Source organism: Ranitomeya imitator, chromosome 7 (assembly GCF_032444005.1).
Source record: "Ranitomeya imitator isolate aRanImi1 chromosome 7, aRanImi1.pri, whole genome shotgun sequence".
NCBI lineage: Eukaryota > Metazoa > Chordata > Amphibia > Anura > Dendrobatidae > Ranitomeya > Ranitomeya imitator.
The window spans coordinates 12853735-13124922 of NC_091288.1; the positions used below are offsets into that span (position 1 = coordinate 12853735).

Consider the following 271188-nt stretch of genomic DNA (forward strand, 5'->3'; position numbering starts at 1 on the left):
AGCAGAGCCCAGGATACCTGGGACACGTGTGTAACAGAAACTTCACCTTTCCTTTTTGCCCGGTCTCCTCCTTGATCATACAGGGGAAGACATGGAGCAGAGGAGAACGTTTCTCCCAGGTAAAGGATAGTATTACATTAAAGATCTAGCCTAAATGTTCACCTACCTACATAGACAGGAAACTGATAATAAAGAAACAAAACTAAAAACATTGTTAAAGCTGAACCCCTTCATTTATTAGAAATTAGAATGTCCCTACAGTCAGTATCAAAGAACATTTTTAGAACAATTATAATCTCTCAAAGAAAAAAAACTGAAAATTCGAAACAATGTAACAAAACAGAAAGTTCAGAGACAATGGAATGGTTCTTATGTAAGTAATCCCTGGTCTAGTGGTCACATTGGTGGTCCACGGAGCTCTTCCTGCCCAACGTAACAGAATGTGTGTCGCACTGCGACGATTACGTCGTTCCGAGCCTGATAACCGGAAGAGGCGCCGGGAGGCCAGCAGGACGGCGGAGGTGCGCAGGGCTCGGGTCCACCGGCCACAGATGAAAGCGCTGGACCCGGATCTTACTAATCTGTATCAACTTTAGTTCTAATGGAAATCCAAAAAAAGAAAATGGGGAACAATGACATTAATCTTATGTCTCAGGTGGTGGTTGAAAACCTCAGACTTTGTAGTTGTTGTGAAACTACAACTCTCAACATGCACTAAAACCAATGCTGGGAGTTGTAGTTTCTCTTCAGCCACAGATCCACAGGTTGCAGATCTTTCAGAGAACATCAACAATGTATCTCTTACTTTGAGAATGTATCAGTCTATGACATCACAGCTTCCTGAGTGACACAATACAATGGAGGAGAAGGACTGCGCTTCCAGAACGTTCAGGTGATCCTTCACTGTTTGCAGACCTTGTAAATGATAGAACGCGGATGCTGAATCTCCGCACGTTATGTTATAATCTACTGCAGTGATCGAGGAAGGAAAACTTCTCAGAAAGCCTTGAACAAGACAATGAGGCACGGGGAAGTCGTTTACAAGGATCCGGCATTGTCTGGACTCCATACAGATACTAGATGCAATGATATGACTAAAGAACAGTTCTAGGAGAGCTGTCCCTTTAAATGAGTAGTCTGGTTTTGGAAATCAGGTCCCCCTGCTGATACGGACTCCAATCCCAGTCCTCCCCACAGAGCCTCCTCCAGGACTGACCTCCTCACTGGAGGACTCCAGATTGGGTCGGTGGGAATGTTCTTTATGGTCACAACAACCCTGATCCTCCCTGCAACATTTATTATTAGACTAGAACTAGGCCCGATGCTATTGCATCTATCTGTGCATCCTTAGTGGTGCTAACAGGAGCAGCGGTGTTCAAATCTGGCACCGATACCGCTAGCAGCTGATTGGTCGCCAGCCTTGGCGGGGGATTCAAATCCCGCACGGCACCGCTCATTGGCTCAGCCGGCGGGGGATTTGAATCCCCTGCCAAACCTCAGCCGGCGGGCGGCTCAGCCAATGAGCTGCTTTGGCTGATCTGATTGCCAGACGCCATATCGGAATACCCATAACTTGGGTGTTCCAATATGGCGGTCGGCATAGTTCCGATGCTGGCGCCGCTCATCTCCCGCCTGCGTCGCCGCTGACCTCCCTGCACCGCTGATCTCTCGATGGAATATCGGTGCCGTTTTTGTTACTTGTGGAGGTGCAGTTTGTGGCCTTCCGGCCGCAGTGGATTGTGGGATAGCGACACAATTGCCGATTGTCAATTGTACATTAGATGCCGGCCATTAATAACAAGTGAATGAGCCGGATCGGCAAGTATAAGAAGCACTGTCTCTTGTTATTGATGTCATCATAAGGTAACTCCATTTAAAGGCACCCTATCACTATCATGCACCTTTCCTAATAAAGGCATCAGTATTATGCCCTAATTAAGCTTTATTATGCTTTATTATTGGGTAAAATGACACCCTCTAAAAAGCCCCCTGAAATAGTTAATCAAGTTAGAAAAAAAAAGCTTCCTTTTGCTGTGGAAGATCTGTGTCATAGTACAGTGATCACGTAAACTCTCTCGACCAATCAGCAGCAGTGAAAAGCCTCATGTGATACATCATGTGACTGCATAGAACTAGGAAGTGCTTTTCCTTTAGCCCCTGGTTTGTCAATTTGGGGGGCTATTTGCTTGAAATAATCATACTATCTCTTGTAGTTCTATCGGGGGGTCATATTGGGGTGCTTACTTAAAGATGTTGGTCATAATGAAAAAATCCCTTTAAATAAGCAGATTGATCCCGTGTTGAAGGTGGATACAGTTGACATTTCCAGTAACAGTTTTAACTTAGTTACTTTTTGATAAGTTTTTAAGATCATTTATGTGGAGTGGAATGGGACTCCTAAGGGTTTCCAGAAGGAGGGGAGCACCTGCCCCCGAGGCCTGAGGATGCCCCAAGGCCACTCTGCTATATAAGACAGCAGCATTGTAAATGGTATTTAGTAGGTGTTAGACCTCAGGGACTGTAATTTACACTATTACCTGCAGCTCATTTCACTTGCACGGTGCCGGTCTACAGTGCCCCTATGGTCGCACCATTGTACCTGGGTGGGTGTATAAAGGGCTGTGGTGCCCAGTGGAGGCCGCTGGCTGGCAGGGGATGAGCCCTCACTGATTACACACTGATAATCCATTTTTCCCCAGTAAACCAATTAATGGTGCAGTGTTGGGTGTACGGGGTAAGGTGCCAGCGCCGAAAGAGCTCAGAAACCAGTGAATAACAAATCCTATAATTTGCATTACAATAACTTAATATTGTGGGTAACGGACAACTGGAATTGAATAGCGCCCCCTGTGGAGCCTGAACGTCTGGCACCAGAGCCGTCATTATGGCGTCACGTCATCATTTCGCAGCAGTTAATTCATCTTCCAGAGTCTCCTCCCTGCTCTTCATATCATGGTGGTGACTTGTTGGGTTCCCTCTGGGTTTGCAGCAGGACTGGCAGTATTTTTTGCACAGGTTCCTCCACAGTTCAGTGTATTGCCGGTGGCTTAATCCTAAAATAACAGGGATGACGGCAGCGCTGCCGCTTCCTACGCACGTGAGCGTCAGGACAATCCATAAACTGATCTCATAATTCTCTATGACCAGCACCGAGACCTGGAGAAGAGCAATGTAAGGAACCCAACAGATGAGGAAAGTCAAGGAGAAGATGGCGATACATTTGGCGTATCGCAAGTCCATCTGGCGCTCCATCTCCGTCACCACCTCCCGCTGCACTGATCGGTGCAGCCTCTTGATTTCCCTGAGTTGCCTTCTGGCCACTGAAAGGAGCTTGATGGTGATGAAGCTCATGGCCAAGATGGCCGGGATGACCACCCCGTACGTCTCCAGGTATATATAGGCATTGGGGAACACCTGTTTATAGGAACAAGTGTCGTTACTTTTCCAATTATTCCAGCCCAATAATGGAAGGCAGGAGAACACCAAAGGAAACGTCCACACCAAGAACAGGGAGAGCGGGACACAACGGTGCACCCAAATGTCCCGGTAGCGCAAAGGATAAATGATGCACAAGTACTTCTCGTAGTGCACCATCAACAAGTTAGCCAAGAATGAAAGGAAGAAGAAATTGGGGGATATGTAGGTGAGGAAACAGCCGTAATACCCCAGGTCCTTGTTGAATTTCATCCGAGGGATACAAGGCAGGAGAACGCCGGTGAAGAAGTCGGCAAACAGCAGGCTGAGGAAGAAGTAATTGGCCGTGTTGTGCAGCTTCTTGTTGAAGACGATTCCAATGATGATGAAAAGGTTGGAGAGGATGATGAAGGCCGAGAGGGGGCTGGACAGCAGGATGATGAGCTTCTCCTGGTCTCTGTGATCTGACAGATTCTGAGACACGTCCATCCCTCATACAGTCAGCGCCTAGAACGAGCCCTTAGCCGAAGGTCGGAGAACATTCTCCCGATGGGGCAAGTAGGAGATGACAGCAATGGAGATGTCCAATGGAGGCGCTGAAAGGAAGGAGACAAATAGTAAGGACATGTAATGGTGGATACTGGAAGAATATTATCTATGGATACATTATATGTGGGTAACTATTATATTATTAGTAAGTATCTCCTTAAGGGACCAGAGCGCAATTACCAAGCGTTGGCTTTGTGCGGATGACTGGGAATGGCGTCATTATTTATTTGGCCATTATATGGCAGTATTATGGCAGTATTGGCCATTATATGGCAGCATTATGCGTTTTTGCACTAAATACTAAACATTATATGATAGAGTTATGCATATACTATGACAATTGCACTGGACAAGGATAGCAGTATTAAGCATGCACAATATGGTGATATTATTTATGCACTGGACACGATCTGGCAGCATTAAGCACTTTGTGACTCTTCTTTTTGCACTGGATATTGAGCATTGTAGTATCAGGCACTACTTTTATTTCTGCACAGGGCATTGCCTAGCAGTATTAGGTGTGCACTGTATGGCACGCCATAGTTGACACGGTATTATTTGTGCAGTGATATGTGCTGCACTTTGAATTAATGGGGAAATATTCCGATTTAGATCAGATATACATTTATATATTTATATAACCTGTGTACATTGTGTAGATACATATGAGTGTAATATCATGGATGACCCCATGATTTCTCGTTACGCCCCCTCTTTCTACTCTACAGATCTCTGCAGTAAATAATCCATCATTTTGAAGCCATTATACTTGTAACGATCGGTGATCGCCGCCTGTGGTCATATAGGCTGGGGATAAAAATCAGTTTCTCTTCACTGAGTTTACGAGTTTTCCCCTGGTCACAAATTACTTTCCTAGAAAATTATAGCAACCGCTCGCTTTATGGTCAGGGATGTGTTCAGAGCCATAAAAAAAATAACCAAACTCTCCCTTCTTTATGGGGGCGTTGGAAGCGAAATGCATAAACATCCGTGCAGGGAATGGACTTTTTATAGCTGCTGCTAGTGAAGAAGAGCTCGGGTGTAATCAGCAAACAGCAAGCGGAAACAGCAATGAAGGAGCGCGGTCAGCCAGGTGTGCACGCAGGTAGAGGGAATGAAGGAGCGTGGTCAGCCAGGTGTGCACGCAGGTAGAGGGAATGAAGGAGCGTGGTCAACCAGGTGTGCACACAGGTAGAGGGAATGAAGGAGCGTGGTCAGCCAGGTGTGCACACAGGTAGAAGCAATGAAGGAGCATGGTCAGCCAGGTGTGCACGCAGGTAGAGGGAATGAAGGAGCGTGGTCAGCCAGGTGTGCACACAGGTAGAGGGAATGAAGGAGCGTGGTCAGCCAGGTGTGCACACAGGTAGAGGGAATGAAGGAGCGTGGTCAGCCAGGTGTGCACGCAGGTAGAGGGAATGAAGGAGCGTGGTCAGCCAGGTGTGCACACAGGTAGAGGGAATGAAGGAGCATGGTCAGCCAGGTGTGCACACAGGTAGAGGGAATGAAGGAGCGTGGTCAGCCAGGTGTGCACACAGGTAGAAGCAATGAAGGAGCATGGTCAGCCAGGTGTGCACGCAGGTAGAGGGAATGAAGGAGCGTGGTCAGCCAGGTGTGCACACAGGTAGAGGGAATGAAGGAGCGTGGTCAGCCAGGTGTGCACGCAGGTAGAGGGAATGAAGGAGCGTGGTCAGCCAGGTGTGCACGCAGGTAGAAGCAATGAAGGAGCGTGGTCAGCCAGGTGTGCACACAGGTAGAAGCAATGAAGGAGCATGGTCAGCCAGGGGTGCACACAGGTAGAGGGAATGAAGGAGCATGGTCAGCCAGGTGTGCACGCAGGTAGAGGCAATGAAGGAGCATGGTCAGCCAGATGTGCACACAGGTAGAAGCAATGAAGGAGCGCGGTCAGCCAGGTGTGCACACAGGTAGAGGGAATGAAGGAGCGTGGTCAGCCAGGTGTGCACGCAGGTAGAGGGAATGAAGGAGCGTGGTCAGCCAGGTGTGCACACAGGTAGAGGGAATGAAGGAGCGTGGTCAGCCAGGTGTGCACGCAGGTAGAGGGAATGAAGCAGCATGGTCAGCCAGGTGTGCACGCAGGTAGAAGCAATGAAGGAGCGTGGTCAGCCAGGTGTGCACACAGGTAGAAGCAATGAAGGAGCATGGTCAGCCAGGTGTGCACGCAGGTAGAAGCAATGAAGGAGCGCGGTCAGCCAGGTGTGCACACAGGTAGAGGGAATGAAGGAGCGTGGTCAGCCAGGTGTGCACGCAGGTAGAGGGAATGAAGGAGCGTGGTCAGCCAGGTGTGCACACAGGTAGAGGGAATGAAGGAGCGTGGTCAGCCAGGTGTGCACGCAGGTAGAAGCAATGAAGGAGCGTGGTCAGCCAGGTGTGCACACAGGTAGAAGCAATGAAGGAGCATGGTCAGCCAGGTGTGCACGCAGGTAGAGGGAATGAAGGAGCGCGGTCAGCCAGGTGTGCACACAGGTAGAGGGAATGAAGGAGCATGGTCAGCCAGGTGTGCACGCAGGTAGAGGGAATGAAGGAGCGTGGTCAGCCAGGTGTGCACGCAGGTAGAGGGAATGAAGGAGCGTGGTCAGCCAGGTGTGCACACAGGTAGAGGGAATGAAGGAGCGTGGTCAGCCAGGTGTGCACGCAGGTAGAAGCAATGAAGGAGCATGGTCAGCCAGGTGTGCACACAGGTAGAGGGAATGAAGGAGCGTGGTCAGCCAGGTGTGCACGCAGGTAGAGGCAAGGAGCGTGGTCAGCCAGGTGTGCACGCAGGTAGAGGCAATGAAGGAGCGCGGTCAGCCAGGTGTGCACGCAGGTAGAGGCAATGAAGGAGCGTGGTCAGCCAGGTGTGGACGCAGGTAGAGGCAATGAAGGAGCATGGTCAGCCAGGTGTGCACACAGGTAGAGGGAATGAAGGAGCGCGGTCAGCCAGGTGTGCACGCAGGTAGAGGCAATGAAGGAGCATGGTCAGCCAGGTGTGCACACAGGTAGAGGCAATGAAGGAGCATGGTCAGCCAGGTGTGCACGCAGGTAGACGCAATGAAAGAGCGCGGTCAGCCATGTGTGCACACAGGTAGAGGGAATGAAGGAGCGCGGTCAGCCAGGTGTGCAGGCAGGTAAGGGGAATGAAGGAGCATGGTCAGCCATGTGTGCACACAGGTAGAGGGAACGAAGGAGCGTGGTCAGCCAGGTGTGCACGCAGGTAGAGGCAATGAAGGAGCATGGTCAGCCAGGTGTGCACACAGGTAGAGGGAATGAAGGAGCATGGTCAGCCAGGTGTGCACACAGGTAGAGGCAATTAAGGAGCATGGTCAGCCTGGTGTGCACGCAGGTAGAGGCAATGAAGGAGCGCGGTCAGCCAGGTGTGCACGCAGGTAGAGGCAATGAAGGAGCGTGGTCAGCCAGGTGTGCACGCATGTAGAGGGAATGAAGGAGCGTGGTCAGCCAGGTGTGCACGCAGGTAGAGGCAATGAAGGAGCGTGGTCAGCCAGGTGTGCACGCAGGTAGAGGGAATGAAGGAGCGCGGTCAGCCAGGTGTGCACACAGGTAGAGGGAATGAAGGAGCATGGTCAGCCAGGTGTGCACACAGGTAGAGGGAATGAAGGAGCGTGGTCAGCCAGGTGTGCACGCAGGTAGAGGCAATGAAGGAGCATGGTCAGCCAGGTGTGCACGCAGGTAGAGGCAATGAAGGAGCGCGGTCAGCCAGGTGTGCACGCAGGTAGAGGGAATGAAGGAGCGCGGTCAGCCAGGTGTGCACGCAGGTAGAGGCAATGAAGGAGCGTGGTCAGCCAGGTGTGCACACAGGTAGAGGCAATGAAGGAGCGCGGTCAGCCAGGTGTGCACGCAGGTAGAGGCAATGAAGGAGCGCGGTCAGCCTGGTGTGCACGCAGGTAGAGGGAATGAAGGAGCGTGGTCAGCCAGGTGTGCACGCAGGTAGAGGCAATGAAGGAGCGCGGTCAGCCAGGTGTGCACACAGGTAGAGGGAATGAAGGAGCGTGGTCAGCCAGGTGTGCACGCAGGTAGAGGCAATGAAGGAGCACGGTCAGCCAGGTGTGCACACAGGTAGAGGGAATGAAGGAGCGTGGTCAGCCAGGTGTGCACACAGGTAGAGGGAATGAAGGAGCGTGGTCAGCCAGGTGTGCACGCAGGTAGAGGCAATGAAGGAGCGCGGTCAGCCAGGTGTGCACACAGGTAGAGGGAATGAAGGAGTATGGTCAGCCAGGTGTGCACGCAGGTAGAGGGAATGAAGGAGCATGGTCAGCCAGGTGTGCACGCAGGTAGAGGGAATGAAGGAGCGTGGTCAGCCAGGTGTGCACGCAGGTAGAGGCAATGAAGGAGCGCGGTCAGCCAGGTGTGCACGCAGGTAGAGGCAATGAAGGAGCGTGGTCAGCCAGGTGTGGACGCAGGTAGAGGCAATGAAGGAGCGTGGTCAGCCAGGTGTGCACGCAGGTAGAGGCAATGAAGGAGCGCGGTCAGCCAGGTGTGCACGCAGGTAGAGGCAATGAAGGAGCGTGGTCAGCCAGGTGTGGATGCAGGTAGAGGCAATGAAGGAGCATGGTCAGCCAGGTGTGCACACAGGTAGAGGGAATGAAGGAGCGCGGTCAGCCAGGTGTGCACGCAGGTAGAGGCAATGAAGGAGCATGGTCAGCCAGGTGTGCACACAGGTAGAGGCAATGAAGGAGCATGGTCAGCCAGGTGTGCACGCAGGTAGACGCAATGAAAGAGCGCGGTCAGCCATGTGTGCACACAGGTAGAGGGAATGAAGGAGCGCGGTCAGCCAGGTGTGCAGGCAGGTAGGGGGAATGAAGGAGCATGGTCAGCCATGTGTGCACACAGGTAGAGGGAACGAAGGAGCGTGGTCAGCCAGGTGTGCACGCAGGTAGAGGCAATGAAGGAGCATGGTCAGCCAGGTGTGCACACAGGTAGAGGGAATGAAGGAGCATGGTCAGCCAGGTGTGCACACAGGTAGAGGCAATTAAGGAGCATGGTCAGCCTGGTGTGCACGCAGGTAGAGGCAATGAAGGAGCGCGGTCAGCCAGGTGTGCACGCAGGTAGAGGCAATGAAGGAGCGTGGTCAGCCAGGTGTGCACGCATGTAGAGGGAATGAAGGAGCGTGGTCAGCCAGGTGTGCACGCAGGTAGAGGCAATGAAGGAGCGCGGTCAGCCAGGTGTGCACGCAGGTAGAGGCAATGAAGGAGCATGGTCAGCCAGGTGTGCACGCAGGTAGGGGGAATGAAGGAGCGTGGTCAGCCAGGTGTGCATGCAGGTAGAAGCAATGAAAGAGCGTGGTCAGCCAGGTGTGCACACAGGTAGAGGGAATGAAGGAGCGCGGTCAGCCAGGTGTGCACGCAGGTAGAGGCAATGAAGGAGCATGGTCAGCCAGGTGTGCACACAGGTAGAGGCAATGAAGGAGCATGGTTAGCCAGGTGTGCACGCAGGTAGAAGCAATGAAGGAGCGCGGTCAGCCATGTGTGCACACAGGTAGAGGGAATGAAGGAGCGCGGTCAGCCAGGTGTGCAGGCAGGTAGGGGGAATGAAGGAGCATGGTCAGCCATGTGTGCACACAGGTAGAGGGAATGAAGGAGCGTGGTCAGCCAGGTGTGCACGCAGGTAGAGGCAATGAAGGAGCATGGTCAGCCAGGTGTGCACACAGGTAGAGGGAATGAAGGAGCATGGTCAGCCAGGTGTGCACACAGGTAGAGGCAATTAAGGAGCATGGTCAGCCTGGTGTGCACGCAGGTAGAGGCAATGAAGGAGCGCGGTCAGCCAGGTGTGCACGCAGGCAGAGGCAATGAAGGAGCGTGGTCAGCCAGGTGTGCACGCATGTAGAGGGAATGAAGGAGCGTGGTCAGCCAGGTGTGCATGCAGGTAGAGGCAATGAAGGAGCGCGGTCAGCCAGGTGTGCACGCAGGTAGAGGCAATGAAGGAGCATGGTCAGCCAGGTGTGCACGCAGGTAGGGGGAATGAAGAAGCGTGCTCAGCCAGGTGTGCAAGCAGGTAGAAGCAATGAAGGAGCGTGGTCAGCCAGGTGTGCACACAGGTAGAGGGAATGAAGGAGCGCGGTCAGCCAGGTGTGCACGCAGGTAGAGGCCATGAAGGAGCATGGTCAGCCATTTGTGCACACAGGTAGAGGCAATGAAGGAGCATGGTCAGCCAGGTGTGCACGCAGGTAGAAGCAATGAAGGAGCGCGGTCAGCCATGTGTGCACACAGGTAGAGGGAATGAAGGAGCGCGGTCAGCCAGGTGTGCAGGCAGGTAGGGGGAATGAAGGAGCATGGTCAGCCATGTGTGCACACAGGTAGAGGGAATGAAGGAGCGTGGTCAGCCAGGTGTGCACGCAGGTAGAGGCAATGAAGGAGCATGGTCAGCCAGGTGTGCACACAGGTAGAGGGAATGAAGGAGCATGGTCAGCCAGGTGTGCACACAGGTAGAGGCAATTAAGGAGCATGGTCAGCCTGGTGTGCACGCATTGTAGAAGCAATGAAGGAGCATGGTCAGCCAGGTGTGCACGCAGGTAGAAGCAATGAAGGAGCGTGGTCAGCCAGGTGTGCACACAGGTAGAAGCAATGAAGGAGCATGGTCAGCCAGGTGTGCACGCAGGTATAAGCAATGAAGGAGCGTGGTCAGCCAGGTGTGCACACAGGTAGAGGCAATGAAGGAGCATGGTCAGCCAGGTGTGCACGCAGGTAGAGGCAATGAAGGAGCATGGTCAGCCAGGTGTGCACGCAGGTAGAAGCAATGAAGGAGCATGGTCATCCAGGTGTGCACGCAGTTAGAGGCAATGAAGGAGCATGGTCAGCCAGGTGTGCACGCAGGTAGAGGCAATGAAGGAGCATGGTCAGCCAGGTGTGCATGCAGGTAGACGGAATGAAGGAGCGCGGTCAGCCAGGTGTGCACACAGGTAGAGGCAATGAAGGAGCATGGTCAGCCAGGTGTGCACGCAGGTAGAGGCAATGAAGGAGCATGGTCAGCCAGGTGTGCACGCAGGAAGAAGCAATGAAGGAGCATGGTCAGCCAGGTGTGCACGCAGGTAGAGGGAATGAAGGAGCGTGGTCAGCCAGGTATGCACGCAGGTAGAGGGAATGAAGGAGCGTGGTCAGCCAGGTGTGCACACAGGTAGAGGCAATGAAGGAGTGTGGTCAGCCAGGTGTGCACGCAGGTAGAGGCAATGAAGGAGCGTGGTCAGCCAGGTGTGCACGCAGGTAGAGGGAATGAAGGAGCGCGGTCAGCCAGGTGTGCACGCAGGTAGAAGCAATGAAGGATCATGGTCAGCCAGGTGTGCATGCAGGTAGAGGCAATGGAGGAGTGCGGTCAGCCAGGTGTGCACTCAGGTAGAAGCAATGAAGGAGCATGGTCAGCAAGGTGTGCATGCAGGTAGAGGGAATGAAGGAGTGTGGTCAGCCAGGTGTACACGCAGGTAGAGGGAATGAAGGAGCGCGGTCAGCCAGGTGTGCACGCAGGTAGAGGGAATGAAGGAGCATGGTCAGCCAGGTGTGCATGCAGGTAGAGGGAATGAAGGAGCGCGGTCAGCCAGGTGTGCACGCAGGTGGAGGGAATGAAGGAGCATGGTCAGCCAGGTGTGCACGCAGGTAGAAGAAATGAAGGAACGTGGTCAGCCAGGTGTGCACACAGGTAGAAGCAATGAAGGAGCATGGTCGGCAAGGTGTGCACGCAGGTAGAGGCAATGAATGAGTGCGGTCAGCCAGGTGTGCACGCAGGTAGAGGGAATGAAGGAGCGTGGTCAGCCAGGTGTGCACGCAGGTAGAAGCAATGAAGGAGCGTGGTCAGCCAGGTGTGCACACAGGTAGAGGGAATGAAGGAGCATGGTCAGCCAGGTGTGCACGCAGGTAGAGGCAATGAAGGAGCATGGTCAGCCAGGTGTGCACACAGGTAGAGGCAATGAAGGAGCGTGGTCAGCCAGGTGTGCAAGCAGGTAGAGGCAATGAAGGAGCACGGTCAGCCAGTTGTGCATGCAGGTAGAGGGAATGAAGGAGCACGGTCAGCCAGGTGTGCAAGCAGGTATAGGGAATGAAGGAGCGCGGTCAGCCAGATGTGCACGCAGGTAGAGGCAATGAAGGAGCGCGGTCAGCCAGGTGTGCACGCAGGTAGAGGCAATGAAGGAGTGTGGTCAGCCAGGTGTGCATGCAGGTAGAGGGAATGAAGGATCGCGGTCAGCCAGGTATGCATGCAGGTAGAGGCAATGAAGGACCATGGTCAGCCAGGTGTGCAGGCAGGTAGAGGCAATGGAGGAGTGCAGTCAGCCAGGTGTGCACGCAGGAAAAGGCCATGAGGGAGCGCAGTCAGCCAGGTGTGCACACAGGTAGAGACTATGGAGGTGCGTGGTAAGAGAGGTGTGTGCAGGTAGAGACTATGGAGGTGTGTGTTGAGACAGTTGTGTGCAGGTAGAGACTATGGAGGTGCGTGGTCAGACAGGTGTGTGTAGGTAGAGGCATTGGAGGAGCGCAGTTAGATAAGTGTGTGCAGGTAGAGACTATGGAGGTGCATGGTCAGACAGGTGTGTGTAGGTAGAGACTATGTAGGTGCATGGTCAGACAGGTGTGTGCAGGTAAAGACTATGGAGGTGCATGGTTAGACAGGTGTGTGTAGGTAGAGACTATGTAGGTGCATGGTCAGACAGGTGTGTGCAGGTAGAGACTATGGAAGTGCGTGGTCAGACAGGTGTGTGTAGGTAGAGGCATTGGAGGAGCGCAGTTAGATAAGTGTGTGCAGGTAGAGACTATGGAGGTGCATTGTCAGACAGGTGTGTGTAGGTAGAGACTATGTAGGTGCATGGTCAGACAGGTGTGTGCAGGTAGAGACTATGGACGTGCATGGTTAGACAGGTGTGTGCAGGTAGAGACTATGTAGGTGCATGGTTAGACAGGTGTGTGCAGGTAGAGACTATGTAGGTGCATGGTCAGACAGGTGTGTGCAGGTAGAGACTATGGACGTGCATGGTTAGACAGGTGTGTGCAGGTAGAGACTATGGAGGTGTGTGGTCAGACCGGTGTGAGCCCACTCTGTGCAGGGCAGGTCTGTTAATAGATATATACTGAGCCCGCTCTGTGCAGGGCAGGTCCATTAGTAGATATATACTGAGCCCGCTCTGTGCAGGGCAGGTCTGTTAGTAGATATATACTGAGCCCGCTCTGTGCAGGGCAGGTCTGTTAGTAGATATATACTGGGCCCGCTCTGTGCAGGGCAGGTCTATTAGTAGATATACACTGAGCCTGCTCTGTGCAGGGCAGGTCCATTAGTAGATATATACTGAGCCCGTTCTGTGCAGGGCAGGTCTGTTAGTAGATATACACTGAGCCTGCTCTGTGCAGGGCAGGTCCATTAGTAGATATATACTGAGCCCGCTCTGTGCAGGGCAGGTCCATTAGTAGATATATACTGAGCCCGCTCTGTGCAGGGCAGGTCCATTAGTAGATATACACTGAGCCTGCTCTGTGCAGGGCAGGTCCATTAGTAGATATACACTGAGCCTGCTCTGTGCAGGGCAGGTCCATTAGTAGATATACACTGAGCCTGCTCTGTGCAGGGCAGGTCCATTAGTAGATATACACTGAGCCTGCTCTGTGTAGGGCAGGTCCATTAATAGATATATACTGAGCTGGCTCCACAAAGGGCAGGTCCATTAGTAGATATATACTGAGCTGGCTCCATGCAGGGCATGTCCATTAGTAGATATACACTGAGCCCACTCTGTGCAGGGCAGGTCTTTTAGTTGATATATACTGAGCGCGCTCTGTGCAGGGCAGGTCCATTAGTAGATATACAGTATACTGAACCCATTCTGTGTAGTGCAGGTCCATTAGGAGATAGATACTGAGCCCGCTCTATGCAGGGCAGGTCTGTTAGTAGATATACACTGAGCCCACTCTGTGCAGGGCAGGTCGACTGGTAGATATATGCTGAGCCCGCTCTGTGCAGGGCAGGTCCATTAGTAGATATATACTGAGCTGGCTCCATACAGGGCAGGTCCATTAGTAGATATATACTGAGCCGGCTCCATACAGGGCAGGTCCATTAGTAGATATATACTCAGCCCGCTCTGTGCAGGGCAGGTCCATTAGTAGATATATACTGAGCCCGCTCTGTGCAGGGCAGGTCTGTTAGTAGATATATACTGAGCCCGCTCTGTGCAGGGCAGGTCTGCTAGTAGATATATACAGAGCCCGCTCTGTGCAGGGCAGGTCCTTTAGTAGATATATACTGAGCCCGCTCTGTGCAGGACAGGTCTGTTAGTAGATATATACTGAGCCCACTCTGTGCAGGGCAGGTCCATTAGTAGATATACACTGAGCCTGCTCTGTGCAGGGCAGGTCCATTAGTAGATATATACTGAGCCCGCTCTGTGCAGGGCAGGTCTATTAGTAGATATATACTGAGCCCGCTCTGTGCAGGGCAGGTCTGTTAGTAGATATATACTGAGCCTGCTCTGTGCAGGGCAGGTCCATTAGTAGATATATACTGAGCCTGCTCTGTGCAGGGCAGGTCTGTTAGTAGATATATACTGAGCCCGCTCTGTGCAGGGCAGGTCTGTTAGTAGATATATACTGAGCCCGCTCTGTGCAGGGCAGGTCTGTTAGTAGATATATACTGAGCCTGCTCTGTGCAGGGCAGGTCTGTTAGTAGATATATACTGAGCCCGCTCTGTGCAGGACAGGTCTGTTAGTAGATATATACTGAGCCTGCTCTGTGCAGGGCAGGTCCATTAGTAGATATATACTGAGCCTGCTCTGTGCAGGGCAGGTCCATTAGTAGATATACACTGAGCCTGCTCTGTGCAGGGCAGGTCCATTAGTAGATATATACTGAGCCTGCTCTGTGCAGGGCAGGTCTGTTAGTAGATATATACTGAGCCCGCTCTGTGCAGGACAGGTCTGTTAGTAGATATATACTGAGCCCGCTATGTGCAGGGCAGGTCCATTAGTAGATATATACTGAGCCTGCTCTGTGCAGGGCAGGTCCATTAGTAGATATACACTGAGCCTGCTCTGTGCAGGGCAGGTCCATTAGTAGATATATACTGAGCCCGCTCTGTGCAGGGCAGGTCTATTAGTAGATATATACTGAGCCCGCTCTGTGCAGGGCAAGTCTGTTAGTAGATATATACTCAGCCCGCTATGTGCAGGGCAGGTCTGTTAGTAGATATATACTGTGCCCGCTCTGTGCAGGGCAGCTCTGTTAGTAGATATATACTGAGCCCGCTCTGTGCAGGGCAGGTCCATTAGTAGATATATACTGAGCCTGCTCTGTGCAGGGCAGGTCCATTAGTAGATATATACTGAGCCCGCTCTGTGCAGGGCAGGTCTGTTAGTAGATATACACTGAGCCCCCTCTGTGCAGGGCAGGTCTGTTAGTAGATATATACTGAGCCCGCTGTGTGCAGGGCAGGTCTGTTAGTAGATATACACTGAGCCCGCTCTATGCAGGACAGGTCTGTTAGTAGATATATACTGAGCCCGCTCTGTGCAGGGCAGGTCTGTTAGTAGATATATACTGAGCCCGCTCTATGCAGGACAGGTCTGTTAGTAGATATACACTGAGCCCGCTCTGTGCAGGGCAGGTCCATTAGTAGATATATACTGAGCCCGCTCTGTGCAGGGCAGGTCCATTAGTAGATATATACTGAGCCCGCTCTGTGCAGGGCAGGTCCATTAGTAGATATATACTGAGCCCGCTCTGTGCAGGGCAGGTCCATTAGTAGATATATACTGAGCCCGCTCTGTGCAGGGCAGGTCCATTAGTAGATATATACTGAGCCTGCTCTGTGCAGGGCAAGTCTGTTAGTAGATATACACTGAGCCCACTCTGTGTAGGGCAGGTCCACTGATAGATATACACTGAGCCCGCTCTATGCAGGACAGGTCTGTTAGTAGATATATACTGAGCCCGCTCTGTGCAGGGCAGGTCTGTTAGTAGATATACACTGAGCCCGCTCTGTGCAGGGCAGGTCCATTAGTAGATATATACTGAGCCCGCTCTGTGCAGGGCAGGTCCATTAGTAGATATATACTGAGCCCGCTCTGTGCAGGGCAGGTCCATTAGTAGATATATACTGAGCCCGCTCTGTGCAGGGCAGGTCTGTTAGTAGATATATACTGAGCCCGCTCTGTGCAGGGCAGGTCCATTAGTAGATATACACTGAGCCCGCTATGTGCAGGGCAGGTCCATTAGTAGATATATACTAAGCTGGCTCCATGCAGGGCAGGTCCATTAGTAGATATATACTGAGTCCGCTCTGTGCAGGGCAGGTCCATTAGTAGATATATACTGAGCCCGCTCTGTGCAGAGCAGGTCCATTAGTAGATATATACTGAGCCTGCTCTGTGCAGGGCAAGTCTGTTAATAGATATATACTGAGCCCACTCTGTGTAGGGCAGGTCCACTGATAGATATACACTGAGCCCGCTCTGTACAGGGCAGGTCCATTGGTAGATATATACTGAGCCCGCTCTGTGCAGGGCAGGTCCATTAGTAGATATATACTGAGCCCGCTCTGTGCAGGGCAGGTCTGTTAGTAGATATATACTGAGCCCGCTCTGTGCAGGGCAGGTCCATTAGTAGATATACACTGAGCCCGCTATGTGCAGGGCAGGTCCATTAGTAGATATATACTAAGCTGGCTCCATGCAGGGCAGGTCCATTAGTAGATATATACTGAGTCCGCTCTGTGCAGGGCAGGTCCATTAGTAGATATATACTGAGCCCGCTCTGTGTAGAGCAGGTCCATTAGTAGATATATACTGAGCCTGCTCTGTGCAGGGCAAGTCTGTTAATAGATATATACTGAGCCCACTCTGTGTAGGGCAGGTCCACTGATAGATATACACTGAGCCCGCTCTGTACAGGGCAGGTCCATTGGTAGATATATACTGAGCCTGCTCTGTGCAGGGCAGGTCTGTTAGTAGATATATACTGAGCATGCTCTGTGTAGGGCAGGTCCATTAGTAGATATATACTGAGCCCGCTCTGTGCAGGGCAGGTCCATTAGTAGATATATACTGAGCCTGCTCTGTGCAGGGCAGGTCCATTAGTAGATATATACTGAGTCCGCTCTGTGCAGGGCAGGTCCATTAGTAGATATATACTGAGCCCGCTCTGTGCAGGGCAGGTCCATTAGTAGATATATACTGAGCCTGCTCTGTGCAGGGCAAGTCTGTTAATAGATATATACTGAGCCCACTCTGTGCAGGGCAGGTCCATTAGTAGATATATACTGAGTCTGCTCTGTGCAGGGCAAGTCTGTTAATAGATATATACTGAGCCCGCTCTGTGTAGGGCAAGTCCATTAGTAGATATATACTGAACCCACTCTGTGTATTACAGGTCCATTAGGAGATATATACTGAGCCCGCTCTGTGCAGGGCAGGTCTGTTAGTAGATATATACTGAGCCCGCTCTATACAGGGCAGGTCCTTTAGTAGATATATACTGAGCCCGCTCTATACAGGGCAGGTCCATTAGTAGATATATACTGAGCCCGCTCCATACAGGGCAGGTCCATTAGTAGATATATACTGAGCCCGCTCTGTGCAGGGCAGGTCCATTAGTAGATATACACTGAGCCCGCTCTGTGCAGGGCAGGTCCATTAGTAGATATATACTGAGCCCGCTCTGTGCAGGGCAGGTCCATTAGTAGATATACACTGAGCCCGCTCTGTGCAGGGCAGGTCCATTAGTAGATATATACTGAGCCCATTCTGTGCAGGGCAGGTCCCTTAGTTGATATATACTGAGTCCGCTCTATACAGGGCAGGTCCATTAGTAGATATATACTGAGCCTGCTCTATACAGGGCAGGTCTGTTAGTAGATATATACTGAGCCCACTCTGTGCAGGGCAGGTCCATTAGTAGATATATACTGAGTCCGCTCTATACAGGGCAGGTCCATTAGTAGATATATACTGAGCCTGCTCTATACAGGGCAGGTCCATTAGTAGATATATACTGAGCCCACTCTGTGCAGGGCAGGTCCATTAGTAGATATATACTGAGCCCGCTCTATACAGGACAGGTCCATTAGTAGATATACACTGAGCCCACTCTGTGCAGGGCAGGTCCATTAGTAGATATATACTGAGTCCGCTCTATACAGGGCAGGTCCATTAGTAGATATATACTGAGCCTGCTCTATACAGGGCAGGTCCATTAGTAGATATATACTGAGCCCACTCTGTGCAGGGCAGGTCCATTAGTAGATATATACTGAGCCCACTCTATACAGGGCAGGTCTATTAGTAGATATATACTGAGCCCGCTCTATGCAGGGCAGGTCCATTAGTAGATATATACTGAGCCCGCTCCATACAGGGCAGGTCCATTAGTTTATATATACTGAGCCCGCTCCATCCACTCGCTCGCTCTGATCACTGCTATAAACTGCACAAATGCTGGTCAGTCTCTGACAGCAGAATTAAAGTGCCCCCCAGGATGCCATCATGTGCTGCCAGTGGGCTGCTATGGAGCTGGGGGTAAGCTAAGAGACTTAGCTTAATCAAGACTAATTATTAAAAAAAAAATACAAATGATGAAACAATTGCAGCTTCAAAACCCCAACGGAGAGTGAAAAATAAAATTAAAAAAAGGTGTTTAAAATATTAAAAAATAAAAAAAGTATTTGGTCAGTGTTTTACATCAGTATTTGTAGCCAAAACCAGGAGTGGGTGATAAATGCAGAAGTGGTGCAGATGTTTCTATTATACTTTTTCTCTAATTGTTCCACTCCTGGTTTTGGCTACAAATACTGATGTAAAATACTGACCAAATACTGACCGTGTGACGGCGGCCCTAAAGCATAAAACCCATTACATTCAGTATATTATTTGTTCAGAAATCAAGAGAATAAAAAGAATTAAAAAAGAAAAGTTGGAATAACAGAGTCTGTAAGAGTCCGACCTAACAAAATCTAAAATTATTTAACACATAAAATATTAAAGCCGTAGAGAAAAAAAAGGATCGTCGCTATCTGATCGCTGCACCTCCCCCAAATACAATGATTTCATTGCTTTATATTGTATGTTCCCCTATTTGCATCAATAAACTACAGCTCCGCGCAGAAACAATCCCTCATACAATTGTGTCCGTCAATGGAGCCATAAGAAACGTTACAGAAAATGGGGCCACAGACTAAGCACTTGTTCTTACAAATTCCTGAACTTTTTAAAATAATTAAATTAATTATTGTATTATCGTTAACGTTGTTACTTATGACTGTTCTGTTTGAACTAAACTGTAAAGTGCTGCGGAATATGTTGGCGCTATATAAATAAATATTATTATTATTATTATTAAATTAGTAATAAAACCTGCACAAAACCCAAAAATCAATGACAAAAGTGCAGAGGTTTATTTTTCACCATTTCGCTGCACTTGGTTTTTTTTTTATCCCAATTTCCAGTACATTTTATCAAAAACTACAACTTGTCCAGCAAAGAACGATCCCTCATACAGTGATGGGGACAGAAAAATAAATAGTTAAAAACAGAAACCTCAAACACAAAAATGAAAATTGGCCGCATCCTTAGGGGGTAATAACCTACGAACCCTTTATTTAGGCAATTGCCCAAATAGTAATTCCACAACATGTCTGTATGGAAGGTTTTCTCGATGGCAGAGCCGGGGAGCGCAGCTCTGCAGATACTGCAGCTTGTAATTATGTCTGCTCCAACCAAACAGTACTGAGAGGTCCCAGCACTTACCCGGCTCAGAGGCGGAATATTCCTTCATGGTAAATGTGTGATCCGTACAGCGTGGGTACGAGAGGCGCCAGGACGCTCCACCGTCAGAAGATTGATGATTGGCATCTGCCGCCGTGGACGTCACCACTTCTCTGCTTCCTACATTATCATCATCACATCTCACTCACTGACACTTGTTGTGGAATTGCTATTTATGCGATTTCCTGACATCGCAATATCCCCAGGGGAGTAACTATAGGAGGAGCGGAGGCCGAGGCCTCACCCAGATCCCGGAGCCTCAACGGTCGCTCCACCCAGTAGGAGACAAACACAGAAGCAGCAAAATGTGAAAAACAAAATGTGCGTCAGTCACAAAAGTACATGACACGGAGCAGGAGACGGGCCCCTGGCGCGGACTTTACACTGAAAATGCACACAGAAAATGGGTCATTCCTCTGCTAATCAGGGGCCTGACCACCAGACTAACGGCCGCACGGCGGATCTGGGGCTCAACAACCGATGGAACATCTCATCACTAACAAAACGTACAGTTACTGATCACTATAGTCTGACATCACTGTGTGCATTATCCCTGTACTGTGACATCACTGTGTGCATTATCCCTGTACTGTGACATCACTGTGGGCATTACCCCTGTACTGTGACATCACTGTGTGCATTACCCCTGTACTGTGACATCACTGTGTGCATTACCTCTGTACTGTGTCATCACTGTGTGTATTATCCCTGTACTGTGACATCACTGTGGGCATTACCCCTGTACTGTGACATCACTGTGGGTATTACCCCTCTTGTTATGAACAGGTAATTCAGAACCACAATGGACATTGAAGTTCAGAGCACACAAAGTGACCTGACATTTACCAAAAACATAGGACGAGCTCTGAGACGTGGGAACTCTGCTGACCGCAATCCCTAATCCTCTCCAACCACACTAGAGGCAGCCGTGGATTGCGCCTAACGCTCCCTATGCAACTCGGCACAGCCTGAGAAACTAACTAGCCCTGAAGATGAAAAATAAGCCTACCTTGCCTCAGAGAAATACCCCAAAGGAAAAGGCAGCCCCCCACATATAATGACTGTGAGTAAAGATGAAAATACAAACACAGAGATGAAATAGATTTAGCAAAGTGAGGCCCGACTTACTGAATAGACCGAGGATAGGAAAGATAGCTTTGCGGTCAACACAAAAACCTACAAACAACCACGCAGAGGGGCAAAAAGACCCTCCGCACCGACTAACGGTACGGAGGTGCTCCCTCTGTGTCTCAGAGCTTCCAGCAAGCAAGAAAAACCAATATAGCAAGCTGGACAGAAAAAATAGCAACAAAAGTAACACAAGCAGAATTTAGCTTATGCAGGATAGACAGGCCACAGGAACGATCCAGGAGGAAGCAAGACCAATACTAGAACATTGACTGGAGGCCAGGATCAAAGCACCAGGTGGAGTTAAATAGAGCAGCACCTAACGACTTAACCTCATCACCTGAGGAAGGAAACTCAGAAGCCACAGTACCACTCTCATCCACCAAAGGAGCTCATAGACAGAACGAGCCGAAGTACCACTCTCGACCACAGGAGGGAGCTTGGCCACAGAATTCACAACACCCTCTACTGTAACATCACTGTGTGCATTACCCCTGTACTGTGACATCACTGTGGGCATTACCCCTGTACTGTGACATCACTGTGTACTATCCCTGTTCTGTGACATCACTGTGTGTATTATCCCTTTACTGTGACATCACTGTGCGCATTATCCCTGTACTGTGACATGACTGTGTGCATTATCCCTGTACTGTGACATCACTGTGCGCATTATCCCTGTACTGTGACATCGCTGTGTGTATTATCCCTGTACTGTGACATCACTGTGTGTATTATCTCTATACTGTGACATCACTGTGGGCATTACCCCTGTACTGTGACATCACTGTGTACAATCCCTGTTCTGTGACATCACTGTGTGTATTATCCCTGTACTGTAACATTAATATGTGCATTACCCCTGTACTGTGACATCACTGTATGCATTACCCCTGTACTGTGACATCACTGTGTACTATCCCTGTTCTGTGACATCACTGTGTGTATTATCCAAGTACTGTGACATCAATGTGTGCATTACCCCTGTACTGTGAGACCACTGTGTGCATTACCCCTGTACTGTGACATCACTGTGGGCATTACCCCTGTACTATGACATCACTGTGGGCATTACCCCTGTACTGTGACATCACTGTGTACTATCCCTGTTCTGTGACATCACTGTGTGTATTATCCCTGTACTGTGACATCAATGTGTGCATTACCCCTGTACTGTGAGACCACTGTGTGCATTACCCTGTACTGTGGCATCACTGTGTGCATTACCTCTGTACTGTGACATCACTGTGTACTATCCCTGTTCTGTGACATCACTGTGTGTATTATCCCTGTACTGTAACATTAATGTGTGCATTACCCCTGTACTGTGACATCACTGTATGCATTACCCCTGTACTGTGACATCACTGTGTACTATCCCTGTTCTGTGACATCACTGTGTGTATTATCCCTGTACTGTGACATCAATGTGTGCATTACCCCTGTACTGTGAGACCACTGTGTGCATTACCCCTGTACTGTGACATCACTGTGGGCATTACCCCTGTACTGTGACATCACTGTGGGCATTACCCCTGTACTGTAACATCACTGTGTACTATCCCTGTTCTGTGACATCACTGTGTGTATTATCCCTGTACTGTAACATTAATGTGTGCATTACCCCTGTACTGTGACATCACTGTATGCATTACCCCTGTACTGTGACATCACTGTGTACTATCCCTGTTCTGTGACATCACTGTGTGTATTATCCCTGTACTGTGACATCAATGTGTGCATTACCCCTGTACTGTGAGACCACTGTGTGCATTACCCCTGTACTGTGACATCACTGTGTGCATTACCTCTGTACTGTGACATCACTGTGTGTATTATCCTTGTACTGTGACATCACTGTGTGTATTATCCCTGTACTGTGACATCACTGTGCGCATTATCCCTGTACTGTGACATCACTGTGTGCATTATCCCTGTACTGTGACATCACTGTGCGCATTATCCCTGTACTGTGACATCGCTGTGTGTATTATCCCTGTACTGTGACATCACTGTGTGTATTATCTCTGTACTGTGACATCACTGTGGGCATTACCCCTGTACTGTGACATCACTGTGGGCATTACCCCTGTACTGTGACATCACTGTGTACTATCCCTGTTCTGTGACATCACTGTGTGTATTATCCCTGTACTGTGACATCAATGTGTGCATTACCCCTGTACTGTGAGACCACTGTGTGCATTACCCCTGTACTGTGACATCACTGTGTGCATTACCTCTGTACTGTGACATCACTGTGTACTATCCCTGTTCTGTGACATCACTGTGTGTATTATCCCTGTACTGTAACATTAATATGTGCATTACCCCTGTACTGTGACATCACTGTATGCATTACCCCTGTACTGTGACATCACTGTGTACTATCCCTGTTCTGTGACATCACTGTGTGTATTATCCAAGTACTGTGACATCAATGTGTGCATTACCCCTGTACTGTGAGACCACTGTGTGCATTACCCCTGTACTGTGACATCACTGTGGGCATTACCCCTGTACTGTGACATCACTGTGGGCATTACCCCTGTACTGTGACATCACCGTGTACTATCCCAGTTCTGTGACATCACTGTGTGTATTATCCCTGTACTGTGACATCAATGTGTGCAATACCCCTGTACTGTGAGACCACTGTGTGCATTACCCCTGTACTGTGACATCACTGTGTGCATTACCTCTGTACTGTGACATCACTGTGTACTATCCCTGTTCTGTGACATCACTGTGTGTATTATCCCTGTACTGTAACATTAATGTGTGCATTACCCCTGTACTGTGACATCACTGTATGCATTACCCCTGTACTGTGACATCACTGTGTACTATCCCTGTTCTGTGACATCACTGTGTGTATTATCCCTGTACTGTAACATTAATATGTGCATTACCCCTGTACTGTGACATCACTGTATGCATTACCCCTGTACTGTGACATCACTGTGTACTATCCCTGTTCTGTGACATCACTGTGTGTATTATCCAAGTACTGTGAGACCACTGTGTGCATTACCCCTGTACTGTGACATCACTGTGGGCATTACCCCTGTACTGTGACATCACTGTGGGCATTACCCCTGTACTGTGACATCACTGTGTACTATCCCTGTTCTGTGACATCACTGTGTGTATTATCCCTGTACTGTGACATCAATGTGAGCAATACCCCTGTACTGTGAGACCACTGTGTGCATTACCCCTGTACTGTGACATCACTGTGTGCATTACCTCTGTACTGTGACATCACTGTGTACTATCCCTGTTCTGTGACATCACTGTGTGTATTATCCCTGTACTGTAACATTAATGTGTGCATTACCCCTGTACTGTGACATCACTGTATGCATTACCCCTGTACTGTGACATCACTGTGGGCATTACCCCTGTACTGTGACATCACTGTGTACTATCCCTGTTCTGTGACATCACTGTGTGTATTATCCCTTTACTGTGACATCACTGTGCGCATTATCCCTGTACTGTGACATGACTGTGTGCATTATCCCTGTACTGTGACATCACTGTGCGCATTATCCCTGTACTGTGACATCGCTGTGTGTATTATCCCTGTACTGTGACATCACTGTGTGTATTATCTCTGTACTGTGACATCACTGTGGGCATTACCCCTGTACTGTGACATCACTGTGTACAATCCCTGTTCTGTGACATCACTGTGTGTATTATCCCTGTACTGTAACATTAATATGTGCAATACCCCTGTACTGTGACATCACTGTATGCATTACCCCTGTACTGTGACATCACTGTGTACTATCCCTGTTCTGTGACATCACTGTGTGTATTATCCAAGTACTGTGACATCAATGTGTGCATTACCCCTGTACTGTGAGACCACTGTGTGCATTACCCCTGTACTGTGACATCACTGTGGGCATTACCCCTGTACTGTGACATCACTGTGGGCATTACCCCTGTACTGTGACATCACTGTGTACTATCCCTGTTCTGTGACATCACTGTGTGTATTATCCCTGTACTGTAACATTAATGTGTGCATTACCCCTGTACTGTGACATCACTGTATGCATTACCCCTGTACTGTGACATCACTGTGTACTATCCCTGTTCTGTGACATCACTGTGTGTATTATCCCTGTACTGTGACATCAATGTGTGCATTACCCCTGTACTGTGAGACCACTGTGTGCATTACCCCTGTACTGTGACATCACTGTGTGCATTACCTCTGTACTGTGACTTCACTGTGTGTATTATCCCTGTACTGTGACATCACTGTGTGTATTATCCCTGTACTGTGACATCACTGTGCGCATTATCCCTGTACTGTGACATCACTGTGTGCATTATCCCTGTACTGTGACATCACTGTGCGCATTATCCCTGTACTGTGACATCGCTGTGTGTATTATCCCTGTACTGTGACATCACTGTGTGTATTATCTCTGTACTGTGACATCACTGTGGGCATTACCCCTGTACTGTGACATCACTGTGTACAATCCCTGTTCTGTGACATCACTGTGTGTATTATCCCTGTACTGTGATATCACTGTGTGCATTATCCCTGTACTGTGACATCACTGTGTACTATCCCTGTTCTGTGACATCACTGTGTGTATTATCCCTGTACTGTGACATCACTGTGTGCATTATCCCTGTACTGTGACATCACTGTGCGCATTATCCCTGTACTGTGACATCGCTGTGTGTATTATCCCTGTACTGTGACATCACTGTGTGTATTATCTCTGTACTGTGACATCACTGTGGGCATTACCCCTGTACTGTGACATCACTGTGGGCATTACCCCTGTACTGTGACATCACTGTGTACTATCCCTGTTCTGTGACATCACTGTGTGTATTATCCCTGTACTGTGACATCAATGTGTGCATTACCCCTGTACTGTGAGACCACTGTGTGCATTACCCCTGTACTGTGACATCACTGTGTGCATTACCTCTGTACTGTGACATCACTGTGTACTATCCCTGTTCTGTGACATCACTGTGTGTATTATCCCTGTACTGTAACATTAATATGTGCATTACCCCTGTACTGTGACATCACTGTATGCATTACCCCTGTACTGTGACATCACTGTGTACTATCCCTGTTCTGTGACATCACTGTGTGTATTATCCAAGTACTGTGACATCAATGTGTGCATTACCCCTGTACTGTGAGACCACTGTGTGCATTACCCCTGTACTGTGACATCACTGTGGGCATTACCCCTGTACTGTGACATCACTGTGGGCATTACCCCTGTACTGTGACATCACTGTGTACTATCCCTGTTCTGTGACATCACTGTGTGTATTATCCCTGTACTGTGACATCAATGTGTGCAATACCCCTGTACTGTGAGACCACTGTGTGCATTACCCCTGTACTGTGACATCACTGTGTGCATTACCTCTGTACTGTGACATCACTGTGTACTATCCCTGTTCTGTGACATCACTGTGTGTATTATCCCTGTACTGTAACATTAATGTGTGCATTACCCCTGTACTGTGACATCACTGTATGCATTACCCCTGTACTGTGACATCACTGTGTACTATCCCTGTTCTGTGACATCACTGTGTGTATTATCCCTGTACTGTAACATTAATATGTGCATTACCCCTGTACTGTGACATCACTGTATGCATTACCCCTGTACTGTGACATCACTGTGTACTATCCCTGTTCTGTGACATCACTGTGTGTATTATCCAAGTACTGTGACATCAATGTGTGCATTACCCCTGTACTGTGAGACCACTGTGTGCATTACCCCTGTACTGTGACATCACTGTGGGCATTACCCCTGTACTGTGACATCACTGTGGGCATTACCCCTGTACTGTGACATCACTGTGTACTATCCCTGTTCTGTGACATCACTGTGTGTATTATCCCTGTACTGTGACATCAATGTGTGCAATACCCCTGTACTGTGAGACCACTGTGTGCATTACCCCTGTACTGTGACATCACTGTGTGCATTACCTCTGTACTGTGACATCACTGTGTACTATCCCTGTTCTGTGACATCACTGTGTGTATTATCCCTGTACTGTAACATTAATGTGTGCATTACCCCTGTACTGTGACATCACTGTATGCATTACCCCTGTACTGTGACATCACTGTGTACTATCCCTGTTCTGTGACATCACTGTGTGTATTATCCCTGTACTGTGACATCAATGTGTGCATAACCCCTGTACTGTGACATCACTGTGGGCATTACCCCTGTACTGTGACATCACTGTGGGCATTACCCCTGTACTGTGACATCACTGTGTACTATCCCTGTTCTGTGACATCACTGTGTGTATTATCCCTGTACTGTAACATTAATGTGTGCATTACCCCTGTACTGTGACATCACTGTATGCATTACCCCTGTACTGTGACATCACTGTGTACTATCCCTGTTCTATGACATCACTGTGTGTATTATCCCTGTACTGTGACATCAATGTGTGCATTACCCCTGTACTGTGAGACCACTGTGTGCATTACCCCTGTACTGTGACATCACTGTGGGCATTACCCCTGTACTGTGACATCACTGTGTACTATCCCTGTTCTGTGACATCACTGTGTGTATTATCCCTGTACTGTGACATCAATGTGTGCATTACCCCTGTACTGTGAGACCACTGTGTGCATTACCCCTGTACTGTGACATCACTGTGTGCATTACCTCTGTACTGTGACATCACTGTGTACTATCCCTGTTCTGTGACATCACTGTGTGTATTATCCCTGTACTGTAACATTAATATGTGCATTACCCCTGTACTGTGACATCACTGTATGCATTACCCCTGTACTGTGACATCACTGTGTACTATCCCTGTTCTGTGACATCACTGTGTGTATTATCCAAGTACTGTGACATCAATGTGTGCATTACCCCTGTACTGTGAGACCACTGTGTGCATTACCCCTGTACTGTGACATCACTGTGGGCATTACCCCTATACTGTGACATCACTGTGGGCATTACCCCTGTACTGTGACATCACTGTGTACTATCCCTGTTCTGTGACATCACTGTGTGTATTATCCCTGTACTGTGACATCAATGTGTGCAATACCCCTGTACTGTGAGACCACTGTGTGCATTACCCCTGTACTGTGACATCACTGTGTGCATTACCTCTGTACTGTGACATCACTGTGTACTATCCCTGTTCTGTGACATCACTGTGTGTATTATCCCTGTACTGTAACATTAATGTTTGCATTACCCCTGTACTGTGACATCACTGTATGCATTACCCCTGTACTGTGACATCACTGTGTACTATCCCTGTTCTGTGACATCACTGTGTGTATTATCCCTGTACTGTGACATCAATGCGTGCATTACCCCTGTACTGTGAGACCACTGTGTGCATTACCCCTGTACTGTGACATCACTGTGGGCATTACCCCTGTACTGTGACATCACTGTGGGCATTACCCCTGTACTGTGACATCACTGTGTACTATCCCTGTTCTGTGACATCACTGTGTGTATTATCCCTGTACTGTAACATTGATGTGTGCATTACCCCTGTACTGTGACATCACTGTATGCATTACCCCTGTACTGTGACATCACTGTGTACTATCCCTGTTCTGTGACATCACTGTGTGTATTATCCCTGTACTGTGACATCAATGTGTGCATTACCCCTGTACTGTGAGACCACTGTGTGCATTACCCCTGTACTGTGACATCACTGTGTGCATTACCTCTGTACTGTGACATCACTGTGTGTATTATCCCTGTACTGTGACATCACTGTGTGTATTATCCCTGTACTGTGACATCACTGTGCGCATTATCCCTGTACTGTGACATCACTGTGTGCATTATCCCTGTACTGTGACATCACTGTGCGCATTATCCCTGTACTGTGACATCGCTGTGTGTATTATCCCTGTACTGTGACATCACTGTGTGTATTATCTCTGTACTGTGACATCACTGTGGGCATTACCCCTGTACTGTGACATCACTGTGGGCATTACCCCTGTACTGTGACATCACTGTGTACTATCCCTGTTCTGTGGCATCACTGTGTGTATTATCCCTGCACTGTGACATCACTGTGTATATTATCCCTGTACTGTGACATCACTATGTGCATTACCCCTGTACTGTGACATCACTGTGTGCATTACCCCTGTACTGTGACATCACTGTGTGCATTACCCCTGTACTGTGACATCACTGTGTGCATTACCCCTGTACTGTGACATCACTGTGTGCATTACCCCTGTACTGTGACATCACTGTGTGCATTATCCCTGTACTGTGACATCGCTATGTTTATCTCTGAATTAAAAAATGTGTAAAAAATTCTCTGAGCCCTGAGCTCATTGGTTTAAATTTCGCCTGCTTCCAGGATCGGCATAAATAACAGGTTACCTTTGTTTTGGGGTCACTGGTAGAAGACGCCTTGGTAATCGCTTAGACGCCACTGTCAATGGTGACCACAGCTTTTAAGGGGTTAAACAGTCAGGATTGGATTTAGCTTGTTGTCGGCACCCACTATGGATGGTGAGGACCCAGCGCCTGTCCCCCTGCCGTCCCCCGGACACCCGTGTACAAAATCAGCAAAAACCACAAGATTTAGAGTGTTACTCACAGAAGACAAAGGTGCAAGAAACGACACATAGAAAAGTAATAAACCGTCCCGGAGCGTCGATAAACATCAGGTCCTGGATGGGGAAGTTTCCTGTGAGGAGGATTGTGGCCCCTTCCTCCTTTTATACAAATCATCTCTATAATGCGAGACGCGTCTAATACAAAGAAGAACATTCATCTACACGACTTTTACAGACCAGCATTGAGGACATTTCTCTTTTTTGCGCTTTTGTTTTTTCCTCCCCTTCTTCCTAGAGCCATAACTTCTTTCCCCGTCCCTGTTCCCATATGAAGGTTGGATTGTAGATTTGTGGCCACCATTCACTTTGCCACATAATGTACAGAAAAACAGGAAAAAATTCCAAGTGCCGTGAAATGATGAAAAATAAATCGTGATTCCGCCTTTGTTTTTCATATTTTTTTTCAGTGTTTATTGGGCGGTAAAAATGAACTGAATCGGTACAAATATGGCGATGTCAAAATTATCTACTTTTTTTAAAGTATATTTTAGTGGTAACAAAAAAAATCTGAACTTGGTAAACTTTCAACAGTTTACAACAGCTAGAACTTTGTTTTTCGGCGTATGGAGATGTATGAGAGCCAATGTTAAAAATGATACCATACTGGGGAACATATGATGGGGTTTTCGGGCATTTTGGGGGGAAGGTACTGCACACAAAAAAAACACATTTTGGCGTTTTTATGTTTCTCCTCTTAATGATGTTTATTGCCTTAAGTGTTATAGTAGAGACTGAAAATCTCCCAAGAAGCACAGGTGTACCAAGATGGCGACGACAGGGACCCTCAATAGGACCCCAGCTCCAATGGCAGCCTATGGGCCTCCCACGCTCTGATCAGATCACAGAGGATTTTATAAACTGATACGTTGTATTTTGTTTCTTTTGGGTTTGTTACAAATAGGAATGTTACCATTCCCTGACAACAAGCAGAGATCTTAAAAACCATGAGAAATGTAAAAACACACGACCCGGATTAATCAGTTCTGCCATAAAATTGCTTGAAGTTCACTATATTTTTGCGCTAGAAGTAGAGAGAGAATTTTCCATCTTTTGCTGTTTTATATGCACGCTCCGACAACTTTTAGGGAAGTGGTTAAGATCTGCGCCGGGAGACGCCGTGGCCGAGAAATTCATTATAAATTACGCCACAAAAGTGACAAAAATGCCAACAGAAGTGTCCTCCAGGCCCGGCACAGGTTTATTACATTCTGAGCATCTTACTCCAGTGCACTCTTCACCAAGGCAGACATATAAAGCAGAGGGCGGCCATCTTTGTACACCTAACTGCTGGGAAGAAGTATTGCAAGAGACACAATACTACAAAAAAAGACAAAAAAAAGTTTTAAAATAATTGAAAAAAAAAAAAAAGATACTGTATCTCCTCCTTGTACCTAACTGTAAACTTATTTAAAAAAAAAAGTTGTAAAAGATAAATGAACATATTTGGTATCAATATCCATCAGAACGTCCTGCATCCTGAACAGTGAACACCAAAAAAAAAACCTGAAAACAACAGAATTGCTGTTTTTTGATCGTCACCCCTTAAAAAAAAGCTAAAGATAGAGAAGAAAAGTGATCGCTAAAATGGTAACAAAAAAGTGCAGCTTAACCTGAAGATTACAATCAGCTTCTGGATCCGATAACTAAAAATGAAAAAAAAAATAAAAAAGTTGATTTAGAAAAAAAAATTTTTTTCCTTCAAATTCTAAGATTTTTATTTTTATTTTTCCCAACATATCCAGAATAATGAGGGAGGCTCAGATTAATCATGTGGGGAACATTGTGGGAACGGAACCAAAAAAATAACAAAAGTGGATTCGCTGCGATGTTTTCGTGAATTTCTAGGACAAATTTTCTTTCCATTTTCCAATAAATTAAAAAATGACATCAAAATCTTCATCTCATCCTGCAAAATACAAACCTCCCACAGCCGCGGGAAAGGGTCCGGAAAAGAATAAAAAAAGGGAGAAAAGTTTCCCTTCACTTTGTATTTGGTACCAGAGATGTGAATATAGAAACTTCTCCCCTGATGGGAAGAGAAGAGGAAGAAAGCGACAGCCAGATGTAGCAGAGCCGCGGTGTCATTACATAGGACTGCGGGTTTACATAGAACTGCGGGTTTACATAGGACTGCGGGTTTACATAGGGTTGCGGGTTTACATGGGACTGCGGGTTTACATAGGACTGCGGGTTTACATAGGGCTGCAGGTTTACATAGGGCTGCGGGTTTACATAGGACTGCGGGTTTACATAGGGCTGCAGGTTTACATAGGGCTGCGGGTTTACATAGGGCTGCGGGTTTACATAGGAATGCAGGCGAACCTTCTATCACACAGCAGTGAGGAGCTCAGCTCTGCTACATCAGGCTGCGTGTGACCCTGGGGTCTACTCATCGGGTCCGCAGCACTCACCGTCCGACTGGAGGGGTCTCTGTGCTCCGGGGGTCTCTGTGCTCCGGGGGTCTCTGTGCTCCGGGGGGTCTCTGTGCTCCGGGGGTCTCTGTGCTCCGGGGGGTCTCTGTGCTCCGGGGGGTCTCTGTGCTCCGGGGGGTCTCTGTGCTCCGGGGGGTCTCTGTGCTCCGGGGGTCTCTGTGCTCCGGGGGGTCTCTGTGCTCCGGGGGTCTCTGTGCTCCGGGGTCTCTGTGCAGCGGCGGCGTCTGTCCACATCCAGGGGCGTCCTAAGATCTCTGCACTCCGCTCCCTCCTCCCCGAGAAAGGAGAAACCTCATCCTCCAGAGCCCGAAGAGGAAATCCACCCATCACCAGCTGTATCCAAGCCTCATGTCTGATACTGTCTGCTGAGCCGTGTATCTAATCCTATCCTGTGTGATACTGTCTGCTGAGCCGTGTATCTAATCCTATCCTGTGTGATACTGTCTGCTGAGCTGTGTATCTAATCCTATCCTGTGTGATACTGACTGCTGAGCTGTGTATCTAATCCTATCCTGTGTGATACTTTCTGCTGAGCCGTGTATCTAATCCTATCCTGTGTGATACTAACTGCTGAGCCGTATATCTAATCCTATCCTGTGTGATAATGTCTGCTGAGCCGTGTATCTAATCCTATCCTGTGTGATACTGTCTGCTGAGCCGTGTATCTAATCCTATCCTGTGTGATACTATCTGCTGAGCCGTGTATCTAATCCTATCCTGTGTGATAATGTCTGCTGAGCCGTGTATCTAATCCTATCCTGTGTGATACTGACTGCTGAGCTGTGTATCTAATCCTATCCTGTGTGATACTTTCTGCTGAGCCATGTATCTAATCCTATCCTGTGTGATACTAACTGCTGAGCCGTATATCTAATCCTATCCTGTGTGATAATGTCTGCTGAGCCGTGTATCTAATCCTATCCTGTGTGATACTATCTGCTGAGCCGTGTATCTAATCCTATCCTGTGTGATACTTTCTGCTGAGCCATGTATCTAATCCTATCCTGTGTGATACTAACTGCTGAGCCGTATATCTAATCCTATCCTGTGTGATAATGTCTGCTGAGCCGTGTATCTAATCCTATCCTGTGTGATACTGTCTGCTGAGCCGTGTATCTAATCCTATCCTGTGTGATACTATCTGCTGAGCCGTGTATCTAATCCTATCCTGTGTGATAATGTCTGCTGAGCCGTGTATCTAATCCTATCCTGTGTGATACTGACTGCTGAGCTGTGTATCTAATCCTATCCTGTGTGATACTTTCTGCTGAGCCATGTATCTAATCCTATCCTGTGTGATACTAACTGCTGAGCCGTATATCTAATCCTATCCTGTGTGATAATGTCTGCTGAGCCGTGTATCTAATCCTATCCTGTGTGATACTATCTGCTGAGCCGTGTATCTAATCCTATCCTGTGTGATAATGTCTGCTGAGCCGTGTATCTAATCCTATCCTGTGTGATACTATCTGCTGAGCCGTGTATCTAATCCTATCCTGTGTGATACTGTCTGCTGAGCCGTGTATCTAATCCTATCCTGTGTGATACTATCTGCTGAGCCGTGTATCTAATCCTATCCTGTGTGATACTGACTGCTGAGCTGTGTATCTAATCCTATCCTGTGTGATACTTTCTGCTAAGCCATGTATCTAATCCTATCCTGTGTGATACTAACTGCTGAGCCGTATATCTAATCCTATCCTGTGTGATAATGTCTGCTGAGCCGTGTATCTAATCCTATCCTGTGTGATACTGTCTGCTGAGCCGTGTATCTAATCCTATCCTGTGTGATACTATCTGCTGAGCCGTGTATCTAATCCTATCCTGTGTGATAATGTCTGCTGAGCCGTGTATCTAATCCTATCCTGTGTGATACTATCTGCTGAGCCGTGTATCTAATCCTATCCTGTGTGATACTGTCTGCTGAGCCGTGTATCTAATCCTATCCTGTGTGATACTATCTGCTGAGCCGTGTATCTAATCCTATCCTGTGTGATACTGACTGCTGAGCTGTGTATCTAATCCTATCCTGTGTGATACTTTCTGCTGAGCCATGTATCTAATCCTATCCTGTGTGATACTAACTGCTGAGCCGTATATCTAATCCTATCCTGTGTGATAATGTCTGCTGAGCCGTGTATCTAATCCTATCCTGTGTGATACTATCTGCTGAGCCGTGTATCTAATCCTATCCTGTGTGATACTGTCTGCTGAGCCGTGTATCTAATCCTATCCTGTGTGATACTATCTGCTGAGCCGTGTATCTAATCCTATCCTGTGTGATAATGTCTGCTGAGCCGTGTATCTAATCCTATCCTGTGTGATACTATCTGCTGAGCCGTGTATCTAATCCTATCCTGTGTGATACTGTCTGCTGAGCCGTGTATCTAATCCTATCCTGTGTGATACTATCTGCTGAGCCGTGTATCTAATCCTATCCTGTGTGATACTGACTGCTGAGCTGTGTATCTAATCCTATCCTGTGTGATACTTTCTGCTGAGCCATGTATCTAATCCTATCCTGTGTGATACTAACTGCTGAGCCGTATATCTAATCCTATCCTGTGTGATAATGTCTGCTGAGCCGTGTATCTAATCCTATCCTGTGTGATACTATCTGCTGAGCCGTGTATCTAATCCTATCCTGTGTGATACTGTCTGCTGAGCCGTGTATCTAATCCTATCCTGTGTGATACTATCTGCTGAGCCGTGTATCTAATCCTATCCTGTGTGATAATGTCTGCTGAGCCGTGTATCTAATCCTATCCTGTGTGATACTATCTGCTGAGCCGTGTATCTAATCCTATCCTGTGTGATACTATCTGCTGAGCCGTGTATCTAATCCTATCCTGTGTGATACTGACTGCTGAGCTGTGTATCTAATCCTATCCTGTGTGATACTTTCTGCTGAGCCATGTATCTAATCCTATCCTGTGTGATACTAACTGCTGAGCCGTATATCTAATCCTATCCTGTGTGATAATGTCTGCTGAGCCGTGTATCTAATCCTATCCTGTGTGATACTATCTGCTGAGCCGTGTATCTAATCCTATCCTGTGTGATACTGTCTGCTGAGCCGTGTATCTAATCCTATCCTGTGTGATACTATCTGCTGAGCCGTGTATCTAATCCTATCCTGTGTGATAATGTCTGCTGAGCCGTGTATCTAATCCTATCCTGTGTGATACTATCTGCTGAGCCGTGTATCTAATCCTATCCTGTGTGATACTATCTGCTGAGCCGTGTATCTAATCCTATCCTGTGTGATACTGACTGCTGAGCTGTGTATCTAATCCTATCCTGTGTGATACTTTCTGCTGAGCCGTGTATCTAATCCTATCCTGTGTGATACTATCTGCTGAGCCGTGTATCTAATCCTATCCTGTGTGATACTGTCTGCTGAGCCGTGTATCTAATCCTATCCTGTGTGATACTGTCTGCTGAGCCGTGTATCTAATCCTATCCTGTGTGATACTGTCTGCTGAGCTGTGTATCTAATCCAATCCAGTGTGATACTGTCTGCTGAGCCGTGTATCTAATCCTATCCTGTGTGATACTGTCTGCTGAGCCATGTATCTAATCCTATCCTGTGTGATACTGTCTGCTGAGCTGTGTATCTAATCCTATCCTGTGTGATACTGTCTGCTCAGCTGTGTATCTAATCCTATCCTGTGTGATACTGTCTGCTGAGCTGTGTATCTAATCCTATCCTGTGTGATACTGTCTGCTGAGCCGTGTATCTAATCCTATCCTGTGTGATACTATCTGCTGAGCCGTGTATCTAATCCTATCCTGTGTGATACTATCTGCTGAGCCGTGTATCTAATCCTATCCTGTGTGATACTGACTGCTGAGCTGTGTATCTAATCCTATCCTGTGTGATACTTTCTGCTGAGCCGTGTATCTAATCCTATCCTGTGTGATACTATCTGCTGAGCCGTGTATCTAATCCTATCCTGTGTGATACTGTCTGCTGAGCCGTGTATCTAATCCTATCCTGTGTGATACTGTCTGCTGAGCCGTGTATCTAATCCTATCCTGTGTGATACTGTCTGCTGAGCTGTGTATCTAATCCTATCCAGTGTGATACTGTCTGCTGAGCCGTGTATCTAATCCTATCCTGTGTGATACTGTCTGCTGAGCCATGTATCTAATCCTATCCTGTGTGATACTGTCTGCTGAGCTGTGTATCTAATCCTATCCTGTGTGATACTGTCTGCTCAGCTGTGTATCTAATCCTATCCTGTGTGATACTGTTTGCTGAGCTGTGTATCTAATCCTATCCTGTGTGATACTGTCTGCTCAGCTGTGTATCTAATCCTATCCTGTGTGATACTGTCTGCTGAGCCGTGTATCTAATCCTATCCTGTGTGATACTGTCTGCTCAGCTGTGTATCTAATCCTATCCTGTGTGATACTGACTGCTGAGCCGTGTATCTAATCCTATCCTGTGTGATACTGACTGCTCAGCTGTGTATCTAATCCTATCCTGTGTGATATTGACTGCTGAGCCGTGTATCTAATCCTATCCTGTGTGATACTGTCTGCTCAGCTGTGTATCTAATTCTCTCCTGTGTGATACTGTCTGCTGAGCCGTGAATCTAATCCTATCCTGTGTGATACTGTCTGCTGAGCTGTGTATCTAATCCTATCCTGTGTGATACTGACTGCTGAGCCGTGTATCTAATCCTATCCTGTGTGATACTGACTGCTGAGCTATGTATCTAATCCTATCCTGTGTGATACTGTCTGCTCAGCTGTGTATCTAATTCTCTCCTGTGTGATACTGTCTGCTGAGCCGTGTATCTAATCCTATCCTGTGTGATACTGTCTGCTGAGCCGTGTATCTAATCCTATCCTGTGTGGTACTGTCTGCTCAGCTGTGTATCTAATTCTCTCCTGTGTGATACTGTCTGCTGAGCCGTGAATCTAATCCTATCCTGTGTGATACTGTCTGCTGAGCTGTGTATCTAATCCTATCCTGTGTGATACTGTCTGCTGAGCTGTGTATCTAATCCTATCCTGTGTGATACTGTCTGCTGAGCCGTGTATCTAATCCTATCCTGTGTGATACTGTCTGCTGAGCCGTGTATCTAATCCTATCCTGTGTGGTACTGTCTGCTCAGCTGTGTATCTAATTCTCTCCTGTGTGATACTGTCTGCTGAGCCGTGAATCTAATCCTATCCTGTGTGATACTGTCTGCTGAGCTGTGTATCTAATCCTATCCTGTGTGATACTGTCTGCTGAGCTGTGTATCTAATCCTATCCTGTGTGATACTGTCTGCTCAGCTGTGTATCTAATCCTATCCTGTGTGATACTGACTGCTGAGCCGTGTATCTAATCCTATCCTGTGTGATACTGTCTGCTCAGCTGTGTATCTAATCCTATCCTGTGTGATACTGTCTGCTGAGCCGTGTATCTAATCCTATCCTGTGTGATACTGTCTGCTCAGCTGTGTATCTAATTCTCTCCTGTGTGATACTGTTTGCTGAGCCGTGTATCTAATCCTATCCTGTGTGATACTGTCTGCTCAGCTGTGTATCTAATCCTATCCTGTGTGATACTGTCTGCTGAGCTGTGTATATAATCCTATCCTGTGTGATACTGTCTGCTCAGCTGTGTATCTAATCCTATCCTGTGTGATACTGTCTGCTGAGCTGTGTATCTAATCCTATCCTGTGTGATACTGTCTGCTGAGCCGTGTATCTAATCCTATCCTGTGTGATACTGACTGCTGAGCCGTGTATCTAATCCTATCCTGTGTGATACTTTCTGCTGAGCCGTGTATCTAATCCTATCCTGTGTGATACTATCTGCTGAGCCGTGTATCTAATCCTATCCTGTGTGATACTGTCTGCTGAGCCGTGTATCTAATCCTATCCTGTGTGATACTGTCTGCTGAGCCGTGTATCTAATCCTATCCTGTGTGATACTGTCTGCTGAGCTGTGTATCTAATCCTATCCAGTGTGATACTGTCTGCTGAGCCGTGTATCTAATCCTATCCTGTGTGATACTGTCTGCTGAGCCATGTATCTAATCCTATCCTGTGTGATACTGTCTGCTGAGCTGTGTATCTAATCCTATCCTGTGTGATACTGTCTGCTCAGCTGTGTATCTAATCCTATCCTGTGTGATACTGTCTGCTGAGCTGTGTATCTAATCCTATCCTGTGTGATACTGTCTGCTGAGCTGTGTATCTAATCCTATCCTGTGTGATACTGTCTGCTCAGCTGTGTATCTAATCCTATCCTGTGTGATACTGTCTGCTGAGCCGTGCATCTAATCCTATCCTGTGTGATACTGTCTGCTCAGCTGTGTATCTAATCCTATCCTGTGTGATACTGACTGCTGAGCCGTGTATCTAATCCTATCATGTGTGATACTGACTGCTGAGCCGTGTATCTAATCCTATCCTGTGTGATACTGACTGCTCAGCTGTGTATCTAATCCTATCCTGTGTGATATTGACTGCTGAGCCGTGTATCTAATCCTATCCTGTGTGATACTGTCTGCTGAGCTGTGTATCTAATCCTATCCTGTGTGATACTGTCTGCTCAGCTGTGTATCTAATCCTATCCTGTGTGATACTGTCTGCTGAGCTGTGTATCTAATCCTATCCTGTGTGATACTGTCTGCTGAGCTGTGTATCTAATCCTATCCTGTGTGATACTGTCTGCTCAGCTGTGTATCTAATCCTATCCTGTGTGATACTGTCTGCTGAGCCGTGCATCTAATCCTATCCTGTGTGATACTGTCTGCTCAGCTGTGTATCTAATCCTATCCTGTGTGATACTGACTGCTGAGCCGTGTATCTAATCCTATCATGTGTGATACTGACTGCTGAGCCGTGTATCTAATCCTATCCTGTGTGATACTGACTGCTCAGCTGTGTATCTAATCCTATCCTGTGTGATATTGACTGCTGAGCCGTGTATCTAATCCTATCCTGTGTGATACTGTCTGCTCAGCTGTGTATCTAATTCTATCCTGTGTGATACTGTCTGCTGAGCCGTGTATCTAATCCTATCCTGTGTGATACTGACTGCTGAGCCGTGTATCTAATCCTATCCTAAGTGATACTGTCTGCTCAGCTGTGTATCTAATCCTATCCTGTATGATACTGACTGCTGAGCCGTGTATCTAATCCTATCCTGTGTGATACTGACTGCTGAGCTATGTATCTAATCCTATCCTGTGTGATACTGTCTGCTCAGCTGTGTATCTAATTCTCTCCTGTGTGATACTGTCTGCTGAGCCGTGTATCTAATCCTATCCTGTGTGATACTGTCTGCTGAGCCGTGTATCTAATCCTATCCTGTGTGGTACTGTCTGCTCAGCTGTGTATCTAATTCTCTCCTGTGTGATACTGTCTGCTGAGCCGTGAATCTAATCCTATCCTGTGTGATACTGTCTGCTGAGCTGTGTATCTAATCCTATCCTGTGTGATACTGTCTGCTGAGCTGTGTATCTAATCCTATCCTGTGTGATACTGTCTGCTCAGCTGTGTATCTAATCCTATCCTGTGTGATACTGACTGCTGAGCCGTGTATCTAATCCTATCCTGTGTGATACTGTCTGCTCAGCTGTGTATCTAATCCTATCCTGTGTGATACTGTCTGCTGAGCCGTGTATCTAATCCTATCCTGTGTGATACTGTCTGCTCAGCTGTGTATCTAATTCTCTCCTGTGTGATACTGTTTGCTGAGCCGTGTATCTAATCCTATCCTGTGTGATACTGTCTGCTCAGCTGTGTATCTAATCCTATCCTGTGTGATACTGTCTGCTGAGCTGTGTATCTAATCCTATCCTGTGTGATACTGTCTGCTCAGCTGTGTATCTAATCCTATCCTGTGTGATACTGTCTGCTGAGCTGTGTATCTAATCCTATCCTGTGTGATACTGTCTGCTGAGCCGTGTATCTAATCCTATCCTGTGTGATACTGACTGCTGAGCCGTGTATCTAATCCTATCCTGTGTGATACTTTCTGCTGAGCCGTGTATCTAATCCTATCCTGTGTGATACTATTTGCTGAGCCGTGTATCTAATCCTATCCTGTGTGATACTGTCTGCTGAGCCGTGTATCTAATCCTATCCTGTGTGATACTGTCTGCTGAGCCGTGTATCTAATCCTATCCTGTGTGATACTGTCTGCTGAGCTGTGTATCTAATCCTATCCAGTGTGATACTGTCTGCTGAGCCGTGTATCTAATCCTATCCTGTGTGATACTGTCTGCTGAGCCATGTATCTAATCCTATCCTGTGTGATACTGTCTGCTGAGCTGTGTATCTAATCCTATCCTGTGTGATACTGTCTGCTCAGCTGTGTATCTAATCCTATCCTGTGTGATACTGTCTGCTGAGCTGTGTATCTAATCCTATCCTGTGTGATACTGTCTGCTGAGCTGTGTATCTAATCCTATCCTGTGTGATACTGTCTGCTCAGCTGTGTATCTAATCCTATCCCGTGTGATACTGTCTGCTGAGCCGTGCATCTAATCCTATCCTGTGTGATACTGTCTGCTCAGCTGTGTATCTAATCCTATCCTGTGTGATACTGACTGCTGAGCCGTGTATCTAATCCTATCATGTGTGATACTGACTGCTGAGCCGTGTATCTAATCCTATCCTGTGTGATACTGACTGCTCAGCTGTGTATCTAATCCTATCCTGTGTGATATTGACTGCTGAGCCGTGTATCTAATCCTATCCTGTGTGATACTGTCTGCTGAGCTGTGTATCTAATCCTATCCTGTGTGATACTGTCTGCTCAGCTGTGTATCTAATCCTATCCTGTGTGATACTGTCTGCTGAGCTGTGTATCTAATCCTATCCTGTGTGATACTGTCTGCTGAGCTGTGTATCTAATCCTATCCTGTGTGATACTGTCTGCTCAGCTGTGTATCTAATCCTATCCTGTGTGATACTGTCTGCTGAGCTGTGTATCTAATCCTATCCTGTGTGATACTGTCTGCTCAGCTGTGTATCTAATCCTATCCTGTGTGATACTGTCTGCTGAGCTGTGTATCTAATCCTATCCTGTGTGATACTGTCTGCTGAGCTGTGTATCTAATCCTATCCTGTGTGATACTGTCTGCTCAGCTGTGTATCTAATCCTATCCCGTGTGATACTGTCTGCTGAGCCGTGCATCTAATCCTATCCTGTGTGATACTGTCTGCTCAGCTGTGTATCTAATCCTATCCTGTGTGATACTGACTGCTGAGCCGTGTATCTAATCCTATCATGTGTGATACTGACTGCTGAGCCGTGTATCTAATCCTATCCTGTGTGATACTGACTGCTCAGCTGTGTATCTAATCCTATCCTGTGTGATATTGACTGCTGAGCCGTGTATCTAATCCTATCCTGTGTGATACTGTCTGCTGAGCTGTGTATCTAATCCTATCCTGTGTGATACTGTCTGCTCAGCTGTGTATCTAATCCTATCCTGTGTGATACTGTCTGCTGAGCTGTGTATCTAATCCTATCCTGTGTGATACTGTCTGCTGAGCTGTGTATCTAATCCTATCCTGTGTGATACTGTCTGCTCAGCTGTGTATCTAATCCTATCCTGTGTGATACTGTCTGCTGAGCCGTGCATCTAATCCTATCCTGTGTGATACTGTCTGCTCAGCTGTGTATCTAATCCTATCCTGTGTGATACTGACTGCTGAGCCGTGTATCTAATCCTATCATGTGTGATACTGACTGCTGAGCCGTGTATCTAATCCTATCCTGTGTGATACTGACTGCTCAGCTGTGTATCTAATCCTATCCTGTGTGATATTGACTGCTGAGCTGTGTATCTAATCCTATCCTGTGTGATACTGTCTGCTCAGCTGTGTATCTAATTCTCTCCTGTGTGATACTGTCTGCTGAGCCGTGTATCTAATCCTATCCTGTGTGATACTGACTGCTGAGCCGTGTATCTAATCCTATCCTAAGTGATACTGTCTGCTCAGCTGTGTATCTAATCCTATCCTGTGTGATACTGACTGCTGAGCCGTGTATCTAATCCTATCCTGTGTGATACTGACTGCTGAGCTATGTATCTAATCCTATCCTGTGTGATACTGTCTGCTCAGCTGTGTATCTAATTCTCTCCTGTGTGATACTGTCTGCTGAGCCGTGTATCTAATCCTATCCTGTGTGATACTGTCTGCTGAGCCGTGTATCTAATCCTATCCTGTGTGGTACTGTCTGCTCAGCTGTGTATCTAATTCTCTCCTGTGTGATACTGTCTGCTGAGCCGTGTATCTAATCCTATCCTGTGTGATACTGTCTGCTGAGCCGTGTATCTAATCCTATCCTGTGTGGTACTGTCTGCTCAGCTGTGTATCTAATTCTCTCCTGTGTGATACTGTCTGCTGAGCAGTGTATCTAATCCTATCCTGTGTGATACTGTCTGCTGAGCTGTGTATCTAATCCTCTCCTGTGTGATACTGTCTGCTGAGCCGTGAATCTAATCCTATCCTGTGTGATACTGTCTGCTGAGCTGTGTATCTAATCCTATCCTGTGTAATACTGTCTGCTGAGCCGTGTATCTAATCCTATCCTGTGTGATACTGTCTGCTGAGCTGTGTATCTAATCATATCCTGTGTGATACTGTCTGCTGAGCTGTGTATCTAATCCTATCCTGTGTGATACTGTCTGCTGAGCCATGTATCTAATCCTATCCTGTGTGATACTGTCTGCTCAGCTGTGTATCTAATCCTATCCTGTGTGATACTGACTGCTGAGCCGTGTATCTAATCCTATCCTGTGTGATACTGACTGCTGAGCCATGTATCTAATCCTATCCTGTGTGATACTGACTGCTGAGCTGTGTATCTAATCCTATCCTGTGTGATACTGTCTGCTCAGCTGTGTATCTAATCCTATCCTGTGTGATACTGTCTGCTCAGCTGTGTATCTAATTCTCTCCTGTGTGATACTGTTTGCTGAGCCGTGTATCTAATCCTATCCTGTGTGATACTGTCTGCTCAGCTGTGTATCTAATCCTATCCTGTGTGATACTGTCTGCTGAGCTGTGTATCTAATCCTATCCTGTGTGATACTGTCTGCTCAGCTGTGTATCTAATCCTATCCTGTGTGATACTGTCTGCTGAGCTGTGTATCTAATCCTATCCTGTGTGATACTGTCTGCTCAGCTGTGTATCTAATCCTATCCTGTGTGATACTGTCTGCTGAACCGTGTATCTAATCCTATCCTGTGTGATATTGACTGCTGAGCCGTGTATCTAATCCTATCCTGTGTGATACTGTCTGCTCAGCTGTGTATCTAATTCTCTCCTGTGTGATACTGTCTGCTGAGCCGTGAATCTAATCCTATCCTGTGTGATACTGTCTGCTGAGCTGTGTATCTAATCCTATCCTGTGTGATACTGACTGCTGAGCCGTGTATCTAATCCTATCCTGTGTGATACTGTCTGCTCAGCTGTGTATCTAATCCTATCCTGTGTGATACTGACTGCTGAGCCGTGTATCTAATCCTATCCTGTGTGATACTGACTGCTGAGCTATGTATCTAATCCAATCCTGTGTGATACTGTCTGCTCAGCTGTGTATCTAATTCTCTCCTGTGTGATACTGTCTGCTGAGCCGTGTATCTAATCCTATCCTGTGTGATACTGTCTGCTGAGCCGTGTATCTAATCCTATCCTGTGTGGTACTGTCTGCTCAGCTGTGTATCTAATTCTCTCCTGTGTGATACTGTCTGCTGAGCCGTGAATCTAATCCTATCCTGTGTGATACTGTCTGCTGAGCTGTGTATCTAATCCTATCCTGTGTGATACTGTCTGCTGAGCCGTGTATCTAATCCTATCCTGTGTGATACTGTCTGCTGAGCTGTGTATCTAATCATATCCTGTGTGATACTGTCTGCTGAGCTGTGTATCTAATCCTATCCTGTGTGATACTGTCTGCTGAGCCATGTATCTAATCCTATCCTGTGTGATACTGTCTGCTCAGCTGTGTATCTAATCCTATCCTGTGTGATACTGACTGCTGAGCCGTGTATCTAATCCTATCCTGTGTGATACTGACTGCTGAGCCGTGTATCTAATCCTATCCTGTGTGATACTGACTGCTGAGCTGTGTATCTAATCCTATCCTGTGTGATACTGTCTGCTCAGCTGTGTATCTAATCCTATCCTGTGTGATACTGTCTGCTGAGCCGTGTATCTAATCCTATCCTGTGTGATACTGTCTGCTCAGCTGTGTATCTAATTCTCTCCTGTGTGATACTGTTTGCTGAGCCGTGTATCTAATCCTATCCTGTGTGATACTGTCTGCTCAGCTGTGTATCTAATCCTATCCTGTGTGATACTGTCTGCTGAGCCGTGTATCTAATCCTATCCTGTTTGATAGTCTGCTCAGCTGTGTATCTAATTCTCTCCTGTGTGATACTTCTGCTGAGCCGTGTATCTAATCCTATCCTGTGTGATACTGTCTGCTGAGCCGTGTATCTAATCCTATCCTGTGTGATACTGTCTGCTGAGCTGTGTATCTTATCCTATCCTGTGTGATACTGTCTGCTCAGCTGTGTATCTAATCCTATCCTGTGTGATACTGTCTGCTGAGCCGTGTATCTAATCCTATCCTGTGTGATACTGTCTGCTCAGCTGTGTATCTAATCCTATCCTGTGTGATACTGACTGCTGAGCCGTGTATCTAATCCTATCCTGTGTGATACTGACTGCTGAGCCGTGTATCTAATCCTATCCTGTGTGATACTGACTGCTGAGCTGTGTATCTAATCCTATCCTGTGTGATACTGTCTGCTCAGCTGTGTATCTAATTCTCTCCTGTGTGATACTGTCTGCTGAGCCGTGTATCTAATCATATCCTGTGTGATACTGTCTGCTGAGCCGTGTATCTAATCCTATCCTGTGTGATACTGTCTGCTCAGCTGTGTATCTAATTCTCTCCTGTGTGATACTGTCTGCTGAGCCGTGAATCTAATCCTATCCTGTGTGATACTGTCTGCTGAGCTGTGTATCTAATCCTATCCTGTGTGATACTGTCTGCTGAGCCATGTATCTAATCCTATCCTGTGTGATACTGACTGCTGAGCTGTGTATCTAATCCTATCCTGTGTGATACTGTCTGCTGAGCTGTGTATCTAATCCTATCCTGTGTGATACTGACTGCTGAGCTGTGTATCTAATCCTATCCTGTGTGGTACTGCTGAGCCGTGTATCTAATCCTATCCTGTGTGATACTGTCTGCTGAGCTGTGTATCTAATCATATCCTGTGTGATACTGTCTGCTGAGCTGTGTATCTAATCCTATCCTGTGTGATACTGTCTGCTGAGCCGTGTATCTAATCCTATCCTGTGTGATACTGTCTGCTCAGCTGTGTATCTAATCCTATCCTGTGTGATACTGACTGCTGAGCCGTGTATCTAATCCTATCCTGTGTGATACTGACTGCTGAGCCGTGTATGTAATCCTATCCTGTGTGATACTGACTGCTGAGCTGTGTATCTAATCCTATCCTGTGTGATACTGTCTGCTCAGCTGTGTATCTAATTCTCTCCTGTGTGATACTGTCTGCTGAGCCGTGTATCTAATCCTATCCTGTGTGATACTGTCTGCTGAGCCGTGTATCTAATCCTATTCTGTGTGATACTGTCTGCTCAGCTGTGTATCTAATTCTCTCCTGTGTGATACTTTTTGCTGAGCCGTGTATCTAATCCTATCCTGTGTGATACTGTCTGCTGAGCTGTGTATCTAATCCTATCCTGTGTGATACTGTCTGCTGAGCCGTGTATCTAATCCTATCCTGTGTGATACTGTCTGCTCAGCTGTGTATCTAATTCTCTCCTGTGTGATACTGTCTGCTGAGCCGTGTATCTCATCCTATCCTGTGTGATACTGTCTGCTGAGCTGTGTATCTAATCCTATCCTGTGTGATACTGTCTGCTGAGCTGTGTATCTAATCCTATCCTGTGTGATACTGTCTGCTGAGCCGTGTATCTAATCCTATCCTGTGTGATACTGTCTGCTCAGCTGTGTATCTAATCCTATCCTGTGTGATACTGACTGCTGAGCCGTGTATCTAATCCTATCCTGTGTGATACTGACTACTGAGCCGTGTATCTAATCCTATCCTGTGTGATACTGATTGCTGAGCCGTGCATCTAATCCTATCCTGTGTGATACTGTCTGCTCAGCTGTGTATCTAATTCTCTCCTGTGTGATACTGTCTGCTGAGCCGAGTATCTAATCCTATCCTGTGTGATACTGTCTGCTGAGCCGTGTATCTAATCCTATCCTGTGTGATACTGTCTGCTCAGCTGTGTATCTAATTCTCTCCTGTGTGATACTGTCTGCTGAGCCGTGTATCTAATCCTATCCTGTATGATACTGTCTGCTGAGCTGTGTATCTAATCCTATCCTGTGTGATACTGACTGCTGAGCCGTGTATCTAATTCTATCCTGTGTGATACTGTCTGCTGAGCCGTGTATCTAATCCTATCCTGTGTGATACTGTCTGCTCAGCCGTGTATCTAATTCTCTCCTGTGTGATACTGTCTGCTGAGCCGTGTATCTAATCCTATCCTGTTTGATACTGTCTGCTGAGCTGTGTATCTAATCCTATCCTGTGTGATACTGACTGCTGAGCCGTGTATCTAATCCTATCCTGTGTGATACTGTCTGCTGAGCCGTGTATCTAATCCTATCCTGTGTGATACTGTCTGCTGAGCTGTGTATCTAATTCTCTCCTGTGTGATACTGTCTGCTGAGCCGTGTATCTAATCCTATCCTGTGTGATACTGTCTGCTGAGCCGTGTATCTAATCCTATCCTGTGTGATACTGTCTGCTCAGCTGTGTATCTAATTCTCTCCTGTGTGATACTGTCTGCTGAGCCGTGTATCTAATCCTATCCTGTGTGATACTGTCTGCTGAGCTGTGTATCTAATCCTATCCTGTGTGATACTGTCTGCTCAGCTGTGTATCTAATCCTATCCTGTGTGATACTGACTGCTGAGCCGTGTATCTAATCCTATCCTGTGTGATACTGACTGCTGAGCCGTGTATCTAATCCTATCCTGTGTGATACTGTCTGCTGAGCTGTGTATCTAATCCTATCCTGTGTGATACTGTGTGCTGAGCTGTGTATCTAATCCTATCCTGTGTGATACTGTCTGCTGAGCCGTGTATCTAATCCTATCCTGTGTGATACTGTCTGCTGAGCCGTGTATCTAATCCTATCCTGTGTGATACTGGACTATTGTAACTCTCTACTAATCGGCCTCCCTCTTACCAAACTCTCCCCGCTCCAATCTGTCCTGAATGCTGCTGCCAGGATCATATTCCTCACCAACCGTTACACCGATGCCTCTACCTTGTGCCAGTCATTACACTGGTTACCCATCCACTCAAGAATCCAGTACAAAACTACTACCCTCATCCACAAAGCACTCCATGGCTCAGCACCACCCTACATCTCCTCTCTGGTCTCAGTCTACCACCCTACCCGTGCCCTCCGCTCCGCTGATGACCTCAGGTTAGCATCCTCAATAATCAGAACCTCCCACTCCCGTCTCCAAGACTTTACACGTGCTGCGCCGAATCTTTGGAATGCACTACCTAGGATAATACGATTAATCCCCAATCCCCACAGTTTTAAGCGTGCCCTAAAAACTCATTTGTTCAGACTGGCCTACCGCCTCAATGCATTAACCTAACGATCCCTGTGTGGCCTATATTAAAAAAAAAAAAAAAAAAAATTAATTAACTGGTTCATGCAGCTTTACATGAACACCCAAGCCTTACACTATGGCTGGTCCGAATAACTATAGCAATTGTTACCATCCACCTCTCGTGTCTCCCCTTTTCCTCATAGTTTGTAAGCTTACGAGCAGGGCCCTCACTCCTCTTGGTATCTGTTTTGAACTGTATTTCTGTTATGCTGTAATGTCTATTGTATGTACAAGTCCCCTCTATAATTTGTAAAGCGCTGCGGAATATGTTGGCGCTATATAAATAAAAATTATTATTATTATTATTACTGTCTGCTCAGCTGTGTATCTAATCCTATCCTGTATGATACTGACTGCTGAGCCGTGTATCTAATCCTATCCTGTGTGATACTGACTGCTGAGCTGTGTATCTAATCCTATCCTGTGTGATACTGTCTGCTCAGCTGTGTATCTAATTCTCTCCTGTGTGATACTGTCTGCTGAGCCGTGTATCTAATCCTATCCTGTGTGATACTGTCTGCTGAGCTGTGTATCTAATCCTATCCTGTGTGATACTGTCTGCTGAGCCGTGTATCTAATCCTATCCTGTGTGATACTGTCTGCTGAGCCGTGTATCTAATCCTATCCTGTGTGATACTGACTGCTGAGCCGTGTATCTAATCCTATCCTGTGTGATACTGTCTGCTCAGCTGTGTATCTAATTCTCTCCTGTGTGATACTGAATGCTGAGCTGTGTATCTAATCCTATCCTGTGTGATACTGTCTGCTGAGCTGTGTATCTAATCCTATCCTGTGTGGTACTGCTGAGCTGTGTATCTAATCCTATCCTGTGTGGTACTGCTGAGCTGTGTATCTAATCCTCTCCTGTGTGATACTGTCTGCTGAGCCGTGTATCTAATCCTATCCTGTGTGATACTGTCTGCTGAGCCGTGTATCTAATCCTATCCTGTGTGATACTGTCTGCTGAGCCGTGTATCTAATCCTATCCTGTGTGATACTGTCTGCTGAGCTGTGTATCTAATCCTATCCTGTGATACTGACTGCTGAGCCGTGTATCTAATCCTATCCTGTGTGATACTGTCTGCTGAGCAGTGTATCTAATCCTATCCTGTGTGATACTGTCTGCTGAGCCGTGTATCTAATCCTCTCCTGTGTGATACTGTCTGCTGAGCTGTGTATCTAATCCTATCCTGTGTGATACTGTTTGCTGAGCCGTGTATCTAATCCTATCCTGTGTGATACTGTCTGCTGAGCCGTGTATCTAATCCTATCCTGTGTGATACTGTCTGCTGAGCCGTGTATCTAATCCTCTCTTGTGTGATACTGTCTGCTTGGCAGTGTATCTAATCCTATCCTGTGTGATACTGTCTGCTGAGCTGTGTATCTAATCCTATCCTGTGTGATACTGTCTGCTGAGCTGTGTATCTAATCCTATCCTGTGTGATACTGACTGCTGAGCTGTGTATCTAATCCTCTCCTGTGTGATACTGACTGCTGAGCTTTGATCCTGAAAAAAAATAATTCAGTAACATTTCATGATCAGCTGAACTTTTCACTTAGGCCGGGTTCACATTTGCGTTTGGGGTCACGTCAAAACGAGGTATCCGCATGTACTGCATACCCAATGTTAAAGATAGGTATGCAGGACGCATGCAGAAGTATGGGGAAGTAGGCGGGGCTTAACGGAGGACGTATGTAGCCCTCTGCAAAGCCCTGGAACGCTAATGTGAACTTAGCCTTAGACAGTATCACACAGGATAGGATTAGATACATCTCTCAGCAGTCAGTATCACACAGGAGAGGATTAGATTCACGGCTCAGCAGTCAGTATCACACAGGATAGGATTAGATACACAGCTCAGCAGACAGTATCACACAGGATAGGATTAGATACATGGCTCAGCAGTCTATCACACAGGAGAGGATTAGATACATGGCTCAGCAGTCTATCACACAGGAGAGGATTAGATACATGGCTCAGCAGTCTATCACACAGGATAGGATTAGATACACGGCTCAGCAGACAGTATCACACAGGATAGGATTAGATTCCCGGCTCAGCAGACAGTATCACACAGGATAGGATTAGATTCCCGGCTCAGCAGTATCACACAGGATAGGATTAGATACATGGCTCAGCAGTCAGTATCACACAGGAGAGGATTAGATACACAGCTCAGCAGACAGTATCATGCAGGATAGGATTAGATACACAGCTCAGCAGTCAGTATCACATAGGATAGGATTAGATACACAGCTCAGCAGTCAGTATCACACAGGAGAGGATTAGATACATGGCTCAGCAGTCAGTATCACACAGGAGAGGATTAGATACACAGCTCAGCAGACAGTATCACACAGGATAGGATTAGATACATGGCTCAGCAGACAGTATCACACAGGATAGGATTAGATTCCCGGCTCAGCAGACAGTATCACACAGGATAGGATTAGATTCCCGGCTCAGCAGACAGTATCATGCAGGATAGGATTAGATACAGCTCAGCAGACAGTATCACACAGGATAGGATTAGGTACACAGCTCAGCAGACAGTATCACACAGGAGAGGATTAGATACACAGCTCAGCAGACAGTATCACACAGGAGAGGATTAGATACACGGCTCAGCAGACAGTATCACACAGGAGAGGATTAGATACACGGCTCAGCAGACAGTATCACACAGGATAGGATTAGATACAGCTCAGCAGATAGTATCACAGAGTTTAGGATTAGATACACCATGAGTCACTGGTTTCTCCTCTGTGATTAGATACTGCATTATACAGATATAAGGGGGCTCGGGACCCCACAGCAGTGGCGGCTCTTCCGTTAGTTCTCTGTAACCTCCATACATCGGTGACATCCAAAGTCCGAGCATCTCCCGAGTCGGCACTGGCAGCTCTCAGACCTGCTGGCACTTGTGGTACCACACGGCTCTGTGGACAGCAGGAGAATGGCGCCACCTAGTGTCTGAATTACTTGTCGGACCATCATTACTTCAGACTTCTGTTTCTAGGTTAAGTGATTGAGAAACCAACATGGCCGGTACTACGACTCCCAGCAGGATGATTTCTGCTCTTCAGCGTGTGAAAGAAATGTAATGGTTCATTGTGTCACATGAAGAACCACAACGCCCAGCAATGACCACTGATCCAGCAGCCACTCCGGAGACTGATACATTGTATCACAGGCAGTCCAGGGGGCGGAGCCTGACACCAGCATTCTCTTTAGTGTCCTGTTGCTCCCCCGCAGCGTCCGTTTTACGCCTCTTGTTGTTTGTTGCACCGGATCATGTAAAATGCAGCTGTAAAGTGTCACCTTGTATTTTTTATTTTTTTTTTTAGATATTTTTCGTCAAAATAATTTTTATTTACATTTTAAATGGAAAGTGAATAGAACCCACAAACGATGCCAATATCTTACAAAAAACATTTTTTGATGCAATCTGCAGCAACACACATTATTAAGAAATATCAAAACCTGGCAAAAAAATAAAATCTATTGTTACTTTTTTAAATTCTTTATTTACTTTGTGTTTTTTCTAGTTTTGCGCCTCATTACGTCACATCTGGTTCCAAACAATTGACAAAAAGAAATGAGAAAATAACCACAAACGAGCGTCTGGTGTAAGAAAGCTTTGTCTCTTTAATTCTACAGCGTCACACACAGTAATACGAGTCATATAAATAATCGGGAGCTATCAAGATGCACTAAAGTGCGCTCAGGTCTGGGGGGGGGGGGGCACGGATGTGGAAACGGGGACCACGATCCCGCTACCTGAGCTTCATACAGAGTAAGCCGCCATTGTGGGGGAGGGTCAATCTGATCGAGAACAGACCCCAGAGAAAGCACATACCCCCATTATATGGCTTAGAGCCGCAGCACAAGTATAAAAGTATCGGCCGGTAAAGTGGCCGTCAGTTACAATACAGGTTGCACTATAGGGCGCTTTTTTTGTTGTTCTCTCCTACATGTATCTTTCTATATTTAAGTACAAGGACCCCAAGGAAAAAAAAAAACAAATAAAAAAAAGAAACAATTCCAGCCCCAGATTCCTGCTGATTTGTATTAGCGAGATGCATAGATTTACACATTATTCATAATTATTTATTATATCTTTTTTTTTTCTTGAGCCAAAAGCTTTACAAATGCAAAAGCAACATTATCAACAGCCCTTACGTGTAAAAAACAAAAAACAAAACAAAAACCACAGCTTCGCTCTCACTTGTCGCTTTGGATAGAAGCAAAATAATAATAATAATAAAAAAAAAAAAAAAAAAGTATTTTTCATATTAATCCAGTTAAAAAGGAAGCAAAATTTAGGAAGTCAGAATAAAGACTGAAATGATAGGAGACAAGTCCTTGCTGGAAGCCTCTTGATAGGAATACAGATTTTAGAATAATTGATTTTTTTTTTTTTCGGAGAGGCAGAATTTCATATAACGGCGCCCCCCACCGAGCGCAGTGTCCGCCGCCTCTCAGCTTTGTTCAGTAGTGGATTCCCTTAACATTAATATTTCATATCATCGTAACAATCGTCCCCCCCCACCCTCACAAAAACAAAAGTGTGAAAGACGGATACATGCGTCGCCCGCGTCTTCATCTGCGCACACGTACGTGAATGTCCGTAGGACGTAAGAAAGCATCCACACCTATGAAACGTGTACAGAAGAGAACAGCTATGGCCTCCGGGCAGCAGGGGGCGCCGGCGCGTTACAGTGGGTGGACGGACGCCGCTAACGGTCGGGTCTCTGCACACAGAATACTTTTGCCTTGTGATCCCCGGAGGCAGTGACCACAATGGAGGCGTCTCTGAAACACAAGGACAGAGAGAAGATTCGCTAACATTGTATCACCCACAAAAGGTTTCCAATGAGAGGGTCTTTGGTTTTTAAAACATTAATACAGAAAAATGAAAAAATAAAAATATAAAAAAAATACAAAATTGGCCCCAACCAGTTACTCAGGAACCAATCAGTGACCTCTGGAGTCATGTGACTCAACAGACAGGACTTCAGCCCCTCCGGTCCGAGCAGAGACCACCCGGAAGGTTCAGAGGCGTAAGTAACCCTTATTTATCTAGTTTATTTACTTACCTTCCCTCCGACAAGTTTTCAAAAAGAGGAAGAGGACCCCTTTAACAATACACTTTACAGCATGCTGTAAAGCAAGCCTCTTTTCTTTTTTGCAGCAGTCTGCAATATTTCAGATAGTGATTGGATCCCAGTAACTGGTTCATTTCTGCTTACCCCCTATAGGCAACTACAGGAGTCACCCCCTGACCTCATACAATAGCCGGATGGTGACAAATACTCACTTGTTTAGTGCAAAGTCCAGAATCTCGGCGCTGTGGCCGCAGTATTCGCTGATCATTTTTCCAGATCGGGAGTCCCACAGCCTGACGGCCCCGTCCAGGCTGCAGGTGTAGACCACAGGGGAATTGTCCTCCCAGAGGAGCTGTACGATGCCGGACTAGAGGACAGAGAGGACGGAGATTACAGCCCAGACACCATCATCCTGCACACAAAATGCTGCTTCTACCAAGATTAGTGACACGGAAGCTTCACCAACCGGAGGTCTGCATATACGTCAGACACACGGGCCGTTAGTGCTGGAAGAAGCGGTTACATCACATAATCATCAGCATCTCTGATACAAAGATCCAAATCCCCTTCATAGATATTAGACGTAATGTTCTGTGCCACCACTGGGGGGAGCTCAGGGACAGCACAGACTGTACTGCACTCCCTCTAGTGGCCGCTCTTATTAATGCAGAGCAGATGGAATAAGGATCTCTAACCCTATAAAGGCTAATGAAAATAATCAACAGCGAAGAAAATGGTGATAAAGGAGGGCACCGATCCCACAACTTGTATCAGACAGCCCAAATAAACATTTATAGGGGATATCGCGGCGAGACTGCAACCGCTGCAGAAAAGTGCCGCCACTCACTTCGTGTTGACACCGATGTCGCAGAGTCTGGGTGGAAACGTCATAGATCGCCAGAGTTCCATCCAGGTAACCGACCGCGGCCAGAGGCAGACTGCAAGGACAGGCATCATTAATGCACCTCTATACCTCCACACATACTGCTCAGGACGGGGGGGCTTCATGTGCAGAAATCACAGGGACCAGACACAATTCTCATTATTAGTCATATATCTCCTGTATTATCATTACAACTACTTTTGTCCCGTGCATCAATATCAAAACGTTCAAACTTTCAGACCATTGAGAGCCAAGATAAAAGAATTTATATAAATATTTAAAAAAAAATATTCACAATCTTATGGTATAAAATCGTAACCGCCGTCACCAAACAAGCTTCAAATGCTTAAACATTTAGCAAGGTCACCCCTCCATTATCTGTACAAAATGGTCTGTTCCAAGAGGCTGTGAACTCCTCTGCCCAGCTGACTGTCACTGTGGATCAGACCAACGAATACTGGAAGCTCATCTTCCATTTTGGGGGAGACAGGTTCCCTTTAACACTATTCTGGCATATTTTTAACATTAAGGTCCTTCGCTTTTTAGTGTATTTACGAGAATTGCAGAAACTAAACAAACGGCAATTTTTTTTTTCCTTTTATTTCTGACATGTAATGTGCAATTGAAATAATTTAATATTTGGAAAGATCAAAACTTTTGGGGTAACAAATCTAATCATTTTATTTAAATACATTAAAAAAAAAAAAGGGTTGATTTAAACTTTTATACAGTTTAACACTTTCTCCCCAGCCCCTGATTAGGGTCCAGGAATCTGCGATGGTTTGATCGCTTGTACTTTATGCTGCAGCATCAGAGTATTGCAGCATATTGCGATATTCAGCTTCTCCTATGAAGTCTGGACACAGGTCTGGGTTTCATAGGACTAAAGATCGCAGCTATAGGGGCTTTCAGGACACCCCCGGCTGCTATCACAATCCATCACGGTGTGTGTGTGTATGTGTGTTGGGGCAAGTGTGTGTGTGTGTGTGTGTGTGTGTGTGTGTGTGTGTGTGTGTGTGTGTGTGTGTGTGTGTGTGTATACGATGGAAGCTGGTGCATATGGACCCTAATGATTAAGCCATGCAAATGCTGCTCGCAGTGATTGACAGCAGGCATTTAAATGGTTAAACAGCAGCGGTCGGAGCGGCCAGTAAGAGGCAGACGGCGGCTGCACACGCCCCCGGACCTGCTATGTGACATGCATGTCTAGAAGGGGTTAATATAAGATCACTGTCACTTACGCGCTGCAGAATCCCACCGACTCCACCGAGTTGGTCTCCGCTTCCCCTTCCTCCCGTTTGGAGGCTTTGGATACGTTACTTTCTGTCCGGAAAACTCCGACAACCTGCAAAAAAAAAAAAAAAAAAAATGGAGAAAGATGAAACCAATCTACGAAACGCACAAGAAGAGAGAAGACGACAAAGGTCAGACAGCAATGAAAAAACTTTTGTTCATTTTTTTTTCTTATGAAACAAGTTTTCTAAACTTTGCGATTTTTCTTACATTTGTGCCGCGCGCCGGTATAATTACCGCAACCTTATTCTCTATGACAATATCGTTCCAGGCTTTTTTTTCCCCCAAAGTAAAAAAGTTCAAAACAAATTTTTTTTTTGCTGGCATCGAAGATTGTGGGAGTTTCAGTATACTGTATTATTTCACAGGACAAGCTGAATATTGACATCCTCACCTTCCCGGTGGTCGTGTTCACTATTTTTGTGTCGCAATCCACAGAGCCGCTGAGAATTAGGCTGCCGTCGGCATTGGAGGACACACACGTCAGAGGTCCTGTATGGGCATCGGCGCCTGCGAAGCAAATAGGGAGAGAAAAGTAATGATTATCACCAACCAAAGAGAAAATATAAGATTCAGCAGCTGCCGCTTTACTACAAAGCTCTGCTACCAAGAAAAAATGATAATAAACAAAGTTGGACGACGCAAGATGAAAACATTACAGGAGTTCCCCTTTAACATTGTACTTCGCAAAGCGTCCACTAGGGGCGCTGCTGTTCACCAACAAATCCTGCTCACCTTTCAGGACGTGCAGCGTGTTCCCCTGCTTCAGGTCCCAGATCCGCACACTGCCATCTTCATAGCCAACGACCGCTTTCTTACCTATATTAAAAAAAAAAAAAAAGTTTACCCTTTGATATCTGTAGGTAAAACTAAACACAAACTGATACAGAAAAAAAAAACATTCCATATTAAAAATATATTTTAACCAGGACAATATTATTTTCTATAAAATTACTACAACAAAAAGCTTTAAAAAAAAAAAAAAAAAAAATCAAACAAACAAACAAAAACTCAGAGAAAACCCACCGTCTGGCAACAACTGTCCACAGGTAGCTGGGCAGTTGGGTCCTTGGAAAGTTTTACACTCTCCACTAGGTATTTTCCACATCCAGGTATTACCGTCTGCTGTACCACAAAGTAACACGTGGGAACAAGGATGCCACTCCAACCACTGCAAGAGAAAGACTGGAAATGAAGCCAAAAGTGATAAAACACCAATATAAAGAAAGTATAACTACTATAATACTGCCCCCTATGTACAAGAATATAACTACTATAATACTGCCCCTATGTGCAAGAATATAACTACTATAATACTGTCCCTATGTACAAGAATATAACTACTATAATACTGCCCCTATGTACAAGAATATAACTATTATAATACTGCCCCCTATGTACAAGAATATAACTATTATAATACTGCCCCCTATGTACAAGAATATAACTACTATAATACTGCCCCTATGTACAAGAATATAACTATTATAATACTGCCCCCTATGTACAAGAATATAACTACTATAATACTGATCCTATGTACAAGAATATAACTACTATAATACTGCCCCCTATGTACAAGAATATAACTATTATAATACTGCCCCCTATGTACAAGAATATAACTACTATAATACTGCCCCTATGTACAAGAATATAACTACTATAATACTGCCCCTATGTACAAGAATATAACTACTATAATACTGCCCCCTATGTACAAGAATATAACTACTATAATACTGCCCCTATGTACAAGAATATAACTACTATAATACTGCCCCCAATGTACAAGAATATAACTACTATAATACTGCCCCTATGTACAAGAATATAACTACTATAATACTGCCCCTATGTACAAGAATATAACTACTATAATACTGCCCCCTATGTACAAGAATATAACTACTATAATACTGCCCCTATGTACAAGAATATAACTACTATAATACTGCCCCCAATGTACAAGAATATAACTACTATAATACTGCCCCCAATGTACAAGAATATAACTACTATAATACTGCCCCTATGTACAAGAATATAACTACTATAATACTGCCCCTATGTACAAGAATATAACTACTATAATACTGCCCCTATGTACAAGAATATAACTACTATAATACTGCCCCTATGTACAAGAATATAACTACTATAATACTGCCCCTATGTACAAGAATATAACTACTATAATACTGCCCCCTATGTACAAGAATATAACTATTATAATACTGCCCCCTATGTACAAGAATATAACTACTATAATACTGCCCCTATGTACAAGAATATAACTACTATAATACTGCTCCTATGTACAAGAATATACAGTGGGGCAAAAAAGTATTTAGTCAGTCAGCAATAGTGCAAGTTCCACCACTTAAAAAGATGAGAGGCGTCTGTAATTTACATCATAGGTAGACCTCAACTATGGGAGACAAACTGAGAAAAAAAAAATCCAGAAAATCACATTGTCTGTTTTTTATCATTTTATTTGCATATTATGGTGGAAAATAAGTATTTGGTCAGAAACAAACAATCACGATTTCTGGCTCTCACAGACCTGTAACTTCTTCTTTAAGAGTCTCCTCTTTCCTCCACTCATTACCTGTAGTAATGGCACCTGTTTAAACTTGGTTATCAGTATAAAAAGACACCTGTGCACACCCTCAAACAGTCTGACTCCAAACTCCACTATGGTGAAGACCAAAGAGCTGTCAAAGGACACCAGAAACAAAATTGTAGCCCTGCACCAGGCTGGGAAGACTGAATCTGCAATAGCCAACCAGCTTGGAGTGAAGAAATCAACAGTGGGAGCAATAATTAGAAAATGGAAGACATACAAGACCACTGATAATCTCCCTCGATCTGGGGCTCCACGCAAAATCCCACCCCGTGGGGTCAGAATGATCACAAGAACAGTGAGCAAAAATCCCATAACCACGCGGGGGGACCTAGTGAATGAACTGCAGAGAGCTGGGACCAATGTGACAAGGCCTACCATAAGTAACACACTACGCCACCATGGACTCAGATCCTGCAGTGCCAGACGTGTCCCACTGCTTAAGCCAGTACATGTCCGGGCCCGTCTGAAGTTTGCTAGAGAGCATTTGGATGATCCAGAGGAGTTTTGGGAGAATGTCCTATGGTCTGATGAAACCAAACTGGAACTGTTTGGTAGAAACACAACTTGTCGTGTTTGGAGGAAAAAGAATACTGAGTTGCATCCATCAAACACCATACCTACTGTAAAGCATGGTGGTGGAAACATCATGCTTTGGGGCTGTTTCTCTGCAAAGGGGCCAGGAAGACTGATCCGGGTACATGAAAGAATGAATGGGGCCATATATCGTGAGATTTTGAGTGCAAACCTCCTTCCATCAGCAAGGGCATTGAAGATGAAACGTGGCTGGGTCTTTCAACATGACAATGATCCAAAGCACACCGCCAGGGCAACGAAGGAGTGGCTTCGTAAGAAGCATTTCAAGGTCCTGGAGTGGCCTAGCCAGTCTCCAGATCTCAACCCTATAGAAAACCTTTGGAGGGAGTTGAAAGTCCGTGTTGCCAAGCGAAAAGCCAAAAACATCACTGCTCTAGAGGAGATCTGCATGGAGGAATGGGCCAAGATACCAACAACAGTGTGTGGCAACCTTGTGAAGACTTACAGAAAACGTTTGACCTCTGTCATTGCCAACAAAGGATATATTACAAAGTATTGAGATGAAATTTTGTTTCTGACCAAATACTTATTTTCCACCATAATATGCAAATAAAATGATAAAAAAACAGACAATGTGATTTTCTGGATTTTTTTTTCTCAGTTTGTCTCCCATAGTTGAGGTCTACCTATGATGTAAATTACAGACGCCTCTCATCTTTTTAAGTGGTGGAACTTGCACTATTGCTGACTGACTAAATACTTTTTTGCCCCACTGTAACTACTATAATACTGCTCCTATGTACAAGAATATAACTACTATAATACTAATACTGCTCCTATGTACAAGAATATAACTACTATAATACTAATACTGCTCCTATGTACAAGATTATAACTACTATAATACTGCCCCTATGTACAAGAATATAACTACTATAATACTGCTCCTATGTACAAGAATATAACTACTATAATACTAATACTGCTCCTATGTACAAGAATATAACTACTATAATACTAATACTGCTCCTATGTACAAGATTATAACTACTATAATACTGCCCCTATGTACAAGAATATAACTACTATAATACTGCCTCCTATGTACAAGAATATAACTACTATAATACTGCTCCTATGTACAAGATTATAACTACTATAATACTGCCCCTATGTACAAGAATATAACTACTATAATACTGTCTTCTATGTACAAGAATATAACTACTATAATACTGCTCCTATGTACAAGAATATAAGTACTATAATACTGCTCATATGTACAGGAATATAACTACTATAATACTGCCTCCTATGTACAAGAATATAACTACTATAATACTGCTCCTATGTACAAGAATATAACTACTATAATACTGCCCCCTATGTACAAGAATATAACTACTATAATACTGCCCCTATGTACAAGAATATAACTACTATAATACTGCCCCTATGTACAAGAATATAACTACTATAATACTGCTCCTATGTACAAGAATATAACTACTATAATACTGCTCCTATGTACAAGAATATAACTACTATAATACTGCTCCTATGTACAAGAATATAACTACTATAATACTGCCCCTATGTACAAGAATATAACTACTATAATACTGCCCCTATGTATAAGAATATAACTACTATAATACTGCCCCTATGTACAGGAATATAACTACTATCATGGATCTCTTACCTCGAGGTCGGCCACTTCAAACGACCATATCTCCTGCGCGTCCTCCACCTTCCATACCTTGATGAGACCGCTCATGTCTCCGGTTGCCACCATGGTGGAGTCATGGCTGAATGTTGCGCAGGTGACGGAGTCCTTGTGACCTGGGAATAGGCGATGACAGTTCAGGCTACAGAGGATTATGAACCTTGTGGACGGTTCCAGGAGCGCGCTTCTTCTTTTTGGCTCACAGTCTGAGGCGCATTGTGCAGTTAGTGACGGGATGTCAGACAGGACACTCACCCGTGCACTCAAACAGCGTCTCTCCGTCACTGATCCTCCAGACACAGGCCTTGTCATCCTCCCCTCCAGTCACTGCCAGATTATTCTCCTTGGGGTCCAGACTGACGCAGAACACAGAAGCTAAAAAAGGAGACGAGACACATTGTAACACAGAAGATTAATGTTGCTACTGGATACGATTCGTAGAAAAATCTCAGCCGTCAATAAAATGCTCTAGAAGTAAATGAGAATGTTTGCGCTCACTGACAGCAAGCATAGATGTTGAAAATGATACGCAAAACTAGATTAACAAGTCGTACGGTTACCTGAGTGCTTGGAGTAGGTCAGCTCGCTGTCATCGTGAGGTTCGGCTCCTTCTTCCACACCCTCATCTTCCGTGTCCCACTCCTCGGCCACCATGTCTCCATCTTCGGGGCCATCAGCAAAGTCGACGTCCTCCATGTCACTGGCCAGGTCGTCTGAGGATCAGACAGGAAGACGTGACAACCTCAGGATGAGTTTGGATCTAAAGCTCGGGCGACGGCCTGCTGCCGCTCTACGGGACCCCCACAGAGGATCAATGGTCAGCGAGACTGGCAACAAGGGGTCCACCACGTACCCGCACATAAGGGAAGAATTAGGAAAACTTCAGCGTGTTTGTTACTGCCTTACTTGAGACTTACAGGGCAGATTCTGCAAAGTCTACTCCAGGACAACTCTATAGACATTACCAGGAACGTTCTCATTCATTGACAGCAAGCAGAAACCAAACTTGCATATTATTTTCATTATTTATGTTAAATACTGAACGTGGCATTTTTTTTTTTTAATTGTATTTGTGTCATTTTCTGAGACCAATATGTTTTATTGTTCTCCCATGGATCTGTCTGACGTTCTGGGGTTTTTGCCCGCTGAGCTGTGGTTCTTATAGGCCCCAGTTTCTGGCACATGCGTCATTTTGATGGCATTTTATTGAATTTCTTGCGGGAGGTGCGCCGAAAAAAAAAATCTATCTCTGGCAATATTGTGTTTTACTTTATGGCTTTTATCTTCTGAGTTCATAACTGCATACTTGGAGAGAGCGGACTGTTGGGGCACTGGGACACTGAACACGATGATTTTTTATAGATAAAAGTGCAGAGATTTGAAATTATGATTTTTTCTAACCTTTTTAATAAATTTAAAAAATTCAGTTACCTTTTTGCCCTTCTAGGAATCTTGAGCCTGTAATCTGTGATAAAGGACAGAACGGACGCCCACCAGGGTCACACGTATTACTGGTGCAGCCGCACAGGGGCCCTAGAGGTCAGGGGGCCACTACTGCCTCCAAAACATGTGGCATTGCGCATTGAGGAGCGGGGGCACAGGGTCCGCACGCGCGGGCACAGGGTCCGCACGCGGGGGCACAGGGCCCGCACACGGGGGCGCAGGGCCCGCACACGGGGGCGCAGGGCCCGCACACGGGGGCGCAGGGCCCGCACCCGGCGCACAGGGCCCGCACCCGGCGCACAGGGCCCGCACCCGGCGCACAGGGCCCGCACCCGGCGCACAGGGCCCGCACCCGGCGCACAGGGCCCGCACACGGTGCTTGCTCAGTGGCCCTTTTCTGCAGGTGTCCGCCAGTGAGGGCCACAACACAACTGCCGACGCAGAGACTGCAGCATTTACATGGTTCACAGCTGAGACTGGTGCTCGCTCTGATCGCTCGGGACCCCCAGCGAAGATGATCAGCGGGGCCCACCATTACACTGCGGCCCGACCACCCACCTGGGTCCGGTTCTCCTTCATTCAGCTCCAGGACCTCAATAATCTCTTCATCATCGTGAAAGTCCACAGCGGCTGCGGCCCCCTCTTCAGGCTCCGGACTGGGCGACCCGGCCCCTCCTCCGTCACCGGCCCCCGCTCCTTCCATCGCCCTCCGATCACCGGGACACAGGGTGGCAGCTGCTGCTAGTGACGGGGTGAGAGCACCAGAAAGATAAAGCATGGCACAGAGGTGCAGACCCTCAGCAGTGCAGGGAGCGGCCGAGCAGCACAGCAGTCAATGACTCCACAAGCCACAGACCACGCGGCTCACACCAGGGGGGCTGACAACCAGAGCAGACCTCACACTTCTCACAGCTGGAGGCTTGTTACAATATATCAGGCACTCCTGGAGGCTGAATACAAGTGTAAGGAACCCTCAGCTCCATTCAGGATCAGTGGCCACCTGTCTGCTGCCTTCAGCCCTTATACAGATGCATCTATTCACTGGCAGGAAGCAGAGAGTCTGACACAGAGGTTTCTATTCACTGGCAGGAAGCAGAGAGTCTGACAGAGAGGTTTCTATTCACTGGCAGGAAGCAGGGAGTCTGACAGAGAGGTTTCTATTCACTGGCAGGAAGCAGAGAGTCTGACAGAGGTTTCTATTCACTGGCAGGAAGCAGAGAGTCTGACAGAGAGGTTTCTATTCACTGGCAGGAAGCAGAGAGTCTGACAGAGGTTTCTATTCACTGGCAGGAAGCAGAGAGTCTGACAGAGAGGTTTCTATTCACTGGCAGGAAGCAGAGAGTCTGACAGAGAGGTTTCTATTCACTGGCAGGAAGCAGAGAGTCTGACAGAGAGGTTTCTATTCACTGGCAGGAAGCAGAGAGTCTGACAGAGAGGTTTCTATTCACTGGCAGGAAGCAGAGAGTCTGACAGAGGTTTCTATTCACTGGCAGGAAGCAGGGAGTCTGACAGAGAGGTTTCTATTCACTGGCAGGAAGCAGAGAGTCTGACAGAGAGGTTTCTATTCACTGGCAGGAAGCAGAGAGTCTGACAGAGGTTTCTATTCACTGGCAGGAAGCAGAGAGTCTGACAGAGAGGTTTCTATTCACTGGCAGGAAGCAGAGAGTCTGACAGAGAGGTTTCTATTCACTGGCAGGAAGCAGAGAGTCTGACAGAGAGGTTTCTATTCACTGGCAGGAAGCAGAGAGTCTGACAGAGAGGTTTCTATTCACTGGCAGGAAGCAGAGAGTCTGACAGAGGTTTCTATTCACTGGCAGGAAGCAGGGAGTCTGACAGAGAGGTTTCTATTCACTGGCAGGAAGCAGAGAGTCTGACAGAGAGGTTTCTATTCACTGGCAGGAAGCAGAGAGTCTGACAGAGAGGTTTCTATTCACTGGCAGGAAGCAGAGAGTCTGACAGAGAGGTTTCTATTCACTGGCAGGAAGCAGAGAGTCTGACAGAGAGGTTTCTATTCACTGGCAGGAAGCAGAGAGTCTGACAGAGAGGTTTCTATTCACTGGCAGGAAGCAGGGAGTCTGACAGAGCGGTTTCTATTCACTGGCAGGAAGCAGGGAGTCTGACAGAGAGGTTTCTATTCACTGACAGGAAGCAGAGAGTCTGACAGAGAGGTTTCTATTCACTGGCAGGAAGCAGGGAGTCTGACAGAGAGGTTTCTATTCACTGGCAGGAAGCAGGGAGTCTGACAGAGGGGTTTCTATTCACTGGCAGGAAGCAGAGAGTCTGACAGAGCGGTTTCTATTCACTGGCAGGAAGCAGAGAGTCTGACAGAGAGGTTTCTATTCACTGGCAGGAAGCAGGGAGTCTGACAGAGAGGTTTCTATTCACTGGCAGGAAGCAGAGAGTCTGACAGAGAGGTTTCTATTCACTGACAGGAAGCAGAGAGTCTGACAGAGAGGTTTCTATTCACTGGCAGGAAGCAGAGAGTCTGACAGAGAGGTTTCTATTCACTGGCAGGAAGCAGAGAGTCTGACAGAGAGGTTTCTATTCACTGGCAGGAAGCAGAGAGTCTGACAGAGAGGTTTCTATTCACTGACAGGAAGCAGAGAGTCTGACAGAGAGGTTTCTATTCACTGGCAGGAAGCAGAGAGTCTGACAGAGAGGTTTCTATTCACTGGCAGGAAGCAGAGAGTCTGACAGAGAGGTTTCTATTCACTGGCAGGAAGCAGAGAGTCTGACAGAGAGGTTTCTATTCACTGGCATGAAGCAGAGAGTCTGACAGAGAGGTTTCTATTCACTGACAGGAAGCAGAGAGTCTGACAGAGAGGTTTCTATTCACTGGCAGGAAGCAGAGAGTCTGACAGAGAGGTTTCTATTCACTGGCAGGAAGCAGAGAGTCTGACAGAGAGGTTTCTATTCACTGACAGGAAGCAGAGAGTCTGACAGAGAGGTTTCTATTCACTGGCAGGAAGCAGAGAGTCTGACAGAGAGGTTTCTATTCACTGGCAGGAAGCAGAGAGTCTGACAGAGAGGTTTCTATTCACTGGCAGGAAGCAGGGAGTCTGACAGAGAGGTTTCTATTCACTGGCAGGAAGCAGAGAGTCTGACAGAGGTTTCTATTCACTGGCAGGAAGCAGAGAGTCTGACAGAGAGGTTTCTATTCACTGGCAGGAAGCAGAGAGTCTGACAGAGGTTTCTATTCACTGGCAGGAAGCAGAGAGTCTGACAGAGAGGTTTCTATTCACTGGCAGGAAGCAGAGAGTCTGACAGAGAGGTTTCTATTCACTGGCAGGAAGCAGAGAGTCTGACAGAGAGGTTTCTATTCACTGGCAGGAAGCAGAGAGTCTGACAGAGAGGTTTCTATTCACTGGCAGGAAGCAGAGAGTCTGACAGAGGTTTCTATTCACTGGCAGGAAGCAGGGAGTCTGACAGAGAGGTTTCTATTCACTGGCAGGAAGCAGAGAGTCTGACAGAGAGGTTTCTATTCACTGGCAGGAAGCAGAGAGTCTGACAGAGGTTTCTATTCACTGGCAGGAAGCAGAGAGTCTGACAGAGAGGTTTCTATTCACTGGCAGGAAGCAGAGAGTCTGACAGAGAGGTTTCTATTCACTGGCAGGAAGCAGAGAGTCTGACAGAGAGGTTTCTATTCACTGGCAGGAAGCAGAGAGTCTGACAGAGAGGTTTCTATTCACTGGCAGGAAGCAGAGAGTCTGACAGAGGTTTCTATTCACTGGCAGGAAGCAGGGAGTCTGACAGAGAGGTTTCTATTCACTGGCAGGAAGCAGAGAGTCTGACAGAGAGGTTTCTATTCACTGGCAGGAAGCAGAGAGTCTGACAGAGAGGTTTCTATTCACTGGCAGGAAGCAGAGAGTCTGACAGAGAGGTTTCTATTCACTGGCAGGAAGCAGAGAGTCTGACAGAGAGGTTTCTATTCACTGGCAGGAAGCAGAGAGTCTGACAGAGAGGTTTCTATTCACTGGCAGGAAGCAGGGAGTCTGACAGAGCGGTTTCTATTCACTGGCAGGAAGCAGGGAGTCTGACAGAGAGGTTTCTATTCACTGACAGGAAGCAGAGAGTCTGACAGAGAGGTTTCTATTCACTGGCAGGAAGCAGGGAGTCTGACAGAGAGGTTTCTATTCACTGGCAGGAAGCAGGGAGTCTGACAGAGGGGTTTCTATTCACTGGCAGGAAGCAGAGAGTCTGACAGAGCGGTTTCTATTCACTGGCAGGAAGCAGAGAGTCTGACAGAGAGGTTTCTATTCACTGGCAGGAAGCAGGGAGTCTGACAGAGAGGTTTCTATTCACTGGCAGGAAGCAGAGAGTCTGACAGAGAGGTTTCTATTCACTGACAGGAAGCAGAGAGTCTGACAGAGAGGTTTCTATTCACTGGCAGGAAGCAGAGAGTCTGACAGAGAGGTTTCTATTCACTGGCAGGAAGCAGAGAGTCTGACAGAGAGGTTTCTATTCACTGGCAGGAAGCAGAGAGTCTGACAGAGAGGTTTCTATTCACTGACAGGAAGCAGAGAGTCTGACAGAGAGGTTTCTATTCACTGGCAGGAAGCAGAGAGTCTGACAGAGAGGTTTCTATTCACTGGCAGGAAGCAGAGAGTCTGACAGAGAGGTTTCTATTCACTGGCAGGAAGCAGAGAGTCTGACAGAGAGGTTTCTATTCACTGACAGGAAGCAGAGAGTCTGACAGAGAGGTTTCTATTCACTGGCAGGAAGCAGAGAGTCTGACAGAGAGGTTTCTATTCACTGGCAGGAAGCAGAGAGTCTGACAGAGAGGTTTCTATTCACTGGCAGGAAGCAGAGAGTCTGACAGAGAGGTTTCTATTCACTGGCAGGAAGCAGAGAGTCTGACAGAGGTTTCTATTCACTGGCAGGAAGCAGAGAGTCTGACAGAGAGGTTTCTATTCACTGGCAGGAAGCAGAGAGTCTGACAGAGAGGTTTCTATTCACTGGCAGGAAGCAGAGAGTCTGACAGAGGTTTCTATTCACTGGCAGGAAGCAGAGAGTCTGACAGAGAGGTTTCTATTCACTGGCAGGAAGCAGAGAGTCTGACAGAGGTTTCTATTCACTGGCAGGAAGCAGGGAGTCTGACAGAGGTTTCTATTCACTGGCAGGAAGCAGAGAGTCTGACAGAGAGGTTTCTATTCACTGGCAGGAAGCAGAGAGTCTGACAGAGAGGTTTCTATTCACTGGCAGGAAGCAGAGAGTCTGACAGAGAGGTTTCTATTCACTGGCAGGAAGCAGAGAGTCTGACAGAGAGGTTTCTATTCACTGGCAGGAAGCAGAGAGTCTGACAGAGAGGTTTCTATTCACTGGCAGGAAGCAGGGAGTCTGACAGAGAGGTTTCTATTCACTGACAGGAAGCAGAGAGTCTGACAGAGAGGTTTCTATTCACTGGCAGGAAGCAGGGAGTCTGACAGAGAGGTTTCTATTCACTGGCAGGAAGCAGGGAGTCTGACAGAGAGGTTTCTATTCACTGGCAGGAAGCAGGGAGTCTGACAGAGGGGTTTCTATTCACTGGCAGGAAGCAGAGAGTCTGACAGAGCGGTTTCTATTCACTGGCAGGAAGCAGAGAGTCTGACAGAGCGGTTTCTATTCACTGGCAGGAAGCAGAGAGTCTGACAGAGAGGTTTCTATTCACTGGCAGGAAGCAGAGAGTCTGACAGAGAGGTTTCTATTCACTGGCAGGAAGCAGAGAGTCTGACAGAGAGGTTTCTATTCACTGGCAGGAAGCAGAGAGTCTGACAGAGAGGTTTCTATTCACTGGCAGGAAGCAGAGAGTCTGACAGAGAGGTTTCTATTCACTGGCAGGAAGCAGAGAGTCTGACAGAGAGGTTTCTATTCACTGGCAGGAAGCAGAGAGTCTGACAGAGGAAACCAACAGATACTAAAAGTTACAAAACTCAGTCACGTGACACCTGATGGTTGAAAATCACGTGGTATGAGCAGCCCCGAGCGCACACCCCCTCACATATCTCTTGGGACCCTCCAGCCAGTTAACCCCTTCACCCCCACGTGCCACCGGTTGTAGTGCGGCCCCAGGACCACTAGAAGGAGAATGAAGACGGGGGGACTTACAGTAAAGTTTCTCGGTGTGCGGAGACTGAGGCGCCGCCGCGGGGAGACCCCTCGGACCCTCTCCGGCCTGCAGCCGCCGCCAGACACACGTGGGCGCTCCTCCTTCCAAGCGCTCCTCGCAACCTAACCTGAAACGTCAGCTGAGACGGGGGCGGGCCTGAGCGCTGCCAATAGAATCACAAGGTACCGGACTTCAACCAATCACAAACATCTCTTTTCCTAGCAGGTTAGAGTGACACCGCAGTTTGGGCACATAAACAAGGTGCACTGCGCATGTTCGCTGAGGGGTTGCTGGGTATTGTAGTTTCATCACTGTAGCATTCTCCTCTGTGAGAACGGAAATGTGTCGTAAAGTTAGAAGTTTAAGGTAAAATAAAGAACCGTAAAAAGCCGGAAATGTAACCGGAGGTCTAACATTGTGGGGTTACAGAACTCCCATAACAGTGCGTCATCCACAGATCCCCCATAACAAAGAAATATCCACAGATCCCCCATAACAGTGCGTCATCCACAGATCCCCCATAACAGAGCGTCATCCACACATCCCCCATAACAGTGCGTCATCCACAGATCCCCCATAACAGTGCATCATCCACAGATCCCCCATAACAGAGCGTCATCCACACATCCCCCATAACAGAGTGTCATCCACAGATCCCCCATAACAGAGCGTCATCCACAGATCCCCCATAACAGTGCGTCATCCACAGATCCCCCATAACAGAGCGTCATCCACAGATCCCCCATAACAGTGCGTCATCCACAGATCCCCCATAACAGTGCGTCATCCACAGATCCCCCATAACAGCGCGTCATCCACAGATCCCCCATAACAGCGTGTCATCCACAAATCTCCCATAACAGTGCGTCATCCACAGATCCCCCATAACAGTGCATCATCCACAGATCCCCCATAACAGTGCATCATCCACAGATCCCCCATAACAGTGCATCATCCACAGATCCCCCATAACAGTGCATCATCCACAGATCCCCCATAACAGTGCGTCATCCACAGATCCTCCATAACAGAGCGTCATCCACAGATCCCCCATAACAGAGCGTCATCCACAGATCCCCCATAACAGTGCATCATCCACAGATCCCCCATAACAGTGCGTCATCCACAGATCCCCCATAACAGTGCGTCATCCACAGATCCCCCATAACAGTGCCTCATCCACAGATCCCCATAACAGCGCGTCATCCACAGATCCCCCATAACGGTGCGTCCCCCACAGATCCCCCATAACCGTGCGTCCCCCACAGATCCCCCATAATGGTGCCTCATCCACAGATCCCCCATAACGGTGCATCATTCACATCATTATTGATCCTTTTAACATTTTCCAGATTTCTGCAGAAATTTAACCTAAAATATCAGATTTTCAGAAAAATTCTAAAATTCAAGAATCAAATAAAACATCAGACTTTTAGCTTTTTTATTGAAGAAAATGCTCCAATATCAGGTCTGTGATTGGTAAAAGTATGTGACCCCTTTCCTGTCAGTGTCTGGGGTGGTCTCCGGCCCTGGTGACCCCTTTCCTGTCAGTGTCTGGGGTGGTCTCCGGCCCTGGTGACCCCTTTCCTGTCAGTGTCTAGGGTGGTCTCCGGCCCTGGTGACCCCTTTCCTGTCAGTGTCTGGGGTGGTCTCCGGCCCTGGTGACCCCTTTCCTGTCAGTGTCTGGGGTGGTCTCCGGCCCTGGTGACCCCTTTCCTCTCAGTGTCTGGGGTGGTCTCCGGCCCTGGGGACCCCTTTCCTGTCAGTGTCTGGGGTGGTCTCCGGCCTTGGTGACCCCTTTCCTCTCAGTGTCTGGGGTGGTCTCCGGCCCTCGTGACCCCTTTCCTCTCAGTGTCTGGGGTGGTCTCCGGCCCTGGTGACCCCTCTCCTCTCAGTGTCTGGGGTGGTCTCCGGCCCTGGTGACCCCTTTCCTCTCAGTGTCTCGGGTGGTCTCCGGCCCTGGTGACCCCTTTCCTCTCAGTCTCTGGGGTGGTCTCCAGCCCTCATGACCCCTTTCCTCTCAGTGTCTGGGGTGGTCTCCGGCCCTGGTGACTCCTTTCCTCTCAGTGTCTGGGGTGGTCTCCGGCCCCGGTGACCCCTCTCCTCTCAGTGTCTGGGGTGGTCTCCGGCCCTGGTGACCCCTTTCCTGTCAGTGTCTGGGGTGGTCTCCGGCCCTGGTGACCCCTTTCCTCTCAGTGTCTGGGGTGGTCTCCGGCCCTGGTGACCCCTTTCCTGTCAGTGTCTGGGGTGGTCTCCGGCCCTCGTGACCCCTTTCCTCTCAGTGTCTGGGGTGGTCTCCAGCCCTGGTGACCCCTTTCCTCTCAGTGTCTGGGGTGGTCTCCGGCCCTGGTGACCCCTTTCCTCTCAGTGTCTGGGGTGGTCTCCGGCCCTGGTGACCCCTTTCCTCTCAGTGTCTGGGGTGGTCTCCGGCCCTGGTGACCCCTTTCCTCTCAGTGTCTGGGGTGGTCTCCGGCCCTCGTGACCCCTTTCCTCTCAGTGTCTGGGGTGGTCTCCGGCCCTGGTGACCCCTTTCCTCTCAGTGTCTGGGGTGGTCTCCGGCCCTGGTGACGCCTTTCCTCTCAGTGTCTGGGGTGGTCTCCGGCCCTCATGACCCCTTTCCTCTCAGTGTCTGGGGTGGTCTCCAGCCCTGGTGACCCCTTTCCTCTCAGTGTCTGGGGTGGTCTCCAGCCCTGGTGACCCCTTTCCTCTCAGTGTCTGGGGTGTTCTCCGGCCCTGGTGACCCCTTTCCTCTCAGTGTCTGGGGTGGTCTCCGGCCCTGGTGACCCCTTTCCTCTCAGTGTCTCGGGTGGTCTCCGGCCCTGGTGACCCCTTTCCTCTCAGTGTCTGGGGTGGTCTCCGGCCCTGGTGACCCCTTTCCTCTCAGTGTTTGGGGTGGTCTCCAGCCCTGGTGACCCTTTTCCTCTCAGTGTCTGGGGTGGTCTCCGGCCCTGGTGACTCCTTTCCTCTCAGTGTCTGGGGTGGTCTCCGGCCCTGGTGACCCCTTTCCTCTCAGTGTCTGGGGTGGTCTCCGGCCCTGGTGACCCCTTTCCTCTCAGTGTCTGGGGTGGTCTCCGGCCCCGGTGACTCCTTTCCTCTCAGTGTCTGGGGTGGTCTCCGGCCCTGGGGACCCCTTTCCTGTCAGTGTCTGGGGTGGTCTCCGGCCTTGGGGACCCCTTTCCTGTCAGTGTCTGGGGTGGTCTCCGGCCTTGGTGACCCCTTTCCTCTCAGTGTCTGGGGTGGTCTCCGGCCCTCGTGACCCCTTTCCTCTCAGTGTCTGGGGTGGTCTCCGGCCCTGGTGACCCCTCTCCTCTCAGTGTCTGGGGTGGTCTCCGGCCCTGGTGACCCCTTTCCTCTCAGTGTCTCGGGTGGTCTCCGGCCCTGGTGACCCCTTTCCTCTCAGTGTCTGGGGTGGTCTCCAGCCCTCATGACCCCTTTCCTCTCAGTGTCTGGGGTGGTCTCCGGCCCTGGTGACTCCTTTCCTCTCAGTGTCTGGGGTGGTCTCCGGCCCCGGTGACCCCTCTCCTCTCAGTGTCTGGGGTGGTCTCCGGCCCTGGTGACCCCTTTCCTGTCAGTGTCTGGGGTGGTCTCCGGCCCTGGTGACCCCTTTCCTCTCAGTGTCTGGGGTGGTCTCCGGCCCTGGTGACCCCTTTCCTGTCAGTGTCTGGGGTGGTCTCCGGCCCTCGTGACCCCTTTCCTCTCAGTGTCTGGGGTGGTCTCCAGCCCTGGTGACCCCTTTCCTCTCAGTGTCTGGGGTGGTCTCCGGCCCTGGTGACCCCTTTCCTCTCAGTGTCTGGGGTGGTCTCCGGCCCTGGTGACCCCTTTCCTCTCAGTGTCTGGGGTGGTCTCCGGCCCTGGTGACCCCTTTCCTCTCAGTGTCTGGGGTGGTCTCCGGCCCGGGTGACCCCTTTCCTTTCAGTGTCTGGGGTGGTCTCCAGCCCTGGTGACCCCTTTCCTCTCAGTGTCTGGGGTGGTCTCCGACCCTGGTGACCCCTTTCCTCTCAGTGTCTGGGGTGGTCTCCGGCCCTCATGACCCCTTTCCTCTCAGTGTCTGGGGTGGTCTCCAGCCCTGGTGACCCCTTTCCTCTCAGTGTCTGGGGTGGTCTCCGGCCCTGGTGACCCCTTTCCTCTCAGTGTCTGGGGTGGTCTCCGGCCCTGGTGACCCCTTTCCTCTCAGTGTCTGGGGTGGTCTCCGGCCCTGGTGACCCCTTTCCTCTCAGTGTCTGGGGTGGTCTCCGGCCCTGATGACTCCTTTCCTCTCAGTGTCTGGGGTGGTCTCCGTCCCTGGTGACCCCTTTCCTCTCAGTGTCTCGGGTGGTCTCCGGCCCTGGTGACCCCTTTCCTCTCAGTGTCTGGGGTGGTCTCCGGCCCTGGTGACCCCTTTCCTCTCAGTGTTTGGGGTGGTCTCCAGCCCTGGTGACCCCTTTCCTCTCAGTGTCTGGGGTGGTCTCCAGCCCTGGTGACCCCTTTCCTCTCAGTGTCTGGGGTGGTCTCCGGCCCTGGTGACCCCTTTCCTCTCAGTGTCTGGGGTGGTCTCCGGCCCTGGTGACCCCTTTCCTCTCAGTGTCTGGGGTGGTCTCCGGCCCCGGTGACTCCTTTCCTCTCAGTGTCTGGGGTGGTCTCCAGCCCTGGTGACCCCTTTCCTCTCAGTGTCTGGGGTGGTCTCCGGCCCTGGTGACCCCTTTCCTCTCAGTGTCTGGGGTGGTCTCCGGCCCTGGTGACCCCTTTCCTCTCAGTGTCTGGGGTGGTCTCCGGCCCTGGTGACCCCTTTCCTCTCAGTGTCTGGGGTGGTCTCCGGCCCCGGTGACTCCTTTCCTCTCAGTGTCTGGGGTGGTCTCCAGCCCTGGTGACCCCTTTCCTCTCAGTGTCTGGGGTGGTCTCCTTGTACATCTCATCGTCTCAGGTAATTGTGGATTATTCCTGAACATCATATATAGGAATGTTAACCCCTTCCTGCCTACAGAACAGCTTCACCTCTGCTATATTGGCGCTTTTCTCCCATTAACCTCTCGATTTAGGTCCTTCCACGACATTTCTATAGGATTTCGCTCCAGACTGCGACTTCCCAGATCTTCACCCTTATTCCTGTCTCTTTTGTAGAACATCTTGTGGCTTTAGGTCGGGGTGTCAAACTGCATTCCTGGAGGGCTGCGAACAGGTCATGTTTTCAGGATTTCCTTGTACTGCACAGGTGATAGTTGGAGCGGTTTATACTTTCTTAAAACACATTGCTTCTCATTTAAACCCAAAAACTTTATTTTGGTCTCATGACCTTCTGGCTTGTCTTCTGGTCTTTACCAACCTGTAGACAGGCAGCAATGTTGTTTTTGGAGAGCGGCGGCTTTCACCTTGTAATCCTGCCCTGCACACCACTGGTCAGTGCCTCCTGATGGACTCATACACATCAGCTATTAGGACAGAGGCCTTTAGTTGCTTAGTGGTTACCTTGGGTTCCTTTGTTAATCTCCCAGACGATTACAGACTTTTCCCTTGGACGGACTTTTGACGGTCGACTTTCCTGAGGAGGGTAATAATGGTCTTGAATGTCCTCCATTTGCAGTAAATCCGTCTGACTATGGATTTGTGGAGTCCGAACTCTTCAGAGACAGTTCTGTTACCTTTTCCAGTGTATCAACAACTCTTCTGAGCTCCTCAGACGTCTCCTTTGTTCCATCCATGATACATATACACAAGCTTGTTGGGAATTTCAGACTTTGATCAATTCCTGTTCTTGAAATAAAACAGGTCGCCCACTCACACCTAAAACAGGTCGCCCACTCACAACCGATTGTCGTCCCATTGACTGAAAACATCAGACTCTAATTTCACCTTCAAATTATCTGCGGATCCTAAAGGTTCACTTACTTTTGCCCCTCACAGACATGAGATACTGGGATCATTTTCAGCAATGAAAAAATGTCCAGATTTAATATTTTTAGCTCTTTCGGTTCTTTATCTACTTTTAGGACTTGTGTGAAATTCTGCTGTAGTTTTAGGACAAATTTGTGCAGAAATCTGGAATATACAAATGCTTTTCTTTGAAGCCGTAAGGTTTAACAAAAATTACAAAAGTCCCTTTATTTTACAATTAAAAAAAATGGAAAAAAGTTTTCAATAACTTAAGGCTATGTTCACACTTTGCGGATTTTGCTGCGGATCCGCAGCGGATTTGACCGCTGCGGATCCGCAGCAGTTTCCCATGAGTTTACATTACAATGTAAACCTATGGGAAACAAAAAACGCTGTGCACATGCTGCAGAAAAATCCGCGCGGAAACGCTGCGGATTACATTCCGCAGCATGTCACTTCTTTTCTGCGGATTTTCACCCGCTCCAATAGGAAACTGCAGATGAAAATCCGCAGAAGAAACCGCAGTAAAAACCGCGATAAATCCGCAGTAAAAACCGCAACGGGTTTTTACTGCGGATTTTGGAATTCTGCTGCGGAAAAATCCGCAGTGGAATCCGCAAAGTGTGAACATAGCCTAAATGTGCGACATAATGGATCCACAACGGCAGACACCAGAAAACAATAGCGACTCCGCGATCTCCGTCCTGCCCCAAACTGTAACATGAGGGACACAAAACACAAAACTCCAACCTGTCCCGATAATCTGGAGCACAAGAAGTAGCAGCAGGCTGCAGTCACAAGAAGAAGAAACTTCTGCAGCTGGAAGACTACAACTCCCACAATGCAATGTGCTCTGCAGGAAGCAGGAGAGGCAGCAGTCTGCAGGCAGAGCTCAGAGAAGATGGCAGCGTCCAGGGTCACAGCACTGCTGTCAGGGGGAGTCAGGAGCTGCTGGGGTAATGGGGGCGCCCAGGGCGGGGGATGGGCATGTGTGATGGTGCAGGTATGATGGGTGCTGCAGAGAGGTGAGGGCAGAGGCACTGCGTGACCTGACTGGCAGGGTGTGCTGGGACTTGTAGTTATTATTAGTGACGAGATAGCGTCTCTGTATTGTGCAGCTGTGATTTCTGCTATATGCGATGATGACATCTTATAAGATTGTACTGAGAGTTCACCTTCTCCACCACACAGTACGACCCCCCCATAGACCCCTGCACAGTACAACGCCCCCACTATAGACCCCCGCACAGTACAACGCCCCCACTATAGACCCCTGCACAGTACAACCCCCACCATAGACCCCCGCACAGTACAACCCCCACCATAGACCCCCGCACAGTACAACCCCCACCATAGACCCCCGCACAGTACAACCCCCCACCATAGACGCCCGCACAGTACAACCCCCCGCCATAGACCCCCCGCACAGTACGACCCCCCACTATAGACCGCCGCACAGTATGACCCCCGGGCCCCCACCATAGACCCCTGCACAGTACAACCCCCCCGCACAGTACGACGCCCCACCATAGACTCCGCACAATACGACCCCCACCATAGACCCCCGCAAAGTACAACCCCCCTATAGACGCCCGCACAGTACAACGCCCCCACTATAGACCCCCGCACAGTACAACCCCCCTAGACCCCCACACAGTACAACGCCCCCACTATAGACCCCTGCACAGTACAACCCCCACCATAGACCCCCGCACAGTACAACCCCCCGCCATAGACCCCCGCACAGTACAACCCCCCGCCATAGACCCCCCGCACAGTACGACCCCCCACCATCGACCGCCGCACAGAAAGACCCCCACCATAGACCCCCGCACAGTATGACCCCCGGGCCCCCACCATAGACCCCTGCACAGTACAACCCCCCCATAGACCCCCGCACAGTACGACGCCCCACCATAGACCCCCGCAAAGTACAACCCCCCTATAGACCCCCGCACAGTACAACCCCCACCATAGACCCCCGCACAGAAAGACCCCCACCATAGACCCCCGCACAGTATGACCCCCGGGCCCCCACCATAGACCCCTGCACAGTACAACCCCCCCATAGACCCCCGCACAGTACGACGCCCCACCATAGACCCCCGCAAAGTACAACCCCCCCATAGACCCCCGCACAGTACAACCCCCCACCATAGACCCCCGCACAGAAAGACCCCCACCATAGACCCCCGCAAAGTATGACCCCCGGGCCCCCACCATAGACCCCTGCACAGTACAACCCTCCCAATAGACCCCCGCCCAGTACAACGCCCCACCATAGACCCCCACACAATACGACCCCCACCATAGACCCCCGCACAGTACAACGCCCCACCATAGACCCCCGCAAAGTACAACCCCCTATAGACCCCCGCACAGTACAACCCCCCCATAGACCCCCGCCCAGTACGACCCCCACCATAGACCCCCGCACAGAACAACCCCCCCATAGACCCCCGCACAGTACGACGCCCCACCATAGACCCCCGCACAATACGACCCCCACCATAGACCCTCGCACAGTACAACCCCCCATAGACCCCTGCCCAGTACGAAACCCACCATAGACCCCCGCACAGAACAACCCCCCATAGACCCCCGCACAGTACAACCCCCCGCCATAGACCCCCGCACAGAAAGACCCCCACCATAGACCCCCGCAAAGTATGACCCCCGGGCCCCCACCATAGACCCCTGCACAGTACAACGCCCCACCATAGACCCCCGCACAATACGACCCCCACCATAGACCCCCGCAAAGTATGACCCCCGGGCCCCCACCATAGACCCCCGCACAGTACAACGCCCCACCATAGACCCCCGCACAATACGACCCCCACCATAGACCCCCGCAAAGTACAACCCCCCTATAGACCCCCGCACAGTACAACCCCCACCATAGACCCCCGCACAATACGACCCCCACCATAGACCCCCGCAAAGTACAACCCCCCTATAGACCCCCGCACAGTACAACCCCCACCATAGACCCCCGCACAGAACAACCCCCCCATAGACCCCCGCACAGTACAACCCCGACCATAGACCCCCGCACAGTACAACCCCCACCATAGACCGCGGCACAGTATGACCCCCACCATAGACCCCCGCACAGTACAACCCCCCACAATTGACCCCCAGGCCCCCACCAGACCCCGCAAAGTACAACCCCCACCATAGACCCCCGCAAAGTACAACCCCCACCATAGACCGCCGCACAGTATGACCCCCGCCATAGACCACCGCACAGTACAACCCCCCACCATAGACCCCTGGGCCCCCACCAGACCCCGCAAAGTACAACCCCCCACCATAGACCCTTGCACTGTAAAACCCCCCACCATAGACCCCCGCACAGTATGACCCCCGGGCCCCCACCATAGACCCCTGCACAGTACAACCCCCCCCATAGACCCACGCACAGTACGACGCCCCACCATAGACCCCCGCACAATATGACCCCCACCATAGACCCCCGCAAAGTACAACCCCCCTATAGACCCCCGCACAGTACAACCCCCCATAGACCCCCGCCCAGTACGACCCCCACCAAAGTATGACCCCCGGGCCCCCACCATAGACCCCTGCACAGTACAACCCCCCCATAGACCCCCGCACAGTACAACGCCCCGCCATAGACCCCCGCACAGAAAGACCCCCACCATAGACCCCCGCAAAGTATGACCCCCGGGCCCCCACCATAGACCCCTGCACAGTACAACCCCCCCATAGACCCCCGCACAGTACAACGCCCCACCATAGACCCCCGCACAATACGACCCCCACCATAGACCCCCGCAAAGTACAACCCCCCTATAGACCCCCGCACAGTACAACCCCCGCACAATACGACCCCCACCATAGACCCCCGCACAGAACAACCCCCCCATAGACCCCCGCACAGTACAACCCCCCGCCATAGACCCCCGCACAGAAAGACCCCCACCATAGACCCCCGCAAAGTATGACCCCCGGGCCCCCACCATAGACCCCTGCACAGTACAACCCCCCCATAGACCCCCGCACAGTACAACGCCCCACCATAGACCCCCGCACAATACGACCCCCACCATAGACCCCCGCAAAGTACAACCCCCCCTATAGACCCCCGCACAGTACAACCCCCGCCCAGTACGACCCCCACCATAGACCCCCGCACAGAACAACCCCCCCATAGACCCCCGCACAGTACAACCCCGACCATAGACCCCCGCACAGTACGACCCCCCACCATAGACCCCCAGGCCCCCACCAGACCCCGCAAAGTACAACCCCCACCATAGACCGCGGCACAGTATGACCCCCACCGTAGACCCCCGCACAGTACAACCCCCCACCATAGACCCCCAGGCCCCCACCAGACCCCGCAAAGTACAACCCCCACCATAGACCCCCGCACAGTACAACCCCCACCATAGACCCCCACCATAGACCCCTGGGCCCCCACCAGACCCCGCAAAGTACAACCCCCACCATAGACCCTCGCACTGTAAAACCCCCCACCATAGACCACCGAACAGTACAACCCCCACCATAGACCCCCACACAGTACAACCCCCACCATAGACCCCCCGCACTGTACAAACCCCCCACCATAGACCACCGCACTGTACAACCCCCCACCATAGACCCCCGCACAGTACGAACCCCACCATAGATCACCACACAGTACAACCCCCCACCATACACCCCCGCACAGTATGACCCCCCATTATAGTCCCCCGCACAGTATGACCCCCCACCATAGACTCCCGCACAGAACAACCCCCCACCATAGACCCCCGCTCAGTACAACCCCCCACCATAGACCGCCGCACAGTACGACCCCCACCATAGACCCCTGCACAGTACAACCCCCCACCCTAGACCCCTGGGCCCCCACCAGACCCCGCAAAGTACAACCCCCCACCATAGACTCCCGCACAGTACAACCCCCACCATAGACCCTCGCACTGTACAACCCCCCACCATAGACCCCAGCACTGTACAACCCCCCACCATAGACCCCCGCACTGTACAACCCCCCACCATAGACCACCGCACTGTACAACCCCCCACCATAGACCACCGCACTGTACAACCCCCCACCATAGACCCCCGCACAGTACGAACCCCACCATAGATCACCGCACACAACAACCCCCACCATAGACCCCCGCACAGTACGACCCCCACCATACACCCCCGCACCGTATGACCCCCCACCATAGACCCCCGCACAGTGCAACCCCCACCATAGACTCCCGCACAGTACAACCCCCACCATAGACCCTCTGCACAGTACAACCCCCACCATAGACCCCCGCACTGTACAACCCCCACCATAGATCCCCACACAGTACAACCCCCCACCATAGACCCCAGCACTGTACAACCCCCCACCATAGACCCCCGCACTGTACAACCCCCCACCATAGACCACCGCACTGTACAACCCCCCACCATAGACCACCGCACTGTACAACCCCCCACCATAGACCCCCGCACAGTACGAACCCCACCATAGATCACCGCACACAACAACCCCCACCATAGACCCCCGCACAGTACGACCCCCACCATACACCCCCGCACAGTATGACCCCCCACCATAGACCCCCGCACAGTGCAACCCCCACCATAGACTCCCGCACAGTACCACTCTTGTCCCTCTGTGACTTTCTATATCTGTATAATATTTCTCTCTCTGTGATTTCAGGCTCAATCTACAGAAGAACAAACGTCCCGAGACCCTCAATAGCCGAAAGTGGCAAATCTGTGCACACAACGCCCCCATCACGTGCCCCAAAGAATGAGGCCGAGGAGTATAAAAGCAACTTGTATATCGCCGGGGCCAAACCTCAGAATCCCATGAAGAAAGTGGGGTATGCCTGGTAAGCAGGAGTGTGACCGCAAAGCCAACTGCAGGCTACCCAAATATTCCCAGCAACCAGCAGAATAGTGAGTGCAGCTCTGGAGTATAATACAGGATGTAACTCAGGATCAGTAATGTAATGTGTGTACACAGTGACTGCACCAGCAGAATAGTGAGCGCAGCTCTGGAGTATAATACAGGATGTAACTCAGGATCAGTAATGTAATGTGTGTACACAGTGACTGCACCAGCAGAATAGTGAGTGCAGCTCTGGAGTATAATACAGGATGTAACTCAGGATCAGTAATGTAATGTATGTACACAGTGACTGCACCAGCAGAATAGTGAGTGCAGCTCTGGGGTATAATACAGGATCTAACTCAGGATCAGTAATGTAATGTATGTACACAGTGACTGCACCAGCAGAATAGTGAGTGCAGCTCTGGAGTATAATACAGGATGTAACTCAGGATCAGTAATGTAATGTATGTACACAGTGACTGCACCAGCAGAATAGTGAGTGCAGCTCTGGAGTATAATACAGGATGTAACTCAGGATCAGTAATGTAATGTATGTACACAGTGACTGCACCAGCAGAATAGTGAGTGCAGCTCTGGAGTATAATACAGGATGTAACTCAGGATCAGTAATGTAATGTATGTACACAGTGACTGCACCAGCAGAATAGTGAGTGCAGCTCTGGGGTATAATACAGGATCTAACTCAGGATCAGTAATGTAATATATGTACACAGTGACTGCACCAGCAGAATAGTGAGTGCAGCTGTGGAGTATAATACAGGATGTAACTCATAATCGGTAACGTAATGTATGTACACAGTGACTGCACCAGTAGAATAGTGAGTGCAGCTCTGGGGTATAATACAGGATGTAGCTCAGGATCAGTAATGTAATGTATGTACACAGTGACTGCACCAGCAGAATAGTGAGTGCAGCTCTGGAGTATAATACAGGATGTAAATCAGGATCAGTAATGTAATGTATGTACACAGTGACTGTACCATCAGAATAGTGAGTGCAGCTCTGGAGTATAATACAGGAGGTAACTCAGGATCAGTAATGTATGTACAAAGTGACTGCACCAGCAGAATAGTGGCGTATAATACAGGAGGTAACTCAGGATCAGTAATGTAATGTATGTACACAGTGACTGCACCAGCAGAATAGTGAGTGCAGCTCTGGGGTATAATACAGGATGTAACTCAGGATCAGTAATGTAATGTATGTACACAGTGACTGCACCAGCAGAATAGTGAGTGCAGCTCTGGGGTATAATACAGGATGTAACTCAGGATCAGTAATGTAATGTATGTACACAGTGACTGCACCAGCAGAATAGTGAGTGCAGCTCTGGAGTATAATACAGGATGCAACTCAGGATCAGTAATGTATGTACACAGTGACTGCACCAGCAGAATAGTGAGTGCAGCTCTGGAGTATAATACAGGATGTAACTCAGGATCAGTAATGTATGTACACAGTGACTGCACCAGCAGAATAGTGAGTGCAGCTCTGGGGTATAATACAGGATGTAACTCAGAATCAGTAATGTAATGTATGTACACAGTGACTGCACCAGCAGAATAGTGAGTGCAGCTCTGGGGTATAATACAGGATGTAGCTCAGGATCAGTAATGTAATGTATGTACACAGTGACTGCACCAGCAGAATAGTGAGTGCAGCTCTGGGGTATAATACAGGAGGTAACTCAGGATCAGTAATGTAATGTATGTACACAGTGACTGCACCAGCAGAATAGTGAGTGCAGCTCTGGGGTATAATACAGGATGTAACTCAGGATCAGTAATGTAATGTATGTACACAGTGACTGCACCAGTAGAATAGTGAGTGCAGCTCTGGGGTATAATACAGGATGTAACTCAGAATCAGTAATGTAATGTATGTACACAGTGACTGCACCAGCAGAATAGTGAGTGCAGCTCTGGGGTATAATACAGGATGTAACTCAGGATCAGTAATGTAATGTATGTACACAGTGACTGCACCAGTAGAATAGTGAGTGCAGCTCTGGGGTATAATACAGGATGTAACTCAGGATCAGTAATGTAATGTATGTACACAGTGACTGCACCAGCAGAATAGTGAGTGCAGCTCTGGGGTATAATACAGGATGTAACTCAGGATCAGTAATGTAATGTATGTACACAGTGACTGCACCAGCAGAATAGTGAGTGCAGCTCTGGGGTATAATACAGGATGTAACTCAGGATCAGTAATGTAATGTATGTACACAGTGACTGCACCAGCAGAATAGTGAGCGCAGCTCTGGGGTATAATATCCCCTTTCATCAGTTTTACATCAGTAGTATATCATTGAACAAGGCTGCCTGCATGCCCTTACGGGGGAAGTCCAGCTTAACTCTTACAATGCCATGTCTGAGACCCTCTCTGTAAAATTCCTGTAGATCATATAAAGCACCATTGGGTTCCTGGGGGTCTGAGTTCAGCGTAGACGTCATTCTGGGATGGGGTATGCACCTGCCCGGACCCCATCCACATTTTACAGCTCTCTGGAGAGGATAATAAGACTAAGTGCACACGTTGCAGAATTGCAGCGGAAATTTCCTCGGTAATTCTGCAACTCCTGCCGTGGGTATATCGCATGAGGAATTGACATGCGTATTCCCGCTAAACACTAGCGTTTTGCAAGTGATCTGTAGCATTGCTTGGAAAACTGATTGACAGGTTGGTCACACTTGTCAAACATAGTGTTTGACAAGTGTGACCAACGTTTTACTATTGATGCGGCCTATGCAGCATCAATAGTAAAAAGATCTACTGTTAAATATAATAAAAGAAGGAAAAAAAATGGTTATTCTCACCTTCCGACGTCCCGATCTCCTCAGCGGTGCACACGGCGGCTTCCCAGGTCCTTTGCACACAGCATCCCTGGGAACGGAAGCCGCCGCCACGTGCACCGCTGAGAGGCGGGAAGACTGCCGGGGACGCCGGAAGGTGAGAATATCACGATTTTTTATTTTAATTCTTTTTTTTTAACAATTGTATGGTGTCCAGTCCATGGAGGAGTCTCCTCTCCTCCACCCTGGGTACCATCCGCACATGATCCGCTTACTTCCCGCATGGTGGGCATAGCCACATTCGGGAAGTAAGCGGATCAATGCATTCCTATGTGTGCGGAATCCCCGCGATTCCACGAAATTAATGAACATGCCGCGTTTTTTTCCGGAATGCGTTTCCGCTCAGGAAAAAAAACTCAGCATGTGCAAAAAAAATGCGGTTTGCATTGTTTTAATAGGATGCTTAATGTGAGCGGTTTTTTTTGTGGTTTTATCACGTTTTTATAGCGGAAAATCTGCAACGTGTGCACACAGCCTAAGGGTTAATCAAGTAACGGTGTTGGGGTGCAGCAATGTTCGCCTTTACCGCGGCCCGGATATGATAATCTTATTTCTCCCGCAGGGTGATCGGCTTCCCGTCTGGCATCCTGCTTTTCCTATTCGCAAAGAACAAAGTTGACAAGAGGCGCGTGGTCCAGATGAAAGCGCGGCAGAGAATGAGGGACGCTAACAAGGGGGAATACACCAGTGAGAGGTTCACCAGACCGGCGTAACTGCTGCCACTGCACCCTCTGCTGGCCAAGATCGGGAACACATGGTGAACAGACCGGGAGTCGTTTTCTTCTGCCGGATACATTTTATATATATTTTTCTTTTCATATCCAGAAATAAATCCCCCATATTGGAGTTTTCTGGATATGTTTGTGTCTTTGATCTCATTTTGTTTGAGGTGTGAGTGCAACTGCACGGAATATTAAACTTTTTCTTTTTTCATGAATTAAAAATATTGGTTAAATAAAAAGGGGACATAATACAGCGGAACTGAGCAGTGCATCTGTGAATCCAGCTCTGCAATGAGCTATCACCCTATAAATCGGCAGCATGAAGGACTCTATACATTAACACTGAATCAAACAAAGCTGGAGAGACAACGCACATTGTGTCTTATCTTAAAATCACATGAAATAAAATATTGCCCTCTGCTGGCTGTTCCTGGAGCGTGGGAAAGTTCCTAGAAAGCTCCCAGGCTCGAGTTCATAAGAGGTGCCCTCTGCTGGTTGTCCTCATATGAACTCGAGCCTGGGAGCTTTCTAGGAAAGTTCCCACGCTCCAGGAACAGCCAGCAGAGGGCGCCTCACCGCAAATGAAGGTAAATATAGGTCATTGACCTACTTTACCTTCATTCTCCGGGGTTTTGCAGCAAGGAGCAGCGCTGCATTAGCAAAGCTCGTGGCTGCAAAATATTTTAACCCCTTCAGATGGATTTACATCGCGGGACCTTACAGATCTTCGGAAGGTATGTATATTGTTGGTTTATTACTTTTACTTTGTTGCAGAGCGAGGGTCTTCAGAAGGATTGAGCGAATAATAAATTATTACAACAACCTTTGTTTTTATTTCATTAAAATAATTTTTAATAATGTTTTTTTTTTAACCCTTTACTAATATTGGATTAATAATGGATAGGTGTCATAATTGACGCCTCTCCATTATTAATTTGGCTTAATGTCACCTTACAATAGCAAGGTGACATTAACCCTTCATTACCCCATATCCCACCGCTACACGGGAATGGGAAGAGAGTGGCCAAGTGCCAGAATAGGCGCATCTTCCAGATGTGCCTTTTCTGGGGTGGCTGGGGGCAGATATTTTTAGCCGGGGGGGGTCAATAACCATGGACCCTCTCCAGGCTATTAATATCTGCCCTCAGTCACTGGCTTTACTACTCTGGCGAAGAAAATTGCGTGGGAGCCCACGCCAATTTTTCCGCAATTTAACCCCTTAATTTAATAGAACGGCCAAATTTTGCATATACACTACTAACATTAGTAGTGTGGAATATGCAAAAAAATGGGGATATGAGATGGTTTACTGTATGTAATCATGTCTCATATTATGTCGGGTTTAGGAAGGAGAAAGCAAAAGCCGGTAATTGAATTACCGGCTTTAAAGCTATCTAGCACTGTATGAAGTAATAATATATATACATATATGTGTCTCACTGATATATATATATAGACAGTATATATGTTGTTGTTTTTTTTTTTACACATGGATCCCTTGTATAGCCGTATGTCGGTTTTGCAAGCCTGCGAGAAAAACACGCAGTACGGATTACATACGGAGGATGCCATGCGCAAAATACGCTGACACACCCTGCCTACGGAGGAGCTACAGACCACTATTTTGGGGACTTTTCAGCGTATTACGGCCGTAATATACGGACCGTATTGTCTTACGCTGAGTGTGACTCCAGCCTTATACAGCATTACTGAGCTGTGTAGCTGTGAATCTAGTTCTGCAGTGAGATATAACACTAGAAAGCTGCAGCATGAAGGACACAATCCAAAAGTACTAAACAGTGTAGCTGTGAATGCAGCACTGGGGTGAGATATAGCATTTACTAGAAAAAGTGTAGCATGGAGGAAAGTGTAAAGCAAATGAATCCAGAGGAATGATGAGAAGCTATGATTGGAACGGAATTAAACATTTACTAGAAAGTTGCAGCCTATAGTACATTATGGAGCAGCACTGACCTGTATTGCTGTAAATCCAGCACTAGGGTATAACATTGGAAAGCAACAGCATATTATAGTAGAGCTGTGAATCCAGGATTTATGTTATAAAACACTACAAAGTGGCAGCCCTGTTTGTTTGTGTTCCTGCCTGTACCTCTCTGCTCTTCCCCTCTTGTCCACTTATATTTCAATTGACAGCTGTAACCTGATCCCTCAGTGAGCAAGCAGTTGCACTTGTAGATTGCAGCAGTTTTTCAAGGTGAATTACAAATTCAGGAGAAGGAAAAGTGGCTCATAAATGGAGAAAAGGGCAGATTTCTGTGCTAAGATATATTACAAAGTTTCCTATAGTCACATGTATTATTAACTTATGGAAAGTTTGGTATTTGTACCACTCTGCGGCTCCCGACTCCGGATTTATCCACAGGCTATACCTTCATGCAAGTGCTTTAATGCCGCCATATTGGAGGGAAAAGGTTAATTAAAGGGGTGGCCATATTGTTAGTCGCCCTGCTGTTCTAGAAAGACAATTTTCCTTCTCCCTTCTGGTTTGGTCTTTTGTACTTTATAAACTTTCTGTCCGAGCTCCAGTAGAGTCTTCTTTCCATGCTGACGTCTTCTTTCCATGCTGACGGTCTCCATCTACCCAGCAGCTGCTATGAACATGCGCACCTGCAGTGTAAAGCACGGGGGACACCGCAGCAGCTGCCAAAAAACCGCAGGCTACAATTCAGAGCATTATAAAAGCCATCTTCATTTCCAAGTGATCCTCTCCGCGCCCGGTATAACTCCCATCCTCCTGCGACGCCACCCTGCCTGTGAGCGATATCTGCAGCACGTTCACTCAGCGTTTGTCACTTTTTTTTTTTACAGTTTTTCTCATTTTGCAATTGCTACGTGCGCACATTTTCTGGAGCATGAAAAGCCGAAGAGACGCGCGACGCAATATATCTCGCTTCTCCAGCGCTTATTGTACGAAACGTCCGTTTTCCGGAATGTTCAATATTGATCCTGAAGCCAAGTCTTAAAGGGTTACAAATCATTCAAAGGATAGGAAATAACTTGCTGTTTGCTGAGGGTCCGGACCCTGGGACCCCCAAGGATCCTGACATTGTGGTTCTGCAGCCCCATCCTGAATAGGGTGAAGGTGCGCTCAATTATTTCTGGCAGTCCCATAGACAATGTATGGAGCGGAAGTTGGGACTGCTGAAAATACTTAGTGCACCTACGCTTGTCTGCCAGCCATAACTAAGCGCACCTCCGCTCCATTCATTGTCTATGGGTTTGCTGGCTATAACTAAGCGCACCTCCGCTCCATTCATTGTCTATGGGTCTGCCAGCCATAACTAAGCGCACCTCCGCTACATTCATTGTCTATGGGTCTGCCAGCCATAACTAAGCGCACCTCCGCTACATTCATTGTTTATGGGTCTGCTGGCTATAACTAAGCGCACCTCCACTCCATTCATTGTCTATGGGTCTGCCATCAATAATTAAGCGCACCTCTGCAGCATTCATTTTCTATGGGTCTGCCGGACATAACTAAGCGCACCTCAGCTCCATTCATTGTCTATGGATCTGCCGGCCATAACTAAGCGCACTTCCACTCCATTCATTGTCTATGGGTCTGCCAGCCATAACTAAGCGCATCACCTTTCTGGAAGGATTTTCAGAAGTCTCTATCAGCAGAGGCAGGATGACACTGCAGGCAAAATACCACTATACACAGCAGGTATCAATGGTGATTGGTAGATCCTGTGTTTTCACAACTCCCCTCCTCCTCCTTCCTGAACAAAGGCTTTGCACACACTCATTAGATGCTTCAATACAAAAGATCAGGATGCAATCTGTTCATTGCTGCTAATGTACACGTGCATTTCCTAAAAATAACAGAAACGTGGACTCTAACTTGTCCAATGTGAAAATTGCAGGATTTCTATTTTTATTTTTAATAAAGATGTAAAAAATTATTGCCAAGAATATTAAAAAAAAATTCATTTAACAAAAAAAAAAAAATATATAACAAAATCACTTTAAAAAAAAAAAACTAGGTCATTTCTTTCTGAATAGTTCCCTTTAATCTTTCAAGACCGGCAGCACAGACAGCCTGGAACAGCTGATAACAGAGAACAATACACTTTGTTCCTCTACGTTGTCTGCATTGACCACACTGTTTGTTACTTTGTGTTTGATACAATGTATCAGTCTTCTTGTGACTCGGGCGGTGATAACGGGGGCATCGATGTCCACGACTAATCAGGTTTAATATGATACAGTGATACAGAAGAAATGGCACGTAACATATATGTGAATATACATCAGTAATGCTTGACCTATACAGCAGACGAGAAGACCGGAGGACGGCGGATCACAACCAGCGGGGGGCGCTAAAGTGCAAAACGCTTCTATTTGCACCAATTTGTAAAAAAAAAAATGCATTAAAAAGATGGCATTTAACCCTTTACATATAGGAAACCCTTTGTCTCCCCCCATTCCCATCTGATAACCAGGGGTTTATCTACAATCTTCCACTCAAAGGCAATGAAGGGGGGGGGGGTGTCACTTTTCTCAGCGGTCTTACCATTTTCTGAGAAAGTGTCGCATATTGCCTCCAGTAGGTGGCACTAGAGACTGTTTTTTCCCCCCCCGGGGGGCATTGTCTGACTTGTGGTGGTCTCCACAATGAGAAACGTTACCCTACAAAAATAGGAAACACTATGAAATTGGGCGTCTGTGAAGGGACAATGCAGGAAAGTCCTAGGTAACGTGAGCGTCCCGGCACTAATCGTGCTGGATATAGAGTTGTGAGCAGACTGCAGACACTGCCCAGACGTGGTGCGTCCACTCGGGGCCGGGGGTCTTCTACGTCCTGCTCCCCACTATCTGCAGCAGGTTGATGAATATGTAGACGATGTCGGTGTAGATCTTCATGGCGCCGTAGACGTACTCCTCGGGGTTAATCGTGTGCTTCCGGTTTCCGATCACCAGTTGGGTGTCGTAGGCCAGGAACTGTCACAGACAAAGTGGAGGGGGATTAACGGCAAGAAAATTATTCCCTCCGGCTTAGTTTTAGCGATTACCGAGGGTCTCAGTACTCGGACCCCCACTGTTAAATATTTTGTGACCCGCCATAGTTTCTAAAATCTAAGTAGGGAAATCTCTGTGTCATGTAGGCTCTTAAAAGGGTAAGAGAACAATTGTTTCCGGTCTCCAAAAACAGCGCCCCCTGGACTGCAGGTTGTGCGTGGTATTGCAGCTCTGAAACCGTCAATTCAGTGGAGCCGATCTGCAATACCAGATACAACCAGTAGACAGGGGCGGTGCTGTTTTTCGGAGAAGGGCAGCCATGTTTGTCTAATTCCTGATAGCCTTTATGAGATCACATACATAAGGGTGAAGAGAAGAGGTGTCAGAATCGCTAAAGAACAAACCGCATAATCCAAACATGCAAAAAAAAAAAAAAAAGTCACATAAAAATATACTAACCAGAGTAAAAACAACAGCCCCAATAGCCGCGTACAACATATGTAGCCAATATACCTGCAAGAGAAAAGGAGACACATGAGCAGCTAATGGTCACCTACAACATAGACAGTCTGGTACTACAACTCCCACCATCTGCACCACTACTCTACCTGCTGCGGCCAGAGGATCGCATCTTAAAAGTAGAATATCAGGGAGGTAAAATGATCTGATATAAAGAGGTATGTTCCCCTTTAAATAAATTAAGATGCTAATAGGGATAACCTTGCAGCAGCAAAAGCAGAAAACCAGAGGTTAAAGAATTGCCGCACTCTTGCTAGTGGTTAATAAGAGTTAAAATCTGGGTGATGCACCCCTTAAAAGATTTTATTTTTTTTTTAATTTTTGTATTTATTTATTTGTGGGTATTTTTTAAAAAAATTCTCATAGGAAACGTTTAATATTGCATTCAAAGAATTTGTGAGAAGAAAAAAAAAATGATCTTGTTTTTCCATTTTATGTTTCTTTTTGTAAACTTTTCACAGCAGTTCCTGGTCTGGCCAGCAGGTGGCGCCCATCATATAGAGTCTTGTGCAGCTTTTTTTATAGATTTTTTTTTTCTTCTTTCATTTACTTTAGATTTCATTGTCTTGTCTAAACCTTGTGTCCGTTCATGACCCCGATGTGTTTCCTGTTTGTACGTACATCCTGCCTATGTGATCCGGGGAGTATCTACCCTACTGCTCCGGGGAAGCCCCCAGGGAGCAATCAGTGGATCCCAGAGCGGATTACAAAAGTCGAGCAGCCGATAGATCCCAGGGATGACGACAGCCAGAGCCGCGCCCTATTTCTACCATAGTTACATTTTATATACTCACATATTTAAATGCCAGGACAATGGCGGTCACGATGCCGGTGACGAAGAGGACGATTCCCAGCACGGAGAACAGTCCGGCGCAGGAGGTGAAGTCCACCTGTCAGAAGACAAAGGAAAACCAAGTCAAAGCCAAGCCTAGTGTCCAAATACGAGTATGGCCGACTTAAAGGGACCTTCCAGGAGAAGAGAAATTTAACAAAACCAATTTTACCCGTCATAAAAAAACATTGAAAAAACAGAAATTTACATTTTTCCATCTTTGCACTTCTCTTAAAAAAAATAAAAATAAATCACAATACAAAGCGAAGAAAACATCATATGTAAAATGTTACCAATAAAAACTACAGCTAGACGCTCAAAAACGAGCCCCTATACGATAAAACAAAAAAAAGTGATGGATCTCAGAAAATGGTGATAAAACTATTTATATCGTATTTACCTTTTTTTTTTTTTTTTGCAAAGTTCAGATTTCCTTTTATCTATCAATATAAGAAAATATAAAGTGTATATATATATATATCACCAATAAAAAAAATCCAAGTGCAGTGAGGAGCTGAAGAACAAGACGTCTTTTGTTTTTCAGTTTTCAGCTTTTCGCTGCACTTGGATTTTTTGATCCTGTTTTTCCAGCACATTATTTGGTAAAATAAACTTTATTATTTAAAAGTTCCAATTGTCCCATAAAAAACCAAGTCCTGATGGTAGAAGAAATCGGGGGTGACGGCGCTGTACCTTGGTCTGGAAGCAGAAGACGGTGACGGCGATGGTGACGATCGCAGTGATCCCCAGGCAGATCAGCACGGCTTTTGAACTGTAGAAACTAAAGGAAAAACAATTCTGATGATTAAACCTCTTATTTCGCCATTATATGGATGCGCCCCATTAACTGGTTCTACCCAATTTTCCAGTCTGAATAGCCTGCAGTGTAAAGCATGGAGGTTTTCCATCCAGGCCTATAGGGTTACAATGAGTGCAGACGTGTGATCCATCTCCTGACCGCACTCAGCAGCGCTCGTCTCAGCAGCGCTCGTCTCAGCAGCGCTCGTCTCAGCAGCGCTCGTCTCAGCAGCGCTCGTCTCAGCAGCGCTCGTCTCAGCAGCGCTCGTCTCAGCAGCGCTCGTCTCAGCAGCGCTCGTCTGTGCACGCTCCTCTGCGTGCGCTCGGTGGCGGCTGCGGTTACTGTGGGGCCTTCTTCACCGTCACATCAGTAACTACAGAGACCCCCATCGTATCGGGGGCTCAGACAGGATCAGTCATACACTATTCACATCACAGCTTCCGTAGCTTAGATGATAACGCAGTGATTACAGGTCATGTCCTTATGTGGCTGATAACAGAGAACAACAGATAATATTCATGCCTCAGCAGATAAGAAGAAACAGAGACCCTTCATTTATATAAGACACATTGTGTAAAGGGTAGAAGATAATGAGGGGGCGGGGTTATATGAAGTGAACTGGTGATGTCATAAGGGGTGGAGTTATAGGAGGAATGATAATCTCATATATGGAGTGGGGTTATAGGGGGAATACTGGTGATGTCATATAGAGGGTGGGGATATATGATGAGATGTCATGTCATACAGGGGGTGGGGTTATATGGTGAGATGTCATACAGGGGGTGGGGTTATATGATGAGATGTCATACAGGGGGTGGGGTTATATGATGAGACGTGATGTCATACAGGGGGTGGGGTTATAGGATGAGACGTGATGTCATACAGGGGGTGCGGTTATATGATGAGACGTGATGTCATACAGGGGGTGGGGTTATATGATGATGTCATACTAAGGGTGGAGTTACAGAAGGATAGCTGTGATGTCAGACAGTAACGGCGTGGGATCCACCACTCATCCATTCTCCTGCTCAGTGTATTCCTCTGGGAGAAATATCCTTATGGAATCTTTTATTAGTCCTATCGCTTAGGCTGATGATGTCATTGGCTCTGATGACATCACTCGCTCTGTACTAACTTTATTTAGACAAACCCCGAGAACAACAGAAAAGCAGAAGATATTACAAACAGATGAAATCATCCACAGCCCGGGGGGACACGGTACTGACCTTGCGATTGTTCCAGTCATAAAGGACATGGCGAGCGTCTGCGGAGAGAAAAGAGGCATCACCCAAACGCTGCAGCAAGTAACGGGGCATTGGGGGCAAGATGAGGGGGGAAGGGGGCAAATAACATGCACAACATCAAGAGGGGACAGAGGGACGCCAGAACTACCACCATCACTGTGGGGCCCCGCGGTGAATTCGTGGCCCCTGATGCCACAACTCCACCTCCATAACCACAAAGAGCGACGTCGTACTCACAAATACACTCAGAAGAATCACGTTCCAGGGGAAGCGCCTCCTGCAACCGACAAAGAGCAACAATCAGAGAAGCGCTGACAACCGCAGCGTGTCATCACTGGGTGAATACGACAAACTCCAGAGCTGAAATCTATAAGCCCAGGTCTGTACAGTCCTCTACTGTAGGAAATACTGACAGCCCTCCTAATGGATGGAGATGACCGACAATATGTTGCTGGCTGTTTCTACCTGCAACTAGCAGAATAGTGAGTGCAGCTCTGGAGTATAATACAGGATATAACTCAGGATCAGTAATGTAATGTATGTACACAGTGACTGCACCAGCAGAATAGTGAGTGCAGCTCTGGAGTATAATACAGGATGTAACTCAGGATCAGTAATGTAATGTATGTACACAGTGACTGCACCAGCAGAATAGTGAGCGCAGCTCTGGAGTATAATACAGAATGTAACTCAGGATCAGTAATGTAATGTATGTACACAGTGACTACACCAGCAGAATAGTGAGCGCAGCTCTGGAGTATAATACAGGATGTAACTCAGGATCAGTAATGTAATGTATGTACACAGTGACTGCACCAGCAGAATAGTGAGTGCAGCTCTGGGGTATAATACAGGATATAACTCAGGATCAGTAATGTAATGTATGTACACAGTGACTGCACCAGCAGAATAGTGAGTGCAGCTCTGGGGTATAATACAGGAGGTAACTCAGGATCAGTAATGTAATGTATGTACACAGTGACTGCACCAGCAGAATAGTGAGTGCAGCTCTGGGGTATAATACAGGATGTAACTCAGGATCAGTAATGTAATGTATGTACACAGTGACTGCACCAGCAGAATAGTGAGTGCAGCTCTGGAGTATAATATAGGATGTAACTCAGGATCAGTAATATAATGTATGTACACAGTGACTGCACCAGCAGAATAGTGAGTGCAGCTCTGGGGTATAATACAGGAGGTAACTCGGGATCAGTAATGTAATGTAAGTACACAGTGACTGCACCAGCAGAATAGTGAGTGCAGCTCTGGAGTATAATACAGGATGTAACTCAGGATCAGTAATGTAATGTATGTACACAGTGACTGCACCAGCAGAATAGTGAGTGCAGCTCTGGAGTATAATACTGGATGTAACTCAGGATCAGTAATGTAATGTATGTACCCAGTGACTGCACCAGCAGAATAGTGAGTGCAGCTCTGGAGTATAAAACAGGAGGTAACTCAGGATCAGTAATGTAATTTATGTACCCAGTGACTGCACCAGCAGAATAGTGAGTGCAGCTCTGGAGTATAAAACAGGAGGTAACTCAGGATCAGTAATGTATGTACACAGTGACTGCACCAGCAGAATAGTGAGTGCAGCTCTGGAGTATAATACAGGAGGTAACTCAGGATCAGTAATGTATGTACACAGTGACTGCACCAGCAGAATAGTGAGCGCAGCTCTGGAGTATAATACAGGATGTAACTCAGGATCAGTAATGTAATGTATGTACACAGTGACTGCACCAGCAGAATAGTGAGTGCAGCTCTGGGGTATAATACAGGAGGTAACTCAGGATCAGTAATGTAATGTATGTACACAGTGACTGCACCAGCAGAATAGTGAGCGCAGCTCTGGAGTATAGGAGACTTACCTCGGTCCCTGACAGCAGGCAAGAACCAGGTAGGTAACAAGGAAGACGGCGCTGTGAAGTAGGAGACAACAGTCACACACTGGGCAGAGCTCCGGGTATGGCGGGCAGGCCGCGCGGTGCATACTCACTAGGATGCATAATACACGGCCGGATTCTTCCTCACAAAGGTGTAGACCGGTTCCCTGCAGGAGACACACGGCGGTCAGTCAGAGGGAAGATCTGCAGCAGCTTCTTATAATGCCGCCATATATTGTGACAGACAATATCACCGCTTCCTGACCCCATAATTCCCCGGTGTGAACGGCGCCTAATACAATCCATCAGATCAGTGGTGAATCTGCGTCCGCAGTCATCGCTGACAATCCTGCGTGTGAATACCGTCCTACAGTGAGACAAACTATTCCCTGGACAGGAGATGAAACCTACACAAAGGTGAAGACTGCGATGATCGCCACCGTGACCAATAACTGCAGCGATATGATGGCGTAAACCTGAAAAACAAGAACACGAGGTCAACAATGTGAGCGCGGCAATACTGTAACTACCATCCCCTCTGTACCCTGCGGACCCCCGAGCCGAGACCGAGCTGCAGAGACAAATCACTGACTTCTTTTAAAAATTAAAGGATATGAATACTTTTGCAACCAAGTTTATTTTATTGCTCTAATGCACCTAAAAAGACAAAAACACCTGCCAACTTTACAAATATTCTTCATCAAAAATGTTCCCTCGTTTTCCATACAGCTCTTCTGTGCAAAGTCATGTGTTTCCATGGTAACAGACTACAAAACACACCCTGTGTAGTCAGACCCTGCATGTGTTCCTCTCTCCTCTTCTTCAGAACCAGTACACCGCAGTTAAGCATGACAGCAGGATCAGACTACACAGGGTGTGTTTGTAGTCTGTTATCATGGAGACACATAGGTCTGCTGAGGAGCTGTAAACACAAAACGGTAGTTTTGATTTTACCCGAGGTTGAGCGATGGACGCCTAGTTTATTATCTACAGGAAAGTCTTTGCTTTACTCTTGTAGGATCTAATTCTTTGACGTTCGGCGCCAGTTTCAAGCGATCGTCAGACGATCACACCCCTCCCCCGCATTACTGGTCCAATACAGTAAGTTAGGCCTGGCGTTTCTGAGGACTCACCTTACGGATGAACGCGTGTCGCACGGCTTTGTCGTCCCAAGAGCCGAACTGCCCGTCCCCAGAGGTGTTGTAGATGTCGGAATCGCCTGCGGGAACATGAAGATTAATAACAGGTCACCAGCAATGGCGGCCGCCGCGGCCCATCTGCCCTAATGAGCCCAAAACACCGCGATCTGGGCCAAGAAGAAACAGCCCTCGAGGAGGAAACATCTCACGGCGTCTGGCACTTACCGGGGTTCATAGGAATGTTGGGGAGCATCGGCATCACCGGCTTGGGGGGCTCATTATGTCCTGGTTCTGGATAACCCCCCGGCTGAGGATATCCCCCGGGCTGAGGCTGTGGGTAGAATCCACCAGGCTGTCCGTATGGAGGAGGATAGCCCCCAGGCTGTGGGTAATTGCTGGGAGGGTATCCGGCAGGTGGAGGGTATCCACCAGGCTGATTGTACCCACCAGGGTAATTTAAAGGGTCTCGATCATCGTATGGTGGGGGGGCATTGGGATAGGACATGGCTGCTGGTCAAAACCCAAAAATCCTAAAAGGAAGAAAAGGAAACATGAATTATTCAGCTCAATTTCACATTATTCTGGGTATAAGAGGTCAGTGTGAGACCACCGGCACCCAAAATGTAGGAAGGATCTAATGGGGGGCTAGGGGACCCCACAAGTAAATAGTGAACTGTTGTCCCAAGGTGGGGCGTCATGTGAAGGTGTCATCTATGTAGACCACTGAGCTGGGACCCCACAAGTAAATGGTGAACTGTTGTCCCAAGGTGGGGCGTCATGTGAAGGTGTCATCTATGTAGACCACTGAGCTGGGACCCCCTTAGTTACTGGAATTAAGAGTCGTGTAGCGTCCAGGAGTGAACCCCTAAATATCGGGGGAAACTGTCGTTCCCTTTTGTGACGAGCACCACAGTGCTGCAGTTGTCCGTCCAGGAGCTTCCCCTCCCCACCCAGTCATGGACCCCAGCTTCACCGAATGCACATGGGGGCAACAGGGACAGGAGGTGGACTGAGTCGCACTGCACAAGTACGGAGGAAGACCCCTATTCTGGCCACACACAGGGGCGACACGTCACACTCTTACTTGTTACTTGCGGCACCGGCCCACTCAGCGGCTTCCCATCCCGCTGCATGGGACAATTCACACCCAGTCTGGAAACCCCAAGATCTCGAAGACGAAGGTTGAGTGTGCTTAGTGGCGTTGTACATGGGGAGGACACAGGGGCGGCTCCCCGGGCACCAAAGTCTATGGGGGGCCGACATGTTGTCCTCACCCCACTCTCCTATGAGCGGCTCCAGAAGGTGCAGCTTATGTGAAGAGCGGCGCAGTGATCTGCCAATGCAGAGCGCAGCATTCGTTAGGAGTTTGTCATGGGCTGCTGCACTCTGCATAGGCAGAAACCAAATGACAGACGCTGAGCAGCTAATGACTGAAGAGAGGAATCGCCTACACCGCATATGACTCAGTACCGTCTGCATCCATTACTAAGAACCAATGTTCAGTTTTTACACTTTTTATACCCGTAATCAAAGTGAGGGGCGAAGGTTAGAGAGCCCGGACATAGTTACAGTGGGTGCAGAGGAGACTCGAGAGCCGCTCTGCCACAAGACCCCAGTATTATAGTATCCACATTGGCGACACACAGAACATTTACTTTTGCCTCCGGTTAAAAAATACAAATGGGTGTACAATATTATAAAGTGAGCAGTCTGACATGTCTGCACCGTGAATTCTCTCGGTGGTAAAGACAGCGCCGTCCCCTGGTCCTCCGCGCCGTCCCCTGGTCCTCCGCGCCGTCCCCTGGTCCTCCGCGCCGTCCCCTGGTCCTCCTGTCCGGCATCTACTACTATCCGAATCTTGTTGGGGCATCCCCTCAGATTGGGCTAAAAGGTGGAAGAGCCCCAGGTAAATCTTCCTCTAGGAGGGGAAATGTCGTATTCTACCTCCATATATCATCGCCCACTTCCTCCTGTGGTCGGACCCCTGCGCCTACACCCGTATACCCACCAGGGTCTATAGATCGTATGCGGTCGGCCCAGACGGCCCCGCTGCCTTCATTTATAGAAAGACATCTGAATATTCCCAGTGGGCTTCTGGGCCGCTCGTCCTCTTCCTGACGCTGCTCCTCAATAGTGCAGTCATGTTGCTCGGTGCCCGTACCTGTGGCCCAGCACCAGGCTCAGGCTCGTTATGGAGACGTTCTATATAATCCGCCTGCGGGGGTTAATGACAGGAGTCAGCACCACAGAGCGGCACGAGCCCTGACCGCGGTCACAGATTACACTGAGCCACAATCCCATGAAAATCTGAGCACCGAGAGTCCAGATGGTGGCACCCAGGCAGGACGGGCGAGACGCGGAGCCTGCGCAGGCAGAGCAGATATAGGGGCAGTGCTCACACCGGGCCCCGGGGGCACAGGGCCCGCCATGGGCTCATATACTGAGCCATTTCCCTACAGGGTGATATATTTTTTTTTTTTTTTTTATTCAAATAAATTTTTATTAAGAACAACAAGATAAATGACATGTTACATTCTTATTTTCAATACAAAGCTTTTTTCCCCCCCTTCAAACATTCCCCTTCAATCCCACCCCCCCAACCCCACCCAACAAAGCAGCTCACCTTGCTTAGCACTTCCATCATTAGACCAATATACTATCTAATCCCTCGGCCAATAATATAAGCCACATTTAACATTTCCCTACAGGTTGATATTACTGACAATCACTCAGCCTCATATTATCTTATGAAATCTAAAAAAAAAAAAAAAAACCCAAAACATTGTGATGGGCTCAGAAAATGAATGCACCAGATGAGCGATCCATTACATGCAGGGCCATCAGGGGGATCTCTATGTCCACTAAGGCCACTAAGAAGCACCGTGACGCTGCCCATATGGCCCCCGCCAGGTACAGGACTGCGGACCAAGCCAAGGGCGAGACCTCGGACCAGGCCAGGAAAGGGACCAAAGCCCATGCCGGGGACGGGACCTCGGACCATGTGAACCAAACCAGGGACAGGACCTTGGACCACGCGAACCAAACCAGGGATGGGACCTCGGTCCACGCGAATCATACCAGGGACAGGATCTCGGACCACGCAAACCAAACCAGGGACGGGACCTCGGACCATGCCAGGAATGGGACAAAGCCCACGAGAACCAAACCACGGATGGGACCTCGGACCATGCTAGGGACGGGACCCCTGCCCACGTGGACCATGCCAGGGATGGGACCTCGGACCATGCCATGAACGGGACCAAAGCCAATGCAAGAAAGGGACCCCCGCCCACATGGCCCACGTGAACCAAACCAGGGAAGGAACCTCGGACCACATCATGGATGGGACCCCTGCCCACGCTGCCTACTTAAGCCACCTAGTGAGTAAGCATTAAACAACTATGATAAGCTCTCTGACCGCTGGGCTGCAGGGAGGTGCTCTCCTTCCACAAGGACCACCGGAGGAAGAGAAAATAAATCCAGGACAAGTTCTGAATATTGATAAACATGTGCTTGTAGTGCAGACATATACAAGGTCCCCTCCACGCTGCCATTATCAGGCGCGTTCAAAGGGAAAATAAACTCCAAGCAAATGTGGCGCCAAGCACCTTAGGATTTTTTGAATGCATCCACTTCCAGTGAAAAATGTTAATAAAAATTCATTTATTTTCTCAAAACAAAAAAGGGAAAAAAAAATTAAATATATTATTTTTTTTTTTTTAAATTATGAGGCGCGGACAGGGCAGCGATGCCTCCGCTCGGTGGATACACAGCGGTATCACGATCTGAGCTGCAGATACAAGCATCATGTGAATGAGCAGCAGGAAGCGGAGAGACCCCCAACCACATCGTGCCTGCTGGCGGACGAGAGTGTATTGAGGAAGCCTTCACCATTTCAAAGGAGGAAATGAAAGGGGTTTTCCCAAATTACGCCATTTACGTCACACCCACAGGAGATCACGGTCATTTCAAAGGAAGTTACAAATCTCAAAAATCTAAGGCTATGTGCACACGTAGGAAAAGAGGTGCAGAATTTTCTGCACAAAATCCACATCTCCTGGCAGAATCTGCAGCTGCGGATTTACTGCGGTTTTAGTGCGTTTTTTGTGCGGAATTGATGCGGATTTTATGCAGTTTTACCACTGCGGATTTCTATTATGGAGGGGTGCAGAAACGCTGCAGAACTGCACAAAAGAAGTGACATGCACTTCTTTGAAATCTGCAGCGTTTCTGCGCAGATTTTTCCGCACCATTAGCACAGCTTTTTTTTCACATTGATTTACATTGTAGTGTAAATCACAGTGCGGATCTGCAGCGTTTCTGCTGCAGAAAAAAAACGCTGAAGATCTGCACTAAATCTGCATCGTGTGCACACAGCCTAAGTATTGAAAAAGTTCTACAGGAGTAAAATATCACTGCTCCTTTCTTCCAAAAAATGCCGCCTCATCTATCACCTATCCATGGTCATTTCTGATGCAGAGGCTTCACTTAAATGAATGGGGCGTAGCTGCAATACTACACACATCCTGTGGACAGTGGTGGCGCTATTTTCAAAATAAATCACCCATATTGTTTTTAATCCTGTACAACCCCTTTAACAAGGTGTTTGTTCCTTATACGACCCCTGCTTTGGATGCATTTTTTTTTCTTGATTCATTTCCTCACTAGTTCCAGGATCTCTGCTTGTTGTCAGTGCAATGAGCGATGTCCGGGCGTCACCATCACGTGGATGTAACGCCAGATTTGTCACCAACTTCTCTGTTGCAATATGTACAAGAATAGGAGAACGCGGGAGGGGTCGGTGTCCAGCAATTATTTTTAGATTACTGGATTTTTATTAGTAGGAAACTCCTCCTCTATGTAAATGAGCGGAATCACAGGAACAAGAGAACAGCAAAGATACAATGTAGCAAGGAAAGAACAAAAGGAACTAAGCTACAAAACAACAAGACAGAGGCTGACACACACCACTGTCACCTGCAGAGGACGCACCGTTATGGGGGAATCACTTGCCTGATGACCCACTGTTATGGGGGGGGATCTGCGGAGGATGCGTAGTTATGTGGGATCTGAGGGGGATACACTTGTGGGGATCTGTGGATGACGCACTGTTATGGGGGATCTGTTATGGGGAATCTGTGGATGACGCACTGTTATGGGGGATCTGTTATGGGGAATCTGTGGATGGCGCACTGTTATGGGGATCTGTTATGGGGAATCTGTGGATGGCGCACTGTGATGACGCACTGTTATGGGGGATCTGTGGATGACGCACTGTTATGGGGGATCTGTGGATGACGCACTGTTATGGGGGATCTGTGGATGACGCACTGTTATGGGGGATCTGTGGATGACGCACTGTTATGGGGGATCTGTGGATGACGCACTGTTATGGGGGATCTGTGGATGACGCACTGTTATGGGGGATCTGTGGATGACGCACTGTTATGGGGGATCTGTGGATGACGCACTGTTATGGGGGATCTGTGGATGACGCACTGTTATGGGGGATCTGTGGATGACGCACTGTTATGGGGGATCTGTGGATGACGCACTGTTATGGGGGATCTGTGGATGACGCACTGTTATGGGGGATCTGTGGATGACGCACTGTTATGGGGGATCTGTGGATGACGCACTGTTATGGGGATCTGTGGATGACGCACTATTATGGGGATCTGTGGATGACGCACTGTTATGGGGGGAACAGCGAATGACAATAATCTCGGTATGTTGGAACAATGATCGGCATTGACAGTAAGGGGACAATAACGCTCATTATCTCGGCAGCACAGATGATATCAGGACTGACAGCGCGGACGTTCCCTCCAGACAGCACAGTCTGGGTGTGGATGTTCTGACCCGCGGACGTCACCCGGTAACTGGTAACCTTCCTGAGTGACGTGTAGGTGTCGTCTCCATTCACATCCAAAGCGCAGAATCCGTCTGAATGCTCCGGGATATAACGAGGCAGATACAAACCAGGACGGGCAGGAGATTGGTCTTTAGTTTGGATGTGAATGTAGAAGAAAACAAGAACAAGCTCAGAAGTCAGAAAGAGATGAACGTGAAATGGTTAAATATCTGTCACTGGTAATAAGAATGGGGCTCATAATGTCATCCAGGAGAGCCCACCCTACACCACATAATGTCTTCCAGGAGAGCCCACCCGACACCACAATGTCACCCAGGAGAGCCCACCCTACACCACAATGTCATCCAGGAGAGCCCACCCTACACCACAATGTCATCCAGGAGAGCCCACCCGACACCACAATGTCACCCAGGAGAGCCCACCCTACACCACAATGTCATCCAGGAGAGCCCACCCTACACCACAATGTCATCCAGGAGAGCCCACCCTACACCAATGTCATCCAGGAGAGCCCACCCTACACCACATAATGTCATCCAGGAGAGCCCACCCTACACCAATGTCATCCAGGAGAGCCCACCCTACACCACATAATGTCATCCAGGAGAGCCCACCCGACACCACAATGTCATCCAGGAGAGCCCACCCTACACAAATGTCATCCAGGAGAGCCCACCCTACACCACAATGTCATCCAGGAGACCCCACCCTACACAAATGTCATCCAGGAGAGCCCACCCTACACCACAATGTCATCCAGGAGAGCCCACCCGACACCACAATGTCACCCAGGAGAGCCCACCCTACACCACATAATGTCATCCAGGAGAGCCCACCCTACACCACAATGTCACCCAGGAGAGCCCACCCTACACCACAATGTCATCCAGGAGAGCCCACCCTACACCACAATGTCATCCAGGAGAGCCCACCCGACACCACAATGTCATCCAGGAGAGCCCACCCTATACAAATGTCATCCAGGAGAGCCCACCCTACACCACAATGTCATCCAGGAGAGCCCACCCTACACAAATGTCATCCAGGAGAGCCCACCCTACACCACAATGTCATCCAGGAGAGCCCACCCGACACCACAATGTCACCCAGGAGAGCCCACCCTACACCACAATGTCACCCAGGAGAGCCCACCCTACACCACAATGTCATCCAGGAGAGCCCACCCTACACCACAATGTCATCCAGGAGAGCCCACCCTACACCACAATGTCACCCAGGAGAGCCCACCCTACACCACAATGTCATCCAGGAGAGCCCACCCTACACCACAATGTCATCCAGGAGAGCCCACCCTACACCACAATGTCACCCAGGAGAGCCCACCCTACACCACAATGTCATCCAGGAGAGCCCACCCTACACCAATGTCATCCAGGAGAGCCCACCCTACACCACAATGTCATCCAGGAGAGCCCACCCTACACAATATAATGTCAGAGCATGGGAGGGGGGAGGGGAGAGATATTATACAGGAAGCCAGTGAAGAGCCGCATCTGGTTTTTGTTTCCTTTCAGTAGAAAGAGCTGGAAAATGTTCATCAATAAAGAAAAACGAGTAAAGAAAGAAGCAAACTCCACAACCTTCAGTGTACTCCAGAGCTGCATTCACAACTTTACCATTGGAAACATCACAAAACTTGTCAGAAACCAAAATGTACCAAAATGTACTGCTCTATAGAGAGTGGGAATGCTGCTAAACTTTATCTCTAAAGCTGCAGAATAGTGAGTGCAGCTCTGGAGTATAATACAGGAGGTAACTGAGGATCAGTAATGTAATGTATGTACACAGTGACTGCACCAGCAGAATTGTGAGTGCAGCTCTGGAGTATAATACAGGATGTAACTGAGGATCAGTAATGTATGTACACAGTGACTGCACCAGCAGAATAGTGAGTGCAGCTCTGGGGTATAATACAGGATGTAACTCAGGATCAGTAATGTAATGTATGTACACAGTGACTGCACCAGCAGAATAGTGAGTGCAGCTCTGGGGTATAATACAGGATGTAACTCAGGATCAGTAATGTAATGTATGTACACAGTGACTGCACCAGCAGAATAGTGAGTGCAGCTCTGGGGTATAATACAGGATGTAACTCAGGATCAGTAATGTAATGTATGTACACAGTGACTGCACCAGCAGAATAGTGAGTGCAGCTCTGGAGTATGATACAGGATGTAGCTCAGGATCAGTAATGTAATGTGTGTACACAGTGACTGCACCAGCAGAATAGTGAGTGCAGCTCTGGAGTATAATATAGGATGTAACTCAGGATCAGTAACGTAATGTATGTACACAGAAACTCAACATTGTATGAAAATTATCATAATCTAACTGTAAACTATTGCGGTTGTTACGTCGGAGTCTTCTCTCCTCCACTTCATTGCACTCAGTCCAGGGATACACTATATACAGGGCCGGCGTCAGCACCCAGCGCACCTGGGCAAGTGCCGGGGCCCTGAGCAGGCAGGCGGGCCACTCGCCGTTGGGGACACTGGCGCGCTATGGTGCCGGCCCCCGCGAGTGGACCCCCCGCCTCAGGGCTGGCTCCAGGTTTTCATAGGCCCTGGGCGAAAGAGTCCCGGTGGGCCCCTTTAACACATACCACAATTCATAATTCACGGATACGGCAGAGAAATATAGGTGTAGCACAATGCCAAAGATTTCACTTACTTCTTACATTACATGAGTGATATTTATTGTACATTCTACATTAGCTCAGAAACCGGACAGTATAGTCCTCTATACAGAATAATGAGCCCCATATATTGCTCCAAACAGAATAATGAGCCCCATATATTGCCCCATACAGTTTAATGGCCCCATATAGTGCTCCATACAGTATAATTGGCACCACATAGTCCTCTATACAGAATAATGTGCCCCATATATTGCTCCAAACAGAATAATGAGCCTCATATAATGCTCCATATAATATAATGGGCACCACAGAGTGCTCCATACAGAATGAGCCGCATATATTGCTCCATACGGAATTGACCCCATATAATGCTCCATACAATATAGTGAGCCACATATAATTCTCCATACAGTATATGATGAGCCCCATCTATTGCTCCATATATAATGGGCCTCATATAATACTCCATACAGAATGGGTCCCATATAATGCTCCAAAAATAATTGGCCCCATGTAATGCTCCATATATAATTGGCCATATAAAATGCTCCATATATAATTGGTCCCATAAGATGCTTCATATATTATTGGCTCCATATACTGCTCCATATGTAATTGTCCCCATATACTGCTCCATATTAAATTTCGCCCAGGGCCCATGAAAACCTGGCGCCGGCTCTGCCTATATGGACTTGTTAACCCTTTCCCTCACGAATGGCGCACTTCGGGCTGTCCTGGGCGCTGTCAGCCGACACTCACATTATCTGTGTAGATGCCACTAATGTTCTTGTGAACAAGGATATAAATTCATCTTATGACTGATCTGCAACTACAACATCTGATGAATGAAAAGCATTAAGCTACTTACTGGTAGCGGCATTTTTCGGAGGCCCATGACAGCACTACGAGAGAGAGGATCCGCCCTTCAGGAACAGGAAACCTACAGATACAAAAGGGCGGCACCTCTCCCCATGCATCAGTTGTATTTCAGAGCTTGAGAGGACTACCGCGGTTAGTGGTACACAAATATACATTATATACAGTTTATATACAAAACAATCCATTGTATCGAACTAGATACCACTCGTGAAATCTATCATTATATACACTATAGGAAGTGCTATCCCCACGTGAATAGGGAGGGAACTAAGGGTGCTGTCATGGGCCTCCGAAAAATGCCGCTACCAGTAAGTAGCTTAATGCTTTATTCGGACTCCCATGACAGCACGACGAGAGATTTACAGAGATGTAAGCTACCTGTTATGGCTGGCAATCAGGCAACACAGCGTGCAGTAATCAGCGCACATACAGAGATCTGGCAATAACCAAAAACAATAGGACGAGCTCTGAGACGTGGAATCTCTGTAGACTGCAGTACCTGATCTATCCTCACACAACTATAAGCAGCAGTGGATTGCGCCTATCAACTACCTATGCAACTCGGCACTGCCTGAGGAGCTGACTAGCCTGAAGATAGAAATACAAGCCTGACTTACCTCAGAGAAATACCCCAAAGGAATAGGCAGCCCCCCACATATAATGACTGTTAGCAAGATGAAAAGACAAACGTAGGAATGAAATAGATTCAGCAAAGTGAGGCCCGATATTCTAGACAGAGCGAGGATAGCAAAGAGAACTATGCAGTCTACAAAAAACCCTAAAACGAAAACCACGCAAAGGGGCAAAAAGACCCACCGTGCCGAACTAACAGCACGGCGGTGCACCCCTTTGCTTCTCAGAGCTTCCAGCAAAAGTTAATAGCAAGCTGGACAGAAAAAACAGAAAACAAACTAGAAGCACTTATCTAGCAGAGCAGCAGGCCCAAGGAAAGATGCAGTAGCTCAGATCCAACACTGGAACATTGACAAGGAGCAAGGAAGACAGACTCAGGTGGAGCTAAATAGCAAGGCAGCCAACGAGCTCACAAAACACCTGAGGGAGGAAGCCCAGAGACTGCAATACCACTTGTGACCACAGAAGTGAACTCAGCCACAGAATTCACAACAGTACCCCCCCCTTGAGGAGGGGTCACCGAACCCTCACCAGAACCCCCAGGCCGACCAGGATGAGCCACATGAAAGGCACGAACAAGATCTGGGGCATGGACATCAGAGGCAAAAACCCAGGAATTATCTTCCTGAGCATAACCCTTCCATTTGACCAGATACTGGAGTTTCCGTCTAGAGACACGAGAATCCAAAATCTTCTCCACAATATACTCCAATTCCCCCTCCACCAAAACAGGGGCAGGAGGCTCCACAGATGGAACCATAGGTGCCACGTATCTCCTCAACAACGACCCATGGAATACATTATGTATGGAAAAGGAGTCTGGGAAGGTCAGACGAAAAGACACCGGATTGAGAATCTCAGAAATCCTATACGGACCAATAAAACGAGGTTTAAATTTAGGAGAGGAAACCTTCATAGGTATATGACGAGAAGATAACCAAACCAGATCCCCAACACGAAGTCGGGGTCCCACACGGCGTCTGCGATTAGCGAAAAGCTGAGCCTTCTCCTGGGACAAGGTCAAATTGTCCACTACCTGAGTCCAGATCTGCTGCAACCTGTCCACCACATAATCCACACCAGGACAGTCCGAAGACTCAACCTGTCCTGAAGAGAAACGAGGATGGAACCCAGAATTGCAGAAAAATGGAGAGACCAAGGTAGCCGAGCTGGCCCGATTATTAACCCCTTCATGACCAGGGGATTTTTCGTTTTTCCGTGTTCGTTTTTCGCTCCCCTCCTTCCCAGAGCCATAACTTTTTTATTTTTCCGTCAATTTGGCCATGTGAGGGCTTATTTTTTGCGGGACGAGTTGTACTTTTGAACGACATCATTGGTTTTAACATGTCGTGTACTAGAAAACGGGAAAAAAATTCCAAGTGCGGTGAAATTGCAAAAAAAGTGCAATCCCACATTGGTTTTTTGTTTGGCTTTTTTGCTAGGTTCACTAAATGCTAAAAATGACCTGCCATTATGATTCTCCAGGTCATTACGAGTTCATAGACACCAAACATGACTAGGTTATTTTTTATCTAAGTGGTGAAAAAAAATTCCAAACTTTGCTAAAAAAAAAAAAAAAAAAATTGCGCCATTTTCCGATACTCGTAGCGTCTCCATTTTTCGTGATCTGGGGTCGGTTGAGGGCTTATTTTTTGCGTGCCGAGATGACGTTTTTAATGATAGCATTTCGGTGCAGATACGTTCTTTTGATCGCCCGTTATTGCATTTTAATGCAATGTCGCGGCGACCAAAAAAACATAATTCTGGCGTTTCGAGTTTTTTTCCCGCTACGCTGTTTAGCGATCAGGTTAATACTTTTTTTTATTTGATAGATCGGGCAATTCTGAGAGCGGCGATACCAAATATGCGTAGATTTGATATTTTTTTTATTGATTTATTTTGATTGGGGCGAAAGGGGGGTGATTTAAACTTTTATGTTTTTTTTATTTTTTTCACATTTTTTAAAACTTTTTTTTTTAACTTTTGCCATGCTTCAATAGCCTCCATGAGAGGCTAGAAGCAGGCACAAGCCGATCGGCTCTGCTACATAGCAGCGATCTGCTGATCGCTGCTATGTAGCAGAATTGCACGTGTGCTGTGAGCGCCGACCACAGGGTGGCGCTCACAGCGACGGGCAATCAGTAACCATAGAGGTCTCAAGGACCTCTATGGCTACAATGGAGACGCATCGCCGACCCCCGGACATGTGACGGGGGTCGGCGATGACGTCATTTCCGGCCGCCCGGCCGGAAGCGGTAGTTAAATGCCGCTGTCTGCGTTTGACAGCGGCATTTAACTAGTTAATAGGTGCGGGCAGATCGCGATTCTGCCCGCGCCTATTACGGGCACATGTCAGCTGTTCAAAACAGCTGACATGTCCCGGCTTTGGTGCGGGCTCACCGCGGAGCCCTGCATCAAAGCAGGGGAGCCGGCATCGGACGGTATAGTACGTCCGATGCCGGTAAGGGGTTAAGGGCGAACTCAGCCAACGGCAAAAATGACACCCAATCATCCTGGTCAGCGGAAACAAAACATCTCAGATATGTTTCCAAGGTCTGATTGGTTCGTTCGGTCTGGCCATTAGTCTGAGGATGGAAGGCCGAGGAAAAAGATAGGTCAATGCCCATCCTACCACAAAAGGCTCGCCAGAACCTCGAGACAAACTGGGAACCTCTGTCAGAAACAATATTCTCAGGAATGCCATGTAAACGAACCACATGCTGGAAGAACAAAGGCACCAAATCAGAGGAGGAAGGCAATTTAACCAAGGGCACCAGATGGACCATTTTAGAAAAGCGATCACAGACCACCCAAATGACCGACATTTTTTGAGAAACGGGAAGGTCAGAAATGAAATCCATCGAAATATGTGTCCAAGGCCTCTTCGGGACCGGCAAGGGCAAAAGCAACCCACTGGCACGTGAACAGCAGGGCTTAGCCCTAGCACAAATTCCACAGGACTGCACAAAAGCACGCACATCCCGTGACAGAGATGGCCACCAGAAGGATCTAGCAACCAACTCCCTGGTACCAAAGATTCCTGGATGACCGGCCAGCACCGAACAATGAAGTTCAGAGATAACTTTACTAGTCCACCTATCAGGGACGAACAGTTTCTCGGCCGGACAACGATCAGGTTTATTAGCCTGAAATTTCTGCAACACTCTCCGCAAATCAGGGGAGATGGCAGACACAATGACTCCTTCCTTGAGGATACTCGCCGGCTCAGATAACCCCGGAGAGTCGGGCACAAAACTCCTAGACAGAGCATCCGCCTTCACATTTTTAGAGCCCGGAAGGTATGAAATCACAAAATCAAAACGAGCAAAAAATAACGACCAACGGGCCTGTCTAGGATTCAAGCGCTTGGCAGACTCAAGATAAGTAAGGTTCTTATGATCAGTCAAAACCACCACGCGATGCTTAGCACCCTCAAGCCAATGACGCCACTCCTCGAATGCCCACTTCATGGCCAGCAACTCTCGGTTGCCCACATCATAATTACGCTCAGCAGCAGAAAATTTCCTGGAAAAGAAAGCACATGGTTTGAACACTGAGCAACCAGAACCTCTCTGTGACAAAACCGCCCCTGCACCAATCTCAGAAGCATCAACCTCGACCTGGAACGGAAGAGAAACATCAGGTTGACACAACACAGGGGCACAGCAAAAACGACGCTTCAACTCCTGAAAAGCTTCCACGGCAGCAGAAGACCAATTAACCAAATCAGCACCCTTCTTGGTCAAATCGGTCAATGGTCTGGCAATGCTAGAAAAATTACAGATGAAGCGACGATAAAAATTAGCAAAGCCCAGGAATTTCTGCAGACTTTTTAGAGATGTCGGCTGAGTCCAATCCTGGATGGCCTGAACCTTAACCGGATCCATCTCGATAGTAGAAGGGGAAAAGATGAACCCCAAAAATGAAACTTTCTGCACACCGAAGAGACACTTTGATCCCTTCACGAACAAGGAATTAGCACGCAGTACCTGGAAAACCATTCTGACTTGCTTCACATGAGACTCCCAATCATCTGAGAAGATCAAAATGTCATCCAAGTAAACAATCAAGAATTTATCCAGATACTCACGGAAAATGTCATGCATAAAAGACTGAAAAACAGATGGAGCATTGGCAAGTCCGAACGGCATCACCAGATACTCAAAATGACCCTCGGGCGTATTAAATGCCGTTTTCCATTCATCTCCCTGCCTGATTCTCACCAGATTATACGCACCACGAAGATCAATCTTAGTAAACCAACTAGCCCCCTTAATCCGAGCAAACAAGTCAGAAATCAATGGCAAGGGATACTGAAACTTAACAGTGATCTTATTAAGAAGGCGGTAATCAATACACGGTCTTAGCGAACCATCCTTCTTGGCTACAAAAAAGAACCCTGCTCCCAATGGTGACGACGATGGGCGAATATGTCCCTTCTCCAGGGACTCCTTCACATAACTGCGCATAGCGGTGTGTTCAGGTACGGACAAATTAAATAAACGACCCTTAGGGAATTTACTACCAGGAATCAAATCGATAGCACAATCACAATTCCTATGCGGAGGTAGGGCATCAGACTTGGACTCTTCAAATACATCCTGAAAGTCCGACAAGAACTCTGGGATGTCAGAAGGAGTGGATGACGAAATAGACAAAAATGGAACATCACCATGTACTCCCTGACAACCCCAGCTGGTTACCGACATAGAGTTCCAATCCAATACTGGATTATGGGTTTGTAGCCATGGCAACCCCAACACGACCACATCATGCAAATTATGCAGTACCAGAAAGCGAATAACTTCCTGATGTGCAGGAGCCATGCACATGGTCAGCTGGGCCCAGTACTGAGGCTTATTCTTGGCCAAAGGTGTAGCATCAATTCCTCTCAACGGAATAGGACACCGCAAAGGCTCCAAGAAAAATCCACAACGTTTAGCATAATCCAAATCCATCAGATTCAGGGCAGCGCCTGAATCCACAAACGCCATGACAGAATATGATGACAAAGAGCACATTAAGGTAATGGACAAAAGGAATTTGGACTGTACAGTACCAATAACGGCAGAGCTATCGAACCGCCTAGTGCGTTTAGGACAATTAGAAATAGCATGAGTAGAATCACCACAATAGAAACACAGTCTGTTCAGACGTCTGTGTTCGTGCCGTTCTACTTTAGTCATAGTCCTGTCGCACTGCATAGGCTCAGGCTTACTCTCAGACAATACCGCCAGATGGTGCACAGATTTACGCTCGCGCAAGCGACGACCGATCTGAATGGCCAAGGACATAGACTCATTCAAACCAGCAGGCATAGGAAATCCCACCATTACATCCTTAAGAGCTTCAGAGAGACCCTTTCTGAACAAAGCCGCTAGTGCAGATTCATTCCACAGAGTGAGTACTGACCATTTCCTAAATTTCTGACAATATACTTCTACATCATCCTGACCCTGGCATAAAGCCAGCAGATTTTTCTCAGCTTGATCCACTGAATTAGGCTCATCGTAAAGCAATCCCAGCGCCTGGAAAAATGCATCAACATTACTCAATGCAGAATCTCCTGGTGCAAGAGAAAACGCCCAGTCCTGTGGGTCGCCGCGCAAAAAAGAAATAATAATCAAAACCTGTTGAATAGGATTACCAGAAGAATGAGGTTTCAAGGCCAAAAATAGCTTACAATTATTTCTGAAGCTCAGGAACTTAGTTCTGTCACCAAAAAACAAATCAGGAATCGGAATTCTTGGTTCTAGCATCGATTTCTGATCAATAGTATCTTGAATCTTTTGTACATTTACAACGAGATTATCCATTGAGGAGCACAGAGCCTGAATATCCATGTCCACAGCTGTGTCCTGAAGCACTCTAATGTCTAGGGGAAAAAAAAGACTGAAGACAGAGCTAAGAAAAAAAAATGATGTCAGGATTTCTTTTTTCCCTCTATTGGAAATCATTGAAGGGCTCCTTGTACTGTTATGGCTGGCAATCAGGCAACACAGCGTGCAGTAATCAGAGCACATACAGAGATCTGGCAATAACCAAAAACAATAGGACGAGCTCTGAGACGTGGAATCTCTGTAGACTGCAGTACCTGATCTATCCTCACACAACTATAAGCAGCAGTGGATTGCGCCTATCACTACCTATGCAACTCGGCACTGCCTGAGGAGCTGACTAGCCTGAAGATAGAAATACAAGCCTGACTTACCTCAGAGAAATACCCCAAAGGAATAGGCAGCCCCCCACATATAATGACTGTTAGCAAGATGAAAAGACAAACGTAGGAATGAAATAGATTCAGCAAAGTGAGGCCCGATATTCTAGACAGAGCGAGGATAGCAAAGAGAACTATGCAGTCTACAAAAAACCCTAAAACGAAAACCACGCAAAGGGGCAAAAAGACCCACCGTGCCGAACTAACAGCACGGCGGTGCACCCCTTTGCTTCTCAGAGCTTCCAGCAAAAGTTAATAGCAAGCTGGACAGAAAAAACAGAAAACAAACTAGAAGCACTTATCTAGCAGAGCAGCAGGCCCAAGGAAAGATGCAGTAGCTCAGATCCAACACTGGAACATTGACAAGGAGCAAGGAAGACAGACTCAGGTGGAGCTAAATAGCAAGGCAGCCAACGAGCTCACCAAAACACCTGAGGGAGGAAGCCCAGAGACTGCAATACCACTTGTGACCACAGAAGTGAACTCAGCCACAGAATTCACAACACTACCTTAGGGAGGGACTATAGTCTGTAGCACCCTTAACCCAAAGGAGAGATCAGAGGAGGACCCCAAATCCAACTGATAGTGTTTAAAGAAAGTGGAAGGAGATGACCAAGTGGCCGCCTTACATATTTGCTCCACTGACACTCCAGATCTCTCTGCCCAGGATGACGCCATGGCCCGGGTGGAATGTGCCTTTAGGTTCTGCGGAGCTGGCCCCCCACCTGCTGTATAAGCTAGAGAGATAGTTTCCCTAATCCATTTGGCTAGTGAATATTTTGACACTCTAAATCCTTTCCTTGGACCTTGGAAGGAAAGAAACAGTGCTCCATCTTTTTTCCAATTATCAGTGGCTGAGATATACTGAAGGAGAGATCTCCTAACGTCTAACGTATGAAGCTCCTGCTCTTTAGGATTAGAGGGATTAGGAATAAAGGACGGCAAAACTATCTCCTGTGATCTATGGAAACGTGACGCTACCTTCGGCAGATATGCTGGGTCTGGTCTAAGGACTACTCTGTCTGATAAGATTTCTGTGTATGGAGGAGCTCTAGAAAGTGCCTGGATATCCCCTATCCTGCGAGCTGAGGTTATGGCAATCAGGAAGGCTGTCTTAAGCGTCAACATTTTGATCGAGGCCTCTTGCAGAGGTTCAAAGGGGGGTTTTGTTAGAGAGGACAGAACTAAATTTAAATCCCATGGAACTGTTCTATCCTTATATACCGGTCTAGATCTACTAACTGCCTTCATAAACCTCGCTATCCAATAATTGTTAGCTATATTGCATGAAAACAGGGCACCCAGAGCTGAGACCTGTACTCTAAGGGTACTAGTTGAGAGTTTTAACTCGAGACCCCTCTGTAGGAACTCTAAAATTTGTTGTATTGGTACCCCGTCTCGGATGTCAAATCTTGAACAAGACAAGAACTTCCTCCAAGTTCTAGAGTAGATTTTTGTAGTTATTTGCTTTCTACTCTTTAGGAGTGTCTCGACTAAATTTGGAGAGAAGCCTTTCCCCACTAATAGTGACCGTTCAAACTCCACGCCGTTAAATGGAGCGCTGCCACTTGTGGATGGGAGATCGGTCCCTGAGAAAGCAGGTTCGGGATCTCTGGTAGTACCCAGGGAACCGATACAGACATTGTCTTGAGCCAGGCAAACCAGGTTCTTCTGGGCCAAAAGGGGGCGATAAGGATGACTTTCGCTCGATCTTCCCTGATTTTCCTCACCACTAGAGGTATCAGGTTCAGTGGTGGGAAAGCATAGGCCAGTGGAAAATCCCATTTTATCAGAAACGCGTCCACCGCCAAGGGATTCTCCCTGGGATTTAGCGAGCAAAAAAGTTTTACTTTTCTGTTGTTTCTGGTGGCGAACAGGTCTACCACTGGTTGACCCCATCTGCAGACGATCAGATTGAAAATGTCTTTGTTGAGAGACCACTCTCCTTGTCTTAACACGTTTCGGCTGAGGAAATCTGCTGCCACATTTTCCTTTCCTTTGATGTGGAGAGCCGTCAAAGATAGAAAATTGTGCTCTGCCACCTGGAACAATCGATCCGTGATTTGCATCAATGTCTCGGAACGAGTTCCCCCTTGCCGGTTTATGTAAGCGACTGCAACTCTGTTGTCCGACAGAATTCTGACGTGCTGGCCCTGCAGATATATGAGGAATTTTTTAACAGCCAATTCAACCGCCAACAACTCCCTTTGGTTGGATGAGAATGTTGTGAAGGGTTCCCATTGTCCCTGGACCACCATGTCCCCCATGTAGGCTCCCCACCCTGAAGAGCTGGCATCTGTGGTTATCACCCGGGACACATTTACTATCCAGGGAACCCCCGCTGATAAATTCTTTTTATCTGACCACCACCTAAGGGAATCTAGCGTGGTTGGCCCTAACGTTATTTTCCCATTTAACGCGCCTCCCAAGGCTCTGTCATGGAACAAGACTTCTCTCTGTAGGGATCTGGTGTGGAACTGAGCCCACTTAACTGCTGGAATGCAAGATGTGAGTGACCCAAGTAGAGACATTGCTTGCCTAAGTGTCATGGAAGGTGTATTGATTGTTTTTAACGCATACATTTGAATTAGATCTATTTTTTCTATAGGGAGGAGACACTGTTGTGTCACTGAATCCAACATTAGACCCAGGAACTTTTGAATATTTAGGGGCTGTAACTTAGATTTTTCGAAGTTTATGATCCAACCCAGGTGTTCTAGCTTGGCTTTAGTAACCTCCCATTGTGACAGACAGTGATCTATCGAGTTCCCTACAATGAGGAAATCATCCAAGTAGGGAATTATAAGGACATTTGATTCTCTTAAATGTGCCATGACTTCAGCGATTATTTTAGTGAACACTCTAGGAGCAGAAGTTATCCCGAAGGGAAGTGCCCTGAACTGAAAATGTTGAATCCTACCCCCCATTAGTACTGCTACCCTTAGGTATTGTTGGAAATCAGCGTGAATGGGTACATGATAGTAGGCATCTTTCAAATCCACTACTACCATAAAACAATTGTTGAAAAGCATTTTTATTGTCGAATTGATGGACTCCATTTTGAAGGTATGTTTTACCAAAAAGTTATTGAGACCCTTAAGGTTTATAATGGTCCTATAAGACATATCCGGTTTTTGAATTAGGAAAAGGGGAGAGTAGAACCCCTTCCCTGCCTGAGAATACGGCACTTCAATCAAAACATTTTTGGAGCAAAGAGTCCTCACTTCCTCTTCTAAGGCAAATTGTTCAGTGGGAGATGAACGCCAGGGTGTTAACTGGAATTTGTCCCGTGGGGTATGGACAAACTCAAGTCTGAGACCATGGGAAACAGTGTCTTTTATCCAAACACTGTTTGTGATTTTTGACCACTCTGCCGAGAAATGCGACAGTCTCCCTCCCACCGGGATTGCCAGTCATTGGTCTTGTTTTTTGTTTTCCGTCGGGTTACGGCGAAACATGAGACCTGTGCCTCTTTTTCGCTTATCATCCCATCTGGAACGATCCCTACCCGGTGAGAAGGTGCGCCTTCCTCCCCGATTGAACCTTCTTTTGTTGAAGGGACGGCGATATGGAGTGAAAAGATTGGGAAACTTTTTCTTATCATCCCCTGCCTTCTCCAGGAGCTCATCCAGGGTAGGCCCAAATAGATACTCGCCTTTACAAGGGATAGCGCAGAGCTTTGCTTTCGCCTGCATATCCCCCAGCCAGCATTTCAGCCATAGGGCTCTCCTTGCAGCATTAGAAAGTCCTGCTGCTCTAGCTGCCAACTTTACGGAGTCAATTGAGGCGTCCGATAAAAAAGCCGCCCCCTCCTGGATTATTGGTAACGCTGAGAGTATGGAATCTCTAGAGGCCCCCTGTTTTAATTGGGTCTCCAACTGGTCCAGCCAGACCATCATTGACCTTGCCGTGCAGGTTGACGCCACCGCAGGTCTTAAGGAGCCGGCTGCCATCTCCCAGGTTCCCTTTAGGAAGGTATCCACTTTCCTATCCAGGGGGTCTTTAAGTGTCCCCATATCCTCAAACGGGAGAGAGGATCGCTTTGCTACCTTGGCAATTGCTGCATCCAGCTTTGGGGCCTTCTCCCAGCTACCCACTGCTGGGTCATCAAAAGGGTACCGACGTTTCTGCGCAGGTGGTAAGGAGCCTTTTCTCTCTGGTTTTCTCCACTCCCTGTTGATAAGTTCCTGTATTTTCTCATTTAAAGGAAAGACTCTGCGCTTTTTCTGTTCTAACCCGCTGAACATCATTTGTTCTTTAGATAGTTGAGGCTTGGGTTCTGTTATACCCATTGTGCCTCTGACCGCCTTTATTAATTTGTCTATCCTCTCTATGGGTAGGCAAAACCGAGCAGCGTCTTCTTCCGAAGAGGAGGATGAAGCTGCTGAATCGTCCGATTCCTCGCTCCTGTCCTTATCCACAGACGAATCAGATGCCCACTGAGTTTTTTGCTTAGAGCCTCCTGTCTGTGAAAGGTTCTTAATGGACTGCTTGACCTCCATTCTAACCATTTCCTTTAGACTGGCCGCAATAGAAGAGGACTCTTCTGCTACCTAAGGGGATAAGTAAGGTAGACTAGAATGTAAGATCTACATGCTATACCCCCTCCCCTCCTTCCAGGACCTCACCGTCTGCTGGATACAGGGGTCACATAGTTTTTTAGGGTGTGAGTCAGGCAAGGGGACCCCGCAGATGGCACACTCCCTATGCTTCGCCTTACTGACGCTTTTCTTTCCCTGCACAAAACATATGAGGGGACACTAGTCACTAAGTGAACTTTCTCGAAGGTCACTTACCAGTGGCTGCCCCACACCCAGAAGATACCGAAGTACGAGGGGGATCTTTTCTGGCTGACGCTCCAGACCCCTGTCTGGAGGAGCTTCTGCGGCCAGACCCATCGCTCTTTTTCTCACGATCCTTCTCCATGGATTTCTGAGGCACTTCATCCAGCAGCAGAGGCTGCTGATCCTGATCAGACTCCATCTTCAGTTTGGAGACCAGGAGCAAGGATCGCGCACCTGGAGCCGATATATAGCCCCTCCTTCGGCCAGCGTAATTATGCCGCGCTTGTAGCCACTTTCCACCCCCCCCCCCCCCCCCGCAGCTGCAGGGGATCAGCCGACACCTGAGGGTGATCGGCGCACATTTACCGGTGGGCGCCGCCATCTTGGAGCTCCTGCGCATGCGCAGAAGCTCCGCGACCCGGAAGACACCGCCGGCTCCGCCCCCCGACGTCACCCCTAGTCCACAGCGCTTCCTGTCAGCGCTGTGAACAGCGTGGGACGCCGAGACCATGCCGGGAGACTCCGAGGGCGCCCCCACAATGCCGCCGACCCCCCCCCCAAGGGAGGAGGACCTTTATACATACCACGCGCGGCTTCCGGAGACCGGACACCCCCTGGCGACCGCTCCACGCTGATCAGACACTGCCGTGCAGCCCTGCCAGAGCCACCGTGTCTGCTTCAGGTACCCCGCACCGGCCGAGGTAGGAGACCCCCTCGCTACCCGAATCGGTCCGGCCGGCCTGGAATCTGCTAGCAATCTTCTTGTAGGATCCAGTCCCTCCAGGAACAGGAAACCAACTGATGCATGGGGAGAGGTGCCGCCCTTTTGTATCTGTAGGTTTCCTGTTCCTGAAGGGCGGATCCTCTCTCTCGTAGTGCTGTCATGGGAGTCCGAATAAACAAACAATATTGTAACACTAAATATCGCTAGAACGCCACTGGTTTAGGTTTTGCCGTCACTTTTCTTTACGTGCGTGGATAATGAGAACTCACCGTTTAAGAATGTGACTGGGGTGTGACCGAAGAATCTTTACAGGAAGGAGCGTTCAGAACAAACCCAAAAATTCCCATATAGTTCTGAAACTGGAGCGTCCCACGTACAAATCCCCACCGGTTTTATTCCGGAATGTTCTAGTTTATTTTATCTACAGGCTGGAAATGAGAACTATGCTGCCCGGTACTGCCGAACACTGCGCACAGGACACTGCCGTCAAGTCAAAAACCCTGAAATACTCCAGATGTGCCGCTCACAGGTGGAAATTTAAATTCCTTTTTTTTTTCCCCAGCAACAGCGCCACCCTCGTCAATGGTAGTTTCTGGTATTGCAGTTTAAGGGCATATTAGACGCTGCCCATAGATGACAGGCACTTTATGGACATAAATATAAAAGAAAGATCTTTTTTCCTTGTATTCTATAACATCTCCAAATGCTCTAATTACTCACATTTTTGAAGATCTCTGTTTGCTGACAGTGAATGTAAACTTACCAATGTACACCTGTACATGACCCCATTCTGCTTACATAGGTGATTACTTGTGTTAATGTCTGGACCAGGTGTGGGGAACCTACTCTTCTGCCCAGGGCCATAATATTTAGATCATCATTCACAGCTGTACAAAATCATTAACTTACAAGACAAATTATCCTGATGTATTTTTCAATCATTTAATTCTGCCCCTAATGTGACGGCTGGAATTGCTCCTCTTTGGTGAGGTGTGATGGTAAGTGGTATGGATGATGGTACTTGAAACTGCTCTTCCAGATTTGCATTGGTCTGGAGAACAGTCAACTATTTGCAATGATAAGTTTTGAGAACAACTCACAGCGGAATATATATATATATATATATATATATATATATATATATATATATATATATATATATATATATATATATATATATATATATACACACACACATACATATATATATATATACACACACACATCACATAGGAGACACACATCACATAGGAGACAGAGACCCCTGTATATATATCACAAACACTTACACTGCTGTATATACATCACATAGCAAACACAGACTGCTGTATATAAATCACATAAGAAACACACACCTAGACTACTGTATATACAACATCACATAACAGACTGCTGTATGTAGATCATATAGACACAGACTGCTGTATAATATATATATATATATATCACATGAGAGACACGGACTGCTATATTTATATCACAAACGAGACAGGCTGCTGTAAATACATCACATAGGATATACCGAGAATACTGTACATACATCACAAAGGAGACACCGAGACTGTTGTATATACATCACATAGGATTTACTGAGAGTACTGTATATACGGTACGCAGACGCCAAGACTGCTGTACATACATCACATAGTATACATGAGACTTCTGTATATACATCACATAAGAGACACAGACTGCTGTATATACATCATATAGGAGACATTACAACTTGTGAATCCGTTACAAGGAGTGTGACAGGAGCACAAAGCGCTCTTACTCCTCCTACAAAGAACGTTCTGCGCGAGGTGGCCAACATCAGGACGTAGTCGAGCTTTGCATGTGCTGCGGCATTCGGTAGTGACCGCTGTGTGCGCACTATAGGGAAGAATTAAATGGCCGGCGGCCTAAGAGATGCAGCTGCCGGGAATCTACCCTAGGGCCAAAGTAAATTACGTCATGGGCTGTAAAAAGCTTGTGGGTCGGAGGTTCCCCGAACCTAATTTACACCGATACATTGCAACAATTCCTGAGCTGCGAGTACCTCGTGTCCACAAAACATGGTGCAAGGTAAGAGATGTCTGCACCAGGGCCCTGGAGCCCCCGCCGTCTCTGCACCCCTTCAGGCACCAGGGCCCTGGAGCCCCCGCCGTCTCTGCACCCCTTCAGGCACCAGGGCCCTGGAGCCCCCGCCATCTCTGCACCTCTTCAGGCACCAGAGCCCTGGAGCCCCCGCCATCTCTGCACCCCTTCAGGCACCAGGGCCCTGGAGCCCCCGCCATCTCTGCACCCCTTCAGGCACCAGGGCCCTGGAGCCCCCGCCATCTCTGCACCCCTTCAGGCACCAGAGCCCTGGAGCCCCCGCCATCTCTGCACCCCTTCCGGCACCAGGGCCCTGGAGCCCCCGCCATCTCTGCACCCCTTCAGGCACCAGGGCCCTGGAGCCCCCGCCATCTCTGCACCCCTTCAGGCACCAGAGCCCTGGAGCCCCCGCCATCTCTGCACCCCTTCAGGCACCAGGGCCCTGGAGCCCCCGCCATCTCTGCACCTCTTCAGGCACCAGAGCCCTGGAGCCCCCGCCGTCTCTGCACCCCTTCAGGCACCAGGAGCCCCCGTCGTCTCTACACCCCTTCAGGCACCAGAGCCCTGGAGCCCCCGCCATCTCTGCGCCCCTTCAGGCACCAGAGCCCTGGAGCCCCCGCTGTCTCTGCACCCCTATAGCTGACATTGTTCTTAGGCCGGGGTCACACTAGACCGTAATACGGACGAGTGCAATGCGATAAAAAAAATCGCATAGCGCTCGTCCCAATGTTAATCTATGGGGCAGCTCCCATCATCTGATATTTTCTCGGCCGTATTCAGGATCCGAGTGAAATCGCTGCATGCTGCGATTGTCAGCGTATCTCGGCCGAGAGTCGCCAATGAAAGTCTACGGGGGTGAGAAAAAAATAGCACAGCACACGGACCATCAGTGTGACGTGCGAGAAATTCTCAGGCATTGGGCAGGTGACAGGAAAGGCTCAGCCATTATTTGCTCATTTTGCAAGTGTGTGAGAAAATCTCGCCATACGGATCATTTGATGCGAGAAAAATCGCATCCTCGCACTGCACACGGATCACTGTTTTGGTAACATTTGTGCGATTCTCGTCCGTCAAAAATGGATCGTTTTTTTATACGTTGTGTGTCTCCCCGGCCTTACTCAGTGACTGTGATCAGTGGTGACGACTTCTACAGCTGAAATCGGCCCCACATTATTGGGCTCTTGCCGCCCAGGACGGAGGAGCCTCATGTAGGATTTTCCATCCATCCCACACATTTGCTAACAATGCAGTTTCTCTGTAATCTCACATATTCAAGATCTCTGCTTTATGTCAGTGAAGGAAGACACTGTACATCCACAAGCTGCAGACGAGCCGCTTACACAGCGATGATTAATGCCAGTGGGTTCAGGGCCTGATACATTGTAACAAGTCCTCTCCTGTGTGCACAGTTCGCGGCCTGATGACGGTGCAGAGTTCTGATTCACTTCATATATCGACACTACACTGTCTGCTCTGAGAAAAAAATGCAAGAAAATTACAACGTTGAAAAAACAAAATTAATGCAGCAATTTGCCGTAGAAAAGCAGAGTTTTTCTGCACAGGACACACAACGTGACACTGTACAGGAACTGCAGCTCTGCTCCATCCTCCAGAAAGCAGCTGCGCCCCAGATGGGGTGTGGTGCTGGGAACATAGGCCTGGGTGTAGGGGCCGTGCAGACAGATCCCCCTGGGCACCTTCGCTGCTTCTCCAATATCAGAGTGATCCTCTTGGCAGCCGCCAGCCGGGAATTCTGGGAAGAGGTCTGCCCGTCCGGGCCGTGTTTATATGTGGAGCACCGCACCCCCATTAACCGCACCTACATGACTCAACAAGGAGCCACTGTCCTCCGCTCCGAGCCTCGGCGCACCAATAATCCCCCCTTGTATGAAAGGAAACAAGAGAACGAAAATATTACAGCAACTGGAAACAGAGCGACGAACAATCACCGTGACGGAGGATCGCAGCAATGGGGCCGTCCACCGTGCTGTAACTAGCCACGCGTCTCCGGAACCCCTTAGGCTAGTTTCACATTTGCGGTTGAGTGCGCAGCGTCTTGTCCGCCAACACATGCTAACACAGCGTTTTTTATCCGCATCAGCTTAAGCATGACAACAAAAAAAAACCCACTGCGTTGGTATGCGTTTTGCATGCGTTTGCCCTTTTTATGCGCATGCGTTCGATATTTGCAGGAGGGCGTGTCTCAATAGGCGTGTCTAAATCAGTTCCTGGGCATGCGCAGTCCAAAGTACGCAAGCGCATCAAACGCATGCGTACGCAAAGACAGTAATGCATTTTTTAATGCACTCATCCACATGCCTGCGCATATTTGACAGAAATTAGCTGCCTCAAAAATTGCAACATCGTGCGTTAGCCCCGCCCCACCCAGCGAAAAGACGCATGAACCTGCGTCCGCAATGTAAAAGATAGGACATCAAGACGCATGCGGATGTATGCGTCAGAAACGCTGCGGACACAACCGCAAATGTGAAACCAGCCTTAGTGCACACTTTGCAAGCAGCGGTTGGCCTCCGCAGTCTTGGGAAGGTCTATGTAATGATGCAAGTGTTGCTCTGCATTTACAATTTTAATTTCTTGTCCCCAGATGGCAGCATATAAAGATAACACTGTTGGTTCCAGTTTACACTGTGCAGAAACTGCAGCACTGCTATGTTACCTGGAGTTAGCAGGATAAGGCTACTTTCACACTAGCGTCGTACGACCCAATGCGTCGTGGCGACGTACCGACGCATGCTGTGTAAGCGCAGCGCAACGGGGCAGCGGATGCATTATTACAACGCATCCGCTGCCCCATTGTGAGCTCCGGGGAGGAGGGAGCGGAGTTCCGGCTGCGCATGCGCGGTCGGAAATGGCGGACACAACGCACCAAAAAAACTTTACATGCAACGTTTTTTGGTGCCGACGGTCCGCCACAACACGACGCAACCGTCGCACGTGTGGCAATGCATCGCTAATACAAGCCTATGGAGAAAAAACGCATCCTGCTGACAACTTTGCAGGATGCGTTTTTTCTGCAAAACGACGCATTTGCGACATGCGTCGTACGACGCTAGTGTGAAAGTAGCCTTAGGCATTATTCAGATTTAAGTCACTGAATTAGAAGCATTGGATTAACATTTTATAAAATTGTATAAAAAAAAATATATTCTGGAACTTTCCAACACACTTTCAAATTCAATTGTTTCCTGTTGAGACATAGGGAGTGGGGGGGTTACTAGTCTGCTAACCAAAACCAAGTAGACCAGGGATCATCCCACCCAAATCCTCTCCTTTCCTCAAAGGCAGAATACTACTCAAATAAGAAAGGGTGAGGGTAACAGTGTGGCGATACTTTACCAAACCACAAAACAGGCAAATAATACAAAGAACAGTCCCCATCACATCTTTCTCTTGACCTCTGGATGCTGGCTTGAAGGACAACAGTTGTGAACTATTAAAAGAGGGTATGTGCCTCTGTATCATGATACACATCCAGACAGCCAAGATATCCAGAGATTCAAAGAACCAGAGACTCGTTACAAGACACCAGCCAAGACATCATGGCTCCATCGCGAGGGACACAGATTGACTTTCTACAGGATGCCAACTTAGGGAACCACGGCTGAAAGAATACAGATCTGCTCCATTGACCATCACAGAACTCATGGATACGTTTGTGAAAGCCAGGAATGAGACCCACCGGTCACCTGAGCCCCATGGCTATATTTGGGAAAGCCAGGATTGGGACCCACTGGTGACCTAGCTCCAGGGAGATGTTCGGAGAGGCCAGGTTGTGATCCTCCAGTCACCTGGCCTTGTACCTGAATGAACTGTCATCTTCCTAAGCTTGTTGTTACCTCCTGTCTGTGCTTGCCACATGTGGGGTAGTCGGCCCTAGAAGCTCTGAATTCGCAGCTGCTTTTTTCCCGGTGAGTCAGCGGAAGGGTGAGACTCTGTAATGTGCATCATCTTGGGATATTTTGCTGGGGTTGACTCGCATTGCTTGACTATTTAATCAATTTGCATAGTTTTTACTCCTCTGCTTTGCAAGTCAACAAGCTAGCTGGCCTCGACAATGTACAATCAACATATTAGCAAGCATCATTGTTCAATTGCCCTGCATTTCTGTCATCCAGGATAGCAGCACAATACATTACAACAAATGTCAACATAAAAGTCAATACTACAGGCTTATATGAACAAAAGTCTGTGTTTTCTTGACCAACCAGAAAGAAACACATAAAGTCCACATGTATACAGTCAATGACTCCTGGCTTACTGAAAATAGACGACTGGTTAATTAAGATAAAATTATCATTCATGACAGTCCCCATTTTCAATATCTCTGCTGCCTGTCAGACAATAGTAAAGTTACTTCTTTTCTAACTGACCTGACCCAGATCTGGGGTTACTGTTTATAGTACGTAATCCTCTGTGAGCTAAACACAGAAAATCTCTGTGGTGTCCTGGACTCCAGGATAACAGCACTTCCCTACATTGATACTTTGTAACAAGCCAAGCAGCTGTGTAAGCAGGACTATGGTATCTGAGATATTCATGTGGTTCTCCAGGACTATTTTTTTTACTATGGGTCTAAAACCTAACAGGCAGGTAGTTGTTAACAGAGGGAACTACCTGCCTATTGAACCTGGCAACAGCTCAGAGCGTTCACCGACTGCTCCTGCCAGCTAATCAGCTACTGCATGTCACCACAGCAGTTCTTCCGTCATGCTGCTGTAACAATGGGGTGTGACTGCCTGCATCATGCTGACTGACAGTGGGCTCCCCGCAGTGAGACAGTGGTTAGCCGGCTATCAATCAGCATGACGTCAGCAGTTACACCCATCAAGAAAGCGAAAGAGAATCCACGCTCTGTCGATGTGACATCAGCAGAAGCTGCAGAATTGCCGGCAGGAGTGGTATATATATATATACAACGACATCCCATAATACCCAGCACCTGCTTTATACCCCTCAGATATATACACACAGACATCCCATAATACCCAGCACCCGCTGTATACTCCTCAGATATATACACACAGACATCCCATAATACCCAGCACCCGCTGTATACCCCCAGATATATATACACGACATCCCATAATACCCAGCACCCGCTGTATACCCCCAGATATATATATACACATGACATCCCATAATACCCAGCACCCGCTGTATACTCCCCAGATATATATACACGACATCCCATAATACCCTGCACCCGCTGTATACCCCTCAGATATATATATATACACGACATCCCATAATATCCAGCCCCCGCTGTATACCCCTCAGATATATATACACGACATCCCATAATACCCAGCACCCGCTGTATACCCTCAGATTATATATATACACGACATCCAATAATACCCAGCCCCCGCTGTATACCCCTCAGATATATATACGACATCCCATAATACCCAGCCCCCGCTGTATACCCCCCAGATATATATATACGACATCCCATAATACCCAGCCCCCGCTGTATACCCCCCAGATATATATATACGACATCCCATAATACCCAGCCCCCGCTGTATACCCCCCAGATATATATATACACGACATCCCATAATACCCAGCCCCCGCTGTATACCCCCCAGATATATATATACGACATCCCATAATACCCAGCCCCCGCTGTATACCCCTCAGATATATATACACACGACATCCCATAATACCCAGCCCCCGCTGTATACCCCCCAGATATATATATACGACATCCCATAATACCCAGCCCCCGCTGTATACCCCTCAGATATATATACACGACATCCCATAATACCCAGCACCCGCTGTATACCCTCAGATTATATATATATACACGACATCCAATAATACCCAGCACCCGCTGTATACCCCTCAGATATATATACGACATCCCATAATACCCAGCCCCCGCTGTATACCCCCCAGATATATATACGACATCCCATAATACCCAGCCCCCGCTGTATACCCCCCAGATATATATATACGACATCCCATAATACCCAGCCCCCACTGTATACCCCCCCAGATATATATATACCGTATATACTCGAGTATAAGCCGAGATTTTCAGCCCAAATTTTTGGGCTGAAAGTGCCCCCCTCGGCTTATACTCGAGTCACGGTAGCGGTGGGGTCGGCAGGTGAGGGGGTGAGGGCGCTGGGGTATACTTACCTAGTCCCAGCGATCCTCGCGCTGTCCCTGCCGTCCCACGGGCTTCGGCGCTGCAGTTTCTTCCTCTCTTCAGCGGTCACGTGGGACCGCTCATTACAGAAATGAATAAGCGGCTCCACCTCCCATAGGGGCGGAGCCGCTTATTCATTTCTCTAATCAGCGGTGCCGGTGACCGCTGAAGAGAGGAAGAAGCTGCGGCACCGAAGACAGGAGGGGACAGCGCGAGGATCGCTGGGACTAGGTGAGTATAGCATATTCACCTGTCCTCGTTCCAGCCGCCGGGCGCCGATCCATCTTCCCGGCCGGCGCCTTCATCTTCCCGGCGTCTCTGCTCTCTGACTGTTCAGGCAGAGGGCGCGATGACGCATACAGTGTGCGCGGCGCCCTCTGCCTGATCAGTCAGAGCAGAGACGCCGGGAAGATGGAGGCGCCGGAACGAGACGCCGGGAGCTGCAATCAAGGGAGGTGAGTATGTGTTTTTTTTTCTTTATTGCGGCAGCGGCGGCACAAATTTATGTGGAACATCTATGGGGCACAGTGAACGGTGCAGAGCACCGTATATGGCACAGCACAGCTATGGGGCACAGTGAACGGTGCAGAGCACCGTATATGGCACAGCACAGCTATGTATGGGGCACAGTGAACGGTGCAGAGCACCGTATATGGCACAGCACAGCTATGGGGCACAGTGAACGGTGCAGAGCACCGTATATGGCACAGCACAGCTATGGGGCACAGTGAACGGTGCAGAGCACCGTATATGGCACAGCACAGCTATGTATGGGGCACAGTGAACGGTGCAGAGCACCGTATATGGCACAGCACAGCTATGGGGCACAGTGAACGGTGCAGAGCACCGTATATGGCATAGCACAGCTATGGGGCACAGTGAACGGTGCTCGTGCAGAGCACCGTATATGGCACAGCACAGCTATGGGGCACAGTGAACGGTGCAGAGCACCGTATATGGCACAGCACAGCTATGTATGGGGCACAGTGAACGGTGCAGAGCACCGTATATGGCACAGCACAGCTATGGGGCACAGTGAACGGTGCAGAGCACCGTATATGGCACAGCACAGCTATGTATGGGGCACAGTGAACGGTGCAGAGCACCGTATATGGCACAGCACAGCTATGGGGCACAGTGAACGGTGCAGAGCACCGTATATGGCACAGCACAGCTATGGGGCACAGTGAACGGTGCTCGTGCAGAGCACCGTATATGGCACAGCACAGCTATGGGGCACAGTGAACGGTGCAGAGCACCGTATATGGCACAGCACAGCTATGTATGGGGCACAGTGAACGGTGCAGAGCACCGTATATGGCACAGCACAGCTATGGGGCACAGTGAACGGTGCAGAGCACCGTATATGGCACAGCACAGCTATGTATGGGGCACAGTGAACGGTGCAGAGCACCGTATATGGCACAGCACAGCTATGGGGCACAGTGAACGGTGCAGAGCACCGTATATGGCACAGCACAGCTATGGGGCACAGTGAACGGTGCAGATCACCGTATATGACACAGCACAGCTATGGGGCACAGTGAACGGTGCAGATCACCGTATATGACACAGCACAGCTATGGGGCACAGTGAACGGTGCAGAGCACCGTATATGGCACAGCACAGCTATGGGGCACAGTGAACGGTGCAGATCACCGTATATGACACAGCACAGCTATGGGGCACAGTGAACGGTGCAGAGCACCGTATATGGCACAGCACAGCTATGGGGCACAGTGAACGGTGCAGAGCACCGTATATGGCACAGCACAGCTATGGGGCACAGTGAACGGTGCAGAGCACCGTATATGGCACAGCACAGCTATGGGGCACAGTGAACGGTGCAGAGCACCGTATATGGCACAGCACAGCTATGTATGGGGCACAGTGAACGGTGCAGAGCACCGTATATGGCACAGCACAGCTATGGGGCACAGTGAACGGTGCAGAGCACCGTATATGGCACAGCACAGCTATGGGGCACAGTGAACGGTGCAGATCACCGTATATGACACAGCACAGCTATGGGGCACAGTGAACGGTGCAGAGCACCGTATATGGCACAGCACAGCTATGGGGCACAGTGAACGGTGCAGAGCACCGTATATGGCACAGCACAGCTATGGGGCACAGTGAACGGTGCAGAGCACCGTATATGGCACAGCACAGCTATGGGGCACAGTGAACGGTGCAGAGCACCGTATATGGCACAGCACAGCTATGGGGCACAGTGAACGGTGCAGATCACCGTATATGACACAGCACAGCTATGGGGCACAGTGAACGGTGCAGAGCACCGTATATGGCACAGCACAGCTATGGGGCACAGTGAACGGTGCAGATCACCGTATATGACACAGCACAGCTATGGGGCACAGTGAACGGTGCAGAGCACCGTATATGGCACAGCACAGCTATGGGGCACAGTGAACGGTGCAGAGCACCGTATATGGCACAGCACAGCTATGTATGGGGCACAGTGAACGGTGCAGAGCACCGTATATGGCACAGCTATGGGGCACAGTGAACGGTGCAGAGCACTATATGGTTCACACCTATGGGGAAATATGAACGGTGCAGAGCACTATATGGCACAGCTATGGGGAAATAATGATCTATTTTTATTTTTGAAATTCACCGGTAAATGCTGCATTTCTACCCTAGGCTTATACTCGAGTCAATAAGTTTTCCCAGTTTTTTGTGGCAAAATTAGGGGGGTCGGCTTATACTCGGGTCGGCTTATACTCGAGTATATACGGTATATATATATATATATATATATATATATATATATATATATATATATATATATATATATATATATATATATATGACATCCCATAATACCCAGCCCCCGCTGTATACCCCCCAGATATATATACACGACATCCCATAATACCCAGCCCCCGCTGTATACCCCCCAGATATATATATACGACATCCCATAATACCCAGCCCCCGCTGTATACCCCCCAGATATATATATACGACATCCCATAATACCCAGCCCCCGCTGTATACTCCTCAGATATATACACACAGACATCCCATAATACCCAGCACCCGCTGTATACCCCCAGATATATATACACGACATCCCATAATACCCAGCACCCGCTGTATACCCCCAGATATATATATATACATGACATCCCATAATACCCAGCACCCGCTGTATACCCCTCAGATATATACACACAGACATCCCATAATACCCAGCACCCGCTGTATACCCCTCAGATATATACACACAGATATCCCATAATACCCAGCACCCGCTGTATACCCCTCAGATATATATACACGACATCCCATAATACCCAGCACCTGCTGTATACCCCTCAGATATATATATATATATATATATATATATATATATATATACACGACATCCCATAATACCCAGCACCCGCTGTATACCCCTCAGATATATACACACAGATATCCCATAATACCCAGCACCCGCTGTATACCCCCCAGATATATATACACGACATCCCATAATACCCTGCACCCGCTGTGTACCCCTCAGATATATATATATATATATATATATATATACACACGACATCCCATAATATCCAGCCCCCGCTGTATACCCCTCAGATATATATACACGACATCCAATAATACCCAGCCCCCGCTGTATACCCCTCAGATATATACACACAGACATCCCACAATACCCAGCCCCCGCTGTATACTCCTCAGATATATACAGTTAGGGCCAGAAATATTTGGACAGTGACACAATTTTCGCGAGTTGGGCTCTGCATGCCACCACATTGGATTTGAAATGAAACCTCTACAACAGAATTCAAGTGCAGATTGTAACGTTTAATTTGAAGGGTTGAACAAAAATATCTGATAGAAAATGTAGGAATTGTACACATTTCTTTACAAACACTCCACATTTTAGGAGGTCAAAAGTAATTGGACAAATAAACATAACCCAAACAAAATATTTTTATTTTCAATATTTTGTTGCAAATCCTTTGGAGGCAATCACTGCCTTAAGTCTGGAACCCATGGACATCACCAAACGCTGGGTTTCCTCCTTCTTAATGCTTTGCCAGGCCTTTACAGCCGCAGCCTTCAGGTCTTGCTTGTTTGTGGGTCTTTCCGTCTTAAGTCTGGATTTGAGCAAGTGAAATGCATGCTCAATTGGGTTTAGATCTGGAGATTGACTTGGCCATTGCAGAATGTGCCACTTTTTGGCACTCATGAACTCCTGGGTAGCTTTGGCTGTATGCTTGGGGTCATTGTCCATCTGTACTATGAAGCGCCGTCCAATCAACTTTGCAGCATTTGGCTGAATCTGGGCTGAAAGTATATCCCGGTCCACTTCAGAATTCATCCGGCTACTCTTGTCTGCTCTTATGTCATCAATAAACACAAGTGACCCAGTGCCATTGAAAGCCATGCATGCCCATGCCATCACGTTGCCTCCACCATGTTTTACAGAGGATGTGGTGTGCCTTGGATCATGTGCCATTCCCTTTCTTCTCCAAACTTTTTTCTTCCCATCATTCTGGTACAGGTTGATCTTTGTCTCATCTGTCCATAGAATACTTTTCCAGAACTGAGCTGGCTTCTTGAGGTGTTTTTCTGTCTATTTTTGGTATTGATGAATGGTTTGCATCTAGATGTGAACCCTTTGTATTTACTGTCATGGAGTCTTCTCTTTACTGTTGACTTAGAGACAGATACACCTACTTCACTGAGAGTGTTCTGGACTTCAGTTGATGTTGTGAATGGGTTCTTCTTCACCAAATTAAGTATGCGGCGATCATCCACCACTGTTGTCATCCGTGGACGCCCAGGCCTTTTTCAGTTCCCAAGCTCACCAGTCAATTCCTTTTTTCTCAGAATGTACCCAACTGTTTATTTTGCTACTCCAAGCATGTCTGCTATCTCTCTGATGGATTTTTTCTTTTTTTTCAGCCTCAGGATGTTCTGCTTCACCTCAATTGAGAGTTCCTTTGACCGCATGTTGTCTGCTCACAGCAACAGCTTCCAAATGCAAAACCACACACCTGGAATCCACCCCTGACCTTTTAACTACTTCATTGATTACAGGTTAACGAGGGAGACGCCTTCAGAGTTAATTGCAGCCCTTAGAGTCCATTGTCCAATTACTTTTGGTCCCTTGAAAAAGAGGACGCTATGCATTACAGAGCTATGATTCCTAAACCCTTTCTCCGATTTGGATGTGGAAACTATCATATTGCAGCTGGGAGTGTGCACTTTCAGCCCATATTATATATATAATTGTATTTCTGAACATGTTTTTGTAAACAGCTAAAATAACAAAACTTGTGTCACTGTCCAAATATTTCTGGCCCTAACTGTACACACAGACATCCCATAATACCCAGCACCCGCTGTATACCCCCAGATATATATACACGACATCCCATAATACCCAGCACCCGCTGTATACCCCCAGATATATATATATATATATATATACACATGACATCCCATAATACCCAGCACCCGCTGTATACCCCTCAGATATATACACACAGACATCCCATAATACCCAGCACCCGCTGTATACCCCTCAGATATATACACACAGACATCCCATAATACCCAGCACCCGCTGTATACCCCTCAGATATATATACACGACATCCCATAATACCCAGCACCCGCTGTATACCCCCCAGATATATATACACGACATCCCATAATACCCTGCACCCGCTGTATACCCCTCAGATATATATATATATATATACACGACATCCCATAATATCCAGCCCCCGCTGTATACCCCTCAGATATATATACACGACATCCCATAATACCCAGCACCCGCTGTATACCCCTCAGATATATATATACGACATCCCATAATACCCAGCACCCGCTGTATACCCCCAGATATATATATATATATACATGACATCCCATAATACCCAGCACCCGCTGTATACCCCTCAGATATATACACACAGACATCCCATAATACCCAGCCCCCCCCGCTGTATACCCTCAGATCTTATCGGGTGGAGTTCATACAAGGGCACACACACAATCTGTCACATCTAATTCATTTCACTACAGATTTTCTGAGATGTTCATCTTAAAGCTGCAGAACCAGGAAATGTTCCAGGATTTGCTCCTCTGGGAAATCGCAGCAGAGACACCAGATAGAAGCAGCTGTTAGTTCGGATTTTCCATTTTGAAAACAGTAGAAAAAAAACAAAAACAGAAACAAAATATTCACTGCAATCTCCCATCTAAGGCGGCAGCCCCAGCACTAAGGCCGATCTGCTACATTATATCATGTGCATTGGCTGATTCATATCTTTCTCACAACGTTTAACCTTTCCCGATGTTTCTCTTCTTAGAAATGTGACACAGATTGTGTGATGTCACCACGGCAACCAGGAAATCCAAAAATAAATATTTACCTTTTTAATACTCTCAGACGCTACATGTATACCTTACAACACGTTTCCCAAACAGTAATGGCCTCCACAACAAATGTCACAAGATAGAGGCACGTGCAAAAAAAACAAGCAAAGCCTCGGGTGGAGTGATACTGTGAAAATAGGAATGAAATAATATTTAAGACACGTGTAGATGGAAAAACATAGAATAAATATACAAGTTATACACCGACAGCTCAGCTCACTACAAGAATTCCTCTATTTACTGTATATTAGACTACTATACTACCGTCCCTATGTAGAAGAATATAGCTACTATAATACCGCCCCTATATACAAGAATATAACTACTATAATACTGCCCTCTATGTACAAGAATATAACTACCATAATACTGCCCCTATGTACAAGAATATAACTACCATAATACTGCCCCTATATACAAGAATATAACTACCATAATACTGCCCCTATGTACAAGAATATAACTACTATAATACTGCCCCTATATACAAGAATATAACTACTATAATACTGCCCCTATGTACAAGAATATAACTACTATAATACTGCCCCTATGTACAAGAATATAACTACTATAATACTGCCCCTATGTACAAGAATACAACTACTATAATACTGTTCCTATGTACAAGAATATAACTACTATAATACTGCTCCTATGTACAAGAATATAACTACTGTAATACTGCTCCTATATACAAGAATACAACTACTGTAATACTGCTCCTATGTACAAGAATATAACTACTATAATACTGCCCCTATGTACAAGAATATAACTACTATAATACTGCCCCTATGTACAAGAATATAACTACTATAATACTGCCCCTATGTACAAGACTATAACTACTATAATACTGCCCCTATGTACAAGAATATAACTACTATAATACTGCCCCTATGTACAAGAATATAACTACTATAATACTGCCCCCTATGTACAAGAATATAACTACTATAATAATCGTTAAAAGACTCCGCGTGGTTTATGTTGTCGCTACTTGTAACGATTAATTATGGCTGATTGCCTCCTCCTGGGCAGCAGAGGTTCGGCGTCGGTTCTTGCTACGAGTCTCAGCAGCAGGTAATTATCTCGGCTGATATTTATGTAAGTGTGACGGTGACGGATATTTGGGAAATTCCCTGTGAAGCCGAACCCCTCCCTCGATGCTGTGACATCGCCTGAGACCGATGATGTCACTTGTGTCACATGTGATGGGACTTGTCTTAGGTAAAGCATCCAGGTGGGGGAAGGGGAAATCCACTCCACCCCATGGTATCAGTGATCACCCCCGTCTTCTGCATGTGATATATTAGCAATAAAAGAACCTGAAGACTCATCTCTTCCGACAAGCCTACAGCCTGCAGTGATCCTCAACCTACTGAACAGCCGCACAGCCAGCTCTTCCCTCTCCTAGTGTATCCTCACCCACCCCCTGCAGACTGTGAGCCCTCGCGGGCAGGGTCCTCCCTCCTTATGTACTCGTGTGCCTTGTTATCTGCTCATGTTTAATGTATTTGTCTATATTTGCCCCGTATTCACATGTAAAGCGCCATGGAATAAATGGCGCTATAAAAATGTATAATAATAATAATAATAATAATAATAAATTCCTACTGTTCTGAACAAGGAACCTGCAGCTGTTCTGCGCCACGAGGAGGCGCTCTATGATTTTTTGGGAGAAATCCTATAATACAAGCAATATGCCAGAATGTGTCTGTGATCTGTTTATGGTCTGAAAAAACTCTGACTCTTTATTTAGCAAAATTAACCTGTTTGCCAACTTGTGTGTTTACTGGAAACAGTCAGCAATTTGCAGTTTACTGACCACTTTCTCTGATTATGTTCCTTTCATGCCTTTCTGTGAGGTTACAATTATTTCCTGCTTCACTACAACACTAGATGTTCATCCTGGTCATCAATCAATCCATCATTGGTCTACAAACAAGACAGGATCCAGCAACAGCAGCTTGCTGATGGTTTCTACACTGCAACAGCTTTTTGTTTCCTTTATATGTCACCAACCTAAAATTATCCAATAAATTCCACCCAAGCCTTACATTCAGCAGATGTTGGTCGGTGTCGGTCTAAGCTCTGCTACATCTGGACGCCGCGGATCTCTGAACCATGGACTCAATTTCTAATGCAATTTGTTTGCTAAATGATGAGACGGCAACAAAGCAAAAATAGATCCCAGTCATCTGTGACTCTTCTTACTTCCCACAGCACAACCCAACTGGTTTTATACTGCCACTTAAAGGGGAAGTCCATTTTCTAAAAAGTCCATCAGTCTTGGTACCTGACATGGTGAGAACGACGGAGCCATGACGGAGTAGATTTACATGTCTGCATCTGCCCAGGGAAGAAGTGATGGAACCAGACAGATGTGGCCCCTGACCGGCTCCCAAGGGCCCCCACACTCAACACTCGCTTTAGCTTTGTTTGTTTTTAATCTGGAAATCATTTTAAACATTTTCAAAGCATTTTTTAAATGTTTCCAGTTGTTACATTTGTAACATTATTGTTATTGTTTCGTGTTCTTTTCTAATTTCTAACTTTTTTTTGTCATTTTTCAAGTCCTATAGAGAAGCGAATGGCGAAAATGTCATAAAAACACATCACACGTAGAGCATGGAAAAAAAAGTTCAGAAACTTAAGAGAAACTTTTAACAGTCTTTTGTTTCTAGGACCCTGGCTGTTCATACAGAACCTCCCCTTTAAGTACTGTATGTAACGGATGGATATAAGTCATACATTACCTTATACTGTATGTAGAGCAGATACAGTGAGCTGCAAACATCAGAGATATCTGCAACCCCAAAATATGTAAGGAACCATGGGGGTGATGGGGTCCTCATCCCCTCCACATATATACTGATATATACACATTGTACAGACCCTCCTCTGAAAAGCTGACAATCTAGATAGTGTGAGGGCGGCCTATGCCAGCAGTGCAGACCCCCTCCCTGCTCCCCAGACCACCTACCACACAATTCAGAGTAAACACATTTCCATGAGACATCTTGAGCTTCTATGTCCCAAATCCCCCAAGTCCCCCCTACCCCTGGGTATCAGCAAGCCCCTCTTACCTCTGCTCCTGTCGCACCCTCCTGCCTGCTGGTTTCTGGTCTGACCCGTCTATAAGTCTGGAATTAAGAGTTGGGTGTGGATAGAAGACTTTTCTCAACACAACACTCCCTTCCCAACCAGAAATGCCAAATCTAGGATGTGTGACCGCAGCGCCCCCTGCCAGGCCATTCTGGGTACTGCAAGACACACCATTAACCCCCTGCATCCTGGAAGTTGGCTGCATACATTACATAGACACATAGGTTGAAAAAAGAGTCTTGGCACCATCAAGTTTAACTTTTCTCCACCATAATTATAAATTATTTGTCACTAAATTATCTATAACTCACAATGCCATTGATACATTGACAAAAAAGATGCTAAAGAAAGAGGGGTCCGGTCCTGCTGCCTGCAGGAGACAAAGAGGGGCTTGGTTTAAGACTGATCCGAAAACAAGAAATTACATATTTATAATAGGAAAGACGCTTTGTAGCCTGAGCCCAAATATCGCCCCAGACAAGAATTGTAGAAGCTTTACCAGGAGCGTTATGTGAGGGGGTCCCCAAATGTGGAAACAAGCGTCCCCTCTGGTTTCATAGTTTATCACTATCTGGCAGCACAGGGGAAACTCTACATTCAGGAAGTGGCATCGTCAGTTGATGAATATCATGCAAATTGTATCCAAATAGTTTTGCAAATCATGTACCTGTCAATCAATATATCCTGCAGGGCAATAATATAAGCTGCAGGATGACAAAACCCAAAACAATGGACTCTAGTGCGAGCTCTACAGTATCAATGGTGCTACACCTGTAATGTCCACTATTCTGTCTTTCAGTCTTTAACTTCATAATTTTATAATGTATCAGTATAGTATTATTATTATTATTATATAGCAAATAATTCTGGCTGTATGCAACTACCACTACATGCATGCATATACAATCACCACTAGAGGGAGCTCACTATATACAGATTTATACAGCCACCACTAGAGGGAGCTCACTACATACAGATTTATACAGCCACCACTAGAGGGAGCTCACTACATACAGATTTATACAGCCACCACTAGAGGGAGCTCACTACATACAGATTTATACAGCCACCACTAGAGGGAGCTCACTACATACAGATTTATACAGCCACCACTAGAGGGAGCTCACTACATACAGATTATGCAGCCACCACTAGAGGGAGCTCACTACATACAGATTTATAGAGCCACCACTAGAGGGAGCTCACTATATACACATTTACACAGCCCCCAATAGGAGGAGCACACTACATACAGATTTATACAATCACCACTTGTAGGAGCTCCCTTCATACAGCCTCCAATAGGAGGAGCTCACTACATACAGATATATACAGCCATCACTAGGGGGAGCTCACTACATACAGATTTATACAGCCACCATTAGGGGGAACTCACTGCATACAGATTTATACAGCCACCACTAGAGGGAGCTCAGTGCATACAGATTTAGACAGCCATACAGGTGTATACTACTAACATGAATCTGACTTGGAGCTGTATAAATCTGTATGCAGGAGCTCCCCCTTGTGGTTGCAGTGTAAATGTCTATGCAGTGAGGCATAATGATTGTCACTCCTGTTTTCCAGAAAATGATATAACAATGATACATTTCTTTCAGCAATTTGACAGCAAAAATTCAAATGTAAGGATTTTTTTAAGGGGAACATTTTCTTCTTTATAATGGTCATTTATAAAGCAATAGATAATGGCACGGAGGACACAGGCTTTATTTCTGTGCACTGATCTGCACTTTAGTCTAAATATAGTTGACTGCCCCTGAGCGGCTTAATTCTTGAAGTCAGGAGGATGAGCCTGGACCCCCCCAGCCGAGCCGCTGTAAGTAATTACATGTCAAAGAAGAAAATCCCTGCAAGTCACTACATGCCATCTATATCGACAGAATAACCCGAGCCGACCGAATCTCTGCGCCAAATTCTGGGAATTCTGGGCACGGAGGGAACGTGTCCTGATCTGTGATCAGCAGGGTGAAAGCAGATTGGAAACTGTATGGAGCCTACGTTATTTCAGGTTGGGGCAAATACGGAAAGGTGATTGCCACCTAATAGGGACTCGGGCTGGAGGAGAATAATAGGACTTATATTTATGCAAAAGACGGATTTTGGTGCTGAACGCTTTCCATAGATCCTCAACACAGTGCAACAGTGATACAAAACCAGTACTGGGAACAACTGGATATAACGCAGACTCCTCCTCCACCTCCTTCCTGACTGTTTCCATCCTTGACTCCGCCTCTTCTACCCCTCTGCCTGATAGAGGTACAGTTTAAAGTCAATGTTTTATTAAGTCCTACTGTTAATGCCCTTAAAGGGAACCTGTCACGTCATTTTTAGCATCTAAACGGTCCTCAGTGCATCATTACACATTTTTTCCATTAAAAACGGTGCTGTAATCATGTGCAAAAATCACTTTATATAGTTAGATTGTAGCAGCTCATTTAGTCACAGGGGTCTGCTTCATTTAGTTCAAACAAAAAAGGCAGCACTCTGTAGTGCCATAGCATGCAAACATAGTAACAAAGTTATTAAGGTTGAAGGAAGACTTCAAGTCCATCTAGTTCAACCCATGAAATATTAAAATTGATTTGCATTACTGCACTAGAAATATGAAAAAATTAGAAAGTTTAACGCATAAATTGGCCAATTCATGTATACCTGGTAGCCACGGTAAGGAGTTTATCTTTTACCAAGACCTAACACTGCCGTTCCTCTCTTAGAATAAAGTCTCTTCATCTGTATGGGAACCTAATGTGAGTCCTCTCTAAGGCTGCCGTCACACTAGCAGTATTGGGTCAGTATTTTACATCAGTATTTGTAGCCAAAACCAGGAGTGGAACAAATAGAGGAAAAGTATAATAGAAACATCTGCACCACTTCTGTATTTATCACCCATTCCTGGTTTTGGCTACAAATACTGATGTAAAATACTGACCAAATAGTGACCGTGTGACGGCCGCCTTAGACTGAAATCTATATCTCTGTGGAGGGGTAGTGGTCCTGCTGTGATTAAAAACACCTGCGGCTAAAAGGAGGAGTACTCAGTCAGAAGGCTACACATTTCAAAAAAACTGACCGTCACATCCAAACATAAACTGTGTGAACAGGTGCTGACTAGTGATGAGTGAGTGGACTCGTTGCTCAGGTCTTCCAGAGTATTTGACTGCTCGGAGATTTAGTTTTCATCCCGGCAGCTTAATGATTTACAGCTATTAGACAGCTGGATTACATGTGGGGATTCCCTAGCAACCAGGCAACCTCCACATGTACTCAGCCTGGCTAATAGCTGTAAATCATTCAGCTGCCCAATGAAAACTTAATCTCCGAGCAGTCATAAATACTCGGAGGTCACCCGAGCGTGCTCTGGAAAACCCGAGCAACGAGTATATTCGCTCATCACTAGTGCTAATCTAGAGTCACCAACTCATGTACACTCAAACAAAAAAGGCAGCGCTCTGTGGCGCCATAGCATGTAAATATGAAATATGAAAATTTAATTGCATTACTGCATTAGAAATATGAATAATTGAGAACGGTCCTGGAAATGAGAAACACCTTAACGTGGCTTCCAGGTAAAACATGAATTGGCCAATTTATGCGCTAAGCTTTCTCAATTTTTCATATTTCTAGTGCAGTAATGCAATTCAATTTTAATACTTCATTTGCATGCTATGGCGCTACAGAGTGCTGCCTTTTTTGGTTGAGAGTATATGAGTTGGTGACTCTAGGTTAGCACCTGTTCACACTTAGTTTATGTTTGGATGTGACTGTCAGTTTTTTTAAATTTGTCTTCATTTAGTTCAGTCACGGTTGTCGCCACCCACGCAGTTTGAATGATGTTTCCAGGAGTTGCGCCGACATTACTCGAATCCGCATTGAAAAATCCTGCACTTGTGCAGTCTTGATTGAGTAGCTGCACATGCGCCGTGACAAGCGGCTCCCCTCTATGGCGTCGTGACAAGTCGCTTCCCTCTATGGCGTTGTGACAAGCGGCTCCTCTCTATGGTGTCGTGAAAAGCGGCTCCCCTCTATGGTGTCGTGAAAAGCGGCTCCCCTCTATGGCGTTGTGACAAGCGGCTCCCCTCTATGGTGCCGTGAAAAGCGGCTCCCCTCTATGGTGCTGTGACGAGCGGCTCCCCTCTATGGTGTCATGAAAAGCGGCTCCCCTCTATGGCGTCGTGAAAAGCATCTCCCCTCTGGCGTCGTGAAAAGCGTCTCCCCTCTATGGTGCTGTGACGAGCGGCTCCCCTCTATCGCATTGTGACAAGCGGCTCCCCTCTATGGTGTTGTGACAAGTGGCTCCCCTCTATGGTGCTGTGACAAGTGGCTCCCCTCTATGGCGTTGTGACAAGCGGCTCCCCTCTATTGTGTTGTGACAAGCGGCTCCCCTCTATGGTGCTGTGACAAGTGGCTCCCCTCTATGGTGCTGTGACAAGTGGCTCCCCTCTATGGTGCTGTGACAAGTGGCTCCCCTCTATGGCGTTGTGACAAGCGGCTCCCCTCTATTGTGTTGTGACAAGCGGCTCCCCTCTATGGTGCTGTGACAAGTGGCTCCCCTCTATGGTGCTGTGACAAGTGGCTCCCCTCTATGGTGCTGTGACAAGTGGCTCCCCTCTATGGCGTTGTGACAAGCGGCTCCCCTCTATGGCGTTGTGACAAGCGGCTCCCCTCTATGGTGCTGTGACAAGTGGCTCCCCTCTATGGCGTTGTGACAAGCGGCTCCCCTCTATGGTGTTGTGACAAGCGGCTCCCCTCTATGGCGTTGTGACAAGCGGCTCCCCTCTATGGTGTTGTGACAAGTGGCTCCCCTCTATGGCGTTGTGACAAGCGGCTCCCCTCTATGGTGTTGTGACAAGCGGCTCCCCTCTATGGCGTTGTGACAAGCGGCTCCCCTCTATGGTGTTGTGACAAGTGGCTCCCCTCTATGGTGCTGTGACGAGCGGCTCCCCTCTATGGTGCTGTGACGAGCGGCTCCCCTCTATGGTGTCGTGAAAAGTGGCTCCCCTCTATGGTGCTGTGACAAGCGGCTCCCCTCTATGGCGTTGTGACAAGCGGCTCCCCTCTATGGTGTTGTGACAAGTGGCTCCCCTCTATGGTGCTGTGACGAGCGGCTCCCCTCTATGGTGTCGTGAAAAGTGGCTCCCCTCTATGGTGTTGTGACAAGTGGCACCCCTCTATGGTGCTGTGACAAGTGGCTCCCCTCTATGGCGTTGTGACAAGCGGCTCCCCTCTATGGTGTTGTGACAAGCGGCTCCCCTCTATGGTGTCGTGAAAAGCGGCTCCCCTCTATGGTGTCGTGAAAAGCGGCTCCCCTCTATGGTGCTGTGACAAGCGGCTCCCCTCTATGGTGTCGTGAAAAGCGGCTCCCCTCTATGGTGCTGTGACAAGCGGCTCCCCTCTATGGTGCCGTGACGAGCGGCTCCCCTCTATGGTGTTGTGACGAGGGGCTCCCCGCGCATGCGCACTGAAGCAGTGTGTAGTGCACAGCTTTATGGTATGTGCACATGTTGCGGATTTTGCTGCGGATCCGTTTCCCATGAGTTTACAGTACAATGTAAACCTATGGGAAATGAAATCCGCAGTGCACATGCTGCGGAAAAAAATGCGCGGAAACGCAGCATTTTATTTTCAGCAGCATGTCAATTCTTTGTGCGGATTCCGCAGCATTTTTACACCTGCTCCAATAGAAAACTGCAGATGTAAATCCGCAGCGGTTCACTAGAAAACGCGATAAATCCGGAGTAAAAACCGCAGCGGTTTTGCACTGCGGATTTATCAAATCTGCTGTGGAAAAATCCGCAGAGGAGCTTTTTACGTGTGCACTTACCCTAACTGACTGTGTGCGGCTGGAGCCACTCGTCACGGCACATGCGCGCAAGCGCATGATTTTTCACAGCGGATTTGAGTGACATTGGCGCAATCCTGGGAACATCATTCATTGTTTTTGCAGCCCTGTAGGATAAACCCTGCATGGTGTCCCGGCCATCCTGAATCACAGGCTCAGCACGCACCCGTCCTGGCTGTTTAACCCTTGGATTGCCCTGGTCTAGAATGGCTGTGACATGATTAAAGGGACACTGTCACCTGAATTTGGAGGGAACAATCTTCAGCCATGGAGGCGGGGTTTTTGTGTTTTTGATTCACCCTTTCCTTACCCGCTGGCTGTATGCTGGCTGCAATATTGGATTGAAGTTCATTCTCTGTCCTCCGTAGTACATGCCTGCACAAGGTGCAATCTTGCCTTGCGCAGGCGTGTACTATGGAGGACAGAGAATGAACTCCAATCCAATATTGCAGCCAGCATGCAGCCAGCGGGTAAGGAAAGGGTGAATCAAACACCCCAAAACCCCGCCTCCATGGCTGAAGATTGTTCCCTCCAAATTCAGGTGACAGTGTCCCTTTAAATGGGACTCACTCCTTCCATGGAGCATGAGGGATACAGGTTCTCATGATCCGTGGGGGTCCCAAGTGTCCATACCAAATCTCCTACAAGCTGGCTGGACACAGGTCATTAAGATTGGTCACCAGGGGAGGGTTTGCTTCGATTGTATCCAGTCTATGGAACAGTAAACAGTTCACATCACAAGTCTCTTCTCAGTGTTACCTGTTCCTGCACGGATACAATGTATCATCCTGAGTCCAGACTGTTTGGCTATAGTCACACTTTGCGGATTTTGCTGCGGATCCGCAGCGGATTTGACCGCTGCGGATCTGCAGCAGTTTCCCATGAGTTTACAGTCCAATGTAAACTTATGGGAAACAAAAAACGCAGTGCACATGCTGCGGAAAAAAACGCGCGGAAACGCTGCGGATTACATTCCTCAGCATGTCACTTCTTTTCTGCGGATTTTCACCTGCTCCAATAGGAAACTGCAGATGAAAATCCGCAGAAGAAACCGCAGTAAAAACCGCGATAAATCCGCAGTAAAAACCGCAACGGGTTTTCACTGCGGATTTTGGAATTCCACTGCGGAAAAATCCGCAGTGGAATCTGCAAAGTGTGCACATAGCCTTTAGCTCACAGGATTGTCTAGATTGGACACAGTTGTTGCAGGCTGGAGGGATGAACCAGTGGCCTCCACATGTAGCCCTTCACCTGTGTGAGTAGCACAAGACTTATTAGGAACATTATGTGCACAGGTTACAGATTTTTCCGCGCAGATTCAGAAAAATCCGCAGGCAAAATGCCCTGTGTTTTACCTGCGGATGTACAGCAGATTTACCGGGGATTTTGTGTGGATTTCACCTACGTTTTTACACCTGCGGATTCCTATTAAGGAACAGGTGTAAAACGCTGCGGAATCCGCACAAACAATTGACATGCTGCTGAAAATAAACCGCAGCAATTCTGCACTGAATTTTCCGCAGCATGTGCAAATGCGCTGTGGATCTGCAGCCAAATCCGCAACGTGTGCACATACCCTAAGGCCAGTCTCAATAATTCCGGTACCGGAGAAAACGGTACTGGAGTTATCCGTGTCCGTGTGTGCATGTAGGCCATCCGTGTGGGATCCGTGTGATGTCTGTGTGTCCGTTTTTAGAGTCCATGTGCTGTACGTGTGTCCGTGTATTGAAACAATTTTTTAAATTTTAACCTTATGACAGGAAAAACGCACATGGACAGCATCCATGTGCGGTACGTGTTTACACGGACCCATTGACTTTAATGGGTCCGTGTGATCCGTGCGCTCCCACGAACACTGACATGTCTCCGTGTTTTACAAACACGCTGATATCTGCAGAGACACATTTATTTTAATGTGTCTACGTGAGTCAGTGTCTCCGGTAAGTGAGGAAACTGTCACCTCACGTACCGGAGCCACTGAAACCGGCCACTGTGAAACCCGCCTAAGGCCTGTCCCACACATCCAGATAATTCCGGTACCGGAATTATCCGTGTCCGTGTGCTTACGGAGCATATCAGTGTGGCACACGTGCGGCAGCCGTGTGCCGCCCGTGTGCCGACTGAGGACCACACGGACCGTGCAGGAGACAGCGCTACAGTTAAGCGCTGTCCCCTGCATCTGGTGCTGAAACCGCCATTCATTTCTTATCTCCAGCATCGTTCGCTGGAGAGAAGATATGAAAAATCTTTTTTTTTCTTTTTGGGGTGTTTAAAATAAAGATCCCTGTAATCCGTATGGCATCCGTACAGCGAGATTTTCTCGCAGGCTTGCAAAACCGACATATACGGATATACAATGGATCCATTTGCTAAAAAAATCGTAAAAACATATATACTGTCTATACATATATATATATATTTCATACAGCGCTAGATAGCAGAAAAGCCAGTAATTCAATTGCCGGCTTTTCCTATCTCCTTCTCAAACCCAACATGATATGAGACATGATTACATACAGTAAACCATCTCATATCCCCCTTTTTTTTTTGCATATTCCACACTACTAATGTTAGTAGTGTGTATGTGCAAAATTTATTAAATTAAAGGGTTAAATCACGGAAAAAATTGGCATGGGCCAATACATATATGAGACATATACATATATGTGTCTGACTGACATATATATATATATATATATATATATATATATATATATATATATATATATATATATATATATATATAAATATATATATACCCCCCTATTCTATGTGTAGACATTTATCTTCGCTATTCTATTCTGACCTGTCAGTGTGATTTTACTGTACACCGCACTGAATTACCGGCTTTTCTATAGAACAGCGCTGCGTATTTCTCGCAAGTCACACTGCTGGTCCGTGTGTAATCCGTATTCCCCCCCCCCCATAGACTTTCATTGGCGTATTTTTTGCGCAATATGGTGACAAATGCAGCATGCTGCAATTTTCTACGGCCGTAGAAGACCGTATAATACGGATCAGTAAAATACGGCAGATAGGAGCTGGGGCATAGAGAAGCATTGTACCGTATGCAATCCGTATTTTCTGCACCTCTCATATGTCCGTAAAACACGGTAGTGTGAGTCCGGCCTGACAGCTAGCAGAGTTTTTAAAAAAATAACGTTGAGTAACTAAAACACAAAGCCGGTGTTGAGTACACGTGCCACAGCAAGATGCAAGTATTAAGTAATGTAAGTATTTTGACGCGACGATCTGATGATTAATTAAAGGGTCACTCAGGGAGCGTTATTACTTTTGGGGGAACTAAGAGTATTGATAATTTCTATGAGGGAATTTTTGTTTAAAAGAAATGTGTCTATACCATTTGCTCTAGGCTAGCAGAAGACAGGGAGGTGTAAAACATTTCCCCGTATGCATATTTTGTTGCTGTATGGTCCCTTATTGTGCAAAAATTTTTATTTTATTCATAAGCAGATTTAGTCTAGCAGGTGCACTGGGGGGCATGTCGATGCACTGGGGGTGTGTCGGTGCACTGGGGACGTTCACTGCACTGGGGGGGTGCATTATTTTATGCAATTAAATTGGATTTATTTAAAGTTTTTTGACAGCGGCTGCAATGAGTGGTTATTCTCCGCAGTGTCCACCAGGGTGCGCTCCTGAGACACCATAGTAGCACCCGCCATCGACTCACAAGGAGCCACAAACACTTCTGCGACACCAAGAAAGGAAGAAAATAAAGTGTCCAGACAAAACACAAACATGATTATTACCAGCGGGAGCAATGTGGAATAAAAGAACATAATATGTAATAAATGTCACATTGTATTTCTCATTGTAGAATATTTAGTAATCAACATTAAAAAGAATAAATGTTATTGTTTCCTAGGAAAGAACCATCTCGATTGGGTTCAGGTCTGGTGACTGTGGAGGCCAGGTCATCTGGCATATCACCCCATCTCTCCTTCTTGGTCAAATAGCCTTTACACAGCCTGCAGGTGTTTGGGGTCATTGTCCTGTTGAAAAATAAATGATGGTGCAACTAAACGCAAACCGGATGGAATAGCATGCCGCTGCAAGATGCTGTGGTAGCCATGCTGGTTCAGTATGCCATCAATTTTGAATAAATCCCCAACAGTGTCACCAGCAAAGCCCCCCCACACCATCACACCTCCTCCTCCATGCTTCACGGTGGGAACCAGGCATGTAGAGTCCATCCGTTCACCTTTTCTGCGTCGCACAAAGACACGGTGGTTGGAACCAAAGATCTCAAATTTGGACTCATCAGACCAAAGCACAGATTTCCACTGGTCAAATGTCCATTCCTTGTGTTCTTTATCCCAAACAAGTCTCTTCTGCTTGTTGCCTGTCCTTAGCAGTGGTTTCCTAGCAGCTATTTTACCATGAAGGCCTGCTGCACAAAGTCTCCTCTTAACAGTTGTTGTAGATTTCTGAGGCTGGTGACTCGGATAAACTTATCCTCAGAAGCAGAGGTGACTCTTGGTCTTCCTTTCCTGGGGCGGTCCTCATGTGAGCCAGTTTCTTTGTAGCGGTTGATGGTTTTTGCAACTGTACTTGGGGACACTTTCAAAGTTTTCCCAATTTTTCAGACTGACTGACCTTCATTTCTTAAAGTAATGATGACCACTCGTTTTTCTTTACTTAGCTGCTTTTTTCTTGCCATAATACAAATTCTAACAGTCTATTCAGTAGGACTATCAGCTGTGTATCCACCAGACTTCTGCTCAACACAACTGATGGTCCCAACCCCATTTATAAGGCAAGAAATCCCACTTATTAAACCTGACAGGGCACACCTGTGAAGTGAAGACCATTCCCGGTGACTACCTCTTGAAGCTCATCAAGAGAATGCCAAGAGTGTGCAAAGCAATCATCAAAGCAAAAGGTGGCTACTTTGAAGAACATTGAATATAAGACATATTTTCAGTTGTTTCACACATTTTTGTTAAGTATATAATTCCACATGTGTTAATTCATAGTTTTCATGCCTTCAGTGTGAATTTACAATTTTTGTGGTCATGAAAATACAGAAAAATCCTTAAATGAGAAGGTGTGTCCAAACTTTTGGCCTGTACTATATATATATATATATATATATATATATATATATATGTGTTCAAATCACCCCACTTTTCCTCCCATTAAAAATAAATAGAAAAAATACACTTACTTGTATCACTGCGCTCGTTAAAGTCCGATCTATCAAAATATAAAATAAATTAACCTGATCGATAAAGGTTGTAATGAGAAAATAAACTGAAACATCAGAATTACGTATTTTCAGCCACTGCAACATTGCAATAAAATGCAAAAAGAGGCGACAAAACATCAGATCTACTTCGACTTGTAGCTCAGCTCAGCTCAGGGCACAAGAATAATCCCTCGCTCAGCCGCATCGACCAAGAATTCAAAACATTACTGGTTTTGGAAAATAGTGACAAAAGTGAATTTTTTTTTTTTTTTTTTACAAATTGCTGAATTTTTTCACCACTTAAATAAAAGTAAAACGTTACATGTTTATTGTCTGCGTTCTTGTACTGACCCGGAGAATCGTATTGCCAGGTCAGTTTTACCATATAGTGAACACGGTAAATAAAAATCCAAAAAACAATTGCAGAGTTTTTCACTTTGTCACGATTTTGCAGCACTTGGAATTTTATCCCCGTTGTCCAGTACATCACATGATAAAATGAATGGTGTCATTCAAAAGTACAACTAGTCCCTAAAAAAAAAAAAGCCCTGGTACGGCAATGTGGACCGAATAATAAAAAAAAGTTATAGCTCTTGGAAGAAGAGGAAGGAAAAACGAAAGTGCAAAAACAGAAAATCGCCCCCATCATGAAGGGGTTAATAGTATTATTTTTTTTTTATATTGGCCAAAGGCATTTTTTGGGACTCCCCAGTCTCCAGGGCATCTAAGATGCTTGTTCAGTTGAATATGTGAGGCAGGGCATGGTGGGGGGACCCTGAGTTGGCGCTGGCACTGGGCCCCCCTGACTCATGGGCCCCATAGTGGCTGCATGGTCTCCTGCACAGGCCCCCACTTCTCCAACTGGCTGGTGGCCCCTGGAGCAGTGGGGGCCCTAGGCAAATGCCTAGTTTGCCCCACCCTATCTCCGACTCTGCACCTATTGTAGCTACACCTGGATGATGACGTTTATACAAACTTTAACCACTAGAGGACGCTGTTATCAAGCCATTCACACAGTAGCAGTGTCATGATCTGTAGTTGGGGCGCGGATTTTCTTATTGATTTTTAGTGCATATAAAATATTAATATTAGAGATAACAAAAATAATAGTAACAATAATGAGGCTATAATAACAATTATAACATTAATTTTGGTGTATAGATAATAATAGTAATATGTATATTTGATGACAATAATAATAATAATTGTAATAAGAAATATACCATTATCTACTATATAATTGACTAAGGGTCACTTCCGTCTTTCTGTCTGTCCTTCTGTCTGTCATGGATATTCATTGGTCGCGGCCTCTGTCTGTCATGGAATCCAAGTCGCTGATTGGTCTCACCAGCTGCCTGTCATGGCTGCCACGACCAATCAGCGACGGGCACAGACCGATTAGTCCCTCCCCCGCAGTCAGTGTCCCCGACGCCCGCTCCATACTCCCCTCCGGTCACTGCTCACACAGGGATAATGCCAGCGGTGACGGACCGCGTTATGCTGCGGGTTACGCACGCCGTTACCGCTGCTATTAACCCTGTGTGTCCCCAACGTTTTACTATTGATGCTGCGTCAATAGTAAAAAAATCTAATGTTAAAAATAGTAATAAACAAAAAAAACCTGCTATACTCACCCTCCGTAGTCTGAGGATGTGCTCGCGCCTTCCGCCAACTTCCGGTCCCAGAGATGCATTGCAAAATTACCCAGAAGACTTAGCGATCTCGCGAGACTGCTAAGCCTTCTGGGTAATTTCGCAATGCATCCTGGGAGCGGAAGATGGAGGCAGCCGCGCACCCATCGCCACAGCGCCATTGGATCTTAGTGGGTGAGTATATAACTATTTTTTATTTTAATTCTTTTTTTTTAAACAGGGATATGGTGCCCACACTGCTATATACTGCGTGGGGTGCGTTAGCTACATGGCTGCTATATACTACGTGGGCAGTACTATATACTACATGGCTGCTGTATACTACGTGGGCAGTGTTATATACTACATGGCTGCTGTATACTACGTGGGCAGTACTATATACTACATGGCTGCTATATACTACGTGGGCAGTACTATATACTACATGGCTGCTATATACTACGTGGGCAGTACTATATACTACATGGCTGCTATATACTACCTGGGCAGTAGTATATACTACATGGCTGCTATATACTACGTGGGCAGTGTTATATACTACATGGCTGCTATATACTACGTGGGCAGTACTATATACTACATGGCTGTTGTATACTACGTGGGCAGTACTATATACTACATGGCTGCTATATACTACGTGGGCAGTACTATATACTACATGGCTGCTATATACTACGTGGGCAGTACTATATACTACATGGCTGCTATATACTAAGTGGGCAGTACTATATACTACATGGCTGCTGTATACTACGTGGGCAGTACTATATACTACATGGCTGCTATATACTACGTGGGCAGTACTATATACTACATGGCTGCTATATACTACGTGGGCAGTACTATATACTACATGGCTGCTATATACTACGTGGGCAGTGCTATATACTACATGGCTGCTATATACTACGTGGGCAGTACTATATACTACATGGCTGCTGTATACTACGTGGGCAGTACTATATACTACATGGCTGCTATATACTACGTGGGCAGTACTATATACTACATGGCTGCTATATACTACGTGGGCAGTACTATATACTACATGGCTGCTATATACTACGTGGGCAGTACTATATACTACATGGCTGCTATATACTATGTGGGCAGTACTATATACTACATGGCTGCTGTATACTACGTGGGCAGTACTATATACTACATGGCTCCTATATACTACGTGGGCAGTACTCAAGGCCGTATTTGCCACTAGGCACTTGAGGGCACGTGCCTAGGGCGGCGGGATGCGGGGGGGCGCCCTTGAGCTAGGTTTTTTCCTTTTTTTTTTTTTTTTTATTTTATAAAACTCCGGGGTCAAGTTTCCGCCCCCCCTCCTCCCTCCCCCCTTCCCGCCCCCCCCCTCCTCCCTCCTTCCCGCCCCCCTCCCTCCCTCCCTGAAGACGTAATACTCACCTTCCTCCAGCGGTGGCTGCAACTGCGTCTCAGCGCCGTCCTGTCTTCAGCGGTCACATGGTACCGATCATTAAGGGTGATGAATATGCGCATATTCATCACCCTTAATTAGCGCTACCATGTGACCGCTGAAGACAGGAAGGAAGACGCTGAGATGCCAGGAAGTTCTGTGCTGCGCGCCGGTGAGAGGTAAGTATGACAGGGAAAAAAGTGGGGTGCCGTGCACACAGGGGAGGAGGATGGGGAGCCATGCATACAGGGGAGAAGGATGGGGAGCCGTGCATACAGGGGAGAAGGATGGGGAGTCGTGCATACAGGGGAGAATGATGGGGAGCCGTGCATACAGGGGAGGATGGGGAGTCGTGCATACAGGGGAGAAGGATGGGGAGCCGTGCACACAGGGGAGAAGGATGGGGAGCCATGTACACAGGGGAGAAGGATGGGGAGCCGTGCACACAGGGGAGAAGGTTGGGGAGCCGTGCACACAGGGGAGAAGGATGGGGAGCCGTGCACACAGGGGAGAAGGATGGGGAGCCATGTACACAGGGGAGAAGGATGGGGAGCCGTGCACACAGGGGAGAAGGATGGGGAGCCGTGCACACAGGGGAGAAGGATGGGGAGCCGTGCATACAGGGGAGAAGGATGGGGAGCCGTGCATACAGGGGAGAAGGATGGGGAGCCGTGCATACAGGGGAGAAGGATGGGGAGCCATGAACGCAGGGGAGAAGGATGGGGAGCCATGAACGCAGAGTGGGAGGATGGGGGAGCCATGAACGCAGAGTGGGAGGATGGGGGAGCCATGAACGCAGAGTGGGAGGATGGGGGAGCCATGAACGCAGGGGAGAAGGATGGGGGAGCCATGAACGCAGGGGAGAAGGATGGGGAGCCATGAACGCAGAGTGGGAGGATGGGGGAGCCATGCTTGCAGGGGAGAAGGATGGGGGAGCCATGAACGCAGGGTGGGAGGATGGGGGAGGCATGAACGCAGTGTGGGAGGATGGAGTATAAATATGGAGTATAAATACTGGGCCCTATAAGGGGGACACAGTGTGAGAGGACAGTGTGAAGAGGGGACTGGTATAGAAAGGAGAGGACAGTGTGAAGAGCATGTACCATAAGAGGGACAGTGTGGGGGTCATACTTTGTGCAGACAATATAGTGAGGGGCAATTTTTTATTTGGGAGCATTATAATGACACTTGTATCTTTAAGGGCGTCATGTGGAGACTTTCTGCAAAAGAGCGGCGAAGATGGAAGTCTGCAGAGACGGCTGTGGATGAGAAAACTCATCATGGGATCTGGACAAGATGAAGAAAAGGAGAACGGCTCCAGAGGCGACGTCATCTATCAGGTACCTGGATGTAAATGTTATTTGTGATGCTAACTCTCATGTTTTTATATATGTTAGGAGATTTAAAGGGACACTGTCACCTGAATTTGGAGGGAACAATTTTCAGCCATAGGGGTGGGGTTTTCGGGTGTTTGATTCACCCTTTCCATACCCGCTGGCTGCATGCTGGCTGCAATATTGGATTGAAGCTCATTCTCTGTCCTCCGTAGTACATACTGTACCTGCACAATCTGCAATCTTGCCTTGCGCAGGCGTGTACTATGGAGGACAGAGAATGAGCTTCAATCCAATATTGCAGCCAGCGGGTAAGGAAAGGGTGAATCAAACACCCGAAAGCCCCGCCCCTATGGCTGAAAATTGTTCCCTCCAAATTCAGGTGACAGAGTCCCTTTTAAAGGGGATGTCCAGGCTTGTGATGAGTCTGCAGTCATTCTTTGTGACTGCAGACTTCTGAATTCTCACAGTGCACACTGCACGCTGTCAGGATTCTCTCATGCTGGGGATTTACATTAATGCGATCACGTGCTGACTAGACATGCGTGACCTCCGTCAATGAAAATGAACTGAGCGAGGCCGGGCACATCTAGTCAGAATGTGGTCAGAAGTCTACAAATCACATACTTGTGCTGACATGACCGTCCACCGGCAAGGGAGAATCCTAAAAGTGCAGTGCATGCGTTGTGAGAATTCAGAAGCTGCGATGTCAGGATTCAGCTCTGCAAATTCCAGTAGTCGTCACATGGACACGTCACTCATATGCGATTTTTCAGACTTAGGGTGTGTGTCCACGTTCAGGATTGCATCAGGATTTGGTCAGTATTTTACATCAGTATTTGTAGCCAAAACCAGGAGTGGGTGATAAATACAGAAGTGGAGCATATGGTTCTATTATAGTTTTCCTCTAATTGTTCCACTCCTGGTTTTGGCTACAAATACTGATGTAAAATCCTGACCAAATCCTGATGCAATCCTGAACGTGGACACATACTCTTATGGTCCTGCGACATCGAGCTTCTCTTCTGCTTCTCTTAGTTTTTCACTGAACATTGAGAGCATTAGGGAGAGGCGCTCGTGGGCACATGGCTGAGTGTGCAAATCACATATGTCCTTGGCGGAGGGGGGGCACCAAAATGAATTCTTTCCCCGGGTGCCAGAAACCCTAGATACACCTCTGCCGGTATGCTACTGCGAGCGGTGATTACCGGGTGCGGTGGAGGGAGGTCTGTGCACAGGCAGTGAGGCAGGGACTGAGGGTGTGCACAGAGAGGATGGAGACCCGGACACTGCCCGTCCCAGTCTACGCCGTAGCCTAGAGCCCTCATTATCATAGGAATATGGCAGTTAATAAATTGCTTTTCTGAAGCTTTATAGTGTAGTTTTAGGTCAGGGAGGGTTGGATAGGGATCAGCTAGCAAGGTGCAGGGACAGGTAATGATGGCTACTTGCGAACATGTGCGGCAATTGCGGTTTTGCACTTACGATGATACATAAAACACTGCTAGTAGTGTTTTTTCTCATTGCTGCAAGTACCGCATTTGCCGGATGGCGGCAAAACCGCAAGAGCCGCACATGTCTGTAAGTCCCATAGGGAATGAATGAGGCCGAACGCAGTGTTGCCCTAAGTGATCCATTACGCGGCAGATGCGGAAAAACTGTCGGATCTGCTGCAAAAGGCGACTTTCACATCAGCGATTTTTGCCAAAGTCACTGCCGATAGTGTCATACTCACCAAAGGGGGAGGCAGCACTAAAAGTGCCTAGGGCAGCAGAAACTCTAAATACGGCCCTGGCAGTACTATATACTACATGGCTGCTGTATACTACGTGGGCAGTACTATATACTACATGGCTCCTATATACTACGTGGCCTGTGTTATATACAACGCATCGGGTATTCTAGAATATGTATGTATGTATGTATATAGCAGCCACATAGTATATAGCACAGGCCACGTACTATTTGTATGCTATATACTACATGGCTCCTATATACTACGTGGCCTGTGCTATATACTATGTGGCTGCTATATACATGCATATTCTAGAATACCCGATGCGTTAGAATCCGGCCACCATTGATTATGATAATAACAATTAATAATAATACATGATAATATGTATATTACTAATATTATTATTATAACAATCCATAATGATAATCAACAATAATATTAGTGTATTTGATGATGATAATAATATTCCTAATAATAATAGAATAATCATCATCATTATCATAATAACCCCCGTGATTACCGCCTTTGTCCGCTAGAGGCCGCTGTCTCCATCCGCCCAGCAGCGGTGAGACAGCAGTGGGGGGCGTGGCTATGTAGATGAGCAGTGGGCGTGTCGCACCTGGGGTGATGCCGGCGCTGCTCCTGGCCGCCGTCTGCTGCTGTTGCTGCGGTTTGCTGCTGCTCCTTCGCCGGTTCCGGTGTTGCTGCCTCCCGCGGACACTGATGGCGCGGACCGAGAAGCCGTTCTTCAGGATCGCGTGAGTAGGGGCCGGGTGTGGGGCCGCTGTGTGTATCGGTCCCTTGTCATTGGCTCCAATGTCGCCGCCGCCGCCGCCGTCCATCAGGTCCACGGGACAGAGCGGCGATAACCGCGACCCCTCATCTGTCAGACAATGTCCGAATGTTCCTCATCATTCCTCCGTCTGCGGCTCCGCGGTCAGTATTTTGGGTCATTGATCATCTCCAGCACCGCGATCGTGCCGCAATGTGCAGTAAGGAGCGTTCACACGGGGCTTTTTTTTTTAATGCATGAAAAATCGCAGGAAGAACTCATGCGCTGTGCGCGATTTTGATGCGTTTTTTTATACGGTCAATTGAATGGGTAAAAAATTGAAAAAACTGATTGGTTGCGGTTTAAAACCCTGCACCGCTGCTCAGAGGACGGAAGTAAAAAAGAACCATGAGAATGAGATATTTGGCCGCTACTGTGAAAAGCTGTAGGTTTGTTTTTTTTCCCCATAGTGAAATGTAGGAAAAACGCTGCGTGTGAACGAGCCCAAACAAGTCGCAGCCGCTGCACTGATTTTAGTGTTTTGCTGTCGTTATTATTTTTAGGTTGTGATTTTGTTTAAAGCTAACACGGTCAGCGGCATGGTCATTACTGAGACCCCCAGGATCTTCACGTGACCAAAGTGGCTGCAGAATGTCGCGGCGGCTCCGCAGGGTCACGTATGGCGCTGTCCCATCACAGTGCGCAGACAGGAGACGCTTCCTAGGATGCGGATCAAGCGTGAAATGTGGGGAATTGCTTGTTTTCTTGTCTGACTGTCAATCTGGATGGGACGGAGGCGCAATGCTCTGCATGGAGGATGGAGAAATGCAAGAAGCCGTAAAGACCGATGCTCTGCAGATTGTATGTAAGCAGCCCTGTGATGGGGAAAGTAATGCTCTGCAGAACTGAGGATGGCTGCTGCGATGCTCTGCAGTCTGCATTCCAGTAATGCTGCACTGTATACCACGGTGCGATGCTCTGCAGATTATATTCTAGTAATGCTGCACTATATATTGCGGTGCGATGCTCTGCAGATTATATTCTAATAATGCTGCACTATATATCGCGGTGCGATACTCTGCAGATTATATTCCAGAAATGCTGCGCTATATATCACGGTGCGATGCTCTGCAGATTATATTCTAGTAATGCTGCGCTATATACCGTGGTGCGATGCTCTGCAGATTATATTCTAGTAATGCGCTATATATCGTGGTGTGATGCTCTGCAGATTATATTCTAGTAATGCTGCGCTGTATATCATGGTGCGATGCTCTGCAGATTATATTCTAGTAATGCTGCGCTATATATCACGGTGCAATGCTCTGCAGATTATATTCTAGTAATGCTGCGCTATATATCACGGTGCAATGCTCTGCAGATTATATTCTAGTAATGCTGCGCTATATATCACGGTGCAATGCTCTGCAGATTATATTTTAGTAATGCTGCGCTATATATCACGGTGCAATGCTCTGCAGATTATATTTTAGTAATGCTGCGCTGTATATCACGTGCGATGCTCTGCAGATTATATTCTAGTAATGCTGCGCTATATATCACGGTGCGATGCTCTGCAGATTATATTCTAGTAATGCTGCGATATATATCACGGTGTGATGGTCTGCAGATTATATTCTAGTAATGCTACACTATCAGTATTCGGTCAGTATTTTACATCAGTATTTGTAGCTAAAACCAGGAGTGGAACAATAGAGGAGAAGTATAACAGAAACATCTGCACCACTTCTGTATTTATCACCCACTCCTGGTTTTGGCTACAAATACTGATGTAAAATACTGACCAAATACTGAGCGTGTGACGGCAGCCTGATGCTGCGCTGTACAGCATGGTGCAATGCTCTGCAGATAACATGGCAGTGTTGGGGTAGATGGGTTGGTGCAAAGCAATGTTGTGCAGATTACATAGATGCCTTGCTCTGCTTGGAGATCTAAGGAGGTGCAATGTTCTGCAGACTGACAGTATACAGTGCAATGCTCTGCAGATCCTGGAATATGCTGCCATTCTCCCCTGGAGCACCTGGCACGTGATATGTTCTGGCAGTGGCTCTGTGTGATGTGCTGCAGTCTGTGGCCGAGCTGCACGATGCCCAGTAGATCTGTGGGTGACTGCTCGGATTGCAATATTCTGCAGAACGCTCTGTAATGTGACCTGCAAACGTCTCCTCAGATGAGCAGGTCTGTCCTCTGCAGAATTTTGCGTTGGGCAGCAGAGCCAAGGGTTAATATGAACTGAAAGTGTCATGTGAGGCTGGAAGGGAGCGATAATCTGCACAGAGACTGCATTGTGGTGGTCACACAGTCTGGACAGTGGTCACATCGTGACTCTGAAACCACAGCAGTGTGCAGAGAGTGAGCCCCCCACATGGTGTCATCGCAGTGGTGACCCCGCACTGACCGCAGGGGATGAAAATCTCTGTCCTGATTGTTGTAGTTTCAGTCTCTGCATTGTACAGAGAATCCTAGGCCTGATGGAATTGTAACAAACCCCCAGCTGTGAGAAGTATTGAATACTCTAAAGGCCCCTTCACATTACACATCACACTAAGCGACGCTGCAGCGATACCAACAACGATCCGGATCGCTGCAGCGTCGCTGGAGAGCTGTCACACAGACCACTCTCCAGCAACCAACGATCCCGAAGTCCCCGGGTAACCAGGGTAAACATCGGGTTACTAAGCGCAGGGCCGCACTTAGTAACCCGATGTTTACCCTGGTTACCAGCTTAAAAGTAAAAAAAAACAACCACTACATACTTACCTACCGCTGTCTGTCCTCCAGCGCTGTGCTCTGCACTCCTCCTGTACTGGCTGTGAGTGTCGGTCAGCCGGAAAGCAGAGCGGTGACGTCACCACTCTGCTTTCCGGCCGCTGTGCTCACACAGACAGTACAGGAGGAGTGCAGAGCACAGCGCTGGAGGACAGACAGCGGTAGGTAAGTATGTAGTGGTTGTTTTTTTTACTTTTAGGATGGTAACCAGGGTAAACATCGGGTTACTAAGCGCGGCCCTGCTCTTAGTTACCCGATGTTTACCCTGGTTACCAGTGAAGACATCGCTGGATCGGTGTCACACACGCCGATCCAGCGATGTCAGCGGGAGATCCAGCGACGAAATAAAGTTCTGGACTTTCTTCAGCGACCAACGATCTCCCAGCAGGGGCCTGGTCGTTGGTCGCTGTCACACATAACGATTTCATTAACGATATCGTTGCTACGTCACAAAAACCAACGATATCGTTAACAATATCGTTATGTGTGAAGGTACCTTTAAGTACAGGGACTGACTGACAGCAAGCAGAGATCTCATGTCCCAGATCACCTGTACTGAATCTCTTGTCTTTTTGGATCCACAAATCTACATTACTTCATTTATGTGCCAGGTTCACAGTGCCGATATGTCAGCGCGCTAGCAGTGACGGACCCGGAAAAGCTGCAGCCTGCGTCCCACAGTCCGTCACTCAATGACGGCACATCACTAGCGCACGCCCACAATGGGCGCTAGCGATGCGTCCGACATTGAACTAAATGGCGGCGTTAACGGACTACATTACACAACGTTATGCCGCTGTGTAACGTAGTCCGTCTAACGAACGCCAAAAACGTAATGTGAACCTGGCAGGATCAATTCAGAATAAGTAATGTATATAGTGAGTTACCTCCTGTATTATACCCCAGAGCTGCACTCACTATTCTGCTGGTGCAGTCACTGTGTACATACATTACATTACTGATCCTGAGTTACATCCTGTATTATACCCCAGAGCTGCACTCACTATTCTGCTGGTGCAGTCACTGTGTACATACATTACATTACTGATCCTGAGTTACATCCTGTATTATACTCCAGAGCTGCACTCACTATTCTGCTGGTGCAGTCACTGTGTACATACATTACATTACTGATCCTTAGTTACATCCTGTATTATACCCCAGAGCTGCACTCACTATTCTGCTGGTGCAGTCACTGTGTACATACATTACATTACTGATCCTGAGTTACCTCCTGTATTATACTCCAGAGCTGCGCTCACTATTCTGCTGGTGCAGTCACTGTGTACATACATTACATTACTGATCCTGAGTTACCTCCTGTATTATACTCCAGAGCTGCACTCACTATTCTGCTGGTGCAGTCACTGTGTACATACATTACATTACTGATCCTGAGTTACATCCTGTATTATACTCCAGAGCTGCACTCACTATTCTGCTGGTGCAGTCACTGTGTACATACATTACATTACTGATCCTGAGTTACATCCTGTATTATACTCCAGAGCTGCACTCACTATTCTGCTGGTGCAGTCACTGTGTACATACATTACTGATCCTGAGTTACATCCTGTATTATACTCCAGAGCTGCACTCACTATTCTGCTGATGCATGCAGTCACTGTGTACATATTGATTACTGATCTTTATAGTGTTTTCACCCCCTTCACATACTCTAGATAGTTTTATCGTGATAGTTCTTTTTTCCTGTGGTGTAATCCGGGTTAACCAGTGAAGGATCCTGTTACCGCAGATGAACCTGCACAGGACTCCTGACACTTCAGTGTTGATTAATCTGTGAGATGATGAGAGGTGTTGTCAGCACCCGCTGCAGAGTTATGTTCTCGCCTCCAGTGACTCAGCTGTGATGTGAGGCAGGAGCTGATCCCAGAATCTCAGCACAGTCCTCAATGTCATGGTGTTCATTGGCCAATGGGCGATACGTGTTTTCCTTCATCCCCATTACCCCTGGTTAATAGCCGGCTCTCCCCCCCCCCCCCCCCCGCCATGCCATCGCATTTTCTAACCTGTGACATATTGTGGTGCAGAGCTCACTGATACCAGCACAGTCCTGTAATAGGAGCCACTGGGGAAACAAGTCCGACCATGACATTTCTTCCTCCTGGATCTTCTCCATCACCTGTGACTGATATTATTGGGAAGTGGACGGAACCGCAGCAACTCAGAGACCCCGTAACATTACAGAGCGGGGGGCCGAGTGCTGAGGAGCAGAGGGCAGAAAAGTCTACACGGCTCTGTGCCCCCATAACTACAGAGTCCAGACCTCCACTGTTATCAGCACAAACACTGCGCCCCCCGCCAGGAGCTTCATGGCTGAGCAGCTGCATGCAGCCGTACATCACCAAGCACAATGCCGAGCGGCGGATGGAGCGGTGTAAAGCCGCCACCACTGGACTCTGGAGGAGACGTGTTCTGTGCAGTGACGGATCGCACTTCTCTGATGGAGGAGGCTGGGTTTGCTGATTCCAGGAGGACGTTGCCCCCTGACTGCATTGTGCCCCCTGTACAGATGGTGGAGTAACATGAGCGGCCGTCCAGAGCCCGGACCTCAGCCCCATCCAACACCTATAACAGAGATCACAAATGATCTTCTGGATGAAGGAGCAGAAATCCGCAGACTGCTCTCAAATCTTGTAGGAATTCTTCCCAGGAGAGCGGAGTCGTTATGTCTCTGGAGGAGCCGACTCCATATTAATGTTTATGGATGTAGGACGGGAGCTCAGAAAAGCCGCTGGGTGGGACGTGGGGGGCACATACTTGGGGTCTGGACTGCAGGCTTATTCTCAATGGAAAGCTTTAGGCCATGTGCCCACGTTCAGGAAAGTGGTGTGCAGAATGTTCCTGAGCAAATCCGGACTACTTTCGCAGGAAATCTGCACGCATATTTTTTGTGGATTTTTGTGCTTTTTTTTTCTCACTTTTTTTGCGCTTTTTTTTTGTTTTTTTTGCAGATTTTTAGTGTGTTTTTTTCCCCCCTGAGCTTCCTAATGCAGTAATATAGCGAAAAATCCACAAAATGAATGAACATGCTGTGTTTTTTTCCGCGATAAAAAAGCATTGCAGAAAAAAAACGCAATATGTGCACAAAAATTGCAAAATGCATTAAAATGATGGGATGCTTAATTTTTTAAGCATTTTTGCAGCGGAAAATCGACGAAAAATTGTGAAAAATCCGGAAGGTGTGCACATCGCCTAAATGCAGTGATGGAATCGGTGAACAAGGCTCTCTGCTCCCGCTGCCGTCTTTGGGACACGACTCTCTGCATCTTGTAAGGACAGGACAATCTTACTATATCTGATAAATGCATCCAGAGGGCTCCAGTCTCTCCACGCAGGACACTTTGGATTCTGTCAGTTTACGTGGAGATTTACGTCTTTTTGCTGGAAGCATCCAGAGATGTGTCCAGTCCTGGGTCACGCATGCGCCATATGACCTCTGCCACAGTCTTCCTAACACATATCAGGATATTTTTCTCACCATTTACTTTTAACTGGAGGTAAAAAAAAAAGAAACTTTGTGATGGAAAAGTCTAAACTTGTCTGCATAGGAGCTGCGTACTCGAAACGTTGATCACTGGTAATCCGATCCCTTTACTGAGTTGGTTCAGGATACCTGAGATCTGCAACCAGCGAGACATCCGATTGTCAGCTCCTAGGACCGCTGTTCTCCCGGCTTTTTCTTTCCTTTTTTGTTGGGTCGGCTTCTTTTTCTTTTCATGTGTGTCACAATGTGTCCATTCTGAGATTTCACAGTGCAAGGTGCGCCTGTGCAAACAGGAAACTGTCAGGAATAATGTCAGCCGAGGAGGCGGTGTGGTGGGTGGCCGGCTCCCAGCCTAGTTTATTATATTATGACGTTTGTAGGCAGCAAGAAGATCATAAAGTCTGTGAAAAGGTGGTAAAATCCAAAATGGTGTGAAACGTTTCTCAAAGGAGCAGGTGTGTCTCCTGTCGCGTGGGTCAGCTGACCTCTGAGGTTGGGGTACTGGGGTCTGACTCTTCCGAGCTCCAGCAATGAAGCTTTGACCTAAATATTATAGTTGAGCAAAAAGATTTGCAGACCCCCGATCCAGAGACTACCTCTGTAGTCCAGGCACCACTTCTGCCTCTTGTAGACCCGGCAAGACGTCCTTGTTGTGGCGCGATGCGCTGAGACGTCCTTGTTGTGGCGCGATGCGCTGAGACGTCCTTGTTGTGGCGCGATGCGCTGAGACGTCCTTGTTGTGGCGCGAGGCGCTGAGACGTCCTTGCAGGTAGTGGAAGGTTCACAGGGCTTTGATCTGACAGCCACAGACTCTGACGTGGCCTTTGGCACCGGGTCCTGTTAAGTAATTTTCTTTCTGTTACCATCCACCTCTCGTGTCTCCCCTTTTCCCCATAGTTTGTAAGCTTGCGAGCAGGGCCCTCACTCCTCCTGGTATCTGTTTTGAACTGTATTTCTGTTATGCTGTAATGTCTATTGTCTGTACAAGTCCCCTCTATAATTTGTAAAGCGCTGCGGAATATGTTGGCGCTATATAAATAAAAATTATTATTATTATTATTATTATTATTATTATTCTAGTCAGTTCTGTTTTTTTTCCTTTCTTTATTTTTTGGGGTGGAGGGGGTAAAAATTTTGCCCCCAAATTTATATTAGTATAATTAAAACAGAACATGAGTAAGAACTGAGATTCCATCCGAAACCTGTAGGAAAAGCTCACATTCGTTTTATTTCTATAACGCTGGGAATATTCTGTTTTTAATTCAATTTTACTAATAATTTTTATTTGTTTATCTAAAAAACGTCTGGATATCTTTACTATTTCCGAGCAGGAGCCGCTTTTCATCTGTGCCGAGGTTTCGCTGGCTGGTAAAGGCCAGATGCCCACGATCAGGATCTAGTAGCACTTTGGATCCAGCACATGTTCGCTGCCATCTATTGAATGCTGGTGAATTCTCTGTGATCACTGAACCGTGCGGATTCACCGCGTCCAATACATTCTATGGATGGAATTTCTCTTGTGGAGAGAAATTGACATGCTGCAGTCTGGAGAGATGCGCCGCATGTCCATCTCCACCGGTGATCCGAGGGCGTCTGTAGACACATAGTGGGCATGGGATTTATCCACTATGCTATAACGACTGGACACTGCGGGTTTGATGCTGCGTAAATACACTGTATTTACTGTAATAGAACCACAGCTGCAGCTCGTTACTATGTGTCCTCTGGACTAAGGCTACGTTCACATTTGCGTTGCGCGCCGGTGCGTCGGCGACGCAACGCACGACGCACAAAAAACGCGCGCAAAACGCGCGCAAAAACGCTGCGTTTTGCGACGCGTGCGTCGTTTTTTGACGAAAATCGGACGCACGAAAAATGCAACTTGTTGCATTTTCTTGCGTCCGACGCTAGCGTCGGAAACGACGCACGTGTCGAAAAACGCGACCAAAAAAACGCACGCGTCCCCTATGTTAAACATAGGGGCGCGTCGCCGCTGCGTCGCCGACGCAACAGCGACGCACATTATCGTAACGCTAATGTGAACGTACACTAAGCAATAACTGCAGCACAAGTCTCCTATATTGATACATTGTCGCAATCGTTTCTCTTTGTGAATAGGAGGGGAGATAAGAGTTAAGGTACCTTCACACATAACGATATTGTTAACGATATCGTTGCTATTTGTGACGTAGCAACGATATCGTTAATGAAATCGTTATGTGTGACAGCGACCAACGATCAGGCCCCTGCTGGGAGATCGTTGGTCGCTGAAGAAAGTCCAGAACTTTATTTCGTCGCTGGACTCCTGCTGACATCGCTGGATCGGCGTGTGTGACACCGATCCAGCGATGTCTTCACTGGTAACCAGGGTAAACATCGGGTAACTAAGCGCAGGGCCGCGCTTAGTAACCCGATGTTTACCCTGGATACCATGCTAAAAGTTAAAAAAAACAAACACTACATACTTACCTTCAGCTGTCTGTCCTCCAGCGCTGTGCTCTGCACTCCTCCTGTACTGGCTGTGAGCGTCGGTCAGCTGGAAAGCAGAGTGGTGACGTCACTGCTCTGCTTTCCGGCTCCCAGACAGTCCAGGAGGAGTGCAGAGCACAGCGCTGGAGGACAGACAGCTGTAGGTAAGTATCTAGTGTTTGTTTTTTTTTACTTTTAGCATGGTAACCAGGGTAAACATCGGGTTACTAAGCGCGGCCCTGCGCTTAGTAACCCGATGTTTACCCTGGTTACCGGCATCGTTGGTCGCTGGAGAGCGGTCTGTTTGACAGCTCTCCAGCGACCAAACAGCGACGCTGCAGCGATTCGGATCGTTGTCGGTATCGCTGCAGCGTCGCTAAATGTGAAGGGGCCTTTAGAGCTTTCATCCTCTGCTTGTTGACAGTGATTAGCAAAATTCCTGTTTCCAAGCGAAGCAGTAAAGTATATTAGAAAGTTGCAGAAGTTTAGATTTTGCGGTGATTAAGCTTTGTGTACATAACCAGGAACTTCCTTCTTAAGGGACAGATTTTCTTTGATCAGTTAGAAGCTGAATCTTAGGGGGTTTCTGAGATCTGAAAACCACTTTAATGTGTTTACTGCTACTGAAGCTCATGCAAATACTGGAAAAAAAAAATTCATTCAGAAATTGACCTGAGGTGCGGGTCTTAAATCTGCAACTTGTCAGTTTGCGCTGCAGATTTTATTTGTTTGCAGTGCATGGGGTGAAATTTCAGCAAAAGCCGCACATGCAGCTGCGTCAGATCTTTTTCTGCACGTGCTGCTGCTTCAGATCTTTTTCTGCACGTGCTGCTGCGTCAGATCTTTTTCTGGACGTGCTGCTGCGTCAGATCTTTTTCTGCACGTGCTGTGCGTCAGATCTTTTTCTGCACGTGCTGCTGCGTCAGATCTTTTTCTGCACGTGCTGCTGCGTCAGATCTTTTTCTGCACGTGCTGTGCGTCAGATCTTTTTTTGCACGTGCTGCTGCGTCAGATCTTTTTCTGCACGTGCTGCTGCTTCAGATCTTTTTCTGCACGTGCTGCTGCTTCAGATCTTTTTCTGCACGTGCTGCTGCGTCAGATCTTTTTCTGCACGTGCTGCTGCTTCAGATCTTTTTCTGCACGTGCTGCTGCTTCAGATCTTTTTCTGCACGTGCTGCTGCGTCAGATCTTTTTCTGCACGTGCTGCTGCGTCAGATCTTTTTCTGCACGTGCTGCTGCGTCAGATCTTTTTTTGCACGTGCTGCTGCGTCAGATCTTTTTCTGCACGTTCCCATAGACCGAGTAGATAAAGTTATACCCAGCAGCCGCTGAGAAGTTCCCGCCAGCACATTAACTACTACCCAGACTAATTCACTGCTGGAGATGTCCCACAGGTCAACAAAGAGTTGTGATTATTTACAAAGACAGCCGCTTGCTGAAAGCGATAATGAAACCCACATTTGCAAATCATTATGAAACCCCAGAATGTGAATTCCCTCTGATTGCTGCCATCGCTCATCTTCTACTACAGGTGATGACGCCGGAGCCTCTGGAGATGTCATGATGCTGAGCGGCAGGGATCCATCACATGGTGATACTCGCCTCTCACTTGTCTTCATGTGTTCTCCACATTCCTGTGCTGTCGGCCCCCGGCATGGTGCGTGTCACCGGCCCCCGACTGGACGGGCAATCTCCATCATAAGATGAAGGCGTTTTAATGGGGGGGTCCATGGTGGAGAAGGATTTGTCAATGCCTCTTATAGCAGAATCCACCATGCTGATGTACAGCGGGGGGCACCACGTTCTGCTGTGGTTTTTCAACAGCAACAACAGAAGGGACTTGCTCATTTTCTTAAATGCATAAAATTGTAAAGTGATTGTGAAAATAAGCCACTTTGCAACTCTGGTTTATTAAAAATAATTTCCATTCTGAAGAACAGGAATTTTCTAATTCTGTCGTTTTTGTTGCCTAGGTTAGCGACCGCTCCTGCAGTCTATCAGCAGTGGATGGGCTCTTAGGGAAAAAGCTCAGCACTTACAAACTATGTTCTGACGCTGGTCGGATCGCTGGACACAACCATCATTTTCCGCCCCTGCGCTCCTCCAGGGCTACAGAGACAAAGCTACCTCTGCCTGCAGCATGGGAGGACGCACAGCTTTTATCAGCAGCGTCATAAAACGGCCCCTTTATGGGATTCTCAGTATGCTTGATATTGATGGGCCTCCAACATCAGCACGATGGCGGCTCGATTCTTGGCGTTCCACACTGGGCAGCTGACGGAAGGGAGCACGGTACGGGGCTATTCACGTAAATGGACGTACACATCTTTCTGGCTAAGCCACGCCACTTAGTGCAAAGTAACTGGGGCAGATTTACTCACCTGATTATTACACAGTGTAAACGTAGTCTACAAATGTACAGTATGTCTTCTGGTGGATGATAATTCTAGCACATCCTTAGACTCTGCTCTGTGTTTACACCACACATCACTTGGCTTACTTTGCACCAATACTTTGCCGTGTAATGTTGCATCTCCAGTTGTGCTCCATACCTGTGAAGCTTTGCCCCATTGTCAGCGAAGACACAAAGTTGGGGTGCATTCTCGGTACCAGGGGTGCATTCTCGGTACCAGGGGTGCATTCTCAGTACCAGGGGTGCATTCTCAGTACCAGGGGTGCATTCTCAGTACCATGGGTGCATTCTCAGTACCAGGGGTGCATTCTCAGTACCAGGGGTGCATTCTCAGTACCAGGGGTGCATTCTCAGTACCAGGGGGTGCATTCTCGGTACCAGGGGGTGCATTCTCGGTACCAGGGGTGCATTCTCAGTACCAGGGGTGCATTCTCAGTACCAGGGGGTGCATTCTCGGTACCAGGGGTGCATTCTCGGTACCAGGGGTGCATTCTCAGTACCAGGGGTGCATTCTCAGTACCAGGGGTGCATTCTCAGTACCAGGGGTGCATTCTCAGTACCAGGGGTGCATTCTCAGTACCAGGGGGTGCATTCTCAGTACCAGGGGGTGCATTCTCAGTACCAGGGGTGCATTCTCAGTACCAGGGGGTGCATTCTCAGTACCAGGGGTGCATTCTCAGTACCAGGGGGTGCATTCTCAGTACCAGGGGGTGCATTCTCAGTACCAGGGGTGCATTCTCAGTACCAGGGGTGCATTCTCAGTACCAGGGGTGCATTCTCAGTACCAGGGGTGCATTCTCGGTACCATGGGGTGCGTTCTCGGTACCATGGTGTGCGTTCTCGGTACCAGGGGGGTGCATTCTCGGTACCAGGGGTGCATTCTCGGTACCAGGGGGTGCATTCTCGGTACCAGGGGTGCATTCTCGGTACCAGGGGTGCATTCTCAGTACCAGGGGTGCATTCTCAGTACCAGGGGTGCATTCTCAGTACCAGGGGTGCATTCTCAGTACCAGGGGGTGCATTCTCAGTACCAGGGGGTGCATTCTCAGTACCAGGGGTGCATTCTCAGTACCAGGGGGTGCATTCTCAGTACCAGGGGTGCATTCTCAGTACCAGGGGGTGCATTCTCAGTACCAGGGGGTGCATTCTCAGTACCAGGGGGTGCATTCTCAGTACCAGGGGGTGCATTCTCAGTACCAGGGGTGCATTCTCAGTACCAGGGGTGCATTCTCAGTACCAGGGGGTGCATTCTCAGTACCAGGGGTGCATTCTCAGTACCAGGGGGTGCATTCTCAGTACCAGGGGGTGCATTCTCAGTACCAGGGGTGCATTCTCAGTACCAGGGGTGCATTCTCGGTACCATGGGGTGCGTTCTCGGTACCATGGTGTGCGTTCTCGGTACCAGGGGGGTGCGTTCTCGGTACCAGGGGGGTGCGTTCTCGGTACCAGGGGGGTGCGTTCTCGGTACCAGGGGGGTGCATTCTCGGTACCAGGGGGGTGCATTCTCGGTACCAGGGTGGTTGCGTTGTCGGTACCAGGGTGGTTGCGTTGTCGGTACCAGGGGGTTGCGTTGTCGGTACCAGGGGGTTGCCTTCTCGGTACCAGGGGGTTGCCTTCTCGGTACCAGGGGGTTGCCTTCTCGGTACCAGGGGGTTGCCTTCTCGGTACCAGGGGGTGCATTCTCTCGGTACCACGGGGTGCGTTCTCGGTACCAGGGGGTGCGTTCTCAGTACCAGGGGGTGCATTCTCACAGCTGTACTTTATCGTCCTCATTACAACTGCAAAGCCCGAGCTGACCACGCATTGCCAGAGCTAGCGGCCTGACGGGCACTTATGAGGCCGTTTCTTCAGGTCAGGAGATCCACGGTTGGGTTGGGCATTGCAGCTTTAACATGGACAGTAAAATGCTGGCAGTAAATCTATGCCCAGAAGCTTATCTGTACCCTGCACCGTGCTGTGCAGCCATGTGAGCTGCACGTGACCAGGGCGGATTGTCATCCACTGGAAGCAAAGATTCTGTTCACTGATATCAAGCTGAGATCTGTAATAGGAGGAAGCGATACAAAGCTGTCACTTTTCATTCTTTGCTGATAAAGGAACATCCCTGTGAGTCGCTTATTTCACAGTTGTTCGTGTGCCAGTTTGTGTATGTTGGGAGCTGCAGATGCGGGTGGAGCTCTGGAAAAATTAGGTCAGGTGTGTACAAGTCAGGTTGGGACATATTGGCGCTAATCATTACGCATGATCTCCATTGTTGCTTCAGTGGAGAGGATATGACGGTGCCCGCCTGCCAAGCTGTTATTATAGGAGAATGCTACCCTTCGTAAGTGGCACACAGAAGTGGAGCACAGTTACCTTAAAGGGAAATTCCCGTCTTATGGAGTTGTCTCTTGTCCACAGAAGGTGGAAAAACTGCTGTCTGAACAATCCCGAGAAGAGGCTCTCGAATGCCCCACTGAAATGGGGTTGTGGCTGCGCATGCACCAGTCCTTCATCCACTATCTATGGACCATCAGTAGGATCCACATTGATGCAGAAATTGGCCTCAAAGTTGATGTGCCGCTTTTCATCGCCCCTTTCCCTCCCACCCAGTTAAGAGCAAATTGATCCTTGACAAGAAGAGCTAAGAAGAGACTGGTTGTTGTCAGGGATTTACCGCCAACCATGTCGATATGCCAGAAGATAATATGTGGGTCATTGCGCTGCTGATGGAGACGTGGAAGAATGGTCCAGGATACAAAGTAGACGTGATACTTCTTTATTCTTTATTATTGACGTGTTTCAAAGTCTTCAGACTTCTATATCAAGATATAACAATGTACCTTATCAATATTCATTGTATTTAGTCTGCATCAAAGAACTCCTCTCTGTAGCTAAACCTTAGAGGCAGCGTTCGCACATTGCGCCCACAAAGTGTCGCTTCTACCGGAACCCGGCCTCAATCTGTGAGCGCAGTCTTAAGTTACTTCTGTTTTAGCAAATGTTTGTTTTGTTGTAAAATAAGAAGTTACACGTTGTTTATAACTTTCCAAGTTCTATGCTTTCTGAACTTTTGTCATTACTTCAGGGGGTAAAAAAATCTGCCCTGATCATGTGATGGACACACATGTGCTCCACAGATTGTACCCTGGAAGTAAGCCGTGAAAGTTCTTTGTAAATAACGGCAAGAAGAGATCCTGAGAATGGTGATAGATCGATAAAGAAAGCATGTTAGAAACATGCACAGCTTTTCATGATACAATTAGAGGATTAATATAGAGCGGAGAAGGTGGAGAGTCGCCTGTAGGCGTCCGCTCATGTGATTCCTCATCTCAGCCGGCAGCAGGGAGGGGAATATATCTGACCGGCTTTTGCCATCTGGCATATTTCATTAATGAGCAGGAGTTAAATATTTTATAGAAAATTCATCCGAACGATGATTGGACACATTCTGTGTTGACAGATGAGTCGTGAATGTCCAGATTCCGGTGCTGCCGAGCTCGTCACTATATGACTCTAGCTGAGCAATGCATCACCTGTTCCCATCCATCCGCTTTCATGGCTGTAATCAAAGTGATCATCTGTTACAGGAAAACCTGTTCATAACCGCTCACAATTACATCTACGTGAACCGCTTGATGACTTGTGAATACTTCACGTTACTGTCCCTAGACTAATTTGCAGTTAAAGATACTCGGCACTCATTAAATACGTTCAATTGGAGTATTTTATTTAATGTGGAATATCAAGAAAAGAATAAGTTTCGGTCGACAAGATCTTTATCAGTCCTCTGGATCATAAGAGACTGCAAACATCAGTCTCAATTCTTATGTGGTTATCCTGATGAAGGAGTTCTTTGAAACTCAGAAACTCGTTGAATAAAGACCACTTTTTAACAATACCTTTGGACTACATGATTTAGCAGTGCAGAATTTGACCTCGTGTTCCTACATTGTATTCTCAATGGCCGGTCCCTCGTGGATCCGTGGATCTGCAGCAGCGAATCTTTCCAATGCTTGTCTTAATCTACGTCTGGTGAGTGCTTTTACCTTGCATTGACTGCTAAATCTCAGATAAAACCCTATTGCGCTATTTTCCTCTAACAATTTTTTTTTATAGCAAATGTTCTTTTGTGTGATCCAAACACCTCAAACTTGGATTTGTCCGTCCATAGCACTTTTTTCCAATCTTCCTCTGTCCAATGTCTGTGTTCTTTTGACCATATTAATCTTTTATTATCCAGTCTCAGATATAGCTTTTTCTTTGCCACTCTGCCCTGAAGGCCAGCATCCCGGAGTCGCCTCTTCACTGTAGACGTTGACACTGGCGTTTTGCATGTACTATTTAATGAAGCTGCCAGTTGAGGACCTGTGAAGCGTCGATTTGTCAAACTACAGACTCTAATGTACTTGTCTTCTTGCTCAGTTGTGCAGCGGGGCCTCACACTTCTCCTTCTACTCTGGTTAGAGCCTGTTTGTGCTCTCCTCTGAAGGGAGTAGGACACACCGTTGTAGGAAATCTTCAGTTTCTTGGCAATTTCTCGCATGGAATAACCTTCATTTCTAAGAACAAGAATAGACTGTCAAGTTTCACTTGAAAGTTTTTTTTTTTCTTGACATTTTGAGAGTTTAATGTAACTAACAAATGTAATGCTTCAGATTCTCAACTAGCTCAAAGGAAGGTCAGGTTTATAGGTTCTCTAATCAGCCAAACTGTTTTCAGCTGTGCTAACATACTTGCACAAGGGTTTTCAATGTTATTCTAACCATCCATTAGCCTTCTTAGGCTAGGTTGACATTGCGTTAGCGCATTCACTAGACAGATTGCACTAACGCAATGTCCAAAAAGGCATTGCGTTTAGCGATCCCGCTAGCGCAGATGCCCGATCTGCGCTAGCGAGAACGGACCGAAAAACGCTGCAAGCAGCGTTCGAAGTCCGTCAGAAAATAACGGGACATTGCTAACGCATGCCAAAAATGGCATATGTTAGCGATGCGTTAGTTAGATTGCGGTCAATGGGTGCACTAACGGATCCGTTACATTGCGTTAGTGGCGCTATGTAACGGATCCCGTTAGCGGACTGCCACTAACGCAATGTGAACCTAGCCTTACACAGTTAGCAAACACAAAGTAACATAAGAACACTGGAGTGATGGTTGTTGGAAATGGGCCTCTATACACCTATGAAGATATTGCATTACAAACCAGACGTTTGCAGCTAGAATAGTCATTTACCACATTAACAATGTAATGTATAGAGTGTATTTCTGAATCATTTAATGTTAGCTTCATTGGAAAAAACTGTGCTGTTCTTTCAAAAATAAGGAAATTTCTAAGTGACCCTAAACTTTGGAACGGTAGTGTAAGTATTTGATCCCTTGCTGATTTTGTAAGTTCGCCCACTGACAAAGACATGAACAGTCTATAATTTTAGTTTAATTTATTTGCATTTTGCAGTGAGAAATAAGTATTTGATCCCTCTGGCAAACAAGACTTAATACCTGGTGGCAAAACCATTGTTGGCAAGCTCAGCAGTCAGACGTTTCTGTAGTTGATGATGAGGTTTGCGCACATGTCAGGAGGAATCTGGTTCCACTCCTCTTTGCAGATCATCTCTAAATCATTAACATTTTGAGGCTGTCGCTTGGCAACTCGGAGCTTCAACTCCCTCCATAAGTTTTCTATGGAATTAAGGTCTGCAGACTGGCTAGGCCACTCCATGACCTTAATGTGCTTCTCACAAAATCAGCAAGGGATCAAATACTTATTTCCCCCACTGTAGATAAAATAAAAAAAAATACAGGATGTGGCTCTGGATATGACCAGTTTTATGCCCCCTATGCACAAGAATATAACTGCTATAATACTGCTCCTATTCACATAGATACCGTAAGTAAAATATTTTCTTTTTCTGACATTTTTCTTAGTGAGCCATTATGTGAGGCTTTTTTGCACATAATGGGGTTTGTGTCATTTGGATTTGTCCGATAAAACACATGGAATATACAGTGCGCGTCTGACATCAGCGAGAAGCCTTCTGTATTGGGACTTGATGGAAAAATTATCTGATTGATACAAAAATGTGTTTGATATTTCACATGAGGATGGTTCTGCACGGATCCGATATAGTGAGGAAGGGGGAAGCACAGAGGTCAAGTACAGAGGGACCCTGCTGTGCGGCCGGGAACAATCTGAGGATATGGCCCTTAAAGAGTTCCTGTCGTCTAGATAAGAACACAACAGGTGGATTTTCCTTGGGTTTTACGTGATCTGAACAAAGCAAGACCGTGTATAAATAAATATAAGACCAAAGACTATTTGTATGAAACCTTCCTCTTGATCAATGCCGTCGCCACTGCTTGGGTTTGCACATGACATTTTGATTTCATCATCTGGAAAATCAGTCCATTAACAGAAGCCTCTCCTCTGTCAAGCCCTCAGTGTTGCTTGGTTTTGCTGATCTTCTGTACTCCATTCACATCCAAAGCTGCAAATTCACTGAGATGTTTGCCCTTGAATCAGAGCTGCACTCACTATTCTGCTAGTCATTTGAGTGCAGCTCTGGAGTATAATACAGGATGTAACTCAGGATCAGTAATGTAATGTATGTACACAGTGACTGCACCAGCAGAATAGTGAGTGCAGCTCTGGGGTATAATACAGGATGTAACTCAGGATCAGTAATGTAATGTATGTACACAATGATTGCACCAGCAGAATAGTGAGTGCAGCTCTGGAGTATAATACAGAAGGTAACTCAGGATCAGTAATGTAATGTATGTACACAGTGACTGCACCAGCAGAATAGTGAGTGCAGCTCTGGAGTATAATACAGGATGTAACTCAGGATCAGTAATGTAATGTACAGTTAGGTCCATATATATTTGGACAGAGACAACATTTTTCTAATTTTGGTTATAGACATTACCACAATGAATTTTAAACAAAACAATTCAGATGCAGTTGAAGTTCAGACTTTCAGCTTTCATTTGAGGGTATCCTCATTAAAATTGGATGAAGGGTTTAGGAATTTCAGCTCCTAAACATGTTCCACCCTGTTTTTAAAGGGACCAAAAGTAATTGGACAGATTCAATCATTTTAAATAAAAATGTTCATTTTTAGTACTTGGTTGAAAACCCTTTGTTGGCAATGACTGCCTGAAGTCTTGAACTCATGGACATCACCAGACGCCGTGTTTCCTCCTTTTTGATGCTCGGCCTTCACTGCTGTGTTTTCAGTTGCTGTTTGTTTGTGGCCTTTCTGTCTGAAGTTTAGTCTTTAACAAGTGAAATGCTGCTCAATTGGGCTGAGATCAGGTGACTGACTTGGCCATTCAAGAATATTCCACTTCTTTGCTTTAATAAACCCCTGGGTTGCTTTGGCATTATGTTTTGGGTCATTGTCCATCTGTAGTATGAAACAACGACCAATCAGTTTGGCTGCATTTGGCTGGATCTGAGCACACAGTATGGCGGCTCTGAAGACCTCAGAATTCATTCGGCTACTTCTGTCCTGTGTCCCATCATCAATAAACACTAGTGACCCAGTGCCACTGGCAGCCATGCATGCCCGCGCCATCACACTGCCTCCGCCGGGTTTATGCATGCCCGCGCCATCACACTGCCTCCGCCGGGTTTACAGATGATGTGGTATGCTTTGGATCATGAGCTGTACCACGCCTTCGCCATACTTTTCTCTTTCCATCATTCTGGTAGAGGTTGATCTTGGTTTCATCTGTCCATAGAATGTTCTTCCAGAACTGTGCGGCTTTGTTAGATGTTTTTTAGCCTTTTTATTCTTGATGCTTATGAGTGGCTGCACCGTGCAGTGAACCCTCTGTATTTACTTTCATGCAGTCTTCTCTCTATGGTAGATTTGGATATTGATCCGCCGACCTCCTGGAGAGTGTTGGTCACTTGGTCGGCTGTTGTGAAGGGGTTTCTCTTCACCATGGAGATTATTCTGCGATCATCCACCACTGTTGTCTTCCGTGGGCGCCCAGGTCTTTTTGCATTGATGAGTTCACCAGCGCTTTCTTTCTTTCTCAGGATGAACCAAACTGTAGATTTTGCCACTCCTAATATTGTAGCAATTTCTCGGATGGGTTTTTTCTGTTTTCGCAGCTTAAGGATGGCTTGTTTCACCTGCATGGAGAGCTCCTTTACCGCATGTTTACTTCACAGCAAAACCTTCCAAATGCATCACCACACCTCAAATCAACTCCAGGCCTTTTATCTGCTTAATTGAGAATGACATAACGAAGGGATTGCCCACACCTGTCCATGAAATAGCCTTGGAGTCAATTGTCCAATTACTTTTGGTCCCTTTAAAAACAGGGTGGCACATGTTAAGGAGCTGAAACTCCTAAACCCTTCATCCAATTTTAATGTGGATCCCCTCAAATGAAAGCTGAAAGTCTGAACTTCAACTGCATCTGAAGCGTTTTGTTTAAAATTCATTGTGGTAATGTCTACAACCAAAATTAGAAAAATGTTGTCTCTGTCCAAATATATATGGACCTAACTGTATGTACACAGTGACTGCACCAGCAGAATAGTGAGTGCAGCTCTGGGGTATAATACAGGATGTAACTCAGGATCAGTAATGTAATGTATGTACACAGTGACTGCACCAGCAGAATAGTGAGTGCAGCTCTGGAGTATAATACAGGATGTAACTCCGGATCAGTAATGTAATGTATGTACACAGTGATTGCACCAGCAGAATAGTGAGTGCAGCTCTGGGGTATAATACTGGATATAACTCAGGATCAGTAATGTAATGTATGTACACAGTGACTGCACCAGCAGAATAGTGAGTGCAGCTCTGGGGTATAATACAGGAGGTAACTCAGGATCAGTAATGTAATGTATGTACACAGTGACTGCACCAGCAGAATAGTGAGTGCAGCTCTGGGGTATAATACAGGAGGTAACTCAGGATCAGTAATGTAATGTATGTACACAGTGACTGCACCAGCAGAATAGTGAGTGCAGCTCTGGGGTATAATACAGGAGGTAACTCAGGATTAGTAATGTAATGTATGTACACAGTGACTGCACCAACAGAATAGTGAGTGCAGCTCTGGAGTATAATGCAGGATGTAACTCAGGATCAGTAATGTAATGTATGTACACAGTGACTGCACCAGCAGAATAGTGAGTGCAGCTCTGGGGTATAATACAGGATGTAACTCAGGATCAGTAATGTATGTACACAGTGACTGCACCAGCAGAATAGTGAGTGCAGCTCTGGGGTATAATACAGGATGTAACTCAGGATCAGTAATGTAATGTATGTACACAATGACTGCACCAGCAGAATAGTGAGTGCAGCTCTGGGGTATAATACAGGAGGTAACTCAGGATCAGTAATGTAATGTATGTACACAGTGACTGCACCAGCAAAATAGTGAGTGCAGCTCTGGAGTATAATACAGGATGTAACTCAGGATCAGTAATGTAATGTATGTACACAGTGACTGCACCAGCAGAATAGTGAGTGCAGCTCTGGAGTATAATACAGGATGTAACTCAGGATCAGTAATGCAATGTATGTACACAGTGACTGCACCAACAGAATAGTGAGTGCAGCTCTGGAGTATAATGCAGGATGTAACTCAGGATCAGTAATGTAATAATAATAATAATAATAATTTTTATTTATATAGCGCCAACATATTCCGCAGCGCTTTACAAATTATAGAGGGGACTTGTACAGACAATAGACATTACAGCATAACAGAAATACAGTTCAAAACAGATACCAGGAGGAGTGAGGGCCCTGCTCGCAAGCTTACAAACTATGGGGAAAAGGGGAGACACGTATGTACACAGTGACTGCACCAGCAGAATAGTGAGTGCAGCTCTGGAGTATAATACAGGATGTAACTCAGGATCAGTAATGTAATGTATGTACACAGTGACTGCACCAACAGAATAGTGAGTGCAGCTCTGGAGTATAATACAGGATGTAACTCAGGATCAGTAATGTAATGTATGTACACAGTGACTGCACCAACAGAATAGTGAGTGCAGCTCTGGAGTATAATACAGGATGTAACTCAGGATCAGTAATGTAATGTATGTACACAGTGACTGCACCAGCAGAATAGTGAGTGCAGCTCTGGAGTATAATGCAGGATGTAACTCAGGATCAGTAATGTAATGTATGTACACAGTGACTGCACCAGCAGAATAGTGAGTGCAGCTCTGGGGTATAATACAGGATGTAACTCAGGATCAGTAATGTAATGTATGTACACAGTGACTGCACCAGCAGAATAGTGAGTGCAGCTCTGGAGTATAATACAGGATGTAACTCAGGATCAGTAATGTAATGTATGTACACAGTGACTGCACCAGCAGAATAGTGAGTGCAGCTCTGGAGTATAATACAGGAGGTAACTCAGGATCAGTAATGTAATGTATGTACACAGTGACTGCACCAGCAGAATAGTGAGTGCAGCTCTGGGGTATAATACAGGAGGTAACTCAGGATCAGTAATGTAATGTATGTACAGTGACTGCACCAGCAGAATAGTGAGTGCAGCTCTGGAGTATAATACAGGATGTAACTCAGGATCAGTAATGTAATGTATGTACACAGTGACTGCACCAACAGAATAGTGAGTGCAGCTCTGGAGTATAATACAGGATGTAACTCAGGATCAGTAATGTAATGTATGTACACAGTGACTGCACCAGCAGAATAGTGAGTGCAGCTCTGGAGTATAATGCAGGATGTAACTCAGGATCAGTAATGTAATGTATGTACACAGTGACTGCACCAGCAGAATAGTGAGTGCAGCTCTGGGGTATAATACAGGATGTAACTCAGGATCAGTAATGTAATTTATGTACACAGTGACTGCACCAGCAGAATAGTGAGTGCAGCTCTGGAGTATAATACTGGATATAACTCAGGATCAGTAATGTAATGTATGTACACAGTGACTGCACCAGCAGAATAGTGAGTGCAGCTCTGGAGTATAATACAGGATGTAACTCCGGATCAGTAATGTAATGTATGTACACAGTGACTGCACCAGCAGAATAGTGAGTGCAGCTCTGGGGTATAATACAGGAGGTAACTCAGGATCAGTAATGTAATGTATGTACACAGTGACTGCACCAGCAGAATAGTGAGTGCAGCTCTGGGGTATAATACAGGAGGTAACTCAGGATCAGTAATGTAATGTATGTACAGTGACTGCACCAGCAGAATAGTGAGTGCAGCTCTGGAGTATAATACAGGATGTAACTCCGGATCAGTAATGTAATGTATGTACACAGTGACTGCACCAGCAGAATAGTGAGTGCAGCTCTGGGGTATAATACAGGAGGTAACTCAGGATCAGTAATGTAATGTATGTACACAGTGACTGCACCAGCAGAATAGTGAGTGCAGCTCTGGGGTATAATACAGGAGGTAACTCAGGATCAGTAATGTAATGTATGTACAGTGACTGCACCAGCAGAATAGTGAGTGCAGCTCTGGAGTATAATACAGGATGTAACTCAGGATCAGTAATGTAATGTATGTACACAGTGACTGCACCAGCAGAATAGTGAGTGCAGCTCTGGGGTATAATACAGGAGGTAACTCAGGATCAGTAATGTAATGTATGTACACAGTGACTGCACCAGCAGAATAGTGAGTGCAGCTCTGGAGTATAATACAGGATGTAACTCCGGATCAGTAATGTAATGTATGTACACAGTGACTGCACCAGCAGAATAGTGAGTGCAGCTCTGGGGTATAATACAGGAGGTAACTCAGGATCAGTAATGTAATGTATGTACACAGTGACTGCACCAGCAGAATAGTGAGTGCAGGTCTGGAGTATAATACAGGAGGTAACTCCGGATCAGTAATGTAATGTATGTACACAGTGACTGCACCAGCAGAATAGTGAGTGCAGCTCTGGGGTATAATACAGGAGGTAACTCAGGATCAGTAATGTAATGTATGTACACAGTGACTGCACCAGCAGAATAGTGAGTGCAGCTCTGGAGTATAATACAGGATGTAACTCCGGATCAGTAATGTAATGTATGTACACAGTGACTGCACCAGCAGAATAGTGAGTGCAGCTCTGGAGTATGATACAGGATGTAGCTCAGGATCAGTAATGTAATGTGTGTACACAGTGACTGCACCAGCAGAATAGTGAGTGCAGCTCTGGAGAATAATACAGGATGTAACTCAGGATCAGTAATGTAATGTATGTACACAGTGACTGCACCAGCAGAATAGTGAGTGCAGCTCTGGGGTATAATGCAGGATGTAACTCAGGATCAGTAATGTAATGTATGTACACAGTGACTGCACCAGCAGAATAGTGAGTGCAGCTCTGGAGTATAATACAGGATGTAACTCCGGATCAGTAATGTAATGTATGTACACAGTGACTGCACCAGCAGAATAGTGAGTGCAGCTCTGGGGTATAATACAGGAGGTAACTCAGGATCAGTAATGTAATGTATGTACACAGTGACTGCACCAGCAGAATAGTGAGTGCAGCTCTGGAGTATAATACAGGATGTAACTCCGGATCAGTAATGTAATGTATGTACACAGTGACTGCACCAGCAGAATAGTGAGTGCAGCTCTGGGGTATAATACAGGAGGTAACTCAGGATCAGTAATGTAATGTATGTACACAGTGACTGCACCAGCAGAATAGTGAGTGCAGCTCTGGGGTATAATACAGGAGGTAACTCAGGATCAGTAATGTAATGTATGTACAGTGACTGCACCAGCAGAATAGTGAGTGCAGCTCTGGAGTATAATACAGGATGTAACTCAGGATCAGTAATGTAATGTATGTACACAGTGACTGCACCAGCAGAATAGTGAGTGCAGCTCTGGGGTATAATACAGGAGGTAACTCAGGATCAGTAATGTAATGTATGTACACAGTGACTGCACCAGCAGAATAGTGAGTGCAGCTCTGGAGTATAATACAGGATGTAACTCCGGATCAGTAATGTAATGTATGTACACAGTGACTGCACCAGCAGAATAGTGAGTGCAGCTCTGGGGTATAATACAGGAGGTAACTCAGGATCAGTAATGTAATGTATGTACACAGTGACTGCACCAGCAGAATAGTGAGTGCAGCTCTGGGGTATAATACAGGAGGTAACTCAGGATCAGTAATGTAATGTATGTACACAGTGACTGCACCAGCAGAATAGTGAGTGCAGGTCTGGAGTATAATACAGGAGGTAACTCCGGATCAGTAATGTAATGTATGTACACAGTGACTGCACCAGCAGAATAGTGAGTGCAGCTCTGGGGTATAATACAGGAGGTAACTCCGGATCAGTAATGTAATGTATGTACACAGTGACTGCACCAGCAGAATAGTGAGTGCAGCTCTGGAGTATAATACAGGATGTAACTCCGGATCAGTAATGTAATGTATGTACACAGTGACTGCACCAGCAGAATAGTGAGTGCAGCTCTGGGGTATAATACAGGAGGTAACTCAGGATCAGTAATGTAATGTATGTACACAGTGACTGCACCAGCAGAATAGTGAGTGCAGCTCTGGAATATAATACAGGATGTAACTCAGGATCAGTAATGTAATGTATGTACACAGTGACTGCACCAGCAGAATAGTGAGTGCAGCTCTGGAGTATGATACAGGATGTAGCTCAGGATCAGTAATGTAATGTGTGTACACAGTGACTGCACCAGCAGAATAGTGAGTGCAGCTCTGGAGAATAATACAGGAGGTAAGTCAGGATCAGTAATGTAATGTATGTACACAGTGACTGCACCAGCAGAATAGTGAGTGCAGCTCTGGAGAATAATACAGGAGGTAACTCAGGATCAGTAATGTAATGTATGTACACAGTGACTGCACCAGCAGAATAGTGAGTGCAGCTCTGGAGAATAATACAGGAGGTAACTCAGGATCAGTAATGTAATGTATGTGCACAGTGACTGCACCAGCAGAATAGTGAGTGCAGCTCTGGAGTATAATACAGGATGTAACTCGGGATCAGTAATGTAATGTATGTACACAGTGACTGCACCAGCAGAATAGTGAGTGCAGCTCTGGAGTATAATACAGGATGTAACTCGGGATCAGTAATGTAATGTGTGTACACAGTGACTGCACCAGCAGAATAGTGAGTGCAGCTCTGGAGAATAATACAGGAGGTAAGTCAGGATCAGTAATGTAATGTATGTACACAGTGACTGCACCAGCAGAATAGTGAGTGCAGCTCTGGAGAATAATACAGGAGGTAACTCAGGATCAGTAATGTAATGTATGTACACAGTGACTGCACCAGCAGAATAGTGAGTGGAGCTCTGGAGAATAATACAGGAGGTAACTCAGGATCAGTAATGTAATGTATGTACACAGTGACTGCACCAGCAGAATAGTGAGTGCAGCTCTGGAGTATAATACAGGATGTAACTCAGGATCAGTAATGTAATGTATGTACACAGTGACTGCACCAGCAGAATAGTGAGTGCAGCTCTGGAGTATAATACAGGATGTAACTCAGGATCAGTAATGTAATGTATGTACACAGTGACTGCACCAGCAGAATAGTGAGTGCAGCTCTGGGGTATAATACAGGATGTAACTCAGGATCAGTAATGTAATGTATGTACACAGTGACTGCACCAGCAGAATAGTGAGTGCAGCTCTGGGGTATAATACAGGATGTAACTCAGGATCAGTAATGTAATGTATGTACACAGTGACTGCACCAGCAGAATAGTGAGTGCAGCTCTGGAGTATAATACAGGAGGTAACTCAGGATCAGTAATGTAATGTATGTACACAGTGACTGCACCAGCAGAATAGTGAGTGCAGCTCTGGAGAATAATACAGGAGATAAGTCAGGATCAGTAATGTAATGTATGTACACAGTGACTGCACCAGCAGAATAGTGAGTGCAGCTCTGGAGAATAATACAGGAGGTAACTCAGGATCAGTAATGTAATGTATGTACACAGTGACTGCACCAGCAGAATAGTGAGTGCAGCTCTGGAGAATAATACAGGAGGTAACTCAGGATCAGTAATGTAATGTATGTGCACAGTGACTGCACCAGCAGAATAGTGAGTGCAGCTCTGGAGTATAATACAGGATGTAACTCAGGATCAGTAATGTAATGTATGTACACAGTGACTGCACCAGCAGAATAGTGAGTGCAGCTCTGGAGTATAATACAGGATGTAACTCGGGATCAGTAATGTAATGTGTTTACACAGTGACTGCACCAGCAGAATAGTGAGTGCAGCCCTGGAGAATAATACAGGAGGTAAGTCAGGATCAGTAATGTAATGTATGTACACAGTGACTGCACCAGCAGAATAGTGAGTGCAGCTCTGGAGAATAATACAGGAGGTAACTCAGGATCAGTAATGTAATGTATGTACACAGTGACTGCACCAGCAGAATAGTGAGTGGAGCTCTGGAGAATAATACAGGAGGTAACTCAGGATCAGTAATGTAATGTATGTACACAGTGACTGCACCAGCAGAATAGTGAGTGCAGCTCTGGAGTATAATACAGGATGTAACTCAGGATTAGTAATGTAATGTATGTACACAGTGACTGCACCAGCAGAATAGTGAGTGCAGCTCTGGAGTATAATACAGGATGTAACTCAGGATCAGTAATGTAATGTATGTACACAGTGACTGCACCAGCAGAATAGTGAGTGCAGCTCTGGGGTATAATACAGGATGTAACTCAGGATCAGTAATGTAATGTATGTACACAGTGACTGCACCAGCAGAATAGTGAGTGCAGCTCTGGGGTATAATACAGGATGTAACTCAGGATCAGTAATGTAATGTATGTACACAGTGACTGCACCAGCAGAATAGTGAGTGCAGCTCTGGAGTATAATACAGGAGGTAACTCAGGATCAGTAATGTAATGTATGTACACAGTGACTGCACCAGCACAATAGTGAGTGCAGCTCTGGGGTATAATACAGGATGTAACTCAGGATCAGTAATGTAATGTATGTACACAGTGACTGCACCAGCAGAATAGTGAGTGCAGCTCTGGAGTATAATACAGGAGGTAACTCAGGATCAGTAATGTAATGTATGCATATAGTGACTGCACCAGCAGAATAGTGAGTGCAGCTCTGGGGTATAATACAGGAGGTAACTCAGGATCAGTAATGTAATGTATGTACACAGTGACTGCACCAGCAGAATAGTGAGTGCAGCTCTGGAGTATAATACAGGAGGTAACTCAGGATCAGTAATGTAATGTATGTACACAGTGACTGCACCAGCAGAATAGTGAGTGCAGCTCTGGGGTATAATACAGGATGTAACTCAGGATCAGTAATGTAATGTATGTACACAGTGACTGCACCAGCAGAATAGTGAGTGCAGCTCTGGAGTATAATACAGGAGGTAACTCAGGATCAGTAATGTAATGTATGTATATAGTGACTGCACCAGCAGAATAGTGAGTGCAGCTCTGGGGTATAATACAGGAGGTAACTCAGGATCAGTAATGTAATGTATGTACACAGTGACTGCACCAGCAGAATAGTGAGTGCAGCTCTGGAGTATAATACAGGAGGTAACTCAGGATCAGTAATGTAATGTATGTACACAGTGACTGCACCAGCAGAATAGTGAGTGCAGCTCTGGGGTATAATACAGGAGGTAACTCAGGATCAGTAATGTAATGTATGTACACAGTGACTGCACCAGCAGAATAGTGAGTGCAGCTCTGGAGTATAATACAGGAGGTAACTCAGGATCAGTAATGTAATGTATGTATATAGTGACTGCACCAGCAGAATAGTGAGTGCAGCTCTGGGGTATAATACAGGAGGTAACTCAGGATCAGTAATGTAATGTATGTACATAGTGACTGCACCAGCAGGCCTCGCTCCGCTTATAATGGCGCCTTTGATTGGATTATTCAACATTTTTTCAGCAGAGCGGCATCTCCTTCCCCGATCATTAAACGCCCCGCTGGGGTCTCGGGCCGGAGGAAGCAGCAGATTGATCTGTCATCGGCCTGATCAGATGCTTTTCTGTGCCGAGCGCGGGTTAATCACAGACTGGAGCCGGCGCGCTGAGACTTCTGCATGGCGACCATGGAAGTGATTCTTTCTGCTGTTCGCACGTGTGACGCCTTCTGAGCGGTGACGCCTGGCACGTGGGGCATTTACCAGCCTGCAGCGACCACACTGGCAGATATGAACAGGAAGGCCCCCGAGTCTCCTGTGTTTGAGGTGGGGAGCACCTGTGTGTGCAGACGCCTCCGATACCCGGCACTTATTGTTTTGGCTCCGGAGAGATTATTCAATTTGTTTTTCCGGCGCTAAACAAACCAGCGATTAACAGAGCGGCCGAGGGCAGAGGTTAATTCCTGCAATACAGTAAAACTCTTCCTCTTACCATTGAATGGCTTCGTCCTCCGCCTCGGCAGGTGTGCGCTGAGCTCAGACAAAAATAGTCCTAGAAGGACCAAAATACCCACCGGCGAGTTTATAGCAATCATATACGGTTCTCGTACAAGGCCGCCCAAAGCCTGGAGATTTATGGGATTTTTGGACGCCATTCTCACTGCAACAATTATTTTTCAGATGCCGCAGAGAATAGATAGTAATCGGTGCGCGGTTGGGGTCAGGGCCGGACTGGCAATTCTGGCAAATATCAGAAGGACCTGTCTGGTCATGGGACGCCTTGTCTGCTACATTAACAGAATCTGTGTTCTCAAGACATCCATATTGTTAAAAGTTGTGATGGAGCACAAAACTGCTGACTCCGTCACTTACCCCAGCAGCCACGTGTACCATTAGAAATATTAGTCTTGTAGTAAATCTTTGTTTTCCTCCATCCAGAGTAATATTCATAATATATTCCATCTGATGCATGGGGACGGGGACAGCATGGGCAAATGCCAGGGCTGAATTTCATTCCCAGTCTGTAACTGGTTGGGGTCATAGCACGGTCGGGTATTTTTGTCAAGTTCACCAAGTCGGTTGGTCAGTAGAGCCCGGGTCATTGGATCCAAGTCGTGCTCCATTCATTGACTGCATGCAGAGGAATTGAAAATGGTGAATTACAGCACAGAGGATCGGCTTTATCAAGACTATTTTACATATCAGTTGTGTTGAAAAGTGCGCTGGAGTAAAGATGCCCCAAAATTCGTTAAGAAGTGCACCTGTGATTGAATTTTTCACTTTTGTAAGAAATGTTGTTCCAGCCAAATGCAAGAGTCCATGTCTGTCGTCATTTACGCCACTTTTATAATATAAATTATGGTGGACTTGCCAGCCGTTCTTCCCGCACACCCTCGTGACGACGCTCACCACACACCCTCGCGAAGACCCTCGCCCACTTTCCAAAGAAGTTGCCTGGGAGTAAAGAAGTCGCATGTTACAAAATGCAAATTTGCACAAAAACTTTGCAACATTTCAAACTATTCTTCGCCTGTGAAAAGTGGTTAATGAGTTGGACTTAAGTATAATAGAAAGTTGCAAAACTTTTCATTATTCTAACTCTGATCTTTGGTTGCATAATGTCAGAAATCCCCCTTTAAAGCTAGGTTGTGTCTTTGGAGCCATTTTTATGTTCAGATTTCTGCATCTGAATTCTAGATTTATTTTACTGTACCAAAAAGGCAACAGAAATTCTGGATTCTAAAACCTGCATCAAAAGGCATTTTCTGCACCTAAAAAAGCCGTTTGTATGATATTAGTCACACTTGTTATTGGAACACTGTCTGTGCCCCTCAGCGCGGATCCTGCACCTCCTGTCCAGTGTACCCTGTCGGAGCAGGGCGCAGATTCCGGGGCCTCATTTCTTTCTTTTTGGCCGGGGTGACATTGGCGTATGGCATTGGATACGATATGCTAATGACACTTGGGTCTAGCTCTGCTGCGAGCGTGATCCAAGTGTCGGTGCTCTGTGCTCCGATTTATCTTGCATGCACAAGTCCGGAGGAGACGGAGAAAGTAATTTCTCCGTCTCCTCCATTGCCGGCGCCCACGGTAATCGCACTGCACTCGGATCACATCTGAGTGCAGTCCAATATTTCACATAGACTTTTATGGATACGTGCGATCCGATTCTCGGATGAAATCGCGCCATGCTGCCGAATCGGTATGAGAAAATGATCGCAGTTCTGATCTGCTGCACGACCTTGTGACTCTGGTCTTCTAACGATCCTTTCCCTCTTTAATAACGGGTATCGGGATTCCCGCTGGACACTTGTGCGTTTTGTTTCCAACCATTAGGTCACCTTTTCGATGTTCGCGCCCCTATTTGCTTATCTTCCTTTCCCATGTTCGCTGTGTTGGTTTTAGCTGGAATCGTTTATGAGCTCATCATTCTCAGGACATGTAGGACAATGAAGTCCCGATAAGAACGGCCGCACAGGACCCAAAGAAAATAAAGCCGAGGGTTCCCCGGGACAGGGGAGAAGACCCCCGCAGCCGAGGTTATATGTGATTCTTCTCCAACTTTCTGGCTCAGGTCATGAGAACGCAAAACATTTCAAATCAGAGTCAAATCATGTGACCATGTAAACCCTGCCCCCGCAGAGCTCCGGACCCCCAAAAGTGCATTATAGTGCTGCAATGTCACATAAACCAGCTTCTTATTATCCAGAACAGCAGCGTGTAGACGTGCTGCCAGGTCGTATGTTATACACATAGGGGCTGATTAATCATTTGCGTTTTTTTGTTTAGTCACTTTATTTTGTCTTCTGCTGTTTTCTTTACCGATTTTGCACCAAATTCTTCAGAATGGCGCACGCAGTACACGAATATGGGTCAAAACCAAAAATACTCTGTCCTAACTTTTTTTTTATTTTGGCGCAGTTTTTAGAGCTAAAATTTGTACGTTCTACTAAATGTCACAAAATTTGCGAAAAGATTTCAGGCATAAATATAATTACTTTGGTTGGGGGGGGGGGGGTGGCTGGAGTACATTGTGCTCAAACAATTATGCGAGTTTTAAACAGTCACAATTGATGATTCGTCCCAAAACATTCCCCGTCCACCATTGTGAACATTTAAAAAAATAAATAAATAACACGAGCAAACGCATGTAAAGTAGGTGCGGAGTAAAAGAATTTGGAATCAAAAATGGGTGACAAATGCCCAAAATGAAGCAAAAAAACAAAAGGTGTAAATGTAACAATGAATCGGGCCCATGTACTTGCCCGTGCACCATAAGTTAAAGGACAAAAAAAAAAAGTACTTTTGTGAATGAGATTTTAGAAACCTGGTTCGTTTTGTTGCCACTATGAAGCCTCATTCACACATGGATATTTCTGATCAGTATTTTGTCTTTCGGCTATAGTTTAGTTTTCCTCTGTAAGATCTACTCCTCGTTTTATAAGCACTAATGACAAAAATCTGACGTGTGAATGAGGCCTAAAATACAAATTTCTGCACAAAAAAAAGTTATGGTATAAAAAAATGTAAATTAGCAGCATCACATTAGCATTTTTTTTCTTCCCTTTCCCGCTCGCTGATAACGATGCGCGGTTATAGAACATCCGTTACGGCTGAGCGGTAGGAGGATTTGGCAGTGTCTCTCTCGCTCCTTCCGCTTCAATTTGTCGTTCTAATTCCGTTTCCTTCTCCTGTAATCGATGTCTGTCCATTGCGGCTTTGTGCCGGCTGATTTCGATGCCTATTCACTCCTGCTGTATTTGTTCCAAAAATGGGTTCCGTTCGTCTAAATGGGGTCGTGTCCGCGGGAGGTGAGTGGATTAATGCAAACCCCATTCAGACTGATGCAGCAGATGGACCGGCTTGTGAATAGACCCTAAATGTAGAAATGAAGGAGAAGAAGCCTCAGCCGCTCCGTAAGACCTGCAGCATTCTGAAGAATCACACAGTCGGGATCCGTGTATTAGGATAAGCGAGTTTAGTCTGCAAACGCCAAGGATGACATTTCGGGATATGATGTGTCTGTATCCAAGTAATAAAGATGGATGTTTGTATAAAGCCTGCGGCTCTGTTCACGCAGTGCGGACAAGTAATGATTTTATTGCAGCCAAATCACAAGGAAATGTTGCGGTTGTAGCATTTTTGCCGCAGTTTTGTGATTATGGTAGCTATAAGATTGGGGCTACACCGTGGCATTTGCTTTGTGACTGCAATTGTGACTACACACTGAACGGGAAACCACTGGGTAAATCTGACAGGGAGAAGGACTTGGGGATCCTAGTTAATGATAAACTTACCTGGAGCAGCCAGTGCCAGGCAGCAGCTGCCAAGGCAAACAGGATCATGGGGTGCATTAAAAGAGGTCTGGATACACATGATGAGAGCATTATACTGCCTCTGTACAAATCCCTAGTTAGACCGCACATGGAGTACTGTGTCCAGTTTTGGGCACCGGTGCTCAGGAAGGATATAATGGAACTAGAGAGAGTACAAAGGAGGGCAACAAAATTAATAAAGGGGATGGGAGAACTACAATACCCAGATAGATTAGCGAAATTAGGATTATTTAGTCTAGAAAAAAGACGACTGAGGGGCGATCTAATAACCATGTATAAGTATATAAGGGGACAATACAAATATCTCGCTGAGGATCTGTTTATACCAAGGAAGGTGACGGGCACAAGGGGGCATTCTTTGCGTCTGGAGGAGAGAAGGTTTTTCCACCAACATAGAAGAGGATTCTTTACTGTTAGGGCAGTGAGAATCTGGAATTGCTTGCCTGAGGAGGTGGTGATGGCGAACTCAGTCGAGGGGTTCAAGAGAGGCCTGGATGTCTTCCTGGAGCAGAACAATATTGTATCATACAATTATTAGGTTCTGTAGAAGGACGTAGATCTGGGGATTTATTATAATGGAATATAGGCTGAACTGGATGGACAAATGTCTTTTTTCGGCCTTACTAACTATGTTACTATGTAATTGTCAAAAATGGTTCATGCGACTCTGTGTTGCAACAATTTTTTTATTATAAAAGCCAAATCGCAGACAAGTTGCATACACAAGTCTGTAAGTGAGTTGTGTGCGTCTTGAGACCAGCGACCGAAAATCTAATATGTTTGGAAGCATTTGAGACCCCGTGTTGCGATGCATTAGATGCGATGTCGCAGGGTCTTTTCACGATCGGTCTGTGCAGCCTGAACCGCAACTTGGCTGCATCGTGTGAAAGAATAAAACGAGGCTTCATATTGGATGTAGATTGTCGATGTTCTCCTTGGTCAGGACCCTGAATGAGTAATGGGTGGTCCTAATGCTGGAGCCTGCGGCGGTCGGATTTGTGCACCGGGGCTGCGGCTGGACGGGTGGACCCCATTCTGTCCTATGTATTGGTGCTCCCTCTGTAGTTGGCGGCTCTGCGCAGCGCTGTAGGGGTTAATGGCTGGTGAATGCCGATTACCAGGAATGAGTCTGGGCTGGGTCTGTGTGATACCGTTATCTCTCCGCTCCTCTCACTCGCTGATGTAAGATGGCTGCAGAAATCATCTAGGGCAGAATCTGTCATAGGAGAGAGGGTGCGCCACTATCTGAAATCTGCAAAATTCGCCAAAACTCCTGTGACCCTGAGATACCTGGGTGTGAATATGCACAAAATGTCCAAGCGTCTTCCTTCTCACACCAACGGATTTGTGTGTAAAAAGGTCAAAGACCCAATGTTGGTCCCCGTGCACATGGAGCATAAACGGAGCAGAGACTTCAGATTCTCCTGAAACACTTGGAGTTTCTGCTCCGAAAACTCAGCAACATTTTTTTGTTCTTTTCAGGTGGAATAAAAGAATAACGTTTCGCTGCTCATGATCCGTATCTTGTCTCTTTATAGCCCAGACTGGTTCGTCTCCTGAGGGTGCGTCTCCTGAGGGTGCGTCTCCTGAGGGTGCGTCTCCTGAGGGTGCGTCTCCTGAGGGTGCGTCTCCTGAGGGTGCGTCTCCTGAGGGTGCGTCTCCTGAGGGTGCGTCTCCTGAGGGTGCGTCTCCTGAGGGTGCGTCTCCTGAGGGTGCGTCTCCTGAGGGTGCGTCTCCTGAGGGTGCGTCTCCTGAGGGTGCGTCTCCTGAGGGTGCGTCTCCTGAGGGTGCGTCTCCTGTGCGTGCGTCTCCTGTGCGTGCGTCTCCTGGGGGTGCGTCTCCTGGGGGTGCGTCTCCTGGGGGTGCGTCTCCTGGGGGTGCGTCTCCTGGGCGTGCGTCTCCTGGGCGTGCGTCTCCTGTGCGTGCGTCTCCTGTGCGTGCGTCTCCTGTGCGTGCGTCTCCTGTGCGTGCGTCTCCTGAGCGTGCGTCTCCTGAGCGTGCAATGTGCGGACATGACTGCTCCGATATATTCACCGGCGGATAGTACTCGCCCTAAATACTGTTAGAATCCTACAATTTACCTATAGATCTCAGCAGCTCATATAACAACCCCAATCAAGGTCTGCGGGGGTCCCGAGCACATCATTGGGGGTTGGCCCCATCTCGATTACCTGTGATTGATTTTGGACTCCTGATTGCACTGATACATTGTGCCAAACTGCAGCTGTGTGAATAGCACTGGTTTCCAGTCCAAAAAATTATTCATTCAATTCACTGACAGCAATCAGATCTTAGGATGAAGCACATTGTAGCTTGGAAAGTTGTCCTTTTATGTGCTGGACGCCGCCGGTATGTCAAGTGTTTCCAGTTGCGACCCTCGTCCCCGGATCTGTGCCCGCTGCTGCTATTTTCAGAGCTGGCACCGGGACCCTCTTTTGTGATGGCGACTGTTTATTACCAGCTTCTTCCATTGCAATCAGTCCGTCCTGAGATGGAGCGATACGGCTCATTGTGTTCTGCGCTGACTCCGCACCGGCTCATTGCTTGGATCACAGAGGTTTAGCTCGCCATGCCCCGGTCTGAGCGTCCGGATGTGTGCAGGGCGGTGATAAGTGTGGATGTATACAATGTGCCATCGATTGTCGGGAGGAGACGGATGAAACCTTCAATCACCGGAGTGGAATATTTTCTGACATTAAGGCTATGTGCACACGTTGCTGATTCCATTGCGGATTTTTCTGCTCGGATTCTGCAGACTCTGCAGGTAAAACTTCCTGCGTTAACTGCGGATTTTGTGCAGTTTTTGTGCAGATTTCACAAGCGTCTTTACACTTGTGGATTCCTATAAAGGAAACGCTGCGTAATCCACACAAAGAATTGACAAGCTGCAGAAAATAAACCCCTGCGTTTCTGCGCGGAATTTTCCATAGCATGTGCACTGCAGATTTGGTTTTCCATAGGTTAACATGGTACTGTATAAGGCCTGTCCCACACGTCCATATAATTCCGGTACCGGAAAAATCGGTACCGGAATTATCCGTGTCCGTGTGCTCACATGGCACATCAGTGTGGCACACGTGCGGCATCCGTGTGCCGCCCTTGTGCCGACTGGGTACCACACGCACCGTGCAGGAGACAGCACCACAGTTAAAGGGAACCTGTCACCCCGAAAATCGCGGGTGAGGTAAGCCCACCGGCATCAGGGGCTTATCTGCAGCATTCTGTAATGCATTCTGTAATGCTGTAGATAAGCCCCCGATGTTACCTGAAAGAGGAGAAAAAGACGTTATATTATACTCACCCAGGGGCGGTCCCGCTGCTGGTCAGGTCGGATGGGCGTCTCCGGTCCGCTGCGGCGCCTCCCATCTTCTTTCCATGACGTCCTCTTCGGCTCCGGCGCAGGCGTACTCTGCTCTGCCCTCTTGAGGGCAGAGGATAGTACTGCAGTGCGCAGGCGCCGGAAAGGTCAGAGGCCCGGCGCCTGCGCACTGCAGTACTTTGTCTGCCCGCGCCGGAGCCGTGGCTGAAGATCAGAAGAGGACGTCATGGAAAGAAGATGGGAGGCGCCGGAGCGGACCGGAGACGCCCATCCGACCTGACCAGCAGCGGGACCGCCCCTGGGTGAGTATAATCTAACATCTTTTTCTCCTTTTTCAGGTAACATCGGGGGCTTATCTACAGCATTACAGAATGCATTACAGAATGCTGCAGATAAGCCCCTGATGCCAGTGGGCTTACCTCACCCGCGATTTTCGGGGTGACAGGTTCCCTTTAAGCGCTGTCCCCTGCATCTGGTGCTGAAGCCGCCATTCATTTCTTCTCCAGCAGAGTTCGCTGGAAAGAAGATATGAAAAATCTTTTTTTTTTTTGTGTTTAAAAAAAAAAGATCCCTGTCCCCAACCCCCTCCCAGCCCTCTGTGCGCCCCCCTCCCCCGCTGTTAATAAAATACCCCGCACCCTCGCTGCTTCCTTTCCTCGCCGCAGCTTCGCCTGTATGAGCGGTCACGTGGTGCCGCCCATTACAGTGATGAATATGCGGCTCCACCCCTATGGGAGGTGAGCGAACGCTGCTGGAGAGAAGAAATGAATGGCGGCTTCCGCACCAGTGGGGGGGACAGCGCTTACTCTAGCGCTGTCTCCTGCACGGCACACGGACTGCATCCGTGTGCGGTACGTGTTTTACACGGACCCATTGACTTTAATGGGTCCGTGTAACCCGTGCGCTCCCACGAACACTGACATGTCTCCGTGTTTTTCAAACGGACACACGGTCCGTGAAAACACGCTGACATGTGCAGAGACACATTGATTTCAATGTGTCTACGTGAGTCAGTGTCTCCGGTACGTGAGGAAACTGTCACCTCACGTACCGGAGCCACTGACGTGTGAAACAGGCCTAATGCATGGAAAATTGCTGCAGATCCGCAGGGCCAATCCGCAACGTGTGCACATATATAAGGCTATATGCACACATTGCAGATCTGACTGTGGAATTTTCTGTGCAGATTATGAATTTCTTGGCAGAAAACGCAGGTCAGAATCTGCGCCTTTTTTTGGTATGTGCACACGTTACAGATTTTTGTGCAGATTTCTTCCTTTTTTTTACCCCTGCGGAGTTCTATTATGGAATGGGTGCAGAAACGCAGCAGATCTGCACAAAGAATTGACATGGTCACTTTTTGAATCTGCTGCATTTCCCGTGTGGATTTTTCCGTACCATTAGCACAGCGGTTTTTTTTTTTTGCCATTGATTTACATTGTACTGTAAATCACTTGCGGATCTGCAGCAGATCTGCAGGAAATCCACAACGTGTGCACATAGCCTTAGGGGTTCTCTGCCTTAGAAATATCTGATGGAAAATAGCGAGGTGTGAATCCTGACAAAGCTGCTTCACCATAAAGGTACCGTCGCACATAATGATATCCTTAACGATATCGTTGCTTTTTGTGACGTAGCAACGATATCGTTAACGAAATCGTTGTGTGACAGCGACCAACGACCAGGCCCCTGCTGGGAGATCGTTGGTCGCTGGGGAAAGTCCAGCACTTTATTTCGTTGCTGGACTCCTTGCAGACATCACTGAATCGGCGTGTGTGACACCGATCCAGCGATGTCTTCACTGGTAACCAGGGTAAACATCGGGTTACTAAGCGCAGGACCGCGCTTAGTAACCCGATGTTTACCCTGGTTACCAGCGTAAACGTTTAAAAAAAAAAAAAAAACACTACATACTTACCTTCCGGGTTCTGTCCCCCGGCGTTCTGCTTCTCTGCACTAGCGCCGGCCGGCCGTAAAGCAGAGCACAGCGGTGACGTCACCGCTCTGCTTTCCGGCCAGCGCTTACACAGTGCAGAGAAGCAGAACGCCGGGGGACAGAACCCAGAATGTAAGTATGTAGTGTTTTTTTTTTTTTTTTTTTTTTTTTTTAACGCTTACGCTGGTAACCAAGGTAAACATCGGGTTACTAAGCGCGGCCCTGCGCTTAGTAACCCGATGTTTACCCTGGTTACCAGGGGACTTCGCATAGTTGGTCGCTGGAGAGCGGTCTGTGTGACAGCTCTCCAGCGACCACACAGCGACGCTGCAGCGATCGACATCGTTGTCGGTATCGCTGCAGCGTCGCTAAATGTGACGGTACCTTTTAGTCTCGCTTCTCATTGTAGTCCTCTGGAGTTTGCACACAGATTGTTCACTCCGGTGCATTGTACATATGGAGTCCACACCACCAACTGGCGCACACAAGAATATAGAGAAGCTTCTAGACTTGGCCCATGGTCCCACATGCAGGAACGCAGCGTTTTTTTCCCCTCTGCGGCTTTCATGTGTTTTTTTTATAAATCGCACCCACTTTTTATAAACTGTTTAAACATAGGAGATTTTGCACACACAAAAAAAATCTGCATCAGCAGGAAAAATGCAGCTTTTGCTCTAATTGGAAGCATAGCCTTAGGGTATGTTCACACAATGGGGGAAAAATGTAGCAGATCTGCAATCCAAGAATTTGCAACAGGATACCCTGGCAGGTGAGCTAATGACATTTCAGCAAAAGTCATCTACACAAAAATGTCTGTAAACATCTGAAAATTGTTTTCTGGCAAAATCTGCAGTAACCTGTGCAGAGCGATGGAAAAATCTGCTTACATGTGAACAGAAGCATTGGCTTTGTGCACAGTATTTGTATTTATTTTTTGCAGCATTTTCATAACAGAAATTGTTTTTGAGGAGGATCTGAAGCGTTTCCGCTATGTCTATGTCCAGGTTTTTACGTCATGGAAATATTGCCCAGAAATCTGCACTTAAATCTGCTTTTTGGTTGGAGATTTTAACTACTGAATTAGTGGATGAAATTCTTAGGGGCTTGTTCACATGTTGCTTTTTTGGCAGATCCTTTTCACATTTTTTTTGCCTTGGAAAAAAATCAGTGTTTTCCAGAACCAGCAAAGTAAATAAGATTCCTGAAATCTCGTGCACACGCTGCTTATTTTTTCCTCGCAGATTTGAAGCCGTTTCATATCTGCAGAACGTCAATTCTTTCAGTGTTTTTCATCCATCTAAATTAAAAGGGAAAACGCACCCAAACATGCAGCATTCTTCCTGCCAACGTTCGAGACCTTTAAGGCTATGTGCACACGTTCAGGAATTCATGCAGAAAATTCCTGACAATTCCGGACATTTTCTGCATGAAATCCGCAAGAAAACCGCATGCGTTTTTTGCCGCGATTTTGCCGCAGTTTTGACGCGTTTTTGCCGCGGTTTTGACGCGTTTTTGACGCGTTTTTTTTCCGGACACTTCCCAATGCATTTTGGAGTGGGAAATCCGCAAAAAAAACGCAAAAAGATAGAGCATGTCCGGATTTTGTGCGGTATGCGTTTTTTTTGCGGAAAAAAACGCATCATGTGCACAAAACATGCGGAATTCATTCTAAATGATGGGATGCTTATTGTATGCGTTTTTTTGCGGTTTTATAGCGTTTTTATCGGGGAAAACCGCGAAAAAAACGCACTGTGTGAACACAGCCTTATGCAGTAAATACTGAATGTGCGCACGTACCCCAAGGAGTCTCCAGATTCGCATCAGACAAAGTGATCTCCGTAAAGTCAAGTTCCAGAGTCGAGCCATAATTAGGAGGCTCCATAGTCTGCGTCCTTGGTAATTTAAACCTTCCATATGTCTGATTGCCGTCTGCTTCTAGTTTTGCATTAACTGTGAAAACGGCTGAACGTGGAAGAATATTTCTAGCTTGGATTGTACTGCTTATATGGGGGATGGGGGTAAATGCCTCACACAGACCTGAAGCTGTATGTGTGGAGTCCTCTCATTAACTGCCGGCGGCGTTTGCCCTGTCCTGCGTTCGCCGGCGGTGTTTGCCCTGTCCTGCGTTCGCCGGCGGTGTTTGCCCTGTCCTGCGTTCGCCGGCGGTGTTTGCCCTGTCCTGCGGTCCCCAGCGGCGCTTGCCCTGTCCTGCGTTCACCATCGGTGTTTGCCCTGTCCTGCGGTCCCCAGCGGCGCTTGCCCTGTCCTGCGTTCACCATCGGTGTTTGCCCTGTCCTGCGTTCACCATCGGCGTTTGCCCTGTCCTGTGGTCGCCGGCCGCGTTTGCCCTGTCCTGCATTCGCTAGCGGCGTTTGTCCTGTGCTGCGGTCCCTGGCGGCGTTTGCCCTGTCCTGCGGTCGCCGGCCGCGTTTGCCCTGTCCTGCGGTCGCCGGCCGCGTTTGCCCTGTCCTGTGGTCGCCGGCCGCGTTTGCCCTGTCCTGCGGTCGCCGGCAGCGTTTGCCCTGTCCTGCGGTCCCTGGCGGCGTTTGTTCTGTCCTGCAGTCGCTGGCCGCATTTGCCCTGTCCTGCATTCGCTAGCGGCGTTTGTCCTGTGCTGCGGTCACCGGCAAAGTTTGCCCTGTCCTGCGGTCCCTGGCGGCGTTTGCCCTGTCCTGTGGTCGCCGGCCGCGTTTGCCCTGTCCTGCGGTCGCCGGCAGCGTTTGCCCTGTCCTGCGGTCCCTGGCGGCGTTTGTTCTGTCCTGCAGTCGCTGGCCGCATTTGCCCTGTCCTGCATTCGCTAGCGGCGTTTGTCCTGTGCTGCGGTCACCGGCAAAGTTTGCCCTGTCCTGCGGTCCCTGGCGGCGTTTGTTCTGTCCTGCAGTCGCTGGCCGCATTTGCCCTGTCCTGCATTCGCTAGCGGCGTTTGTCCTGTGCTGCGGTCACCGGCAAAGTTTGCCCTGTCCTGCGGTCCCTGGCGGCGTTTGCCCTGTCCTGTGGTCGCTGGCCGCGTTTGCCCTGTCCCTTCGGTTGCCGGCGGCGTTTGCTTTGTCCTTTCGGTCGCTGGCTGCGTTTGCCCTGTCCTTTCGGTCGCCGGCGGCGTTTCCCCAGGGCTGCCACACTTGCTCATTTTTCATCCTGTTGGGACCTTATCTGCAAAACTGTAATTGAAATTGAATATTACGGTAATTAAAGCCTGTGTGGGGCGGAGGAGAGTCCCCGAGGTGGCGCGCTGCCAGGCATCTCAGAGCGCTGAATTCTACCAGACTTATCCCACTAATTTCCCGGAGAAATGTCAGAACCACACGTGCGATAAATTAACTGTTTCTTGACCTGGCTTGAACCTTTTGCAAACTGTGAAGTTGTTGAACGCAACACTCGGTGGGGGGGATACTGATACACTGTGTTATGCTGTGTGCATTAAAAAAAAATTGGATCCTTCCGTTTCACCCCCAGTAACAGTGTGCCAGTTTTGCCCACAAAATTTGCAGTTTAAATAATTTTGTTTCAGTTCTTCTCCTTTTTTAAAACTGCTTGCTGTCAGTGATCGGAAGACTGACCGTTCACCTATCGTGCTACGTTCGCCTATTAAATGTGCATTACAAGAGAGCACGCTCAGCCGCAGCAGGTCTGCATGAGATGCATCTTGATTTTTGGGGGGTCACTAAAACTTTTTCAGCATCACAAAAAGCAAAAAAAAAAAAACATCAAAAATGCATCAAAACCTGCCTTTTGTAGGCAGCTTCTTTACTGACAAGAGAGCAGGTTTTGCCTGTAGAAAAAACGTAATGTGTGAACATAGCCTAAGGCTAGGTTCACATTGCGTTAGCACAATCAGTTAGCGATTGCCCTAACGCAATGTCCCAAAAGGGATCGCGTTTGGCGATCCCGCTAGCGCAGATGCCCGATCTGCGCTAGCGAGGAGCGGACCTCGAACGCTGCAAGCCTCGTGAGGAGGCAAATATCTGCATGATTACCCGGGGAAAAGTGCAAAAAATCATTAATAGCGAATGGGCCACAAACATCTGGATTGCAAGAAATGTGCCCAAAATGGTGAACAGAGGGGAAACGAACAAGTAGAAAATGGACTTCCCAATGTATTCAGCTCAAAAGGAAGAAATTGGTGCAAAATAAAAAATTAAAACTGGATAACAACAGACTCTAGTGCAATAATGAATGGGGCCCAAAGTTGTCGGCGTTTTCATCCCTCCGTACGACATATGGGTCCTGTGGGAGTCGTGATTGTGCAGAATGTGGCACATTGTGTGGGAACGGCCGCCCGCTGCCCTCTTCACTTTTCTCCTTCATTGAGTAAAACAATTGAACAATCGCTTACATAAAGCATCACATCCCCCGTCACAATGTAACATTGTGCAATGTCCGGGGATGGTAAACTGCGGCGTCCCCTCCCCACCCCCAAAACCGCCCCGCGCCCCTGGAGGATTATAAAGTACAAGATGCATTGGACTCTGCTGTATGTACATGTGACAGCTGCAGGACTCGTGCCAATGTATCGCTGCTGATAAACGTGATGATCCCTCTGTGATGCCACGAGTGTTTCTCATTTTGTATCATTTATATTATACATGATCGTTTCTGATCGCCTGTGTGCAGAAATAATCATTCTTAAAGGGGTTGTCGCGTGCCGCTTCCCGCCACATGGAGAGAGGAGAGGCGCTACTAACACGACTTTCATTATTGGCAGGTATCGTGCGCATATACTATAGGGCAGGTATGCGACACCTGCCGGCCACTGGACCTGGCAAGCAGCTGAAAGTCGCCATGTAGGCAGAGCCAATTGCCAGATAACGCCGTCTAATAAATATTACATTGGTCAGAACAAGGCTCAAGACACTATATCCAAGATTGGCATGAAATAAAGGGAGTAGTCAAATATCTGAGCAACTTTCTTATCACACAGCTGAAGTTTTGTTACAATTTATCGGTATAGGGTCTGGAGTCCAGGACACTTTCAAGACATTTTTGTGTATAGAGTAATACCTTCACTGATACATTGTAACAAACAACTGTGTGTGAAGGACCAGGTTGTGGGGTGTATTTACTGACAGTAATCGGAGATCTTGACAATTAAAGTTATAGACGTTTCCTTGCATACAATGGTCAGATGCCGTCTTACCTATGAACTGTCTTTTCAGGTATGGCTTATACACCCGCACCAAACTGGGTTACCTCTTCTACAAGAGGCAGATGAAGAAGGCCCGAGAGCGCTACCCGCAGGGGCACTCGTCCACGCAGGCCATAGTGTTCAGTGGTAAGTGATGTCCGCTATGTGCGGTGATGAATGTGCTAACTGTATCTTTTGGACTATAAGACGCACCTAGGTTTTAGAGGAGGAAAATAGAAAAAAATGAAGCAAAAAATGTGGTCATGACACACTGTTATGGGGGGGATCTGTTGCTGACAGTTATAGGGGGTAATGTCCCCCATTCTGGTGTGTGTATGTAGATGTGTAATATGTTATATATTATGCGCCCCCATCCTGGCATAGATGGCACCCCATCCTGATATACGTGGCCCTCTCATCCCCATTCTGGAATACATGGCGTCCCATTCTAGGTTAGATGGCCTCCGTCCTGATATATGTGGCCCCCTCATCCCCATCCTGATATACGTGGCCCCCTCATCCCCATTCTGGTATACATGGCGTCCCATTCTAGGTTAGATGGCCTCCGTCCTGATATATGTGGCCCCCTCATCCCCATTCTGGTATACGTGGCCCCCTCATCCCCATTCTGGTATACATGGCCTCCATCATGCTGCACACCCAAAAAGTAAGCGATCCTACCTCCCTGTGCTCCCTTGCAGTGGGATGTTCTGTTCTGATGCCCAGAGCTGATTTCACTGTGTAAGCAGCACATGACGTTACTGCCATGCATACCCACACACAGAGGTCAGCTGTCTGAATATTCACTGTTCCCCACACCCTGGACTATAGGCGAGGGGAGCAGTGAATATTCATTCTCTTTAATAGCAGGCACACGTGATCGCCCGGCAGCTGCAGGAGCTGGCGGCTGTATCTAACAATGGCCAGCTATTAAAGAAAATGAATATTCACTGTTCCCCTTGCCCATAGTTCCTCCCACCTCTCAGGGCCGGCTTCAGTGCATAGAAGTGTGAGGGATTATGGGCGTGGGTAGCGGTGAATATTCATTCTCTTTAGTAGCAGGCTCACGTGATCGCCTGGTGGCTGTAGCTATCAATCGCCTACTGTTAAAAAAAAATGAATATTCACTGCTCCCCTCGCCCATAGTTCCTCAGTGCATAGAAGTGGGAGGGATTATGGGCGTGGGTAGCTGTGAATATTCCTGTTTTTTAACAGCGGGCACAGGTGTTAGCTACAGCTGCCAGCTCCAGCCTCCGACTCTCCACACCCCATTCACATCGATAGTCGACAAGAAGATAAGTTACATCCGGACTATAAGACGCACCCCCCACTTTTCTCCAAAATTTGGGAGGAAAAAAGTGCGTCTTATAGTCCGAAAAAAATATGGTCTATGTTGTGGGTCTGTGTTCTGACTAAGATTACGAGGTCACTAGTGAGCCTCAATTGTGGGACTCCACCTCTGCCATCAGCGCCCGGAGAAAAAAAAAGCACACTATTGTGAGAATGAACAATGGTTCATTACCCTGTGAGTCGCCCTTACACCATTTACAGACCAATGTGGTTCCCATCCGCTGCCCTCTGCTCACAAACATCAGATTTGTAGTCATTTTGTCTTTCTCAGTAAACGACCCATAACAGTTATCTCAAAATATTACATGTGAGAAAAGAAAATATTAGACCAAATTTGAAACAGAAAATTTGTAATCATAATATGAGACTAATTAATCCTACATACATTCCGGAACATAGAAAAATATTAACCCTTCTATATCAGGTCTCTGGGCTGTAGATACCTACTGCGGTACGGATACAAAACTAAACCCTTCAGTAGCACAAACCTCTCCTGTCCCGAACAGTCGTGACAATGTGTCGGTCTGGAGTCCATCAGATTCAGGCAGTGCTTTTATGAGTTACATTGAAAACATTCATATTTAACGTTCTGCCCCCTCACACCGCTGCTGGATGTAAACCAGAGGCTTTGCTAAAGGAGTCACGACTGCGACCACGACTTATTATAGTTTTGATTGACACCATTAATTTTACCATATAAATGAAATTGTGGAGAAAAAAAAATGCAGTTTCACCTTTGTTTTTTGGGTTTTGTGTTTACAGCATTCATTCTACTGTAACAATGACCTGATGTAACGGTTCTGCACACATCATTAGTTACAGCCTGGAATCAAACTTGTTTTATTTTTGTCTTTTTTTTTTTTTTTCCCCCCCACAAAAAAGTGTTTAAAAAAAATAAAATAATTTGTCACCATTTTCCAAAACCAGCAATGATTTTTGTTTTTCTGTTGATGGAGCTGCGTGAGGGCTTGGTTTTTTTTTTTTTTTAATGGTGAACGGACAGTTTTATTGATAGCAGTTTGGAGTATATGTGTCATTTTGATCGCTTTTTATTCTATTTTTACAAGAAGAATAGTGACTGAAAAATCTCAGTTCTGCGGTTTTGGGATTTTATTTCTCTTTTACGGCACATACTCTTAGGATTTTTATATTTTGATAGATTTTACAGGTGCGACAAAAACAAGTTTCATTTATTTATTTATTTCTCTTTATGGGGGGGGGGGGGAGGCAGGGATTCAGATCTTAAAATAGATATACAGTACAGACCAAAAGTTTGGACACACCTTCTCATTTAAAGATTTTTCTGTATTTTAATGACTATGAAAATTGTACATTCACACTGAAGGCATCAAAACTATGAATTAACACATGTAGAATTATATACTTAACAAAAAAGTGTGAAACAACTGAAATTATGTCTTATATTCTAGGTTCTTCAAAGTAGCCACCTTTTGCTTTTATGACTGCTTTGCACACTCTTGGCATTCTCTTGACGAGCTACAAGAGGTAGTCACCGGGAATGGTTTTCACTTCACAGGTGTGCCCTGTCAGGTTTAATAAGTGGGATTTCTTGCCTTATAAATGGGGTTGGGACCATCAGTTGTGTTGAGCAGAAGTCTGGTGGATACACAGCTGATAGTCCTACTGAATAGACTGTTAGCTGCTTTTTTCTTGCCATAATACAAATTCTAAGTAAAGAAAAACGAGTGGCCATCATTACTTTAAGAAATATAGGTCAGTCAGTCTGAAAAATTGGGAAAACTTTGAAAGTGTCCCCAAATGCAGTTGCAAAAACCATCAAGCGCTACAAAGAAACTGGCTCACATGAGGACCGCCCCAGGAAAGGAAGACCAAGAGTCACCTCTGCTTCTGAGGATGTTTATCCGAGTCACCAGCCTCAGAAATCGCAGGTTAACAGCAGCTCAGATTAGAGACCAGGTCAATGCCACGCAGAGTTCTAGCAGCAGACACATGTCTACAACAACTGTTAAGAGGAGACTTTGTGCAGCAGCCTTCATGGTAAAATAGCTGCTAGGACACCACTGCTAAGGACAGGCAACAAGCAGAAGAGACTTGTTTGGGGTAAAGAACACAAGTAATGGACATTAGACCAGTGGAAATCTGTGCTTTGGTCTGATGAGTCCAAATTTGAGATCTTTGGTTCCAACCACCGTGTCTTTGTGCGACGCAGAAAAGGTGAACGGATGGACTCTACATGCCTGGTTCCCACCGTGAAGCATGGAGGAGGAGGTGTGATGGTGTGGGGGGTGCTTTGCTGGTGACACTGTTGGGGATTTAATCAAAATTGAAGACATACTGAACCAGCATGGCTACCACACCATCCTGCAGCGGCATGCTATTCCATCCGGTTTGCGTTTAGTTGGACCATCTTTTATTTTTCAACAGGACAATGACCCCAAACACCTCCAGGCTGTGTAAGGGCTATTTGACCAAGAAGAAGAGTGATGGGTGCTACACCAGATGACCTGGCCTCCAGTCACCAGACCTGAACCCAATCGAGATGATTTGGGGTGAGCTGGACCGCAGAGTGACGGCAAAAGGGCCAACAAGTGCTAAGCGTCTCTGGGAACTCCTTCAAGATTGTTGGAAGACCATTCCCGGTGACTACCTCTAGAAGCTCATCAAGAGAATGCCAAGAGTGTGCAAAGCAGTCATCAAAGCAAAAGGTGGCTACTTTGAAGAACCTAGAATATAAGACATATTTTCATTTGTTTTATTATTATTTATTATTATTATAGCGCCATTTATTCCATGGCGCTTTACATGTGAGGAGGGGTATACATAATAAAAACAAGTACAATAATCATAAACAATACAAGTCACGACTGGTCCAGGAGGAGAGAGGACCCTGCGAGGGCTCACAATCTACAAGGGATGGGTGAGGATACAGTAGGTGAGGGTAGAGCTGGTCGTGCAGCGGTTTGGTCGATCGGTGGTTACTGCAGGTTGTAGGCTTGCCTAGGTTTCATACTTCTTGTTAAGTATATAATTCCACATGTGTTAATTCATAGTTTTGATGCCTTCAGTGTGAATTTACAATTTTCATAGTCATGAAAATACAGAAAAATCTTTAAATGAGAAGGTGTGTCCAAACTTTTGATCTGTACTGTATATTATGTACATATGGTGACCGCTCCATTTAAATGCCACTGTTAGATTGACTGCAGCATTTAATTGGTTAAAAGGAGTCTGTCACCCCTAAAATCGTATATGAGCTGCGGCCACCGGCATCAGGGGCTTATCTCCAGCATTCTGTAATGCATTCTGTAATGCTGTAGATAAGCCCCCGATGTATCCTGAAAGATGAGAATAAGAGGTTAGATTATACTTACCCAGGGGTGGTCCCGGTTCTGTTCTGGTCCGATGGGCGTCGCGGTTCGGGGCCTCCCATCTTCTTACGATGACGTCCTCTTCTTGTCTTCACTCTGCGGTTCCGGCTCCGGCGCAGGCGTACTTTATCTCCCTGTTGAGGGCAGAGCTAAGTACTGCAGTGCGCAGGCGCTGGGCCTCTCTGACCTTTCCCGGCGCCTGCGCACTGCAGTACTTTGCTCTGCCCTCAACAGGGAGATAAAGTACGCCTGCGCCGGAGCCACAGCGTGAAGACAAGAAGAGGACGTCATCGTAAGAAGATGGGAGGCCCCAGACCGCGACGCCCATCGGACCAGAACAGAACCGGCACCGCCCCTGGGTGAGTATAATCGAACGTCTCATATACAATTTTGGGGGTGACAGGTTCCCTTTAAACAGCAGCGAATGGAGCAAACTCTGCTTGCTGCAGTTAGTCACACGATATCTGCATTATGCAATTGGCATCTGAACACACACTGCTTCTGAAGCCCCTTTAAACTTGCGGACCCCAGTGTGGACGTACAGTAAGAGATTAGAGATGTCTGGCCTGTAATGCCAAATTTGGCCTGAAGACAGAAGTGGCGCTGTTTTGCGTTGTAAAAAGCAGACCCGTTACGGTTATCCCTGAGAACCCATAGCATTCAGCCATGCTCTCTGATGCCCCCTTTCTGATAAGTTGCACATTCTAGAATTTCCCTTTTAATTAATCCTATTACAAGCAGAGGAAGAAATGGAAACTGCAGAGTCACAATAAGTTGCGAAATTAACTGTGAAATGTATCTCCCTGTGGGCGGACGGTAATTTCTGCACCTCTGTCACGCTGCTGACTGCTCACTGCTCAGATGATTAATCGTTAACCTCAATAACAATCTGTGGGCAGAGAAGCCGGCATTTCCAAGGTGACCACATTGCAGACCTAAACCCCCAAACCCAATAGATAGCTGTTGATTGTTCAGCCGCAGCTCTTTCTTCCTCCTCCTCCAGACAGTGGAGCGCTGGGTCAGCCGGGCCTCATGACCCGCCGTCAGACTCCTCCTCTAGCGGCTTATCGCAGACATGCTGGATGCTCATCTTCCCCAACATCATCTAGCGGGGAGGAGAGTCAGGAGGCTCCTACACATGTTAGTCTGTTGGCCTAGCCGGCCAATATTGGGGGTTTCAGTCTGTGTATGGGGCCTTGAAGCTCCGAGGTTACTTGACTGTTTTTGCCATATAAGCCCCCATTAGAGGCGCCGTCCTCCTAGGCATTTCATTCCAAATGTTTAGCGATAAGAGAATATTTACAGTAGTTGCTGGATGGAAGCCATGGGGCGACATGTGGTGGTAGCACTGGTGCCCATGAGTTGTAAACCCTCAAGGTGCCCAACTCACACTTAACTCTCACTCTTTTTGGGGAAACACAAAGCTCCGTACCTTCCTTGAGTATTTTGCAGGTAATGGAGAAACAAAAGGGTTAATTCTGCGCTGCCGTGTAGGAAGAATGCCAATCCGAGTATAGGTGGCTTATTTATCTTGATCATGGTTGTCCTGAAGAAGAAGTTTATATACTGAGAAACCCGTTGACGAATAAACCATTTATACTCGGATTGGCATTCTTCATCCTTCTTACACAGTCGCGCAGAATGAACCCATATGTTTCTCCATTACCTGCACGGTTATCCCCTCGTGAGTCTGCAGCAGCCTAAAGCGTTACTAGTGGTTGTGCGCACACAACCCGACCAGGTGAGCACCATTATGATCGTCCTTTAACATTGTTACCCAGATAAGACGCGATTTTACACTTTCTGTCCTTCCCGTCTCTGTTCTTTGGATCCCTGAGTATTATGGAATAATAATTTTAGATTTTTTTTCTTCCTTTTTTTTCTGATTATTTTTGTTGCTATATGGGTTTTTCATAAGTATATGTGTAAGATCCTTGGCGACCAATCACTTTGCTAATATGCCTCCCTCCCCTTTCTTGGTATGCTGATCTCAGAATGTATTGCCCAGGCAAACTCCGGGGAGCAAATCCATTAGGTTCTGTAAGTTGCTTTGTGCAGCCGCCATGGTTCGGACTTTTTTTTCTGGCACGTCTCTCAGATCACTGGTGGACACAGACAGAAGAGGCCCCTGTGCCAGAACAATATATGTGCCCAATAGCTCCTCATAATGAACAATCCCATCTGTTTAGGAGGTTTAAATGGCTCCCCTTATTCCTTGGCCACTCTGTGGCTGCACAGGTTGCACCAATTATATGTCCACCCCTGCCTCACACAGTTGATATGATTGACATCTGAGAGATTTGGAGACAAATCCTCACCTTGAAATAATTGTCATGCTCCTCAGACCTTTCCTGATCGATCATTATCCTGCTGAAGTAGCCACTGCCTGAAGTGGGTATTAGATGATGCGTGCCCCAAGGGCTCGCTGCAGAACATTGCCCCGATCATCACCCTGCCGCCGTCTTGTCTCCCTCCCATAGTGCTTCCTGGTGTTCTCTACTAGGTAAGCAATGAACATTTAGATATTACCCAGGTTTGAGAAGAAGTGACATCTTGTTTCTTTTCCCATGAGGGACCCTCTGGTTTGGTGGCTACCTCTTGTTTCAATGTTTTGTACTTCGAAAAAGTTCCTTTCTTGACATTCAGTAAAAACAAACTTATGTATTTTATCTAAACATTTGACCGCTTCAGGAAATATATGTTGTTTTATGAACATCCCTTTGGATTTTGAAAATTGAAGCATAGTTTGTAAATAAGGGCACATTCACCGTCCCCATGGCAGTTCCTAATCTACAGTCAAAGTATAAATGAAGCCCAGTTATCTATCTTTTGTGAACAAGTTTCCATTGCTTGCTTTGTCCTTAAGGTGTTAAAGTGGTGCCCATCCCTGTATTGTCTGACAACTACAGCTACCTGGTCATTGACACTACATCTAACCTGGCAGTGGCTGTGGACCCATCGGACCCCATCGCTGTACAGGTAGGTTTATAATAGAATCTTGTGCATGTGAAAAGTCTGGTTTACATTGCTGTATAATTGTTTGTTTTTAAATAGCTGTACTGTGTAGTTCAGGTCAGGTTTGCTCTTTCATGGTGGGTCAATGGTTTGCTGGTTTAATTTTAAGTTAAAATAGAGAGGCGTGGTTTTGTTTTAATTAACAGTATATATTAATTGTATCTTGGTACCTGCAGTCCCATTTCATTGCATTTTCCTTGCTGTTTGATTTTGGACTTGTGGGTACTTACAAATAAAGAGACCCCAAAAGCAGCTGTAAAGATGCATGCAAGAGTAGAGTTGTCAGAGGCAGAAATTCCACAGTTAAAGGGGTTGTCAATGACTTAGATGTTGATGACCAATCTTTAGTTAAACCATATCAAATCGGTGTGGATCCGTGCCTGGTGACCCTGAGCTGTTGGCAGGACCCGCAGTGTCCAGAATAAACAGCACAGCTCTGTACAGGGGTAGGGGCCATTCTGCAGCTTAAATCCCAATCGCTTCTATAAGTGTTGATCTGCTCCTTCATTTGTTACAGCTAAACTGTGCGATCATGTGTCTGACAACAGTAGTGCTTTCCTGCTGTCTGTTTCCAAGGGCGACCAGTAGAATTTTAAACTCCGCTTTGGATTTGAATGGAGAAAATGACATAAAATAACTAAAGTCCATACAGAACTGGCGACATAAAACTTGTGACATTATGTATATTTTTCGACTATGACCTACCCTTGCATTCTGCTGAATGTGTCTGATATGTTTAGATACCAAGGGATTAAATATCAACAGTGTTCATCTGGCTGACCCGCATTGCTCTCTGATCGATGTGCGGAGGTTACAGGCAGTGTGCGCACCCAAAAGTGGAGTTTGGGTTGGATCCAGCCAGGGATTTCTCACTAATATCAGTTTAATCCCAGTCTTTAGGGGCTTGGAAAACAATGGAGTTCAAAGCTCAGAGCTCGGAAAATCACAGGCAGGGTAACAAAAAGGGAAAGTGAGCAGCTTTGTTTTCAGTAGAGGATTGAAAGAATCTGCATTGTTTCAGCAAATTGCTTTAACCCCTGTCAGGGCAGAAAAATATTGATTTAATCCATCTTGTACAAATAATGGCATGAATTATTATATAAGACCGTGTATAATTTCTGCAATCACTGTGACAATAACAAGTAGTAACTAGTGATGAGGGAATATACTCGTTACTCGAGATTTCCCGAGCACGCTCGGGTGTCCTCCGAGTATTTTTTAGTGCTCGGAAATTTAGTTTTTCTTGCCGCAGCTGAATGATTTACATCTATTAGCCAGCATAAGTACATGTGGGGGTTGCCTGGTTGCTAGGGAATCCCCACATGTACTTATGCTGGCTAACAGATGTAAAACATTCAGCTGCGGCAATAAAAACGAAATCTCCGAGCACTAAAAAATACTCGGAGGACCCCCGAGCGTGCTCTGGAAATCTCGCGTAACGAGTATATTCGGTCATCACTAGTAGTAATCTTATTTAAGTGAAGGTTAAAATGTTACAGAATATTTCCTGCTATTTGTTGTTTTTTTTTAATACTTAAAAGGGAGGCGTTTTAGATTAGAGAATGTTTTCTTCTATTTCAGATAATATGCAGAATCATAGTTATATTCTTGTAAATTGGGGGCATTATTATAGTAGTTACAGCTGTGTGAAAGTATTTGCCCCCTTCCTGATTTCATGTTCTTTTTGCATGTTTGTTACACTTAAGTGTTTCCGATCACCAAACAAATGTAAATATTAGACAAAGATAACACAAGTAATCACAAAATGCAGTTTATAAATGTGGGTCTTTATTATTAAGGGAAAAAGAAATCCAAACCTCCAGGGTCCTGTGTGAGAAAGTGATTGCCCCCTAAACCTAATAACTGGTTTGGCCGCCATCACCAGGAACAACTCAAATCAACTGTTGGCGATAACTGGCAATGAGTTTCATTCAACGCTCTGGAGGAATTTTGGCCACTTATCTGTGCAAAATTGCTGTAATTCAGCCACACTGGGGGGTTTCCGAGCATGACCCGCCTTTTTAAGATCATGTCACAGCATCTCAATTGGATTAACGTCAGGACTTTGACTAGGCCACTCCAAAGTCTTAATTTTGTTTTTCTGAAGCCATTTAGAGATGGACTTGCTGGTGTGTTTTGGATCATTGTCCTGCTGCATAGCACAAGAGCGCTTCAGCTTGAGGTCACGAACAGATGGCCGGACATTCTCCTTCAGGATTTTTTGGTAGCCAGCAGAATTCATGGCTCCATTTACCACAGCAAGTCTTCCAGGTCCTGAAGCAGCGAAACAGTCTAAGACCATCACACTGCCACCACCATATGTTACTGTTGGTATGATGATCCTTTTCTGAAATGCTGCGTTACTTCTACGTCAGATGTAATGGAACATAGACCTTCCAAAAAGTTCAACTTTTCACTCGTCAGTCCACAGAGTATTCTCCCAATAGTCTTGGGGATCATCAAGATTTTTTCTGGCAAAACTGAGATGAGCCTTTATGTTCATATTGGTCAGCAGTGGTTTTCATCTTGGAGCTCTGCTATGGAGGCCATTATTGCCCAGTCTCTTTTTCTTATGGTGGAGTCATGAACACTGACCTTCAATGAGGCAAGTGAGACCAGTGGTTCTAGGGATGTTGTTGTGGGGTCTTTTGTGACCTCTTGGATGAGTTGTCACTGCGCTCTTGGGAAAATTTTTGTCGGCTGGCCAATCCTGGGAAGGTTCACCACTGTTACATGTTTTTGCCATTTGTGGATAATGGTTCTAACTGTGGTTCGTTGAAGTCCCAAAGCTTGAGAAATCATTTTATAGCCTTTTCTAGACTGATGGATCTCAATTATTTTATTTCTCATTTGTTCCAGAATTTCTTTGGATTGCGCCATGATGTCTACCTTTTGAGGTTCTTTTGGTCTACTTCATGTTGTCAGGCAGGTCCTATTTAAGTGATTTCTTGATTAAGAACAGATATGGCAGTAATGAGGCCTGTGAGTGGTTAGGGAATGTGAACTCAGCTTCCCAAAGATGTGATAAACCACAGTTAATTTATGTTTTAAGTGGGGGGGGGGCACTCTTTCACCCAAGGCCCTGTAGGTTTGGATTTCTTTTTCCCTTAATAATAGAGGCCTTCATTTAAAAACTGCATTTTGTGTTTTACTTGTGTTATATTTGTCTGGTGATCTGAAACATTTAAGTGTGACGAAATCAGGAAGGGGCAAACACTTTTTCACACAACTGTATATTCTTGCACATGATGGGAGGCAGTATTATAGTAGCTATATAGCTATATTCTTGTACATAGGGGGCAGTATTATAGTAATTATATTCTCGTACATAGGGGCAGTATTTTATAGTTATATTCTTGTACATAGGGGCAGTATTATAGCAGTTATATTCTTGCACATAGGGAGCAGTATTATAGTTGTTATATTCTTGTACATAGGGGGCAGTATAATAGTTATATTCTTGTACATAGGGGGCTTTATTATAGTAGTTATATTCTTGTACATAGGGGGCAGTATTATAGTAGTTATATTCTTGTACATAGGAGCAGTATTATAGTAGTTATATTCTTGTACATGGGGGCAGTGTTATAGTAGTTATATTCTTGCACATAGGGAGCAGTATTATAGTAGTTATATTCTTGTACATAGGGGCAGTATTATAGTAGTTATATTTTTGTACATAGGAGCAGTATTATAGTAGTTATATTCTTGTACATAGGGGCAGTATTATAGTAGTTATATTCTTGTACATAGGAGCAGTATTATAGTAGTTATATTTATACATAGAAGCAGTATTTTAGTAGTTATATTCTTGTATATAGGGGGCAGTATTATAGTAGTTATATGCTTGCACATAGGGGGCAGTGTTATAGTAGTTATATTCTTGTACATAGGAGCAGTATTATAGTAGTTATATTCTTGTACATAGGGGCAGTATTATAGTAGTTATATTCTTGTACACAGGAGCAGTATTACAGTAGTTATATTCTTGTACATAGGAGCAGTATTATAATAGTTATATTCTTGTACATAGGGGCAGTATTATAGTAGTTATATTCTTGTACACAGGAGCAGTATTACAGTAGTTATATTCTTGTACATAGGAGCAGTATTATAGTAGTTATATTCTTGTACATAGGAGCAGTATTATAGTAGGTATATTCTTGTACATAGGGGACAGTATTATAGTAGTTATATTCTTGTAGATAGGGGACAGTATTATAGTAGTTATATTCTTGTACATAGGGAGCAGTATTATAGTAGTTATATTCTTGTACATAGGAGCAGTATTATAATAGTTATATTCTTGTACATAGGGAGAGTATTATAGTAGTTATATTCTTGTATATAGGGACCGTATTATAGTAGTTATATTCTTGTACATAGGAGCAGTATTATTGTAGTTATATTCTTGTACATAGGAGGAGTATTATAGTAGTTATATTCTTGTACATAGGAGCAGTATTATAGTAGTTATATTCTTTATACATAGAAGCAGTATTATAGTAGTTATATTCTTGTATATACAGGTCCTTCTCAAAAAATTAGCATATAGTGTTAAATTTCATTATTTACCATAATGTAATGATTACAATTAAACTTTCATATATTATAGATTCATTATCCACCAACTAAAATTTGTCAGGTCTTTTATTGTTTTAATACTGATGATTTTGGCATACAACTCCTGATAACCCAAAAAACCTGTCTCAATAAATTAGCATATTTCACCCATCCAATCAAATAAAAGTGTTTTTTAATAACAAACAAAAAAAACATCAAATAATAATGTTCAGTTATGCACTCAATACTTGGTCGGGAATCCTTTGGCAGAAATGACTGCTTCAATGCGGCGTGGCATGGAGGCAATCAGCCTGTGACACTGCTGAGATGTTATGGAGGCCCAGGATGCTTCAATAGCGGCCTTAAGCTCATCCAGAGTGTTGGGTCTTGCGTCTCTCAACTTTCTCTTCACAATATCCCACAGATTCTCTATGGGGTTCAGGTCAGGAGAGTTGGCAGGCCAATTGAGCACAGTAATACCATGGTCAGTAAACCATTTACCAGTGGTTTTGGCACTGTGAGCAGGTGCCAGGTCGTGCTGAAAAATGAAATCTTCATCTCCATAAAGCATTTCAGCCGATGGAAGCATGAAGTGCTCCAAAATCTCCTGATAGCTAGCTGCATTGACCCTGCCCTTGATGAAACACAGTGGACCAACACCAGCAGCTGACATGGCACCCCACACCATCACTGACTGTGGGTACTTGACACTGGACTTCAGGCATTTTGGCATTTTCTTCTCCCCAGTCTTCCTCCAGACTCTGGCACCTTGATTTCCGAATGACATGCAAAATTTGCTTTCATCAGAAAAAAGTACTTGGGACCACTTAGCAACAGTCCAGTGCTGCTTCTCTGTAGCCCAGGTCAGGCGCCTCTGCCGCTGTTTATGGTTCAAAAGTGGCTTTACCTGGGGAATGCGGCACCTGTAGCCCATTTCCTGCACACGCCTGTGCACGGTGGCTCTGGATGTTTCCACACCAGACTCAGTCCACTGCTTCCTCAGGTTCCCCAAGGTCTGGAATCGGTCCTTCTCCACAATCTTCCTCAGGGTCCGGTCTCCTCTTCTCGTTGTACAGCGTTTTCTGCCACATTGTTTCCTTCCAACAGACTTAACATTGAGGTGCCTTGATACAGCACTCTGGGAACAGCCTATTTGTTGAGAAATTTCTTTCTGGGTCTTACCCTCTTGCTTGAGGGTGTCAATGATGGCCTTCTTGACATCTGTCAGGTCGCTAGTCTTACCCATGATGGGGGTTTTGAGTAATGAACCAGGCAGGGAGTTTATAAAAGCCTCAGGTATCTTTTGCATGTGTTTAGAGTTAATTAGTTGATTCAGAAGATTAGGGTAATAGGTCGTTTAGAGAACCTTTTCTTGATATGCTAATTTATTGAGACAGGTTTTTTGGGTTATCAGGAGTTGTATGCCAAAATCATCAGTATTAAAACAATAAAAGACCTGACAAATTTCAGTTGGTGGATAATGAATCTATAATATATGAAAGTTTAATTGTAATCATTACATTATGGTAAATAATGAAATTTAACACTATATGCTAATTTTTTGAGAAGGACCTGTAGGGGCAGTATTATAGTAGTTATATTCTTGTACATAGGAGCAGTATTATAGTGGTTATATTCTTGTACATAGGGGCAGTATTATAGTAGTTATATTCTTGTACATAGGAGCAGTATTATAGTAGTTATATTCTTGTACATAGGAGCATTATTATAGTAGTTATATTCTTGTATATAGGGACAGTATTATAGTAGTTATATTCTTGTACATAGGAGCAGTATTATAGTAGTTATATTCTTGTATATAGGGACAGTATTATAGTAGTTATATTCTTGTATATAGGGACAGTATTATAGTAGTTATATTCTTGTATATAGGGACAGTATTATAGTAGTTATATTCTTGTACATAGGGACAGTATTATAGTAGTTATATTCTTGTACATAGGGGGCAGTATTATAGTAGTTATATTCTTGTACATAGGGGCAGTATTATAGTAGTTATATTCTTGTACATAGGAGCAGTATTATAGTAGTTATATTCTTGTACATAGGAGCAGTATTATAGTAGTTATATTCTTGTACATAGGAGCATTATTATAGTAGTTATATTCTTGTATATAGGGACAGTATTATAGTAGTTATATTCTTGTACATAGGAGCAGTATTATAGTAGTTATATTCTTGTATATAGGGACAGTATTATAGTAGTTATATTCTTGTATATAGGGACAGTATTATAGTAGTTATATTCTTGTATATAGGGACAGTATTATAGTAGTTATATTCTTGTACATAGGGACAGTATTATAGTAGTTATATTCTTGTACATAGGGGGCAGTATTATAGTAGTTATATTCTTGTACATAGGGGCAGTATTATAGTAGTTATACTCTTGTACATAGGAGCATTATTATAGTAGTTATATTCTTGTACATAGGGACAGTATTATAGTAGTTATATTCTTGTACATAGGGGCAGTATTATAGTAGTTATATTCTTGTACATAGGGGCAGTATTATAGTAGTTATACTCTTGTACATAGGAGCAGTATTATAGTAGTTATACTCTTGTACATAGGAGCATTATTATAGTAGTTAGCACCACCCTACATCTCCTCCCTGGTATCAGTCTACCACCCTACCCGTGCCCTCCGCTCCGCTAATGACCTCAGGTTAGCATCTTCAATAATCAGAACCTCCCACTCCCGTCTCCAAGACTTTACACGTGCTGCGCCGATTCTTTGGAATGCACTACCTAGGTTAACACGATTAATCACCAATCCCCACAGTTTTAAGCGTGCCCTAAAAACTGTTCAGACTGGCCTACCGCCTCAATGCATTAACCTAACGATCCCTGTGTGGCCTATTTATAATAAAAAAAAAAAAAAAAAGGTTCCTCGCATCATGTTCTCATACACTTTATGCAGTATTAGCCCTCTGTGTCTGTACTGCTACATACTGGTTCATGCAGCTTTACATGAACACCTGAGCCTTACACTATAGCTGGTCCGAATAACTAAAGCAATTGTTACCATCCACCTCTCGTGTCTCCCCTTTTCCTCATAGTTTGTAGCTTGCGAGCAGCAGGGCCCTCACTCCTCCTGGTATCTGTTTTGAACTGTATTTCTGTTATGCTGTAATGTCTATTGTCTGTACAAGTCCCCTCTATAATTTGTAAAGCGCTGCGGAATATGTTGGCGCTATATAAATAAAAATTATTATTATTATTATTATTATTATTATTATAGTTATATTCTTGTATATAGGGACAGTATTATAGTAGTTATATTCTTGTACGTAGGGACAGTATTATAGTAGTTATATTCTTGTACATAGGGACAGTATTATAGTAGTTATATTCTTGTACATAGGGGCAGTATTATAGTAGTTATATTCTTGTACATAGGGACAGTATTATAGTAGTTATATTCTTGTACATAGGAGTAGTATTATAGTAGTTATATTCTTGTACATAGGGGCAGTATTATAGTAGTTATACTCTTGTACATAGGAGCATTATTATAGTAGTTATATTCTTGTATATAGGGACAGTATTATAGTAGTTATATTCTTGTACGTAGGGACAGTATTATAGTAGTTATATTCTTGTACATAGGAGCAGTATTATAGTAGTTATATTCTTGTATATAGGGGGCAGTATTATAGTAGTTATATTCTGGTACATAGAAGCAGTATTTTAGTAGTTATATTCTTGTATATAGGGGGCAGTATTATAGTAGTTATATTCTTGTACATAGGGGCAGTATTATAGTAGTTATATTCTTGTACATAGGGACAGTATTATAGTAGTTATATTCTTGTATATAGGGGGCAGTATTATAGTAGTTATATTCTGGTACATAGAAGCAGTATTTTAGTAGTTATATTCTTGTATATAGGGGGCAGTATTATAGTCCTATGTATTGGTGTAATTGATGTATATACTGTATACTATATAATAGAAAAAAAACATTAGATTAAAGCCCTGTAGCGTAAATGGCTTTTACCGCTTCCATTTTTCCTTCTGCCTCATTAATGCTCTTCAGTAGATGTTGAGGTTGGTGCATTTTGAGTTTATTTCTGACTTTATAACAGGAGCTTGAGAACCTTTTCTGGAAGGAAATTGGCAAGAATCGATGTAAAATGCAGGAACACGGATTACACTGGATGATACTTGAGGCCATTAATGGTCTTTTTTTAGCTGTTCTGTAATGATTTCCCAGAATTCTTTATAAGTATACTGCTCAGAATAAGGATTAAGCAATTCTTACCCGCTTTTCTTCAAAATCAAATGACTCATTGTCATCTCTAATAAGAAGAAAAATGTGAGATTGCGATTTAAACATATAATTATTTATTTTTTATACAGTGCGTATTATATACTGCTTCCTCAGGTTCCCCAAGGTCTGGAATCGGTCCTTCTCCACAATCTTCCTCAGGGTCCGGTCTCCTCTTCTCGTTGTACAGCGTTTTCTGCCACATTGTTTCCTTCCAACAGACTTAACATTGAGGTGCCTTGATACAGCACTCTGGGAACAGCCTATTTGTTGAGAAATTTCTTTCTGGGTCTTACCCTCTTGCTTGAGGGTGTCAATGATGGCCTTCTTGACATCTGTCAGGTCGCTAGTCTTACCCATGATGGGGGTTTTGAGTAATGAACCAGGCAGGGAGTTTATAAAAGCCTCAGGTATCTTTTGCATGTGTTTAGAGTTAATTAGTTGATTCAGAAGATTAGGGTAATAGGTCGTTTAGAGAACCTTTTCTTGATATGCTAATTTATTGAGACAGGTTTTTTGGGTTATCAGGAGTTGTATGCCAAAATCATCAGTATTAAAACAATAAAAGACCTGACAAATTTCAGTTGGTGGATAATGAATCTATAATATATGAAAGTTTAATTGTAATCATTACATTATGGTAAATAATGAAATTTAACACTATATGCTAATTTTTTGAGAAGGACCTGTAGGGGCAGTATTATAGTAGTTATATTCTTGTACATAGGAGCAGTATTATAGTGGTTATATTCTTGTACATAGGGGCAGTATTATAGTAGTTATATTCTTGTACATAGGAGCAGTATTATAGTAGTTATATTCTTGTACATAGGAGCATTATTATAGTAGTTATATTCTTGTATATAGGGACAGTATTATAGTAGTTATATTCTTGTACATAGGAGCAGTATTATAGTAGTTATATTCTTGTATATAGGGACAGTATTATAGTAGTTATATTCTTGTATATAGGGACAGTATTATAGTAGTTATATTCTTGTATATAGGGACAGTATTATAGTAGTTATATTCTTGTACATAGGGACAGTATTATAGTAGTTATATTCTTGTACATAGGGGGCAGTATTATAGTAGTTATATTCTTGTACATAGGGGCAGTATTATAGTAGTTATATTCTTGTACATAGGAGCAGTATTATAGTAGTTATATTCTTGTACATAGGAGCAGTATTATAGTAGTTATATTCTTGTACATAGGAGCATTATTATAGTAGTTATATTCTTGTATATAGGGACAGTATTATAGTAGTTATATTCTTGTACATAGGAGCAGTATTATAGTAGTTATATTCTTGTATATAGGGACAGTATTATAGTAGTTATATTCTTGTATATAGGGACAGTATTATAGTAGTTATATTCTTGTATATAGGGACAGTATTATAGTAGTTATATTCTTGTACATAGGGACAGTATTATAGTAGTTATATTCTTGTACATAGGGGGCAGTATTATAGTAGTTATATTCTTGTACATAGGGGCAGTATTATAGTAGTTATACTCTTGTACATAGGAGCATTATTATAGTAGTTATATTCTTGTACATAGGGACAGTATTATAGTAGTTATATTCTTGTACATAGGGGCAGTATTATAGTAGTTATATTCTTGTACATAGGGGCAGTATTATAGTAGTTATACTCTTGTACATAGGAGCAGTATTATAGTAGTTATACTCTTGTACATAGGAGCATTATTATAGTAGTTAGCACCACCCTACATCTCCTCCCTGGTATCAGTCTACCACCCTACCCGTGCCCTCCGCTCCGCTAATGACCTCAGGTTAGCATCTTCAATAATCAGAACCTCCCACTCCCGTCTCCAAGACTTTACACGTGCTGCGCCGATTCTTTGGAATGCACTACCTAGGTTAACACGATTAATCCCCAATCCCCACAGTTTTAAGCGTGCCCTAAAAACTGTTCAGACTGGCCTACCGCCTCAATGCATTAACCTAACGATCCCTGTGTGGCCTATTTATAATAAAAAAAAAAAAAAAAAGGTTCCTCGCATCATGTTCTCATACACTTTATGCAGTATTAGCCCTCTGTGTCTGTACTGCTACATACTGGTTCATGCAGCTTTACATGAACACCTGAGCCTTACACTATAGCTGGTCCGAATAACTAAAGCAATTGTTACCATCCACCTCTCGTGTCTCCCCTTTTCCTCATAGTTTGTAGCTTGCGAGCAGCAGGGCCCTCACTCCTCCTGGTATCTGTTTTGAACTGTATTTCTGTTATGCTGTAATGTCTATTGTCTGTACAAGTCCCCTCTATAATTTGTAAAGCGCTGCGGAATATGTTGGCGCTATATAAATAAAAATTATTATTATTATTATTATTATTATAGTTATATTCTTGTATATAGGGACAGTATTATAGTAGTTATATTCTTGTACGTAGGGACAGTATTATAGTAGTTATATTCTTGTACATAGGGACAGTATTATAGTAGTTATATTCTTGTACATAGGGGCAGTATTATAGTAGTTATATTCTTGTACATAGGGACAGTATTATAGTAGTTATATTCTTGTACATAGGAGTAGTATTATAGTAGTTATATTCTTGTACATAGGGGCAGTATTATAGTAGTTATACTCTTGTACATAGGAGCATTATTATAGTAGTTATATTCTTGTATATAGGGACAGTATTATAGTAGTTATATTCTTGTACGTAGGGACAGTATTATAGTAGTTATATTCTTGTACATAGGAGCAGTATTATAGTAGTTATATTCTTGTATATAGGGGGCAGTATTATAGTAGTTATATTCTGGTACATAGAAGCAGTATTTTAGTAGTTATATTCTTGTATATAGGGGGCAGTATTATAGTAGTTATATTCTGGTACATAGAAGCAGTATTTTAGTAGTTATATTCTTGTATATAGGGGGCAGTATTATAGTAGTTATATTCTTGTACATAGGGGCAGTATTATAGTAGTTATATTCTTGTACATAGGGACAGTATTATAGTAGTTATATTCTTGTATATAGGGGGCAGTATTATAGTAGTTATATTCTGGTACATAGAAGCAGTATTTTAGTAGTTATATTCTTGTATATAGGGGGCAGTATTATAGTCCTATGTATTGGTGTAATTGATGTATATACTGTATACTATATAATAGAAAAAAAACATTAGATTAAAGCCCTGTAGCGTAAATGGCTTTTACCGCTTCCATTTTTCCTTCTGCCTCATTAATGCTCTTCAGTAGATGTTGAGGTTGGTGCATTTTGAGTTTATTTCTGACTTTATAACAGGAGCTTGAGAACCTTTTCTGGAAGGAAATTGGCAAGAATCGATGTAAAATGCAGGAACACGGATTACACTGGATGATACTTGAGGCCATTAATGGTCTTTTTTTAGCTGTTCTGTAATGATTTCCCAGAATTCTTTATAAGTATACTGCTCAGAATAAGGATTAAGCAATTCTTACCCGCTTTTCTTCAAAATCAAATGACTCATTGTCATCTCTAATAAGAAGAAAAATGTGAGATTGCGATTTAAACATATAATTATTTATTTTTTATACAGTGCGTATTATATACTGGTATTCTTTTTTTCCTATTCAACAGAATGACTTTTTTTTTAAAAATCTTGTACCAGTCTGCCGATAATTTGCTTATAATGTTCAGCTTTTGCTTCAGTTTAGATGGTCCTGACATATAATAGTTGATGTTTTTTATGCAGGGAGAGAAGTGTTTGCCAGATGCAGATTATCTTTAGGATCTCAGATTGACAGAGGTTGCAGTTTGTCCAATCTGGAGACCCTAATGAAACCGCAGAATGGTGGAAGGAGTCGTCTCAAAATGTGCAGAGAGCTTTAATTTAGGACTTGGCTAACTGTACATTTGCAGGAAATGGCATCTAGGGTACAAGTCGACTTCCATCATTTACAATTTAAGCACGGACTGCGATGCACGGAGAGTCCGCGGATCTCGTGATCTGAACCCAGCAGTCTCATATACACCTATAGGGTCTCATACACACTTATAGGGCTGTTGAGTTTGGGTCAGCGATCCATGGCACACAGAATATGACAATGAACCGATTCTTTTCTACAGTCCTTTATATAAGATACGAAACCGATCTCTCCTTGAGATAATTCTTCATTTGCCAGGTAACATAGTTGGCTCTGCTACATAGTTAATAATAGCAATAATAGGTTATGTTTGGGAAATCTTTTAACTCTTTATAAAAGCGTTTTGTGACATTAGTTACTATTGTCTTGAGGAATCATTTTGGAGCCATCCGCTGCAGTTCGGAGACCCATAAAGACGCAGTAATCATCATGTGCCACGTATTATTGCAGCTCCTGATAATACGAGGCGATGAAATGTATCATCCTGGGTACAATTATCTGGGTATTGTCTCCGGCCGGGAAGAAGGAAGTTATGATTTTTTATTTTTTTATCTTATTGGAACTAACCTATTCCTGTGCTGTGATCTCGGAGCAGCTGAGTGACAGCCGGCTCTGCTGTTATTCTTGGACGGGGAGACGCGGCCTCCTCTCCCAGAATAATAATCAGTATAATCACAAAGCCGCAGGAAGAGGCCCGCCACCGAGCCGCACATGAAAGCCTGCCGAGATGAATGGCGCACCAGACAGGACGCAGCGATGAAAGGAACACCAGGGCCATAGATGGGCTCCTGCACAAAGGATGTCTGCGGAAATTATTAAAGGACTGTTTGATTTGTCAATCAAATTGAGCAAGTATGATATATATTCAAGGGCACCTGAAAAATGATGCCCAAATATGAAATGTCCTTAAGTCGTCCTCTTCTGTTATAAAACCTATTCACCCGATTCTTCGTACATTGGTTTCTTCTGTCTTTAGGTGATGGTGAGCCCCTGGGGTGGCACCCAATCGTCGTAAATGGCAAATCTTCTAAGAAACAGTGTTATTACCCCTCCTCTTTATAGCTGCAACATCAGCCAAGACCTGTAATAAGGACTTACAGCATAACTGTAACTGTTGGAACTTTTCAACCTTTTCCCACATATCATGCTTCAAACATAAAGATACCAAATGTAAATTTTTGGTGAAGAATCAACAACAAGTGGAACATAATTGTGAAGTTGAACGAAATTTATTGGTTATTTTACATTGTTGCGGAAATTCAAAAACTCAAAACTGGTGCGTGCAATATTATTCGTCCCCTTTACCTTAATACTTTGTTGCGCCCCTTTTGCTGCGATTACAAGTCTCTTGGGATCTGTCTCTATCAGTTTTGTACATCGAGAGACTGAAATTCTCGCCCATTCTTCCTTGGCAAACAGCTCGAGCTCAGTGAGGTTGGATGGAGGTCATTTGTGAACAGCAGTTTTCAGCTCTTTCCACAGATTCTCCATTGGATTGAGGTCTGGACTGTGACTCGGCCATTCTAACACCTGGATACGTTTATTTGTGAACCATTCCATTGTAGATTTTGCTTTATGTTTGGGATCATTGTCTTGTTGGAAGACAAATCTCCGTCCCAGTCTCAGGTCTTTTGCAGACTCCAACAGGTTTTCTTCAAGAATGGTCCTGTATTTGGCTCCATCCATCTTCCCATCAATTTTATCCATCTTCCCTGTCCCTGCTGAAGAAAAGCAGGCGCAAACCATGATGCTGCCACCACCATGTTTGACAGTGGGGATGGTGTGTTCAGGGTGATGAGCTGTGTTGCCTTTAAGCCAAGCATATCATTTGGCATTGTTGCCAAAAAGTTAGATTTTAGTTTCATCTGACCAGAGCACTTTCTTCCACATGTTTGGTGTCTCCCAGGTGGCTTGTTGCAAACTTTAAACAACACTTTCTATGGATATTTTTGAGAAATGGCTTTCTTCTTGCCACCCTTCCATAAAGGCCAGATTTGTGCAGTGTACGACTGATTGTTGTCCTATGGACAGACTGTCCCACCTCAGCTGTAGATCTCTGCAGTTCATCCAGAGTGATCATGGGCCTCTTGGCTGCATCTCTGATCAGTCTTCTCCTTGTTTGAGATGAAAGTTTAGAGGGACGGCCGGGTCTTGGTAGATTTGCAGTGGTATGATACTCCTTCCATTTCAATATGATCGCTTGCACAGTGCTCCCTGGGATGTTTAAAGTTTTGGAAATCATTTTGTATCCAAATCCGGCTTTAAACTTCTCCACAACAGTATCACGGACCTGCCTGTTGTGTTCCTTGGTCTTCATGATGCCCTCTGTGCTTCACACAGAACCCTGAGACTATCACAGAGCAGGTGAATTTATACGGAGACTTGATTACACACAGGTGGATTATATTTATCATCATTAGGCATTTAGGACAACATTGGATCATTCAGAAATCCACAATGAACTTCTGGAGGGAGTTTGCTGCACTGAAAGGAAAGGGGACGAATAATATTGCACGCCCCACTTTTCAGTTTTTGAATTTCCACAGAAATGTAAAATAACCAATAAATTTTGTTCAACTTCACAATTGTGTTCCACTTGTTGTTGTTTCTTCACCAAAAATTTACATTTGGTATCTTTATGTTTGAAGCATAATATGTGGGAAACGGTTGAAAAGGTCCAGGGGGCCGAATACTTTCGCAAGGCACTGTATGTGCTCTGTAATACAGGGAAGACAAATTACTGCAGTAATAAGCAGAGTAGCCACGAAGAAGTACTGGGCAGAGTAGCCGTGAATCCATACTGGACCGAGTAGCTGTGAATCCATACTGGCCAGAGTAGCCATGAATTCAGCAACAGTGCGAGGTAAAGCACTCATTACAAAGCAGCCGCATGATCTGTCGGTCTTCCTGCCTCGCTCTCGTTCTGCTCCTCTATCCTTACTTCTCCCTAAAGTCCAGCAGGCAGGTGTATCTGATCACTCAGTGAACTTGCAGTGTTTTTCTTTAACCGGATACATTTTAGCAAATTTTCACAATGACTGATGAATTGAGAATTCAGGAGAGAAGCCGCAAATAAGTGGAGAAAGAAGCAGATTTCTATGAGATTTAATTTAGTTTTTTTCCTTGTACAAGTGATTTATGCAAGTTTTGTTGACTCATTTCATAGTGATTAGTTACATTTTTAGTTTTTGGGAGGGGGGATAGGTTTCAGTAGTTTTGTATTTTTTTCCAGCATGAACATGACATGGCAGCTTTAGTGCTAAACACAGGGTACTAATGCAATACAGTAATATAGTCATTGGTAATGTAGAAATCGTAATCATTTTGTTTTTTGTTTTTTTTACAGAACTATTTGGACCGAGAGGGCGCGATTCTGGAAGCCATCTTGTGTACTCATAAACACTGGTACGAATCATGTAAACCTGCAAAGTCGTTATAAAATTCTGATGGTTTTAAAGTGTTCTGGAGCGACTTCAGATACAATGTAAATTTAAACTAAGAAAATCTAGGGGTTTTTTTTGTTTGTTTTTTAAAATCTTCTGGGGCAGTCACTTATTGTGCATCCTCCTCCATTGCCTTGAAGTTCCCGAACCCAATGCAAAGTAGGTCCTACGTCAGGGGTGGGGTGTGCTGAGCAGGCTTAAGAGTTGAGCCCGCTCCATGCGCGGTGAGTATCTGCTGCGTTACCCAGCCAACACCTGCCTCCACCAGCAGCGAGCGGAGCTTGATCTGATCTCCGCTGTTTAATCATGTAGAGTTTGAAAGGCGTGTTCAAATGGTATTGATTCTTGTGCTCTCCCAGATCCAATCATTGGGTGGCAATTGTTAACCATGTCAGCCGTGGGAATACTGAAGTCCCCCATCGTCATCATCTTTGTACTCCCATGAAGACCAGCCACGTCATTTGTACTAATATAATGCAGTTTTGAGGTAGTGCAGCATATGGTTCAATTGATCAAATGATCGTAGGTTCAAGTCCATTACGGGACTACAAAAATAAATGAAAATTAATTAAAAAAATTTTAAAAAAAAGTTATGAAACTTGGAATTGAATTACCATCTTTTTCACTATCCATAAATAATTTAAGAAAGAAAAAAATAAGCATGTCAGAGATGGTATCCATCAAAATATAAAATAAGTGTACAGTAAACACTGTAAAAAGAAGAAAATGGTGATGTTTTAATTGGTTTTTTTTGGCATCTCAAATCAATAAAAGTAATCAGATTGACACATTTACCCTACAATGATGCCAATAAAACTACAGCTCTGCATGCAAAAAAAAACAAACATTCACACAGCTGCATTAATGCAACAATGAACAAAGCGTGGGTCTCAAAAATGATGATGCAAACCATTTTTTTTTTCACGAAGTTCTGAAATTTTTTCAAATACTAAAAAAAAATAAAGACACTATACATGTTTGGTATAGCCATAATTATGCTTAGATGAAGCATCATGTTTCCAGCTCATTCTTTACAATTTTTTTTTTTTTTCTCCGTTTGGAATTTTTCTTTTTTTTTTTTTTTTCAATACGTTATATTGTAAAGTTAATGGTGTCGTTCAAAGCTACGACTCGTCCGTCAAAAAAGGAGCCCTCATATGGGAGTGATTATGAAAAATAACAAAATATATGGCTCTTAGAAGAAGGGGAGGAAAAAATAAAAGAGAATATTTGCTTGGTAATAAAGGGGAAATGCATGATCTTGCATTGCTCTGGGCTGGCACTGTGCCCGCACTGTGCCCGCTCGCCTCCCTCCCGCACCCCACTACCGGTAATGGTATTCCTATCTGCACCATATACTGTAATACATTATCCCAATGAATACTTGAGCCGCGCGGTGAAGCATGGAAGGATCCGTGACCCCAGCGATTATTCTCTACCTCGTCCTTGTCTCCTACTGACCTCGAATCCAGAAGGAATTCTGTAGTGATGAGCCATGAATCATGTATCCGCCAGCAGAAAGCACACAGGATTTCTTCATTACAATAAGTCACACGTATTTGGCGGTCTATGATTCTTCCCGCTCGTTATGTTTGCTTGTGACTATCTCTGGAACCGGAAAGTCCTGTCGATCCACCTCATTTGCCTCCTCTGATACAATAAACGTAGGGGAAATCCAGTCATTATTTCCCGGCGCATGTAACGCTTTACACGGGAATTACGTAGGTTCCCAAAAACGAACCGTTTACACAACATGAGAGTAAAATTGGCCAGATTTAAAGGGCCAGGCGACATAAAGTCAGCACCTTCTAATCATACAGCAGCGTTAGGATACCATAGGGATCAATGGGGAGTAGGAAACTATTACAGATTCCTATTACTTGTATCTTTGAAAAAATGCAACCTGATAACACGGAACAATAGCTGATCCTCTGAATATCGAAATGCTTTAGGTGTGCCTTTAAGGAATATGTATACTTCTTTGTACTAAATTCTTTCCTCATTCTCACTTTTTCTTTTAGGGATCACAGTGGGGGCAATAAAGCCCTTAAGAAGCTATACAAGTCCTGCCGGGTGTACGGGAATTCCTGCGATGACATTCCAGAACTGACACAGTACGGATTGTTTTTTGGAGCTTTCTACGGATATAATGTCAGATCTTTATTTAAAAAAAAAAATGGATATTTAAAGGATACAGTGTGGAAAATAAATATTTTATACACTGCCAAATTTGCAAGTTTTGCCACCTACAAAGAATGAAGAGGTCTGTCATTTTCATCGTAGGTACACTTCAACCGTGAGGGACAGAATTTAAAAATAAAAAAACAGAAAATCACATTATTTAAAAATCATACAATTAAATTGCATTTTATTGCTTGAGATCAGTATTTGATCACCAACCAACCAGCAAGAATTCTGTCTCTCACAGACCTGTTAGTTTTTCTGTAAGGGTATGTTTCCACGTTCAGGAAACGCTGCGTTTTTGACGCTGGGTTGATGCCGCAGCGTCAAAAATGCAGCATCCAGATGTTACAGCATAGTGGAGGGGATTTAATGAAATCCCATCTCCACTATGCAGTAAAAAACGCATGCGGCAGACCCGCGAAAACGCACCTGCGGCGCGTCTTTTAAGAACGCAGCATGTCCTTACATTGCAGAAAAAACGCAAGGACAGCGCAGGTGACCTGCCAGTGACCTCAGGTGCAGATTTGGTCAGGATTTTACCTGCATAATATCCTGAAGCAATCCTGAACGTGGACACATACCCCAAGAAGCCTCCTACTCTGCACTCATTACCTGCATTAATTGCACCTGTTTGATCTCGTTATATGTATAAGGCCGGCCTCACACTCAGCGTATGAAAATACGGTCCGTATATTTCGGCCGTAATACGCTGAAAAGTCCCGAAAATAGTGGTCCGTAGCTCCTCCGTAGGCAGGGTGTGTCACCGTTTTTTGCGCATGGCATCCTCCGTATGTAATCCGTATGGCAGCCGTAATGCGTGTTTTTATCGCAGGCTTGCAAAACCGACATACGGCTATACAAGGGATCCATGTGTTAAAAAAAAACAAAAAAACATATATACTGTGTGTATGTGTATATATATATATATATATATATATATATATATATATATATATATATATATATATATATATATATATATATATATATGAGTCAGTGAGACATATATGTATATATATTATTACTTCATACAGCCGCGATATAGCAGAAAGCTGGTAATTCAATTGCCGGCTTTTGCTTTCTCCTTCCTAAACCCGACATGATATGAGACATGGTTTACATACAGTAAACCATCTCATATCACCATTTTTTTTTGCATATTCCATACTACTAATGTTATTAGTGTGTATATGCAAAATTTGGCCGTTCTAGCTAGTAAAATAAGGGGTTAAATGGCGGAAAAAATTGGCGTGGGCTCCCGCACAATTTTCTCCGCCAGAGTAGTAAAGCCAGTGACTGAGGGCAGATATTAATAGCTTGGAGAGGGTCCACGGTTATTGCCCCCCCCCCACCCCCCCTGGCTAAAAACATCTGCCCCCAGCCACCCCAGAAAAGGCACATCTGGAAGATGCGCCTATTCTGGCACTTGGCCACTCTCTTCCCATTCTCGTGTAGTGGTGGGATATTAATCCTTCATTACCCCATGTCACCTTGCTATTGTAAGGTGACATTAAGCCTAATTAATAATGGAGAGGCATCAATTATGACACTTATCCATTATTAATCCAATACTAGTAAAGGGTTAAAAAGAAAACACACACACATTATTAAAAAATAATTTATTGAAAAAATCACAAAGGCTGTTGTATTAATTTATTCTACTCTCAATCCACTCACTGAAGACCCTCGATCTGTAAATTAAAAAAAAATAATAAACCAACAATATACATACCTTCCGAGGATCTGTAAGGTCCAACGATGTAGATCCATCTGAAGGGGTTAAAATATTTTGCAGACACGAGCTCCGCTAATGCAGGCTGCTCATGTCTGCAATACCCCGGCGAATGAAGCTAAATATAGGTCAATGACCTATATTTAGCTTCATTTGCGGTGAGGCGCCCTCTGCTGGCTGTTCCTAGATCGTGGGAACTTACCTAGAAAACTCCCTTGCTCGAGATCATATGAGGACAACCAGCAGAGGGCGCCCTCTTATGATCGCGAGCAAGGGAGCTTTCTAGGAAAGTTCCCACGATCTAGGAACAGCCAGCAGAGGGCGCCTCACCGCAAATGAAGCTAAATATAGGTCATTGCAGAAATGAGCATCCTGCATTAGCGGAGCTCGTGTCTGCAAAATATTTTAACCCCTTCAGATGGATCTACATCGTTGGACCTTACAGATCCTCGGAAGGTATGTATATTGTTGGTTTATTATTTTTTTTTAATTTACAGATCGAGGGTCTTCAGTGAGTGGATTGAGAGTAGAATAAATTAATACAACAACCTTTGTGATTTTTTCATTAAATTAATTTTTAATAATGTGTGTGTTATTTTTTAACCCTTTACTAGTATTGGATTAATAATGGATAGGTGTCATAATTGATGCCTCTCCATTATTAATTTGGCTTAATGTGACCTTACAATAGCAAGGTGGCATTAACCCTTCATTACCCCATATCCCACCGCTACACGGGAATGGGAAGAGAGTGGCCAAGTGCCAGAATAGGCGCATCTTCCAGATGTGCCTTTTCTGGGGTGGCTGGGGGCAGATGTTTGTAGCCAGGGGGGGGGGGGGGGCAATAACCGTGGACCCTCTCCAGGCTATTAATATCTGCCCTCAGTCACTGGCTTTACTACTCTGGCGGAGAAAATTGTGCGGGAGCCCACGCCAATTTTTTCCGCCATTTAACCCTTTAATTTAATAGCTAGAACGGCCAAATTTTGCATATACACACTACTAACATTAGTAGTGTGGAATATGCAAAAAAAATGGTGATATGAGATGGTTTACTGTATGTAATCATGCCTCATATCATGTCGGGTTTAGGAAGGAGAAAGCAAAAGCCGGTAATTGAATTACCGGCTTTTCTCTCTAACAGCGCTGCGTATTCCTCGCAAGTCACACTGCTGGTCCGTGTGTAATCCGTAATTTTGGGGCTTCCATTGACTTTCATTGACGTTTTATTTGCGCAATACGGTGACAAACGCAGCATGCTGCGATTTTCTACGGCCGTAGAAAGCCATATAATACGGATCAGTTTAATACGGCAGATAGGAGCAGGGGCATAGAGAATAATTGTGCCGTATTTTTTGCGAGTTTTACGGACGTAGTTTCTGCGCTCTTATGTCCGTAAAACTCGCAGTGTGACGCCGGCCTAACAGTCACCTGTCCACACACTTAATAACACTCCATCATCTCCACCATGGCCAAGAACAAAGAGTTGTATAAGGCTAAGTTCACACTTGCGTATGGCTGGTCTGCGGATGGCTGCGTACGTCCTCCCTTAAGCTCCGCCTACTTATGCATGCATCCTGCATCGGCCTGTGTACCTATCTTTAATATTGGGTATGCAGGGACATGCGTTGTATGCGGATGCGGCGTTTTGATGTGCCTACCGACCGCACCGGAACGCAACTTTGTGTTCCTGTGCTGTCGCCGGGCACATCAAAACGCCGCATCCGCATAAAACGCATGTCCCTGCGTACCCAATGTTAAAGATAGGTATGCAGGATGCATGTGAAGCGTAGGCGGAGCTTAAAGGGACTGAATTTGGAGGGAACAATTTTCAGCCATAGAGGCGGGGTTTTCGGGTGTTTGATTCACCCTTTCCTTACCCGCTGGCTTCAGTATTGGATTGAAGTTCATTCTCTGTCCTCCGTAGTACATGCCTGCACAAGGCAATCTTATATAAGCTGCATGGATAAGTGTTGGGGACCATTTGTTTTCTTGTATGTTTACTTGTAATGTAACGGCGGCCATCTTGTTTGCCAGTAATCGAAAATCCATCAAAGAGTAAGTTGCTCAGAGTAACCAGTCACAGTGCAGCTTTTATGTTTCCACAGCAGTGAAAGGCATGTTAGCAGCGCTCTGATTGGTTGCCATAAATTCGCTTTAATAAATCCACTCTGCTCTCATTTTCGTATGAAAATGTACCAAAGCAATAAGTGAACCTGAAGAGTATTGGTGTAAAAACTAATCATTTAACTCGGCAGCTTTAGAAAGTGAAAAAGAACTGTCTTTATTGTCTATATCAACCTATCACTGCCCAGCTTTCATTCTACCAGATCAGAATAAAAAAAGAAAGCTGCGCTTCGATTGGTTGCTATGGACAACAGGCAGGAGCCTGAGGATAAATGAGGCCTACTGTGTTTTGTAGTATAAGTGAGGTTGGCGCCAATCTCTGAAGCATCCGCAGTGTGTTGTGATTTCTCAGATGATATTTCTGTTGTACTCTGGACACATTGTGACTTTTCCCCTATTTTTCCCCCAGTCCTCTATCTGACAGGGACCAGCTGGCCGTGGGGCGACTGCAGTTTCAGGCGTTCTTCACCCCGGGTCACACCGTGGGTCACATGATTTACGTGCTGGATGGGAAATCTGGAGACGGACCGGACTGTCTGTTCTCTGGGGACCTCCTCTTCCTCGCCGGCTGTGGTAAGCTCAGGCCATAGCTTTGTTCTTGCAAAGAGGTTCTGCAGTAGCTGGGGCAGAGTTGTATATAGTCATATGAATATGGTGTTGATACGGAATGATTTAGTCATCTTATGAGTGGAGCGGAGGGGAGACATGCGGGATAGCGATCGCGCTCGTTATTAATGGCGGTTATTACACATACAGTCAGGCCTTGATAATACGGCTCTGGTTTCCTGTTCACGGAAGCTTGGCCGGTCTCCAGCGCTGTTCTTCTGTTGGCGTCTTCACCATGGCCCATGCCAGCGTAATCTGATTACTGGGTGCGGAGATGCGGAGGATCGGTAATTCCTCAGTGGCTTTATAATCCAGATTAATTTTCTGATTCTAAATTACATCTTATACTCCAGTCACTTCCAAAGCTGCAATTAAAAAAACTAAGGGAATTCAGGACTAGTAAAAATATGGCTGCTTTTTTTAATGTTCACAGGATGTCTCTTCATTGTAGTAAATAGAAACAAGTTGCAATACCGCAAGCTACCTGACAACAGGAATGGTGCTGTTTTTGGAAAAAGGCCGCCATGTTTTGCTAATTCTGGAAATTCCTCTAACTGGTTAAACGGTCTATGACCTACTTAAGGCTACTTTCACACTTCTGTCGGTACAGGGCCGTCGCAAACCGTCGGCCTGACGTACGTTATGAAAATAACTGCACGACGTGGGCAGCGGATGCTGTTTTACAACGCATCCGCGGCCCATTCTGCAGTCCGGGGAGGAGGGGGCGGAGTTTCGGCCACGCATGCGCTGTCGAAAATGGCGGACGCGACGCACAAAAAAAAGTTACATGGAACATTTTTTTGTGCCGACGGTCCGCCAAAACACGACGCATCCGTCGCACGACGGACGCGACGTGTGGCCATATGTCGCAATGCGTCGCTAATGCAAGTCTGTGGAAAAAAACGCATCCTGCGGGCAACTTTGCAGGATGCGTTTTTTTCTCCAAAATGACGCATTGCAACGTAGCCCAAACGACGGAAGCGTGAAAGTAGCCAAAGATACAATGATGTCGGCTCAGAAGCTAAGCCATGCAACATATGATGCAGATGCCAGCTGTGTTACACAGCCGCCATCTGCCTGTTCCTGCAGCGACTGGAGCGCACTCAGATTACTGCATCTTAATAATTTCCCGATATGGGCATTCATATCGTCGGCTTACATTGGCTCCCTAGGATGTGATCGCAAGGGACTGATATATTTATATAAAAGTTTGAATCCCTCCTGTCTAAAGATGCTGTAAAAATGCATTAAAAAAATGGTATAAATGAAAACGTCATCTCGGGGCTCAAAAAATTAACCCCCTATACAGCTCTTTTGATGGAAAAATTTTAAAGGTTTGGTATGTACGAAAATGGTGACAGCAACCAAATTTTTTTTTATTACAAATTTGATATTTTTTATTTCAAATTTTGATTGGCTGGTTAGAGATTATTTCCTATCTTTTATATCCCTTTTTTTCTTTTTTTATAAAGCAGTTTTCAGGGCCCTTCCCTTTGGTTTAACCATAACAGATTCCTGATTCTTCTTTTGGTTGATTCTTTGTAGTTTAACACTATTTTGTCTCTGCTGGAATGATAATTGCTGCTCCGTGCACCGACCTCCTGCGGAGATTGGGCAGCAGCCAAAAAAATCGAAATCACTAGAGACTAAACAGCAGCCTGAGGATTTAATGGATTTTAGGCCAGGCTCCATTAGACAATGCAGCTCACCTGGAGACTTCAGTTAGGTCTATGCCCTGATGTAGCAGAGCTGATACTGTCCAGCACTAGGAGATGCTTTCCTGCTATTTTTATAGTCAGGGATGCGGGGGCGTTCCTTTGTGAAGTTTCAGCTTGTTCTGATTTATGCTAAACATAAATCCTAATCCCTTCCTTCCCCGGAGCTGAGATTGACGAGGGCTTTAATTCCTCTTGACTTTGGCGTAGCTGCTGCTTTCTGGTTATAAAGAAGCGCTTCTCAACGTCAGTGACCCGAGAGGAAGGAGGAAAAAAAACATTTCAGTTATCACTCTGCACTTACAAAGCTAGCGCATCTTAAAGGGGCAGTAACCTTAAAGTCGCCAGCTAATAGAGCAGCTGCATTAATAGACGAGCGATCACACGTGCAGTTTTTGATGCAGTTTTTTGAGCCAAAGTTAGAAGTGAATCACGATCTTTAAGTTAATTCCTAAGAAGTAAAACAAAAACCTGACCTAGTTCATTATTTACGGTACATGCAGCTCTGGATGGATGGTATCTGACCTTACACTCTTACGGACACCATGGTGGTGATTTTCTATGTCAGTTGTTGCTTTCCTGGAAACAGATATAACTATAGTTCCCACTGTAATGTTGTCATCTGCAATCACCGGGGGCAGCCATTATGTATAGCAGCCCCCCCCCCCCCCCCCTGAGTTTTTTTGATCATTTTCAGGAAAAGATCATTAGCTGCAGATTTAGTGAAGAAAAAAAAAAAAGTGGAATCCGCAGCACCATCGACTCCTCATCCTGATGACACCTGGGGGAAGGGCAGGTGGGGGGATCAATAAACCCCTCGCCATAGGATACGAGAGAAAAACCCTGAGACGAATCCGCCATTTCCCTCCGTTGCCATGGAGCCGACCGATCCGTCCTGCTGAGTGCTGACCCAGCTATTGTCAGATCGGAGGGAACGTTTGCATTCATGATATTATTGCAGAAAATTTAAGAAAAGCGCGTCCCTCTATAATAAAATAAATCCCCAGGAGAAAGGATCCAGCCTACAAAGTGAAAATATTCTGATGAGGTGAAATGGTGGGAAAAAAAATTGCAATTCCTCCATCTTTTTCTTTTTTTTTTTTTTTTTGCCGTGAGAGTTAACTTTTAGTGGAGCCTATCCAGTAAAAATGACCTGACATGATTCTCCAGGTCTCTGCGATTACGGCGACACCAAACTTGTATTATTGCCATTTTTTTTATTTTATTATTATTTTGCAGTTAAGTAAAATTCAGACAGTTATTAAAAAAAAAAAATTGTGCCACCGTGTTCTGAGAGCTGTCACTTTTTATTTTTCAATTGATTTTTTTTGCATGGCGGGCTATCGTATTTATTGGTATCATTTTTGGGGTACATACGTTCTTCTAAACGTTTCTTATTGCATTTTTGCGAGAGGTGCTAGAGCGTAAAAATACGCAATTCTCGTGTGTTTTTTTTTGTTTTTCTTTACCGTTTTTACCTTAGATGTTAAATTCTTTGCTATTTTCATAGCTCAAACTTTTACGGAGGTGGTGATACCGAATATACTTATTTTTTTCTTTTTTTTTCTCTACGAGGCTCGCTCCATACAGTCACATCCATCTCAGGACGCACTATTGTCAGGAAGGGGTTAAACCACTATGGTAAAATTAAAGGTGCGCTCTGGTTGATATGCTTTTTATACTATTTTGTTCACTAGTCATAGAACTTCTCGGAAAGTTGTGTGAATACGTTAAAGCCCCAGTTATGTTCTATGGAAAGCTGGATAGCAACCCTTGCGAGCAGCCCACCGCCACATGGAGGGAAGGAGATGACCACTGCAAAAATGAATTTTTGCATTTTAACAGGTTGTCCATGGTTAAGAAAAAAATCTGTTGGTTAGTGGAACTGTAATAGAATAGCGGCTTAATATTCAGATCAGAAAAATTTCCTTTAAAATCATAACGTCTGACACGTCAAAGTATAGTGTTAGTATAGTAAATATTCTGTTTGACGCTTATTTTTTGCCTGACAACCCCCATGCTTGGTGCATTGGCAGTCTACCAGGTATAATGCTGGATGTTTTTATGTGGGTTCAGCCACCTTTTTGTTTTTGTCTCTCAAGGGAGAATGTTCGAGGGCTCGGCGGGCACCATGCTAGCATCACTGGATACTGTGGCCTCTCTGAACGACAACACATTGCTCTGGCCTGGTAGGTTCATCACAGGGTGCAGGAAGAAACTGGATAATAAACTGTGCTAAAAAAAAAAAGCCTAAAACAAATTGTGCTTTGGTGACATCTAGTGGCCAAAGGATAATATCTCACCTAGTTTAAAGAAATATCTAACATACCATGAATAAAAATGATCGAGGGAAGTATATTTCATCCTAATCCTGAGATACACCCTACTGATCATGGGCTGCATTCTGTATTATACTTCAGAGCTGCACTCACTATTCTGCTGGTGTAGTCACTGTGTACATACATTACTGATCCTGAGTTACATCCTGTATTATACTCCAGAGCTGCACTCACTATTCTGCTGGTGGAGTCACTGTGTACATACATTACTGATCATGGGTTGCATTCTGTATTATACTTCAGAGCTGCACTCCCTATTCTGCTGGTGCAGTCACTGTGTACATACATTACTGATCCTGAGTTACATCCTGTATTATACTCCAGAGCTGCACTCACTATTCTGCTGGTGCAGTCACTGTGTACATACATTACATTACATTACTGATCCTGAGTTACATCCTGTATTATACCCCAGAGCTGCACTCACTATTCTGCTGGTGCAGTCACTGTGTACATACATTACATTACTGATCCTGAGTTACATCCTGTATTATACCCCAGAGCTGCACTCACTATTCTGCTGGTGCAGTCACTGTGTACATACATTACATTACTGATCCTGAGTTACATCCTGTATTATACCCCAGAGCTGCACTCACTATTCTGCTGGTGCAGTCACTGTGTACATGCATTACATTACTGATCCTGAGTTACATCCTGTATTATACCCCAGAGCTGCATTCACTATTCTGCTGGTGCAGTCACTGTGTACATACATTACTGATCCTGTGCTACATCCTATATTATACTCCAGAGCAGCACTCACTATTCTGCTGGTGCAGTCACTGTACATACATTACATTACTGATCCTGAGTTACATCCTGTATTATACCCCAGAGCTGCACTCACTATTCTGCTGGTGCAGTCACTGTGTACATACATTACATTACTGATCCTGAGTTACATCCTGTATTATACCCCAGAGCTGCATTCACTATTCTGCTGGTGCAGTCACTGTGTACATACATTACTGATCCTGTGCTACATCCTATATTATACTCCAGAGCAGCACTCACTATTCTGCTGGTGCAGTCACTGTACATACATTACCGATCCTGAGTTACATCCTGTATTATACCCCAGAGCTGCACTCACTATTCTGCTGGTGCAGTCACTGTGTACATACATTACATTACTGATCCTGAGTTACCTCCTGTATTATACTCCAGAGCTGCACTCACTATTCTGCTGGTGCAGTCACTGTGTACATACATCACATTACTGATCCTGTACTGATAAGAGAGCGTTTCCCTGACTAAGCACAACAACAGTCCTGAAGTATTTTGTCCCAGAGTAGAAGTTTGCGCCTTAGTTGTGTTTGGAGGTCTATAGCTGAGGATTTGTTACTATGTGTCCGGTGTAGGCAAACATTATTGAGCTGGATATATCAGCAGCACAAATTTCTTCTTTTTTCCATTCAATGATAGCAAGCAGACAATTAGAAAATAGGAAAGCACTAAAACACAAATCAAACATTTTCTAATCAGAAGAGGCAAGTGAGTGGTCCTAATGTTTGTCTTCCCCCAGGCCATGAGTACGCAGCCGATAACCTGATGTTTGCTGCGGCAGTGGAGCCTGATAACACGGTGCGGGACAAGAAGATTCAGTGGGTCGTTCAGCAGAGGTTGGAGAAGAAATGCACGGTGGGTACCGAGGCGTGTGAGGGACAGGCTGACACGTAGGGTGAAGTTATAGGGACAGGAGGGGGTTTCCTATAGTGTATGGTGTCCTATAGGCTGTATATAGATCCATATAAGCTGGAATTGATAGATGGCGTATCATGGCTGCTGGTAGCTTCAGGTAAGTAGGGTGCCGAGTGATCGTGAGCCGGCAGTCCCCACTATACGATGTTTCTAGGACCTGCGCGTCTTTATTTCGGTTCTTTTGAATTCAATCACATTAAAGGGACACTGTCACCTGAATTTGGAGGGAACAATCTTCAGCCATGGAGGCGGGGTTTTTGGGTGTTTGATTCACCCTTTCCTTACCCACTGGCTGCATGCTGGCTGCAATATTGGATTGAAGTTCATTCTCTGTCCTCCGTAGTACACACCTGCACAAGGCAAGATTGCACTTTGTGCAGGCGTGTACTACGGAGGACAGAGAATGAACTTCAATCCAATATTGCAGCCAGCATGCAGCCAGCGGGTAAGGAAAGGGTGAATCAAACACCCAAAAACCCCGCCTCCATGGCTGAAGATTGTTCCCTCCAAATTCAGATGACAGTGTCCCTTTAAGTTCTAACCGCATCCAGAGCTGCGTTCACAATTCTGCCGCTGCTAACATTTGCTAAAATTTGTGGGCAAACTGCAACGTTTCTTTGTCGTAAATGTTTAAGCCAAATTTTATGTTTTACTCAGTTTAGTATAGAATAGAATAGGAGGCATGGTTAACTATTTTGTTGGGAAGTACAACAAATTTAGAATGATCTTTCTACATAAGACACAAAAAAGTTGCATGTTCTAGACAGGTCATGGGCGTCTTTGAAAAAGCGTGGAACAATATGCATAAAAAGTTAAAAATTGCACTAAATTTATTGATGTTCCACACATTATTCTGTCTTTATCCAATATTTGGGACATGTGTCATGATGCAGCTAAGTCCATATATAACAAATGTTATTATTATTATTTATATAGCACCATTGATTCCATGGTCTGTACATGAGAAGGGGTTACATACAAGTTACAGATATCACTTACAGTAAACTAACAATGACGGACTGATACAGAGGGGCGAGGACCCTGCCCCCGCGGGCTTACATTCTACAGGATTATGGGGAAGGAGACAGTAGGTTGAGGGTTGCAGCAGCTCCGGTGTTGGTGAGGCGGTAGCTCCGGTGTTGGTGAGGCGGTAGCTCCGGTGTTGGTGAGGCGGTAGCTCCGATAGTGGTGAGGAGGCAGCAGGGTCAGTGCAGGCTGTAGCTTTCCTGAAGAGATGGGTTGTTTTCAGGTTCCGTCTGAAGGATCCCGAATGTGGTTGATAGTCGGACGTTTTGGGGCACAGAATTCCAGAGGATGGGGGATATTCGGGAGAAGTCTTGGAGGCGGTTGGGTGAGGAGCGGATAAGTGTGGAGGAGAGAAGGAGGTCTTGGGAGGACCGGAGATCACGTGAGGGAAGATATCGGGAGATTAGGTCAGAGATATATGGAGGAGACAGGTTATGGATGGCTTTGTAGGTCAGTATTAGTAATTTGAACTGGATACGCTGAGGGAATGGGAGCCAGTGAAGAGATTTGCAGAGGAATAGCGAGGAGAGAGATGAATTCGTTGGGCAGCAGAGTTAAGGATGGACTGAAGAGGTGCAAGGGTATTAGCAGGGAGGCCACAGAAAAGGATGTTGCAGTAGTCAAGGCGGGAGATGATGAGGGCATGCACAAGCATTTTAGTAGATTGGGGGTTGAGGAAAGGACGGATTCTGGAGATATTTTTGACCTGGAGGCGACAGAAGGTGGAAAGAGCTTGGATGTGCTTTTTGAAGGACAGGACAGAGTCCAGGGTTACTCCGAGGCAGCGGACTTCGGGTACGGGGGAGAGCGTGATGTCATTGATTGCGATAGATAGGTCAGGTAAGGAAGATCTATGGGATGGAGGAAAGATGATGAGTTCAGATTTGTCCACATTGAGTTGCACCTTAATGATAAATTTGGAGCGTGGCAAATGCAATAAAGGTTGCACTATTTTTGATAAATGTGTGTAATATTTTCCACAAAAAAAGAATCTGATCTGTGCAGACGCTGATGCAGTGTGGACTAAAAGCAGGATAGATTTTTTTTCGTTCTGCTCTTGATGTGTGTGGAGTAATGAGCTCGGCCCTAATGCACAGACATTAAACAGTCGTCTTTTTTGTGCCTCCAGTGTCCGTCCACCCTGGGAGAAGAGAAGGAATACAATCCTTTCCTGCGCACTCACTGCAGGGACTTGCACATGGCGCTCGACCTCCAGCGAGGGGCGGACGAGGAGTGGAGTCATTTCCGTTCTCGGGTCCTTGAAGAAGTGCGAAGAAGAAAAGATCTGTTTAAAGGCAGATAGTCGTGTGACCTCACCGGGAATATGGACCATGTGCTGGAGAATCTCGGGTTTTCTGCTGTAGTCCCATCTGTCTGACCAACTGGAACCTTTCCTGAGGAATCGGACGAGATTTACAGTCACTCATTTACAAGCAAGAAACAAAAAAAAAATGCAGAATTTGGGAACGTTTTCACTTTTAATGACCCAATGAGTATTATTTAGTTTTTTTGGGGGGTAAACGCTAAGACTTGGGGGTGTCTCAGTGCTGCGCCTGCATATCAAGGAGGGCACTCTTGCAAATAAAATGGTTGTGCACATGGCCCTTTAATTGGCACCGCTGTGCCAGATCAATGCACGGTAGTGCCCACATACCCTTCCAAGTGAGACCGAGGCGACTTCAGGTCAGGAATGGAAATAATGGAACCTGGGCTTAATCACGGACACTGGAGTGGCGCCCCCTGGTGGTACTGGTCACTCCACGTAATATATATAATAATAATATATAATTATAGGTACCCACACACCCATTTTTCCTAAATTGATGCTATACCTAATGAATATCTCCTCTTTGCATTGAATACTATCAGCCTTTTGATATCCCCTCTCCATTTGCTGTGTTGCTAAATACAATCTGTTGTCCCATGTTATCAGCCTTTGTAGGCTGGGGAGAGGTCCCGCCACCCCCTACAACCACTACTTTTATACTACTGATATCAGGGGCTGCTCCCAGGTCCATTTCTCACCACGTTTTTGTGTTTTACTTTATGTATCCTTAAATAACACGTTGCTATACGGATAATTTTGCTTTTACATCAGATATAATGGGAAAAACTTATGACATGGCATCAGTCTAACGTATATTTGTCAGACTGGGTTTACATCTGGTTTTATTTTTTTTTATTTTTTTTTTATAGAACAAGTCACATGATCTCCTGACACTACCTCCTCCCCCATATCAATGGATTAAAATGCATCAGTTTTTGATCAGGTTTTATTTTTTTTGCAGTCTAAAAATGAGGCTGTTAACAATTACAAAAATGTGAGAAACTGTCCTTAAAGTGCTGTCTCAGCCATATTGGCCATATAACTGGGTGAATTTCGGGACTGTTACACTTTTAGTCATGGAATCCCATAAATGTGAATCAGAAGACCCCCCAATATTGGTCACTATCATATAGACTGTGTTTTAGGGTGTATCCCCAGAATGTGTCTCCAAACACAAATTTAGTTTCCAGCAATTAAAAATAAAAGGCAGCGCTGTTCAGCAGAAGGCTGCTGCCAGTCGCCACTAGGGGGAGCCAGTTGCCTGTTTTTATATTGCCTACATTGAGTCAGACTGATGCCACAAATTTATACTGACTTGTTACTTGTTTTGGCCAAATGTATTAGTGACTTATACCACTAGAGAAAAGGTGACAACATATTAAATAAAATAGGCAAAATATATTGTATGGAGTGCACCACTGAGATAACTTTCATGCGTTTAGCTTGTCACACAATTATAAACAGCTGACTTCCTACTGCAATGGCTGGGATCAGAGACATCTGATACCATCTGTTAAACACATTAGAAGCTGCTGTCTATTGTCATGGTTCTTTATGCAGAGAGCTTCGCCTAGTAGTGGCTGTATAAATCTATATGTAGTTAGCGCCCCCTAGTGGTGGCTGTATAAATCTGTATGCAATGAGCTCCCCCTAGTGGTGGCTGTATAAATCTGTATGTAGTGAGCTCCCTCTAGTGGTGGCTGTATAAATCTGTATGCAGTGCGCTCCCCCTAGCGGTGGCTGTATAAATCTATATGTAGTTAGCGCCCCCTAGTGGTGGCTGTATAAATCTGTATTCAGTGATCTCCCTCTAGTGGTGGCTGTATAAATCAGCATGTAGTGAGCTGCCTCTAGTGGTGGCTGTATAAATCTGTATGTAGTGAGCGCCCTCTAGTGGTGGTTGTATAAATCTGTATGTAGTGAGCTCCCTCTAGTGGTGGCTGTATAAATCTGTATGCAGTGAGCGCCCCCTAGTGGTGACTGTATAAATCTGTATGTAGTGAGCTTCCCCTAGTGGTGGCTGTATAAATCTGTATGTAGTGAGCTCCCTCTAGTGGTGGCTGTATAAATCTGTATGCAGTGAGCTCCCCCTAGTGGTGGCTGTATAAATCAGCATGTAGTGAGCTGCCTCTAGTGGTGGCTGTATAAATCAGCATGTAGTGAGCTGCCTCTAGTGGTGGCTGTATAAATCTGTATGTAGTGAGCTCCCCCTAGTGGTGGCTGTATAAATCTGTATGTAGTGAGCTCCCCCTAGTGGTGACAGTATAAATCTGTATGTAGTGAGCTCCTCCTAGTGGTGTCTGTAAAAATCTGTATGTAGTGAGCTCCTCCTAGTGGTGTCTGTAAAAATCTGTATGTAGTGAGCTCCCCCTAGTGGTGGCTGTATAAATCTGTATGTAGTGAGCTCCCCCTAGTGGTGGCTGTATAAATCTGTATGTAGTGAGCTCCCCCTAGTGGTGGCTGTATAAATCTGTATGTAGTGAGCTCCCCCTAGTGGTGGCTGTATAAATCTGTATGCAGTGAGCTCCCCCTAGTGATGGCTGTATAAATCTGTATGCAGTGACCTCCCTCAGTGGTTGCAGGAAAGCAGAATTTTAACATTGAATTTTAATTAATTTGTATGAGCGTTATACTGCTCTGTTGGACCTGTTACTGGAGACACAATAATGGACTGCTCTTATGGGCTGGGTTTATATGTTCTCTAGTGCTCCGATCACACAACACATCAGATGTCTCCTTCAAAAAGGATTCTTAAAAGTAGGCATGTATGTTTTGATAAATGACAGCTCAGACCCCCGAAAATATGCTGCTCCTTGTATATTATTGTTGTACAGTTGTGGCTTATCTAAGGTACTGACCCAAATAATTGTATTCATAGTAAATCACATTCCCAACAGTAACACTAAAGTTCTAATCATCTGGAAAGTGTGGACCCTGACAGGAGCCGGATTATCAGATGATCTGAATTATATGACTGTTTTGTCTAAATAAAGCGTTGTCATTATGTAAGTCACAATTTTCTATTCTACTTTCGCTCTCCAATATTTTTAAGAGCTCCGCTTGATGTCAGTGAATAGAACTATTTCTGTGTAGATTTAGAAACTGAAATCTTTTATTGATCAAATATCTCCTCTCACAGCTGAGACTTTAAACTTGTTACAAAATAACAGATAAATCAAGACTGGATACAATTGTAGCAAACCCTCAGCTGTGAAAAGAATTGAATCAGGACAGGTTTGTTGCAATAGTGTCTTTCATCCACTGACCGCAATCAAGGATCCTGAAAATGGTGAAGTGCACGCAGTCATTAGAAGTCTTTGTGATCATTGATCTTCATTTACATAAGACTGGAGAATCTTTTGTTTTCAGAGGATTTTTCAAATTTCTGCTGGAAATCTGATCTGGATTGTCGAGTTTTCTGGATGAGCTGATGTGAACCATCATGTGTATAAGGTGCTGACCTGAGACTTGTGTGAATAAACAAATTATTGAAATTACTGATGTGTTTTGTTTTCCCATGTGCATATATTGAGCTTGGGGGGGATAGCACATTGTATTATGACAAAATCAGCAGAGCGTGCATTGTCCCAATGACAAATGTATCTTCTCTCGGCTTATAATAAATTTACAAATAGCCCAATTCTGAATAAAGCAGACATTACAATTCCTAATATGACCAGTCTTAGAATTTGCTGCTCCTGCCGGACACAGTGACCTCGGGGCAGAACAGATCTCCAGGCCGGTGATGGCTCTCCTGGGCTTGTAATGAGTCATGCGGCTTATCCTGCAATTGGGTAAATTATCACCACGGCCAACTTCTCTGGTGAAGACCTCCAGAGCCCACAGCTGCTGGCACAGAGTTAGGGTATGTGCACACGTTGCGGATTTTGCTTCGGATCCTCAGCGTTTTTGACCATGCTGATGCGCAGCAGTTTTCCATGAGTTTAGGCTACGTTCACACTAGCGTTATGCTAGTGTGCGTCGGGCGACGCAGCGGCGACGCACGCATCATGCGCCCCTATATTTAACATGGGGGACGCATGCGTTTTTGTTTGTTGCGTTGTGCGACGCATGCGTCTTTTTTGCCGCAAGCGTCGGACCAAGAAAACGCAACAAGTTGCATTTTTCTTGCGTCCGATTTTCGGCAAAAAACGACACATGCGTCGCAAAACGCAGCGTTTTTGCGTGCGTTTTGCCGCGTTTTTTGCATGCGTTGCGTCGCCGACGCAGCGGCGCACAATGCTAGTGTGAACGTAGCCTTACAGTACAATGTAAACCTATGGAAAACAAAATCTGCAGTGCACATGCTGGGGAAAAAAACGCGGAAACGCTGCGTTGTGTGTTCCGCAGCATGTCAATTCTTTGTGCGGATTCTGCAGTGGTTTACACCTGCTCCTCAATAGGAATCCGCAGGTGTAAAACCGCAAGCAGAATTCGCACAAAAATCACGGTAATTCCGCAGTAAATCGGAACATTCATGGTCCACGAGCGACGGCTTAGCTGGGGTTCATCTCTGTGGGTGGGGTGGGAGAGAAACATCTGAGTGGGCCCCTAACCAGGTAACCCTGATTATAAGGCTATGTGCCCACGCTGCGGATTTGTAAAATTCACAGTGCAAAACCACTGCGGTTTTCACTGCGGATTCTTCTGCGGGTTTTCACCAGCACTTTCCAATTGACATGCTGCGGAAAATAATCCGCAGCGTTTCCGCGCGGTATTTTCCGCAGCATGTGCACAGCGTTTTTTTTTCCCCTTAGGTTTACATGGTACTGTAAACTTTGGGAAAACTGCTGCAAATCCGCTGCGGATCCGCAGCGTGTGCACACAGCCTTACTGTGGTGGCGTACCCCAATAGTGGGTATGGGAAAATCTCAGCAAATAACTACGCTGTTACTGAAAATGAATGTCCACACAAAGGCCAATACGGATATTACCGCCACATGGTGACCATGCAGTGGTAGATACTAGTGCTGCAGAACGTGTAATGGATTACAGGCCTATGTAGTGACTTACAGCTGACATTCGGATGGGCCTCTGAGCAGATTTGCCTGTAACTATAACACCACCCTCCAACTATGTAATACAGGACTCGGGTTTGGTACTGCAGCTCCACTCCATTGAAGTGAATGGGGCCAAGCTGCAATATCACATACAAGCTGCACATCTGGGTTGTGCAGTTTTTGAAATAAAATTAATTCTGGACGATTCTTTTAAATGCCCCTTTACATATCGAGCCCATGAAAGACATCAGCACCACCCATGCACGAGGCGGTCATTGTGATTTTACCTGACCCAAAACTTCATCCAGGTGATGTCTATAATCATTTTTGGGTTTCTTCAGTCCCTTCTGCTTTCTTCTGGTCCTACAGCCGCACTTCACCTCCACAGTTGGATTATTTGCGTTGTCAGAATGAAGTGTTAATGGCTGGATAGAGGCGTACAATATAGGAAGCGTGCATCCCTAAATTACACACTGCCACGCTTGAGTACAGTCTGGGGCCATAGTCCCATATTGCATAAATGTTGCATTTAATAATTCAAGAAGCGTCTAATGTGCATCACGCATCATTCAGCCCACAGCCATCTAATGTGCATGGCCACTATGGCCGACTTTATGGTGACTGCACACAAGATTTGCTACAGCAAAGCTACACCATTGTTTGCATGCATTACATAAGGATTTCACTTTGTGTATTGGAAAAATCCACACATAAGTTTACTCCAAGGACCATTTTAGTTTCTAAAATAGTTTGGAGGAAATTCTTCAAGTGTCCCATTGTACGATTAGTCCAGAATACACTGGAATAAATGCACCAAGTCAATATAAGGTCAGTCCTGAATAATCAGCAGTTATAGGTGCAAATGTTGCTTTTGGGAGAAAGGGTGACCCCCTGATGCAGCATGGAGTTGTGGGGCACAGTGGCAGACCCCTATAAATGACACCCTGAGGACTTTGGCTAGGGACATATTCAGAATAGGGCGAGTGTCAGAGCTGGAGTCATCAGACTGTTCATGAGCAGGATGGGAACTCGCACACTGCCCAGCAGATAACCCCTGACACCATTCATCTCAGCGACTCGACTCGCCAGCCCACAGCTTCCTCTTACACAACCCAGAGAGCCCATAGTAAGGGCTTTATAGCCACAGATAAGCGGTGATGGCCCATTCACTGAGTGACTCATGAGACTCCGCTGCGTCAGGTCTTAATGAATTCAGTGACTTATTCCCAAATTATGGCCCATCTACAGGACAGCACACTATCAACCCATGCACCAGAGCCATTGATCTTAAGCTAACAAGTGATGAAGGGTGTGAGGACAGATGATACGAGGGTCCTGATTTTGAAGAAAAACTTGTATGGGCAAAACATCGATAGATAAGTAGGATGATGTAATAAGCCGGTCTGAAGAAATGCATTTTTTTACGCCACGCTTAAAACTGGGGGTATTGGGGATTAATCGAAGTGTCCTGTAAATGATTTCCAAAGAACTGGCGCAGCACAAGAGAAGTCTTGAAGACAGGAATGGGAGGTTCAGATTATAGAGAACGTTAATCTCAGGTTGTTAGCAGAATGGAGGGCACGGGTTAGGGTGGTAGACTGAGAAGAGGGAGGAAATATAAGGTGGTGCTGAATCGTGGAGCGCTTTGTGGCTGAGAGTGATGAGTTTATATTCAACTCTATATCTGTTGGGTAACCAGTGCAATGACTGGCACAAGGCAGAGGCATCGGTGTAACGGTTGGTGAGGAATATGATCCTGGCAGCAGCATTCAGGACAGATTGGAGTGGGGAGAGTTTGGTAAGAAGGAGGCCGATTAGTAGAGAGTTACAATAGGCCAGATGAAAGTGAATATGAGAAACTAAGAGTTTTTGCAGAGTCAAAAGTAAGAAAAGGCTGAACATTCTAGAAATTTTTTTGAGGCGTAAATGACCTGAGCGAGAAAATAATCGAATGGGGGGGTGAAGGAACTATCTGAATCAAGTATGACCCCTAAGCTAGCAGACGTGTTGCTGGGGGGTAATGGTAGAACCACGCATGGAAATGGTAATATCAGGCATAAGTAGGTTAGTGGAGGGAGATTCAGTTTCAGATAGAGGGAGGACATGATGCTAGATACAGCGGTAAGACAATCACTGGTGTTTTGTAATAATGCAGTGTGATATCCGGAGAAGAAGTGTGTAATTGGGTGTCATCAGCATAGAGATGGTAGTGGAAACCAAATCTACTGATTGTTTGTCCAATAGGGTCGGTATACAAGGAGAAGAGGAGGGGGCCTAGGACTGAGCCCTGAAGACCCCAACAGTAAGGGGAAGAGGAGCCAGCAAAAGATAAAGAGAGGTAGGAGGAGAACCAGGAGAGAACAGAGTCCTTGAGGCCCATGGAGCGGAGCATAGTGAGGAGGAGCTGGTGATCTAGTGTCCAATGCTGCAGAGATCAAGGAGATCAGCCGGGAGCAGTGACCATTAGATTTAGCTGTTAGTGAGTGGCAGATGGGAAGAGGGGATCAGCAATAGGGATGTTACAGTCCTCCATGATGAGGGTTGGGATGTGACAGGATAGAAAAGGTGGAAGCCAAATGGCAAAGTGATCAAAGAACTGACAGGAGGAGGCCGATGCACAACTGCCTCTTGCAGGGATAAGGGCCGATAGAGTCTGACAGTACACCCCTCAAAATGGAAGGGAAGATAAGTGAGGGTACTGGGGGATAACCTGAAAAGTATATTAGGTTGATGGGCGCAGACCAGCACCTCCACCTTGTCTGCTCTCAGGTCTGGGAGTATGTGGAAAATGTAGTCCACCATACAAGAAGAGCGGCGGTGGCGTCTGACTGCAGGATCCAGGTTTCTGAAGAGTCAGAAGGTTAAGGGAATGTGAAAAGACAAATTCATGGATGTAGGAGAGTTTTATACACTGAGTGTAGATTCCAGAGGGTACAACTAAAAGAAGCAGGGAATAGTAATGAGATTTGCAGGGTTTCTGAGTGTAGTAGGAGAGGGGATCGACTTATTACAAGAAGGGCTGTAAATTGGGAGAGATCTCCTGCAACTAAGAGGAGGATAAATAGATGAGTAGATTAAGTGGTTTGTGAGTGTCTTGAGTTGTATAGTGGGAGTGAATGGATCTCAGCAGTTCAGGATTTGTGGAGAGTGTGCTGTGTAAGGCCAGTCCCACACGTCCAGATAATTCCGGTACCGGAATTATCCGTGCCCGTGCGTTTCTGTGGCACATCAGTGTGGCACACGGGTGCCGGCCGTGTGCCCACTGGGTACCACACGCACCGTGCAGGAGACAGCGCTAAAGTTTAGCGCTGTCCCCTGCATCTGGTGCTGAAGCCGCCATTGATATCTTCTCTGCAGCAGCGTTTGCTGTAGAGAAGATATGAATATTCCTTTTTTTTGTTTCTTGTGTTTCAAATAAAGCTCCATGTCCCCACCCCCTCCCACCACCGTGCGCCCGCCCGCTGTTATTAAAATACTCACCCGGCTCCCTCGCTGGCTGGCGCTGCTTCCTGTCCTGGCCGCATCTTCTACTGTATGAGCGGTCACATGGGGCCGCTCATTTACAGTAATGAATGTGGTTCCACCCCTATGGGAGGTGAAGCCGCATATTCATGACTGTAATCGGCGGCCCCACGTGACCGCTCATACAGTAGAAGGTACGGCCAGGACAGGAAGCAGCGCCAGCCAGCGAGGACATGGAGCTTTATTTTAAAGGGAACCTGTCACCCCGTTTTTTGAGATTGAGCTATAAATACTGTTAAATAGGGCCTGCGCTGTGTGTTCCTATAGTGCAGTGATTTTCAACCTTTTTTGAGCCGCGGCACACTTTTTATACTTAAAAAATCCCGAGGCACACCACCAACCAAAATGGCACAAAATGGTGCGTCCAGGTTTGAGATGAAAGTCTGCAGTCATTCTGTGTGACTGCAGGCTTCTGAATTCTCACAGCGCAAGCACTGCACACTTTCAGGATTCTCCCTTGCCGGTGGCCAGAGTGGACGGTCATGACAGCACAAGTATGTGATTTGGATACTTCTGGCCACATTCTAACTAGACGTGTCCGGCCTCAGTCAATTCATTTTCATTGAATGAGGCCACACATGTCTAGTCAGCACGTGACCGCATGTATGTAAATCACCAACAACAGAGAATTATGATAGCAGTGTGCACTGTGAGAATTCAGAAGTCTGCAGTCACATAGTATGACTGCAGACTCATCACAACCTTGGACATCCCCTTTAATGTTCCTATCAATTAAAAATGAGAATTAGTATCACAAAAAAAAACACATTTACATCCAGGTACCTGGTAGATGACGTTGTTTGTGGAGTCGCCTCTTTCTTTTCATCTTCACCTTGTCCAGATGCCATGATGACTCTTCTCATCCCCCGGCAGAGCTCGTTTCTGCAGACTTCCATCTTCTCCTGTCTTCTGCAGCACATCCCGACACAACACCCTTAAAGATAGCAGTGTTATTATAATGCTCCGGAATAACAATATCTGCCCTAGGCTGAGCCCCTGAGTAAATAATTGCCCCTCACTTTATTCCCAGCACATAATATGACCCTCACTGTCCCTCTTATGGTACATGCCATCCACACTACCCTCTCTCTCTTTTCCATACTTCACACTGCCTTCTCATACGGTGTCCCTCATAGAGAGCCCAGTCTCTCTACTGTGCCCCTTCATTACACTCCTCCTACTTGGCATACTGTCTCCTCCTGGCTGTTACCCTCACACTACTCAGTATCTATTATGTGTCCACTCACACTTTCATCCCCCCATACTGTCTGCACACATTTCTAATAGCCTCTTCCTGTACATCCCCCCCCTGCTAACATACCCCTTTGCTCTCTCCATATTTCCTCCTCACACATTCCCCCGACTCCCCATACTGTCCTCACATCCCATCACCGTTGCTCCCAGTACTGTCAGCACACATTTTTACCTTCACTACTGTGTCCACCCCCATCTCCCCACTCACCCCCACAGAATATATCCACTGCCCTTCCGATAGAATAAATCCATCCCCTTCCACAGAATAAATGCACCCTGCCCCACACATGCTAAATAAATTCCAGCCCCCCCCCCACATACACACTGAATAAATCCCCCCCACATACTGAATAAATCCCCCCCCACACACTGAATAAATCCCCCCCCACACACTGAATAAATCCCCCCCACACACTGAATAAATCCCCCCCACACACTGAATAAATCCCCCCACACACTGAATAAATCCCCCCCCACAGAATAAATCCCCCCCACACACTCTGAATAAATCCCCCCCACACACTCTGAATAAATCCCCCCACACACACTGAATAAATCCCCCCCAAACACACTGAATAAATCCCCCCCCAAACACACTGAATAAATCCCCCCCCAAACACACTGAATAAATCCCCCCACACACTGAATAAATCCCCCCACATACTCCCCATAAACCCACCCCACGCTGAATCTTCGGTGTCTTCAGCTCCACAGCACAGGAGCACTTACCACCAAGTCTCTTCTTTCTCCTGCGCGCCGGATAGTGACGTCAGCAGCGTGATCACATGACTTGATCACGCTGCTGGCGTCGCTCTGACCCAGCGGTCAGAGCCTCAATTGTACTCGCAGCTGGTAGATGTCTGCGAGTACAATTGATCTCCGGGAGCCGGCGCGCTGCAGCATCTCTGTGCCGGCTGTCAGCTTGACAGTCGGCACAGAGAACAGCTGACTCCCTTTCCCCGCGGCACACCCGACCATGTGTCGCGGCACACTGGTTGAAAAACACTGCTATAGTGTATGTAGTGTACCCCGATTCCCCATGTATGCTGAGAAGTAACTTACCAAAGTCGCCGTTTTCGCCTGTCAATCAGGCTGGTCAGGTCGGGAGGGCGTGGTGACATCGCTGGTTCTTCCTCAGCTTTACGTTGGTGGCGTAGTGGTGAACAAGCAGCGCGCGATCTGCGCTGTCATCCCTTTCGTCGGTGGGGGCGGCCATCTTCCTGGGGCCGCGCGTGCGCAGATCGAGTGCTCTGCTTTGCAAACTCGGCTTTGGGAAAATGGCCGCCGCGATCTCTAATGCGCACGCGCGGCATCCCGCGGCCATTTTCCTGAAGCCCCGTGCAGCAGAGCACTCGATCTGCGCACGCGCGGCCCCAGGAAGATGGCCGCCCCCACCGACGAAAGGGATGACCGCGCAGATCGCCGCTGCTTGTTCACCACTACGCCACCAACGTAAAGCTGAGGAAGAACCAGTGATGTCACCACGCCCTCCCGACCTGACCAGCCTGATTGACAGGCGAAAACGGCGACTTTGGTAAGTTATTTCTCAGCATACATGGGGAATCGGGGTACACTACATACACTATAGGAACACACAGCGCAGGCCCTATTTAACAGTATTTATAGCTCAATCTCAAAAAACGGGGTGACAGGTTTATTCTGACTCATGGATATGTAGAACGTAGTGGTGCCTGGATAGACCCTTCTTTTTAGGCGCTTCCGTATTCACCTGTACTCACGTTCATACCGATTAATCAGACAGCTTAACTCAGCCACGATCTCATGTAAGAAGACTCCAGGAAAAGAGGGTTGCTTTAACTGAAATTCTTGTATTATGATGAAAGTAGCAGGTAAAAAGGAATATTCAACAGAGGACATGTAGGACGATGCATACAGATGGAGGAATGATAACAAAATGGAGAATAAGGGCGTGAACAAACATACATCACAAGACTACAGTGAGAGAGTTGGGACAAAATACAGGGAAAGGCAAACTTCTGCCTAGAAAGAAGGAACGAACACAAGCAATGCAAATATTAAATGATTTCTCAAGTCGTGAGACATGACACTCCCCGTCTGAAGTCCTTGGATTTCACGATGTCCGTAATTCTTCGAAGTCGTTCGAAGCTGAAAATGAAAAACAAGAGGAAAGAAAACATGCATGCAATAATGAACATCTAAGATTTTAAAGTCCAAACTCGTTGTTGTCGACCTGTAGATCAAACCGAAAGATAAGTCCAAATATATTAAACCCATCTTCAGATTGGGGAAGCCGCAAACATGCCAACTCTTCCACCAACCCAGAATCCAATGGGAATGTTAACAGTTCAATACAATGGAAAATGTCAATATTCAATAAACTGGGAGATGAGGAGGAATGCTCCCCGCCGTGAGCAACGTCCAGGAGCATGTTCAGTTCATGTGATGTCCTCCTTTCGTAGAAGCAGCACGAGTTCAGTGACCGGGCGGAAGAAGATTCGGGTAGAGCCCCCTTTTGTCACCTTAACTTCTACCTTACGAGTCTTTCCGTCCCCACTGGGTAGGACCTTGGCGATAAGTCCCATTGGCCAGTCATTGCGATGAGCCTCTTTGTCCATTAAGAGAACGAGGTCTCCTTCTGGGAGAGTGGGACTGGGCGTCTGCCATTTGTGATGGTTTTGAAGCAAGTGCAAATATTTAGTCTTCCAGCGATGCCAAAACACGTTAGCCGGATGTTGTACTTGCCTCCACTGACGTTTGTAAATGTCCTTGTTATCGAAATTCCCAGGCGGAACTGTAGCAGCTCCAATCTTCTGTGTAAGAAGTGTAGCTGGAGTAAGGATCGTTGGGGCATCGGGGTCGGATGATACTGGAACCAAAGGTCTAGCATTTATTATGGCTGACACTTGGAAAGTGAAGGTGTCCCGTTTGATATCCCACAGTAGACCAAGGCTGCGCTGTGTTGCAGGAACATCAGAACCCAAGTCGAGGTCTTTTAGGTTTGTGGCATGGTCTTCAGATGGAAACGCGTTCATTACCTCTTAACTGTTAGAGATAATCTTGTGGAGTCTGAGGTTTGATGTGGATAGCATTTCCTGTGTCCTGGAGAGTAGGTCGATTGCATCTTCACTTGTGGGCAAGGACTTGAGCCCATCGTCCACGTAGAAGTTCTTCTCTACAAATTGCCGAGCATCGGATCCGTACTCTCTCTCACCTTCCTGGGCTGTCCGTCTCAGACCATAGATCGCCACAGCAGGTGAGGGACTATTCCCGAAGACATGGACCTTCATCCGGTAGTCTATGACCGGATTGTTGACATTGTTGTCTTTGTGCCATAGGAACCTAAGATAATTTCTGTTGTCTTCTTTCACGATGAAGCAATGAAACATCTGCTGAATGTCGGCCATTATGGCGACAGGTTCTTGTCTGAAGCGGATCAATACTCCAAGGAGGCTGTTGTTCAGGTTGGGCCCAGTTAGGAGCAGGTTATTGAGAGAGAGGCCTTCAAACTGAGCACTGGAGTCAAACACCACTCTGATCTGATTAGGCTTGTGAGGGTGATAGACACCAAAGGATGGAAGATACCAACATTCTTCTCCCTCCCTCAGTGGTGGCGCAGGTTCGGCATGATCTCTGTCAAAGATGTTCTGCATAAAGTCAATGAAATGCTTCTCCATCTCTGGTTTCCTCTTTAGGGTACTCTTTAAGGATGAGAACCTTGCAGTAGCTTGTTGCAGGTTGTTCGGCAACCTCACTCTTGGGAAACGAAAGGGTAAAGGAGCTACCCAACTGTTGGAGTCATCTTGAGCAAATTCTTTATCCATAACCTTTATGAATTCTTTATCTTCCCTTGTGGGTGCCAACTTGTTGTCACTACTTGTAGAGTCGAACACTGATGACCCGAGGTTTTCATCCCTGGGCTGGTGCGTGTTCATGTTGTTGAAGGATTCCTGTTGCCACTTGGTGTTGCTCACTTTCTCTTTCACCCAGTAGTGATGTGGGCATGGTTGGAAATGGGTGCTGCGACCATTTGACAAGATGTGTGTTTTGTAAGAGGAGATGTTGTTAGGTCTCTTCATCTTATGTATGCAAACATTGCCTACGATTACCCAGCCTAGATCTAAGCGTTGGGCAAATGGTGCATCGTGTGGTCCGTTAATTTGCTGACGTACCTTGTGCAGCCGGAGAATGTCTCTGCCCAGCAGAATCAGGATATCTGCTTTGTTGTTGAGGGCTGGTATCTTGTTTGCTATCTTCTTGAGATGTTGATGATGAAGAGCAGCCTCTGGCGTTGGGATCTCTTCTCGATTGGATGGAATCTGGTTGCACTCGACCAGTGTAGGTAACGGTATCTCGACGGCGTTCTCGAGAGATGTCGCTGTAAGGCCACTGGCCCTTCTCCCAGAAACCTCTGTAACACCACTGCAGGTACCTAAGGTGTAAGGGTAAGCATTTCCCTTTAAGTTAAACATATCAAAGAGTTCTGACCTTGCAAGTGATCAGTTGCTCTGATCATCCAGAAGGACATACACCTTCACGGCTTTCTCTGGGTGACCGTTGGGATACACGTTCACCAGGCACATCTTCGCACAGGACTTGTCCCAGAGGTCTTCTCCGCAGACTTCTGTGCATGAAGAAGATATTGTGGTATGGCTTGCAGTTTGAGCTGCGTCCTCCCCGCCATGGCTCATGGTGAGGGAAGGAGTAAGTGTAGAGTCAGGACGGAATGGGTGGAGTGCTTGTACGTGGTCCTCACTGTCACACTCCATGCACTTAATTGTAGTTTTACAGTCTTTAGCAAGGTGTTCAGTAGAAGCACAACATCTGTAGCATACCCCGAACTTCTTTAGAAGCTCCTTGCGTTCTTCGAGCGGTTTCTTCCTGAAGCCGATGCACTTTTTTAAGGGATGTGGCTTCTTGTGGATGGGACATTCACGATTTGGGTTCTCTATCTTTTCACCCTTGTTGCTCTTGCCTGGGGCTGATGTTGGTGAGGGAAGAATATCCGTCTTCTTCACTGACACTGGACCCCTGCGGTTTCTGTCATTCGAGCGTGCGCTGACGTACTTAGAAGGAGGTGAAGCTGGGCCACTTGATTCTTCGTAGGAAAAGCTTGGGTCGTTCTTACGCTCTGCCACGTCTTTTATAAACTCACAGAAGTAGGAGAATGGAGGAAATGACACTTGATGGTCTTTCTTGTATTTTGACCCTAGTGTAGTCCACTTTTCTTGTACATTGTACGGTAGCTTGGAGATAATGGGATTTACTCCATGAGCAGTGTCCAGGTAGCTGAGGCCAGGTAGGTGGGTGTCTGCCTTGGCCAGCTGGAGCTCTAACAGCAAGTCACTGAGCTCTAGGAACTTTGAACTGTCTTTGCTTGATATCTTTGGAAAACTCTGTAATCGCTTGAACAGTACATCCTCTATGGCTTCTGGACTGCCAAAGTTTTTCTCTAGTCTTTCCCATGCAGCCATGAGACCAGCCATTGGATTACTGATATGTACAGACCTGAGTCTCTTGACACGCTCTGTGGATTGTGGTCCTAGCCATCTGATTAGCAGGTCCAGCTCTTCGGTAGCAGTGATGCCGAGGTCACTAGTTACGGTTCTAAAGGCATTTTTCCAACCTCTGTAATTTTCAGGTTGGTCGTCAAACCTTGTGAGACCGGTTTTAGTAAGTTCGCGGCGAATCATGTACCTTGCGAAGTCGGACATGTCTGTTCTTTCTGACTTAGGATGCACAAATGTAGGCTGAGCAGTATTGTACATAGGGGTGAAGACGTCCTGGCCTTGAAACATGGGTAAGTATGGAGTGGCATATGCATTTAGTCCAGCAACCGGTTTGGTGGGTATAGTCTCTGCTACATGCGGAGCTGGCACTGCGCGGTTGTCGAGAGTATAATGACCTGCCGGCATATTGGGTTGCGTGTAGATAATAGCCTGTGGAGTTTGGTGAGATGCGGGGTCTTGGCGCATACTGGAATACAAAGGAAGTTCAAGTTTGGGAGCATTGTACTGACCTTGATTGCAGGGTTCTGTAAGTGGATCGGCATCCTGGTGCCCTGGAGAAGCATGAACGCCATCAGGAATGTTAGTAATGGTCTGCGGTTCGCCATTTTGGCTTAGCACGTAGTCTCTTGTGCGTTCAATAGGGTCTTCTGCCTCCACTTCACACAAACTGATGCTGTCTCTTTGACTCCCACTGATAGCTCGCTCCAGGATCCTTAACTCTGCCATGGCTGTCGCGTGCTCGCATTCCTTCTCCAGAGCTTCCTTGCGTGCTACATCCGCATCCATTTCTGCTCTCTTTTGTGCTGCGGCTGCATCCATTTCTGCTCTCTTTTGTGCTGCGGCTGCATCCATTTCTGCTCTCCTTTGTGCTGTGGCTGCATCCATTTCTGCTCTCTTTTGTGCTGCGGCTGCATCCATTTCTGCTCTCCTTTGTGCTGTGGCTGCATCCATTTCTGCTCTCCTTTGCGCAAAGGCAGCTTGTATCTTAGACGTTTCAGCCTTAGCACGTGCTCTTATAAGCTGCTCGCTGAGAGTGGAATATTTTGATGAACTTGACCTAGATGAGCGTTTTGAGTGCTTGGACAATTTGGATGAGCGAGTTGATGCATCTGGTGTCCGTGCAATTTTAGCCTCTAACTTGGTTTTAATGTCACGTACGGTGCAGTCTCTTTCAGAATTAAGCTGCTGGAAACTTTGCAATTCGATTAAAGTCTCTGGCAGATTCAGTTTTTTCAGGAGAATAATGTATTGGTCAGTCTTGTCCATATACATTTGGTATGCTGTGCATAATTGTTCTAGGGCTCCCTCAAGTGGTAACTCATGAGAAGCAGGCCTTGATACAGTGTCTATGTGATTCAGCACTTTCTCCCACAGTGAAGACACATCACTATATACGACACATTTTGCAGTCTCTAAATTCTCCATGACTTTCCATGTAGGTTTGACTGTACGTTTTCCCCTTTCACTAGCTGGTGGATGGGGATCTGGGTCTCTTTCCTGTGTTTGTAAGTCTGGTAGGGACATTGTATTCCTTGCTTCAGACATGATTTGATTGCAGGCAGGAAGAGTGGAGGATGAGGGTTATACTTCTCCCTGTTTATCTGCAGTGTGTGCTTCTATGCACGCTGGGGTCTGGCTGGGAACTGGGATACTATCTATCTGGGAAATGTCCTTTTCCACTGAGGTTCAGCACAGACCTTGAGTTACTGTCTCTGAAGGCAGACTATTCCTTTTTACTATTCTGACTCATGGATATGTAGAACGTAGTGGTGCCTGGATAGACCCTTCTTTTTAGGCGCTTCCGTATTCACCTGTACTCACGTTCATACCGATTAATCAGACAGCTTAACTCAGCCACGATCTCATGTAAGAAGACTCCAGGAAAAGAGGGTTGCTTTAACTGAAATTCTTGTATTATGATGAAAGTAGCAGGTAAAAAGGAATATTCAACAGAGGACATGTAGTAGGATGCATACAGATGGAGGAATGATGACAAAATGGAGAATAAGGGCGTGAACAAACATACATCACAAGACTACAGTGAGAGAGTTGGGACAAAATACAGGGAAAGGCAAACTTCTGCCTAGAAAGAAGGAACGAACACAAGCAATGCAAATATTAAATGATTTCTCAAGTCGTGAGACATGACAAGGTTCCCTTTAAACATGAGAAACAAAAAAAAAAAAAAGAGGAATATTCATATTTTCTCTACAGCAAATGCTGCTACAGGGAAGATATGAATGGGGCTTCAGCACCAGTGGGGGGGACAGCACTTACTGTAGCGCTGTCTCCTGCACGGCACACGGACAACGTCCATGTGCGGTACGTGTTTTACACGGACCCATTGACTTTAACCCCTCTGTGACCTTAGACGTACTATCCCGTCGAGGTGCCCTGGGCTTATCTGACCCTGGACGGGATAGTACGTCATAGCCGATCGGCCGCGCTCACGGGGGGAGCGCGGCCGATCGCGGCCGGGTGTCAGCTGCTTATCGCAGCTGACATCCGGCACTATGTGCCAGGAGCGGTCACGGACCGCCCCCGGCACATTAACCCCTGGCACACCGCGATCAAAGATGATCGCGATGTGCCGGCGGTGCAGGGAAGCACCGCGCAGGGAGGGGGCTCCCTGCGGGCTTCCCTGAGCCCCCCGCAGCAACGCGATGTGATCGCGTTGCTGCGAGGGTCTCCTCACCTCCCTCCCTGCTCGAGCCCCGGATCCAAGATGGCCGCGGATCCGGGTCCTGCAGGGAGGGAGGTGGCTTCACAGAGCCTGCTTAGAGCAGGCACTGTGAAGGCTGCAGCGCTGCATGTCAGATCAGTGATCTGACAGAGTGCTGTGCAAACTGTCAGATCACTGATCTGTGATGTCCCCCCCGGGACAAAGTAAAAAAGTAAAAAAAAATTTTTCCAAATGTGTAAAAAAAAATAAAAAAAAAATATTCCAAAATAATGAAAAAAAAAAAAAAATATTATTCCCATAAATACATTTCTTCATCTAAATAAAAAAAAAAAAACAATAAAAGTACACATATTTAGTATCGCCGCGTCCGTAACGACCCGACCTATAAAACTGTCCCACTAGTTAACCCCTTCAGTAAACACCGTAAGAAAAAAAAAAAAAAAACGAGGCAAAAAACAACGCTTTATTATCATACCGCCGAACAAAAAGTGGAATAACACGCGATCAAAAGGACAGATATAAATAACCATGGTACCGCTGAAAGCGTCATATTGTCCCGCAAAAAAAGAGCCACCATACAGCATCATCAGCAAAAAAATAAAAAAGTTATAGTCCTGAGAATAAAGCGATGCAAAAATAATTATTTTTTCTGTAAAATAGTTTTTATCGTATAAAAGCACCAAACCATAAAAAAATGATATAAATGAGGTATCGCTGTAATCGTACTGACCCGAAGAATAAAACTGATTTATCAATTTTACCAAACGCGGAACGGTATAAACGCCTCCCCCAATAGAAATTCATGAATAGCTGGCTTTTGGTCATTCTTCCTCTCAAAAATCGGAATAAAAAGCGATAAAAAAATGTCACGTGCCCAAAAATGTTTTCAATAAAAACGTCAACTCGTCCCGCAAAAAACAAGACCTCACATGACTCTGTGGACCAAAATATGGAAAAATTATAGCTCTCAAAATGTGGTATTGCAAAAAATATTTTTTGCAATAAAAAGGGTCTTTCAGTGTGTGACGGCTGCCAATCATAAAAATCCGCTAAAAAACTCGCTATAAAAGTAAATCAAACCCCCTCTTCATCACCCCCTTAGTTAGGGAAAAAAAAAAAAAAATGTATTTATTTCCATTTTCCCATTAGGGCTAGGGTTAGGGCTAGGGCTAGGGCTAGGGTTAGGGCTAGGGTTAGGGTTGGGGCTACAGTTAGGGTTGGGGCTAAAGTTAGGGTTAGGGTTTAGATTACATTTACAGTTGGGAATAGGGTTGGGATTAGGGTTAGGGGTGTGTCAGGGTTAGAGGTGTGGTTAGGGTTACCGTTGGAATTAGGGTTAGGGGTGTGTTTAGATTAGGGTTTCAGTTATAATTGGGGGGTTTCCACTGTTTCGGCACATCAGGGGCTCTCCAAACACGACATGGCGTCCGATCTCAATTCCAGCCAATTCTGCGTTGAAAAAGTAAAACAGTGCTCCTTCCCTTCCGAGCTCTCCTGTGTGCCCAAACAGGGGTTTACCCCAACATATGGGGTATCAGCGTACTCAGGACAAATTGGACAACAACTTTTGTGGACCAATTTCTCCTGTTACCCTTGGGAAAATACAAAACTGGGGGCTAAAAAATAATTTTTGTGGGAAAACAAAAAGATTTTTTATTTTCACGGCTCTGCGTTATAAACTGTAGTGAAACACTTGGGGGTTCAAAGTTCTCACAACACATCTAGATAAGTTCATTGAGGGGTCTAGTTTCCAATATGGGGTCACTTGTGGGGGGTTTCTACTGTTTAGGTACATTAGGGGCTCTGCAAACGCAATGTGACGCCTGCAGACCAATCCATCTAAGTCTGCATTCCAAATGATGCTCCTTCCCTTCCGAGCCCTCCCATGCGCCCAAACGGTGGTTCCCCCCCACATCTCGGGTATCAGCGTACTCAGGACAAATTGGACAACAACATTTAGGGTCCAATTTCTCCTGCTAACCTTGGAAAAATACAAAACTGGGGGCTAAAATATAATTTTTGTGGAAAAAAAAATATTTTTTATTTGCATGGCTCTGCGTTATAAACTGTAGTGAAATACTTGGGGGTTCAAAGCTCTCACAACACATCAAGATGAGTTCCTTAGGGGGTCTACTTTCCAAAATGGTGTCACTTGTGGGGGGTTTCTACTGTTTAGGTACATTAGGGGCTCTGCAAACGCAATGTGACGCCTGCAGACCATTCCATCTAAGTCTGCATTCCAAATGGCGCTCCTTCCCTTCCGAACCCTCCCATGCGCCCAAACGGTGGTTCCCCCCCACATATGGGGTATCAGCGTACTCAGGACAAATTGGACAACAACTTTTGGGGTCCAATTTCTCCTGTTACCCTAGGGAAAATACAAAACTGGGGGCTAAAAAATAATTTTTGTGGGAAAAAAATTTTGTTTTATTTTTATGGCTCTGCATTATAAACTTCTGTGAAGCCCTTGGTGGGTCAAAGTGCTCACCACACATCCAGATAAGTTCCTTAGGGGGTCTACTTTCCAAAATGGTGTCACTTGTGGGGGGTTTCAATGTTTAGGCACATCAGTGGCTCTCCAAACGCAACATGGCGTCCCATCTCAATTCCTGTCAATTTTGCATTGAAAAGTCAAACGGCGCTCCTTCCCTTCCGAGCTCTCCCATGCGCCCAAACAGTGGTTTACTGCCACATATGGGGTATCAGCGTACTCAGGACAAATTGGACAACAACTTTTTGGGTCCAATTTCTCCTGTTACCCTTGGTAAAATATAACAAATTGGAGCTGAAGTAAATTTTTTGTGTAAAAAAGTTAAATGTTCATTTTTATTTAAACATTCCAAAAATTCCTATTAAACACCTGAAGGGTTAATAAACTTCTTGAATGTGGTTTTGAGCACCTTGAGGGGTGCAGTTTTTAGAATGGTGTCACACTTGGGCATTTTCTATCATATAGACCCCTCAAAATGACTTCAAATGAGACGTGGTCCCTAAAAAAAAAAAAAAAAAGGGTGTTGTAAAAATGAGAAATTGCTGGTCAACTTTTAACCCTTATAACTCCCTAACAAAAAAAAAAAAATTGGTTCCAAAATTATGCTGATGTAAAGGAGACATGTGGGAAATGTTACTTATTAAGTATTTTGTGTGACATATCTCTGATTTAATTGCATAAAAATTCAAAGTTTGAAAATTGCGAAATTTTCAAAATTTTCGCCAAATTTCCGTTTTTTTCACAAATAAACGCAGGTACTATCAAAGAAATTTTACCACTATCATGAAGTACAATATGTCACGAGAAAACAATGTCAGAATCACCAGGATCCGTTGAAGCGTTTCGGAGTTATAACCTCATAAAGGGACAGTGGTCAGAATTGTAAAAATTGGCCTGGTCATTAACGTGCAAACCACCCTTGGGGGTAAAGGGGTTAATGGGTCCGTGTAATCCATGCGCTCCCACGAACACTGACATGTCTCCGTGTTTGGCACATGGAGACACGGTTTGCAAAAAAAAAAAAAAGAAAAAAAAACTAATGACATCTGCACAGATGCATTGATTTCAATGTGTCTACGTGTGTCAGTGGCTCCGGTACGTGAGGAAACTGTCACCTCACGTACCGGATCCACTGACGTGTGAAACCGGCCTAAAGGAGAGGGGCTTATACGGACAGAGAGTTTGTGCAAGGATGGTGGATGTGAGTGATTGAAGCAGCCAGCATGCAAATACATGTGGTGAGTTATTGTTGTAATGCAAATGTTGTGGAAGTAGGTGTCTGTCTTACCTGTCTAGCTGCCAGGATGGAGATATAGATTATATATATTCTACAATTGTCTAAGGGTCACTTCCGTCTGTCACGGATATTCATTGGTCGCGGCCTCTGTCTATCATGGAAATCCAAGTCGCTGATTGGTCATGGCTGTTTTGCCGTGGCCAATCAGTGACGGGCACAGTCCGGCAGCAACATGGCCGCTCCTTCCTTCCCGCAGTCAGTGCCCCCTCCATACTCCCCTCTGGTCACGGCTCACACAGGGTTAATGGCAGCGTTAACCGACCACGCTATGCCACGGTGTAACGCACTTGGTTAACGCTGCTATTAACCCTGTGTGACCGTTTTACTATTGATGCTGCCTATGTGGCATCAATAGTAAAAAGATCTAATGTTAAGAATAATAAAAAATAGTTATACTCACCGTCCGTCGGCCCCTCAGATCCACAACAGGCCTTTCCCGCTCGCGACGCTCCGGTAACCGGTCCATGCTGCGATCTCGCGAGACGACGTAGCGGTCTCGCAATGCACTCTTCAGACTGGAGCATGCGAGGACTCCGCCTCAGTAACCGCTTCGCCTGGATCCAGGGGCTCCGGAAGGTGAGTATACAACTTTTTTTTTTTTTTTTTTTAAACAGGGATATGATGCCCACATTGCTATATACTACATGGGCTGTGGAATGTACTACTATGTGGCCATGCATATTCTAGAATACCTGATGCGTTAGAATCGGGCCACTATATATTTTTTTTTTTGGGGGGGTGGGATTTATATCACTAATTTGACAAAAAAAAAAAAACTAAATTAAGACAGGAGACAATAAAAAGTAGAGATAAACAAGTTTACAGGCCAACATAGATCATAAGACTTGAGAGATTGCAAGAGTTGCATATTCTAAAGGCTGCGGCTAAACCGATGCATGGTGCTGCTCCTGCCTAGCAACCCGAGACTGGGGATACATAGAGGTTTTGGCCGCATCACATGTTGTGTAGCTAAAAATCACGATGCTACATCACATACAAGATGTTGATATGAAGCAACTCAAAGTTCTCTTGCAGCTTCCTTGTTGGTTCATAGCCCTTGTAGGTCAGAGTGTAACCTCATTCACCAGAATTATGCTGCAAGTTAGTGGCTGGCTAGAGCCATTTTTTGGCTGTGATCCAGGGGTGGACATATTTAGTCTGGAAGCACAGGGACCCCAGGAGGTAAAGGAGCCATTACTACTAGTGATGAGCAAATATACTCGTTACTTCAGAACACTCAGGTGTTAGAGTTTTTTTTTTTAGTGCTCGGAGACTTAGTTTTTCTTGCCGCAGCTGAATGATGTACATCTGTTAGCCAGTATAAGCACATGTACTTATGCTGGCTAACAAATGTAAATCATTCAGCTGCGGTGATGAAAATGTAATGACCAGAGGTCCGAATAAGATCCAGTGAGTCACAAACCAAGACCAAGGCAGAAATCTCCAACGGTATTTACTCAAAGGCAAAATAATCAAGGTAATATGGAGAATATTAAGGCAGATGCACCCCAAAGATACACTAGCTCAGCAGCAGCTGAAATCACTGTGCCACTCAAAGGTCTCCTGAGAACTGTGTACTACAACAGACTAGTAAGAAATTTACCTAACAGGCAACTAAAAACAGGAACAAGTGTAAATTGAATGTAGTGTTATTAAGGGAGCCCCTGGAATGGCACATTGAGTATAACTTACACAACTCTAATATAAGATACACCTCTAAAGTAACAATTTAACACTGAGCAGAGATACCCGGGTATCTATAACTATGGTACCGTATCCCGAGATTGATTTCCTCTCAGGCAGGAATCCACACAGGCTGCAGCCAGTCCGTATCTTCAGCGCCAATAAGTTACAGCAAGCTCCTCTTGTCTTGTCAGCCGATGCCGAGCCCAAACGCCGGGGACTTAGTGGTCTCACGACGTTGTCTCTGCTTCTGTAGCTCCTAGGAATGCTTCCACGATAACCCATCCGTCTCTGTATCAGCAGTCTGTCCAGACTTGTTTCTCCACTCAATGCACAGGGAATCCACAGACTTCCAAATACGTACTGGGTTCTTAGTAAAGTCTCAGTCTTTTCTTAGATAAAGGGTTAGCTCCTCTCCAGGAAACGTTAACACAAGTCTCTCACAGAGTTAAACAAATGGTTAGCTCTTCTCCAGGGGAACGTTAGCAACAAAAAGTCTCTCAAAAGCTTCTTTTCCTCCAAAAACGCTTGCAGTAAATCCACACAGTCTCTTTTTTTATGATCTCACAGCAGCTTCTGCCTTTTCTTCCCGCCTTTTTCTCTCTCAGCTCTCACTTCCTAGTTTCACTTTACACACGAGACACTAGACCCCACCCCCCAGCACACATTGTCTCCGGGAGTTTTGCAGGGTCTGTCTTCTGCTGCAACAGGCAAAAACCACAGGGTCCTAGTGCCCTCTCAGTGGGACTACAGTGCACCCTCTTACAAAAGCCAAGTCTGAGCACTTAAAAAAAAAAACACCCCACACACGTGAACAGCCACATTGGGAACATATGCCAAAAACCAGATGTCTGAATGTGGCCTTAGCATGCAATCTGCTTTTTAATGGCACAATTAACAGGGGTTATTTATCTGGTCAATCACTGCAGCAAACACAAATTCAACAAAGTCCTCTTAGAAAGCTGGGCTCTGTTGCCCCTGGAGACCAATCACTGCAGCTTTCATTTTACCAGAGCCGTTTAAGTAATGAAAGCTGCACTCTGGTTGCTAGGGGCAACAGACTTCAATTTTGAGGCCTACAGCAGTTTTACTCCTGGGGATTTTGGCGTGTGTGGACACATTATCCCATAAACTGCAGCCCTAATGAGGCTCCATAGTACTTCAACATGCCGTGATTATCTGAAAACCTCTTCAACAGTAGATCCTGAGGGAGCCGTGCACAGATGTGGGAACCCTCCCCCTCATTTTAGGGGCCCTAAGAGTGAGGGGCCAATCTATATACAGTGCTTCAGCTAATGTGGGGGCCATTATAGTTTTAGGGGTTGACGACTGGTGGGCCCACCACCCTGTATGTATCGTACTTTCCTCACCAATTTACTGCTAATTTGCTCTGATGTCACTGAAATAAGTCACATTTTTCCTTAAAATAAACTTTTATTGCAGGATAAATTAACACATAAAAAAAAAAAATTAAGTACGTTTCATACAAGATTTTTATTCTGTGGCAGCAGATCCAAGGGGATGGTCAGACCTTCCTGCCCTTGTGATGTTCTTCACTGCAGACTCAATCTCCCGTCTGGTGATGGTCCTCCTCTTGTTATACAGGGACAGTCTGGCAGCCTCAGAAGCTATGGAGAACATCAGGTCAGATTCCTTAGACAGGTAGATACTGTGCTCCTGAGGTCCCTGAAAAAAAAAATTAAATAATGATGAGATGGATAACCTGGTGCCATTGAGGAAGGCCTTCCCCTTTCAGGCAGACATGAGCAGGCACCTTTAGGTAAAAGGAAAGTTGCTACCAAGGACCTCCTGTGCCTCATAGTAACATAGTTAGTAAGGCCGAAAAAAGACATTTGTCCATCCAGTTCAGCCTATATTCCATCATAATAAATCCCCAGATCTACGTCCTTCTACAGAACCTAATAATTGTATGATACAATATTGTTCTGCTCCAGGAAGACATCCAGGCCTCTCTTGAACCCCTCGACTGAGTTCGCCATCACCACCTCCTCAGGCAAGCAATTCCAGATTCTCACTGCCCTAACAGTAAAGAATCCTCTTCTATGTTGGTGGAAAAACCTTCTCTCTTCCAGACGCAAAGAAAGCCCCCTTGTGCCCGTCACCTTCCTTGGTATAAACAGATCCTCAGCGAGATATTTGTATTGTCCCCTTATATACTTATACATGGTTATTAGATCGCCCCTCAGTCGTCTTTTTTCTAGACTAAATAATCCTAATTTCGCTAATTTATCTGGGTATTGTAGTTCTCCCATCCCCTTTATTAATTTTGTTGCCCTCCTTTGTACTCTCTCTAGTTCCATTATATCCTTCCTGAGCACCGGTGCCCAAAACTGGACACAGTACTCCATGTGCGGTCTAACTAGGGATTTGTACAGAGGCAGTATAATGCTCTCATACTAGACTTTTAAGTAGGTTTAATTAATGGCCACATCTGCATCATATCTGTAGGCGTTAGACCTACTAAAATACTGTAGTAGGAACAGGCAGTTGTATGATGGGATTAAATGCACAACCCCATTGATAATTAGGTCCCCCGACTCATCACCACCTATGGGATTGTACTTTGCCATCTACCATAATCATTGATGGCATTCACACTGGAGACCCTTATAGTTGGGGGCTCTTAGTTATCCATCAAACCAGTTGAAAGATGATCTTTCTGGTCTGTAGTGATGGGCACATGTCAAAACAAAGTACCTCAGGCAGGGCCGGACTGGGACTAAAATTCAGCACTGGCATTTGAAGTCACACAGGCCCACTTGTCACATGGTGACTGTATAATATCTTTGTACACATGTAGGTTACAAGTAGTGAGGGAAGTGTAACACGACTATATTACATATAATTACAGCTGTATCCAGCATTACAGCTCAGTCACACAGCAGGTGCGCGATGATATGATGTCATTGCGCACCCACAGTGTCAGCGGCAGGCAGAGCAGAGAATGATGGGAGAGGGAGCGACAGCAGCCCACTACTGCCACCAGCCCTTCTGGCATTTGCCAGAGCTGCCCGATGGCCAGTCCGGCCCTGACTTCAGGTCACCCCTTGCCAAACCTTTTCTGCCAGCCTGAGGAGGGAATAAGAATTTGCTTTTGAACTGTGAGAATGGCTTGCAAGAACGCGATAAGGGGGATTAGGATCATTACCAGTAATTAACAAGTCATAGCAGATCTGTCACCTACATTTTATTTCTGCATGAAAGCCACCAAGTTATGTCAGAAAAGGAAAAACCCTGAAGTCAGTCCTGTACCACATGACACTTTGTAAGCGACAGCCATGAGATTACAGTTCTGTGAAGCTGTAGGAGCCTTTGTATTGGGCCGTTTCATGCTGCAAGTCCCACATCAGTACAAGGTCAGAAGTACATGAGGGGCAGCAGATTTAGCCATCAACTCCACAGACTCCGGGAAGTTATTAACAGTGGATATGTGGCCTCAGTATTGATGGACATCATGTTATCAGTACAATATAGGGCCTCATTGTCCAACATACTGTGCATTCATGTTGAAGATGAAAACTAGATCCTTTCCATTTGTCGTCTTGTTAAAGACACTTCAGACTCTCAAAGTCTACACTTTAAGGAACTATTATACTTGTTGTAGACCCTGTAATTCTGTGCAGATTGTTGGAGGGGGGGGAATTTAAGGGCCAAAGAACCCTACCAGATGCTCAAAAAAAAAAAAAAAAAAATCTGAGGCTCTGTGCACACGATGTGGATTTTGCTGCAGATCTGCAGTAGTTTCCCCATGAGTTTACAGTACAATGTAAACCTATGGGAAAACAGCGGTTTACATTTCGCAGCATGTCAGTTCGTGCAGAAGCCGCAGCGGTTTTACACCTGCTCCATTATAGAAAACCGCAGGTGTAAAACCACAGTGGAATCCGCACAAAAAAACCATGGTAAATCTATGGTGTTTGTCCTGCAGATTTATCAAATCGGCAGTGGACCATTCTACGTGTGCATATACCCTCACAAGGACACAGCCCTTCCCGAGAAAGTGTACATACAGATTTAGTAAAAAGTCAGACCTTGCCTCACTTATCCACAGATAGTTTAAGAAAATGCATGCTCAAGTGGTCTAATAAAATTGTGAAACAAGCCAGGGCTGCCATGCAGGGTCAAGAAAAGCTGGGTGATTGAACCAGTATTGCTTTATTGGGAGGTACAATGGGTTTAAGACTAAATAAGTAAGGCGCGCTGCTCTTTGGCCATCACTAACCTGTTTTACGGTCCTATAGATGAACCTGGAGTAATTCTCAAGCTTCCCTTGGCATTTCCTCTCTGCAGAACTTTGACTTCCAGCTTCCATTTTGCCGACAACTGCAGTGGAGAACTTCATATTGGTTAATTAATGGAGCCTGAAGAGGTCAGAGACACACTGGTCACCAGAGAACTAACAATCGGGACACGCACACAACCACCATAGACAATGAGAATTAAAACTGGACATGGTGCTGCTGGTTTTGCATAGTTTGACTGCAAGATTAAGATTCTGCATGGAAAGGAAAGATGAAGCACAAGGATTGCTGGCACGTAGACTCAGTGTGACTGCTGTATGTTGGCACAGGGAGTATTTTTATTTATTTATTTTAAATTAAGCATAAAATCAAGACAATACTGCTTTTTTGGAGGATGGCCTGGAGCATTTATACTTCCAAGAACCATGGGCAGCACAATGGCTCAATGGTTAGCACTATTGCTGGGGTCCTTGGTTCAAATCCCACCAAAAGCATCATCTGCAAGGAGTTTGTATGTTCTCCCGCTTTTTTTGCTTGAGTTCCTCCTAAACTGCAAGCACATAGTGATTGTAGCTTGTGAGCCCCAATTGGGACAGTGATAAGGAGGTCTGGGGAGCATTGTGCAGTTAATGGTGCTATAAGTGAGTGAAAAAAAATGTAAGTGATTAGATAAAGAAACACCACTTTAACATACACAACAGATATGCAGCCAACAAGGACTAAAGACCTACATTCATAGTAAAGATAACCACATCCACCCTTTTCTATAGGAGCAGACAACCACATAAATATTCGCCATCAGAAACCATGCAGCCATGGAACAGCCCACCCAAACTCACCTTCCCCTGTACCTTGCACAAAGCCTTCCCAGCAGTGATACTAGCAGGACCGTCCTGCCGGGGTTTATATAGCGACTGGTGCATCGTCCCATAGACCCATCACCGGGGGCCGCTCCCTGCAGACATTTACTCAATCACTTCCACCTGCTTCAGTCCTTGTCTCCACAATCATCAACAACGAATGTGGAATATATTGGCAGATTGTATACAGCCATAGCAGATCATCCTTAATATGATGCCTTATTATTAATAATTCCACCACCTGTGCAATACTAAGAAGATCCTGAGAACATGACGTGTTGGGGGCCGTGAGGACTGGAGTTTGGACATCCCTGATCTATAGGAACAGAAGTTTGCCCATAGGACTTATTTAGACCTCTGTGTTTTATTTTTTCTTTACATATGAGAAAAAAAAAAACATTTTTCAGCAGCATGTTGGAACCAATTTTCAGCCATTTTTGCCTCATAAATCTGTTTCTGAATTTTTTTTTCTGCTATACAATCTGAAAAAAAAAATCAGAACTTCTACCTATGAAATAGTATAAATGGACAGCACTTGAATGGCAGATGGATCACACACAGGGATTGTCTGTTTTTTATTCATGGATCCATTGAGTTCAATCCAGTATAAATCTCATAAGTCTCCATTTTTACTTTTTTCTTTTGCAATGAGCTCACAAAAAGCACAGAGATGTGAACTGCACTATAGATGATAACGGTTGAATATTCTCTCCATTAAAAACACGGATAAAACTTGGACATGAAAAAAACAGATGTCTGGATGGAGCCTAAGGCTAGGGTCACATTGCGTTAGTGCAATCCGTTTAGCGCTAGCGCTAGCGGATTGCGCTAACGCAATGTTTTTTATGGGGCCGTGTTCGGGGTCGCGGTAACGTCCCCGCTCTCGCAGATCCCCGATCTGCGAGAGCGGGGAACGGACCGCGGGCGCGCCTCGGACGCTGCAAGCAGCGTCCGCGGCGCGCCAGGAATCTCCGGCGCGTCGCTAGCGCGTGCCGAACATGGCACGCGCTAGTGTAGCGTGTTCCCATTAGCGTGAATGGGCGCGTTAACGGCCGCGTTACACGGTGTTAATTTCGCCGTGCAACGCTGTCCGTTTAACGCGGTCCCATAACGCAATGGGAACCCAGCCTTAGTGCGCAGGCAGTTTGGCCGTATAGCACAGGTTAGGCTACGTTCACATTTGCGTTGCGTCGGGCGCAGGTTCGGCAACGCATAGCGATGCATGCGTCATGCGCGACTATATTTAACATGGGGGCGCATGGACATGTGTTGTCTTGCGTTTTGTGACGCATGCGTCATTTTTGGCGCAAGCGTCAGGGCGCAGAGGACGCAGCAAGTTGCATTTTTTTCGTCCAAAATCATGCCAAAAAAGGACACATGCGTTTTGCATGCATTCTTGTTTGCATTGTGCGTTGCGTCGCCGACGCAGCACCGCACAACGGAAATGTGAACGTAGCCTTACAAGTGCATCGCAGTGCGTGGACTGGCCGGCGGCTTTTCTGCCATGACTGTTACAGCTGCTTAGAAATACAAGGTGCCACGCTTAGGTCAGGAGAACCGCCGGTCAGTCCGAGCATTGCAATGTGATCATCGTCTGTGTTATACGGCCGTCTGATTGCGCCCTGATTGTATGAGAAAAATTGACAAGTGCAATCTGATAAAAAATCAGATAGCACGCTGACTAAAGTCATTCTATGAGTCCGTGCTCATCTGCGATTTTTTTTTTCTCAGCTGAGATCAGACTGAGAAAAAAATCATTGTGCGATTGGCTGCGTATATCGGACGAGACCTGTCAATGTAAGTCAATGGGTGCGAGAAAAAAAAATCGCACAGCACTCGGACCATGTGTGTGTTGTCCGATTTTTACACCTCCATGTCCTAGAAAACCCAACAATTCATCAGCCGCTTACAGTAAATTCACCTCGTGACCTGACAGAATAAATAGAAAGATGTCAGTGACAATTATATAATTAACGCTGTGTGTGTGTAGTTACTGTATTTGTATTTAATTAATACATCAATAAAGTTAAGAAAAAAATGGTGTGGGGTCCCCTAAATTTTGTTAAGCAGCTGAGGGAAAGTGAACAGCCGGGGACTGATGTTTACCTGGTTAGGGCTCATACTCACTTGCGCGAAACTCGGATGAGTCTCGCAAGGCAATACCCGGCGCTGCTGCTGGCACTCAGATCCGCATGTGCGGCCGCATAGGAATACATGCAGCCGCACGCTCCGCTCCTCTGTGCCGGGGGCAGCGCCGGGTATTGCCGTGCAAGACTCAGCCGAGTTTCGCGCAAGTGAGTATGAGCCTTTAAGGGGGTAAGGCTATATTCACACTTTGCGGATTTTGCTGCGGATCCGCAGCGGATTTGACCGCTGCGGATCTGCAGCAGTTTCCCATGTGTTTACAGTCCAATGTAAACCTATGGGAAACAAAAAACGCAGTGCACATGCTGCGGAAAAAACCGCGCGGAAACGCTGCGGATTACATTCCGCAGCATGTCACTTCTTTTCTGCGGATTTTCACCTGCTCCAATAGGAAACTGCAGATGAAAATCCGCAGAAGAAACCGCAGTAAAAACCGCGATAAATCCGCAGTAAAAACCGCAATGGGTTTTCACTGCGGATTTTGGAATTCCACTGCGGAAAAATCCGCAGTGGAATCTGCAAAGTGTGAACATAGCCTAATACCCATGGAGATTTCCAGGCTATTAACTCCTTTGTGACCTTGGGTTTTTCCATTTTTGAGTTTCTGCTTTTTTGCTCCTCTTCTTCCCAGAGCCATAACTTTTTTATTTTTCCGTGAATACGGCCATGTGAGGGTTTGTTTTTTTGTGGGACAAGTTGTACTTTTGAATAACACCATTGGTTTTTGCCATTTCATGTACTGGACAACAGGAAAAAATTCAAAGTCCTGTGAAATTGCAAAAAAAATGCAATAGTTTTTTTGTTTTGCTTTTTTTACCATGTTTGCTAAATGCTAAAGCTGACCCGCTATTATGATTCTCCAGGTCAGGTCATTACGAGTTCGCAGACACCAAATATGTATGGCTATGTGCACACGTTGCAGATTTGACGCTGCGGATCTGCAGCAGTTTTCCATGCGTTGTACAGTACCATGTAAACGTATGGAAAACAAAATCTGCAGTGCAGATGCTGCGGAAAAAAACGCGCGGAAACGCAGCGGTGTTTTTTCCGCAGCATGTCAATTCTTTGTGCGGATTCTGCAGCGGTTTACACCTGCTCCATAATAGGAACCCGCAGGTGTAAAACCACAGGTGGAATCTGCACAAAAACCGCAGCAAATCCGCAGGTAATCCGCAGTGTGGTTTACCTGCGGATTTTGCAAAAACAGTGCGGAAATATTTTTATAAGTGGTGAAAAAAAAATCCAAAGTTTCTAATAAAAAAAAGTCGCCAGCTTCCGAGATTCATAGCGTCTCCATTTTTCGTGATGTGGGGTTGGTGAGGACTGAATTTTTGCACACCGAACTGACGTTTTTATTGATACCATTTTGGTGTACATACGATCCTATGATCACCCATTATTGCATTTTAATACAATGTTGCAGCCACCAAAAAAACATAATTCTGGCGTTTTGATTCTTTTTTCGTCGTTTACCGATCAAATTATTTTTATATATTGATAGATCGGGTGATTCTGAACGCAGCGATACCAAATATGTGTAATTTTTATTGTTTTATTTTGAATGGGGCAAATGGGGGGTGATTTGAACTTTGATATTTTTTAACCCCTTCATGACCGGAGGTATTTTCGTTTTTGCATTTTGATTTTTTGCTCCCCTTTTTCCCAGAGCCATAACTTTTTTATTTGTCAATATGGCCATGTGAGTGATTTTTTTTTGCAGGATGAGTTGTACTTTTGAATAACACCATTGATTATAACATATCGTGTACTGGATAACTGGAAAAAAAAATTCCAAGTGCAGTGAAATTGCAAAAAAAAGTGCAATTCCATGATAGTTTTTTGTTTTGCTTTTTTACTATGCTCACTAAATGCTAAAACTGACCTACCATTATGATTCTCCAGGTCATTACGAGTTCGCAGACACCAAACGTGTCTAGGTTCTTTTTATCTAAGTGGTGAAAAAAAATTCCCAAATTTGTTAAAAAAAGAAAAAAAGAAAAAAAAATTGCGCCATTTTCCGATACCCGTAGCCTCTCCATTTTTTTGTGATCTGAGGTTGGATGAGGGCGATGATCAGAATTGCTGACTTGCTATGAGCGCTGATCACCAGGCGGCGCTCTTAGCAATCCGGCAGTGACAAGCATAGAGGTCTGCTGGAGAACTCTGCTTGTCATGCCATCCCATAGGCAACCCGTAGTCATGTGACACGGGCGCCGATGGGCGGGATTTCCTGCGCGCTTGCCGGAAGCGCGTGTTAAATGTCGCTGTCAGAGTTTGACAGCGGCATTTAACGGGTTAATCAGTAGATCAGCAGATCTGATATGTTCATATATCAAATATGAGAGTCAGTGGATCAGCAGATCCAATATGTTAAAGCACACTATTATTAGCCAAATGAAGGGAAAGCATACTATTATTAGCTATAAAGATTTGGTGTAATAGAGGAGTCGAAAAGTGGATGGTCAAGTCCCATTGTCCTCTTCTCGAAGCCGACGGTTAGTGGCGGTTTGTAACGACTATCACAGGCTGAATGAAGTGCCCAAATTTGACGCATACCCGATGCCCCACATCGATTAACTCATGGAGAGGCTTGGACCTGCGAGGTACATCACCACATTTGCCCTGCCGAAGGGCTACTGGCAGATCCCCATGTCCCAGAGTGCCAAGGAGAAGAAGGCCTTCTCAATACCTGATGGGTGTTTCAAATGTCCCAAAAGCTTTTAAGGCTGCAGGGTGCCCCAGCCACTTTCCAGAAGGCCATAGATCGGATCCTAGCTCTGCATTAGAATTATGCTGCGTACCTTCGATGATATTGTAGTCTTCAGCCCAGAGTGGGTAGTCACCTACCAATGGTACAGGCAGTTCCGGAGGCTCTAAGAAAGGCAAGGTTTAACATAAATTAAAAAAAATATTCCATGGGGAAGAAAAAGGGCAAGTACTTAGGCTACATCATTGGGATAGACGAAATCAAGCCACAAGTAAACCAGGTCGAGGCAATCCAGAAGTTGCTGCAACCCCTTTCCAAGAAGCAGGTGAGAGCGTTTCTTGGGATTGTGGGATATTACCGGCGGTTTATAATAAATTTCACCATAACTGCCGCATCACTGAGGGATCTCCTTAAAGGCACCTGTGGATACAATGCATTGCATCTTAATTAACCAGATGCCTGTTTTTAGCAAGCCAGAAACAATAGACTGTTATCTATACGTTGACTTTTGAATTTATGTGTTTTTGGTTGGTCAAGTAAACAGACTTTTGCTTGTGTAAGCCTGTAATACTGATTTGTAAGTTGAAATTTGATATAACATATTGTGCTCTTATCCTTGATTACTGCTGATGTTTACTGATATGCTAATTATGCATTGTCTAGGCCAGATAGTTTGTTGACTTCGAAAACAGAAGAGGAAAAACTATGCAAAAAGATTAAATAACCAAGTAATGCTACTTGAGCTCATCTCCATTTTTACCCTTTATGTAAATACTGAATGAAGGACACTTGTTAATGATAAAAAGAGGTCTCATGCCTTTGAATAGAGAGAGACAGAGAGACTGTCATGTCGGACGCTATTCACATTAGGGCGTCCGACAGACAGCGGTAATTCTGCATTCGTCCACTATGCACTCAGTGGCGCCGGCTAGATTTTATCTAGGTTGTCCAGGGTTAATCTAGCTGGTACTCGGATTGGAGGCTGGGTCACGCCCACCGCCTTTAAACAGTTCTTCTGAACTTTGGGCGTCGCTGATTATAGCTTGTGTCTTGTACCTGGCGGTCTCGGTTCGGAGTGGTGGACTTGGAGTGCAAATATCATATCATATCTGGTGATGTATGATCCTTTGTCATATTTCTCCTTCCTATTTGTGTTTTGTTTTGCCCTGTGCACATTATAGTGTTTTCCTGAATGTGTTTGCGGCGTGGTGCGTTTTTGGTTTTGCCCGTCTGTGCTTTCTGTAGGGGTTGGTGTGAGGAATTATCACTGGGTGGAGGGTAGAGGTTTCAGATTAGTACTGAAACAGGAGTTAGGTTCAGGCCTGGCGGCCCAGACAAGCACACCATCAGTGTAATCTTTGGGAGAGGGACAGACAGGGTTTCCCTAGTCTGAGGGATATCGCAGGGGCCCGGGTTATTAGCTTTGCCTACCTAGGCTCCCCGTGACAGAGACTGAGAGAAAGACAGAGATTCAGCCAAGACATCCAAACATCCAGAGACAGCACAGCAGCCAAGACATCATGGCTCCATCACAAGGGACATGATTTATCATTCTACAAGGCTTAGGGGACTTTGGCCCTGGCTGAATGAATACAGATCTGCTCCATTGACCATCGCTGAACCATGCATACATTTGGAGAAAGCCAGGATTGAGACCCGCCGGTCTCCCGGCTCTATGGAGATGTTAGGAGAAGCCAGCTTGTGACCCTCCTGTGCACTGGCCTTATACCTGAGTGGACTGTCATATTCCTATGCTTGTCATTACTTCCTCTCTGTGTGCGTGCCACAGGTGTGGTAGTCGACCCTAGAAGATGAAGCCAGGTTGTGACCCTTGAGTCAGCTGGCCATGTATCTGAATGGACTGTCATCTTCCTAAGCTTATAGTTACCTCCTCTCTGTGTGCGTGCCACAGGTGGGATAGTCAACCCTAGACGCTCCGAAGTCACAGCTCCTCATATCACAGGTAGTCAGTGGAAGGGTGAGACTCTGTAATAGTGCACCATCTTGGAGTATTTTGCTGGGACTGTTGTACGTGTTATCTGCCTGATTTGTGGTTCAATTAAGAATTGCCACATTGTTTTACCCTCGCCCTGTGTTGTCTGAGTAGAGTTATGCCCACATTAAAGGGAGAGCTGGTGTGAGGTAAGACGATCCCAGGTCCATGCGGTTTTGGCTAGCGGACCGGGGCGCCCGCCGACCCCCCCACCCCGTGTCTCCACAGCACCAAATCGACGATGGCCAAATGGGCGGCTGAAACAAAAATGGCATTCCAAGAGCTGAAGATTTCCCTATGTAAACAGCCTATCCTGGTCGTACCAGACTTCAATAAATAATACGTGGTCCAGGCAGATGCTTCAGAAGTCAGATTGGAAGCCATGTTGTCTCAAGAGATAAACAGTGAAGAACATCCCTTCCTTTATCAGAGCCAGAAGCTCTCTTCCTATGAGAAAAACGATGCCATTGTCGAAAAAGATTGCTAAGCCATCAAATGGGTTATGGATAAGCTGAAGTACTAACTACTAGGTTGTAGGTTTAAACTAGTATCAGACCATGCACCTTTGAGATGGATAAGGGAAAAGAAGGGTGAGAATGCCCGGGTGACTAGGTGGTTCTTAGGCCTCAAGGTTTCTCTCCAGCATGTTATGTGCTGAGGGGTTAATCTGTCATGACAGAGTTGGGTTTTTTTGTGAGCAGTTGAAGAGATGGCTGGGAAGACTACTCACCATAGCTCCACCTCAAGGGTGCGGTTCGGCAGGTTAAATGTCCACTGTGGCTTTTTTCTGTCTGTGTGTCTGAAGGCAAGAGCTCCAAAGAAGTGTTAATGTGAAACTGGGCTGAACTCAGTACTCTGTTGTTGTACCTGTACCCTGAGCGGGCAGATCTCTGCAGGCATATAGACTATGCTATACGTTTGTTTTATTCTGTTTTGCCAGAAAATACATATTTTTATATTGAACCCTGCATCGGTTTATGCCGTGTTCTAAATAAAATAAAAGAAGAAACCTTACTGTGTTTACCTCTGTGACCAGCTGAGTGAGTAGCATTACTACAACAGGGAGCAGTATTATAGTAGTTATATTATTGTACATAGGGGCAGTATTATAGTAGTTGTAATCTTGTACATAGGGGCAGTATTATAGCAGATGTATTCTTGTACATAGGGGCAGTATTATAGTAGTTATATTCTTGTACATAGAGGTAGTATTATAGTAGTTATATTCTTGTACATAGGGGCAGTATTATAGTAGTTATATTCTTGTACATAGGAGCAGTATTATAGTAGTTATATTATTGTACATAGAGGTAGTATTATAGTAGTTATATTCTTGTACATAGGGGCAGTATTATAGTAGTTATATTCTTGTACATAGGAGCAGTATTATAGTAGTTATATTCTTGTACATAGGAGCAGTATTATAGTAGTTATATTCTTGTACATAGGAGCAGTATTATAGTAGTTATATTCTTGTACATGGAGGGTGGACATGCATGTTCTAGAATACCCGATGCGTTAGAATCGGGTGTTCTAGAATACCCGATGCGTTAGAATCGGGCCACCATCTAGTAATAGTTATATTCCCGTACATAGGAGCAGTATTATAGTAGTTATATTCTTATACATAGGAGCAGTATTAGGCTGCCGTCACACTAGCAGTATTTGGTCAGTATTTTACATCAGTATTTGTAGCCAAAACCAGGAGGGGAACAATTAGAGGAAAAGTATAATAGAAACATACGCACCACTTCTGCATTTATCACCCACTCCTGGTTACAAATACTGATGTAAAATACTGACCAAATACTGCTAGTGTGACGGCAGCCTTATAGTAGTTATATTCTTGTACATAGGAGCAGCATTATAGTAGTTATATTCTTGTACATAGGGGCAGTATTATAGTAGTTATATTCTTGTACATAGGAGCAGCATTATAGTAGTTATATTCTTGTACATAGGAGCAGTATTATAGTAGTTATATTCTTGTACATAGGAGCAGCATTATAGTAGTTATATTCTTGTTCATAGGAGCAGTATTATAGTAGTTATATTCTTGCACATAGGGGGCAGTATTATAGTAGTTATATTCTTGTACATAGGAGCAGTATTATAATAGTTATATTATTGTACATAGGGGCAGTATTATAGTAGTTATATTCTTGTACATAGGGGCAGTATTATAGTAGTTATATTCTTGTACATAGGGGCAGTATTATAGTAGTTATATTCTTGTACATAGGAGTAGTATTATAGTAGTTATATTCTTGTACATAGGAGCAGCATTATAGTAGTTATATTCTTGTTCATAGGAGCAGTATTATAGTAGTTATATTCTTGCACATAGGGGGCAGTATTATAGTAGTTATATTCTTGTACATAGGAGCAGTATTATAATACTTATATTATTGTACATAGGGGCAGTATTATAGTAGTTATATTCTTGTACATAGGGGCAGTATTATAGTAGTTATATTCTTGTACATAGGGGCAGTATTATAGTAGTTATATTCTTGTACATAGGGGCAGTATTATAGTAGTTATATTCTTGTACATAGGGGCAGTATTATAGTAGTTATATTCTTGTACATAGGGGCAGTATTGTAGTAGTTATATTCTTGTACATAGGGGCAGTATTATAGTAGTTATATTCTTGTACATAGGGTACAGTATTATAGTAGTTATATT

The 271188-nt window shown here is 46.0% G+C and overlaps 4 protein-coding genes across 8 annotated transcripts; 1 reads left to right on the forward strand and 3 right to left on the reverse strand.

Moving 5' to 3' along the window:
• Positions 1 to 232: 232 nt before the first annotated feature.
• GPBAR1 (G protein-coupled bile acid receptor 1) lies at positions 233 to 31978 on the reverse strand. Its single transcript, XM_069732707.1, has 2 exons — positions 31905 to 31978; positions 233 to 4010 (listed from the first exon to the last, which is right to left on the reverse strand). Exon 2 carries the CDS (start codon positions 3901 to 3903, stop codon positions 2899 to 2901), a length of 1005 nt encoding a protein of 334 aa, XP_069588808.1. The 5' UTR covers positions 3904 to 4010; positions 31905 to 31978; the 3' UTR covers positions 233 to 2898.
• A 19287-nt stretch (positions 31979 to 51265) lies between these two features.
• Positions 51266 to 67466, reverse strand: AAMP (angio associated migratory cell protein). 2 transcript variants are annotated; one of them, XM_069732708.1, is made up of 12 exons: positions 67341 to 67466; positions 61815 to 61994; positions 60374 to 60526; positions 60069 to 60188; positions 59790 to 59929; positions 55951 to 56095; positions 55660 to 55743; positions 55319 to 55434; positions 54873 to 54976; positions 53596 to 53686; positions 52961 to 53115; positions 51266 to 52455 (listed from the first exon to the last, which is right to left on the reverse strand). In XM_069732708.1, the coding sequence occupies exons 2-12, from the start codon at positions 61957 to 61959 to the stop codon at positions 52380 to 52382; spliced, it is 1329 nt and encodes a 442-aa protein (XP_069588809.1). In that variant the 5' UTR covers positions 61960 to 61994; positions 67341 to 67466; the 3' UTR covers positions 51266 to 52379. The 2 variants fall into 2 exon arrangements, with proteins under 2 accessions (XP_069588809.1, XP_069588810.1); XM_069732709.1 differs by having other exon boundaries at positions 61815 to 61997; positions 67341 to 67453.
• A 19402-nt stretch (positions 67467 to 86868) lies between these two features.
• TMBIM1 (transmembrane BAX inhibitor motif containing 1) lies at positions 86869 to 133770 on the reverse strand. 2 transcript variants are annotated; one of them, XM_069732713.1, is made up of 12 exons: positions 133640 to 133770; positions 94304 to 94608; positions 94073 to 94158; positions 93351 to 93415; positions 93053 to 93106; positions 92925 to 92975; positions 91282 to 91321; positions 91027 to 91064; positions 89695 to 89782; positions 88964 to 89059; positions 88110 to 88163; positions 86869 to 87632 (listed from the first exon to the last, which is right to left on the reverse strand). In XM_069732713.1, the coding sequence occupies exons 2-12, from the start codon at positions 94581 to 94583 to the stop codon at positions 87486 to 87488; spliced, it is 999 nt and encodes a 332-aa protein (XP_069588814.1). In that variant the 5' UTR covers positions 94584 to 94608; positions 133640 to 133770; the 3' UTR covers positions 86869 to 87485. The 2 variants fall into 2 exon arrangements, with proteins under 2 accessions (XP_069588814.1, XP_069588815.1); XM_069732714.1 differs by lacking the exon at positions 133640 to 133770 and adding an exon at positions 96087 to 96293.
• A 2072-nt stretch (positions 133771 to 135842) lies between these two features.
• LOC138644392 (probable hydrolase PNKD) lies at positions 135843 to 236611 on the forward strand. 3 transcript variants are annotated; one of them, XM_069732712.1, is made up of 9 exons: positions 135843 to 135935; positions 194478 to 194593; positions 202013 to 202125; positions 218258 to 218316; positions 220376 to 220468; positions 224807 to 224970; positions 228821 to 228907; positions 230586 to 230701; positions 232917 to 233090. In XM_069732712.1, the coding sequence occupies exons 2-9, from the start codon at positions 194530 to 194532 to the stop codon at positions 233088 to 233090; spliced, it is 870 nt and encodes a 289-aa protein (XP_069588813.1). In that variant the 5' UTR covers positions 135843 to 135935; positions 194478 to 194529. The 3 variants fall into 3 exon arrangements, with proteins under 3 accessions (XP_069588813.1, XP_069588811.1, XP_069588812.1); XM_069732710.1 differs by lacking the exon at positions 135843 to 135935 and adding an exon at positions 151487 to 151635 and having other exon boundaries at positions 232917 to 236611; XM_069732711.1 differs by lacking the exon at positions 135843 to 135935 and adding an exon at positions 152420 to 152514.
• Positions 236612 to 271188: the final 34577 nt, after the last annotated feature.

Coding starts and splice junctions, on each gene's coding strand:
- GPBAR1 (XM_069732707.1), bottom strand. CDS start 3,903: ATGGACGTGTCTCAGAATCTGTCAGATCACAGAGACCAGGAGAAGCTC.
- AAMP (XM_069732708.1), bottom strand. CDS start 61,959: ATGGAAGGAGCGGGGGCCGGTGACGGAGGAGGGGCCGGGTCGCCCAGT. Junction 60,189..60,373: donor GACCTACTCCAAGCACTCAG/GTAACCGTACGA, acceptor CTCCTTTTTTAG/CTTCTGTGTTCTGCGTCAGT. Junction 56,096..59,789: donor TTGAAGTGGCCGACCTCGAG/GTAAGAGATCCA, acceptor TTTCTCTTGCAG/TGGTTGGAGTGGCATCCTTG.
- TMBIM1 (XM_069732713.1), bottom strand. CDS start 94,583: ATGTCCTATCCCAATGCCCCCCCACCATACGATGATCGAGACCCTTTA. Junction 91,065..91,281: donor TGATTCTTCTGAGTGTATTT/GTGAGTACGACG, acceptor TTCTCTCCGCAG/ACGCTCGCCATGTCCTTTAT. Junction 89,060..89,694: donor TCTTCTGCTTCCAGACCAAG/GTACAGCGCCGT, acceptor GTCTTCTGACAG/GTGGACTTCACCTCCTGCGC.
- LOC138644392 (XM_069732710.1), top strand. CDS start 151,505: ATGCCGGCGCTGCTCCTGGCCGCCGTCTGCTGCTGTTGCTGCGGTTTG. Junction 151,636..194,477: donor AAGCCGTTCTTCAGGATCGC/GTGAGTAGGGGC, acceptor CTGTCTTTTCAG/GTATGGCTTATACACCCGCA. Junction 224,971..228,820: donor CCTCTTCCTCGCCGGCTGTG/GTAAGCTCAGGC, acceptor TTGTCTCTCAAG/GGAGAATGTTCGAGGGCTCG.